Source organism: Orcinus orca, chromosome 7 (genome assembly GCF_937001465.1).
Source record: "Orcinus orca chromosome 7, mOrcOrc1.1, whole genome shotgun sequence".
NCBI classification, from domain to species: Eukaryota; Metazoa; Chordata; class Mammalia; order Artiodactyla; family Delphinidae; genus Orcinus; species Orcinus orca.
This window is the reverse complement of record NC_064565.1, coordinates 105,514,127-105,802,484: the sequence shown is the minus strand read 5'-3', so window position 1 is coordinate 105,802,484 and position 288,358 is coordinate 105,514,127. Positions and strand designations below refer to the sequence as shown.

At 40.3% G+C, this 288,358-nt stretch overlaps 2 protein-coding genes, 1 long non-coding RNA gene and 1 pseudogene across 7 annotated transcripts; 1 reads left to right on the top strand and 3 right to left on the bottom strand.

The window, feature by feature from the left end:
* Nucleotides 1-100,712: 100,712 nt before the first annotated feature.
* KCNE4 (potassium voltage-gated channel subfamily E regulatory subunit 4) lies at nucleotides 100,713-107,544 on the bottom strand. Its single transcript, XM_049711921.1, has 2 exons — nucleotides 103,763-107,544; nucleotides 100,713-103,263 (listed from the first exon to the last, which is right to left on the bottom strand). The coding sequence occupies exon 2, from the start codon at nucleotides 103,235-103,237 to the stop codon at nucleotides 102,725-102,727; it is 513 nt and encodes a 170-aa protein (XP_049567878.1). The 5' UTR covers nucleotides 103,238-103,263; nucleotides 103,763-107,544; the 3' UTR covers nucleotides 100,713-102,724.
* Nucleotides 107,545-127,360: 19,816 nt separating this feature from the next.
* LOC125964933 (uncharacterized) lies at nucleotides 127,361-131,073 on the bottom strand. Its single transcript, XR_007478249.1, has 2 exons — nucleotides 130,879-131,073; nucleotides 127,361-130,209 (listed from the first exon to the last, which is right to left on the bottom strand). It is a non-coding gene; the product is annotated as an uncharacterized LOC125964933 (long non-coding RNA).
* Nucleotides 131,074-132,421: 1,348 nt separating this feature from the next.
* Nucleotides 132,422-272,284, bottom strand: ACSL3 (acyl-CoA synthetase long chain family member 3). 5 transcript variants are annotated; one of them, XR_007478243.1, is made up of 17 exons: nucleotides 272,034-272,284; nucleotides 217,055-217,471; nucleotides 207,748-207,925; nucleotides 206,387-206,496; nucleotides 205,384-205,522; nucleotides 203,270-203,420; nucleotides 201,666-201,789; nucleotides 201,354-201,425; nucleotides 199,924-200,063; nucleotides 198,155-198,327; nucleotides 196,171-196,245; nucleotides 194,899-195,090; nucleotides 193,281-193,395; nucleotides 191,732-191,889; nucleotides 182,579-182,662; nucleotides 162,289-162,427; nucleotides 132,422-136,677 (listed from the first exon to the last, which is right to left on the bottom strand). XR_007478243.1 is itself a non-coding variant. In XM_012532085.3 (16 exons), exons 3-16 carry the CDS (start codon nucleotides 217,430-217,432, stop codon nucleotides 187,177-187,179), a joined length of 2,163 nt encoding a protein of 720 aa, XP_012387539.1. In that variant the 5' UTR covers nucleotides 217,433-217,471; nucleotides 245,954-246,010; nucleotides 272,034-272,270; the 3' UTR covers nucleotides 185,406-187,176. The 5 variants fall into 5 exon arrangements, 3 of the variants coding, with proteins under 3 accessions (XP_033282608.1, XP_012387539.1, XP_004262699.1); XR_007478244.1 differs by lacking the exon at nucleotides 162,289-162,427; XM_012532085.3 differs by lacking the exons at nucleotides 132,422-136,677; nucleotides 162,289-162,427; nucleotides 182,579-182,662 and adding exons at nucleotides 185,406-187,334; nucleotides 245,954-246,010 and having other exon boundaries at nucleotides 272,034-272,270.
* Nucleotides 272,285-285,866: 13,582 nt separating this feature from the next.
* LOC101279345 (dihydrolipoyl dehydrogenase, mitochondrial-like) lies at nucleotides 285,867-287,566 on the top strand (annotated as a pseudogene).
* Nucleotides 287,567-288,358: the final 792 nt, after the last annotated feature.

The following is a 288,358-nucleotide window of genomic DNA, read 5'->3' as shown; positions in this document are numbered from 1 at the left end:
GAATGTGGATTAGTAAAATGTAGTATAGTCATACAATGGGAACTATGAAAATGAATAAATGAGTTCCATGAATTAACCTCACAAACAATTTTGAGCAAAAAAAAAGCAAGTTATGTGGCAATTCTTACAGTATGATGCCATTTATATAAAACAGTTAAGAATATAAAACAATATGTAAGGGAAAATTGTAGTAAAACCATAAAAATCTACATAGCGGTGATAAACACCAATACAGATACCTCTGGAAAGGAAAAGGAGGCACTGTAATTGGGAAATTATTCACAAGGGGCTACGACTCTATTTGTAGTGATTTTTTAAAATCAGGTAGCATGTCGTATTCGTTATGTTTTTCTCTATACCTCTTTGTGTGTCAGATTTTTTTAAAATAAACAATTACAAAATAAAAAATCCAGAAATTTAAAAAATGTAGTAGACAACATTTTAAATTAAATAGAAGGATTGGAATATAAGGTAAATATAATCTTTCATAAAGAAAAATAAGGATAATGAAAATTTTAAAGTGTAAAACATTAAAATTACAGGCAAACCCAGCATCTAACTAATAGGAATTTGAGACAGGAAGCAGAGAGAAATTAAGAGGAAGAAATTATCAAATAGATAATACAAAAAAAAAGAAACTTCTAGAACAGAAGGACATGGATTTTCAAAGTAATCATGTTCAGAAAAAAAAGAATGAAAAAATCCACGCTAAACACTGTGAAATTCAAGTACTCTAAAAATAAAAATACTAAAATGTCCAGAAAGGAAAGATAGGTAACACAGAGCAAAATTCAAAATAGAGTTGAAATTCTCAACAGCAAAACTGCTTGCTGAAAAATAATTGAACTAGTCCTTCAAATGATTTTCAATTAAAATTCTATATTTCAACTATTGATCAAATGTCAGAGTGGAAGTGCAGGAACTCAAAAAGTTAAGTTAGGTGAGAAAAAAAATCTTAGTGAAGCAGATGAGTTTACTAGCATTATTTCATTATTTAACTATGTACAGATACCACCTATATACAAATTAAGTAAACTAAAATTAATTAAAACAAAAATGCATATCAAGAAAGCTCTGCATATAATTTTAAGGGTTTTACAAAGAACCTAAAACACATTCATAGACCACATGGAGCACCAGGGGCTCTAGGTCAAGGAAAAAGTAAAAAGAGGTGTCAAAGGAGATGAAGGAGAGGGCATAGGCAGAAGGTTTGCTTTTGACAAAAAAAAAAAAAAATGAGCACAACTTTAATGGTCACGAATGAAAATGGTCACGAATGAAAATGGATGCTGCTTAGATGGCAGAAGTCGAAGGAATCCCCATGTGAATATGATGATGGGGATGAAAGTGAAGAAAGAGGGAACGGAGGTCTTGAGCAGCGCATAAAAGGAAACCTTACAATTAGAATTCTCCTCTCTTCTGAAACTGGTTTTGTTTCGACTGACCCTTGTGCAATGTTATAACGAGGGTTACATCACAGAGTAGGCTGGTGGGGACTGAGGCTTAAGCCCCTTCACCACAGTCTCTCTCCAAGTCATCCTAGATAAACATCCGAATAACCATCTGCAAACAAACCTTAAAATCTATGCCGTCTATACCTTCAAGAGAAGTCCTCTACTCCTTTCTTTCAAAAACTTTGCCCCTAAGCCTATCCTATTCAGAGATTTTGAGAATTTCATTAATTGGTATAACCAGAAATCAAATATTTGTGATCAGGAAACAGATCTGATTTTTTGAGCACTGGGAATAAAAGTCCTGGCTCACGCACAGAGGCCACTCTCTCCCAGATTCTCCAGTACAATCAGTCCACATCCTTCTGCCAACAAAACAAAAATTTCAACTGGGAGAAGGGTGCTAGCTAGAACTTTGTTACTTGGCCAATCTAGACAGCAGGAAATGTCCCAAAGCATGCCCTTCCATGTACTGACAAAGCCCCTCTTTGCAGAAGAAGGACAGGTTACCATCAGTCAAGGGGCCCCTGAGTAGATCAACCCATCTGAGGGAGCTGTCCAGAGACACTGTGTCCCCATGGGAAAAACCCCTGACCCCTCCTTTAATTTGAAAACTCTTCACCATCTCGAAGGACAGGAAGTTGAGTTCAGTCTGTTACAAATCTTCATGATGTTAATTGAATTAGATAGGAAAACAGCTTTGTAATTGACCTTTGTCACGATTCTCTGTTAAAATTTTAGATGAATATAAATTCAACTGGCTAGATTAGAAAATAAATATAAAAATGAGGGTCTCCCCATTCCAGGTCATGCCACACTGAGGATAGAAATCACCCCCTTTTTTAATCTTTGTATGCCTCTGGGCCTTGCATAGTGCCATTAATGTTAACCACTAGGGTAGGCAACTGTCCTTCCCAGCTGGCTGAAATGCCAGAAAACTCTGCAAGTTGGATTTGCTGACGAACTGGCTGGTGAAAAGTGCTGGAGGAGGTATACTTTTTGAAAGTCACTGCCACGCTGATGGAAATGCTTAAACATAATAAAAACAGCTCCTAAAAAGTTTGAACATTAGGAAGCCAAAACAATCTGTCTACTACAGTTTCCAGAGGCAGCCATCCAATTACAGTTTTTGTACTCATTTCACAACTCTGCATCTTTCTGTTCTTGTTGTTGGGACTTTCTAAAGAAATGAATTTTAATCAGCAAAATAAAAGATGAATGATTTCAATTTGAGGTCTTACAAAATCATTTGGAACATAAAAGTGCTAAGTGGAATTTCAAAGGCAGCAAGAGAAAGACTTTAACAGGTGAATACAAATTTTTTTCCAACACATTCAATCTGTAAATATTTATTAAGCTTCTACCAAGATCCAGTCACTGTATTAGGCACCAGGCATTGTGTTAGTTTCTGGGCAATGTGATAAACACTGAATCTACACCAGAAAACAGGCCAAAAGACCCATAATGAAGAGATTTAACAAACATTTACATTCTGCTATGTCTTTCTTTGCAGTAGTTGTATAAACTCTAGCCATACAAAGTAACCAGCTTGGTGATGTCAAAGTAGGAAAAACAAGGCTCTTAGACACTAATGAGCTCTTCCAGCTCTTGAAGTTCTTTTGATCTTAATCTCAGTTTCTCCTGTAGTAAATTCCAAATTGTGACATTTAACTCTTTGTCAAACTGACTTTAGACATGTTCTGCATGTAGCTCCCACAGATACTCTGCTTTCTAATTAGTATCCACTGTGCCCATGTTTAAGCACTCTCCTTTGGTTATGAGACTGAGCCCAGAAAAGAGGTGCAGGAAATGAAAGCCGACCTGGGGACTCCGGGTGGTATTTGAGCCTCATTGTTGATTTCCTCCCCTCCACACCTCAGTCAACTGATGAAATCCCACCCTCTCACAGCTTCCCCTCTTTCCTAGAGATTTGCCCCCTTAATAAGGAGGGTCCAAGAGCAGGTCTGACAGCAGTCACTGGAGTCTGGTCCTCGCGGGGCTTCCGGGGCACACAGGTACAGGAAAAAGAACTAAGGTTTGGAGTGACCCAGCTTGTCTTGAGTTCTAGTTCTTATTTATTGGTGGCTGTATAATTCTGGATGAGCCAAACTGACTTCTCTGAGACTCGTCCTCATTTGTAAACTATGGATAAAAATGCCCATCTCATAAGATGCTAAGGTGACCCCGTGAGTTAATACACTTGAAGCAGTTATCACAGTGCTGAGCTTATAGTAGGTTCTTGGACAGTTTTCTTCCCTTTTATTCCCCACTTCTTTCTACTGATACCAGTAGCTTCTTCGGGCATCAGGAGCCCTCTTCACTATGAGTTAGGTTCACCCAGTAGCCTGTATTTTTCTATGTCCTCCTTTTAGATCTTCTCCTTTTCTTCTTGGAGCCTAGGTCAGTCCCTTCCATATTCTAATCTTTTTTAAAATATATGTAACAACTTTATTGAGATACATACCATACAATTCAACCATTTAACACGTACCGTTCAATGTTTTCTAGCATATTCAAAGACATGTGCAACCATCACAGTAGTCAATTTTTGAATATTTGTATCGCTTCAAAAAGAAACCTTTATCAGTCGTTCCTCATTTCTTCCCCAGTCTCCTTTTCCTAGACAACCATTAATCTACTTTCCGTCTCTATAGATTTACCTATTATGAACATTCCTATATGGAATCATACAATATGTGGTCTTTTCTAACTAGTTTCTTTCATTTACCATAATGTTTCAAGGTTCATCCAAGTGGAAGCATGTATCAGTACTTCATTACTTTTTATTACCCAATAATATTCGATTGTATGGATATACCACATTTTGTTTATCCATTCATGAGTTGATGCACATTGAGTTGTTTCAACATTTTGGCTATTATGAACAATGCTACTCTGAACATTCATGTACAAGATTTTGTATGAACATATTTTTCATTTCTCTTGGGTATATACTTAAGAGTGGAATAGCTAGGACATATAACTCTTATTTTAACTTTTTTAGGAACAGCCACTATTTTTAAAAACAGCTGTACTATTTTACATTCCTATCAAAAGAGTACAAGTGTTCAAATTTTTCTACATTCTTTTCAACACAACATTTACTATCTGTCTTTTTATTATAACCATTGTAGTGAGTGAAAAGTTGTATTTCATGTGGGTTTGATTGCACTTTTCTAACAAGTAATGATGTTGGGCATTTTTTCATGGATTTATTAGTCATTTATATACCTTCTTTGGGTAAATGTCTATTTAGATCCTTTACCCATTTTTAAATTTAGTTTCTCATCTTTTTATTTTTGAATTGTAAGAGCTCTTTATATATTCTATATACAGCTCTCATATATCAGATATATGATTTTCAATTATTTTCTCCTATTCTGTGGGTTTTCTTTTCACTTTCTTCATGGTATATTTTGAAGCACCAAAGTTTTTAATTTTGATGAAATCCAATTTATCTTCTTTTTCTTTTGCTGTGTGTACTGTTGGCGTCATATTTAAGAAGGCTTTGCCTAAACCAAGACCATGAAGATTTACTCCTATACTCTCTTTTAAAGTATTTTACAGTTTAGCCTTTACATTTAGTCTGAGATTCATCTTGAGTTAATTTTTGTGCATTGTATAAGGAAGAGATCTGCCTTTGTTCTTTTGCAAGTATATATCCAGTTATTCCAGCATTTGAAAGATTATTTTCCTCCATTGAATTTTCTTGACATCCCTGTCAAAATCAATTGACCATAAATCTAAGAATTTTGGAACTCCTAATGTTCCATTGATCCACATGTCTATCTTTTTTCCAGTACCATATTGTCTTGATTACTGTAGCTTTGTAATAAGTTTTGAAGTCAGAAAGCGTGAGTCCTCCAAATTTGTTTTTCTGGTTTTGAGATTGTTTCTATCCTGGGTTCTCTGTATTTCCACAGGAATTTTATAATCATCTTGTCAATTTCTGTAACAAAAAAAATCTCAGCTGGTATTTTGAAAAGGATTGTGTTGACTCTTTAGATCAAATTGTATTTGAAAGTACTGTCATCTTAACAATATTTAACCTATCCATCTATGAGCATAGGATATCTATTTCCATTTATTTCTTTATTTCAAAAATGTTTTGTAGTTTTTAGAGTATGAGTTTTGCATTTTTGTTAAATTTAGTCCTAAGTACCGTTTTCCCTCCAATGCCATTAAAAATGAATTTGTTTTCTTAATTTCATTTTTCACTGCTAGTCTATGGAAATGCAATTGATTTATATATATATTTTATACCTTGTGTAACTCATTTACTAGTTTTAGTTAATTTTTACTGGTTTTCTTATACTTTTTATGTATTAGATAATGTCGCCTACAAATAGAAATCATTTTATTTCTTCCTTTCCAATCTGGATGCCTTTTATAGCTTTTTATTGTCAATTGTTCTGGCTAGAATCTCCAGTACAATATTGAATAGAAGTAGCAATAGTGAATACTTGTATTATTCCTTATCCTAGGGAGAAAGCATTCAGTCTCTCACCATTAAGTATGATGCTAGTTGTGGGTTTTTCATAGATGTTCCTTATTAAGTTGAGGAAGCTCCCTTCCATTTCTAGTGTGTTCAGTGTTTTTATCATGAAAAGGTGTTGGACTTTTTCAAATGCTCCTCTGTGTCTATTGAGATTATAGTGTGGTTTTTGCCCTTTATTCTATCAATATGGTTCAATGCATTCATTGATCATCAAATGTTAAACTAACCTTGCACTTCTGGGACAAAGCTCACTTGATCATGGTGTATAATTCTTTTTAGTTGAAGAATTCAGTTTTCTAGTATTTTACTGAGGATTTTTTATCTATGATCATAAAAGATACTCGTCTGTAAATTTATTGTGATGTTTTGACTGGCCTCGTAGAATAAGACATGAAGAATTCTCTCCTCTTCTATTTTTTAGAGAAGTTTTGGAAGGATTGGTTTTAATTATTCTTTAAACATTTGGTAGAATACACCAGTGAAGCCATGTGGGCCTGGGCTTTTCTTTGTGGGAAGTTTTTTGATTATTGACTCAATCTCTTTATTTATTACATTAGTTCCTAGAGCTACTATAACAAAGTATCACAAATTGGGTAGCTTAAAACACCAGTCATATTGGAGTAAAGCTCACCCTATTTCAGTATGACCTTATCTTAATTTAATTAATTACATCTATAATGACCCCATTTCCAAATAAGGTCACATTCTGAGTTACTAGGAGTTAGGACATCAACATTTCTTTCAGGGGATTCATTCAAACACTTGTTTTGGATCTATACAGATTTTCTATTTCTTCTTCAGTTAGTTTCAGTAGTTTGTATCTTTTAGGAAATTTCTTCTTTTCATCTAAATTATTTAATTGTTAATATGCAGATGTTCATAGTTTTCCACTATAATTCTTTTTCATTATTGTGAGGTTGGCAGTAATGCTCCCATTTCTTTCCTGATGTAAGTAATTTAAGTCTTCTTTTTTTTTTTTTTTTCTCTTGGTCATTCTGGCTAAAGATTTTGTTGATCTTTTCAAAAAACTAACTTTTGGTTTTGTTGATTCTATTTTATTAAATTTATTCCATTCCATTCTCCACTTTATTCATTTTCACTCTAATATTTACTATTTTCTTTGTCTGCTTACTTTAGATTTTGTTTTCCTTTCTTTCTCCAGTGTTTTAAAGTGGAAGTTTAGGTTATTGATTTGAGATATTTACAGCAATAAATTTCCCTCTAAACACTGCTTTAGCTGCATCTCATAAGTTTTGTTATGTTGTGTTTTTATTTTCATTCATCTCAGAGTATTTTTTAATTTTCTTTGTGGTTTCTTCTTTCACCCATTGGTTATTTAGGTATATTTTGTTTAATTTCAACTTTTTGTAAATATATCAAATTTTTTCTGTTATTAATTTCTAATTTCATTTTGTGGTTGGAAAACATATTTCGTATGGTTTTGATCCTTTTACATTTATCTATGATTGTTTTATAATACAGCATATGGTCTATCCTGGAGAATGTTTAGTATGCACTTGAGAAGAATATGTATTCAAGCATTGTTGGGTTTGTGTTCCATAGATGTCTGTTATGTCTACTTGGTTTATAGTGTTGTTCAATCTTCTATTTACTTATTGGTCTTCTGTCTCATTGCTCTATCTATTATTTAAAGTGAGGTACTGAAATCTCCAACTATTATTGTTGAATTGCCTATTTCTCCCTTTAATTCTGTCAGTTGTTTTGTGTATTTTCAGACTCTGTTGTTAAGAGCATATATGGTTATGACTGTTACATCTTCTTGATGGATTAACTTTTTGATCATTATAAAATGTCCTTAGACTCTACTATTAACCAATTTCGTCCCTTAGTTCAAAGTTTTCCATTTGCACATTATATTTTACCACATATTTTATAATATTATGATTGATATTTTTTCACAGCAACCCTTTTTATGAAATCCTAAAATATGTCAGTGTATCTCTGTTATGAGCTGGATTGTGTCCCTCCAAAATTAATATGCTGAAGTTCTAACCCCCAGTAACTCAGAATGTAACTGTATTTGGCAATAAGGCTTTAAAGAGGTAATTAAGTGAAAATGAAGTCATTAGAGTGGACCCTAATCCAACACGACTGGTGTCCTTATACGAAGAGATCAGGAGCCTAGACCAGTCTCATGGGATCATCCAATGTCCTATATTCAAAAACTCCCCTTGAAGCTGCAGTGAGAAGCCCTAGGATTTCCTGGACTCCTGTCTCCCACCTGGTCCTAAGGCTCAGTACTGCCTACAGAGGCAGAGGGAGCCCTCAGATTCCAAAGTCAGAAATCTTCAGTATCAAATGATGATTCTGCATTTTACTATGTGGCCCTGAGCAAGCTAAATGACTTTTATAGTTTTCATAGTCTGTAATGACAAGGTTAACAATTTTACCTACCTTGTTTTGCTCAACTATTGAAAGAATACAATAAACAGTTTAAGGCATGTAAAGCTTTATTCTCAGTAGAAGATGGATATTATAATAATTACTATTATTGCTTCTACTTAATCCATGTTCTCCTTCTACTCATAACCCAGGCATCCTGACCTACAAAATATGTTGCCTATGTTTCCCTGCCACAATAACTTAAAAATAAAAGGACTGCCTATTCCCTCTCAACTATATCACAGAATCCCCAGGGGATTCTCATGAATAAGTATTTTCAGTTGTAATACAACATCTGCTGTTTTTCTTCTCCCGTTCAGACTCTTTTGACGTATCTGTTCTTCTGTTCTCCAGGCTTGTCATCAAGGGTGTCCATGCTAACAGAGCTATCTTCCTTTGTCCCCAAAGCTGTCAGACCCATAATCCATGCTCACACTGCTGACCATCAGGTGCACTAGGTGCCGCTGTCAGAAACATGAGCATGGTTGGTTCACTTAAACACTTACAATGTTGATAATACTCCATGCCTTATCAGCCTTCCCTGCTGATTTCCTAGGACTACTCCAAACACTGAATCACTGGCATTAATTGCCTCAGGGTGAGAGCAAGTATGTACATCCTGCAACCAAGGGGGCAATTTTCAAAGAGATCAGTGACAAAGTTTCAAAGAGATCTATTAGCAAGCAATATTCCAGAAATGCAGGTTTTCTAAATTCCCTTTTCATACCATGAGCAGAACTATAAACCTGATCATAGATTTTAATAAAGGCTATCTTGTGTGTATGAATGAAAAAAATGACATAACAGTTGAAGTCCTTTGTTTATTCAGATGCTGTGCTATAAAGTATCTTAAACTGTTATATAAGTGAAGCTGAATTCATGACCTAGTGACTTAAACAAACAACTTCATGGTTAGCTAACCAACTAAGGCCTAGTTCCCAAGTAGTATTTAATCTGATTATAGCCTGGTGTTTATAACACAGGATAGATTCCTGTTGAGTTTTCCTGCCTCTCTTCCTTAATATCACAGTTCCTCCTTCATTGCCATTTAACATAAGGAGATAAAAATTATTTTGTTATCAAAATAGTAATAATACAATTATTTTGTTATCAAAATGCTTGTTGAGCATATATGAAGCATATTTGATTTTGAAGCATATTTGAATAATTGTGAGAAGTCATAAAATATATGATAATTCATAAACGATACATATTGGTAATCACTTCAGATATAACTGAAGGCAAAAACATGATTTTTTTCTCTTTTCCCATCTTAGGTTGAATTTTTTGTTTATAACCCACTATAAAAATTCAGTACAACTTCTAATATTTTAAAATATTGGTTGATAATTTCCTGCATCCTTGCCACAATTGTTTACAACCAGGTCGAATTAAATAAAAGTGCCTCTGACAATTCTAAACCTAAAATCAGAACTCAGAGACTTTTTCTTCTATATGGACCTTTTAAAGTTTGGAAGATAATTGACCTAAACATTTGAGTCAAGAAACTAGAAAAAGACAGCAAAGTAATTCAAAATAAAGTAGAAGAGAAGAGATAAACACAGTAGCATAAATAAAATAGAAACATTTTTTGTTAAAAAATAGTATTTATTTTTTAAACCAAGTGGTTGTTTTGAAAGATATAACATAGAAAATCCTGTGGTAAAAGTGCACAAGAAGAAAGAGACACAAATAACAATATTGGAATGAAAATATGTCAAAACTCAGACACAGTAGACACCTTTAAAATAAAGATATTACTGTGAAAGACTATATAGTTCAGTGATTTACAAATCTTAAATGAAATAAAAATAATTTAAAAATATAAACTAACAAAGTTGACTTAAGAAGAATTAGAGAACCCAAAGGAACCAGAAATAAATAAATTGGATTGGTAGTCAGAAACCACCTCCCAAGAGGCTCTAAGTCTAAAGGCTTGAGAGAAGATTTTCCACAAGGAAGAGAAATTTTCAACCTTATACAAACCATACCAACAAAGAGAAAAAGAGGGTGATATACAAAACACACTTCATGCAGCTAGTATATTCCTCAATATAGAGAGGAGAAAGAGAAAGAGAGGAAAAAGAGAGAGGGGAGGAGTAGGAGGAGGGAATATCAAATGCAGGGTCTGATCTGTTAGTGGGACCCTGTGGGGAGGGGACACAGTTCACCAGTTGACTGCCAATGGTTGTGAGACAACAGAGAAGGTAGGAAAAGGGAATTTTTTCCTCTTAGTTACAGTCTGGATTCCCTTTAATGTTTTTCTGAGAGCGTCAAGTAAAATATTCAATTCCTTCTTATTAACTCTGGGCTACTGAAATTTGTTTTTTAAAAAATGACTGTAAATACTAAGTGAAACAAGTCAGACTGAGAAAACCAAATACCGTATGATATCACTTACATGTAGAATCTAAAAAAGCCCAACTCAGAAAAACAGGGAGCAGAAGTAATTGTTAGGGGCATAGGAGGTGGTAAGGGAAATGGGGGGCTATTGGTCAAAGAGTACAAACTTCCATTTATAAGATTAACAAGTTCTAGAGATCTAATGTACAGTATTGTGATTATAGCTAATAATATTGTATCATATACTTGAATGTTCTCACTACAAAAAAGAAATGGTAATTATGTGACATGATGGAGATGTTAGCTAATGCTATTGTGGTAATCATTTTGCAATATACAAATGTATCAAATTGACACTTTGTACATCTAAAACTCATATAATTTTATGTCAATTGTATCTCAATAAATCTGGGGGGAAAAGTGACTATATAAAGAAACTGACTGGTTGGAGGGCCAGGAAGATTTATTCAGGTTATAAAATGTAATGTACTGATTAGAAATGGTAAGACTCCCTCTCCCCTTTTTGAATTATTCTTTACATTGCTAAAGTAGAGTTGTCAAGGTCCAATGAACTTACAGGAAAAATAATCTATTATTTTAAATTATAAAATACTTAATGCATATGAAATAATATGTATATATGTATATTCATATGTGTGTATATAATATAAACATAAGGTGTACATACTATTAACTTTTAAGAAAAAAATGCCAATATCTTATAAGGGACCTGTGTTTCTTATACTTCTCTACTTCCCCATCTATCTGAATTTTCTGCTTATCATATCATGCTTTTTACTATAGTTTACCATTCTCCCAAAACACTATGTTGATAACGTTTTCACATCTTTCAACTTCATATAAATTGAATCTCCATCTTGCTTTTTCAAGCATTATGTTTTTGAATATAACTATATTGGTAGTTATGTTTCATCCATTTTCATTGCTGTAGAATATTCCACTGTCTAAATATTCTACAAGTTATTTATACATTTTAATTTTGAGGAATATTTGGCATGTTTCCAGTTTTTAGGGTGTTTGGAACAACCGGCTATGAAAAATTATTTTATATCATCCAGAAGTGCATATGTGCAAGTTTATCATAGGCATAGACCTGAAAGATGAAGTTCTGTGTCAAAAATCATGTAAATTTCAGTTTTTACAAAACAATACTAAATTGTTTCACCAATTTATGTTCTAACCAGCATTTCGTGAGTTCCTGCTCTTTAACATTAGATGTTTTAATTTTTGTGACCCTGATGTTCACTAAAACAAAATTGTGATGTTATTGGCTTTTCCCTGATAACTAACAAGGTTGGCACATTCTTCATATGTTTTCTTGTCATTAATAGATGCCAAAACATAGTTTAGAAGAATTTCTCTAGAAAGAAATCTTCCATAGTAATGAGCAACCACTCCTCAGTGTCCTGCCAAGCTAGGGCACATTCAACCCACACTTTAGCAAAAGTCTCTGGCCTCCAGCAAAGATTCAGGGAGCTCCTCCAAGACAAGGCTTCTCCAGAAACCCTACTTCCCCCTCCTACAGAACCTTCTCAAAATATAGGCCCCAAGTGCCAACCCCAAGAGCTAGTGCAGAAACCAACCAGCCGAGGGAAGTCTTTCTGAGGATACTTCCTGACTCTGAACAACAAACAAAACAATCAAGCAGGCCTTGGTGCCATCAGTGTCTGAAAAACAAAATGCACTTTCTGCCATGGTCTTACAAGAAGATTGTGTGGAGAAGCTTGAGGTCAGGTTTAACAGATGAAACTTGAGCTTGTGTCTATACATCATGGGAAGTAGTTTAACATGAAGACATCTATTTCCCAATGTAAAACCCTGTCATATTTATGAAAAAATTATACTTTACAGCATTAACATTATCTATACAAGGAAAGCTTACATTTTCTACCAGTTCAAATTCTATTTAGTAGCATTTTATTCTCAAAAACATTTACATTTCTCTACTTCTATTTTTTTGTATTTATGTATTTATTTATGTATATGTGAATTTATTTATTATCAACATTCTGGATTGTACAGTGGAAAAACAAAATGGTTGATTCTGAAATGACCCTGTCTTCCATGTGTTTAACAAGATCTTCATTGCATGTTAATTGCTTCAACTCCTTACCTATGTTTTATTTTATTTATTTAACTTTTGTTAAAGATGATTTTTTTAATTTAACTTTTTTAAATATTTTAATTTGATGGGAGTAGAGTTGATTTACAACATTGTATTAGTTTCAGGTGTACAGAAAAGTGATTTAGCTATACATACACACATATCCATTCTTTTTCAGATTCTTTTCTCATATAGGTTATCACAGAATATTGAGTAGAGTTCCCTGTGCTATACAGTAGGTCCTTGCTGATTATCTGTTTTGTATATAGTAGTGTATATATGTTAATCCCAAACTCCTAATTTATCCCCCTCCCCACATTTCCCTTTGGTAACCATAATTTTACTTTTGAAGTCTGTGAGTTTGTTTCTGTTTTATAAATGAGTTCATTTGTATCATTTTTTTAGCTTCCATATGTAAGTTATATGGTATTTGTCATTGACTCCACTTAGTATGATAATCTCTAGGTCCATCCATGTTGTTGCAAATGGCATTATTTTATTCTTTTTTATGGCTGAGTAGTATTCCATTGTGTATATGTACCACATCTTCTTTATCCATACCTCTGTCAATTGTCATTTAGATTGCTTCCGTATCTAGCCTGAGAAAGAAAAATGGAGCTAGAGGAATCAGGCTCCCTGACTTCAGACTATATTATAAAGCTACAGTAATCAAAACACTATGGTACCAGAACAAAAACAGAAATATAGATCAGTGGAATGGGATAGAAAGCTCAGAAATAAACCCATACACCTATCGTTAATTAATCTATGACAAAGGAGGCCAGAATATACAATGGAGAAAAGACAGACTCTTCAATATGTGGTGCTGGGGAAACTGGACAGCTACATGTAAAAGAATGAAATTAGGACATTCTCTAACACCATATACAAAAACAAACTCAAAATAGATCAAAGACTTAAATGTAAGACTGGATACTATAAAACTCTTAGAAGCAAACATAGGCAGAACACTGTTTGACATACATCGCAGCAATATCTTTTTGGATCCACTTCCTAGAGTAATGAAAATAGAAACAAAAATAAACAAATGGGACCTAATGAAACTTAGAAGTTTTTGCACAGCAAAGGAAATCTACTTCTATTTTTTAAAAGATAATTTTTACTAAAGTTGAAAATATTGACATTAGAGAAAGCAAGACCTCAAAAGAAAAAAGAAAACAAAAGATTGTTCTGAGATACTTCCAAAATTATTGTATCAGTTTCACTCCCATCATCAGTGAAGAAGTTCCTGTTTTTCTACATTCTCTTGGGTGATCTGGGCAAATCACTTAACCACACTTGGCAGGTGAGGAATAGTTCATTGTGGTTCTAATCTTGCCTTATTCATTAACAGAAATAATGTTGTGCGATTTAAATTCTGTGGACTGCAGATTACTACATGCATTTTCTGGTAACTTCTCAGATACAGCAGCAACAGTTTAAATAAGAACAAAAGAGATGAGATGCTTAAAAAAGAAAAAGATGGAAACTAAAGTTTAGTAAGCACCAACTATGTTTCATGAGCCAATGGTTTACTTGCATTATTGAAGGCAACCCTCATACATCCTTGTGAGATGTAGAAACCCCCATTTTAACAGGAAAGGAAACGATACTCAAAGAGATTAAGAACCTCTCAAGGTCAGTGGTAGTCAGTGATTTCTTGTCACTATCACACTGGCTCTAACACTAAAGATCATCCTTTTACCATGTTTCCTTCTACAGAAAATCCTTAATACATTACAGATGATGTTTGTAAAATGAATTGATGTTGTTATGGTAAAGATGCTAACATCCAAATTTTTCTTTTTATCTTAGAACTTAAGTTATAAGAAATGAGAAATTCTTTATGAGAAGAAAACTAGAATTCAATTTTTTCTGGTTAATATCACTGCAGACAGCAAACACAGAAAAATAAATTAGGATGTGAAGACATCTTTGATCAGATATTTTGCATGGGTTTGTGTGTGTGTGTGTGTATTTCTAAGTTTTGATCAAGTCTCAGATGCTCAATTTTAGAGTAATGACCTCAGGCAACTCATTTAATCAATTATAAATGTTAGAATTACATATTTTATAATAAACGTATTCTAAAGTACACCAAAATCAGATAAATGAGATAATAGAGCAATAAGTAGATTAAGGCTATATCTAACATGCTACACGGTTCTAGCCTTGTATAAGAATGCACAGGGTTTTAATCATACTTTGTAATTCTTATTTTATTTTTACTCCAAAAGAGACCAAAAAATGGAAAAATATATTTATCAATGCAAAAGAATGCAGAAACCGTCTTTTAAGAAGCTGAGGAAAAACTTGGGAAAATTATGTAGTTTTTATAACAATTGATTTTCATATTTTGTTTTGTAGCCCTTTTTTCTCAGAAATAATTTCTGCTATAAATGTAAGTGATACGAGTGTTCCAGTTAAGACATTGGAATCCATTTTCTCAGAAATTGCAGTTGTAACTCCAATTGCATGAAGATCATTCTCATATATTTCACTGTTTTAATATTTGGGCCTATGTTTTAATGCTTTTGTTCTTTATGTAAGATTTTCATTTATTGGTTTCTGGAAATAAGAATCTAGAGAATTTCCTGCCAGAACTTCTGACAGCTGGATGGTTCCTTTGCTCAAATTTGATACAAGGTTGATGAGACCATTGGAATCTTATTTTTTAAATAAAAAAACTCTAAACTTTGATATTTCAAACACTAGTCTAAAACCCTCCATGTGAGTAGTTAGGTATCTAAATATAGACTCTGTACCAGAAAATATCAGACACCAGAGGTTAATTTTAAATCTTAAATAATTGAAGATTTATGGCTTGTTGATAAGTATTTATCTTAATTAATCCACAATTAGGAATGAAATTAAAATTCTGCGCAGATCCATCAAAAGGATTATCAAGAAAACTGATTGGCTAGTCCCACATTCTGCCATAGCGCAGCCTAAACAAAGATTTATATGCACATGGGCCTGCCTCAGGGCCCTAAAATAGAAAGGGCAGGCTGAAATGCAGAGGTAATGAAGGTAATAAAAATAATCAAGTGAACAACCTAATCAACTCATAATTGCAGTACTTTTCTTACATACAAAATATGACCTTATAATGATAAAATGGACTTTTTAGCTGTAAGAACTTTTTTTTAACATCTTTATTGGAGTATAATTGCTTTACAATGGTGTGTTAGTTTCTGCTTTATAACAAAGTGAATCAGTTATATGTATACATATGTCCCCATACCTCCTCCCTCTTGTGTTTCCCTCCCATCTTCCCCATCCCACCCCTCCCAGTGGTTACAAAGCGCCGAGCTGACCTCCCTGTGCTATGAGACTTCTTTCCACTAGATATCTATTTTACATTTGATACTGTATATATGTCCAGGCCACTCTCTCTCTTCGTCCCAGCTTACCCTTCCCCGACCCCGTGTCCTCAAGTCCATTCTCTACATGTGTATCTTTATTCCTCTCTTGCCCCTAGGTTCCTCAGAACCATATTTTTTGTTTTGGATTCCATATATATGTGTCAGCATACAGTATTTGTTTTTCTCTTTCTGACTTCCTTCACTCTGTATGACAGACTCTAGGTCCACCCAACTCACTACAAATAACTCAATATCGTTTCTTTTTATGGCTGAGTAATATTCCATTGTATATATGTGCCACATCTTCTTTATCCAATCATCTGTTGATGGACACTTAGGTTGTTTCTATGTCCTGGCTATTGTCAATAGAGCTGCAATGAACATTGTGGTATGTGACTCTTTTTGAATTATGGTTTTTTCAGGGTATATGCCCAGTAGTGGGATTGCTGGGTCATATGGTAGTTCTATTTTTAGTTTTTTAAGGAACCTCCATACTGTGCTAAATAGTGGCTGTTATCAATTTACATTCCCACCAACAGTGCAAGAGGGTCCCCTTTTCTCCACACCCTCTCCAGCATTTATTCTTTGTAGAGTTTTTGATGATGGCCATTCTGACTGGTGTGAGGTGACACCTCATTGTAGTTTTGATTTGCATTTCTCTAATGATTAGTGAGGTTGAGCATCCTTTCATGTGTTTGTTGTCAATCTGTATATCTTCTTTGGAGAAATGTCTATTTAGGTCTTCTGCCCATTTTTGGATTGGGTTGTTTGTTTTTTTAATATTGAGCTGCTTGTAGATTTTGGAGATTAATCCTTTGAAGGTTGCTTCATTTGCAAATATTTTCTCTCATTCTGGGGGTTGTCTTTTCGTCTTGTTTATGGTTTCCTTTGCTGTAGAAAGGCTTCTAAGTTTCATTAGATCCCATTTGTTTATTTTTGTCTTTATTTCCATTTCTCTAGGAGGGGGGTCAAAAAGGATGTTGCTGTGATTTATGTCATAGAGTGTCTATGGTTTCCTCTAAGAGTTTTATAGTGTCTAGCCTCACATTTAGGTCTTTAATCCATTTTGAGTTTATTTTTCTGTATGGTGTTAAGGAGTGTTCTAATTTCATTCTTTTACATGTAGTGGTCCAGTTTTCCCAGCACCACTTATTGAAGAGGCTGTCTTTCTCAATTGTATGTTCTTGTCTCCTTTATCAAAAATAAGGTGACCATATGTGCGTGGGTTTATCTCTGGGCTTTCTATCCTGTTCCATTGATCTATATATCTGTTTTTGTGCCAGTACCATACTGTCTTGATTACTGTAGCTTTGTAGTATAGTCTGAAGTCAGGGAGCCTGATTCCTCCAGCTCCTTTTTTCTTTCTCAAGATTGCTTTGGCTATTCGGGGTCTTTTGTGTTTCCATACAAATTGTGCAATTCTTTGTTCTAGTTCTGTGGAAAATGCCATTTGTAGTTTGATAGGGTTTGCATTGATACTGTAGATTGCTTTGGGTAGTATAATCATTTTCACAAAGTTGATTCTTCCAATCGAAGAACATGGTACATCTCTCCATCTGTTTGTATCATCCTTAATTTCTTTCATCAGTGTCTTATAATTTTCTGCATACAGGTCTTTTGTCTCCTTAGGGAGGTTTATTCCTAGGTATTTCACTCTTTCTGTTCCTTAATTTCTCTTTCAGATTTTTCATCATTAGTGTATATGATTGCAACAGATTTCTGTGCATTAATTTTGTATCCTGCTACTTTACCAAATTCATCGATTATATCTAGTATTTTTCTGGTAGCATCTTAGGATTCTCTATGTATAGTATCATGTCAACTGCAAACAGTGACAGCTTTACTTCTTTTCTGATTTGGATTCCTTTTATTTTTCTTCTCTGATTGCTGTGGCTAGAACTTCCAAAGCTATGTTGAATAACAGTGGTGGGAGTGGACAACCTTGTCTTATTCCTGATCTTAGAGGAAATGGTTTCACTTTTTCACCATTGAGAATGATGTTGGCTGTGGGTTTGTCATATATGTTCTTTATTATATTGAGGTAAGTTTCCTCTCTGCCTACTTTCTGGAGGGTTTTTGTCATGAATGGGTGTTGAATTTTTTTGAAAGATTTTTCTGCATCTATTGATAGTTTTTCTCCTTCAATTTGTTAATATGGTTTATCACACTGATTGATTTGCGTATATTGAAGGATCCTTGCATTCCTGGGATAAACTCCACTTGATCATGGTGTATGATCCTTTGAATGTGTTTTTGGATTCTGTTTGCTAGTATCTTGTTGAGGATTTTTGCATCTATGTTCATCAGTAATATTGGCCTGTAGTCTTCTTTGTGACATCTCTGTATGCTTTTGGTATCAGGGTGATGGTGGCCTCGCAAAATGAGTTTGGTAGTGTTCCTCCCTCTGCTATATTTTGGAAGAGTTTGAGAAGGATATGTATTACCTCTTCTCTGAATGTTTGATAGAATTCACCTGTAAAGCCATCTGGTCGTCAGCTTTTGTTTGTTGGAAGATTTTTAAGCACAGCCTCAATTTCAGTGTTGGTAATTGGTCTGTTTATATTTTCTATTTCTTCCTGGTTCAGTCTCGGAAGGTTGTGCTTTTCTAAGAATTTGTCCATTTCTTCCAGGTTGTCCATTTTACTGGCATAGAGTTGCTTGTAGTAATTTCTCATGATCCTTTGTATTTCTGCAGTGCCAGTTGTTACTTCTCCTTTTTCATTTCTAATTCTATTGATTTGAGTTCTCCCTTATTTTCTTGATGAGTCTGGCTAATGGTTTATCAATTTTGTTTATCTCCTCAAAGAACCAGCTTTTAGTTTAATCATCTTTGCTACTGTTTCCTTCATTTCTTTTTCGTTTATTTCTGATCTGATTTTTATGACTCCTTTCCTTCTGCTAACTTTTGGGGTTTTTTGTCCTTCTTTCTTTAATTGCTTTAGGTGTAAGGTTAGGTTGTTTATTTGAGATATTTCTTATTTCTTTAGGTAGGATTGTATTGCTATAAGCTTCCCTCTTTGAACTGCTTTTGTCGCATTCCATAGGTTTTGGGTCATCGTGTTTTCATTGTCATTTGTTTCTAGGTATTATTTGATTTCCACTTTGAATTCTTCACTGATCTCTTGATTATTTAGTAGTATATTGTTTAGCCTCCATGAATTTGTGTTTTTTACAGGTTTTTTCCTGTAATTGATATCTAGTCTCATAGTGATGTGGTTGGAAAAGATACTTGATATGATTTCTATTTTCTGAAATTTACCAAGGCTTGATTTGTGACCCAAGATATGATCTATCCGGGAGAATGTTCCATGAGCCCTTGAGAAGGAAGTGTATTCTGTTGTTTTTGGATGGAATGTCCTATAAATATCAATTAAGTCCATTGTGTTTAATGTATCATTTAAAGCTTGTGTTTCCTTATTTATTTTCATTTTGGTTGATCTGTCCATTGGTGAAAGTGGGGTGTTAAAGTCCCCTACTATGATTGTGTTACTCTCTATTTCCCATTTTATGGCTGTTAGCATTTGCCTATGTATTGAGGTGCTCTAAGTTGGGTGCATAAATATTTACAATTGTTATATCTTTTTCTTGGATTTATCCTTTGACCATTATGTAGTGTCCTTCTTTGTCTCTTGTAATAGTCTTTATTTTAGTCTATTTTGTCTGATATGAGAATTGCTACTCCAGCTTTCTTTTCATCTCCATTTGCATGGAATATTTTTTCCATCCCCTCACTTTCAGTCTGTATGTGTCCCTAGGTCTGAAGTGTGTCCCTGTAGACAGCATATATATAGGTCTTGTTTTTGTATCCATTCAGCCAGTCTATGTCTTTTAGTTGGAGCATTTAATCCATTTACATTTAAGCTAGTTATCGATATGTATGTTCCTATTACCATTTTCTTAATTCTTTTGGTTTTGTTATTGTAGGTCTTTTCCTTCTCTTGTGTTTCCTGCCTAGAGAAGTTCCTTTAGCCTTTGTTGTAAAGCTGTTTTGGTGGTGCTGAATTCTCTTAGCTTTTGCTTGCCTGTAAAGGTCTTAATATCTCCATCATATCTGAATGAGATCCTTGCTGTGTAATCTTGGTTGCAGGTTTTTCCCTTTCATCACTTTCAATATGTCCTGCCACTCCCTTCTGGCTTGCAGAGTTTTGGCTAAAAGATGAGCTGTTAACCTTATGGGAATTCCCTTTTATATTATTTGTTGATTTTCCCTTGCTGCTTTTAATACTTTTTCTTTGTATTTAATTTTTGATAGTTTGATTTCTATGTGTTTTTGCATGTTTTTCCTTGGATATATTCTGTATGGGACTCTCTGTGCTTCCTGGACCTGATGATTTCCTTTCCATATTAAGGAAGTTTTCAACTATAATCTCTTCTAAATATTTTCTCACTCCCTTTCTTTTTCTCTTCTTCTTCTGGGACCCCTATAATTAGAATATTGGTGAGTTAATGTTGGCCCAGAGGTCTCTGAGACTCTCCTCAACTTTTTGTTCTTTTTTCTTTATTCTGCTCTGCCATAGTTATTTCCACTATTTTATCTTCCTTGTCACTTATCCATTCTTCTTCCTCAGTGATTCTGCTATTGATTCCTTCTAGAAAATTTTTAATTTCATTTATTGGGTTTTTCATCATTGTTTATTTGCTGTTTAGTTCTTCTAGGTCCCTGTTAAACATTTCTTGTATTTTCTCCATTCTATTTCCAAGATTTGGGATCATCTTTACTATGATTACTCTGAATTCTTTTTCTGGTAGACTGTCTATTTCCTCTTCATTTGTTTGGTCTGGTGGGGATTTACCTTGCTCCTTCATCTGCTGTGTGTTTTTGTGTCTTTTCATTTTACTTCACTTACTGTGTTTGGGTCTCTTTTTCGCAGGCTGCATGCTCGTGGTTCTCATTGTTTTTGGTGCCTGCCCCCAACTGGTAAATTTGTTTCTATGGGTTATGTAGGCTTCCTGGTGGAGGGATCTGGTGCCTGTGTTCTGGTGGATGAGGCTGGATCTTGCCTTTCTGGTGGGCAGGACCATGTCTGGTGGTGTGTTTTGGGGTGTCTGTGACCTTCTTATGATTTTAGGCAGCTTCTCTGCTAATGGGCGGGGTTGTTTCCTGTCTGGCTTTTTATTTGGCATAGGGTGTCCAGCACTGTAGATTGCTGGTCATTGAATGGAACTGGGTCTTAGTCTTGAGATGGCAATCTCTGGGAGAGCTTTCACTGTTTGATATTACATGGAGCTTGGAGATCTCTGGTGGACCAATGTCCTGAACTTGGTTCTCCCACCTCAGAGGCACAGGCCTGACACCCAGCCGGTGCACCAAGAACCTTTCAGCCACATGGCTGCTGGGTGACTATGGATTCCACAAAAAGCACTGAATGAAAAGTTGAAAAGCTGAGCACAATTTTCATTACTCTGTGGATCTTCTTCCTTAGAGTGGGACCTGGAAGCTTTCTGAACCCCGTCCTTTTGGGTTTTTAGGGAGGCTTCATTTCCACCTCCACTTTCCTCCTTAGAGGTCAGGAGGATGGACAGGCATAAGAAATTTAATACGTAAAAATGACTGTTGTCCTCTTCGAACTTGGGAATATATATACTTATTCCAGCGATACTGCTATAGCTCAAAGCACTCTGCTTTTCAAACTGCTTTCAGGCATCGTTGTGTGGTTGTGCACAGACTCACATACACACACATACATCTAACCCATTTCTTATAGTGCTATCTCCCTTTTGTCCAAAAGATTATTAGCCAGCTTGATTATCCAGGTTAGAACCAAGAATCAAATCCAGGGCTTCCCTGGTGGCGCAGTGGTTGAGAGTCCGCCTGCCGATGCAGGGGACATGGGTTCGTGTCCCGGTCCAGGAGGGTCCCATGTGCCGCGGAGCGGCTAGGCCTGTGAGCCGTGGCTGCTGAGCCTGCACGTCCAGAGCCTGTGCTCCGCAACGGGAGAGGCCACAACAGTGAGAGGCCCACGTACCGCAAAAAAAAAGAATCAAATCCAGCATAAATTCTAAAAGTCTAATCCATCCTCAAAAAATAAAGATCTACCACTATTTCGAGTGTTTTAGGATGACGATTCCAAAGAAAAACTCAAAAGTGTTTTCCAGTTTGAAAACTGATTTTGGATCATAGGTATAAGCCTCCTACCTTAAAGGAATGCTTATTTATATTCAGAGGTTCAGGCAAGTTTGTGAATTTTTTTTTAATCAGTTACAAGGCCTACATGGTAAGAGTTGATATAGTCTATCATATCTTCATGAAAGAAAGGGATTGGGAATAACTCTAAGAATCTTTTTTATGATGGTTTAGGACCACTGCCAGTGGGTAAAATGAGATCTACTAAGATTTTTAAACACAAGCATTTGTAAGCATAGTCAATTAGCATATATGCTAGGTAGGCAATAAAAGGGAGTGGGGAATTTCAGTGATCAGAGGAGATTTGTACGCATAGCTATTGTGTCACTCAGCTGAAGGGTGTATGCAATGAACTCTGCAAATCTGGTTCATTGCATTGTGTGTAAGGAAGAAACCAAGATAGTGAGATTTCTTCATGGTCATATCCTTAGTCACTATTGCCAACGTATAGAACATTTTTGATGAAGTTGGAGCACAAAATTTTAGCCTGTGTTAATTCAATCAGATGGCTCATTCTCAAATTTCAAAGAGATTCATTGCACCACATACTTCCTTAGATCAAGAGCCCTTTGGCCTCAAAGACTTTGGAAATAAATACCTCTGGAGACCCACCATGTCAGCCCCTCCAGTAGCTCATTCCGTTGGCCTCTAAGCATCCATACAACATATCATACATTTACTATGCTAAACTACCCTAAGCTAAATGGAGAATCCTGGATTTGAAGCATTGCAGGTCTATCTCACAATTTTAGAAGAGGTTGCACTAAAAAAATACTTGTTGAACATGTCACTGTGAATCAGGCTTTAATTTTCTATGGGAAAATTCCATGAGCATATCTCAGGATGTGTCCAAATTTTCAAGTGTCTGTCCTATCATTATTGCTCAGTTTCAAGAAAAATTCATTTTACTGGGAAAAACACTTCTGCTCATGTGTCAGTCAGGACTCATTATTTTGCAAGTGAAAGAGGATGAGGGCAAAGCCTGGGAGAAAAGGATTCATTCTCCTTCAACCACCAGGAGCTTAACTGCCTCTGGACTGTTGCAAACCCACCCCATGCCAGTCACTGTGGCAAGGGAAGTGCCCTGTGCTTTACCCATTCAGAGTCCACCCCTGAACCTAAGCTATGGGTGGTAACAATCCCTTGATGTGGATGAAAAAGAGATCAAGATGTAAATGAGAAGGCAACAACGAAGTGTTTCACTGATCAAGAAAATGCTTATCTCTTGTAATTTCTTCTTCCACATGGCTATCTTCTAAACAATGCTTAGGATACCTGGGTTTCTTGAAAGTACCTTTGCTTTCATGAAACTGCTGAGTTAAAAACTAAAGAGTCATCATCTGAGATTTAAGCTTGGAATTAGGATGGAGATGCATGTTACATGAATACATAGTCCACCTCTCAAGAACTATTTAATATCAGCAGTCTCAGTTCACTAGGCAATAATCACCAGACCAACAAAAATGAACATTTTGACAAATAAAGTTGATAAGCTTTTCTAGGCCTATTACTAAAATCTCACCTTGTTTTAGTTAACAGACTATATTTCACTAGTGTTTTCAATACATACCTCTAGGACTAGGACACACATTCATCACATGGCTCACAATGAGAGCACTCCTCGATTTTAGGACATTCTCAGAATCTCTGACTACTCAGGGAGCTTCATGGAAGGTACATATTTTCTATAGGAAAGAGTCAGACTCAGTCTTAGAAAGACATGCCTGTGGTTAATGGTTCTATGATCTGCTTCATCTGGAAAAATTTGCTGAGGATATCTGTAGATTCTTCTTCCCCAAGATCCTGAGATCTAGCTGGGGTGGTGGGAAGATTTGACCATTCTGAGCCCAAATAAGAGTGGGAGAGAAAGGATCTGAAGAGTGGGGTCTCTTACTATTATTATTTTGATGGGAAGAATGAGTCTAGGCATCCCACCATTCAAAAGAGCCCATCCATATTCTTAGGTTAAGATAAGAAAAAACTGTGACTCTAAGGAATAAAGAGGTAGTGATGTCATAGCTCTCATTCAGTCAAACCATCTCTCTCTGTAGTCCCATTTACAAAATAAATTTGAAGGCACCGAGATTACTTTCTATGTGTCAGAACACATGTTTCTTTCCAATAAGTTCTTCAAAAACTATCTTACTTTACTCCTGCAGTCAGTAAGCTCATATTATAGACTCTCGGAAGATTAGAGGAATGAGACATCGCAATACTATCATCAATTTCAAGCTAGCTGTTCTACTAAATAAACACATTCTAATAGGAAGAACTCACCTAATTCTGGTTGAATTGTGGGCCAAAATCCCGTTTACACGGTCAGGATGTTTGTCTAGGTCAGTATCTAAATCCTCAAGAATAAGATTTAAGCATATTTGGTTAAGTTTGAATATCAAAGGATCCAAATACCATTATGCAGCAATATAAATATGCAGTGACATCTTAAAACATCAAAGCCAAGCATTTGGAGATGATGTAAAAGAAGAATAAAAAAGGATTTTCAGGGCTTGATAATCTGCCGATTTTCTGTGCGTAGCATTCTCTATAATTTGAATTTTCAAGGTTTCCTCATCAAGCAAATAATTTTATAATATATCAGAAAGTCATATATATATATATGTGTGTGTTTATATACATACATATACATATATACACACAAACATATGTATGTAGGTATAAATAAATCACTTTTCTAATAGTTACATAGAGAAGGAATTCCTTGATCAGTTTTCTTTAGGCTAAATTAAGGCTCCATTTCCCTACTAGTTTTTAAAGACCAGCATGTGCACTGTGGATATTAGGAAGAACACTGGCATAGCAGTCAGGATTTCAGGATTCTGAGCTCTGTTCTAGCTCTGCACTGTTCAGTCAGTAGTGGGACAGCCCCAAATTGGAATAACAAAGAGCCATCTCAGCCCCTTGGCTCCAGTGGGCTTGGCTCAGCCTCTGTTTATGCTGCATCTAAGCCCAGCTTCTCCCTCTGCCCAAACCTGCTTCCCTCACACTCTCACAGGTGTTGCTTCAGAACACACTCTCCAATAAATTTTGTGTCTGCAAAATTCAATCTCAGAGAAAAACAAATATCGTATGCTAATGCACATATATGGAACCTAAAAAAACAGTAGATGAACCTAGTGGCAGGGCAGGAATAAAGACGCAGGTGTAGAGAACGGACATGAGGACACAAGAGGGGAAGGGGAAGCTGGGACGAAGTGAGAGGGTAGCATTGGTGTATATACACTACCAAATGTAAAATGGATGGTTAGTGGGAAGCTGCTGCATAGCACAGGGAGATCAGGTCGATGCTTTGTGACGACCTAGAGGGGGTAGGATAGGGAGGGGATGTGGGGATATATGTATACATATAGCTGATTTATTTTGTTGTACAGCAAAAACTAACAGAATATTGTAAAGCAATTATACTCCAATAAAGATTTTTTTTTTAAAGTGGTAAAAAAAAAGAATCAGTTTCCTTGAAAACTCAACTAGAACACCGTCCAAAGCAGGTTGGCGGTCATCTAAAGAAGAACTGGATTCACAAGGATCCTCAATATAATTTCACTGACAGCATTATTTAAAAAAATACTGGCAGTGTGCTTTATATATAAGTTCATTTAAAAGCCAAAGAGGAATCAGAAAATGTATTATATCCAGGATCTAGAAAGACCTCGGCACATAGTAAGTGCTCAGTAAATAACTGTAGAATAATTGAATCAATACTGCTTTCACCAAATCAGTGGCTAAAGGATAAGCTGAGGTTAAAACCAGAGGGCCTTGGCCAAAAGATTTTAACTTCCCTCCAAGGGCTCCTCAATCCCTCCCTCCCTCAGGGGACTAGGTCAAATCATAGTTTAATCCTGAGGCCAACACTGCTGATAGAACAATTGCACCACCAACTTGGGAGTCACTTCTAACTCCAGAAGGAGCTCTTTTTCATTAAATGAAATAATCTAAAGAAAGCATTTTGCTTTCCCAAATCAAAATACTAGATCTTTCTAAATGTATTTGTTTAAATTTGGAAATATACATCTAGAGATTTGGAGGGGAGGAGGACAAAGGGGAGGAGGAAGGGAGAGGAGGGTTCTGGTGGTGTGTGTCTCTTCTTTTTTATTATTTGGTTTGGACAGGAAATGCGTGCCTCTAATGATTGGAAGCAGCTGTGGGCTGTGACATCTGGGGTAAGAATAAAACAGAAGTTCCTGAAGATGCAGCCCTTGAAGCAAATCCCTTAGTTCTTTGCTGTTCCATCCTAAACCTCCCCAGCACACGCTGCATCCCCTTTCCCTCCCATATGTAAGTGATGTAATTGCGCAGGAGACAAATTTCACTTGGGAAAGTTTCAGGAAGGAAAGAACCTGGCTGAAGGGATGATGCAGGCTCAGATGGGTCCTGAACAGGGTGGGAGTTGACCAGGAAGTGACCTTTCAGACTCCTGTCATCATAGAGTGGTAATCCTATAGCTACAGTGCACACCTGCAGGATTACCACATTGCATCAATCAGGAACAAGCTAGATTATGCTGCGGTAACAAATGAACCCAAAATCTCAAGAATATTTTCTTCTCATATGATCCCTGGGCATCAGGTGTCAGTTCCCATCTGCTCTACTCTGCCTTTACTCCTGGATATAAAGAGAAGGAGCAGCCCGTACTGAGGACGTTGTTAGGCTCACAAAAGAGGGAAGACAGAGAGAGATGGCTAACCGAGAGCTGTCTCTTAGAGTTTTCACATGAAAGTGATGCGTGTCACTTTTGTCCACTTCATTGGTCAAAGTAAATCACATGGTGACATCTGAGCTCAGCAGGATGGGGACATATAACCCTCCCATCCCGTAGGCAGGGGCACCAAAAGTCACGTGGTCAGACCACCCAAATAATAAGTGGCAGAGTGGGGATTCTACCAAAATCTTTATCAGACCTCTTGCTACTGCACTGTATTCTCCCCTGCTCAGCACAGTGCCTGGCACCAAGCAGCCACATCCAATAAATACCTGTCCGAATGAATTAAGTGAACAAAAAAGTGAATGAGTTACTAGATGACTGTGGAGACTCAATTCTGCCCAGGTTTTACCTTAGCAATGCTAATTTACGGAAAAGACCTATTGGCTTTCATTGAGAAAGGTCTTTTACAAAGTAACCCTCTATGTCACCTTCCGCAGTTCTCATGAGGACAAGTCATCGCTGGCAAAACTGTCAATACAAATAAGCCAAAGAAACGGTGTCAACATTCAGAGGCTCCATTTTTATAGTTAAAAAGAGGCACCAGGGAGGCTGGCCAGCTTACATTCTGAACTGGAGCCAAAAAGCTATTGCAGTAGCATGCATGAAGACTTTGTGTACTTTTCCATTGTGAGAGATTGAGCTACTGGGTAATATTTCCAGCCTGGCCTTTCTGTGACAGCTCAAACGAGAGTTTAACAATTTGTAAGAAAAATCTTAAGTGACATGTCCAATGTACACTATACTCCCCAGTTGACTGAGGACAACCCTATCATCTTGCTACAGTACCAAGTAAAATGAAAACAAGATTCTACGAAGCTCATTTGTCCAGATACTTTTTCGGTGAAGATACGTAAAATACAAAAGGGGCTGAGAGTTATTTTTCAGTTCATTCTGAAGTGTCTTCTTTATTTGGGCAATTTCAACTCATGAAGACAGATTTAAAGCTTTAAAATAGTAAAAAATTGGGTGGGAAAAGATATTCTTTGATTTCCATGTGAATGTCTCTCCATGTTCTGAAGGAGGACGAGAAACCCACTGAAGTATTTTGTATCCTGTTACAGTTGGTGCAGTGATACATGAGCAATATGTAACAAAGTGGGCAGAAATTTGTTACAGCAAGGGAATCAACTTTCTACAATTCTAAAAATGAGTAGCCCAGTGAGTTTTATTTAAGCATATGAAATGAACTTTACTCTCATTAAACTTTTATGTATGTTATGGCTAAACATTAGAAGCTTCTAAATTGAGAAGTTTAGGTCTTGTGTTTTGTATATTATACATTGGGTCTCCAATGCAGCCCTAAGATAACAGATGATCAGTGCAAATTCATCAGCAGAAATGTCCCCACAAGGGATGGAAAGTTGGCAAATGTGCTTCCATTTAGTCTGTTCTTAAGGCTCATTATTTATTCATCTCACGTCTTCTTCCAAAATTTGAAGGTGTTAACAAAGAAATGTTTCAGTTTCATGAACTTGCCTTTCTCATTAGGGGCCAGGGTCACTAAACCTCCTTTTAAGAGGCAGACATCAAAGGTCCACCTTCCCTGTGATACTTCTCTATGGAGAAAGAGAAATTCATGAGTGGATAACTGCCCCCCAATAGTTAGAGACCTAACCTAAGTCTTTGGTCAGGCTATGGTTAGTGTGTAAGTATTGAGATACTCTGTTTATTTATGTATTCAATGTTTGGTTTGGTTTTTAGCTCTATGCCAATAATAACAACAAAAACAATAACACTTGCTGTGTCTCTTCTATGTGCCAGGTAAACTTTCCAGCACTTTACATGTACTTAAACATTTGATTCAACCTCTGTGCCGTGACCCATGGTTTTGAACCTTGGGAGAATATGAGAATCACCTAGTGAGGGTTTTTTTAAACACCAAATGCCCAGGACAACTAAATAGACTCTCTGGGCACCGGATCCAGCCATCAGCACTTCGTAAAGCACCCCAGATGATTCCAAGGTGCAGCCAATGTAGTGAGAGTAAATAGTCTGACCTATTCCAAAAACAGGGCACAAATACAGTCATGCAGCTTTGGTCCATCACTTAAGACCTGGTCTATTAGCAGGAAATTTAATAGTTTCTTCTTGAGACATGTGCCCCACAAATTATGAAAGTAATTGGGAACACATTTGGTCCCGCTTTGGGAGTAGTTGAGAGTCAGTATTACTTTCAAATGTCAGAGAGAGTGAGAAAGACCCATAACAGTCCACTGCTGCCATCATGTCTCATTGCCATAGGGTGTCACTGCAATGCTCTATGGGTGCAGCTTGTCTGTTCCTGGGGTAACCTTGCCAGCCCAAACTTGCCCAGAGACCACCCCTCAAAGTCAGCTTCTTTCAGAGGTATCATTGCCCTGCCCTGCCACGGAATTTTGGTTAGGACCACATAGTGCTTCCTGGAATTGTCTCAAACTCCAAATTTAGGGAGAAGGGAGAATATGGATATGGGGGTGAGGGGTGCAGTGAAATTAGACTCTTTTTTGATGTGTCAATATTTATTGATATCATTATCATTTCAGTCCACAGGGATGGACTTTTTTGCTACCTAACCAAACATAACTTGGAATCACTTCTTCATTGTCTCTAATGTAAGAGCTTTTAATCTCACTGGGTGTTATGAACGGAATGTTTGGGTCTCCCCAGAATTAATATGTTGAAGCCCTCATACACTTGTTCTGATGCTTCACTATTTATTGACATGCAAATATTTGCATGGTATTTTTTTGTCCCTTTTTTTTTTGTCTTTTTTATTGTGATAAAATACACATAACATAAAACGTTTACCATCTTAACCATTCTTACGTGTGCAGTTTGGTGGTATTATATACATTCACATTGTTATGCAATCATCACCATCCTCCAGAGCCATAACTATTTTTACCTTGTAATACTGAGACTCTATATCCATTGAATAGTAATTCCCTATTCTTCAGTCCCCCCAGCCCCTGTCAACCACCATTCCACTTTCTATCTCTAACCTTGTACACTTCTTTTTTTTTGCGGTACGTGGGCCTCTCCCCGCTGTGGCCTCTCCCGTTGCGGAGCGCAGGCTCCGGACGCGCAGGCTCAGCGGCCATGGCTCATGGGCCCAGAAGCTCCACGGCACGTGGGATCTTCCCGGACCGGGGCACGAACCCGTGTTCCCTGCATCGGCAGGCGGACTCTCAACCACTGTGCCACCAGGGAAGCCCTAACCTTGTACACTTTTAAGTCACGCGTAGCTCAGTAGTTATTTATGCTCCAGATGGTAACCCAAATCTTTTCCCATTAATGCTTCTCGCATGTGCTGTCTCCCCACACAACACATAGAGAAAGGAATGGCACCCAGGCACCAGTGTTGAGTGTCATTTCCCCTTCCCACCTTGGGGAGCAGAGACACTGTCCATCCGTAGCCCCATCAAGTTGCTTGGCAAAAAGGAGATCTCAGCACTCAGTTCAATAGAACTTTCCCCGATGATGGAAATGTTCCATATCCACATTGTCCAATTTGGTAGCCACTCGCTACAAGTGGCTATCAAGCGCTTGAAATGAAGCCATGAAAAGACTGAAGTTACTATTTAAGTTGAAATTGAAATTGAATTTTATATGTGACCAGTGGCTATCATATCAGAAAATGCCACTCTGGATAAGTTCGTGCTCTGGCCTCAGCCCTGGATTTTGTGATCAATCTGCTCTTTCCGAGGTTTTGAATCCTGAAGCAGGAATGTTACATAACCTCTCCGAGCCTCAGTTTATACACTTATCTGCTATACAGTTAAAGTTATTTCTATCCTGTAGGTTTTGGTGAGGCATACATGTAATAATAATGGCAGCCTGTTTTACTTTGCTCAGGCTGTTATAACAAAATACCATAGACTGGATGGCCTGAACAACCGAAACTTATTTTCTCATAGTTCTGGAGGCTGGAAGTCCAAGATCAAGGTGCTGATAAATTCAAGTCTTGATGAAGCCCTCTTCCTGGTTTACGGCTTACAGATGGCCACTTTCTTACTGTATCTTCACATCGGAGGGAGGGAGGGGGGAAGATAGAGAGGGTGGGGGCGGGGGAGGGAGATCTCAGGTCTCTTAATTCTTCTTATAAGGACAATGATCTCATCATGGGAGCCCTACCCTCATGACTTCATCTTAATCTCATTACATCCCAAAGGTCTCACCCCCAAATACTATCACTTTAGGGGCTAGGGGTTCCATATATTAATTTGGTGGGTACACAAACATTCTGTTCATAACACCCAGTGAGAAGAAAAGCTAATTACTTTTCACGTAGACACAATGAAGAAGTGATTCTAAGTTACGTTTGGGTAGTCAGCACTGTGGACTGAAATGGCATTGATGTTGACCTCGAATTCTACCAGCTCATGGCTTTAGGATCTAAAAGATGTGGATGGGATTTACCCTCAGCATGTCCAAACCATACCTACAAACTGGATAGGAAAAGAGAGCTGATTTCCACAGACCCTGAAGAGTTGAGAGAGAACAGCAGGATTATGAATTGGACTCATTTGTCTGAACTTCAGCTCTGTGCCAACTCTCTCAGAATGAATAAAATTGAGAAAAGGAACCTGAAAACATAGCCATGACAGGTTAATAGGATTTAGACAACTCTATCTCCTTAACGTTGCAAGGGAAGCCTGGCAATACATGGAATTCAAGCATCATGCCAGGTTGACTAAAACAGTTGTGTGTTATTTAAGTCACCGCACCTGAACTTCAAAGACATAAGTCACAGCTGCTTCCCCCATATGTCCTAAAATTTCTAAAGAGTTGGCTGGCACACAGACGGGGGGCAATCTGGTAGCAAGAGGTTCTCCTTTTGAATTTGCCTGTGCATGGTAAGTGCCCAGTTTTTATTTAGATTGTATTTTCTTTGCAGTGGGGCTGATGGAAATTCAAATGGGGCTGAAGCCTTTTCAAGCCATACCTTTGCTACAACACTTGTGTATCTGAAATGAACAAGAACTTGAATGGCTAGGTGATAGGCAGTCCAACATACTCTATATGCTCTATGACATTGTGGGATGTTTCTTTTTCTGTTATTTTCCTTTTCCTTTCTTTTTTTTTTTTTCTTTTTTGGCAGAAGTAAAAGATAAACAGGAGAATCAGGAATAATCTCCTATTATAAGAACATTATGGGGGGGGTCCTTCAAGATGGTGGAGGAGTAAGATGTGGAGATCACCTTCCTCCCCACAAATACATCAAAAATACATCTACACGTGGAACAACTCCTACAGAACACCTACTGAACGCTGGCAGAAGACCTCAGACCTCCCAAAAGGCAAGAAACTCTCCACGTACCTGGGTAGGGCAAAAGAAAAAAGAAAAAACAGACAAAAGAATAGGGATGGGGCCTGCACCTCTGGGAGGGAGCTGTGAATGAGGAAAGGTTTCCACACACTAGGAAGCCCCTTCGTGGGCAGAGACTGCGGGTGGCAGGGGGGTAAGCTTCGGAGCCGTGGAGGAGAGCACAGCAACAGGGGTGCGGAGGGCAAAGCGGGGAGATTCCCGCACAGAGAATCAGGGCCGACAGGCACTCACCAGCCCGAGAGGCTTGTCTGCTCACACGCCGGGGCGGGCGAGGCTGGGAGCTGAGGCTCGGGCTTCGGTCGGAGCGCAGGGAGAGGACTGGGGTTGGCGGCGTGCACATAGCCTGCAGGGGGTTAGTGCACCATGGCTAGCCGGGAGGGAGTCCGGGAAAAGGTCTGGAGCTGCCGAAGAGGCAAGAGACTTTTTCTTCCCTCTTTTGTTTCCTGGTGCGCGAGGAGAGGCAATTAACAGCGCTGCTTAAAGGAGCTTCAGAGACGGGTGTGAGCCGCAGCTAAAAGCACGGACCCCAGAGACGGGCATGAGACGCTAAGGCTGCTGCTGCCGCCACCAAGAAGCCTGTGTGCGAGCACAGGTCACTCTCCACACCTCCCTTCCGGGGAGCCTGTGCAGCTCACCACTGCCAGGGTCCTGGGATCCAGGGACAACTTCCCCGGGAGAACACACGGCGCGCCTCAGGCTGGTGAAACGTCACGCCCGCCTCTGCCGCCGCAGGCCCGCCACTCCGTGCCCCTCCCTCCCCCCCCCCCCCAGAGAGTCAGAGCCCTGGAATCAGCTGCTACTTTAACCCCACTCTGTCTGAGCTGGAACAGATGCCCTCAGGCGACCTACATGCAGAGGTGGGGCCAAATCCAAAGCTGAGCCCCGGGAGCTGTGTGAACGAAGAAGAGAAGGGGAAATCTCTCCCAGCAGCCTCAGGAGCAGCGGATTAAATCTCCACAGTCAACTTAATGCACCCTGAATATCTGGAACACCTGAATACACCTGAATACATCCCAAACACCTGAATACATCCCAAAATTCAGGCATTAGACTTTAGGAGCAACTGTAGACTTGGGGTTTCCTTTCTGCATCTAATTGGTTTCTGGTTTTGTGTTTATCTTAGTTTAGTATTGAGAGCTTATTATCATTGGTAGATTTGTTTATTGCTCTCTTCCTTTATATATATATATTTTTTTTCCTTTTCTCTTTTTGTGAGTGTATATGTGTATGCTTCTTTGTGTGATTTTTGTCTGTATAGGTTTGCTTTTACTATTTGCCTGAGGTTTCTGTCTGTCGATTTTTTTTTTGTATAGTTTTTAGTGCTTGTTATCATTGGTGCATTTCTTTATTGGTTTGGTTGCTCTCTTCTTTTTTTTAATTACGTTTTTATATTTATAATTTTAATATTTTTTTATTTTAATAACTTTATTTTATTTGTTTGTTTTCTCCCCCTTTTCTTCTGAACTGTGTGGCTGACAGGGTCTTGGTGCTCTGGCCAGGTGTCAAGCCTGAGCCTCTGAGGTGGGAGAGCCAAGTTCAGGACATTTGCCCACCAGAGACCTCCTGGCCCCACGTAATATCAGTCGGCGAGAGCTCTACAAGAGATCTCCGTCTCAACGCTAAGACCCAGCTCCACTCAATGACCAGCAAGCTACAGTGCTGGACACCCTATGCCAAACAAAACGCCAGACAGGAACACAACCCCACCCATTAGCAGAGAGGCTGCCTAAAATCACAATAAGGCCACAGACACCCCAAAACACACCACCAGACACAGTCCTGCCCACCAGAAAGACAAGATCCAGCCTCATCCACCAGAACACACGCACCAGACCCCTCCACCAGGAAGCCTACACAACCCGTAGAACCAAATTTACCCACTAGGGGCAGACACCAAGAACAACGAGAAGCACAAATCTGCAGCCTGTGAAAAAGAGACCCCAAACACAGTGAGAGAAGCAAAATGTAAAGACATAAAAACACACAGCAGATGAAGGAGCAAGGTAAAAACCCACCAGACCAAACAAATGAAGAGGAAATACGCAGTCTACCTGAAAAAGAAGTAAGAGTAATGATAGTAAAGATGATCCCAAATCTTGGAAATAGAATGGAGAAAATACAAGAAATGTTTAACAGGGACCCAGAAGAACTAAACAGCAAACAAACAATGATGGACAACACAATAAATGAAACTGAAAATTCTCTAGAAGTGATCAATAGCAGAATCACTGAGGAAGAAGAACTGATAAGTGACCAGGAAGATAAAATAGCGGAAATAACTATGGCAGAGCAGAATAAAGAAAAAAGAACAAAAAGAGTTGAGGAGAGTCTCAGAGACCTCTGGGACAACACTAAACACACCAACATTTGAATTATAGGGGTCCCAGAAGAAGAAGAGAAAAAGAAACAGTCTGAGAAAATATCTGAAGAGATTATAGTTGAAAACTTCCCTAATATGGGAAAGGAAATAGTCAAGCCCAGGAAGCACTGAGAGTCCCATACAGAATAAACCCAAGGAGAAACACGCCAAAACAAATATTAATCAGGCTAACAAAAATTAATTACAAAGAAAAAATATTAAAAGCAGCAAGGGAAAAGCAACAAATAACATAAAAGGGAATCCCAATAAGGTTAACAGCTGATCTTTCAGCAGAAAATCTGCAGGCCAGAAAGGAGTGGCAGGACGTATTTAAAGTGATGAAAGGGAAGAAACTTCAACCAAGATTACTCTACACAGCAAGGATCTCACTCAGATTCGAGAAATTAAAATATTTACAGACAAGCAAAAGCTATGAGAATTCAGCACCACCAAACCAGCTTTACAACAAATGCTAAAGAACTTCTCTAGGCAGGAAACACAAGAGAAGGAAAAGACCTACAATAAGAAAACCAAAAGAATTAAGAAAACTGTAATAGGAACAAACATATTGATAATTACCTTAAATATAAATGGAATAAACGCTCCAACCAAAAGACATAGAATGGCGGAATGGATACAAAAACAAGACCCATATATATGCTGTCTACAAGAGACCCCCTTCAGACTAAGGGACACATACACTGAAAGTGAGGGGATGGAAAAAGATATTCCATGCAAATGGACATCAAAAGAAAGCTGGAGTAGCATTTGTCTTATCAGACAAAATAGACTTTAAAATAAATACTATTATAAGAGACAAAGAAGATCACTACATAATGATCAAGGGATCAATCCAAAAAGAAGATACAACAGTTGTAAATATTTATGCACCCAATATAGGAGCACCTCAATACATAAGGCAAATGCTAACAGCCATAAAAGGGGAAATCGACAGTAACCCAATCATATCAGGGGACTTTAACACCCCACTATCACCAATGGAAAGATAATCCAAAATAAAAATAAATAAGGAAACACAAGCTTTAAATGACACATTAAACAAGATGGACTTAAGTGATATTTATAGGGCATTCCATCCAAAAACAACAGAATGCACTTTCTTCTCAAGTGCTCATGGAACATTCTCCAGGATAACTCATATCTTGGGTCACAAACCAAGCTTTCCTAAATTTAAGAAAATTGAAATCATATCAAGTATCTCCTCTGACCACAACATTATGAGACGAGATATCAATTACAGGAAAAATTCTGTAAAAAATACAAACACATGGAGCCTAGACAATACACTACTAAATAACCAAGAGATCACTGAAGATATCAAAGTGGAAATCAAAAAATACCTAGAAACAAATGACAATGAAAACACGATGACCCAAAACCTATGGGACGCAGCAAAAGCAGTTCTAAGAGGGAAGTTTATAGCAATACAATCCTACCTCAAGACACAAGAAACATCTCAAATAAACAACCTAACCTTACACCTAAAGCAATTAGAGAAAGAAGAACAAGAAAACCTCAAAGTTAGCAGAAGGAAAGAAATCATAAAGATCAGATCAGAAATAAATGAAAAAGAAATGAAGGAAATGATAGCAAAGATCAAAAGAACTAAAAGCTGGCACTTTGAGAAGATAAACAAAATTGATAAGACATTAGCCAGACTCATCAAGAAAAAAAGGAGAGAAGACTCAAATCAACAGAATTAGAAATGAAAAAGGAGAAATAACAACTGACACTGCAGAGATACAAAGGATCATGAGAGATTACTACAAGCAACTCTATGCCAATAAAAAGGACAACCTAGAAGAAATGGAAAATTTCTCAGAAAAGCACAACCTTCCGAGACTGAACCAGGAAGAAATAGAAAATATGAACAGACCAATCACAAGCACTAAAGTTGAAACTGTGATTAAAAATCTTCCAACAAACAAAAGCCAAGGACCAGATGGTTTCACAGGTGAATTCTATCAAACATTTAGAGAAGAGCTAACACCTATCCTTCTCAAACTCTTCCAAAATCGAGCAGAGGGAGGAACACTCCCAAACTCATTCTATGAGGCCACCATCACCCTGATACCAAAACCAGAAAAAGATGTCACAAAAAAAGAAAACTACAGAACAATATCACTGATGAACATAGGTGCAAATATCCTCAACAAAATGCTAGCAAACAGAATCCAACAGCACATTCAAAGGATATACACTATGATCAAGTGGGGTTCATCCAAGATATGCAAGGATTCTTCAATATACAGAAATCAATCAATGTGATACACCATATTAACAAACTGAAGGAGAAAAACTATACAATCATCTCAATAAATGCAGAAAAATCTTGCAACAAAATTCAACACCCATTTATGATAAAAACTCTCCAGAAAGTAGGCATAGAGGGAACTTACCTCAATATAAGAAAAGCCATATATGACAAACCCACAGCCAACATCATTCTCAATGGTGAAAAACTGAAACCATTTCCACTAAGATCAGGAAGAAGACAAGGTTGCCCACTCTCACCACTATTATTCAACATAGTTTTGGAAGTTTTAGCCAAAGCAATTAGGGAAGAAAAAGAAACAAAAGGAATCCAAACTGGAAAAGAAGAAGTAAAGCTGTCACTGTTTGCAGATGACATGATACTATACATAAAGAATCCTAAAGATGCTACCAGAAAACTGCTAGGACTAATCAATGAATTTGGTAAAATAGAAGGATACGAAATTAACGCACAGAAATCTCTGGCATTCCTATACACTAATGATGAAAAATCTGAAAGATTAAGGAAACACTCCCATTTACCATTGCAACAAAAAGAATAAAATATCTAGGAATAAACCTCCCTAAGGAGACAAAAGACCTGTATGCAGAAAACTATAAGACACTGTTGAAAGAAAGTAAAGATGATACAAACAGTTGGAGAGATATACCATGTTACTGGATTGGAAGAATTAACATTGTGAAAATGACTATCTACCCAAAGTAATCTACAGATTCAATGCAACCCCTATCAAACCACCAATGTCATTTTTCACAGACCTAGAACAAAAAATTTCACCATTTGTATGGAAACACAAAAGACCCTAAATTGCCAAAGCAATCTTGAGAAAGAAAAACGGAGCTGGAGGAATCAGGCTCCCTGGCTTCAGACTATACTACAAAGTTACAGTAATCGAGACAGTATGGTACTGGCACAAAAACAGAAATATAGATCAAGGGAACAGTATAGAAAGCACAGGGATAAACCCAAGTATATATGGTCACCTTGTCTTTGATAAAGGAGGCAAGAATATACAATGAAGAAGACAGCCTCTTCAATAAGTGGTGCTGGGAAAACTGGACAGCTATGTATAAAAGAATGAAATTAGAACACTCCTTAACACCATACACAAAAATAAACTCAAAGTGGATTAAAGATCTAAATGTAAGGCTAGATACTATAAATCTCTTAGAGGAAAACATAGGCAGAACACTCTATGACATAAATCACAGCAAGATCCTTTTTGACCTACCTCCTAGAGAAATGGAAATAAAAACAAAAATAAACAAATGGGACCTAATGAAACTTAAAAGCTTTTGCACAGCAAAGGAATCCGTAAACAAGATGAAAAGACAACCCTCAGAATGGGAGAAAATATTTGCAAACCAAGCAACTGACAAAGGATTAATCTCCAAAATCTACAAGCAGTTCATGCAGCTCAATATCAGAAAATCAAAAAACCCAATCCAAAAATGGGCAGAAGACCTAAATAGACATTTCTCCAAAAAAGATATACAGATTGCCAACATACACATATAAGGATGCTCAACATCACTAATCATTAGAGAAATGCAAATCAAAACTACAATAAGGTTTCACCTCACAACGGTCAGAATGGCCATCATCAAGAAATCTACAAACAATAAATGCTGGAGAGGGTGTGGAAAAAAGGGAACCCTCTTGCACTGTTGGTGGAAATGTAAATTGATACAGCCACTATGGAGAATGGTATGGAGGTTCCTTAAAAAACTAAAAATAGAACTACCATATTACCCAGCAATCATTACTGGGCATATACCCTGAGAAAACCATAATTCGAAAAGAGTCATGTACCACAATGTTCACTGCAGCTCTATTTACAATAGCCAGGACATGGAAACAACCTAAGTGTCCATCATCGGATGAATGGATAAAGAAGCTGTGGCACATATATACAATGGAATATTACTCAGCAATAAAAAGAAATTAAATTGAGTTATTTGTAGTGAGGTGAATGGACCTAGAGTCTCTCATACAGAGTGAAGTAAGTCAGAGAAAAACAAATACCATATGCTAACACATATACATGGAATCTAAAAAGAAAACAAACTGGTTCTGAAGAACCTAGGGGCAGGAAAGGAACAAAGACACAGACGTAGATAATGGACTTGCAGACACAGGGAGGGGGAAGGGTAAGCTGGGATGAAGTGAGAGAGTGGCATGGACATATACACACTACCAAATGTAAAATAGATAGCTAGTGGGAAGCAGCCGCATAGCACAGGGAGATCAGCTCAGTGATGTGTGACCACCTAGAGGGGTGGGATAGGGAGAGTGGGAGGGAGACGCAAGAGGGAGAAGATATGGGGATATATGTATATGTATAGCTGATTCACTTTGTTATACAGCAGAAACTAACCCACCATTGTAAAGCAATTATACTCCAGTAAAGATGTTAAAAAAAAGAATATTATGAAGAAAATCCCCAAATTCTTCTGTTGTTTAAATGTTGTGAAACAGACTTATTTAGAAATCGAATCATTTTTGAGCATTTCTCAGAACAAATACACTTTCAGAGAATCAAGAGATCATTACTTCCCATCTTCAAAACTGCTGTGTGCCACTAATGTATTTTCCTGTGGGGGAAATTATCCCAAGGAGGAAAGAGGTCCTAAGTTTATACCATGGTTGACTTAGACATGCCTGAATTGATTTCCTGGGAATGAAAAGCAATTAATCCATCTTATCAGCAACAGAGTTTGTGAATGAATCAAGCATGTGCCTCTTTTTTTTTTTAACATCTTTATTGGAATATAATTGCTTTACAATGGTGTGTCAGTTTCTGTTGTATAACGAAGTGAGTCGGCTATACGTATACATATATCCCCATATCCTCTCCCTCTTGCGTCTCCCTCCCACCCTCCCTATCCCACACCTCTGGGTGGTCACAAAGCACAGAGATGATCTCCCTGTGCTAAAGCATGTGCCTCTTGATGAGACTTGAGTGATTAATACCATCGGAGAAAGGATTAATGCAAACATCATCTATTTTTATAGCTATCCTGAAATAACCCTGTGGGAATGTTGTGAACCTGGTACAGGTCACCAAGTGAAGAAAGTCAAAGCCCAGTTCCCCTTGCAAGAATGATCTTGGCTACTTGTCAACAAGAAAGAGCTCTCGCGACAAGACTCTTTAGTGAGGAAACTGCCTGAGTTTGCCAATTACCAGAATGTCATCTGGGGAGAGCGTGCTATTCAGGGAATCCAGTGGGCAGAGTCTATATGAACATATTTGCAGGTGATTTACTATATGCATTGTTCAATGGTTTTGCCTCTGCTCTTTGACATGGGAGGAATCAGCAGAACTGGAATGTGGCTACTGCCTTTTATATTCAACTTTGAAAGTTTCAACACTGTGTGTATCATCTCATGGAAGCCCTCATTTATTTTTTTAGAAAGTGTTTCGAAATGATCATACTACATCACTGATATAACACCATTCCTTACCTAGGCCTTGGAGACTCAGCTCAGGCATCACCTGCTCCAAAAATTCTTCTGATAACCCCTCATTGCTCCCCCCTCCCAAATTTCCATGCTTACACTCCCAGCAGTCCATGGTAACCTGGGTTTTCCTGCGTCACAGACCTCACCACAGTGTAGAGAAATTTCCTGCTTAGATATCCTTTTCCACAATGGACTGGAAGCCTCTCCAGGCTGGGGTCTGTGTCTCCTTCTTCCTGTGTCTCCGTGCAGAGCTCTGTGCCTGGCACAAAGCAGGTTCTCTGCAGCTGTTAGTTGAGCTCAAATGAATTGAGACCCTTGAGGATGGGATTTCCCAGTGCTGCAAATGGGCTATTTTAAGTCCCCTTCCTATGTGAAATAAAAGGAGGCTTTCACAGCCATTAAATCTCCTATGAGCCATTTCTCAAAACTAAAATATTTTTATATGTATTTTCGGCTAACCCCTGGTGCTTTCCGGTCTTCAGCCAAAGCTGTTCTGCATGCTGTGACCCATTCCTTCTTTTCAAGTATCTCGATACTTGTTTTTTTTTGAATCTCCATGGTGTTTTTCCTTCTACAAATTATGTTTCCCTTTGGACTTCTTTCCTCTGGCCCATGAAAGTAAAGTTTGCCTAGCATTCCTGATTTTTACAGGAAGCCCTAAGAAAAAAATAGAGAGCTATGCTCCATGTTTTAAATAACGTTCATTTGTCTGATGATTATCTAGCATTGCAGTATCGTACTAAAATTCAATGAAAATATTTTGACAGAATACCTTGCCTATTTATGAAAATGCACAATTTTATTTAAATGTCGACAATGTGTAAAAGAAAATTCAGGTTGAGTATCTTGGGGAAGTAATTTGCCGTCCCAAAGATGAGCAAGGTACAAAGCGGAAAGTATATAATCAACTCAAAATATAATCAAAATTAGAGAGTGCCTTACAACTGTAGATCTAAAAGGTGCTTCTTAATATGTGAACCTTTCTGTCCCTGTGATATTAGACTGGGATTTAAGTCCTGTGAAGGCAGGGACCGCGTCTGTTTTGCTTACTCCTCTTTCTAGCTTTCAGCATAGCACCTGGCTTATAGGGGGTCTCAGTATTTGTTAAGCAAATTAATGTCTTTCTGAATTAGTAAGTGGGTAGATCTATAGAAGAGGGTCCAAGTACATGAAAATACTACCTACTTCCTTCATATACTTCAGTATAGCACTGGAAACAGAAATATTCTCAATCCAAATGAATCAAACCTTCCAACAATCCAGCTACCAGACACTGAGATCATGTGAAAATTATGCATAAAATAAAGTCAAAAGATTGGTCCTTGTCCTCAAGGCAATACTCTCTAGCTATGGACCCCATACACCTATGAAATACAATAAGAAAGACAGTAAACTCTTCTGTCCTTCCATTTTAAACACTTAACCAGGGAAAACTATACATGACAAAGTACCTACATTCCATGGTTTTATTTTTAACAGAATACTTATGAGGAAAAATAAATATTTCTCCAACTTCCAGTTTAAAACTGAGAAGCTGGCTGTGCCTAGGACACTAGAGACGAGAAAAGTGCAGAAATGGGAACTTCTAATCGGAGGAATAATCTTTAGCTGTATAATCTGAAATACTACCAGTAATGGTAGGAGTTAACACTTACTGGGCTTATTTGCAGCCACATGGATGCAGCTTATTTCATTTATACTAAATGAAATAAGACAGAAAGAGAAAGACAGATACCATATGATATCACTTATATGTGGAATCTAAAATATAACACAAATGAACAGAAACAGAATCAGGGACATAGAGAATAGACTGGTGGTTGTCAAGGGGAAGGAGGAGGTTGGATTGGGAGGTTGGGATTAGCAGATGCAAACTGGTATATACAGAATGGATAAACAACTAGGTCCTACTGTATAGCACAGGGAATTATATTCAATATCCCGGGATAAACCATAATGGAAAAGAATATGAAAAAGGATGTATATATATGTATAACTGAATCACTTTGCTATACAGCAGTAATTAATATAACATTGTAATTCAACTATACTTCAATAAAAAATAAATTTTAAAAATAAAAAATACATACTGGGCTTAACAAGAACCAAACCAAGAACTTTTCCCTATTCATTTACTGCTCCCAACCACCCCATGAAACAGCTGTTATTAATTTATTATCAGAATTTTAGATTTTTTTTTTTAAATGGAGGATCAGAATGGATAACTGTTAAATGTTATGGAAGCTAATTTGTCAAGTTTAACTTATTCAGGGTGCTGTGGTCACTGAGTGGGCTGGGCCCGGATCTGAACACAGGTGGTCAGACATCAGGGCTCACCTTCGACCGCTGCAGGTAGTGATAACCAAGGCTTGCACTGGGCTCTACAGCTGGTCGGTGCTGTCACTTCCAGAGCTCCACTGAGCCTCCTAACAACTTGGGAGGTATCATTTATGTCATCAGCTTATAGATGAGAAAATGAACGCACAGAGAGGTCAAGGAACTTCTCAAAACTACAGAATATGTACCTGGAGACACCAAATCCTGACATCTTTTTACTACAGCACAGTGCCTCTCAAATGACAAGTATGTGTCATCTTTCTGTCACAAGATTTCGGGAAGGCCTAAGCTTCCAGAAAATGTTGGCCTTCAAGATGATCCCATGAACCAAAGCAAAGAGAACCACAGTTGCAGCTTGATGATATTTTTTCTTAATTAATGGGCATTCATTTCCTCCATCTACCTCTCTTGCAATGACTGCTACTCTTTGGCATCTGAGCTGCCCAAATCTCCCCTGTAGGTTTTCATGCACTGGAAATAAGTGTAGAGAACCAAGCAGTGTCTTAGGAGCCCAGCAGGCATCGGAAGCCATGTCTTGCATTCCAGCAGCTGTCTCAAGTGGGAAGAATTTTTGGTAATCTCTCCTCAGAGGTTTTAAGTCTTTGATTAAGTAAATTCTTCAAGACAGCACAAGATCCATGTGGTTTATGTTTTACATAAATCATATAATGGGGACCTGATAACATTCCAGTTACTCTTTGCAGTTGCTCAGAGAAATGACGTCCCTTCTGAAATGCACTAGCCAGGAAAGAATGCCGTGTTCTGGTGAGGCGGGCTGAAGGCTGCCATGCGATTTAGATAAAAGATTTCCAATGAGCATCTGAGTCACAAATCATTTATTTAATGATTTAAAATTATCAGGAAGCATCCGCCCCCCCCCAACCCAAAATGTGAAACACTGATAAGGTCTAAAAAAAAAAACCAAGTTTAACACAATTTATTAGCTTATCAATCTCCTATTAATTTTGCAGTTGTCATCATCAACAGAATCAAATCACAGCTTCCCACAGTGCTGGGAAAAGTGGGAAAATGAAGATAAAGTACCTGACCTCAGAGAACTCAGACTACAGCAGACACTATTCCTTCTACCTCATTTTCCCTACCTGAGAGGTTTTCCCCAAATCAGAAGTTTGGATTGGAGATTGTTCTCAGAGTTGACAACCCTGCTGTCAGGGGTCTCCAGAGAAACAGAACCAACTGGATACATATAGATATATATAAGAGGAGTTTTATTATAGGAATTAGCTTATGCTCTTATGGAGGCTAAGAAGTCCCTCGAACTACCATCTGCACTCATAGAACCAGGAAAGCCTGGGGTGTAGTTCAGCCCGAGGGCAAAGGCTTGAGAACCAAGGGTCTGCTGGCGTCAGTCCTAGAGTCTGAAGGCCTGAGAACCAGGAGCTCTGATGTCCAAGGGAAGGAGAGATGGACATCCCAGCTTAAAAAGTGGGTTTGCCCTTCCTCCACCTTTTTTGTTCCATTGGAGTCCTCAATAGATTGGATGATGCCCACCCACATTGGTGACGGTGATCTTTTTTCAGTCTACAGATTCAAATGCTAATCTCTTCCAGAAACATCCTCATAGACACACTCAGAAATTATGTTTTATCAGCTACCTGGGCATCCCTTAGCCCAGTCTAGTTGACACATAAAATTAACCATCATAGAGACCATATTTAAGAGATCCTATTCAGTTCAAATTAAGTCCCCAGAGAGCCTCTTCTGGTTGACCCATCTATTCTCTGCTCTCTAAATGTTGGAATTCTACAGTCTTTTATTTTTAGAAATATGTAACGGGAAAGGCCCTCAAGAGATCTTCAGCTCTGGTATCCTGCTTCACAAAGGTTTGTAACTTAGTTTTGGGAGACCTCAAGAACTTAATCCATAATTTTCTCTTGCGGATTAGGCTTTTTATGGGCTCCAATGGTCTAAGAAAACACTCTTTCCAGAAAATTAAAGCCATGTTCTGTTGGATTCTATACAGTTTGGGAATAGTGTTAACTTTTTATATCTGAAAAAACAATCATGAAGTCTTCACTGCCTTTTCTTTCATAAGACAACTGTCTTAGTTAAATTTCTTCTGTAGGCAAGTAACAGAAACCAACTTCAGCCACCTTCACAAAGAATTTGTTCCAAGGATGTGGGGATATTACATACTCTGTAAGGGTACTGATCCTAAACATCAGGAAAGGACTAGAACTACAAAATGGAAAGACTCTATAACCAAGGTGACCCCCCTATCAGTAGCAAGTAGATAGAATACAGACAGAAGCCAGACTCCCCAGGTTCAAGTCCCTATGTTACCACAGGCAGCTGCTTTCAGAGAAGAAGGTCCTTTGTCACAAACCCCACCCCTCGCTCATGGCCAAATCATATACTCCTTTCTGAACTCCCTGCAGGTCCATTACACCTCCCTAAATGTTGTCACTGAAGTATAGAACAAACTTCAGGGGCAGAATTAGAGAAATGCACTATTCTTCACCTATAAATCTTGATACTGTACATCAATGAGAAGCACTCATGGAGTTTATATATATACCTAACGTCACTACACGGGAAGAGAGGGAGCTGATATTTACTGAGCACGTGGTATGCCAGACACTATACAAAATGTTATCTCGTTTAATCTTGTGAGGTAGGTGTGGCTAACTTTTCTAATATTTTATTTTCTTATCTGAAAATTGAGGGTAAAATGTTTGGCCATGGTCACCCATTTCTACGGACTGAGTGTTGTGTCCCCCCAAGAATTCCTGTGTTGAAGCCCTCATCCCCAATGTAATGGTATTTGGAGGTGGGCCTTAGATGAGGTCATGAGTGTGAAGCCCCCATAACAGGATTGGTGCCCTTCATAAGATGCAGAGACCAGAGCTTTTTCTCTCTCTACCATGTGAGGATACAGCAAAGAAAGTGGCATCTATAAACCAGGATAAGGGCCCTTACCAAGAACTCAACCAAGCTGGTACCCTGATCTCAGGCTCCAGACTCAAAACTGTGAGAAATAAATGTTTGTCGTTTAAGCCACCAATCTATGGTAAGTCATTATAGCAGCCCAAACTGACTAAAGACACCCATTAAGACAGGCATGTCTACAAACCACGTCACCATTTCTTGTTAGTTCCTGATTTTCAGTCTTTGGGTTGATAGATAGTAAATATGCGAATGCAGAGCACTGACTCTTGTTACTCAACAATAAATTGTCCTCCTCCACATGGGCAAAAAACTTTAATTATCAAACTTTTTGGTGGTGCTTAAGGTAAGGAGAGGGAAGAATATTCCAGTTTAACTCCAGGTAGCTCCACAGCTGCACTCTGATCCTGACAAGCTGGCCAAGCAATGCTCTGGACAGGAAGCACCTTCCCTGAAGTTCTTCAAGCAGACCCTTAATCTCTCCTACAATTAATCTTTTATAATCATAATCGTGCTCTGTGCCTCATTTTCCTTCTCCATATGGTGAGGAAAATTATGAGTCCTGCCTCATGGGATAGTGAAGTTACATAAGATCATCTAAGCAAAGATTTGGAACCAGAATTGATACATGGTATATACCTAAAATGTTAGCTGCTCTTCTTGGTGTTAATGAAAAAGAACACTTTATTTCTAAGTAGCTTGGTGTAACACATCATCGCCCTGAAGGGAGAGGTACAGCAATTTCCCTTCTTATTCTACAATAATCTGAAACTGTCTGTGAGGCTCACATCATCTGGTCACAGAGCCATCCTCCTAATCGCTACTCTGCGCCCATATAGGTAGACCAGTAGGTCTCAACCTTATCATCCTGGAAGCCCCCTGAGGTCCACCATGATTCCCTAAATCCATCCCCAGGCCCCTTCAGGGAAACAGACTCTTGCATTTCTGAATATCTTGGAGTGTGGCACTAACAGCTCTTTTGTTCTGGACTATCTTTTCAAGTATGTTTGTATAGTAAATAGCTTTGGAACAGAGAGAGAGCGACGCCCTCCAGAGCAAAGGGCAGATTTGCCAACTTTCCAGTTAATAAAGATAATATCTCCCTCTAGAGCAAAGAACAAGTTACTTGCAGCTCATTTTAAAAGATTCAGGTTCCAAACTTAGGGTTCCTCAGGTATGATGCAAGCCCACTACATGCTCAGTACCGACTTGGGTCCTTCCCTATTTAATCCCCGTGGGACTTGGGGGACAGGTGACCAAAGTAAACATGACACTCATGATGCTTGCTGTGCTGTGAGTGAATAATAAAGTGCTCTGTCTCTGACCTAGAAGTTTCATGTCTTCTGCCATCATCCATGACGCTGTGGCAGACAAGCTTGTTAATTTACAAGTGGGGTTAAAACCTCAGACCCTACATAGTCCTGACAGCCCCTAAAGAACAAAGTAACAAGACAGACACGAACATAAGCTTTCCATCTTTACCCTAGCTTCCTATACCTCCTGAAGGCTCTTAGGAGGGGTATCTGGGTACAGTGGCCCAGTAGGTATAAGAAGATAATTCATTCAAGAAAAATAAAGAGCTGTTGAGAATTGCAGTTTGCTATCTGCAGAACCCTTGAAAATAACCTCCACTGGTTTTAGAGTGAAAAACACTAGCTTGCATTTTCTTAGAACTTGTTCCACTCTTGACACACGGGCACTTTTATGTTCTTTCAGATTCTTCAAGAGCTTTTCCATGACTTTTAAAAACCCTCACAATTAAAGAATAACTAAATGAATGTATACCAAAAACTAAAGTATCCTAGTAAGCAGTTTCTCTTTGGTGATATGAAACAGAGTTTTTTTTTTCTTAATTACTAGCCACTACTGGCCATTCTAGCATAGTTTTGAATTCATTTAATGAATCAAGATGCTTTTAGCTCAGGTAACAAAATACCATGATTCAAACTGTCTTAAGGAATAGGAAATCTTCTTATCTCACACACACACACACAAAGTCCAGAGTTAAGGTGAGCTCCAGATGTGCTACATCAGGACTCTAACTCTGTTTCTCTGTAATTCCCTTGGCTCAGCCCTTCTCCAACTGGTAAAGATGGCTGTAGGAACTTAAAGCATCTTATACAATTAATTTTGTAACCAGAGAAGGGATTTTTGTTTCACAAGAAGAAAACCTTTCCCAGTGGCACCTAACAGACTTCTTCTTAACATCTCACAGTCCAGAATAGAGGCACCCATTCTTAAACTAACCACTGGCAAGTGGAATGGGCTGCCTTTGGTTCAGACTCAGCATCATGTTACACTTGTTAAATTCTAGGTTTAGAAGGGAACAAATGAGAATAAAAATTGACATTAAAGCTTGATTTTAAGAATTCTGTGATTTTTCCTCTAGAATTATAGCATTCTGTACTATTCTTATTGTCCTTACCACATTTTTTTCAGCCAGCCAGCCATTCAAGAAGTGTTTATTGAGTGCCAAGCATGTGCCAGGCATTGCCCTAATTGCTGAGATATAGAAGTGAACAAGACAGAGTCCCTGCTCTCATGGAGCACACATTCTTCTGACTTGTATTAGAGTTGTTATGATACTGTATCAGTCACAGTTCTCCAGAGAAACAGGACCAACAGGAGACAGATAGATAGATGATAGATAGTTGATAGATAGATAGATACATAGATAGATACATAGATGATAGATAGATAGGTTTTAAGAAACTGGCTCACTCAATTGTGGGGACTAGCAAATCTGAAATCTGTAGAGCAGACCAGCAGGCTGGAAACTCAGGTAAGAGTTGGTGCAGTTTTTAGGCAGAATTTTTTCTTATTTGGGAAACCTCAGGTTTTGCTCTTAGGGCTTTCAACCAATTGGATGAGACCCACCCACATTATCAAGGTTGATCTCCTTAAAATCAACTTATTGTACATGTTAACTACATTTAAAAATACCTTTACAGCAACATCTGGATTAATGTTTGTTTAAATAACTGGGTACTATATTCTAGCGAAGTTTATACATCGAACCAATCATCACAGATGCCTTGTTTATCTCAAGGCCAGCTTCTTGAACAAAAGGTTACGTCATATACCTCTCAGTCTGTAACCCCCACAGAACTTCACACAGTGCTTTGCAGCTAGTAGATGTTCAAGAAACATGTGCCATTGAGTTCCTTAAGCTCAATTTTATGCCACATGCTCTGTCTGCATGTCTATGAATGAGAAAGGCGTTCACATCAAAGAGGACCACCCAGAATTGAAGCAAGTTCATGAACCAGAAAGCAAAGGCAACCACCCCCAACCCCATCCACTCAGTCTGACCTAAAGACTCTCTTTGGAGCCACACACCCCATCTTGACTCAGGAGCACATGCCAGACCATCACCAATGTCAAGGAATTAGATCCCGCTAAAAAATGCTACTAAGGACACCACAGGCCTTTTTTGGGAAATGAATTTAAGTCTAGGGCTTAAGAGGCTTCATTTTTTTCCCATCTGACCCTGATCTGTTCTTGAGCCATTTGATCTGCTTCTTTTCATAAATCAGATGTTCCTGGAGAGATAGCACAGGGAGCCAGGCACCGGAGCCAGCCCTCTGATCTGCATGTGTCTCCACTGGCCACCCATGGGTCACCAGGCAAACTGTGGCCTCTGTGAGTCAGAATCTGGCATTTCCAAGCATTCCATACACCTGATATCTTACTGTATCTCCCCCCCCCCCAATCCTTAAGGAGAAATACACTTGCAATGTGTTCTCTTGGTATGTATGCAGTAGACTGATCCACAAGGCATTTTGTATAAATGGTTTTCTCCATGAAGTTAATCTAGACAGACTCTCAAGTCTTGACCCTCTGTACTCCAAATTAAGAAAAATAAAAGCTAATCAGTCTTAACTGAGCACCTACCCTAAGCCAGGCACTGAACAAGGCACATATACATATTTAATCTCCCTTAAAACTTTATGAAGTATTGTTATATCCATGATATAAATGAGGACATTGAAACCAGGTGTAATTCAGGGAACAGATTTCAAGTCAAAGAAAAGGCAAAGTTATTTAAGTGTGGTCACAACACCTTGGTTTTCTCACTGATTGAACAAACTAATCATAAGATAACTATTTGTACTTACTAGCTGAACAGACTATAATGCAGTTTAACTCAGAGTATTCTGAAGTATCCAGACTTTTCCAAAGCAAATGGGGCAAGTTAGTTTTGAGGGTTTTTTGTTGTTGTTGTTGTAGTTTTTAACATGTAAGGAGTGATGTGTGTGTGGAGTGGAAAGTGAATATAAACATTTTAAATAAAATTCTTTTCTGAAAGTATATAAATCTGCCATTGAATAGAAGCGATACTGAAGTCTCTATTTAAAAGGATATTGATTTCTTGACCTGTTTTCCAAAGCCACATTCTCTTTCAAGGAGAATCGTCAGGCAAGGCCCCATGCCTCAAAACATAAGGCCCTATTAAATAAGAATTAAATTAATTAGCCAATGAAAAAAGCATATTCCCTAGTAGGTCTCCAGTCAAGTTGGTTCACACCACAGAAAATTCCTCTGCTCACAAGCTGAGAAAGTAAATCAATCAAGACTTGGCTCTTACCTCAGTGAGCTGCTGAACGAAATGGATGGATGAATGAAATTCTCAAGTCGTGGAGGCTACTTCATGGAATGCTGCCAAAAAAATAGCACCAGGAAAGCAAAAAGACAGTCCTCAGAATGAGAGAAAATATTTGCAAATTATAAACCTGATAAGGGACTTGTATCTAGAATATATAAAGAACTCTTGAAACTCAACAACAAAAAGATAAATAACCCAATTAAAAATGAATGAGTTTCAGTAAAATAGATAGCTAGGGGGAAGCAGCCACATAGCACAGGGAGATCAGCTGGGTGCTTTATGGCCACCTAGAGGGGTGGGATAGGGAGGGTGGGAGGGAGATACAAGGGGGAGGAGATATGGGGATATATGTATAGCTGATTCACTTTGTTATACAGCAGAAACTAACACACCATTGTAAAGCAATTATACTCCAATAAAAATGTTTAAAAAAAAAAAGAATGAGCAAATGATCTGACCAGGGATTTCTCTAGAGAAGAAATCTGAATGTCCAGTAAGCACATTAAAACATGTTCAACGTGACTGGCCAGTAAGGAAGTGAAAATCAAAACTGCCATGAGATATCACTTCACATCCAGCTAGGATGGCCATGATCAAAGGGACAATAACAAGTGTCAGTGAATATGCAGAGAAACTGGAACTCTCAGACACTGTTGGTAAGAATGTAAAATAGGGTAGCCATTTTGGAAAACATTTTGTCAGTTTCCCAAAATATTAAACACAGAATTATCAGCAATTTCACTCCTAAATACTTACCAAGAGGAATGAATACACATGCCTGCACCAAAATACACAAATGTTCAGAGCAGCATTATTCATAATAGCTAAAAAGGGGAAACAGCCCAAATGTCCACCAAATGATGAATGGATAAATAACATGTGATATATCTATATAATTGAATATTATTTGTCAATCAAAGGGATAAAGCACTAATACTTGCTACAAGGATGAACCTTGAAAACATTATGCTAAGCGAAAGAAGCCAGTCACGAAAGACTACACAATGGATGACTCCATATACACAAAATGCCCAGAATAGGTTAATCTATTAACGGAATAAATTAGTGGTTGCCTAGGGCTTGAGACCAGAGGTTTGGGGAGAAATGGGGAGCGACTAGTAATCGATATAGGGGGTTTTTGTGCAGGGGAGTAATGAAACTGTTGTTAGATTGATTATGATAATTGGTTGTACAGCTCTGTGAATATACTAAAAAGCATTTAAATAAATAAATTTTATGGTATATGAATTAGGTCTCGATGAAGTTGTTTTATTTAAAAAGTCATTTAAAAAATTGAGGATAGAGCTGCCAGGCTGCTGGGCCGCTGCTGCTTCGGGGCACCCAGGCTCGGGTAAGGCAGCCTCCCACCAGCTCGGCTCGGGTTCGTCTGTCCCAGGCGGTGGGTCTCTGAAGGCCTTAGGCTCATGCAGCCCTCGGCTTCCCGCCTTCAGGCCGAGGGTTTGGATACTGAGGGGTGGGAAGGAAGCTTCCTTAAGGAATAGTTTATATACAATAAGCTACACTCATTTCAAGGGTACAATTTGGGAGCCTTCCGGGAAGATGGCGGAAGAGTAAGGCGCGGAGATCACCTTCCTCCCCACAGATACACCAGAAATACATCTACACGTGGAACAACTCCTACTGAACGCTGGCAGAAGACCTCAGACCTCCCAAAAGACAAGAAAATCCCCACGTACCTGGGTAGGGCAAAAGAAAAAACAAGAGACAAAAGGATAGGGACGGGACCTGCACCAGTGGGAGGGAGTCGTGAAGGAGAAAAGGTTTACACACATTAGCAGCCCCTTCGCGGGCGGAGACTGGGGTGGCGGAGGGGGAAAGCTTCGGAGCCGCGGAGGAGAGCACAGCAACAGGGGTGTGGAGGGTAAAGCGGCGAGATTCCCGCACAGAGGATCAGGGCCGACCAGCACTCACTAGCCCGAGAGGCTTGTCTGCTCACCTGCGGAGGCGGGCGGGGCTGGGAGCTGAGGCTCGGGCTTCGGTCGGAGCGCAGGGAGAGGACTGGGGTTGGCGGCGTGAAGACAGCCTGAAGGGGTTAGTGCGCCACGGCTAGCTGGGAGGGAGTCCGGGAAAAGTCTGGAGGTGCCGAAGAGGCAAGAGACTCTTTCTTCCCTCTTTGTTTCCTGGTGCGCGAGGAGAGGGGATTAAGAGCGCTGCTTAAAGGAGCTCCAGAGACAGGCGCAGGCGCGGCTAAAAGCGCGGACCCCAGAGACGGGCATGAGACGCTAAGGCTGCTGCTGCTGCCGCCACCAAGAAGCCTGTATGCGAGCACAGGTCAGTACCCACACCCCACTTCTCGGGAGCCTGTGCAGCCAGCTGCTGCCAGGGTCCCGGGATCCAGGAACAACTCCCCCGGGAGAACGCACGGCGCGCCTCAGGCTGGTGCAACGTCACGCCGGCCTGTGCCGCCGCAGACACGCCCCGCACTCCGTGCCCCTCCCTCCCCGCCGGCCTGAGTGCGCCAGATCCCCCAATCAGCGGCTCCTTTAACCCCGTCCTGTCTGAGCGAAGAACAGACGCCCTCCGGTGACCTACACGCAGAGGCGGGGCCAAATCCAAAGCTGAGCCCCCGGGAGCTGTGCGAACAAAGAAGAGAAAGGGAAATCTCTCCCAGCAGCCTCAGAAGCAGCGGATTAAAGCTCCACAATCAACTTGATGTACCTGCATCTGTGGAATACATGAATAGACTACGAATCATCCCAAATTAGGGAGGTGGGCTTTAAGGGGAAGATTTATGATTTTTCCCCTCTTCCTCTTTTTGTGAGTGTGTATGTGTATGCTTCTGTGTGAGATTTTGTCTGTATAGCTTTGCTTCCACCATTTGTCCTAGGGTTCTATCCGTCCGTTTTTTTGTACTGTTCTGTTTTTGTTTTTTTAATTTTTTTCTTAATAATTATTTTTTTATTTTAATAACTTTATTATATTTTCTCTTACTTTATTTTATTTTACTTTATCTTCTTTCTTTTTTTCCTTCTTTCCCTCCTTCCTCCCTCCCTCCCTCCCTCCTTTCTTTCTACTTCTACTAATTCTTTCATTCTACTTTTTCACCCTTTTATTCTGAGCCGTGTGGATGAAAGGCTCTTGGTGCTGCAGCCAGGAGTCACTGCTCTGCCTCTGAGGTGGGAGAGCCAACATCAGGGCACTGGTCCACAAGAGACATCCCAGCTCCACATAATATCAAATGGTGAAAATCTCCCAGAGATCTCCATCTCAACACCAGCACCCACCTTCACTCAACGACCAGCAAGCTACAGTGCTGGACATCCTATGCCAAACAACTAGCAAGACAGGAACACAACCCCACCCATTAGCAGAGAGGCTGCCTAAAGTCATAATAAGTCCACAGACACCCCAAAACACACCACCAAACGTGGACCTGCCCACCAAAAAGAAAAGATCCAGCCTCATCCACCAGAGCACAGGCACTAGTCCCCTCCACCAGGAAGCCTACACAAACCACTGAACCAACCTTAGCCACTGGGAACAGACACCAAAAACAACGGGAACTACGAACCTGCAGCCTGCAAAAAGGACACTCCAAACACAGTAAGATAAGCAAAATGAGAAGACAGAAAAACACACAGCAGATGAAGGAGCAAAATAAAAACCCACCAGACCTAACAAGTGAAGAGGAAATAGGCAGTCTAACTGAAAAAGAATTCAGAATAATGATAGTAAAGGTGATCCAAAATCTTGGAAATAGAATGGACAAAATGCAAGAAACATTTAACAAGGACCTAGAAGAACTAAAGATGAAAAAAACAGCAATGAACAACACAATAAATGAAATTAAAAATACTCTAGATGGGATCAATAGCAGAATAACTGAGGTAGAAGAATGGATAAGTGACCTGGAAGATAAACTAGTGGAAATAACTACTGCAGAGCAGAATAAAGAAAAAAGAATGAAAAGAAGTGAGGACAGTCTCAGAGACCTCTGGGACAACATTAAACGCACCAACATCTGAATTATAGGGGTTCCAGAAGAAGAAGAGAAAAAAAAAAGGGACTGAGAAAATATTTGAAGAGATTATAGTTGAAAACTTCCCTAATATGGGAAAGGAAATAGTTAATCAAGTCCAGGAAGCACAGAGACTCCCATACAGGATAAATCCAAGGAGAAATATGCCAAGACACATATTAATCAAACTGTCAAAAATTAAATACAAAGAAAACATATTAAAAGCAGCAAGGGATAAACAACAAATAACACACGAGGGAATCCCCATAAGGTTAACAGCTGATCTTTCAGCAGAAACTCTGCAAGCCAGAAGGGACTGGCAGGACATATTTAAAGTGATGAAGGAGAAAAACCTGCAACCAAGATTACTCTACCCAGCAAGGATCTCATTCAGATTTGATGGAGAATTTAAAACATTTACAGACAAGCAAAAGCTGAGAGAGTTCAGCACCACCAAACCAGCTTTACAACAACTGCTAAAGGAACTTCTCTAGGCAAGAAACACAAGAGAAGGAAAAGACCTACAATAACGAACCCAAAAGAATTAAGAAAATGGGAATAGGAACATACATATCGATAATTACCTTAAATGTAAATGGACTAAATGCTCCCACCAAAAGACACAGATTAGCTGAATGAATACAAAAACAAGACCCTTATATTTGTTGTCTACAAGAGAACCACATCAGACCTAGAGACACGTACAGACTGAAAGTAAGGGGATGGAAAAAGATATTTCATGCAAATCAAAACCCAAAGAAAGCTGGAGCATCAATTCTCATATCAGACAAAATAGATTTTAAAATAAAGAATATTACAAGAGACAAAGAAGGACACTATATATTGATCAAGGGATCGATCCAAGAAGAAGATATAACAATTGTAAATATTTATGCACCCAACATAGGAGCACCTCAATACATAAGGCAAATACTAACAGCCATAAAAGGGGAAATCGACAGTAACACATTCATAGTAGGGGACTTTAACACCCCACTTTCACTTATGAACAGATCATCCAAAATGAAAATAAATAAGGAAACACAAACTTTAATTGATACATTAAACAGGATGGACTTAATTGATATTAATAGGACATTCCATCCAAAAACAACATAATACACATTTTTCTCAAGTGCTCATGGAACATTCTCCAGGATAGATCATATCTTGGGTCACAAATCGAGCCTTGGTAAATTTAAGAACATTTAAATTGTATCAAGTATCTTTTCCGACCACAATAGTATGAGACTAGATATCAATTACAGGAAAAGATCTGTAAAAAATACAAACACATGGAGGCTAAACAATACACTACTTAATAACGAAGTGATCACTGAAGAAATCAAAGAGGAAATTAAAGAATACCTAGAAACAAATGATAATGGAGACACGACGGCCCACAACCTATGGGATGCAGCAAAAGCAGTTCTAGGAGGGAAGTTAACAGCAATACAATCCTACCTTAAGAAACAGGAAACATCTCGAATAAACAACCTAACCTTGCACCTAAAGCAATTAGAGAAAAAAGAACAAAAAAAACCCAAAGTTATCAGAAGGAAAGAAATCATAAAAATCAGATCAGAAATAAATGAAAAAGAAATGAAACGATAGCAAAGACCAATAAAACTAAAAGCTGGTTCTTTGAGAAGATAAACAAAATTGGTAAACCATTAGCCAGACTCACCAAGAAAAAAAGGGAGAAGACTCAAATCAATACAATTACAAATGAAAAAGGAGAAGTAACAACTGACACTGAAGAAATACAAAAGATCATGAGAGATTACTACAAGCAACTTTATTTCAATAAAATGGACAACCTGGAAGAAATGGACAAATTCTTAGAAATGTACAAGCTGCCAAGACTGAATCAGGAAGAAATAGAAAATATGAACAGACCAATCACAAGCACTGAAGTTGAAACTGTGATTCAAAATCTTCCAACAAACAAAAACCCAGGACCAGATGGCTTCACAGGAGAATTCTATCAAACATTTAGAGAAGAGCTAACATCTATCCTTCTCAAACTCTTCCAAAATATAGCAGAGGGAGGAACACTCCCAAACTCATTCTATGAGGCCACCATCACCTTGATACCAAAACCAGACAAGGATGTCACAAAGAAAACTACAGGCCAATATCACTGATGAACATAGATGCAAAAATCCTCAACAAAATACGAGCAAACAGAATCCAACAGCACATTCAAAGGATCATACACCATGATCAAGTGGGGTTTATTCCAGGAATGCAAGGATTCTTTAATATACGCAAATCAATCAATGTGATAAACCATATTAACAAATTGAAGGATAAAAACCATATGATCATCTCAATAGATGCAGAGAAAGCTTTTGACAAAATGCAACACCCATTTATGATAAAAACCCTGCAGAAAGTAGGCATAGAGGGAACTTTCCTCAATATAAGAAAGGCCATATATGACAAACCCACAGCCAACATCATCCTCAATGTTGAAAAACTGAAAGCATTTCCACTAAGATCAGGAACAAGACAACGTTGTCCACTCTCACCACTCTTATTCAACATAGTTTTGGAAGTTTTAGCCACAGCAATCAGAGAAGAAAAGGAAATAAAAGGAATCTAAATCAGAAAAGAAGAAGTAAAGCTGTCACTGTTTGCAGATGACATGACACTATACATAAAGAATCCTAAGATGCTACCAGAAAACTACTAGAGCTAATCAATGAATTTGGTAAAGTAGCAGGATACAAAATTAATGCACAGAAATCTCTGGCATTCCTGTACACTAATGATGAAAAATCTGAAAGTGAAATCAAGAAAACACTCCCATTTACCATTGCAACAAAAAGAATAAAATATCTAGGAATAAACCTACCTAAGGAGACAAAAGACCTGTATGCAGAAAATTATAAGACACTGATGAAAGAAATTAAAGATGACACAAATAGATGGAGAGACATACCATGTTCTTGGATTGGAAGAATCAACATTGTGGAAATGACTCTACTACCCAAAGCAATCTACAGATTCAATGCAATCCCTATCAAACTACCTCTGGTATTTTTCACAGAACTAGAACAAAAAATTTCACAATTTGTATGGAAACACAAAAGACCCCGAATAGCCAAAGCAGTCTTGAGAACGAAAAATGGAGCTGGAGGAATCAGGCTCCCTGACTTCAGACTATACTACAAAGCTACAGTAATCAAGACAGTATGGTACTGGCACAAAAACAGAAAGATAGATCAATGGAACAGGATAGAAAGCCCAGAGATAAACCCACGCACATATGGTCACCTTATCTTTGATAAAGGAGGCAGGAATGTACAGTGCAGAAAGGACAGCCTCTTCAATAAGTGGTGCTGGGAAAACTGGACAGGTACATGTAAAAGTATGAGATTAGATCACTCCCTAACACCATACACCAAAATAAGTTCAAAATGGATTAAAGAAATCCATTTTCTTTAGGCCAGAAACTATCAAACTCTTAGAGGAAAACATAGACAGGACACTCTATGACATAAATCACAACAAGATCCTTTTTGACCCACCTCCTAGAGAAATGGAAATAAAAACAAAAATAAACAAGTGGGACCTAATGAAACTTCAAAGCTTTTGCACAGCAAAGGAAACCATAAACAAGACCAAAAGACAACCCTCAGAATGGGAGAAAATATTTGCAAATGAAACAACTGACAAAGGATTAATCTCCAAAATTTATAAGCAGCTCATGCAGCTCAATAACGAAAAAACAAACAACCCAATCCAAAAATGGACAGAAGACCTAAATAGACATTTCTCCAAAGAAGATATACAGACTGCCAACAAACACATGAAAGGATGCTCAACATCATTAATCATTAGAGAAATGCAAATCAAAACTACAATGAGATATCATCTCACACCAGTCAGAATGGCCATCATCAAAAAATCTAGAAATAATAAATGCTGGAGAGGGTGAGGAGAAAAGGGAACCTTCTTGCACTGTTGGTGGGAATGTAAATTGATACAGCCACTGTGGAGAACAGTATGGAGGTTCCTTAAAAAACTACAAATAGAACTACCATATGACCCAGCAATCCCACTACTGGGCATATACCCTGAGAAAACCATAATTCAAAAAGAATCATGTACCAAAATGTTCATTGCACCTCTATTTACAATAGCCCGGAAATGGAAACAACCTAAGTGTCCATCATCAGATGAATGGATAAAGAAGATGTGGCACATATATACAATGGAATATTACTCAGCCATAAAAAGAAACGAAATTGAGCTATTTGTGGGTGGGTAGACCTAGAGTCTCTCATACAGAGTGAATTAAGTCAGAAAGAGAAAGACAAATACTGTATGCTAACACATATATATGGAATTTAAGGGGAAAAAATGTCATGAAGAACCTAGGGTAGGATGGGGATAGACACCGACCTACTAGAGAATGGACTTGAGGATATGGGGAGGGGGAAGTGTAAGCTGTGACAAAGTGAGAGAGAGGCATGGGCATATATACACTACCAAACGTAAGGTAGATAGCCAGTGGGAAGCAGCCACATAGCACAGGGAAATCAGCTCGGTGCTTTGTGACTGCCTGGAGGTGTGGGATAGGGAGGGTAGGAGGGAGGGAGACGCAAGAGGGAAGAGATATGGGAACATATGTATATGTATAACTGATTCACTTTGTTATAAAGCATAAACTAGCACACCATTGTAAAGCAATTATACTCCAATAAAGATGTAAAAATATAATTAAAAATTTTAAAAATTAAAAATTGAAGATAGCCTGAAAAAAAAAAATGAGATTTTTATCCCGAGAATCTAAATAGAATTTTTCAGAGTAGAATACATCATCTTTATGCAATTTGGCTTTATTGAAGTGGTTATACTGTTAATAGTTTTTGGATGATAAGTTAGATCATTCTTGTTCTCAACACCATAATCTGTAGAAAGAAAAATATGGTAGTATTCTACAGTAATGATTTCTCAGTGAATTTCTATAGCAATATATCCATCTAAACTACCAATTTTACTATTACTTACTTAATATACCTTTAAATCAAGTAAATTTCCTGTTAAAAATACATATATTTAAAAGAAAAATTATTTTCTTATTATAATTAGAAAACTAGTTTCACTTGCCATAAATAAAAGATGACTGTTAAGCACAATAAAAATAAATCAATATTTTTAAATTTTAGGGAGCCAAATGTTGCTATCAGAAGACTCTAAGCCCATGACCTGTTATCTTTTTTGTTAAAATGAGAGATTAATACAGAGGAGTATTAAAATCTAGTGTAATAGAATGACACTATCAAAAAATAAAAAAGAACTTAAAAGGAAATCATGTATGCAAGCCAGTGTTATTTAAGCCTATATCCATGAACCACCTGAAGCTATCTCTTAACCGTCTGCCTGAAATTTTGATGAAGGTGTAACTGGTTAGTGGGTGTCTTGTCTCTAAATTGCAACTCCAGATCCAGGTGCCTTCCATCTTTTGGCTCCACTAGAGTCCTCTGTACCCACCTGAAAGAGCAATCATGGGAAAGGCACACCCACTTTCTAAAACTCCTGGCTCAGGATCAATAAACATCACTTCTGTTCACAGTCCCTTGATGAGAATTAATCATATGGTCACTCCTAGATGCAAGAGAGGCTGTGAAATATGGTCCCTACCTGGACCATTATTTCCCAGGACAGAAACTCCACACCACAGAAGGGGAGCAGACATTGGGGTGGACAGCTCTCTGGGCCACAACCCAAGATAACTCTAGGATTCTTGTAAAGATAAGCCATTATCTAAGGCTGAAATGACTTTTGAAAGGATGCCAGGAGTGTCATATGCCTTGTAAGATACTGAACCTGAGGAAATAGATTTATTCAATGGGACACTACTTAAAAATAAATAGCCACTAAAAAGAAAAAGCATCTAAACCAAGCAGGCAATTTTATATTCTTTAAGTTAAAGGGACTCCAGAGAGCATCTCCTTATCACACAAAACATTTCACCCAGAACAAATGCTTGAAGAGCAGGCACATACGTTGCCTCCCCTTTGAGACTGACCTCCTCAGCCTTCATTATCAGGTTGGTTATGTCCCTCTCTCCCTTACCATCAGCAGGAAAATCTTCTTGTGGATAAACTAAAGCAGAGAAAAATTAAGAAACACAGGCTGCCTGCCTCACTTAGTGGTAAACTGTAAAAGGTCTCAGACACCATTACTTCTAAATCAATATAAAAGCATTTCTAGGCTATCCATTACTCTCAGGAAATCGGTCCTGATGGAGAGCTCTTCCAGTTAGAGAATTGTATCCTTTTTACATCAAAAACTTGTTTTCAAAAATTAAAACACTAAATTTGTTATATACTTCATACCTGTTAAAGAAGAAAACCAATATTTTTTAAACGTGTCATGTAATATCGTATGTTGTGTACTTCATACCTTTTAAACCAGAAAGCCTTGGAACAGCATGCACTCTTCCTGATGACTCAGGGATTACCAAGAACATTCATGTGATTCAGGACCTTCTTCACCTCACATTAATGACCAAGACTGGGGTAGCTTGGGAATCCTTATGGCTTCTCTGGTTCTTCCCACATAAGGCTGCCCCAGTCTCTCCTCACTTCTCTGCTCCTGCCAGGAATGGCTCCTTTCTTGCCTAGAGATTTGCTCATTATCTGCTGTTGGTTTGAAACAAAATATCAAAACTGCTAGGAGCATTTTGACTTTAACCTTACACAGAAATCCTAAATAAAAGACTTGCGCTTGAGTCCATCTCAGAATCTTCAGCATATATTACATGACACTGCTTTTAGCTCTTCAGAGTTCTCGCAAGCTCAGTTTAGTTTTCTTTGTTCCATATAGCCAAGTGATTAGACAGCTGAGTTCCAAGTAAATGGTCTGGTTGACTATGTTCTCGTTGTCTGTTAGTTAGGACTCTTTCATTTGCAAGGCCAAATCAAATTGGCTTAAGCAAAATAGGGAATGTATTGACTCATACAGCTGAAAAGTCCATCTACTTCAGGCATGGCCAGATCCAGGTGCTTAAATAATACTGTCAAAGCTCCATGTCTCAACATCTTTGGCTCTCCTTTCTGCCATGTTGCCTTTGATCTCAGACAAAGTCGGCTACCAGCATCTATGGCTTTACATACTACCAGTTTACCAAGCCCAACAGAAACTACATAGCATACCTTCTTTTTGGTAGTTGAACAAAAGTCTTAATGCTTTTCATTGGCCAGATTGTGTCACATGACCATGCTTGAACCACTCACAGTGATTGATTGGCCAGGCTTTGATCAGGTACCCAACCCTGGAATTCAATCCATCCAAAACTACTTGGACTGAGAATAGGGAAAATTAAGGTTAATTCCATAAGATGAAATCAAATTGCTATTAGTAGAAGAGAGGACAGATGCTGGGCAGGCAAAAAAAAATAAAAAAACACTGGTGGCGCAGTGGTTGAGAGCCCGCCTGCCGATGCAGGGGACATGGGTTCGTGCCCCGGTCCGGGAGAGGCCCGCGTACCACAAAAAAAAAAAAGAAAGAGATGTCCACTGAAGTTTATTACAGTACATTTAATCTAGGTTTCTAGAGGTTCGAAAACAAGGATATTTTTGAATAATCATTTTGCTGTAGAGTCTTTCCTGTTAGTAACACTCCTAACAATTTTCTGTATGCAGGAAGATAAACTTGGCCCTAAAATATACAAAATACCTCTGATATTGGGCCTTTTTAAATAGAACATATTTCTATTTCCTGATTACAGCATGTTTCCATCATCACCCTTATAATAATTTTCACACTTTTTCTCTCACTTGAAGTAAAAATTTCGGTGTGAAATTTCTCTCCTGTCTTCAATGTCATTATGTTAGCAGTTTTTCAGCTTTTATAAGTCTTTCTGGAATACCATTTTCTCCTAAAACAGGAAGTATGAGAGCCAAAAATAATCTTTCCTTTCAGCCTAGTAGCTCTCCAGTGAGTCTTTCTGAAAGCTTTAATAAAAGGCACGATTAGCAGCCAGGGCACTCCAAGTTGGTACTGCACAGAAGTATCTGTTAAATTCCTTTGGGTATCCCTCTCCCAGTCAGATGTCCCCTCCCTTTGGGGAGACTGTTTCCACAAGGAATGGCTTGGTTATACCCTTGGCATCAACTAGGATCTTCCCAGATGCTGAAGGGATGCACAGAGTCCAGCCCCACTCAGTTCTGTGGCCAACATGCTTACATGGTGAGAATCGGCGAGGCACCCTCCCACACATCCCGCCCACCCACCTCCATAAATCCTACCATGGTGTAGGGGCCAGGAAACAGATCTGTTCTCTATTCAAAGGCCGTGGAGGCAAGAACTCCCAAAGTTATTGCGTCAGATCACCATTCTGTAACTACGTTGTGCGTTCTTCCTTGACTCCACCTGGCAAGGGGTCACAGCATCTCTTGGTGTCATCCACCTCCCTGTGGTTCTGGGGGAAGAACACAGCACTTGCAGTAGGAAGACTGGGGTTTGAAACCTGATCCTGCCACTTAGCAGCAGAAGGATCATGCCTATTCACCTCCGCAGGTCTCTTCTCTCTCTTTTCTGACCACAGTCCCTGTTGTCTTTTAGAGCTCCTCCCTTACCCCACCATTGTGCTTGTGGTCCAGGGCTCTCCCTGAGCCTAAGCCAGTCAACACATCTGCATCCCTCTGGCCACAGCCACTGGTTCAGGGATGGGCCCTGGTCTAAGACAGTTGGGCGTAAGTAAGTCAGAGCAGTTTGCAAGAGCTACTCAAAAAAGCATGCTCTTTCCTGCTGGACTTGAAGCTGACTTGCCAAATTTTCCTGGGATATTCCTTGTTTTAAAATGGAAAAAATATCCAAGGAAGCCCCTTCATCCCAGACAAACCAGAGTGGTTGTTCACCCTAGTTGTGAGCACTGGATATGAGGGCTGGAGCTGTTGCAGCCATTTTGTTACTACATGAAACCTGATAATGAAACCAGCACAAAGAAAAAGGAGCTGACAGACGAAGAGAAGTCAGTTCCTGGTCACATGTTCCAACCTCTGGATCTAGCCATACCTGCAGCAAAAAGCCCTTGGAACCTCTCATTATAAGAGCCAATACATTCTCTTTTTGCATAAGCCAGCTTAACTCGGATTTCCTGACACTTGTAACAGAAAGACTGCTCACTAATATGTCAGTTATATATTACACAGGTTACTTAACTTCTCCAAACATCAGTTAGTTCATCTGTAAAACTAGAATGATATTTCCTGAAGAGTAAAGGAGACAACAGTGTCAAGTGTCTAGTAGCTCTCCAGTGAGTCTTTCTGAAAGCTTTAATAAAAGGCACGGTTAGCAGCCAGGGCACTCCAAGCTGGTACTGCTTGGCATGCAGTTTTGTTTACTTCCCCTTTACAAGCTAGAGCACTCAAACTCTAAAGACTGAAGGCTGGAAAGGAAATAAAGATGCAGTTGTTCCATAGCTCATTATACGAATAGGGAAACTGAGACACAGATGAAAACTAACTTAGGTAAAGCCCTTCAGCTAGTGACAAAGTCAGAAGTAGAGCCAGGCTCCCTGAGTTCTGCCTAGTGCTAGTTCTACCACATCATGAACCTGAAATCTCATTGTCTCTTCTGAGAGGGCCAGTTTGCTGATGCAAAGAGGGGGACAAGTCTTTCACAGTCCAAGGAGACTCCACCCAAACATGATAATTATGGCACACCAGGGGCAGTACCAGGAGCTGACCCAGAACAAGGGCTCTCCCGACCAGTCTTCCTAACTAGACATCAGTTCAGTGTCCTCATAGGTCATTGGCAACATGGCTCTTCTCCCACTCCAGAGCACATGTGCCAACAAGGAGAAGTCATCTTCTGAAGTGAAGGCTTGAATGAAAGGCAGGGGGACCCATTCTTCTGCCAAACACTTAATAATAAAACATATCAACAAGCAACTGGTCATTGCAAGACTCAGAAGCTACCTTTAGACGTCATTTTATTCTTAGGAAAGTAAAATTCATTCTCAATACGGAGCTCCCAGCTGTGTTTGTAAATGCCTTTCCCAAAGCAAATGACGCTGGGAGGGAAAAAAAATGAAGAAGAAAGACTATAACAACAGCTTACCACCTGGATTTGGGATGGGGGTGGGGAGAGGGCAAAGAAGGCTGGCCGCCTTGTTGTCCCCTGAGGGGGCTGTCCAGTGCTCAGCTCGTCTGTTCTCTCCTTCTGCAGTTTGGAGTCATGGCCAGGGACCCACCAGGGTGTCAGGAGGTGAAGCCCGACTGTCTGCTATGCAGGGGATTTATTTACCCTGTCCACAGCCTCCTCTCTTACAGCCTAGCTGGTTTTACTTGAAGCTGACTTGAGATCCTAAAAGGAATATTCTCCTTGACTGCCGCATGTTTGGGAGGGAGACTGGGACAGAGTGGCCAAGTGATTCCCCCAGGATTGCTGGGCTTGAGTCCAGCTGCTTCAAAACAATCTTGGAGGAATGTACAGTACTGAACTAAAGGAATATTCCTCTCCATAGACTAGCAGTATAACCCCTGTGCATTGAAATGTGTCTGCCAGGCTCTTGAGGGCAGGGACCATTACTGGTTCGCTCACCAAGTATCATAAGACTACATGTAAGGCACATAACAAGTTGAGTGAGTGTGAGTTTCGTGTGTGTGGTGTTTACGGGTCCATTTCGTCACATTTCTCAACCCTATACATTCTGGACCCATTGACAAATAGATAAAAGAGTCAGATTGTGATCCAAGCATCAGGAGCTGGCCCAGAACAAGGGCTCACCTGACCAGTCTTCCTAACTAGGCATCAGTTCAGTGTCCTCACAGGTCATTGGCAACATGGCTTTTTATCCCCAGTCAAGCTGGATTAGAGGCCTTGGCTTGAGCCCAGGGCCAAAAGAAACTCCTTCCTCCTTCTTGTTACCCTCCCAGCTGAGCCTGCTGACCCAGGGACAGGCAGGCAGAACAGCTGGACACCTGCCTGCCTCACCCCCAACAGGTTCTGCCATGGTGAGCCTTCCCCAGGGAGAAGAGGAGGCCTCTGAGCACACAGCTCTGAAGCAAAGAGCCATTAAGGACCTGAGTGTGATGTGCTACCTGGTTTCCTTTCCTCACCCAACCGGTTAGATAAATCACACTTTATCCCAGGAGAAGGAGGAAGAAGTTACAGGAGTGCAGAAGGATTTTGCCCACTGCATTGTCAAGGATTTTGACAACACTGCCCTTGGAGTTCAAAAAGCAGACCCACCTTACAGATGAAAGTGGGCCCTCACCAGGACTCTAAGCTCTCCAGTAAATAAGCTCCTTAAAAAGGGCTCTCAGATGAGCCCGCCTTGTCCTCAAGTCCACATGAGAGCAAAAAGCCGCACAGTAAACCTCTCATACCACTTTGTACTCTGCCATGCTTCACCAAATTATTCAATTTTCATGTTTTCAGAATAAAGAAACAAAATTTTTCATTTAAAAAGCGTAAAGATTAGCAGCCCTGTTTCAAAACATCTAATAATCAGCCCAACAAGGCACCAGCAATCTGAGGGGAGGTGGGTGACCACAGTCATGGAGATCCCTCCCTGATGAGCCAGGTTTAGGGTCAGACTTATGGGGAAACTACAGGTGCTTAATTAAGCCTCAGGACGCCTCCCTCACACGGGCCCTGGGGGGAGAGTTGAGACTCTAAGAATGTCACGTGCTGATATGTTTTTGGAAAATTTACAAAGATAAGTTAAATTAACCCCAAGTGGTTAACACCACTGTCTGTTTCCACTCTGATATCTCCCCCATGTTGAGTGGTATTGGAGTTGCCATGGAAATTTGGAGATCTGGCTAGAGAAAAATTGATATAGGAATACTGTACATTGGTTTGGGCTTAGCAGTAATACATGTATGTAGTTTGCAGTCACTTCCATGTATAGTTAAGTTATTGTTAACAGGAGTATTTTAAAATTTATTTTTCATTAACATTTTTATTGGGATAATTGTAGATCCACATGCAGTTGTAAGAAATAATACAAAGATCCCTTGTACACTTTGCCCAGTTTCCCCTAATGATAACATTTTGCAAAACAACGGTCTAACATCACAACCAGATATTCACTTTGATACAATCCACTTATATTCAGATTCCCAGTTTTACTTGTATTCATTCTTATGTGTGTATGTGTGTATTAAGTTCCAACAATCTACCACCTGCGTAGGTTCATGAATCTATTACCATAGCTAAGGTACTTAACAGTTCCAAAGCCACAAAAGTCCCCATGTCATCCCTTTATAACCACACCCAGCTCTCCTTCTCCCCCTTTCTTTCTCCCTAACCCCAAGCAACTACTCATCAGTCTTCCGTCTCGAAAATTTTGTCATTTCAAATGTTATATAAATTGAATCATATAGTATGTAACCCTTTGGAGTTAGCTTTTTACACTCAGCATTATTCCCTTGGATCCATGCATGTCACTGCATATATCAATCATTCATTCCTTTTTACTTCTGTGTAATGTTCCATGGATTGGCTGTACATAGTTGTCTGCCTGCAACTGACTGTTGAAGGACGTCTGCTGCACTGATTCCAGCTGCTGTGAACATTTATGTACAAATTTTTGGGTGAACGTAAGCTTTTATTTCTCTGGGATAAATTTCCAGACATGCAATTGCTGTGTCATATGATAGTTGTATGTTCATTTAAGAGAAAAACTGACAAACTGGTTCCAGAGTTGCTGTACTATTTAACATTCCCATCAGCAAGGTATGAGCGGTCCAGTTTCTCTGCATCCTCGGCAGCATTTGGTATTATCATTTTTTTTTTAATTTTAACTCTTCTGATGTGCAGCAGTATCTCATTTTGATCTTAATTTGTGTTTGATCTTAATTTGTGTTGTGTTTCTAATGTCTAATGATGTCAAACACATTTTCATGTGCTTATTTGCCATTTGTATATCTTCTTCAGTGAAATGTCTGTGTCAGTCTTCTGTTCATTTTATAAGAAGATTGTTTTTTCTACTGTTGCATTTTGAGAGTTCTGTACATATTCTTGATAATAATCCTTTGTCAGATAATGTAGTTTGTGAATATATTCTCTCCATCTGTAATTTGTCTTTTCATCCTCTTCACTTGAACTTTTATAGAGAAAAAGTTTTTAATTTTGATCTTTTCAATTTATCGATTTTTTCTTTTATGGATTGTCTCAGTCCATTCAGGCTGCTATAACACAATACCACAGACTAGGTATTTCTATAAACAACAGAAATTTATTTCTCACACTTCTGGAGGCTGGTAAGTCCAAGGTCAAGGTGCCAGTATGGTGCGACTCTGGTGACGGCCCACTTCCTGGTTCATAGCTGGTGCCGTCACCCTGTATCCTCACATAGTGAAAGGAACTAGGGATCTCTGTGGGGCCTCTTTTATTAGGCACCAATCCCATTCATGACCACCCTCATGACCTAAACACCTCCCAAAGCTCCCACCTATTAATCCATCACCTTTGAGTGCTAGGATTTCAACATATGAATTTGGGGTTGACACAAACATTGAGACCATAGTATGGGTCATCCTTTCTGTGTCAAGACCATGAATATTTTTAATGTCTACACTGCCAGTTAATTCATCAAGAAGCATGATATGATTGTGCAAAGCAAAGGTTATGGGGCAACATAAATGTGTCCCAAGCCACCAACATGAGGAAATAAGTGGGTATGAAGGAAAGCAAGATTTGAAATGTATAGTGTGAGAAGCAAATCTTTAGAAAATTTTTACCATCATCAGCTGTGCAAAACTGTAAACAGAAGATTTCTGTTTTCATTAATACCTAGTAAAATTAGTAAAAAACCATTAAAACTAAAAATAGAATCTGGTTAATCATGTGAGAAGACTGGATTACCTTTCTATTATTTCTACAGATTGTATTATAAAACTGTTGCCATATAAAGAGGTCAAAGAGAATGCAGCCCAGAAACACACATAAGAAGAAAAGTTTCATGGCAGTATGAAGGGTAACTAATTAATAAAAGGTATTGTTATGTTTCTGAATTTTTGTGATGTTTCTGCTTCCAGGTGTTCAAAATTTATAATTTGCTGTGATTTCTTATTCTATATATCTATTTGTGTTTGTAACTATTATTGTGGTCTTCTTATTAAAGTAGGGCCCCCAGATTAAATAAGCCTCAGGTCCCACAAAACCTAAATCAGCCCCTGACCATGTGTTAATTGTTTAGTTGCCAGATCATGAGATGCTCTGAGGTGTCCCAAGGGAGGTGGCCATGGACGAGGGAGAGAGATGGTCCAAGAGTACCCACTAGGCTCAGAAGAGTAGTTACTTACCAACTAGTAGACAAATATTTCAATGTTTTAACTGGTATGCTCCTACTGACGAAGCCCAGCTAAATATAAGCCCTGGCCCTTGCTCTTATGTAAGTGCTTTATTGGGGTAGTAGAAACTGGGCAAGGAACCAGCGGCCTTCAACCTCAGGCAATTCTTGCAAAAAATAATAAATTTGCCCCTTGAAGTGTTCAACAGAAATTTTAGAAGAAAAGCACTGAATTTTAAGGTCAGTGGCCCAGAATAAGTAATAATAAGACCATTATAAATCACTAACAGTTATTAAACCAGATGGTTTCAGCTACTTTTTTCCCCCCAAGACTCCTGTGTCAGTCATGCAACAAACTAGAAATGAACTCCTGCTTTTATGGAATCTTTCTAGCCACTGTCCCTGCCCCCACTACCCCAAGTCATTGGATAGGCTGCCAACGGTGATGAACAACTTCATTCAACCATGGTGAGATATACTGTGCCCAGGTACTGGGGTGGGGGATTTTTCTATTTAACCTCATTTAAGCCGCTGTGTATGCAAAGCCCCTCAGGTCAGCCATGGCTCTCACTTCTTTCCAGGATCCCCTAGAGATGACCCACAGAGTCCAAGACTTGTATGGAGCAGTTTGACAACAAGCAACCTAAAGGAAACAGCACTTGGCTAAAAGGCAAACATCACCAAGTAATCACACTGAGCAGACTGAGTGACATCATTTAACTTCCAGCCTCAGCTTTCCTATAACCTAACCTAATGATGCCTCTTTGAAGTACTCTGGGGCTAGCCTCTCCACCTTCTTTGAGGCTCTTCAGATGCAAAGTCAAAGTGGAATCCCAGTTCTGCCACGCACCTATCACGTGACCTTGGGCAAGCCACTCTCTCCATCTGTGGCTTGGTGGTTAGTGATGCCTCGCCTGCAGTGTGGTTCCTTGGCTTAAGGAAGAACATGTGAATGAAACATAAGCAGAGACCTTAGAGCTTAGCAAATTCTCAATAAAAAGTAACTACTGCCAAATCTTGTACATTTTTAAACCATCAACTAACAGGAAATGATATTCAACATTGAGACTGACGTTTATTGTCTGTAGAGTAGCAGTGCGTTCCATTCCTATCGGTTGTTTACTATCATGGGACAAGACTATTATTGGAACTAGTATAAATGCTCAAATTTTCATTTCCAGTTTGCTATTTATCTTCAAAGTTATCTATGCGCTAGAGAAAAGAAAGTCTTTCACTTCGTTGCATCCATGTCTGAACAATTTGGGGGAGGGATTACTTAAAGAGTTCTTAAAATGACAAAGATATATTCACAAGTATGTAAATGCTTTGTTAAACCCTGAGTTAAGATGTGAAATCAGCAAGGTACCGTTTCCAGGATTTATGAAAAAAAGATGTAGTAAGCAAATTAGCAATATAGACAAGAGTTCAAGGATAAAGTTTTCACTTCAAAAGATTCCTGAATTTTTTAAAACGATAGCATAATCTAAGTGCTAACCTTACTTTTTTATTAATTTTTTCCATGAGAACAGGCCCAGAAAATGTTACTTTTGGTACTTTTAGCACTTCTAGTATGAGAACTTGAGAGTAACAGAGCTGTGCTGGGAAGTGGCTGTGGAGCAGGGGAACACATATGATGAGCTTTATCATCTAAGACACAGATTCAAATCCGGGTTAAAGGACCTATTCGCTTTAAGTTCTCTCACCCTGTTTTCTCATCTGTAAAATCAAAATAGTGCTTCATGTCAGAATTATAAGAAATTAAGGTATGTCAAGAACCCCAATATTTTCTTATTCAAATAATAATTGTTTTAAAATATTTCTAATTCAATCGGCTTTTTTCACACCAATTATGTTAACGATAAAGTTTTCATTTATGTCGTTAGCAGATGACACATCATGATGATCTGGGTAACTTCTTATATTAAAACCTTGGGAAAGTATAAATCTATTTGAAAAGAGATATTCTATTGAGATATTTTGGGCCACAGTTAGTTACTTTAACTTCTCTCTTGAAAAAACTGTTCCAAATTTGATCTAAAAAATAGTTCCCCTGATAACTATAAATATCGGAGCCCAACCTATGTTCCTTGTGGAGGCAAAATTCCTGCCAATCTCTCTGACACTCTTGCTGACAGAAAGTCTGAAAACTTCAGGCCAATAATGCTTCACAGTATTTCTTTTTTCCATTCCCTTACACAAATCCAGTAGGGTCTCAGGGAAGGTAATCAAATATAAAAAAGCTATCATCATAAAGATTTACATTTTGTAAAATCTTGCTAGTCCATTTCAGGAACTTGGCTTATCTTGAACCCTTTGAGCATGTTTCAAAGACATAGCAAAAATATCTAAGTCATCCATGTAGCTGGCAGTTTCAAATCCTCACACAATGATAAGATAATGGAACTTTTAAATAAACCAAATGGTTTTCTTGGCCAAACCTTTTTTCTGAATCATGTGACAATGTGTTTAATGCAACTGACCAAGGTGGTTTTGGTTTTATCTTCATGTTCTCAAAGGACTTAATGGGAACTGGGTATTGACAATTTGCCCGGCAGGATTTTTATAGTGTGGTGTCACGGGCAGGCAAACTGGCACTCAGCAGCCTAGTTAGCATAATTCTGATCTGCACGTCCCATGAGGCAGTCCTTCCAGTCAAGGGTGGAGTCAAAGAAGTCAGCAGACCAAAGTCAAAGCCAGATGGAAAATCACAGACTCGACAACACAAATGTCCATTTTCCCAAGAATAAAAACATTCTCAGGCACACATAAGCTACCTTTCTTACTTCTCCTGAGATGTGCAGCAAGTGTTACTTGAGGAGGTGGGAACGGGAAGTCACCTTGGATCAGACTATCTTTGCTTAAGGAAGTTCACCAGAAATGGCCCTTTATAAACAATTTTAAAAGCAAGTGTCTTTCAGCTGTTCTGGGGTAGGGGGGGAAGTTCAGGAGTGTTGTTGGGCTTTGCAGTAGCCTTGGGCTCAAATCCTATTGGCAATCAAAAGGGCTGTGTCCCTTCTAATTAACCAGTTTGAAACTATGAGTTTATTCAGGGTCTAAGGGTCCTTCTATGAGATAAGAAAGTGGTTCCAGACACCTCCCTTTTAGGTTCAAAATTTTAGGCTCAGCCTGTTTAGATTGAGGCCAATCATAAGAAAATAAAACAACCAAATAGAAAACTTCCCAGAAGTAGGAACTTGGATTCTAGTTGGGTGGCCTCAGTACTAAGAACCTTTGATGGCTGATGATGTCATGGGACCCTTCCTAACTAGTCACCATGGAAGCCTGAGAGTGTCCTCAAGGCAGAGTCAGCTTAAAACCTTCAGAGCCCTTAAATACTGAGAAGAGTTATGTTTCCCAACCAATCACCATTCCTGCCCTAAATGTCATTCAAAGTAATCATTATACTAAACCGTAAAATAAGGGTAAGAAGATCCGAGAGTTAAAGGCTGGCCAGTAATGCTTATTTGATGCTTCTATTGCGCTATTCAATTTTTCAAAAGAACCTTTTACCTCAATTTTTGTGCACCCCAACTGTAGTCTGGATTTTCGGTTACCCAGCCTTGCCTTGAGGGGAATGGGCAACTGTTTGGGAACTCAAAGACTTACAGCCTTGGAGTCCTGGACCTACGTTTGTCTAAAGAGTCCAGCGCTAAATGGACACTCAGGGAGTAGGAGTCCTCTCACGTACGGTGTGTTTTGTAACCAAAGTACTTCCTGGGTCCCTCAGGCTTGCACTGGGTCATCACATATCCTGTTTCCAGCAACGCCTTGGAGACAGAGAGGCCAAGGTTGTGGCAATATTCCAAGCAAGAGAAAATGTAGGCTGAAACTAGGGCAGAGGAATGAAAAGAAAGCATTGGACAGAGAAATATTGTGAATAGAAAATCAAGAGACTTTTTGGTGGATTGGGGTAGTGAATAAGGGGGACAGTAAGAATAAGCAAGTGTTTTTCATTTGGGTTACAGGGATGATGGTAACGCTACCAATCAAGATAGAAATTATAAGAGGAGGTGGAGGAGATAGGTAAGAGGATGAAGAGAGATGTGGTGATTTGGGTTTATGGCATGTTGACCTTGTTGACTCTCTCTCTCCAGGTAGATCTGGATGTCCCTGGGGGCAGGGACACGGATGTGGATCTATAGCTTATGAGAAGGAAGACTGAGAGTCACACAGATGGTTGAAGATAAGGAGCCTCTAGGTAAAATGTATCTTTTTTAATATAATATATACAAACCACATTTTTAATATCTCTAAAGAGTAATTTGGTCATCATAATGTGATGTTGTCTTTAAGTTTACTGCATATTTTTCTTTCCAAAAAAGTCGATCTTAAAAAAGGGGGTTGAAAAAAATTAACCATGAACCTGGTTCATGTTTCTCCAAAGTCTGCTTTCAGCTCTGGCTGTGCATACAGATCCCTGATCAGCCCTAACAACAAGAATAAGTGGGTGCAGCTCTTATCAGCTTTCTCACCTATAATGAGATGCTGAGTCCCAAGAAAATACAACTCAGCAAAAGAAATTGGATCTGCCAGAGGATGTGTGAAGACAGGAAGTAAGTTTCATCGTGCCCACTTAACAGGACAAATCATTCTGTAGATAAATGATGTCTATCTTCTCTAAGCCAGACACATTTTAAGATACCGGCAGTTTTCCTCTCAAGCCAATATTTTTCAATTTTCATAACACAAAATTTGTTTTAAGCACACTTCTTTCTTGTTTCTAACTTAGGGTACCTGGCGAAGGAATTCATCTTTCTGGGCCTTACCCCTTCAGCAAAAGATGAAGGTACTAGGGAAAGTGATCTGGGCAGTCTCTTCTCATCCTAATGTCCTAGTATTAAAAGTTAATGTCAAAAGGGTATCTCTTTAATAAATGGATCACTGCAGTTTTGTTATCCATTCAGAGCCTGCTTTCCTTTTACTATGTAACTGAGATGTCAGATGATACCTCTATGTGTCTTGATATCTATATAAGATTGCAACAAAATCTCAATTCCAAACCCTGTGAACATCCTAACCCATCTTCCATAATTTCTGCAAACTCCTGGGAGAGCTTTGGTCTCATGAGAACTTCTGGCATTAACCTTGACTTTCTCAGTTGATGAATCAACTTGCCATTTTATATCTGCCCCCTACCCATTGATCAAGATGTGAAACTCAACCTTTTCCTCCATTTCCTCAATTCCTAAAGGGAAATGGGGAGGTGACTTTACTACAGATTTGAAAGGAATACAAGGAGTGTAAACAGAAAACTAAACAGTCCATGTGAAAATTAGGCATCTCCACTCTCCACTTGAGAAGTCACCTGCCTACTGGGCATTTCCACTGGCCAGTTCACCTCTGTGGTACCCAGTCTCACTCTGAGAGTCTCACTCTGTTCCTCTGAGAGCAGAACAATTTTTAATTTTCTTTTTCTGAGCACTTTTAACTGTCTCTTTTATCACTTTCGCTCCATTTTATTTACCTCAGGCTCTTTCTCACCTGCTATCCCAAATGTCTTAGTAGACAGAAAACAAAGACAGTTTTCTCCCTAAGAAGAAGTCAACTGCCAACTGCTAAAAGAATATATTTTTCACACAAACTCTCCCAACACACACAATGGTAATGGCAACCCTGCTGCTATATTAAGAGCTGTCATATTTCCGTAGCCCCCACACTCATTCCAAGAAGCTCTCATTGTCTGGTTCACAAAATGTCCCTGGCCAGATGTTCAGCATCAAACATAAGAACCTTGCAAGTTCTAACAAGCCAGAAAAGGGCTGACGTTTCCCTCCATGGAAAATAGCACTGGCCTTCAACAGGACAGACATTCCCGATTGGTAAGCTACAGCTTACTCTTGGGCTGGGAGTCTTTGTGGGGGGAAGTTGTAGGATGTTTACAAATTAAAGCCCATGTCTAAAACCGTTCAAATACTTCCAAAAATTAAAGTTATATCTGAAAACCATGAGTATGGTTCTTTCCATAAATTTCTAACATCAGTAACTATGATTTTGGTGCATACAGGAGGCTGTACCAAATAATATCTCCCCTTGACCAACCTGGCAAATCATCCCAGTTAAACTGGTTATTACTTTAATCACTTATTTATCACCAGGGGTGAGTCTTATTTTGGGGGTGTATGTAATTTTATAAAATTTACCTTGTTTTCCACAAATTTTTTCGACAAGGAGCCGTATATGATTTTTGTCCTTGTTATTGTTACCTAGTATTGCATGTTCCCATATGAAGTATCATTGATTTTATTTTCTTAATTGTTTTTTCTCGACTTTTTAATCAATAATCTAAATTGGTTTTTGATGTCAACAAATTAGCTCAATTCTGATTCTTGATAGAACTTCAAAAGCATTTTCTAGACACACAAATAACCCCTACACCTTAAAACAAATAATATTTAAACATAATTTCAATAAATAGATTTTAAAGTGTATTATAGACTTCTACAACTTCAGAATATCAATTTTCAAAATATATTTGAACATACATGAATGTATGCAAAAGTGAAATTTCAGAATGTTGATTACAGAATTAAGTGAAAATTTATGTCTCAATACTTGCTATTTTGCTTACATAGACTTTGTTTTCGAATTTTTTGATTCAATTTAGTTTTTAATGTTCTTAAAAATGCAGTCAACCTAAGAACTTTTTTGAAAAGCCAATTTTTCTGCAACCAAAGAAGGGCTATAATCCTCTTAAGTATCTTGCATTTAAGTAGATTTAGATTTTTATGACATTTATTTTCTCATCATAATGGACAGGACTTTGATTAAAGCCAGAAGGCCATCAGACTCAAAAAACAAACATAGAAGTCCAAGAAATGTGTGAGGCCCTATTTAAGCAATCTACTGAGGATTATCTTAAACTTGAATTTGTGAGACCTGATCTTTCTCCTCCTCTTCTCAGATGACTTGTTTTCATGCTCAAGTTAGCAAGAGAAGCAATGGTGCCAAGTAAACTGAGCCCGGCACCTTGCAAAAACATCCATCTCACAGAGAAAAGGATTTGAACATTTCTAAGCAATTCCAAGTGCAAAGAAAAGAGCAGAGTCCTTTTATGAAATCGATCTCAGCAGTACAGATAAAATTCAAGAAGCTACTAGTTACAACATCTCACAGTGAACGGCTAATGCCAAAACCCCACATGGTACTACTCATCCCTTATTTAACCAGCCAGTCTGAAAACTCTCTGCGTGTTTGGAAAATAATTCTAAGAGTAAGCTCCCTGACATAATGGCATATGGCATAGAGATAACTATAATTTAAAATAGGATTAAATGCAAAGAATTTCATTACCAGATGATGGATTTATAGGTGTTAGTGGGTTGGAGCACAAGACAGACAACAGTTTGAGTTGGACTGAGGTTTTAAAGAATTGAAGGTGAGTTGGAAGCTACAAAACTGCCCACGAGGTCATTTAGAAGCCTTCCACCCAGCAGAGAAGGTGCATTCAACATAACACAGGCACTGACTGAAGAAAAAAAGAACAATGCCATCCTTATGCCCCACCATTGGAGACTGTGCAGTAGGTTGAATCTAATGTATCAAATGGTGGCGATAGTAATATGGACCCTGTATGAATCCTATGAGGACTGACTGAGACCATGTCTAACAAGCACCTGCCATACAGTAACTATAAAGAAAAGGAGGTGGTGGGAGGAAGAGCAGGGGAAATGGGAGTGGAAGAAGGAGAAGAAGCTTGATATTGTGAAAATGATTATCCGGGTTTCTATTCCATCAGTGGTACTCTGGGAATACGCATTGCTCTGTAGTATGGTTACTGATTTAGAGGTTGAGCTTGTCTGCTAAAGTGGATAGGAATCACTGCCTCCTAGAAGGATGCCTAGTGCATAGTAGCTGTTCAGAGGATATTACTGAACAGGTGGCAAATGACAGCCCAGACATGCTCAGTGATGCCTGGCAGCACATGGCCATCCAACCAGCGTTGCTGGAAGATCTCGATTCCTGGGTCCTGGCTGCCGCACACACTCCTTCTGTCAACCAAGGAGATGGGCTCCGATGAGACACTCTTGCAAATATCAGCCCTGCCTCTTTAAATTTTCCTGGCCTTTTTAAGTCTCTGGAGAGCTGCCACTTTATGCAAGAGAGAACTGAAGTGAAATGTATCCTCCAGTAACTTTAGAAGAGGTTGTGAGAGGTTTCTGGCTAATTGTAGTGCTCAGTAACTTCTGTTAATGGTGCCTTTCCCATCAGACGTGCTGTGAGTAATGGGATATGGCAGCCTTCGTTTCATTACCCAGTCTGAGGACGCCCAAGAGTAGTGCCAAGAGTCGCTCAGTCTCCAGCCAGCTGCCCTTCCCTCCCCAGTATCCACTTTGCAGACATGGAGGAAAGGCTTCCAGCTCTTCTAAGTTTGATCTCTCTTGGATGGCAGTTGGGAGGAAATCATGGCAGTACAGAGTAGTGGTTAGGGGCATGGGTATGGAGCTGAGATTCAAATAATGTCTCCACTGCATATGAGCTGAGCGGCTTTGGGCAGTATTACTGACTGAATTGTGTCCCCTCAAAAATTCTCATGTTGAAGCCCTAGCCTTCCAATATGACTGTATTTGCAAATAGGGCCTTTAAAGTGGTAATTAAGGTTAAATAAGGTCGTAAGAATGGAGCCCTAATCCAACGTGACTGATGGCCTTACAAGAAGAGGAAAAGACATCAGAGCTGGGAGCGCACAGAGAAAAGGCCGTGTGAGGACACAGAAGGTGGCCATCTGCAAGCCAAAGAGAGAGGCCTCAGGAGAAGCAAAACCTGCAACACTTTGACTTTCAGCCTCCAGAACTGTAAGAAAATTAATTTCTGTTGTTGAAACGCCCCAGTCTGGTTTGTTTTGTTTTGTTTTGTTCTTTTGTCATGGCAGCCTGAGCAGACCAAGACAGGTAGATTTTCAATCTCAGTCTCAGGTGTCCTCTACAAATGAAGATAATCATAGACTTTACCTCAGTGGGCTAGTGTGAGGATCGCAGGAGATGAGGTCTGTAAAATGCTGGGCCAGTACCTGACACAGAGAAAGGGCTCCACACTCGTGAGGCATTGATTTTACTAATACAACTCATCCATTTTTAAAATGCATCATATGAGGTCCAGAGAAGTTAAGTCACAACTCAAAGCCGTTAGCTATTTGACAAGCCCGGCTTGGAAGCCAGGACCCTCAGGGTCAGGACTTAAGGGAATGGGACTGATGGCTATGTCATCAGTATCTAATGTTATCTAGTTTATCCCCCGTACAACAGCTCCCTACATTTCTCATTCCTAACAGCAGTGTAGGGTAGTGGTTAGGGACACAGGATGAGGGGTCAGGACTTAAGGGAATGGGACTGATGGCTATGTCATCAGTATCTAATGTTATCTAGTTTATCCCCCGTACAACAGCTCCCTACATTTCTCATTCCTAACAGCAGTGTAGGGTAGTGGTTAGGGACACAGGATGAGGGTTCTGACCAAGGGCAAGGCGCTGTTCCAGGGGCTGGGAATTAGGAGGTGAATGAGACAGACAAGTTCCCTGCTGTCACAGGGTGACATTCTGCCAGCAGGGGGCAGATGTTGACTAGCATCACAGAAGCATGGTCATTTCAGAGAAGGACAACTAAGGTACCCTGCTGGAGAGTGACTGCCGAGAGGGTGACAGCGAAGGCCTCTCCGAGGAGAAGTCTCTCCAGCTGAGACCTAAAAAATGAGAAAGAACCAGGCCAGACAAGAGCTAGGGGAAGGGAGTTTAGGCTCCAGGAACAGGACGTACAGAGTCTCTGAAGCAGAAACAAGCTGAGACACTTCAGAAATAGTAAGAAGGAATTGTGATCGTTAGCTTGTCTTTAACATAGCTTATTGACCTTCTTCTTCTACCTAGAAACCTGGTTTACTCACAGATTAATGTCCAAGAGGTGTTCATTATCATGAGAGAAAAGAAGAATCCATGCATCCTTTTCCAATGTAACTGAAACCCAAAGTGAGGGCTGATTTCAAAGGGGAAAATCAAAAGAAAGGGAAGGTGGTGACAGGAATTGGCCAGTGTGAGCAGAGACGGAAACCGTGCAAATACACATAGTGCCTCGGAGCTGGGGAGGGTCTTGGAGACTACCTGCCTCATTTTGAAGATGAGGAGACAGGCCATGAGTGTTCAAGGACCTGATTAAAAGCACACGTAAGACAGTAGCAGAACCAGAACTGGAACGCAGGCCTCCCAACTCTTCAGGCAAACAAGAGGCTCATTTCCCCCTTCCGGTCAGTATTTCCCTAAGGGTCTGTGTGGTGCAAAGCTGGGGTAGAGTGACTCAAGCCAGAGACTGATGCCTACACTTCAGGGGCTTATGACAAGAGCAAGGTTTAGAGGAACCAAGTAAGTTTCCTAAGGTTGCACAAGTATAAAGTAGTAGGACGTGCTTAAAACTATAGTCTGTCTGCTTTCAAGACCTGAACTCTTAATTATGTGTTCAGCAAGGTGGTTTTTTGGTACCTGTCAATCATACACACAGGCTTGTTCCTGATGCTTAGAGGAAGTCACAGCTGTGACTTAAGGATGAAAATCAACAAAGGCAAACTCTCCTGAAATTATAGGCTCTTGGTAAACTAAGCCAAAATCCAAAACACCTTAGGAAGTTACCAAGACTGAAGGACTCTCACTCAGCCTTTCCGATTCAGCTCCCCAGGAAGAAGCCTCTTTTGATCTTTTCCTTTGCATCTTCCATTTTCCCCCAGCCATGATGATTACCTGTCCCTCGTGCTGCTCCAGCCCCTTGCACCTGCCTTCATTCTATATGTATTAGAAATTCTTATTCTAACATATTAGACATTAGAAAGTTATTCTGAGTTAGAAATAAAATAAAACATCTCTTGGGAAATCCAAGAAAATCAAAACTTCTGACATGAAGCAAAAGCCATTGGAACCCAACATTCTGACAGCTCTCCACCACAGGCCGAGGCTGTGACTATGCCTTCTCATTGTGTCTCTTCACTTTTTTTTTTTTTTTTTTTTGTCTCTTCACTTTTTAACATTCACAACCCTGTGAATGTTAAAACAACATTCTGATGGGCACAATGTTGTTCCCATCAGAAACAAGGTAAAGGGCGGCTTAGGAAAAAGTATGACTAAAGGGCATTGGTAACCCTGAGACCAAAAACTCTCTGCAGACTCTGATCCAAAAGTCAGACCATTTTTGTTCCTACTAAGAAATAAAGATCCAGATGTAAGCACCTTTAGATTCATACTTTAAAATCCTCAAGAACCATGCTCTGTTTCCACAGCTCTATTTTACATGCTTGTTTTATGAGCCTCTTGATGCAAATCTAAACCTTGAACGTTCTTCCACAAACCATTAATATTTGAAATATAATTCAAGGAACAGGCTGTGTGGCAATCAAGTGCTAGCATCCAGAACTGATGAAAACCAAAGGAGGGCTTGAGTGTTTAGAAGAAGTGCCTGCAGGCTGGGGCTGTAGGAGCAAACTCCTCCCGTCACCATGGTAACGCACACAGAGGTAGCACAGCCCCAAGATCGCATTCCCTCCGTTCTCCTCTAAAACTGAAGATCATTGAAGGTTACCTAGAAAGGAATAAAAACGAAAAAATAAAGGAGAGAAGCCAGGAAGGAAAATTTTAAGGTGTGTATGATTCCCTAGACATTGACACCCATCGTAGAAACTCATAGCTCCCTAAGAAAATTTCCATCTATTTTTCCTCATTTGTGGATTCTCTCTCAGGTGAAAAGGTCAACTACTCTTTCCATGCTTGCTCAACCTTGGATTTGTGTGCTAATATCAACTAACCAATATCTATTTTGTTGAGTACATTGTGTTTACAGAGCACTATGTGGAATTGTAAAAGATGGAGAAAATACATTGTCACAGCATCAGGGTGAGAAATTTTGATTTATTAAGTTTAATTTTTTTAATTGAGAAATAAAATAAACACTCTTGAAATCATTTAAGGATGTTCCTGTTGTAGATAACCTCCAAAGAGGGTTTCATCATTTCCTTCCCTTTCTACATGCATGTTGCTCCACTCTTCAAGAGGGGGAGACTATTTCCCCTACCCTTCTAACTGGGCTAGCTTTGTGACTTGCTTTTGATCAATATAGCAGAAGTGATATTCTGGGGCTTCTGAGTCCAGGCTTTAAGAGGAAACATAGCTTCTGCTCACTCTCTATGAGGAGCCAGACATCATGTATCAAATAAGTCCAATTACTCTCAAACCACCATGCTGTGGGGAAGCCCAGGCTAGCCAGAGAGAGAGAGACCCTACTAGCTCCCAGCTATTCCAGCCATCTCAAGCAATGCACCAGATTTAGGAATAAAGAAGCCACCCTGGATGTTCTGGCCCTAGTAGACCCACAAGAAGAACCACACAGCAGAGCCCAGCCCGAATTGCAGAAACTTGAGAATTAAAGAATTGTTGTCGTTTTAAGCTACAAAGTTTTGGGATTCACATGGGGTGATTTGGAAAACAGCAAGAGATAACTGAACCAACTCCAAAGCAACATAGAAACCTGATATCTGGTAATGCATTTAAATGTTATAAAAGGGGTTTATTTGGAGACTGGGGGCTTAAATGTCATTCACTCTTCTAAAAATTTGCATGTGTTAATTCATTTAAACTTCACAATGACCTATATGAAGAACATACCGTTATTATTCCCATTTTACAGGCACAGGCAGGTCGCCTGTCCAAGCAGTTTGTGATAAATTTAAGATTCAAAAGCAAAGAGTTGCAGGCTCCAGATCCATGGACATAACCACTGCACTCTGTAGTCGCTCACAGTAGAGGAGACTTTGGGGTTGAATTGGCAGGTAACGCAGTACAAAAATTGCCAAAATGAGAGGACTGCTCCTGGCAAGAGGAATAGCATAAGTCTTGGGTCAGACATAGGAATGTATAAGACATATAGACAGAATGAGAGGGCTGGTTTAGGAAGAACAGAGAAATCTACATAAAGAGGCATTGATAAGAGTCTCAACCAACCGGTAACAGTCTGAAAGTCAAGCTAAGGATATCTAGCTAAGACTTTGCCCTGTTGTGATTGGCCATCTGTCTGGAGGCATGACACTGGTGTTCTGCCTTTTACTTGTTTGGTGTTTTAGAGCAGGGTTTCTCAAACTTTGCTGCACATTAGCAGAACCTGGGAAAATTTTAAAGCTCTCAATGTCCAGGCTTCACTCCAGACCACCTACGCCAAAATCCTTGGGAGTAGACCCAGATATCAATAGTTTTTTTAACCTCCCCAGATGATCCCAGTAACGTAGACTAGTTTGAGAACTAGTCTTAGGTATCTACACTTTTCCACTCTAGGAGTAAATGACTCAAATGGCAATGATGCTTTGAACTTCTCAGCAGTCTAAGAACACCCTCTCTAATATATGCCATCTCAGAATGCCCATTGTGGGGACTTTACGTGTGACAGTGGACCTGAACCTTGAGGAATTTTCAGCTCACCTAAAAGCTTCCATCTGTTACTGGCACGGTGGATGACTGATTATCCATTTTGATTATGCCTTATTACAGTAGTAACATAATTAATGAAAATCACCACATTTTATTTTTTTTAAAGAACGGTGATAAAAATTAATCATGCTACAGCAGGTCCCCAACACCTACCTCCTGAACAGACTGAACAATAGAGCACAATATTCACTGTAATCTCTTCTTGACTGATTTGACTTGACTTTCAAATAGAACCCAGTGGAGGTAAGAAGAAAAGAGGAAAAACCATTCATCTCCTCCAGAACAAAGAAGAGAAAGGATAAGTAGAACCCAGGATATTTGCAACAGAGGAAGCATTAGACACCCACACACTCAAAACCTGACCCCACCATTCCCCTCTCAGAACCGAACGTGTTTAGAAATAATATATTGGGGAACTGGATTGCTGACATGGCCAGTCGAGTAGATGTACCTTCCTTTCCTCTTGCTCAGTTCCCATAAAATGCAGAAAAGATTATTTTAATAAAAAGAAAATCATAATAGCAGTAGAAAACAATAAAGAATATCATTAGTAGATCAAAAATTTCTAGGAATGTATTAAAGAAGGAAGACTGGTGATATTAGACTGAGGATAAAAAAAGACTAGAGAAAATCAAAGCACGGTGTAAGAGAACACTGTTCTGGACTGGTTCTAAGAGTGCTCTAACTTCGATCAATAGCTGTAAAGAGTAAGAGGAAGCCCAGACATCAATGGGGTAATTAATTGAATAATTGCATCTAAAAGTTAGGCATTATTATCCTTCATCCCATTTCCATGCACATGTAATGAAACGTGTATGCAGATAATAAAAATTTATAGGACAGTGAATATTTGTCAGGAATCACAATAGAGTGAACAGGTAAAATTTCCCTACTAAAAGACAAAAAGCCCCATATTGAGTTAAAAATATCCATTTTCCATTTACAAAAAACACACCCTGAGAAAAATGAAACAACAAGACGTGGGATAGGGAAGGTGGGAGGGAGACGCAAGAGGGAGGAGATATGGGGATATATGTATATGTATAGCTGATTCACTTTGTTATAAAGCAGAAACTAACACACCATTGTAAAGCAATTATATTCCAATAAAGATGTTAAAAAATTAATAATAAAAAAAGATACTATTTTTTTCTCTAGAACTACCATATCTATTAAGTACGTATGGAGTTGCAGTCCACAGATGGAGGCTTGTTTTGGTGTGATCAGACCTAGTGATGTAACTCTGGCTATGTCGTTAAAATAACACAATTTAACCTCTCTGAGTTTTGCCTCTTTAAAATAATGGAATTGGTTGACCACTGGTTCTCAAAGTCTGGTCTCCCAACTCAGCAGTATCAGCATTACCTTGGGACTGGTTAGAAGTGCAAGTTCTTAGACCCCATGCCAAAACTACTGAATCATAGATTCTGGGAGTGGGACCCAGAGATGTGAGTTTTAACAGGCCCTTCAGGCTTTTTCTCTTTTGAAAAAAATTAACGTCAATGCACATCCCAAAAGAAAATCTTTTTTCATTTCAGCCAGGTTTCCTTTTGAACTTTCATAAGCCATACCCAGTATTCAATACTCACTTTATAACCCCCCAAAATTTTTCTTGCAATTTGAAGTGTTTCCAAGTTTGGAGATTTAAAAACTATTTTGCACTTTTCTCTCCTGCTGCTCTCTTGGTGCTAAATGATAAGCATGCTTGATCACACTTTATAAGCTAATTCGTGATGGTAATTTCCAGCCTCTTTCCTGTAAATTTCCTCATATCCTGAGTACCCATTTTTCGTGGTTGGCTCCATATTAACAGTGCCTGCCTTCAGAGACCCTCTCTCCCCCAGGGTTCTCTAGCGTTTCACACAATATTAAACAAAGAATGCAAATCCCCACTGCCATAGGGAAACGCAGCTGCCTCAACGACAAGACACGTGCATGACTCAACAAGACAATACAAGCACCACCACGTGAGACCAAGGAGGAACCACATGAGGGACATGAGGGACTCCTGGAGGATACCATTAGCCAGAAGGCCGAGGGGAATCCAAATAGGACATATGTGCACAATTGCAAATCTTCTCTTGCTGTTCCCGAGTATTAAAAACTGAATTTCAAATTTTCAACTAAAAATTCTATTCTCTTTCCACAGTCCCAGCACTTGGATGTTGCCTCTTCCTCTTTCCCAACACTGCTCCCACTATCTACTTCCAAGTCACCATAACCTCATGACTGGACATTGCTGTGCCCTTCTGAGTTGCCTTCTGTTTTCCCAGTGAAGACTTGATATTGACCAGGTTTTTTCAATGGGTGGAAGTGTACACTGTTTTCGAAAGGACATTTTAAAGTTCTTTAGGGTGGTCCATGAGGAGTTGCCTAATGTGACAGATGAGAGTGGTTAGTGCCAAACTCTCTGTGCACTTTCTCTTATAACTTTTCATTCTCAGAATAGAACTGAGTTTTCCAGGAATATTCAATTGGGATAACTTAGATGTATGTCGGTCCAGCTACCCTATTTGGAGGCAATCTTTTCCGTCATCTGGGAAATATTTTTTTTAAGTGGATAAAGTTTCAATGTAAGAATCCATTTGTGACAGCTATCTCATGGAAGCTATAAACTTTTTTTAGGTCTTTGTTTACTTGTCCTTAAAAATAATTTGGCAAGAAAGAAGCTAGCTCACTTTAGGACCTGAGGGCTATTGTGGGTAGCATGGTTTTATTTGAATAATGTTAATATTCTGCAGAACTCTCTGGCTCCCAAAGCAATAAAAAAATAAGATGTGTTAACAAAACTAACGGACTGGCAGTAACCAGAATCAGAGGTTGTGAATTTAATTACAAAAAGTGACATCCAAGAAGTTAATGAATCAGTGTCTCAGAATATGGTCAGCAGTGGTGATATCCAGGTCGACATCATGACCAATGAAACAGATCAACATTCATCAAGAAATTACTTTGTAATCACAATAATATATGTCCTCATCTAAAAACTGGACATGGGGTTAGGCTAACTGTTTCCTAAGGCCCTTCCAGCCGTAATCTTCTATTATTCTGTGATTTCACAACATCCTTGAGGTAGAGCTGATTATCATCCAAACCACTTGCAGATTTTTTGACCTAGATGCTAGATGAGTTTCCAAAGTACAACCCAGAAGACCGGCGTTAGGTCTGCCTACTCAGTCAGGATTTTGCTGCAGCTACAGATATTGCAGTTTTATCAGAAGTCTTAAAATCTTTACAAAAGATTTAGATGCCACCAAACCACAAGCAATCAACAAGCAATGGAACATGGTAAAGCTATAAATTTGGAGAAAAACAGGACCTTTGTTAGAGTACCGTTACTTGGCTTGTAAAGTCATTCATATGGCTCTTGCTAGAAGATGGTGTTCCCACCGTCTCATATAAATGGTGAGGAAAAACTTGAAAAGAGCCAACTAATTGAAAATGTCCAAGTTTAAGTAAACTCCTTGGAGAAAACCACTTACGTAATGTGATTTATGGGGTTCTGGGGAAGGTCAACCATACCAAAAACACTACCTACCCTAATCAGCCTTCCACAGGCCTCACGCTCTCCTGTGAGCCATTCTTCTTTGATCTTAATCCTTTGATTAGACACTTATTAAAACTTTGAGATGTTATCAACCATTACCACCTTAAGATAAATTATGTTTTATCAGATTAACTACTCACACATTCATCAGGAGAGGAGAATACAAACAGGTAAATGTTGGAATGGAGGAAGAATTAATCCATCTCTAGAGCCTGCAAAGGGCACCAGGGGAAAGATGGAGTGCCATAGTAAGGAATCCTGAGATCCTAAAGTAAAGGGAGAGAAATAAAGCGAGTGTAGAAGTAGGGAGAAAGAGAAGGAAACCAGCATTTGATGCAGAGCTACTGTGTGCTGGCCATGCTTCTAGAAACTTTACATTTATTCTTTCATTTTATCCTCAGAATAACCTACTACTTAGATATTATTAATAATAAATGTATACGTTTATAGAGCTAACAAATGGTAGAATCTGGATATAAACTAACTCCAGAGTCTGGGCATGTTTCCCTCCATACAAGGCTTCCTCCATACAATTCAGAAACCTTATCTCTAGGTCTTGTGCTCTCCGCAGTGCCCAGCACAGCGCTTTGCTACTTATTAAGTGCAGGCCCTTGAGGAAAAAAGGAATGGAAACACCAAAAGCCAAATTTACCTCCTCCCCAATTGTGCTTTAAACCAATGGTTTTCAAATTTTGCTTTTAACCGTGAAAACGTGTTTTCAAAATAACCTTAAGCAAAACCTACTCCACGCACCATGGTAGCCCAAAGCCAATTCACCAAACCACATGGTTGCCATGTAAAAGCTTCAAAACCACTGCAGAAAAGATGTGAACAAAAACTCCACAAGTAAGAATATATGAATGACCACTAAACACATGAAAAGTTGCTCAAAATCATTCGTCACCAGAGAAATACGTATTAAAGCAACAGTGTAAAACCACTACACACCTACTTGAAAAGCTAAAATTTAAAAGACTATGTTCCCAAGAAACCTAAAAAAGACTTGTATTGTACGTGAATGTGCGTTACAGCTCTATTCAAATTACCAAACACTGGAAACATCCCAAATCCATCCACAGGGGAATGAATTAAACAATTTTGTTACACAATTTTGGAATACTACTTACCAATAAAATGAACTACTGATACACACAGCTATGGCGTTGAATCTCAAAAATATTATGCTGTGTGAAAAAAACCAGAGACAACAAAGTTCAGATGGTATGTTTCATTTATATGAATTTCTAGAACAAGCAAAACTGACCTCAGTGATAGACATCAGAATGGTGATTTATTCTGAAAGTGTGTGTGGGATATTGGCAGAAAAGAGCATGAGGAAACTTTCTGGGGTGATGGAAATATTCTGGATCTTCATTTGGTTGTTTGCAACTGTCAAAATTCTTGAAGTGAAAGGTGAAGATCTGTGCATTTTGTGGTATGTAAAAGATACATCAATTAAAAAGAACAGTACGGTGGAGAGAAAAATAAACAAATAAAAGACTAGGTTAACAAGGAAGTGGAACAACTAGAACTCTTAAAACATTGCTGGTGGAAATGCAAAATGGTACGGCCGTTTTAGAAAACAGTTTGGTGGTTTTTTTATAGTTAGATCATTATCACATATGAGCCAGCAATTTCACTCCTAAGTATTTACCAAAGAGAAATGAAAATACATGTCTACACCAAGACTTGTAAATGAATGTTCATGGCAGCTTTAGCAATAAGCACCCCAAATTAGAAACAGCCCAAATGTCCACAAACAGGTGAATGGGTAAACAAAAGTGGTGTACCATACCATGAAATACTAATCAGCAATTAAAAGGAAAAAACTATGGATACACACAACAATATGGATGAATTTCAACATTCTGATTGACAGAAGGTGGACACAAAAGCGTATACTGTGTGATTCCCCTTATATGAAATTCTAGAAAAGGGAAATCTAATTTGCAGTGATTGAAAGCAGATTAGTCGTTGTCTAAGGTTGGAGTGTGGGATGAGGAAGGACTGTGAAGGGGTACAGTGTTTGGGGCTGATGATGGTATTCTATATCTTAATTATGGGATGGTTTCTTGGATTCATAAATTGGTCAAAACGCAAAGAACTTACAAAATGTACACATTTTACTTCAATAAGGTTAGATATTTTTTAAATGCCACCATAATTACCAAGGAATTGTTGAGGCAGAACTGGACCCAATTATATAATCACTCAAGTGACATTTTGGTTGTTTCCCTTCGTTGAAGTTTTTATATCTTCCAGTCTCCAGCTCAGCTCCGCTCTCCTCTACAGCCCCATGAAGGATGGTAACTCCATCTGTCATACAAACTTTCAGCCGACTTCGTTACAAAAATACCCCAGGACCAAAGCCAGAGCTAATGAACATCTTAGACCACTTGGAAGAAGAAAGGCTATTTTTTGGCTTAGGATAATTGAGCTTCACTTCAAATCAGAGTCTAAGCTATTTTCTCTGTACTGAATCCAAATCACTCAAATTCCTGAAATCCGTCCATGGTTGTTGTCTACCTGTTGCCAAAATATACTGATGAAAAGTGAAACATTCAGCCAGTTGTGTGAATTCTTTGTCCTGAAATCTCAAAGCTCAGCTATTTGGCAGGATAGCAGAACAGCTGGGCAGTCAACTGATGTTTCTGCTGTGGATTGAGAAGCCGTAGAATTATGCAGATAAGGTCTTTGGCAAAAATCATAACGCAAAGGCCCAATGCCAATGTCCCTCACGGTTGACCACGTGGGATCCATAGCGTTTGAATCATGGAAGTTTGGATCATAAATGAATCCTGTCCAACTGCCTCTGTTTACAGATAAAGAAATTGAGGCAACTCCTATTCCTCCTTTAAAACCTTGATCAAATGCCATCTCCTCTAGAGAGTCTTTCTCCACCCCTGCAGGCTGCTCTCTACTCTGGCTCCCACAGCAGACTAATACTGTTTTCTCGTACTTGCCCCATCACATTCAATTTGCTTGTACATCTGTCTCCTCCACTTATATTGTAAAGTACCTCAGTATAGGACTATGAGGTTTTACACCCAAATCCTAGCACATAGAGGGTGCTCAAAGAGTGATTATTGGGTGAACTTGGGTTGAGAATCTGAACAAACTTGTACTCCAAATACATTCTTTCTCCATACCCGTATGGTAATGAAATGGTGGCAGTGGAATTCAGATATTCCAGTCCTAGGCACTAAAAATTGAGCATCTTAAGGTTTCATGTTCTTTAGACAAAGAGAACACTAATAAAGTGAGTTGTAATAAGCCAGCATTGTTCCTGCTATATTATAGGAATATTGTAATTTAGGGAAATTAAAATACATTAGTAAGTATTTATTATATTAATATCAATTTAAATGTAATAGTAATAGTAACAAACATTTGAATGTTTACCTTATTTGAGGCACTATTCTGAGAACTATATGTGTATGTATTAATTCATTTAACATAATTAGAAAGCATATGTTTTTAGATTCTTTTTTTATTTTTTATACAATTTTTAAAGGTTACGTTCCATTTACAGTTATTACAAAAATATTGGCTATATTCCCCATATTGTACAATACATCCTTGAGCCTATCTTACACCCAATAATCTGTACCTCCCACTTCCCCACCCCTATGTTGTCCCTCCCTCCCACCCACTGGTAACTACTGTATCTGGAGTCTGCCTCTTTTTGTTATATTTGCTAGATTGTTGTTTATTTCAGATCCCACATATAGGTGCTTTCACACAGTGTTTGTCTTTCTCTGTCTGACTTATTTCACTTAGCATAATGCCCTCCCAGTCCATCCATGTTGCTCTGTTCTTTTTTACGGCTGAGTAGTATTCCATTGTAAATATATATACACTACATCCTCTTTATCCATTCATCTGTTAATGGACACTTAGTTTGCTTCCATATCTTGGCAACTGTAAATAATGCTGCTATGAACTTTGGGGAGAGAGTATGTATTTTATGCTTATCACTAAAACTATAGGGAACTTGATTTTACATTTTGAGACTGATCCTTATGTCTCCTCCAACTGTGACTAAATGAAAAAGAAAGGTGATGAATTTTAACTAAACTTAATTGTGGTATTCATATATCAGGGGTCCTCAACCCCCGGGCCATGGGCCCTTACTGGTCCACAGCCTGTTAGGAACCAGGCCACACAGCAGGAGGTGAGCAGTGGGCAAGAGAGCAAAGCTTCACCTGCCGCTCCCCATTGCTCCCCATCGCTCCCCATTGCTCCCCATTGCTCGCATTACTGCCTGAACCATCACCCCCATTGCTCACATTACCTCTTGAACCATCGCCCCCCCTCCTCCCCACCCTGCCCATGGAAAAATTGTCTCCCACAAAACAAGTCCCTGGAGCCAAAAAGTTTGGGGACTGCTGATATATATATATATATATATATATACATATATATATACATATATATATACATATATATACACACACACACACACACAATAATTATATATGTATATATACACATATGTCTGCTTGATTTGATATATATATCAAATCATTAGGTTGTACATCTTAAACTTATACCGTGTTATATGTCAATTATATTTCAATAAAACTGGGAAAATAAATGGACTAGCAAGAAAAATTTTTAACTAAAAATAAAGAAAAGGGCTTCCCTGGTGGCGCAGTGGTTGACAGTCCACCTGCCGATGCAGGGGACACGGGTTCGTGCCCCTGTCCGGGAAGATCCCACATGCCGCGGAGCGGCTGGGCCCGTGAGCCATGGCCACTGAGCCTGCGCGTCCGGAGCCTGTGCTCCGCAACGGGAGAGGCCACAACAGTGAGAGGCCCGTGTACCGCAAAAAAAAAAAAAAGAAAGAAAGAAAGAAAAAAGAAAAAGAAATAAATATTTTAAATGACAGTAGTTGATATTTCCCTAACAATCTTTGTTTTCAGATTTCATGCCCACAGCCTATCATAACTTTCCATTTTTAAAAATCAGACTTACTTAAAAAACTGAAAGTATTCTTTAGAAGCCAAATTGTTCTTCTCAAATGACATTTTAATTAACAGTGTAAGGGGCTAAAAGCATGAGGGTTACATTTCTTTCAATGAAAACATGCACTTTAAAATCTAGAAAAACTGTGCTTAGAGTGAATTTATATGAGGCAAGTGTTCCCAAACTTTGGCCCAAAATATTTCCTTGTCTGTGTTGTCTGTCACCATGGAGCTGGGGAAGATTCAGTAAATAAGACAGAGTATGAACCTGACAAAATGAAATCTAACCAGGAGGACTGGGCTGGAAGTTTCCATAAAAATGAAAATAAAAAGCAAAGGAATTGGTTTCTTTCCATGAAAGACTTAAATTCTATTGAACTGGTCCAATAATAAGCCCCTTGGCATAACAAAATTTTTAAAATTTCTTTTTTAATTCAAAAAAAGATGTTTCCAAGCACTTTGAAGGTACTATCTAGTCATCATTGTTAGATACTTAATATTTCCAACCCTAAAAATGTGTCTTGTTTTTCTCTGAATCATTCAGAGCACTAGAACAAAATGATCTTGTACACAAGACTCAAAAGCGAATGTTTATTGAATTAATGAATACATTAATCCAAATGACTGTTCCCTTTTCCAGTCACTTTTCTGCATCTACAATAAGCCCTGCAGTGACTATTCTATACAGATAGACAGCTGCTAAATTTCCTACCCAAAGAGCGTCTCATTCTCTCTTCAAGCCGCTTCTGGTCTCGGGCAAGCATCTCAGAGTCTCCCTCTTTCCTCTTTGACCTACCTGGTCCTTGACCACCACAGGTCTCCAGTTGTTCCTCTGGACCACAGTCTTTATGCCCACCACAGGAAGACCATCTGGGGAATGGCAATCTCAGTCCATGGCCTCATTTCATTTCTAACCTGTATTATAATAGTACTGCTCTGTCTCTGTTGAATGATCCTTAGAGGACATTAGAGATAATTTGGGTGGTAGTTCAGAATTTCAAAAAGTTTTACAGCTTTCCCGACCGGTTATAAGTTGTCAAACTCATGAAAAATGTGAGCTGCAGATAAAACCCCATATGAATGCTATTAAAACAGAAAAAAAATAATTACATAATATTACATTTTGTGGAAAGTGAGAGAAGACTCTATAATGGAGAAAAGAAGCCTCTATAATGGAAAACAATACCTGCATTTGCATCCAGTGGATATGAGTTCAAATCCTAACTATGCTCCTTATTAGTAATTTGACTTTGGACACTTTTTGGAGACTCAATCTCTCACGTGTACAATGAATGTCATAGTGCCATTGTAAGGACTAAATGAGATTACATGTTGAAAGGGATTAAAGACATAGAATGGGCATTCAATAAATATTAATTGACCTACAACACATACAATTTAAGATGCAAAGGAAGTGACCATTGAAACTACAAACCCTAAACTCTTATGATATCTCTGGTTGAATTTGAGGGGTATAACACAAAAAGCAATTTTATTTTTCACCTCAGTAATATATTCTCATGGCAAATTTAGTCAAGAGTAGAGTTGACTAAATACAGTGCCTCCTACTTGGGGAACATAGAAGGATAGCATAGAAGTACAATTGCTTTTTGAACAGAAACAACCACAACACAGAGAAAGCACTCATCTATTTTATAGCCAAGTTCAGAAGAGGCACATTATGTTTATGGGAATTCAACTGTGTGTGTGTGCGTGTGCGTGTGCGTGTGTGTGTGTGCGTATGTGTGTGTGAGAGAGAGAGGGTCCCCCTATGCCCTTCCACTATTTAAAGTCACCCTTAAACTGTGTTACCCAGAGATTGGGAGACCATGACCAAAGCACTCTGAGAAACCACAGAAGTTTACATTTTAAGAGCAGTTAAGGGGCTTCCAAGGATAAATTTGTCTTATTATCTGATTTTAGAACCTAATCCCTGAGGTAAAATCAGACCCACTTCCTATTAAAAATATTGGTTTCAGTAATAAATTACAAACATTTGCTATTCACATGCCAGTTCTAGATTTTTTCCTTATTTTGTCTTCGTTTTAATAGTATCATTTGATTTATCTGAAGAGCAAAATTATATTTTACCTTTTTAACTGAAATATAGTAATATCTCTTCAGATGATTTTTCAGCTGTCAAAGTCCAAATACTTAACCATTATCACCACAAGATAAGGCCATTCATTAAATTACAAGGAAAGGGTCAAAATAACTTGACTTCATCTGTGGCTCTTGGTGGAGCAATGTTCCTCTTGTCTATAACATCTGTCCCTGGGCAACCTAAAGCCATTTCCCATGTTGAAGATTGCCACCTTCTTTGTGTGTGATTTTGCAGGATGATGTACTCCTCTTCATGGACCAAGAAACACAAAGAAGATTTTAATGTTATTTGTAATGTTGCTTTTTATTGTGGTGGAAGCCCATGATGTGACCATGAAGTTTGTAGCACTATGTAATCTCCACTAGAACAATTTTTTTTACATTATTCACTCACTTATTTAAAGGTAGTTTGAATCACAACTAATATAGGTAAAATACTCGATAGCCATTTTCTCAACAACCAGAAATTAAATACAATGACATATAAAAACATCTTGACTTCATTATGACATTTCTATATAAAAAAGCACAATTACATAAAATCATACACCCAATCAATTTTCAAGCACCTAGAAAAATTGAGTTCCTGAGCAAAAATCACTTTGGGGAAATACAAAATTCAGGGCAATTCTAGATAAAAGGTCACCCTATTATCTTTGGTGCTTCTTTATGTAATCTGCAGAGAAAACCATGGCAAGGCAGAGATTTGGCAGCAAAATATTTGTGTTCTGCTATCTGCAGTGGGAAAGAGAAAGTTGTGTTCATTTTACTCTCCTGAATCAGCCCTATAACACATTCTCCAGGCAACTTCTCCAGGCTGGCGTAATACCTACCCTGGGTGTCTTTGATGGAGATCCATTATAAACTTGGGAAAACATCAGCCCCTACAGAAACACACCTAGGAAGGAACTCCATCAGCCCATACTGCCAAAGGGAGTAAAAGTAGATTTGCAACCTAAACTAAGTAGCAATTAATGGCAAGTAAAAAAGAATGTGAGCTCTGAATAGCTCCAAATCCATGCATGGTCCACACTATACTTTGCTTTTCACAGCCAATCTTCTCAAAGGGTTAGTTTATAATGAGTGACCTATTCCTCAATAGTCTTTTATACCTGTCATATCTCCACCCCACGACTCTACAGATTCTGCATTTTATAGATTCTAACCACCTGCAAGTCATCAAAAGAAGCTTCTTTCCCTCCATCTCTCCATGGTGGACCTTCTCTTCTCTCTAGAAAAATCTATGCTTACTCAGCTCCTGGGCATTCTGCCATTCTGATTTCACTTCTTGGACCGCTCCTGCTTTTTCTGCCCCTCTTCCTCCAACCCCAAAGAAGTAGCTGGTTCCCGAATGACTGCCCTTTGCCCTCTTCTCCATCCCCACTGATCCTTGGCTATTTCAGCCATGTTCAGGGTTTCGAGTCCATGTATTCATGTGCATGGCTCCCAACGCTGTCTCGAGGTCCAACATCTCTCAAAAGTTCTCATACTTATTTTCCAAATACTTTCTGGATATCATGTCAACGCCAACTCAAAACGTACAACATGATAGAGCCTTTCCAGGATTTACTGCCCATTTTTATTGTTTGCGCCTCCACTGTCTCAATTACGCAGACTCAAAACATTAGAGTCATCTTTCATTCCCACCCTCTTCTTCATCTCTAACATTGAAGGAGCTGTGAAATCTCATCAATTTCAACTCCTCCTTATTTCTAGCTTCTGTGTCTCCATTTCACCTGCCATTGCCCCAGTCCAGGCTCCTCTCACCTGTCGCCAGGAATCCTGTTTTCTTTACCCCCCTCCTCTGTCTTCTTTGATTTATCTTACAGAATGGGGAAGATTCTAAATACCAGGATGACAGAGATTGGATTTTTTTTACACAGCCAGTGCCTAGCACATGCAATCCTAAATATTAAACTACTTTTTATGTAAGCACAGCTCTGTTCATGTTATCTTTTCCTCTTTTAACATTTCTCTGGTCCTCAGTATTTTCCTGATTAAAGAAATACTTTGGGGGTAAATAATGACCATATTGATGGAAAGAGGTTACAGAGAGGGCCTGGAATATAAGGTAAAGGATAGACACATCGGTAGAAATGTAAGTTGGGGGACAGGTTTACGAGGAAAGGTAGTGAGTTTGAGTTTCGACGACAGGAATTTGAAGTGCTCATGGGACATCAGGTGAATAGAGCCACAGGCATTGGTGCCCATGAGAGACGTCTAGGCTAGAACTGAATGATTGAGACTTGGAGAGAGAGAGAGACAGTAGAGCAGGTTGTCCGTGGCATCAACTCTGTAACCAGATTGCTGGGCTCAAATCCCAGTTCTACTGCTCACTCTGTGAACCTTCTCAATGTTCTCAATCTCTCTATGCCTCACTTTTCTCATTTTTAGAATGGGCTTAAAAATCCCTATATCTTAAATTTTCATGAGAATTAAATAGCATGAGAACAATGACCGGCACTTGGTAAGCACTAGACAGGTGGTTGTTCTAATGATTTACATATTAGTTGAAGATTTGAGAGTGAATGAGATCCCCCAAGGAGAAAACATGATACAAAGAAAAGAACATGATAAGAGAGACTCCTGAGGAATTCCAGCGCAAACTAGGTACTAACTACAAAATAATAACATATGATTCTGGCTCTCACAAGGTGTATAATCCTGTGGGAAAGAGTATAAATTCTGCTGTAACTGAGGCATGAGGATAGTGTGATGGGAATATAAAAAGAAGAAAATTTTGAAAAAGAAACAGAATCTCTCTATCCAAGCACCATGTCCCGTTCTTTGAGAGAAGTTCTAAGTGAAAAAGGAAGATCGAGATGAGCGAGAAATCATTCCTTCCGTATCAGGGCTAAGAATATAAAAATCGTCATCAGTGAGGTGTCTATTGGTTTCTGCATCATGTGCAGCCCCAATCTGGAGCTGAACTTTCAGGGTTTACCTGCAAGGATCATTGCCAGGAACCTAGGCGCGTCAGTCCTGGGAGCACTATGCACTGGGGGCCTGCCAGTGACCCGCTCTGGCGCTGGAGCTAAGCCAAAACATGCAAAAATTGAAACCGAAAGCCGAACTCCAGTAAGACAATTACATTCAACCCCGTTTGACTATTTCCCTCCTCCTATTTACAGCTTCTTCCCTTTTATGAAAGTTTCCATTAATGTCACATTGCACTGCTTTGGGGGAATGTGTTTACTTCTGCCTGCTCAGATCCATCTTTCCACAAAGGGCAGTAAGTGCCAGGAAGAAAGAAGCTACTTCTCGGCAGGGGGTTGTGGGACCAGTAAATAGAGGCAGTACCCGTGACTCAGTGCTGCTCAGAGAAGAGCAAGTTGAGGAGCTCAAGGGAGAAGACCCTCTAGGTATTTTGTTTTCACTAAGCCATGGCAAAGGCCTCCATGGCCATCCCCACCATGGGGATTAGAACCAACCATTAGGAGACCTGGGTGGTAACCCCACTTCTGCTCCTGTCTCCCCCTGTGACTTTGAACATGTCACTTAACTACTATGAGTCTTAATTTCCCCATCATTAAACATAGGGGATGGGTTAGATAATCTAGAAGTCACCTTCCAACATTCTGTCTCTTTAATATGATCATACTCTGTATTAATCTGATGGGTAAGGTTATGCTGAAACTGCAAGGAACCCCAAAGTCTCAGTATTTACCAAAACTTAGGTTATTGCTGCTTCTTGTAAAGCCAGCTGTAAGTTTGGGCAACTCCCCAGAGAAATTGACTTCTATGCAGTAACTCGCTCTTCCAGGCTGGCACAGGCTTTACCTATTATTCGTACCATCTGGAACATATGGTCTCATTGATAACATGCAGGTAAAGAGGGCATCTAAAGAATCATATATGGGCTTTTCCCTGACTCAACTCACACGTGACGTACATCACTTCCACTCAGTTTACGTCAAGCGGAATGAGTTACATCCCTGCTCGACCCCTGGTGGTAGGGGAAGAGCGGCAAGAGAAGGGGTTGAGAAGTGGAAATTTCTGCGTTCTCAGAAGGGGAGAAGAACTGGATATTGATGAATGCTAGTGATGTCTACACACAGCCTCCTATCCAAGACAAAGAGATTAGTGTCCCTATAAGAAGATTTTGTATTTTTCCAGCTGCTTCCTAAGCAGTTCTGACAATGTTTTTTTGTTTGTTTGTTTTTTGTTTTTTGCGGTACGCGGGGCTCCGGACGCGCAGGCCCAGCGGCCATGGCTAACGGGCCCAGCCGCTCAGCGGCATGTGGGATTCTCCCGGATCGGGGCACGAACTCGCGTCCCCCGCATCGGCAGGCAGATTCCCAACCACTGCACCACCAGGGAAGCCCCCTGATAATGTTTTGAAGTCAGGAGGGAAGATATTACTATCTCCATTTTACTAGTCAGGAAACATGAAATGTGCCCAGAAGGTTGAGCAACATATGTAATGTCACAGAGTCACCTAATGCCTGGGACGGGACTAGATTCTGAGTCTCTCTGCTTCCTAGTGATTTAAAGAACACCAGATTGTATATCAAAAGACCTTCATTGGAACCCTGATCATTCATTACATTGACCTACAACTTCCTTGAGCCTAAAATTTCATATGTACATTAAGAGTATTAGAGACCTAGCTCAGAGTTTCCTTGGGACGATTAAATAAGATCATCAAGGGGAAAGCACCCATCACAGAGCAAAGCAAATATTAGGTAAACAGTATATTTTGTCCATTTAATAACACCACTGTGCCCTCAAACTGTTCAAAGATACAAGCTGTGTATTCTGACATGCAGAAGACCCTGCACACAGAAATTCTCAACTAATGTTATAAATTAACCAGAATCAGAGGTATTTTTATTGGAACTTGTCTACATGGAAACTATGATCTCTTGGGGGACTGGGCAGGTGTTACATTTTCCCCAGCATCTAGTGAAGTACCTGGAAGAAAGTAGAAGCTTAAAGCACAGGATTGTAACAACCGGGTGAAGTATATGCTTGGCACGTAGTAAGAGCTTATCCTGCATTGTGGTTACTCGGTTTTTCCTTCCTTTTGTGTAATGGAAGGAAGTGAGAGGGGATAACAGGGAGGGAGGTTGGGAAAAGAGATGTTATGGACTGAATATTTGCGTCCCCCCAACATTCGTATGTTGAATCTAATCCCCAGTGTGATGGAATTTGGAGATAGGGCCTTTGAAGGTCAATAGGTCATGAAGGTGGAGCCCTCATGAATGAGATTAGTGCCCTTACAAGAAGAGGCCAGAGAGCTAGCTTGCTGTCCTTCGGCCACATGAGGACACAATAAGAAGTCAGCCACCTGCAGACCAGAAGAGGGTCCTCACCAGAGCACATCCATGCTAGCACTTCCAGAACTGTGAGAAATAAATTTCTGCTGTCTCTCCACCAACCAGAATATGGTACTTTGTTACAGCAGCCAGAATTGACTAAGATGAGAGAGAACTTGTCATTCACCATCTCGGAACAGGGGGTGAAAAATCATTAAGGACAGAAAAATGTATAGCTACTTATGTGAAGGATTCTTGGATCATGTTTCTTAGCAAAAAAAAAAAAAAAAAAAAAATTCAACGTAAGAAAATAAATTCCTAGAGTTGGGAGAACAAAAATCTTGCCCCATATTGAATGGAGCACGGGAAGTGCAAGGAGAATGATGGGTGATGGGGCTGTGCAGGGTGGTGTGTGCGTGTGTGTGTGTGTGTGTGTGTGTGTGTGTGTCTGTTCTCCCTGCGTCCCCTCCTCCGTGCCATGAATGGAGGCTGCTGCGGGCTCAAAGATTGCTGTCTGAGTCAAGGATCAAATCCCAACTTCATAAAGTCGCCGTAATGATTCAGTGCCATGTGGCCTTCACGTGGGCTCCTTCAAACAAGTGGCCTTGGCTGGCTATCTCCATGGTAACAGCTCACATCCCAAACTGTTCCTTCCTATGTGGGAGGAAACATTTCAGAAATGGGGAAAGGCAGAACTGAACAGTGTTTTTTCTCTCTTATGACCCTTCTCCTCTGGCAAATTGTGTCATTTCCCTGAACATCACTGTCTCCTGAGGAAACCGTGCACGGAAGAGGAGGTTTCAGCGACTTTATTTGCAGATGTACGCCCGGGATACATTTTTAAAAGGAGAAGCCTGGAGCTGCTTTTCCGTTAGTTCCTTTTAAGTTTCATGCTGTGTTCAGTATTGCTCAGGATGCTTCACCATGCTTTTCATTAGCAGCTCCCCGAAGAGGAAGGCCTGCATGTCCTCATGTTGAAAGACAGAGCCTGCATGTCAGAGAGGATGGGTACCTTCCCCAGAGCTACAGAGCAACATGGCAGCCTCTACTGAAGCTCCACTTCCGCCCTGCCTTCCTGTGGTCCAGCCCCTGCCTGAGCCACCATCCTGGTTAGTCAGCTGACATGGGTCCCTCCAGCCCTAGACTCCACCTCCTGTCCCATGACCCATGATACTCTCTGTGATTCCCTCCAACAGGGTGCCTGGATTCTGGGTGAAATGATTAAGCAAATGTATGCTCTCAAACTAGAGAATTCATTGCATTGTAAGCTCAATGTTCTGTCTGTTCCACTATGTCTAGGATCAGAGCAGCGTTTTATAGGATGATAAATGACCCTTCTTCAGCTGAGCCTTGAAAGTGCGTGCCTGACCACAAAACCCTCCAGTTGCAGCTCTCAAATGTACCATGGGGTCTACTTTCCAACCAGAATCACAGGCCAAGAGCACTCACTCCTTGGCCCAGCTTCAGCCTTTCCTGGTAGTTTTGATCCCATGATTCTGCCCATGAAAGAAATCTTTTTCTCTGCAGCATCCCTGCCTGACTTTGACGTACAAAGGTGTAATTAGAACAGCATGGAGCAAGCAGGACGATCCATCTACCTCATCCCTAACATTTAAGTGCTTTAAAATATGGTTCTAATATCCTAGGTGCATGGGGCCAAATTCCCTTCTCAGTTTCTCACATGCATGAGTAAATCCACACAGACTAAACCCCTTGGGCCTTAGGTTCTGCTTAGAAGTTTTTTTGTTTTTTTTTTTTTGTTTGTTTTTTGTTTTTTTTAAGGAAACAAATATTCCGTTAAAACGACATAGTGTACTCTGCATATTTTTAGGACAATTAGAGTTTAGAATTCCCTCTTCCTCCGCCCATGGTAAAAAGTTTCTTCCTTAACTATTTCCTCCCCAAGAATGACATTAAGCTGGGATAAATTGAAGAGCTTCCTTGTCTTTTAAAATAATCTTCTCATCTTACACTGTCAAAGTACCAACTGGTGGATTGAGATGCTCGATATGGGAAGCATCCAGGCTCCCCTGTACCTTTGCCAGATAAGTCCTTTAGGGAGACAGTTATTTGTGAACCTAAGGGAAACATTTACTTCAGACAGGAAAACCAAACACACAGGAAGTGGAGAAACATAAACGTCAGGCCACTGTCTACCATCTGCTTAATTCAAAGTGGGTCACCGGTTTGGGTAATTTTTCTTTAGCGTTTCCAACTGTGCAAATAAAATCTTAAAGGAGACAGGCTGGCTGTGCTCAGAGCTATAGCAAGACCAGGGGGAGGAACCTAGACAGTCAGTCTTCATGTGGAGGTGACGGTGAGAGGAGAGAGGGCCAGCCCTAACTCATGGCCTGTGTGCGTAGGTACGTTCGTAAGCTTGTGTGTACACAAAAATCTCCCTCCCCATTATGTATATGTGTATACGAATGAATATACAACATCTACATACAGCAGTTCCCTGCCCATTCGTCTGTGCCGCTGTGGCCACGTGTGGATAATATTTGTCCAGGCAACATGTAAATCAAAGGTTTTCTTGCACCCAAATTTGGAAGAACATCTTCACAACAGTTGTCATGTCACTGCATGTTCACCCCATGGCCACCAAATTTAAAAACAGAAGTGGACGTAAGACCTATGTACAGCTTATTTTTTATTCATTGCAAAGCATATCAAAGGAAGGAAGAACCTCGCCCTGCTCACTTTATGATTTAGGCAGAAATAAGATACGCCTTCATGGGAGTCTGACTTGGAAGATGATCCAGATTCAGAGACGGCTTGGAGAAATGCATCTGGGATGTCTTCGAAATTAGGAGTTATATTGACGGATCAAAGAAAACTCATAACTTCCTAGGGAAAATGTGTTTATTTAAATTAAAAAATACTGTGAAAATTACAAACTGTTAAATACAGAAGACAATTTTGTACAACTTAATAGAATAAGAAGGAAGTATATACATCACTTTTTAATAGGCGCAGATAGACTTGCACCAAACTTCAGGATTAAGCAATGGAAAATGTGACAACGCACATGTCCATCGCAGTAAAGTTTCAGAATTCAAGTGATTCCAGGCAAGGGGCCAAACTTAACTTGGCTTCTTTCACCTTAAACAGCCCCCTTTGGAGTAAATCCACACTCTGAATTTTAAAGTGAGCGGAGGACCTTTTTTCCCCCAAACATAAATTTCCTCTAGCACTGTGTTAAGGCGAACTGATAAACCAGCTCCTACACTGTTAACCCTTCCATGGGAACAGTAGTTATTGCTGTCTCCAATCCAGGGAGAGCGTATTAAAAAAAAAAAAAAAGTTTTTGTTTTTACTAGAATTAAATTTGACCTTTTGGTGTGTTTCTCTTCTGCCTTGTCTTCAAGGGCCTAAAGAGTCTGCTGCAAAGCGACTGACCACAGGAATACAGGGAAACATTACCAAGCATTCCTGAGCATTTTCTCTTAGATGTCTCATTCCCTTAACTGGAGCGTTAATAGTCCACTCCCCAGACAGCCTGCAGAGTAAAATGTGGTATCTGCCTCTTTGATTCACTGCTGGGAAAGTGACAGCAGGGATTGGTTAGTGATTCACCCTGGATTTCCCAGCTACATGTGTTCTCCGTCTCCAACTGCCCCTTTAAGCAGATCCTTTTTCAGACTAACTGGCCAAGGGGGAAATATTTTGTCCAAACTTCCTCACACCAGGCCATGTAGGATTTATCGCAGAGTCTTAAAACCTAAAGACATCCTCCCAGCCCTCTGGGGATCTAGATCATCAGGAATCTCAGGAAGGCAGTAAGCCTCTGGATGACATGCCCAGGACCACACAGCAAATCAGATTCGGGGCTTGGTATTAAGAAACAGAGAACTTGGACCCCAGCTCTGCACAGTCTCACCGGAGTATGCCCTTCTAAGTCTCAGCTACGTGAAGAAATGCCATGCTGTGGAGGCCCACATTATATCCTCTCCCAGCTCAGAAAACTGGGCTGGGAAAAAAAAAAAAGCAGCAGCGGAGCTAACGGTTTGGGTTTGTTCAACCTCACCATCACCCCTTCTGGAAAGATTGGGAAGCTTCCCTGCATGGCCGTTCGGAGTGCAGGTTAGATTCTGGGGAAGCCCTTCCAAGCAAAAAAGATGTCATGTCAGCATGTGATGCCGGATGGTCCCAGATCAGAGTTCAAAGCCACAGGTTAGACAAAGGGTCAAAATAGCAGATTCGTTTTATAAACCCAGCCAACGTTAACAGGTTTAAAAATTGCCTATTTTTTCCTTACAGAATGCAAATGGACCAGATTCAGATCTCCAGCTCCCTCCCAACAAAAGTCCTCTGTCAAATATCCCCCCTCTAACCCAAAAGACCTCTAAAAGAAGCTCTGTAACCCCAGGGGGAACTTAAGCCACAGGTTCGCATTAGAGGTACTTACAGCCAATCAGATGTAGAAGAACAAAGCTCTAGGCAAATTGTCAAATGGAAACTAGTCCCTCAGGATGCCCTAGGCATTTGGCAGCCCTGGGAGTGGGCAGATGTTGCAGGTGTTACCCAGGGCATCCCGTGAGGAGACAACCGCAAGCACATCGACCTGCCGAATTCTGCACAGGAACCCCGACCCCCAGATCCCAAGGAAAGGTACACACTGCACATCTTCAGGGCTGTTTCAGCGGCACGTCCACACCACAGGCGCGTCGTGGACTGCGGGCTGCTGCTGGTTCCGCCTGAGACTTGTCCCCCACCCCCCACCCCCATTCAGGGGCTTGCCGAGGGTCTCCTGAAAGCGGCAGTTGCCCTGCAAAGGTGAAACCAGACGCAAAAAGTGCCCTTCCTCGCTCTAAGGGTGCTGGCTGATGGGGCCTCCTCCAGAGGTCCTGGGGGTGCTAGGAGTTCTGGTGGATGTTCTCCGAGGAGCCTTCGCTGCTTTCGTTGAGGGGCGTCTCCGAAGTCTCCTCCAGCTCGTCGTCCGCCGCCTCCTCCTGGATGGTGAGGTGCACGTCGGGCGAGGAGGACTCGGAACTCACGCTGTCTCCTTCCACGGAGCAGAGGGTGCAGGACAGGGCGGGCGCCACGCTCTCCTGCAGCACGTTCAGCACCATGGGCACCTGCACCGACCTCAGGCCGGACGTGGTGGGCAGCGGCTTCATGGCCTCCCCCCAGAGCCTCTCTTCGTCTTTGTACAGCAGCAGGAGGCTGGATTTCTTCTCCCGCCTCTTGGATTTCACGTAGCCCAGCATGATTCCAATCAAGAAAATGCCGTAGAAGGACATGACCACCAGAACGTAGAAGTATTCGTTGCCGTTGCCGCTGCCGCTGCCCGGCACATGGGACTCGAGGGGGCCGCTGGGGGCTGCGGTGCTAGCATGCGTGCTGTTCAGAGGCTCCATCTTCAGCATTGAAGCTCTGCTCACACAGCCAGGGTCTGGGGAGAAACGTGCAGGTTAGAACTCTCCCACGGGGCGGCCACAGTACAGGGAGGAAGGAGGGCGAGCACGAGATTTGTGGAACTGCAATATCAAAAAAGCGTAAAGCTGAGTGGAGAAATAGCTGCAAGAGGTCCCACCAAACAGTTAACAGGGAATGAGAGGAAGACTTTTATTTTTCGTGTATACATGTCCATCATATTTTTATTTCATAAAGGGAGCATGTACAAAGCTTCGCTTTTATCATTTTAAAAGAAAAACAATCAGTGTAAGACAAGGGTGCATAGAGAAAAGAAATAACATCTTAATCACGGGGAAACTTTTTGAACTGATTGAGCAGAAAAAAAAGTTTGCATTTTGCTTTCAAACGTAAAACTATTTTTAATTCAGGACAAAATTTCCTTAGGAAAAAAAGAAAGGAAAAGAAAACTGCATCTACAAATTGCTAGAAATATCCTTTCGTTATGTTTCCGAAGCAAAGCAGCGTTGCTAACTTACCAAGGGCTGGCAAATTTGTCCCAAGTCCTGAATTCCTAGATTGTCAAGTCCAAGAGACTTCTTGCTCCGTGTGCGGCTCGGCGCTCTGACAGTTCCGCTGCCGCCCTTGGGATATACAGTCAAGAAATACATCGTCACGTGTTCAGGGAGGAAAATTTACAACAGAGGTTGGTCGTGGCAGAGTGAACAGTGAACTCACAGCACGGCAGTTCAACTCACTGAACTTTGCAGCTGTGAACAGAAAAAGACTGGGAAGCAGAAACAGCTTCCCACCCTGCCAGCACCCAGCCAAAGTTTTCAGGTGGCCATGAAAAAGGAGAAAACAATGTGCCCAGCTGGAACTGTTCCCCCAAAGTCCACTCTCATTGAAAATTAGATCACGCTTCATCTCCCTCTTGGGGAATAACCATGATGTCTCTCAAGGTTTTCAGAGACAGACAAATACCATAATCTAGATAAAAGATAGTCGCAAGCAAGCGCAGGATTTACTGTCAGGGAACCAGGGCTTAAGTTTCAGCTCTTCCGCTGACTATGCAAATGTAATAAGTCCTCACTGAACCTTTCCTTACCTCAGGTTCCTGATCTGTGCAACTGGTGGACGTAGGGGGCTTCAAAATGTAGAATTATATGAACTGTGCGAGCTTTTGAGTCCCTGTCAGCTTAATCATTCTAAGATTTAAGGCTGGTGAGTGTGGGTTAGCCCTTTAAAAACACAGAGAGATTCTACCTGTCTTCTGCATCATAATCTCCTAACGCTCATAAATCTATTTTGTTAACAATAATAGATATATATCTTCCAGATGCTTTCCAATAGTCTGTGTGAAGTGGAAACAGGTTACAGCGCAAGATACTGTAGGCAAATTTTTCTCCAGTTCTACGACGCATAACTGCTCCTCCGGGGCATCACACAGAGACATTCACACATCTCTTTGCTGTCAGGGGAGGAGCAGGGATTCTTCTGGTGAAGCAACTGAGCACAGTTCAAGCTTTTAAAACCCAGCAGACCCTGTGTTAAAATGGTCACAGAGATCAAAATTGGTGAAGGGAGGGCTCCACTGGTGGGGCAGTGGTTGAGAGTGCGCCTGCCGATGCAGGGGACACGGGTTCGTGTCCTGGTCCGGGAAGATCCCACGTGCCGCGGAGCGGCTGGGCCCGTGAACCATGGCCGCTGAGCCTGCGCATCCGGAGCCTGTGCTCCGCAATGGGAGAGGCCACAGCAATGAGGGGCCCGCGTACCGCAAAAAAAAAAAAAAAAAAAAAATGGCGAAGGGATTGAAGACTTTGGTGTCAGTCCATCTGCTGCCCGGGATGCTTATTCTGAGAAGCTTTCATCCTAAATTGAAGTAAAGCAGGAAGAATGCTCTGCCCCCAGTTGCCTGTGGCCTGTGAATTGCAGCCAGACTCTCTTGGGGAATCTACTCTAGGGAAGACATCTCTTGTGGTCCTGCTGTTGTTAAATTGAAGCTGAAGGGAAACATGGTACCATCCCTCTGCTCCATCAGGCACATATACAGCCCAAGCATGGGGACTTCCACTGCTGCTACATGAACCCACTGGGGTAGCGCCTGGCTCTAATTCTATTTGGACACCTGTGGAAAAAGCAGTATGAGGAGTGCACGTTGCTGTTTTCCCCACTGGTCTACTCACCTTGTGGTTTGGGCGGTGCTGGCCCATAAGTCCCCAGCTGGCTATCAGGTATCGACAGCTGACCATTCCAACTCCAAGATCATCCATACACTGGAACTTTGCTCACACCAGTAAAGACATCCCCAGAGTTACATCTACTTAAAAAGCTCCACAGCTACCTTGGTCAAGGTAGACATGGCCTTTTCAACCTGTACGTATTGTAAGTACCTGAAGGCTTTCTTCTTCAGCTATGCCTACCGTGGTTTGCCAGGGACACCAGAACAAGAGAGACCCATGAGAGTAATGTCTGTTGATCGTGTAGTGTTGATTATGTACCCTGGGATGTATGAGATTAAAAATCACCCAGGGATGGTCAAACATTGCAATTTGGAAGCTCTGAAGAGGCAGAGAGGAGGTGGGAAAGGGGTTACCAGACTTAAGGAACAAGGAAGTACAAAGCCTGGTGCCAAGGAGCCAAACAGAGGCTGAAGTTTCAAACAAGATAAATCTTCAAAACCAAGCCAACAGTCCCAAGACGGTAAAACCGAGAAAAGACATGGATGAATCTAGAATGGCATCCAAAGGATGAAGCAATACAGGGACATAGGAAGAACACAATCCATGGCAGGTGTCACGGAGGGAACAACCCAAGTGAAACTCTGCTGGAGGCCTGCTTGGTGTCCCTGCTGCCTCTGGGACCTCGTGCTGACTCCTACATATGTTTCTCTTACAGTTAAGTGAAATGATGCAAGTTAAGCACTTAGCACCGTATCTGGAAGAATGTGTATGCTCCGTCTATGCTATTTGTTGTCATTGTTGACAGTGTCCTGTTGTTACCAAGGGCTTCAGTTTGCTTCCTGATTGGACATGTGCCTGTCTTCATATTTTTCATTGTTGCTCTTTTCTCTCCCACCAAGGATGGAATTTAAGATGTAAGGCTTGCAGCCTCACAACACGAAGCTCAGTCTTCTCTCCAGCCCTCGCTCATAAAAATATTATGAGAATTATGGCAGTGAATAATGACATAAATAGTCAGGGAGGAAAGAAAAGCATCTAGAAAGTGCACTCTATCAGGGCAAGGATGGGGACACACAAGAATTATTGATTACATCTACTTTATACCATAGTATCAAGAGACAGCAATGTTAAAGAAATAAATCCTTTCTACAAATATTTTCTCCTAGTCTGTGGCTTCCCATTTTCTTAGCAGTGTCTTTTTGAAGAGCAAACATTTCTTGATACTGATAAGTCCAACTTATCAAAATTTTTCTGATTTGTGTTTTTTGTATCCTAAAAAAATATTGTATAAACCAAGGTCACAAAGATTTTCTCCAATTTTTCTCCTTGAAGTTTTATAGCTTTAGCTCTTACATTTAGGTTCACGATCGATTTCAAGTTAATTTTTGTATATAATGCAAGGTATGCGTCAAGGTTTATTTTCTTTTTTTATATGGGTGTCCAATTGCTCCAGCACCATTGGTTGAAAAGACTACCCTTTTTCCCATTGAATTATCTTGGGACCTTGTCAAAAATCAGTTAACCATTTAATTGGTCCATTTCTGAACTCTTTAATCTGTTCTGTGGATCTATCTATCTATCCTTGCATCAGTGTCATGCTCCTTTGATAAATCCATTTTGAACTGGGGTTTTTCATGAGTCTAAAATATGCTGCGGTCCATCCCCAGCTAAGTGTCTATTGTGAACCAGGCGTTGGGAGAGGCTTTGCTTACTTCAACCCTGTGTGGTAAGTATCACCATAACTATTCCATAAATAAGGAAACTGAAGGTTAGAGAGACTAAGTAAATTGCTCAAGACCACCTCATTAGTAATAGAGTTAGGATTTGACCACAGGTCTGTATAATTCCAGAACCCATTCTCTTTCCACTACCCTTTGCCTCACTCAATGGGAACCAGGAAAGGAACTGAGAAAGAGTAGAAGATAAAAGATGATGGGGCTTCCCTGGTGGCGCAGTGGTTGGGAGTCCACCTGCCGATGCAGGGGACATGGGTTTGTGCCCCGGTCCGGGAAGATCCCACATGCCGTGGAGCGGCTGGGCCCGTGAGCCATGGCCGCTGAGCCTGCGCGTCCGGAGCCTGTGCTCCGCAACGGGAGAGGCCACAACAGTGAAAGGCCTGCGTACCGTAAAAAAAAAAAAATAGCATGGATTTGGAAGAAACACTTTATCACTGCATGTTTGCATTTATGTTTGAGTATCTGACCATCTAGGGATTCACTTTTTTAAAAGTTTTATGAAGACTCAAAAGAAGTTTAAAAAATACTCATCTTTTTTGTTTTTAATTTTAATTTTTTTTTTTTTTTGCCGCTCCACGGCATGTGAAATCTTCCCGGACGGGGGCATGAACCCGTGTCCTCTGCAACGGCAGGCGGACTCTCAACCACTGCACCACCAGGGAAGCCCCATGCTATCTTAATTGTTGGAGGCTACACCAACCTTAATATATTCTGGAAGTTATCAGTGAGCTAGTAATAACTTTATCCTATATCCATATTTTCTATAATGAAACAATTTCCCTTTTGCTTATATATACAAATGATTTCTAGTCTTGTTTTGGTTTTTTTCCCCAACTTTATCGTGACACACAACTTTCTCCAGAGCTTTAAGTTTTTAAATTTCCTGGTAACGTCATTTTCACCCGACGACCCAAGGGTCCCTGACCACACATCTCTGAAATTATGTTAGCAGCTTCTGTGACTAAACAAACTCCGTGCTGGGATAATAGTGCGGTGGTGAATCTCATCAGATTAAACGTAAATCTGGAGTCCAGAGATCTGACCCAGCTCAGCCCCACCCATGCTACGTGACTGGCTCAGTTGCATAATTTCTCTGTGTTTCAGTTTTAGCCCCCTCAGGCATGTCAAGAGTAGGAAAATTAATTGTCTCAAGATACTCAAAAATGTCCCATAATCCATGAGGCCATCCCTGTCCTGAGGAGACAGTAAGGAACAGAACAGAATAAGATGTGGGATAACCAGGCTGCAGAGCTGGTAGAGTGTTAAAAAATGAAACCCTCAATGCCCACCCTAATTTTGTTTTTCCCAGAAACCCTTTCTGAAAAACTGTGTCTGGGAACTCTTGCAGTGGTCATTCCTCCTAATGCCCTGAGTCACCCTCCCTAGACACATACATTTTAGCATTTCTATCACTTGGAGTAAAACAGGACTGGGTATCTTATAGTGTTTAAGAAGACCTCCAGTCCCTCCTATAATACCAGCTATGTCTCAGGGGGACGTGGCTGCAGGCAGATCCTACTTGGACATCACCCAAAAGAGATTAGGATGAAAGAACGCAGAATGCCTGAAATTAAAGAGATCCCTTCCTGGTAAGTTTGCCATTAACTTGCCTTTGCTATTTATTATTCAGACTATTTTTCACCTGGTATTTATTGTCTCGGAAACTGCTCTAAGCACTTTACAAATTTTATCTTATTTAATCGTCCTAAACTTTCTAGGAGACAGGCTTTATTATCGTCCATTTTATACAGATCAGGAAACTGAGGCACAGAGTGGATAGGGTAGGCTGCCCAACATCGCACAGCTAGTACATGTCAGAGCTGGCATCGGAAGCCAGGGCTGAGACTTTGAACCCAGAGTCTTTGGTTCTAACACCTATACCATGCGGTCTCTTCTAGTTATTGAGTTTTTGCACTATGCAACGGAACTGTAGTAGGTGAGAGAAAAGAGAGAGACAGACAGAGAGTCTAAGTGTCCCCTACAGCCTACAACCTGCTGGACACAGAGGACTGGGCTCATTTCCACACCTGGGAAAACCAGAAGGGGACTATGGGCCCAGCTCTGGAGAGAGGTTCCTGAGTTAGGGAAGCCCATGCTTCCAGAGTTTGTCAGGAAAAAGATATGGGGGTGTTTCGGATAGGCCAGATGTGTGCCACACAGAAGGGAGCACACAGACCTGGGATACGGCTAGCTCTTGTCCAAGATGAGAGCCCAGAGGCTAAGAAAGGAGATGCATTCCCCACAACCAAAGGAAGTGCCTGGAATGGGGTCAGAGGTCATAGCCCTGTCCACCAATGGCACCCAGTCTACCCAAGGCCCAAGGGGTAAGGGGGAACATAGAATAGGGAGAGGATGTAGCAAAAGAAGCTTTAACTTTAAATGAACTTGAGGATTTTTGACCATGATGTGGGAATGAACATTTTAATTACTGAACTGAGGCTGTTTGGGGAAACTAGGGGCAGCCAGGGGATTTTTATTACCTAAGAGAGACCAGAAAAGTTGTGGGATCTGCACCCAGATTTCCATCACAGGGCAGGGGAGGAGCTGGCCCTAGAGAAGGAGTCTGAAGAAGCTGTGGGACTCAACATAAAGGCTTCCTTTACGATGACACCCCGCAAGTCCTGCTTGTTTATCACAAGAATATGTGTGCAAAATGCTTGGATCTGTGCCTAGAACTAGCAAGAGTTCATTTATCATAAATATTAAAGAACATTAGAAAAATGCAGAAAGACAATATTTGGGGCACTCCATGGCATTATCCATCTTAAATTTAAGTTGAAGAACCATAAGTGGTTGTTCACTATTTTATTCCCGGCACCTAGAAGGGTACTTGGCCCACAGTAGACCTTCTAGAAATATTTGTTGAATGAATAACAGAAAGAAGGTGCTAAGTACTCTTCACAGACTTTCCTATTTAATTTTCACAAGAACCCACCCAATAGGGCTACCATGAGCAGAATTTTATAAATGTGGAGACCTACTGAAATCTCGCCAGACACGTACTCCATTTCTGGGACACACACTTCTCAGTGGCTGTGGGCCACTTCCTCTGACCACAGCTAATAAAGAGGTCAGGACCAGCTTCAGAGCATGATGGAAAAAGTGTGCTAATAAAGGGCTTCAGGGATTTCAGCTGAGGAGGGCAAAGCTGACTCTCTTTAAAAGAAAGGTTTTGAAGCCCTTAAAAGATTTTCTTACACCTTCCAAGTACCAGATTATCAGATGATACCACAGAATCCAATAAAAACTGAGAGATGGACTCTAGTTAATAATACAGTACTGTATACTTAAAAGTGGTTGAGAGTAGATCTTAAGCATTTTCACCACACACGCACAAAGTTAACTATGTTACCTATGCGAGGTGATAGATGTGTTAATTACCTTGCTCTTGGAAATCATTCAAATTATATGTGTATCAAAGTATCACCTTGTACACCTTAAATGTATACAATTATATTTGTCAATTATTCCTCAGTAAAGTTTAAAAAATAAAATTAAGAGATGAAGCTGGAGTCCAAAGCACCGGGCAGCCCAAGGCCAACAGGCCATGAAGAGCTACAGCCATGGCTGTACAAGCAGTCAGGGTCCACCCTGCTCATGAAGGAAAAGCTCACCCAGCAATGTCAGGCAGGCAGGCTTTGCCCATCTGGTCACAGCTGGAACCCAAAGATACCAAAGCCAGCTCTTCACACACGGTAGCAATTGGGAAGAGTGGCACATGGCTTCCCACAAGCGACCAAGGAGAAAGAAGACCTGGACACTGGATGGCTGAGAGAGAAGCATTCCTTCTTAGCTCAATAAAGACTTCACTCCTGCCCATAAGCAGGAAGCAGTGTCCGAAAAGATTATCCCTGCTGAATAGTGAGCATAAGGATAGGAGAATGTAGCCCCAGCCTGCCAGGGGAGTCCTGGGGAGTGAGGAAGTCACATGATAAATTGGGGAGACTCAGAGCTAGATGTCTCAGATTAATATTCCCAGAAATTGCAGCCAAACCCATGTCATGGTCCTGGCCCCATGCTCCGCTATGCATAACCTCGATTCATGATATATTCACTTGGCCTATAACTGTTCATTTATTCATTCGCTGATTCGTTTAGTCAAATAAATACATATGGCCTGCAACCTTAACTAATACATAGTTCATAAAATTAAAGGATCAAAACAACAAAAAAAAGTGATTGATTGCAAAGAAATAAGTCAAAATAAAAATTAGTGATGCACAACAGCGGCTGACGTTGGGGCTTTGTCAGGTCCTAAGTTTCTTGGCTGAATGATGCTGGCTTCCTCTTTGAACAAGACCGAACATTTGTCTACAATGAATCACACTCCAGCTCCCAGCAGTGCAGACGCAGGGCTGGGATCTCAGAGTGCTGGATCACCATGGCGCTCCTTAGACTCCAGCGATTGCCTAGCGTGAGAGCAGTAGGGCTCATTAGCCCTGCTATGACAGTATGACTAGCAACACAAGCCCAACCTCCAGAAGGCCAGGCCCTTGAGGCAAGTCTCCTGGGAAAGGAACTCTTCTTTTTTTTTCTTTTTTTTCTATAAGAAAAAAATATCTGAGGATCATTTGAAACTGTACTCTATGCCTTCACTTTTATTTCTGGTGTAAAGAGTCAAGTTTTTCCTCTGGAGTAGGAGGGCAAATTTTAGCTCTTTCATCAGTCTAAGAAAAGGTTGGTTAGATTATCCAAGCCACCTAGGCATACAAAGAAAAATAATAATCACCGTAGCAGCAAAGAATGGGTAGAAGAGCAACAAAGTGTTTAGAAACACAGATTCCAGAATCAGATGCCTGCCCTTGAGTCCCACTTTCTGCTACTCACCAGCTGTGCGCCCCTGGGCAATTTATTTAACCCATCTGTGCCTTGATTAAGGTTGTAAGGACTAAATTAGATCATGTATAAGCACTCTGCACATTGTCTGGCACCTACTAAGCACTCCATAACTTAGCTGTTACTATTAGTCCTGACCAGGGCAGGGCAATGTGCCTAACATTTTTAATTGAGATATCATTTGCACACCATAACATTCACCATTTTAAAGTGTACAATTCAGTGGTTTTTAACTTATTCATAATGTTCTGCAACCATCACCACTATCTAATTCCAGAACATTTTCATCCTTCCAAAAACAAACCCTACACCCAATACCAGTCACCTCATTCCCACTCCCCACAACCACCAGTCATCTTTCTGTCTCTATGAATTTGCCTATTCTGAACATTTCCTAGAAATAGAATCACACAATATGTGGTTCTTTGTGACTTTCACTTAGCACAATGTCTTCAAGGTTCATCCATGTCATAACATGTATCAGTACTTCCTTCTTTTTACGGCTGAATAATATTCCATTGTATGGATATACCACATTTTGTTTATGCGTTCATGGATATTTGGGTTGTTTCCACTTTATGTCTATTGTGAATAATGTTGCTCTAAATATTTATGTATAGGTTTTTGTTTGAACATATGTTTTCAGTTCTTTGGGGTATATACCTAGGAGTGGAATTGCTGGATCATATAGGAATTCTAAGTTCAATTTTTCAAAGTACCGCCAAACTGTTCTCCACAGAGGCTACACAACTTTACATTCCTAACAACAATTTTTGAGGGTTCCGGTTGATTTACATCCTCATCAACACTTGTTATTTTTCTGTATTGGATTATAACTATCCTAGTGGTTATGAAGTAGTTTCTCATTGTGGTTTTGATATGCATTTTCCTAATGACTAGAGATATTTAGCATCTTTTTATATGCTTATTGGCCATTTATGTATCTTCTTTGAGAAATGTCCATTCAAGTCTTTTGCCCATTTTTTTTTAATTGGGTTCTTTGTCTTTTTATTGCTGTGTTGTAAGAATGCTTTATACATTCTGGATAATGAAACCTTATCAGATATATGGTTTGCAAACATTTTCTCCCATTCTGTGAGTTGCCTTTTCATATTCTTGTTAGTGCCTTTCATGCACAAAAGTTTTTAATTTTGATGAAGTCCAGTTAATCTCTTTTTCCTTTTGTTGCCTGTGTTTTTGGTATCTTATCTAAGAAATTGCTGTCCTGTCCAAGGTCAAAAAGATTTACACCTGTATTTCCTTCCAAAATTTTATAGTTTTAGCTCTTACATTTAGTTCCTTGATTCATTTTTTATTTAATTTTTGTATATGGTGTATATGGTGTATATGGTGTAATTTTTGTATACCTTCAAACATGAATTTGAAGGTAGAGGTTCAAATTCATGTTTTTGCATTTAAATATCCAGTTGTCCAAACACCATTTGTTGAAAAGACTATTCCTTCCCCCAATGAATGGGCTTGGTACCCTTGTGGAAAATCAATTGACCATAAGTGTATGAGTTTAATTTGGGGCTCTCAATTCCATTCCATTCCACTGATCTTATATATCTAGCCTAATGCCAGTACCATATTGTTTTGAATTCTGTACCTTTTGTAGTAAGATTTGAAATCAGGAAGTGTAAGTCTTCCAATTTTGTTACTCTTTCTTACAATTGTTTTGGCTATTCTGGGTGCCTTGTAGTTTCATATGAATTTTAGAGGATCAGCTTGTCTATGTCTGAAAAAAAAGACAGTTGGAATTGTGATAGTGATTTTATTGAACCCATAGGTCAATTTGGGGAGTATTGCCATCTTAACAATATCAAGTCTTCCAATCTATGAACAGAGGATGACTTTCCATTTATTTAGCTCTTCTTTGATTTCTTACAACAAGCTTCACAGTTTTCAGTGAAGAAGCTTTGCACTTCATTTGGTAAATTTATTTCTAAATATTTTATTCTTTTTGCTGCTATGGTAAATGCAATTGATTTTTTCATTTTATTTTCAGATTGTTCGTTGCTAGAGTATAGAAATACAATCAATTTTACATATAGTTTTTATATCCTGCACCCATGTTGAATTTGTTTATTAGTTCTAACAAGTTTTTTAGTGAATTTCTTAAATATCTCTCTATATACAATGATGTCATCTGCAGATAGAGATCTCTTTACTTCCTCCTTTTCAATCTGGATGATCTTTATTTCCTTCCCTTGTCTACATGTTTGGGACTTTTTGTTTGTTTACTGAACTCTCTGGATTAACTCTGTACCATCTGTATCCTTTGTCATGTGTGGCCACTGAAGTCTCTACTCAGTTGGTTTAGTGGTTAGCTAGTGACTGGACAGAGATTTATCTTACTTAAACTCCTAGAACCAATAAATTTCCTATTCTTTACCATAGGGTTCTGTGTGCATGTTGGGGCACACATTCAACACTTAGCAGGCAATTTACAACTCTGCCTTGGCCTTCACTTCCCACTTGCACAGAGCCTCGCAGTCAGCCAGAGGTGAGAGTTTAGGGCCTATTTAAGAGTTTTCTGAGCATGCCCCTCCCCCTATGCGTGTGATTTTCTAGATTCCCAGGAAGAGGTCAGAGCTTTTCAAAGCCCCTGTGAATAGCTCATTCCTCAGTTTTTTTTTTTTAAGTTTTTATTTCTGTTTTTTGGAGAGGGGTTTGTAAGTTTATTATTTGCCCCAAACATTATTCACTGCCTGAGGCAGTCACAAAGTTAATCAATTGTCTCTAATGGTTTCAACAAGTTCTTCTGGATAAAAAGCTTTCCTCACTGGATAACTTCTAAGTTAAGAAACTAAAGACAGCCTTGCAAATAGTGTCTCCCATGAAACAAACAGAAAGGTAAAATAATGACAATTCTCTAGAAATGAGGCTTTGAAGGAGCTCCCATCCCTCTCCGCTCCCTCTGGTGGCTGCCAGACTACTAGATTTCAGTGCGATTTCATTTTCAGGCTGTTAATTTTTTTTAATAGATTTATTTTTTTGGATATAGACCATTTTTAAAGTCTTAATTGAATTTGTTACAACATTGTTTCTGTTTTATGTTTTGGTTTTTTGGCCCCGAGGCATGTGGGATCCTAGCTCCCCAACCAGGGATCGAACCCACACTCCCTTTATTGGAAGTCTTAACCACGGGACCACCAGGGAAGTCCCTAGGCTGCTAATTTTTAAGGCTACTGTACAACTGAAGAAGAAGATGGGAATAAGGCAACTTAAAACACCATAAAGCTTGCTGTTCGTACTGAGATTCAGCCATCTTTCTTGACCATACACTTCCCAGATTGCTGCAAGACTTTGGCTAGTTTCCAGAGTTCTGAAAAAGTCAATTCTGACCACAGTGCCAGATTTCTTGTGGCTTTTGTGGAGAAGAGAATTTTCAGAGGCCCTTACTCTGCAATTTTCAATGACATCTCTTCTGCCTAGCATTATGTATGCAGTATAGCATTGTGGTCAGAGCTTGGGATCTGCCAGCCAGATTGCCTGGGTTCAAATCTCATCTCTACCTGTTGCTAGCTGTGTCACCTTGCTAGGTCAAGTTCCTCAAATTCTCTGTTGAGAACTACCTCAATTTCCTTCTCCAGGAAGTAGAGATATAAGAATAGTATCTACTGCATAGGATTGTCATAAGGGATTAAGAGTTAACACGCGAAGAAAATCTAGTACAGTGCCTGGCATGTAGTAACTACTTAATAAATATCAGTATTATTGACAGTGCTGTTATTATTATCTCATTCCTCAACGCACTGCTAGGGGAAGTGCTATCACTCTATCCTTTGACAAATGAAGAAAGGGGAGCAGAAAGAGGTTAAGGAGCTTGCCAGGGGTCATGTAGCTAGTAGTCCCCACTGTGCTGCTACAAACCAAGGTGCACGGTGATCCCCAAGTTTATGTCTTCATATGCCACTGACCAGCCATAAAAGGAGTCAGGGTCTGGTGGCAAATATAATGAAGACTGAGCTCCACAGCTGTGAACATTATGATGCCCCAAGGCTGGAGGCTCCCATTGCACTTTTCTTTTCTCAGTACAGAGGGTCCCCAAGCCGTAAAAGTTCAACTATAATTTTTCAGCTTTACAATGGTGTGAAAGTAATATACATCCAGTAGGAACCAGACTTTAAATTCTGAATTTTGATCTGTTTCCCGGGGCTAGCAAATATATGGTAAGATACTCTCTCCTGAGGCTGGGCAGTAGCAGCTAGCCACAGTTCCCAGTCAGCCAAGTAAGCATGAGAGGTAAAAAGGAATACCTCCTTAGCTCCCAACCCATCAGGGACCCAAATGCCCTTAGAGCATGGGCAGCTAGAAAACCTAGTGGGAATGGTCCAGGGGTCCTGCTGGGGCTGGCAAGGGCTGGGATGCTTCTGATATTCAGTCACCCGCAAGGAGTGTGGCCCAGTCCAGCAAGAAATGAAAAAGAAAAAACAGTTGGGAGGATATTGCTCTACTCCTGGGAAGGGGACTTCAGCGGCATCAGTGAGAAGACAAAGGAGGAGTTGGACGTGAATGATTTGATGGGGTCGTGCCCCAGACAGATCAAACTGTGCTTTGCTTTTTTTTCTTCTTCTGAAATCATCTTCAGGGCACCGATGCTCACTTCCTTCCCACCACTTGTTCCGTTCAATCCCCTCAAGTGGGCAAGTGTAGCTATGAGAGCATCACCTTCAGAGCATGGAAGGTAAGCACCCTGAAAGATGAGAGAGGACTAATGCATCCTAAACCTCTAAGTGTTTAGGCTTAGAGAAGATGGGCAGACCTTGGGAAACTGAGACCTCGGGAAACTAAGGGACCAGCGTCTGGATACCTGGGCTCCAGGTCACCCTCTCCCGCACTGGAGCCACGGGCAACATCTTAGGAGGACCAAGCCCCTGTGAAGAGCAGCGAAGAACATCCTGCCACGTTAGGGCTAACTTGAGGAACTTGAGGGGCACTGAGGGTGACCCCGCACCATAACAGCTCAGACACAGGCTGCCCTTTGCTTGAGGTGGAACACCGCTCTGCCATGCTTCCAGACCTCACTGGTACCTTGCAGGCCATCTAATGAGAGGGGTAATTGCCACCTGCACCTCAAAACTTTTTTCCAAATCACTCAGAGAGGCTTCGACAAACTACCCCCCAACCACCACTGTATACATGGAGCTGGGTGGTGTGTAGGTGTAGGAGGAATCACCCATCAGCCTACCTCGAAGCTGGGCTGGGGCACCTAGAGCACAGCAACAGGTGTGGAAAGACGGGAAGGAGGTAAAAGGAAACATGAAAGTTTGCTAAGCTGGGCAAAGACAGAAGTTGGAAGGAGAAGCTCATTTGGAAGAGAAAGGGTGTGTTCCCTGTGGGCGCAAGTGCAGGCTGTCTCGTGTTGTGCAGGAAGCTCTCAAATAGCAACATGCCTCTGAGCAACCATTTCCCAGCTCCCCGTACTGTTCACTCTGGACCACGGTCTCCATTCCCACATCATCACCTGCTCTATACCTTCAAAGCCTAATTCAAGTGCCAGGACCTTGTACCACCCGCATAACCACACCGCCTCTTCCTTTAGCCTGAGACAGCTCCCCTCTCCGCTCTGCAAAGTGCTTTGCTTACGGCTGACTTATGGCTCTGCAGAGGGGCCTCTAACTATTTTGTGAAGCAAAATGTGTCTACCAGGCTACAAACGCCTGACTGTAGGGGTGACATCTTATTCATGCTTGTTTCCCCCGTAGAACCCAGCCCAGGGCCCAATTATACTTACATCATATATTTATTGACCTAATCAATTACTCAGTATTTGACACCTTTCTGGACAAAGAGCTTCCTCACAACATGGCTGGTTGTCAAAACGTTCTTATACCAGCCCCAGACTCCAACTCTGTAGCCTCTGACCATTGCTTTTCCCCCTTGTGACTATCTTAGAATGCTTTCCTTCATCTTCAACATGATAGCCAACAAATATTTAAGTCAACATTCATCCCTTGCCCACCCCCACCAAAGCTCTCTTCCTCTTCTAAACTTACTCATAGTCTGAAAGGGGTCATAAGCTTGACTCAGTAACTAGATACTAGGAAGAAGAAAAAAAAAAAGCAAAAACTGAGTTCAAAGACAGTGAATAACTTGGACTGGTTTGAGGTTTGGATGAGATCCAGCTCCCTGATTCCACGATTCATTCTCAGGGAAGAAAGACACAAGTCCTTGGAATGCTCAGAGGAAACAGTGGATTTCTGTCACCCCCTAAAAGAGCACCCAAGGAAGAACAGTTCTGTAACTGGACACAGCAGTCTGGTGATGCTTTCAGCTCCCCAGCGGTTGAGTGGAGTTTTTCTGTAGACCAATACTACCTTAGTGGAGCCACGGAGACCTAATGGAAGCACATGTTTTACTAGACAGATGGAAGGGACCTTAGAGCTCATCTAATCCAGCCCTTCCCATTTGCAGGCAAGAAGACTGAGGCCCCCAAAAAAGAAATGAATTAAACAGTTCCAGATGTATCTTCAGAAATCTAAATCTCCAACATACTAACTGGGCTCATGTCCAGCCCCCTGCAATTATAATTTCAGGCAAAAACAGAATGTCTCCTCCTTCACCTGCTCAGTGATACTTCACATCCTCGCCAAAGTACAGAAACTCAAGACTAGCATTAAAAAATGCTTTAGGGCTTCCCTGGTGGCGCAGTGGTTGAGAGTCTGCCTGCCGATGCAGGGGACGCGGGTTCGTGCCCCGGTCCGGGAAGATCCCACGTGCCGCGGAGCGGCTGGGCCTGTGAGCCATGGCCATTGAGCCTGCGCATCCGGAGCCTGTGCTCCGCAACGCGAGAGGCCACAGCAGTGAGAGGCCCGCGTACCGCAAAAAAAAAAAAAAAAAAAAATGCTTTAAATGATGTCTTCAGCTCCATTGAAGCCTACAGATAATACAAGTTGTTGTGATGTTCAAGTTCTTAGGTTGACATATAGCTTCATGAATGTTAATTATGTTCTTTTAATTTACAACATATCCATACATTATATATTTTAATAAGTATAAAATGTAATATGTTTAAAAGATCATAAAGGAAACACTGTGTGAGTGACTTCTATCAACATTCTTTCCTCCAAGAAAAGGGGAGAGAGGGAGACAGGAGAACATTTACAAGGGTTTTCCCAGAAAAGAAGGGCATTTTGAGAAGGCTGTTCAAACATTGTTTTTTTATGACCATACAATGTGCAAAATAGACATTACAGACCCCACTCCAGGGGTGAGTATATCTTTCGCAAATATGATTTAGTAGAATGTTTTTATACCTGACAGGTTAATGATGTGTTTTTAAGCCACATCAAAATATTGTGTATCCGTCATGGAGACCAGAACAAAAGGTGTTCTCATAGGTCAGCAATAAGCCAAAGGGCTTTTCCTGCTCTCTTTTGCCAATACAGCATCTCACTGGGGGGACATGAGGGGAGAAATTTAAGAGAAGGACAGATGGAATAAAGTATGGCAGGAAGAAGCTGGAGAAAGAAAGTCTACCAGAAGAAACAAAAGAAAACACATGGGATACTTCACAGCAGTTAAAACGAATACACTAGTGACACACACATCAACACGTAAATCTCAAAAATATAACACTAGACGTTGAAAGCAAATTGCAGAACGATACATACAATGTATCATCTATCTAAACTTTAAAAGCTTGTAAAACAATACTGTAAGTTGTTGGTGGATAAGAACGTGACAGTAAAGTATAAAAACTTGCACAGGAGTGGTGATCACCCAATCAGGCTGGTGGTTACTTCTGGGGAGGAGAAAGGAGAGAGGAAAGAAAGGAACATAGATTATAAAAGAGTATGAAGGTGACTTCAGTTGACCTTGTATGGTTCTGCTTCTTAAGCTGGATGGTAAATACATATGTATCTGCTAAATTAGTATGTCTTTTTGTATGACTGAAATATTCCATAACAAAGAAAACTAAGTCAAAGTATCCCAAAAGAACTGGAACACCTCTCCCACCTTCCTCTCTTTCTCACTACCTATTGATCTATACATGGTACATATTTTACATAATATAACATATATATGTATACTAAGAGTGAGAGAAGAGCACAAATAGGTAAATAAGATGATAGAGGATAATTTGGTAGGTAAGACTGATAGATAAACAGATGATAGATAATAGATGCTGATGACAGATAAATAACAGAGATTGATGATGATAAAATAGAGCAATAGATGATTAAAAATTGAGCACTAGAGAGATGGAAGATAGACAAGGTTGGATAGGATTATTTTTATGTGCCAAGTGCTTTTCATGACTATTTTATTTAATACTAACAATGACCCATCTTACAGATGAGAAAACTGAGGCACAGAGAACCTATGCTCACAAAGCTATGGGGTAGCAGATGCCCAAATCCAGCCCAGGTGAACCTGCCGCCAGCACTATGCTGATTTCCTGCTCCATGATGCCACCTGGAATAAAGGGGCCAAGGAGCATTCAAAGGTTCTGGTCCTTCCTTTAGAAATCCAGAGAGAGGGGAGCTTGAGAAATTTTTTGTAAGTAAATAAAAATAAATAATATAAATAAAACAAGCTGCTCTTCAGGCAGACAGGAAAACCATCCCCCAGGACCTACCTACCCACTGTTATCTGATTTCTGCCCACAGCAGAGTGAGGTCTGGCCCTCTTCCTCACTGTCCCATGGAAGACACCCTGTCTCTTCACACACACAGATAACTGCAGAGAGCATCTTAGTTGTCAACAGTTATGCATCACAAATCTTCTCTCCTGTTTTAACTTACATCAGTTGACACTTCTGCACCAAAATATAGATGCTTTTCTGCATTTACAAAACCGAAAGTCCTGTGAACAGGGATGAAGCGAGCTGGGGAGGCCTTTTTGGAGGAAAATCTACTTTCCTGGACCAAAACAAATGATTAGCTGCATTGCCCCAAAGGCTCAGGATCAAATCCCATATGGGCAGTGATTCAGTAGGAAACCTCACCATCCTGGTACCTTCAAAACTATTTGTCTTTTTAAAAACCAACAGTGACACAAAATAGCTGGAGAAAAAATACATTCTTAGAAAAATTTGATCTGAGACTGAAGTTCAAAACATAATTCTCAAAATTCATATCTGTAGTGGCTTAACAGGCTTATTCTTATTTGAAAATTGTCTGTGTAGGTTGTTTGGGATTAAAACCTTAAAACACATGCCATTTAACCATCTGCTTTGTGTTTTCTCTTAGTATTAAAGTTGTGGTTAAATGATCCACATTTTACATATAAATATTTGGAAACACGGCCAAGAGTCATTAAGAAAACCATACATTTAGCTCCCCATTTCCTCTAATTTTTAGAACACTTTTGTCTACATCTTTCCTGAAGAACAATCCTTAATCACACCAAAGACAGATATGTTCATTTCAATGATTTCAATAACAGAAGAAATGAAACTCATATTGCCAGACTACAGGTATTAGAGATAATCTAATCGAACAATTTCATTCTGCAGAAAATCTCTGAGGCACAGATAGAGAGTCATTTTGCAGACCTACATGGAAGGAGCTGACTTTGCTCGTACGCATCCTCCTGCAGGGCTCACCAACGTAAGTATTTGCCCTCAGTAATACTAGGTTAGATAGATGGGACATTTCTACAAGGCTTAAACTGTGTCATTTCCTTAGGCATTTTCCCCTCTTGCTTTGCCTAAGGTCGATAATGCCATCAACTTGAGTGTTTATGACGTAAGGAGCCAAAATTGCACACTTAGTTTGATGATTATGCAACACCCTTTGTTGTTGTTGATTGTGGCAAAGATAACTTGTGCTTTCCCTCCACTGTACAGAGCTTTTCTTGGGAAATGACTGCCAACTCAGGATGATATCTCCGGCACTTCTACACCTGGTAGGGTCAGTTCTCAGCAATGGAGCATGAACGAAAGTGATGAATAGCACATCTCAGCTACTATGGGTAAGAGTCCAGTGTGCCTTACCCCTGAATTACTCCACGGAAAGCAGGATGCCTAAACCCACTGTGGACTCTATGAGTGAGCAATAACTTCTACTGTGGGAAGCCACTGAAAGTTTAGCTTTACAGCAACTTGCCTTATTATTAACACATGGATCAAATGAGAAACATCTCAGAAACGTAAGAATATTGATATATCCCAAGCCAGTAAATTACATGGGGGCCCTGTCTACATGTTCTGCTTCTTGATTAAATGATGAGATTGCAGTTCCCAAGGCTGTACCATCAGAGCCCTCACCTAAGAAACAGCAAAAGATCCAACTCAGATCAGCCCCAGGAAACACCCTCGAGAACCACTTTGGATGATTCTGCTTAGTCGTTCAAGATACAGCACCCAGAGTGTGTCAGTACAATAGCCCCAGAATGAGTTTTACCTTTCCTTAAGAGGAGGAAAGAATGCAGAGGAGATTAAGATACACAAATCATTCTGCTCTTCAATGTCTAGAAGTCCCTTAAGCCCTCTGTTTTACCCCAGGAAATAATGAAAGGCTTAGCTAAAAATGCTCTTTCTTAAAAGGTTCCAAGTTTTCTGTGTCTGGACTTTTCAGTTGGTTCCTTCAACTTCATCAGACAGATCACTATTAAGATCAGAAGGAAAACAAGTCAAAAAGCCATTGAATTCATTTGGAACATAACCCGCTGAGGAAATGGCTACGTAAATACAGCCCTAGCTTAAAGCCCTCTGTTTGCTCAGCTGTGTTTATTTACATTAAATATTGGCCCTAACTAGCTCCAGTATTTACTGCTCACCTGAACTTGGGGTTCTTCGTTGAAGAGAAATCAGATGAATGACTTAAATGCTTATGATGGGCTTATTGGCATCTGAATTCCCTTGAACCCCCCAAAGTTTGTTCCAGGGGTTCCCCAAAAGTTTGGCCTCAGAGACTTGAAGCTTCAGCCAGTCTTGAAGCAAAGATCAGTACTTTTCGAATGTTTTTTTTAGCACTGGAGCCCATATTTCTAGGGAGAGTTTACACAGAACCCAAATAAATGAAATAGGCAAATTGAAGCAGGGTTGGGGGTCCCAGAGATCCCCCACCTTTGGGTTGCAAAGGTACATCTGATTCAATCCCTTTCTGTTACCAAGAAAGAAACTGAGGCCCAATGACATGCCTATATCCACTCAGCAAGTGAGTGGCTGGGCCAGGACTGTACAGCATCCCCAGACTCCCAGCCCAATGCTCTTTCCAGACAATGGGCTGCTTCTCACACTGCTTCTTCTCCAGGTGTGTTCACGCACTCTCTGTCTATGAATTTTCTTCCTAAGTAGGGAGATTTCTACAGATGCTTGTCTTCTGGTTCTGAGGTCAATTCATGCAGCCATCTCTGCTGAAAACACCCAGGGTCCTGGTGTACAGAAGTCTCACACAAAGGTGGTCAGCGTGTCCTCGGCATGGGAGCTCTCCCCGTGAGGTGACAGGCAGCGGTGTCTGCACACTCAGCTACCCAGCCCCTCCCTTTCCTTCTTCTGGTAACTGTGGTTCATACAAGCCCTCGAGAGCTTGCATACTGGTTCTGCAAGCAAAGAAACACCACTTCTTGGAGATAGAAGGGCTCCTGGAGATCATCTAGATTCTGCACCAACGGCCTCATTTTACAAATGGAAAAAATTTATGTCCTGGCATTTTATAAACTGAAGAATACTTCAGAGATGTAAATAGCCGTGTCCTCCAGGCCACTTGGAGTAGAAAGGGGCTTCTCAAGGCGAGTGTGGTGCATGAACCACCTACTGGAATGACTAGCGTTGCTTAGTAAAATCGTATGTTCATGGATGGAGTATGAATCTGCATTTTTACCAACCATTTCAGATGAATCTTCTGCAAATGTCACTGGAATAGTGGAAAAAGCATAATCATTCGTGGGAAGTAGACTTGTGTTCAACCCAGCTCTTCAATCATCTAAGTAGTATGTTGGACCAAACCACTTAAGCTTCCATGTGTCCCATGACAGGGCTGTGATGTTCTGGGGGGTAGTGGTGGGCAAAATCCTAATAAAACACTAACCTAGAAGAAGGAGCTTCCATGCCTTCTGGGAAGGTTCTCTGGCCCCTGTTCAAATACCCTGAGTCAGTTAGTTCAGGCCTCTGGACCAACTCCCTACTGGAGCGGAGTGGAGCCCTTCAGGGCAGCTGACCTGTCTCCATCAGTCACACATCACCTTCCTCCCCGCAGGCACAGTCCTGAGGTTCTGATGCCTGGACTCAGCTTTATCAACCTGAGGCTGTCCAAATGGATCTCTTCTCTCCCGTCCATTTTACTCTCCCCTTTCTTCTCACGCCTAACTTTTTTTTTTTTAACAACAAGGCACGCTCGTAAACAGTAAGCTGCCAGACAAATGTAAACCACCGTTATTATCACTATAAGCCCTGAAGGAGTTGTAAGAGGCAGCTTACAACTCAGCTAGAGAGAAAGGCTCCACACTTGAGCCACAATTTAAGATGGAAGCTGGTATAAGACCATGTTGAAAGTGGTGAGACAGAGAATCACCCGAAGATACTGTGGGTTCAAATGTAAGACCTGAAACCGTCAAACTCATGGAAACAAACATCGGCAGAACACTCTTTGGCAGGAGTCATAGCATTCGTGGGATCCTGGTTTTCATTTATTTGCAGGACCACAGTTGCAGGAAGCTGAGAGGTCACCTGAGCCCAGTGCCTCTTTTAACAGATGAGGGAAACAGAAATCCAGAAGGTGACTTGCCCAAGGTCACCACCTCCTGGGCTTCACCACCACTTCACCCCACCCCACATGGTTCTCCTCCAATGGTTGAGATCATCCTGGTCAAAAACAAGTTTATCTCTACTAAGATGCAACTGAGGTAACTTGACCATACACCCCAGTTGTGTGGGATGATTCCAGTTTACATATATTGATAATTATTAACAGTATTCCCTTTCATTACCAAAAGGGTCCCAGCTTGAACACCACATTACATGGTCACCCAAAGCTTAGGGATCTGATTACAATTCTCCCCATTCTCCCTCAGTGGTAAAAATTAATTTGTTTCTGAATTCTAGCCTTCACAAAATTATATAATCCTACTGCACAAAAGCCTGCAAACTGGCCATCCACAGGCCAGGCGCTGCTCAGAAGTGTATTTGGGGACTGTTTTAAAATTCTCTTAAATGGTTGAGTTAACATTTTAAATTTGAGAAATCACTTAAAACCTGGATTGGGCAACTTCTTTTGGAAACTTAGGTCTGCTTCACGGAGGCCATATTTCCTCCTGACAGCAACTGCCTGTCCCAGACGCTCTTTCAACACAGCCCTCACACCCACCACACTGTGTGTTGCTTACACCTTCACTTCCTGCTGTGCGGGCTTCCAAGTCTGTGGTCCCTATATTTATACAGACTTATACATGCTATGGGTTGAACTGTGTCCCCCCCAAAAATTCATATGTTGAAGTCTTGACCCCAGTATCTCAGAATGTAACCTTACCTGGAAATACGTTTGTTGCAAATATAACTAGTTAAGATGAGGTTTTTAGGTTGGGCCTCTAATCCAGCATGACTAGTGTCCTTTGAAAAAGGGGGATTTTGGACACACACATATACGTAAAAGAATACCATGTGAATACGAAAGCAGAGATCAAGGTGATGTGTCACAGACCAAGGAACACCAAGGATGGCCAACCAGCAAACCACCAGAAGCTAGGGGAGAGGCCTGGGACACATTCTCCCTCAGCCTCCAGAAGGAACCAGCCCTGCCCAGACCTGGATCTCACACTTCTGGCCTCCAGAGCTGTGAGACGATAAACACCTCTTATGTCACCCAGCTTGTGGTATTTTGTTTGGCAGCCCTAGTAAACTAATACATTTATATAAACTTACATAAACCTGTGATTCTCAGTCAGGGGCGATTTTGTACCCAGAGAATTTGGCAACATCAGGAGACATTTTTGGACCTCACAACCTGGGGGTAGTTGTCCCACGCTCATCTAGTGGATAGAGTCCGGGGACCCTGCTACTAAACATCCTACAAGGCACAGGAGAGACCCCAGCAACAGAGAACTAGTCAGGCCCAAACGTCAACAGTGCCAAGATTGAGAAACCCCGAATTAGTGGACCTTGATCCCCTCCTTTGTTTCCTGCACGGGCAGGGTCGGATTTATGCCCAGCTCACAGGTTGAAAAGCCAGAAGCAGGCAAGAGAGGCACGCTCTGCTTTAAAGCCACAGCAGAGCAATCGGAGGTTTGCAAAGTGCCTTCCTAACTGTGCCCATTTCTCACTACCGCTTGCTCCACAGTTTTTCATTAGGCAGCTAATTGCCAAGCCCTGACTGTGTGCTGGGTGTGGTGCTAGGGAATGCAGCAGAACACCAGACAGGAACAACCCTGGGCCCCTGGGGCAGGAATTTTTTTAAAAAAATTTTTTTGCATGCATGCATTCATTTAATCCTCCCCAAGTCCTATAGGATATGATACCATTATCCCCATTTTGCAGATTTATGAAATGGGGTTAATTAACGTGCCAGCATTTCAACCCTGGCGTTTTCAGAGCCTTTATTTTACCCTTACACCACACGGACATCCCAGCAGGTCAGTCAGCTGAACCCCAGAACTAATGTCCCCTCTTTCCATCCTGTCATTTTATCCCAGGGCACGCCTCCTAAAGCTCTCACTCTTCGGTCTAGAAACTCTGAAAATGCCCATTATCACCTCTTTTGTCATGCTGATCCCAGCGTGTTCTGTCTGGCAAAAGGGATTGAGACTAAATGTAATCAAGATCCTCTCGTTCTGTGAAATTACCAGGCTATTCACGTCCCACATCGTGAAACTGGAAACAGGAGAAATTATTCCCAGGCTTTCAGCCTGATGCATTCCTTCCTTATTCAAATTCTTGTTATAAATATTTGAGAAATGGGCGCAGTCAGCTGTAAATGGACACTGACTTCATCTCACCTCAGTTTTCCCTCAATAGACTAGGGCACCACGACCCGGACATCACACAGGGGTTACATTCATATGTAAATAACAAATGCTGATGCAGGATTCTACAGGGCAGTCAGCAGGGACCACCTCTCATTTAAGGGGTGGAACTTCTTGTTCCACTGCCAGGGCCTCAAATAGGGGTTCTCCTGTGTGACACTTACCTCTCAGTGTTTTCATTTCCCCTCCTGTAAAACAGGGGAAATAATAACCCCAATACAAGTAAAACGCTTGCAGCCGCGCCTGGCACATAGTAAGTGCTCAGTAAGTGTCAGCCATTAATAGTAGACAACTGCTTCCGTCCTGGGTGATTTTGATCAGCTTTCTGATCTGTAAAATGGGAACAATACATGATACCCTCTCCACAGCATCAATAAAACTTTGTGAGACTTAAGTGGAAACGCTGATTCAAAATCAATTTGTAAATTGCAAGTACTATACGAACTGTTGACTTAAAAAAATATGCACAACGTGAGAGTTGCGAGTTAAGTTTTATTTGGGGCAAAAGGAGGACTGCAGCCCCGGGGGAGACAGCATTTCAGGTAGCTCTGAGAAACTGCTCCAAGGAGGCAAGGGGAGGAGCCAGGGTACATAGGAGTTTTGCAACAAAAGGGCAGGTAGTCAGGATGTCAAAAGATTATTGTTGATTAAAGAAAACCAGATATCTCAAGTTAAGGAATCTAGCGCTTTTCTGTGTATGGGAAGATGCAAGACTCTGGGCTCACTGAAATCACTCCTTTGATAGGCACCTCAGCTCTCTGGAGCCAGTATCCTGTATTTTCACATCCTGAGTTCCCTCAGGGCTCACCGCAGGGAGTGGCTGCAGTCTGAAGGCTGGCTGCTAGATGGCAGGTATTCTTTCCTTAAGGTTCACCGGCCCACGTTGAGGGGTGCAATCGCTGACGACTGTAACATCCTTTGTTTATTGATATGGCAGGAAATATTACATTTATAAATATTCCATTGATCAAAATGGAAAGGTATTGGCGTCCTGGTTCTCTGTGAGGGATGAGAATAAGGTCCTAGCTCCCACGTACAGGCATTAGCAGGAAATTCAATACAGAACTCTACCCCTTAACTCCCAGACTAAGTCCTGAAATTCACCAGATGCGTTCCAGAGCTTGCTTGCTCTCGCACACCGACCCCTCTACCGCCTGACTTGGCCATGTCTCTTTCTACCTCCAAGATGATTTTGTCTCGGCGCCCTTCCCTGTCACTGGGCATTGGTTGGAGCCCTACCTGGATACTCTGAGAAATTTCAGTGCCTGTATATCTCAGGCAAATATTCTTGAGGCCCTATTCCTTTCCTCTCCAAAAGCCCCATACAAATATTCTTACCCTCCGCTGAAGCTTCCATCCTCCACAAATCATTAGTTTCCTGCATATAAATAAAGTTTTGATTCTCCAGATAACCTGCTTCACACTCAATCCAGAGAAAACCATTTCAGTCCCTTGCAAAGATAGTCCTCCCCCTCCACTACCCTCTAAAAATGCCTGCTCAGAAGATGGACAACCAGGGGCTTCCCTGGTGGCACAGTGGTTGGGAGTCTGCCCGCCGATACAGGGGACGCAGGTTCGTGCCCCGGTCCGGGAAGATCCCACGTGCCACGGAGCGGCTGGGCCCGTGAGCCATGGCCGCTGAGCCTGCGCGTCCGGAGCCTGTGCTCCACAATGGGAGAGGCCACAGCAGTGAGAGGCCCGCGTACGGCAAAAAAAAAAAAAAAAAAAAAAAAGAAGATGGACAACCTCATAGCCAGCCAGTCTCTTAGTCTGGGTAACCCAAGTTCTTCTCTAACCTGGGTTCTCCAGAAGACATGCTTCTGTGAGAAAACACTATTTGGGGAGGGCTCATGGGAGGCCCCAAACACCCTGGAAATGATGTAAGTGAACCTAAATCCTAGACGTCCAAGGATTCAATCCGAAGGACTCAACATTGTCTAGGAAACCACAACCCCCAAACTCCCACGACCACCCAACCTCCTAGGCACTCTTGATGAGAAACAGACCATTGCAGAGGGCTACCATTTGGAAAGGAAACAATGGAAGTTGGCACAGCAAAGTGCTTTCAAAGAAGACAAAGTGCACCCACTATGATATTATTTGTTCATTCCGTCTTCTAGGTTGGCTCTTCGAGAAAAGGGCACATAAAGCACTTAAGACATTTGGTGCATTGTCCGGTTTCTTCTGCCAGGATTCATCCGGGCCTCCTGTGAACTAGGTCTGTACTTCTCTGTCACTCCGGCTCTACTGGAGACAATGATGGCTTGTCTGCTGTCCTTTGCTTGTGTCAGAGCTGGGCAGCTTGCAACAAGATCACCTGAAGACATGGATTCTATCTGCCTAGACTTGGACTAGCTGGCATCCAACCAAATGTGCCAGAAATTTGTGGAAGAAACAAATTTATTTAAGAAATGCAGAGTGTAAGATACAGACTAATCAGGTAGCAAAGCAAATACAGGCTTCTCTCCTCCTGTTTAACAAATGCAATCCTACAGTGCTGTCCTTTACACTAGGATTGGTCAGAACTTGTCTGCATTGGACTGACAATTGCCTCTCCTCCCATTAACAAGTTAAAAGCCCTGATAAACAGAACCCCAAGGCGAGCCAGGAGTCCAGCAAACTCATGTGGTCCTCACCAGAGTGAAGAGAGGATGCGTGCCATCCTAACGTGATCTGGAGAAAAGTGAGAGCACAAAAAACTCTTGAATTAAATTAATTCCATCAAAGGAAGGGCTTTGCAAATACCAACAAGGCATGTTCCAGTTTTCTGTTGCTGCATGACAAACCACCCGAAACAGTAGTTTAGTACAATAACCATCTCATATTATTTATTACGTGATGCTTGCAGGGTTGACCGGGCTCCACTAGGTGGTCCTGCTGCACTTGAGGTCCCTCCAAGGATGCCGTCAGAGACCATCTTGAAGCCTCATCCACTCACACAACGGGTGCCTTGGCTGGGAAGGACCAAACAGTTGGGGGTGAATAGCTGGTAATCCTCGGACATCTCTCTCTACCTCTAGGTGGTCTCTCCGCATGATCCCTCCCTGTGCGGTGGCTTCAGCGCAGGATGTTCTTCTTGGGTGGCTGCTCAGGGCTGTGAAGGCCTGGGGAAAGGGAGCAAGAAAGAGACCCAGAGAGAGACAGAGAGCGAGGTGGATGCTGTATTGCCTTTTATGATGTAGCCTTGAAAGTTGTGCAGGGGGGCCTCCACTGCATTCTACTGGTTAGAAATCAGCCACTAGGGACTTCCCTGGTGGTCCAGTGGTTAGGACTCCTTGTTTCCACTGCCGGGGGGCGCAGGTTCCATCCCTGGTCGGGGAACTAAGATCCCGCATGCAGCGCAGCACATCCAAAGAAAAAAAAGATATCGGTCACTAAAATGGCCCATAGTCAAGGGGAATCAGACCCACTTGTTGATGGAAGGCATGTCAAAGAATTTGCAGACATGATTTAAACCCACCACAGTGATTTCCAACCCTTATGCTATGGAATCACCTGGGGAGCTTTTGCAACTCCAGCTGCCCAGGCCACATTCCAACCAAAGTAGAATCTCTCAGAGTGGAACCCAGGTAAGGATTTCTTACCATAAACCCAAGTTTAAGAACCACTGCTTTAGACAATAGCGGTATTCTTGTTCAGCGTGCAAAATAAAAAACCTACCTAAAACTTACCTCTAGGGACGCTCGGCAAACCTTTAGCAAACCTCAAATCACCCTAATGATTCTCCACCTCAGCAAACCCAATGCCGGCCTTTCGTGATAAATATTTTTAAATGTCTTCATTATGTTCTGAATTAAAATTCATAGGTAATACAACTTGCCTATACACATAATGTCCAAAAATATTACTATACTAACCTAGCTATCATTAAAAGTAAAATAGAGAAAGGCGATTCGTAACATAATTATAGGAATGTCATTAAGTGAATATTAAGACCTGATGGTATCAGGCATAAGGCGATCAGAATGCTTGCACTATATGCAGACTCACCATGAATGTGACAGCTACAAATGCACACTGACACGAATACATTGTGCTGGGGACTCAAGTGCGAAAAGCGGCGTTAACATCATTAGTGTGATTTTCTAAAAATAATAAAGCAACTGGGTTAGTCTGCTAGGACTACTATAATAAAAGACCATAATCCAGATGGCTTAAACAAGAAAAATGTATTTATTTTTTTTAATTTTTGCGGTACACGGGCCTCTCACTGTTGTGGCCTCTCCCGCTGCGGAGCACAGGCTCCGGACGCGCAGGCTCAGCGGCCATGGCTCACGGGCCCAGCCGCTCCGCGGCACGTGGGATCTTCCCAGACCAGGGCACGAACCTGTGTCCCCTGCATCGGCAGGCAGACCCTCAACCACTGCGCCACCAGGGAAGCCCGAGAAATGTATTTTCTAATAGCTCTGGAGGCTGGAAGTCCAAGATCAAGGTGTCGGCGGGTTTGGCTCCTTCTGAGGCTTCTCGTCTTGGCTTACAGATGGCCATCTTTCCTGTGTCATCCTTCTGTGTATCTGTGTCCTAATTTCTTCTTATAAGGACATCAGTCACACTGGACTAGGGCCCACCCAACGACCCCATTTTAACTTAATTATCTCTTTACAGGCCCTGTCTCTAAATACAGTCACATTCTGAGGTACTGAGGGTTAGGGCTTCAACATATGAATTTGAGGGGAACACAATCAGTCCATAAGAGAAACTAACTCTTCATAAAGTTCTAAACAGAACAAAGTAGTATAATCTCCCCTCAGTTTTCAAAGTAATTGCATTCCCATGAAATTTACTGTATATTATTAAAACTATGCCTTCCCAACAAATCCACATTATGTTTATATGTAAAATAGGGTTGGATTCTAGGCTCAGCTCAATAAAAACAGGTTTTCCACCTGTGTGAATGTCCCTTTGGGCATTTGACAATTGTAAAGGCCAAGAGACAATTCATTTGTGCAGGACTGTGACACAGTCAGGCACCACCAGCTTCTTCCTACTAAATGCTAGTAACACTACCTCAATCACTGTGACACGAAAAATGCCCCCTATAGGGCAAAACTGGTTCCATCGAGGATGTTTGATTTAAAGGAACCCAAGGATGAATCGTAATCAGAATATTTCTCTTGTCAGAGAAGCATCACCATCCCCTACTTTATTTGCTTCGTAAGATTTGATTTGGTAATTAGCTCTTCTAAAATTGGGGGCAAACTGTTACTGAGTTCAATACTTGAACTTAACTGCAGGGCTGTCTGACATATTGGAAATCACCCAAGTCAAAGAGCATCCCAAACAAAAAATTGTTTTAGTTTTATGCTGTTCCAAATTAGCCACACTGATGAAAATCTGTCAGTTGGTCTAACAAATAGTCTAAAGTTGATGGCATGCAATAAGGGAGTAGAATTTCTTCCCTTATTACACTCTTGGGAAAAAAAATAAACTAAATTTGCCATTGATCTAATCTCCTAAAAATGTTTCAAAGCTTGAATGGTAATTTGAATTTTTGGTATGTATATACATAATTGAAAAAAGATCAAGAACAATATAAAGAAAAGGCTTCATTGTTTAATGAGTAATATCGTGCCCAAAATCCCAGAGTGAATCCAGCCCAGATTTGTCTGACTCCAGAGCCGTTCTCCACCTCCACTCAACACCAGATGGATGGGATGTCTGGGAAAAGGATGAAAACAAGGCAGGCACACAATGGATCATGTAGTATTTCTCCAACAAACCTCGAGAGGGTTCTCATAGCAGATGGAGCATGAAGGATGGTCCCCCCAAAGCACCTCATCTTCCATCACCTTTAGATTTCAGTTTATATTTGGATAAGACTCAAATTTCACTCATATTTTCAGTGTCTAGGTCGAGGGGAAAAAGACATACTAAAACATATGTGCTTCAAACAATTGGGCTGAACAGAAACTTTAAAATTTTTAAATGTTGAATACATTATTGCTTTAATGATTAGATTTGATTGATAAATGGCCTGAATATCGACATTACTATTCCATGTTTGGCTCTTCCCTTCTCCAGAACACAAAAGAGTTGGGTCTTCTGAGACATGCCGAAGTAATTACATTTTTGCACAGCTGGAGACGAGACTATTCCACTTGACAAGGTATTGTCCACCAAGACCCCGTCTGTTCCTTCTCCCAGCATTCAGGAATTTCTTCCACAGAGAGAAGTGAGTAGGGCACAAAGTCTTAATATTGTTACCTCCTTTTAACTGATTTTCCTTTAATTACAGCTATTGATTTATTTACAGCATGAGAGAAATTATATATGGTTGCGTCTATATGTTGAAAGATAACAGACACCTTATATTATATTAGCTCAGATAGTTTTTATAGTTTCCATGGCCAATGTGAATCATAGTGCAAGAGATGACAATAAGAGTTTGACCCACTTTTTGAATAAATGAATGGCTATGACAGATTAAAGCACGTAAAAACACTGGAAAAGTCAAAATGATCTGTGATGGTGAATATGGTGACAGACATGACAAGTGTCTCATCTGAATATTATCATCTAGGGAACAGAAATGGGGGTTTTCTTTTAGCAAAGGAATTCAAAACCGTGTGTTTTGGATAATCTTTTTAGTCACAATTATTTGTATTTTGAGTCACTGAATGATTCTCAAGGACTTTAGTCTGGCCACAAGAGATATTGATTATAAACCATTAAATGTATGTTACAGTACTTTGTATTCTGCCATCTCATCCTGAAACCCCAAGAGTCCCCACCACAGATCTGTCCCTGTGGTACTGAGAAGGTCATTAACAGTGTAGGATTAAAGAACAGGATCTTTGCCAATGGTGCATAACCATTGCTCTCAGAGGTCCCACAGGTTTTCCTTGTGACCCTGAACCCATAGGATCATTGTGTACACGTTACCCAGCAGGGGTTATAAATGCTACAGGAGTTCAGAGACGACAGTAATCAAATAACATGCGATTTAACTAATCCCTTTTTTCCCTCCACTTCCATCTTCTCTGAAAACATTCAGGGATGCTGTCCATGATTGATTAGATCATGTGTGCATGGCTGATTCATCTAGGTCAATGTCATGAGAAAAGTACCTGAAAAGTGTTCAATTACAGTGCAATCATTATAGTCATAATGTATTCAAAGTATTATGATAATTTTACAACAGCCAAATGGAATTTGAACAGTGTAACTCATCTTCCATCCAGGTCATTTTTATTATGCACGCCGCATTGACCATTTGGCAATGGATTTACGGGAACTGTTGAACATTATGTGATAGCTTGCACTGAGGCTACCAAGGGAATTTGACATAAAAGGAAATATAATGGTTCATTTGTGGGCCCAACATTCATAGATTCCCAAGACTTAAAAATTATTCTTCCATTCAGCACACATTCACTCAGCTCTATGTTCCCCACATAGGACTATATAGCAGACATCAAAAGGTGAATAAGGCTTAGCTCTTGAGAAACACATCACTGAACCAGAAGAAAGACAAGAAAACAATGACCTATAAAATAATGTGACTGTCCCACATGGTAGTCCTAGCCAAATGTCGCTATTGAGCACTTGTAATGTATTTAGGCTAAACTGAGGTATGCTGTAAGTATATAACATACACCAGATTTCAAAGAATTTATTATATCTTATTGGTAATTTTTACGTTGATTACATATTGAAATGATATTTTTAGATATATTGAGTTAAATAAAACATATTATTAAAATTAACTTTGCATGGTTTTTTTTTTACTGTTTTAATGTGGCTACTGGAAATTTTTAATTAAGTATCTGGTTCATGTTATATTTCTATTGGGCTGCACTGATATAATGTATGTGCTATATGTGTGGTATGTATAGAAAGAAAATTGTGCACAGAGGAAAAGGCAACAGATTCTGCTGGGCAGAGATTTTGACCTTTAATATTGGTCTTTAAGAGATTTCTCTGGAGGAGGCAAACCTTGAGGAGAAAACCAAAATGGAAGAAGCATGAGCAAAGTCACGGAGGCCTTAAAGAGCTTGATGTGTTTGTGGAATGGCAAGCAGGTTAGTATGTGTGTGGGGTGACGGGTGGAAGCAGGTAGCAGGAGACAGGCTGGGAAGGCATGTGGAGGTCCACACGGGTAGGGTCTTATTGCCATGGTAAAGAGTCCAACTCCATCTGTGGACAAAGGAGCATCCTCAAAAGTTTAAGCAGGTGGTTGACACGGCCAGGTCTTGTTTATTCTGGGAGCAGAAAGAAGAGCTTGAAGAGGGAAGAAACCAGAGAAGAAAGACCATTCGAAAATTACACCAGCTTGGCTAAGATCCATGATGGGAAGAGCAGAGAGGAGTGAGACTTGATAGGTAATTTTCAAAGCAGCCAAGGATATGGTGCTTGCCTTGAAATCAGAAGGGCAGATTTTTTTCCCCAAGCCAATGCTTATTTTCTATCTGCTAAATGCACTTATTATCAACCCATGACAAAGAATAAAACTGCTGACAATCAGATTCATTCTTGGATTCTTTTGATTTTGTACCATATTTAGATTCTTTAGGGCCTTCTTTTCCCCATTCATCCTGAGTCCACTGAGGATTGTAAGAGCAACTACTCGCTCAGCCATCCCACATGGAGCACTTCCTCTTGAGTCAGGCCCTCCTTTTTTCTCATGCTGTGCTATCGTATCATTGAAAAAGGCTAATCCACGTGGCCGGGCCTGGACTTGAATTGCTCTTCACTTCCGCTTTCCCTTTGCACAAAGGCCACTGAAATCTGTTCTGTGATTCCTCTCTTGTTTACATAATAGCTACCTCTGTCTTCTGTCATGTTTTCATTTTCCCTCGGGGAGAAAATGCTACTCTCCCCAGGATTCATGAGAAAAAATGAGGAGTATAGTTCAATTAGCAGTAGTCAGAAGCAAATCTTGGAGTGTTCCAAGTAAGTAGCAAGTGATGAAGCTAATGAAAATGTTAGTGGAGGCTAAGAAAGAAAGACGGAAGGCACCACCACCACAACAGTTTATCCCAATAAAAGGAGGTGGGAAGGGAAAGAGAAAAATTTACTTTTATTGCAAGAAAAATAGCAGATGAAGTAAGTGGGGGGAAAAACCCACAAGACAGCCACTGGCTACAGCTATAAAATTAAGAATCTTCATTTTTTTAAAATCAGACCATATCTTTGTTCTTAAGAGTCTACAATATGGTTGGTATTATCTTCAAATCTTCACAACACCCTCTGAGTGGAACCTCTTAGGGGGTCATGCATAGCAAAACGTGATACTGAGTTATAAAGAGGAACATTCCATTTCTAGGCATCTCAGTTTATGACTCAAGTAGTGAAACCGCATGGTCTGCTCATAAGGAAAGTGTAGGGGATTCCATTCTCTAAAGTAAACATGCAAAAGAATTCTGACATCAGCTACTGACCAGCCAGGACATCTTAAAAAAAACTGCTAGGGGCTGGGAAGCTGGAAAATGCCTAAATCCATCAAGGTTTGTTGGTTACAAGGAACAGAAATTGACTCCTGCTACATTAAGTAAAAAGAAAAAAAAAAAAATACTGAAAGGCTACAGAATAATTCACAGAAATGCAGGAATAGCAGAGTGGCCAAAATTTCAGAAAATCCAGGAATCAGGAAAGCTCTGGAGAGCCAGGTAGCAGCAACCAGGGAACACTCCATTCAGGGCACTGCCATCAGGATACATGAGTTTAACCGAATTCTCTGGAATTCTTATCCACATGCTAAGAAGAGAACATCTTACCAGTGTAGCTTGGATCGCCCATCCACTTCTGTCCAGGGAAGAGAGAAGTCCTTGACTGGCCATCCCTCCAAGCCTGAAAGCAACAGAGAAAATGTGGGTGAGTCCCCCAAAGGAAGAAGAAGGGGTGCTGTGAAGGCAAAAACAGGTGTCCTCTACAGGACCCGTGCCATTTCTTTATTCGTGCTCTTCACTATTCTAACTCTCTCATCTAAAACCTCCCACCCTCATGGTCTACCTTCAACCCACCTTCTTTAAGAAGCCTCCTCTGGATCCTCCAACCCTTATTGACCTCTTCCTCTTCTTAACACATACAAGTAGTCATTCACATAATCATTCACTTGACAAATATCTCTGGGCCTTCACTATGTGCCCGGTACTCTATTGGGTACCCGTTCTGCAACTGACAGTCTTGCTTCTCCTCCCCGTGATATTCCAGGCATAACTGTTCGTATCTGAAAACTCGATTTAAGACTTAACAGCATGTATTGGTTGCTCATCAGTCTTTGATACCATGATAGGGATCAAGTTTGGGCCAAATGCTACAACCTAGATACAGGCTCTGAATTTTTTTTCATAACTATATGATACAACTAATAAAACCAAAGTAATTAGAGATATTTTCAAGACAGATCAATTCTAAGTGATAAAAGCAGAGATCCTCGGTTTACATTTAATTTGTAGTTATTAATCCGTTCAATAAACTAATATTATCGAATGTCTTTACTGTATAGGACACTCTACTAGGCAGAGCTGATATGCAGCAGCATACACTGGTACACTTGGATCAGTTGCCGAAATAGTGGAAACTCCCATGCCGGCTGGTGAATAGCCACTGTCCCAGGCCTTCAAGTGCCCCATCACCACCCCAGCCAACCCCATTCCTAAGGCACCTCTCCAGGACCCCTACATTCCCACAGTCCAGTGACTAGGAGTTAATCTCTGGCACATGACTCTGCTCCAGCCCTTAGGCCAGTGTCTGTTCTGATAAGTACCCTGTCATCCCTGTTGATAAATATTTTTAATATCACTTTGGTTCTAAGTACAGGAGTGGATACAAAAATGGGCAGGTCCTAAGGAGCTTATGTGTGGAGTACTACCAACCATAAGAAAGAACAAAGTGGATGAATCTCAAAAACATTGTGCTAAGTGAAAGAATTCAGACAAAAAAGAGTAAATACTGTACGATTCCATTTATATGAAGTTCTACATCAGAGAAAAACAAACTGTGATAATATAAATCATCCCTGGGGTGAAATGGAGAAGAGGGTTATTGACTGGAAAGGGATCCAAAGAAACGTTCAGCAGTGATGGAAATGTTTTATAGAGGACGGGTGTTTAAATTGCATGTAAATTATCTATTAAAAAAAGTGCTTACTGTCCAATAAGGAAGATAATACCTCCAAAAATTAGTTTAACACTGGTCGGAAAGCCTAAGTCCCACAAGAGAGGCATAGCTAGAGCCTGCATAGCCAAGTGTTATAACCACCCTCTCTTGGGTTGTACAGCACTGTCTGGATTGAGATCTTTGTTCTTGTGACAGGAAGAGTTATTTTAGCTCCCTCAGTTTTCTCATCTGCAAAATGGTGACAATAATAGTAGATACCTAAGGGGTTGTTGTGAGGGTCAAATGAGTTATCCGTCGAAAACATGTAGAACATTTGGCACATAGTAGGTACATAATTAATGTTCACTATTAATAAAACAATTATTGGACTCCAGAGAAAGAGGGCCATGTTCAGCTGGGAGAGCACTGAGGAAGCAGTGTTTGAGCTGAGTTTTGAAGAAGTGTTTATACAATGTGGGCATGGGAAGATGGGAGGAAATTACATACATGTCGCTCACCTGGGTACTCCGTCCAAGAATTCTCTTCAGTGTCACTTCCTCATTATCCCTTTGGCTACGTTACCACTCTCTCTACATGCTCTCAGAGCTCCCAATACTCTCTTGTACAGCACTTGTTATATTTGCATTTAATCAATAAATTAATTGATTAATATTTAAGTATTTATTCCATATGTATCACACTTCTCCAGCAGACCAGAAGCTGCAGGTGGTCAAGAGGCTTACTTTTATAGAACCCAGGTCCTAGCACAGAAACTTGCAGAAATTATTATTCAATAAATTAATAAATACATTATTTATCTTATATAAATCAAGTTATCATTTTACTCCATTCACCTCAATTCGGAGTATGTTTAGTTAACTGGTGGGCTGGGGTCCCTCCATGAGCTTAAGGGCTAGCTCTGCCACTTTCTCCAGGTGAACGCGGGGCAAGCTAGTTCTTTATATTCTAATCTCCTGATATGCAGACTAGGGTATAGTAAGAGTTCATCTGCATAAATTGCTCGTTACATATAAAGGAATGTTTGTAAAGCATTTTGCACATTTTGTGATGTGCCTGTCACATAGTAGGTGCTTAAAAAATGGTAGCATCAAGATCGTTCCCTTCACCCAACCTAAGAGAGTGGCATCACTCCACCCGTGATGCTGTTATGCATCAGAATGTACCAAAGCACTCCTGACTATATGACTCCTCCTTCTCAAACTCCTCCCCCCAACTCCCAACTGACAGACTGTGGGATAAGGCTCAGTATGCTTTGTCTCCCTTGTACGTATCTTGCCCAAGAACACATTGCAAAAAAATCTACTCCAATACCAACCATTTGGCTTCCCTTTCCTTTTCCAACCCCAAGATTGTATTTCCCAATTTTTCCAATAGTGAGTTAATAAGTTTTGCAGAAGCGTTTTAGAATTTACAGAAATCTCACACCTACTCTATCTCATTTTACATTTAAATCAACCTCATCATAACATTTTTCAATATGAGATAAGAAAATTAGAAAGAGGTAATATAATCCATCCCAGGACACAAAGAGAGCAAGGAGTAGGGCCAGGGTTTCAAATCCAAGTCTTCCAGCTCTGAACCTTACATTCTTTGGCTTCTGGCCTAGAAGTAACTTTCTGGAAATTTCTACTGTAGGAGAAGAATGATATTTCTGAGTGTATTTCAGTCTGGGTATGATGAGGCCCAATACCTGATTCCTTCCGACCCCAGGTCTAAACTCCAGGGAAATCAGATGGTACTTGATAAGCACAGCCTGAGGCTTCAAGACTTTAATCAGTCACTGTCCTCGTATGAATTTTCTGGAGCAAGAACTCAGCTGAGTCAAGTCCAAGCTCCAGCAAGTAAACATCATTGGAAAAACTCCCACCTTGAAGAGGTGGTGAAACAGACTGCCACATTAGTAGAGAAAAATAAAGCACTAGGTGTAACGGCCTCCAGAGTTGACCAGATAGGATCATCCAAACATTGCTGGACTCTGCTTCTATTTTTTTCTTCTGCATCAAATATTATTCAGATCCAATGAGGTGGAGTTATTTCCTTTTTTTACCCTTGTTAATTATCTCCTTGGGTGTGTATATATATATATATATATATATATATATATATACACACACACACACACACACACACACACACACACACAAATATATATATATATTCAAGGCTAATTGTAAGAGTTCTTTTTACCTTAATAAGGATACTAAGTGAGGAGATAAATGTGAAAGTACCTAGGATTTTCAAGGCACATACGGGTATTTAATAAATGCTTATTAACCTGGAATCTGCTGAAGTTTCTTTCTGGGGCCTTTCAACTTTTCACAGCAAACACCAAGGTCTGCTTTTGTCCTAACCCTACCATGGAGAGTTCTTTTGAAGCCTTAGTCCCTTGCCTAAGGATTTCTGACACATTAAAATATTATTAAGTAAAGTTTCGAAGTCAAAATAATCAGACTGCTTTTCACCACAAACCCTGGAGAAATAAAACTGCAAACAACTCATTAGAAAGGCTGAGAAGGATTCGATCCCTCCGGAGAAGTGTTGAAGTTCCTGGGAGAGGGCAACTTTAATTTATAAAGAGTTGTTAACATTCACTTCCTCTAACAAAAGCCTTTAAAGCTAGTAAGGCACAGATACAGTATTTAAAATCAAGTCTGGAAAGTCTCCCAGCCAGCTTCCGGGAAGATGGCGGAAGAGTAAGACGAGGAGATCACCTTCCTCCCCACAGATACACCAGAAATACATCTACACATGGAACAACTCCTACAGAACACCTACTGAACACTGGCAGAAGACCTCAGACCTCCTAAAAGGCAAGAAACCCCCCACTTACCTGGGTAGGGCAAAAGAAAAAAGAATAAACAGAGACAAAAGGATAGGGACGGGACCTGCACCAGTGGGAGGGAGCCGTGAAGGAGGAAAGGATTTCACACACTAGGAGCCCCTTCGCAGGCGGAGGCTGCGGGTGGCACAGGGGCAAAGCTTCGGCGCCGCGGAGGAGAGCACAGCAACAGGGGTGCGGAGGGCAAAGCGGAGAGATTCCCGCACAGAGGATCAGGGCTGACCGGCACTCACCAGCCCGAGAGGCTTGTCTGCTCACCCGCCAGGGCGGGCGGGGCTGGGAGTTGAGGCTCCGGCTTCAGCCGGAGCGCCAGGAGAGGACTGGGGTTGGCGGCGTGAACACAGCCTGCAGGGGGTTAGTGCGCCACGGCTAGCTGGGAGGGAGTCTGGGGAAAAGTCTGGACCTGTTGAAGAGGCAAGAGACTTTTTCTAACCTCTTTGTTTCCTGGTCCGCGAGGAGAGGGGATTAAGAGCGCTGCTTAAAGGAGCTCCAGAGACGGGCGCGAGCTGCGGCTAAAAGCGCGGACCCCAGAGACGGGCATGAGAGGCTAAGGCTGCTGCTGCTGCCACCAAGAAGCCTGTGTGCGAGCACAGGTCACTCTCCACACCCCCCTTCCGGGGAGCCTGTCCAGCTCACCACTGCCAGGGTCCCGAGATCCAGGGACAACTTCCCCGGGAGAACACACGGTGCGCCTCAGGCTGGTGCAGCGTCACGCCGGCCTCTGCCACTGCAGGCCCACCCCACACTCCGTGCCCCTCCCTCGCCCCCCCCCCCAGCCTGAGTGAGCCAGAGCCACCAAATCAGTGGCTCCTTTAACCCCGTCCTGTCTGAGCGAAGAACAGACGCCCTCAGGCGACCTACACGCAGAGGCGGGGCCAAATCCAAAGCTGAGGCCCTGGGAGCTGTGAGAACAAAGAAGAGAAAGGGAGATCTCTCCCAGCAGCCTCAGAAGCAGCGGATTAAAGATCCACAATCAACTTGATGTCTGTGGAATACATGAATAGACAACAAATCATCCCAAATTGAGGAGGTGGACTTTGAGAGCAAGATTTATGCTGTATAGCTTTGCTTCCACCATTTGTCCTAGGGTTCTATCTGTCTGTTTTTTTTTGGTTTGTTTTTTTGTTTTATTTTTTTTTCTTAATAATTACTTTTTTATTTTTATAACTTTACTATATTTTATCTTATTTTATTTTACTTTATCTTCTTCCTTTCTTTCATTTTTTCCTTCCTTCCCTCCTTCCTTCCCTACTTCCTCCCTCCCTCCCTCCTTTCTTTCTTTCTTTCTTTCTTTCCTTCTTTCTTTCTTTCTTTCTTTCTACTTCTACTAATTCTTTCTTTCTACTTTTTCTCCCTTTTATTCTGAGCCGTGTGGATGAAAGGCTCTTGGTGCTGCAGCCAGGAGTTAGTGCTGTGCCTCTGAGGTGGGAGAGCCAACTTCAGGACACTGGTCCACAAAAGACCACCCAGCTCCACATAATATCAAGTGGCAAAAATCTCCCAGAGATCTCCATGTCAACACCAGTACCCAGCTTCACTCAACGACCAGCAAGCTACAGTGCTGGACATCCTATGCCAAACAACTAGCAAGACAGGAACACAGCCCCACCCATTAGCAGAGAGGCTGCCTAGAATCATAATAAGTCCACAGACACCCCAAAACACACCACCAGACGTGGACCTGCCCACCAAAAAGACAAGATCCAGCCTCATCCACCAGAACACAGGCACTAGTCCCCTCCACAAGAAAGCCTACACAACTCACTGAACCAACCTTAGCCACTGGGGACAGGCACCAAAAACAACGGGAACTATGAGCCTGCAGCCTGTGAAAAGGAGACCCCAAACACAGTAAGATAAGCAAAATGAGAAGACAGAAAAACACACAGCAGATGAAGGAGCAAGATAAAAACCCACCAGACCTAACAAATGAAGAGGAAATAGGCAGTCTACCTGAAAAAGAATTCAGAATAATGACAGCAAAGATGATCCAAAATCTTGGAAATAGAATGGACAAAATGCAAGAAACATTTAACAAGGACCTAGAAGAACTGAAGATGAAACAAACAACGATGAACAACACAATAAATGAAATTAAAAATACTGTAGATGGGATCAATAACAGAATAACTGAGGCAGAAGAACGTATAAGTGACCTGGAAGATAAAATACTGGAAATAACTACTGCAGAGCAGAATAAAGAAAAAAGAATGAAAAGAAGTGAGGACAGTCTCAGAGACCTCTGGGACAACATTAAATGCACCAACATTCGAATTATAGAGGTTCCAGAAGAAGAAGAGAAAATGAAAGGGACTGAGAAGGTATTTGAAGAGATTATAGTTGAAAACTTCCCTAATATGGGAAAGGAAATAGTTAATCAAGTCCAGGAAGCACAGAGAGTCCCATACAGGAAAACTCCAAGGAGAAATACGCCAAGACACATGTTAATCAAACTGTCAAAAATTAAATACAAAGAAAACATATTAAAAGCAGCAAGGGAAAAACAACAAATAACACACAAGGGAATCCCCATAAGGTTAACAGCTGATCTTTCAGCAGAAACTCTGCAAGCCAGAAGGGACTGGCAGGACATATTTAAAGTGATGAAGGAGAAAAACCTGCAAGCAAGATTACTCTACCCAGCAAGGATCTCATTCAGATTTGATGGAGAATTTAAAACATTTACAGACAAGCAAAAGCTGAGAGAGTTCAGCACCACCAAACCAGCTTTACAACAACTGCTAAGGAACTTCTGTAGGCAAGAAACACAAGAGAAGGAAAAGACCTACAATAATGAACCCAAAACAATTAAGAAAATGGGAATAGGAACATACATATCGATAATTACCTTAAATGTAAATGGACTAAATGCTCCCACCAAAAGACACAGATTGGCTGAATGGATACAAAAACAAGACCCATATATTTGCTGTCTACAAGAGACCCACTTCAGACCTAGAGACACATACAGACTGAAAGTGAGGGGATGGAAAAAGATATTTCATGCAAATGGAAACCAAAAGAAAGCTGGAATAGCAATTCTCATATCAGACAAAATAGACTTTAAAATAAAGACTACTAGAAGAGACAAAGAAGGACACTACATAATGATCAAGGGCTCGATCCAAGAAGAAGATATAACAATTGTAAATACTTATGCACCCAACATAGGAGCACCTCAATATATAAGGCAAATACTAACAGCCATAAAAGGGGAAATCGACAGTAACACATTCATAGCAGGGGACATTAACACCCCACTTTCACCAATGGACAGATCATCCAAAATGAAAATAAATAAGGAAACACAAGCTTTAAATGATACATTAAACAAGATGGACTTAATTGATATTTATAGGACATTCCTTCCAAAAACAACAGAATACACATTTTTCTCAAGTGCTCATGGAACATTCTCCAGGATAGATCATATCTTGGGTCACAAGTCAAGCCTTGGTAAATTTAAGAAAACTGAAATTGTTCCAAGTATCTTTTCTGACCACAACGCTATGAAATTAGGTATCAATTACAGGAAAAGATCTGTAAAAAATACGAACACATGGAGGTTAAACAATACACTACTTAATAACGAAGTGATCACTGAAGAAATCAATTAGGAAATTAAAAAACACCTAGAAACAAATGACAATGGAGACACGATGACCCAAAATCTATCGGATGCAGCAAAAGGAGTTCTAAGAGGGAAGTTTATAGCAATACAATCCTACCTTAAGAAACAGGAAACATCTCGAATAAACAACCTAACCTTGCACTTAAAGCAATTAGAGAAAGAAGAACAAAAAACCCCCAAAGATAGCAGAAGGAAAGAAATCATAAAAATCAGATCAGAAATAAATGAAAAAGAAATGAAGGAAACGATAGCAAAGATCAATAAAACTAAAAGCTGGTTGTTTGAGAAGATAAACAAAATTGATAAACCATTAGCCAGACTCATCAAGAAAAAAAGGGAGACGACTCAAATCAATAGAATTAGAAATGAAAAAAGAGAAGTAACAACTGACACTGCAGAAATACAAAAGATCATGAGAGATTACTACAAGCAACTCTATGCCAATAAAATGGACAACCTGGAAGAAATGGACAAATTCTTAGAAATGCACAACCTGCCAAGACTGAATTAGGAAGAAATAGAAAATATGAACAGACCAATCACAAGCACTGAAATTGAAACTGTGATTAAAAATCTTCCAACAAACAAAAGCCAAGGACCAGATGGCTTCACAGACGAATTCTATAAAACATTTACATAAGAGCTAACACCTATCCTTCTCAAACTCTTCCAAAATATAGCAGAGGGAGGAACACTCCCAAACTCATTCTACGAGGCCACCATCACCTTGACACCAAAACCAGACAAGGATGTCACAAAGAAAGAAAACTACAGGCCAATATCACTGATGAACATAAATGCAAAAATCCTCAACAAAATACTAGCAAACAGAATCCAATAGCACATTAAAAGAATCATGCACCATCATCAAGTGGGGTTTATTCCAGGAATGCAAGGATTCTTCAATATATGCAAAACAATCAGTGTGATAAACCATATGATCATCTCAATAGATGCAGAGAAAGCTTTCGACAAAATTCAACACCCATTTATGATAAAAAAAAAACCTGCAGAAAGTAGGCATAGAGAGAACTTTCCTCAACATAATAAAGGCCATATATGACAAACTCACAGCCAACATCGTCCTCAATGCTGAAAAACTGAAAGCAATTCCACTACGATTAGGAACAAGACAAGGTTGCCCACTCTCACCACTCTTATTCAACATAGTTTTGGAATTTTTAGCCACAGCAATTAGAGAAGAAAAGGAATCCAAATCGGAAAACAAGAAGTAAAGCTGTCACTGTTTGCAGATGACATGATACTATACATAGAGAATCCTAAAGATGCTACCAGAAAACTACTAGAGGTAATCAATGAATTTGGTAAAGTAGCAGGATACAAAATTAATGCACAGAAATCTCTGGCATTCCTATACACTAAGGATGAAAAGTCTGAAAGTGAAATCAAGAAAACACTCCCATTTACCATTGCAACAAAAAGAATAAAATATCTAGGAATAAACCTACCTAAGGAGACAAAAGACCTGTATGCAGAAAATTATAAGACACTGATGAAAGAAATTAAAGATGATACAAATAGATGGAGAGATATACCATGTTCTTGGATTGGAAGAATCAACATTGTGAAAATGACTCTACTACCCAAAGCAATCTACAGATTCAATGCAATCCCTATCAAACTACCACTGGTATTTTTCACAGAACTAGAACAAAAAATTTCACAATTTGTATGGAAACACAAAAGACCCCGAATAGCCAAAGCAATCTTGAGAACGAAAAACGGAGCTGGAGGAATCAGGTTCCCTGACTTCAGACTATACTACAAAGCTACAGTAATCAAGACAGTATGGTACTGGCACAAAAGCAGAAAGATAGATCAATGGAACAGGATAGAAAGCCCAGAGATAAACCCACGCACATATGGTCACCTTATCTTTGATAAAGGAGGCAGCAATGTACAGTGCAGAAAGGACAGCCTCTTCAATAAGTGGTGCTGGGAAATCTGGACAGGTCCATATAAAAGTATGAGATTAGATCACTCTCCCTAACACCATACACAATAATAAGCTCAAAATGGATTAAAGACCTAAATGTAAGGCCAGAAACTATCAAACTCTTAGAGGAAAACATAGGCAGAACACTCTATGACATAAATCACAGCAAGATCCTTTTTGACCCACTTCCTAGAGAAATGGAAATAAAAACAAAAATAAACAAATGGGACCTAATGAAACTTCAAAGCTTTTGCACAGCAAAGGAAACCATAAACAAGACCAAAAGACAACCCTCAGAATGGGAGAAAATATTTGCAAATGAAACAACTGACAAAGGATTAATCTCCAAAGTTTATGAGGAGCTCATGCAGCTCAATAACAAAAAACAAACAACCCAATCCAAAGATGGGCAGAAGACCTAAATAGACATTTCTCCAAAGAAGATATACAGACTGCCAACAAACACATGAAAGAATACTCAACTTCATTAATCATTAGAGAAATGTAAATCAAAACTACAATGAGATATCATCTCACACCAGTCAGAATGGCCATCATCAAAAAATTTAGAAACAATAAATGCTGGAGAGGGTGTGGAGAAAAGGGAACACTCTTGCACTGTTGGTGGGAATGTAAATTGATACAGTCACTGTGGAGAACAGTATGGAGGTTCCTTAAAAAACTACAAATACAACTACCATATGACCCAGCAATCCCACTACTGGGCATATACCCTGAGAAAACCATAATTCAAAAAGAGTCATGTACCAAAATGTTCATTACAGCTCTATTTACAATAGCCCAGAGATGGAAACAACCTAAGTTTCCATTATCAGATGAATGGATAAAGAAGATGTGGCACATATATACAATGGAATATTACCCAGCCATAAAAAGAAACGAAATTGAGCTATTTGTAATGAGGTGGATAGACCTAGAGTCTGTCATACAGAGTGAATTAAGTCAGAAAGAGAAAGACAAATACCGTATGCTAACACCTATATATGGAATTTAAGAAAAAAAATGTCATGAAGAACCTAGGGGTAAGACAGGAATAAAGACACAGACCTACTAGAGAATGGACTTGAGGATATGGGGAGGGGGAAGGGTAAGCTGTGACAAAGCGAGAGGGAGGCATGGACATATATACACTACCAAACGTAAGGTAGATAGCTAGTGGGAAGCAGCCGCATAGCACAGGGAGATCAGCTCGGTGCTTTGTGACCGCCTGGAGGGATGGGATAGGGAGCGTGGGAGGGAGGGAGACGCAAGAGGGAAGAGATATGGGAACATATGTATATGTATAACTGATTCACTTTGTTATAAAGCAGGAAAAAAAAAAAAAAGAAAAAAAGGAAAGGCTGAGAAAAAGCTATCTTTTGGGCTGGCCAAAATAGTGTATTGCTATTTAGAATTTTCTCTGTGATGCTTTGTCTCTAAATATTGCAAGAAAAAACTTAGCTGTTTAACACATGGAGATGTCTAAAACCATTGGCTCAAATTTCACACACAGAAACATTGACAAGCTCCTTCTCTCTGAAAAGAGAAAGGCAGACCGGACTGATGCTTCCCCATTTGCATTTCCCTCTCTGAGCTGCCTTTCTGAGTAAATGCCATGATTTTAAAATGAAGTCTGTTTTTTTTCCGCATCCGAAATATCTTTATTTGCACTCTGGAAATGCTGACGTCAATTGCCTTACAAATCCAGGGGGGAAAAAATACCAGTTAATTGTAGTTGAGAAGACTGTCGAATCTCTAATAATGGTAGGCACAGAGCTTGTCAGCAGAGCATCCGTTGCCATAGTTACCTGTGAGGGATGACAACATCTGCATATCACTTAGCTAAATGATCCCACATGGCACCTTAGTGATTATTAGAGAGGGATCCGATATTCCTCCGGTGAATATGTGAATCAAGTGAAATGACCCCTGTGAGCAGGGTTTTCTCAGGGGGGTTTTCCCTTCCAGATACCAACAGAATGATCGCTTGATAACTCTTAAAAACAACGTTCAACCTTTGCTTTTGGAACAGTTTAGAAATGCAGTGTCACAATAATTGACCCGTTGAATCAGTTTGGACTATATAATACCAGCTGTGCCCACGGCCAAAGAGGGAAAAGCATGTTAACGTGCGTTGTTCTATCTTACACGATAGCAGCAACCAACCAAATTGATCTTTTCCCTTAAATGGCTGGTTTCATTCCAAAACAGTTGTGGAGAGAATGAATCCAAGTGTGTAATTTAATAAGTGTATATTTTACTAACTTAAACGAATGAAACACACTGATGCATTTATTTAAACTGTTTATACATGTAGATGTGCCCACAACTTAAAGATCCTTGGCAGCATTTACTGAGCCCCATGCCCCTTCCATCGAAGGAGAGAGCTGAGAATCAGAAATAATCTGCTCAAGGTTGACCCCGCTTGTTCCAGAAGTTTCATGCAGAGCCATTCTCAGCTCCTTAGAGGCTCTTATAAGGGAAATAGGCACGAGAGTCCAATCTCTTTAAATAATGTTAAATTTATTATTTAGCAAGGAGAGAAGGATTTAAAGTTTTGATAAGAAAAATAATGCTTCCGGCATATAAGACTAGATTGCGTTGTTAAATACACCCATACATGCACACACTTTCTGTGGTGAAACATACTAGAAGGCAACAAAATACACTAGGAGCTTGAGGTATAGTGCCTCAACTAAAATGTTCAGCGCTAGACTCTACATTTTCCAAGAGGAAGGGTCCCCACAAGTAGCTAGAATATAGGAATAATTTTTTAAAAAGATGGAAAACCTAGATTCCCACAAAACCCTGCTCCAAAAATGTACAGAAGAGAAACTCTTTTTGGCCAAGGGCTGCATGGTGTTTTTGCTTTTCAACCTAAAAAACAAAGATAGTGCAAAGGGGGTATTATTCTTTCTCATTTGTTACAAATTTGGGGGGGAGAAAAATGTGCATACACAACATATCTGCAAATCTACAAAGGCATAATGTATTCATAAGCGTTAGTATACTACTGTGATTTGAGTCCTAGGGTTTAGTGAGTCTAATATTTTTGTTCCTGTGAATATTTCTCAGCTGCCTGGGATAACCTGAAAGTTACTAGCCTCCTTTTCTTAGTGGCTCCGTGTCAGAGAAAATAATGGAAAATGAAATCAAAAGCCCTTATTTCATCAGCTGACACAGGCAGGACAGCGGAGGGATCACAGGCTAAGGCTGGCAACCAGCCCTTTTTCTCTCAGAGGAAAATTACCAGAACTCTTTGCAGAGCGGACACAGAGCAGCCAGCAGTGCTGCCTGGTGTTCTCCTCTCAGAGCTCTGAGACTGAGCAGACGGAGATTTATAAACAAGACGGCAGAGAGAAGCCAGGATTCCACCCCAAAGCAGAGCAGGCCACCTCTGACCAGGTGGTCCTCGCACCACGTATGTGGACATTGAACAGACAGCATGAAACACTAATGGCAAAAGCACCGCCTAGAACAGCCAGCTGTTCCTAGCATAGCTGTGACACTGGAAGCCAGCAGAATGGCCCTTGTGGCAAGGGTGGGTACTGGATTTTTCATAATACGGTTGTAGAAATGGAAGCCCCCAAGAAACCCTCTGGCTTATCCAGTCACCCGGTGGACATGAGTCAGTGTCACGGTGCACTCCCCTGACTCTGCCCTCCGTGCATCTGCTCTGGGATTGCAGAGGTGCTGGGGCCCACGGGACTCCCAGGACAGAGAACAGAGAGGAAGAAAGTCAACTGAATATTATATTGTATTGTAGAGATAATAGAGACGTCAATCTATTGCCTGAGGTCATATTAGTTATGAGCCTTATAAGGGTAAAGACCTCTGACTATACCCTGCTATACTCCAGCTCCTAGTAGGAGAACTAGCTCAAAAAGGTGCTCAGAGTATATGACATGAATGAATGAATGAATGAGCGAATGAAACATTACCTACTTTTCCTCCATAACCAACCCTAATCATAGAAAAAGCTACATGCATGTGGGGGGTGTGTGTGTGTGTGTGTGTGTGTGTGTGTGTGTATTTCCATTGATTTCCAGCTTCTGAAGTACAGTTGGCCTTCTGTATCCACAGTTCTGTATTTGCAGATTCAACCAACTGGAGATCAAAAATATTCAGGAAAAAATCTCCAGAAAGTTCCAAAAATCAAAACTTGAATTTGCTGCATGGCTGGCAACTATTTACATAGCATAGCATTGTATCAAGTATTATAAATAACCTAGAGATTATTTAAAGTATACAGGAAGATGGGCATAAGTTATATGCAAATACTATGCCATTTTATACAAACGACTTGAGCATCCTCGGACCTCAGTGCTCACAGGAATCCTGCAATCAATCCCCTATGGATACTGAAGCAACTGTACTAAAGCCCAGAGGAAAGATATTTTACTAAAGGAAGATACTATACTAAAGCCCAGAGGAAAATATGATCTTTGTCTTTGCATATAGTTAGACCATGAAAGTAAAATATGGTTTGGTGAAAATGTCCTACTAGTTGGAGATTTTGAGTCTAGCAACCCCATGGATAAACCATATATATGAATATTTCAGTATTCAATTCTTATCTTCCCTTTGTGTGTAGGAACCTGAGCCATCACTAGGAAAGGGCATATGGGGAAAACTGTACCAAGATCAACACTCTGGGGAAAGGACTCTTAAGGCACCACTGGAAGAAGAAAAGCAGGCAGCTAGCTATCAGCTGGCAGCTGCAATAGAACTGCTATCTGTTGGTCCCTGAAATGCAACCACAGGTATCCTACCACCATCATCATCCACTGTCTCCTGGTAAACCCCTCAAGTTACTTGTTATCCCTCTCTGGTACCTCCTCTCAGAAACACTTCTTCCCACCAGCTACACTTCCTCATATGAATGCTCTCATTCCACGGATCACATCTACTCTGGACATTCTCTTTAACTAGATTTTGCCCATATTTCAATTTCAGGTGAGGGGTGCACCCCTTCCCTCACCTCTGGCACTTTGGAGCTACTACCCCAAAAGGAGGGCAATTGGTCTGGAAGAGGAACCACTGTAAGCCATTAGCCCATTTCCAAGCAGACTACTGAGTGAGGGAGTTTCCACTTTCAGAGCTACCATAGCAGGACAATCTCCTGGGACGATCATTGTCAATGACACTGGCAGCCAGGTTCCATGTGCTCTTGCCTCCACCATGATCTTCTCTTCTTTAGGCTAGAGCATATTTCAAGAGTACCTTTTCCAGGCTGTATTCACATAAAGGGTAAAAAGACACAGCACTAAAGACTCTTCATCTATACTTGCTTTCCCAGTTTAGGTAGGTCAACAGTGCTACTGCCCACTCACCCACATGGAAAAGCCAACATATTTCCATACATCTACCAAGCACAGCCAAGTACTGTGCTTAGTTCTCAGGAAAAATCTAGCTTTTGGATTTTAATAATGGATGTCTGAATGGGTTCCAAAGGCCCTTTGGGGTTGCCAAGGTTATGTTTTCTTGCAATCTTCAGCTGAACAGGCTGAAAGGGAAGGTTCCTAAGAGCTGGGAGAGAGTATGAAAAGGAAAATAAACAGAATGGAGAGACAGCTGGAGTGTGGATGCCCGAGTTCCTTCTGAACTTTGTACAGGGAGACCTCACATGTTCTCTTCTCTTCCTTCAGAAGCAGGGGCAGATGGGCATGGCCCTACCTCATGGCCAGACGGGAACCCCAGCTTGCTTTTTGGAAATCCATGGGCATTTTTCTCTCTGGTCCTGAAACTGATACACTAATATCAAGAAGGATAGCCTTCTTTTCACTTCCTTTCTGTCTTGATTATCACTCTCTATGCTTTAATCTCTTCTAATTTGCTTCTTCTCTCTGTTTTTCATAGCTCTGTTCTTAGCCCTCCATCCCATTCTCACCAAAGTAAATGGGAAAAGAATTCGCAAGAGGGGAAAGAAAGTATAACTTTCTCATCACAAAAATAAACTTTGGGTGTTTATCCTTAGAGATTATCTTAAATAACATATGTGCTTTCACTCATTCAATAACAGTCAAACTCAGAGCAACAGTCAGCTCTACCGACCACCAGTCCCTCCCATCAGGAAATTTACACAGGCCTCTTAGATAACCTCATCCACCAGAGGGCAGACAGCAGAAGCAATAAGAACTACAGTCCTGCAGCCTGTGGAACAAAAACCACATTCACAGAAAGATAGACAAGATGAAAAGGCAGAGTGCTATGTACCAGATGAAGGAACAATATAAAACCCCAGAAAAACAACTAAATGAAGTGGAGATAGGCAATCTTCCAGAAAAAGAATTCAGAATAATGATAGTGAAGATGATCCAGGACCTCAGAAAAAGAATGGAGGCAAAGATCAACGAGATGCAAGAAATGTTTAACAAAGACCTAGAAGAATTAAAGAACAAACAAACAAACAAATTAAAGAACAAACAAAGACCTAGAAGAATTAAAGACCTAGAGATGAACAATGCAATAACTGAAATGAAAACTACACTAGAAGGAATCAATAGCAGAATGACTAAGGCAGAAGAACAGATAAATGACCTGGAAGACAGAATGGTGGAATTCACTGCTGCGGAACAGAATAAAGAAAAAAGAATGAAAAGAAATGAAGACAGCCTAAGGGACCTCTGGGACAACATTAAATGCAACAACTTTCACATTATGGGGTCCCAGAAGGAGATGAGAGAGAGAAAGAACCAGAGGAAATATTTGAAGAGATTATAGTCAAAAACTTCCCTAACATGGGAAAGAAAATAGCCACCCAAGTCCAGGAAGTGCAGCGAGTCTCATACAGGATAAACCCAAGGAGAAACACGCCGAGACACATAGTAATCAAATTGGCAAAAATTAAAGACAAAGAAAAATTATTGAAAGCAGCAAGGAAAAAATGACAAATAACATACAAGGGAACTCCCATAAGGTTAACAGCTGATTTCTCAGCAGAAACTCTACAAACCAGAGGGAGTGGCATGATATACTTAAAGTGATGAAAGGGAAGAACCTACAACCAAGATTACTCTACCTGGCAAGGATCTCATTCAGATTCGATGGAGAAATCAAAAGCTTTACAGACAAGCAAAAGCTAAGAGAATTCAGCACCACCAACCCAGCTCTACAACAAATGCTAAAGGAACTTCTCTAAGTGGGAAGCACAAGACAAGAAAAGGACCTACAAAAACAAACCAAAACAATTCAGAAAATAGTCATACGAACATACCTATCGATAATTACCTTAAATGTGAATGGATTAAATGCTCCACCCAAAAGACACAGGCTTGCTGAATGGATACAAAAACAAGACCCATATATATGCTGTCTACAAGAGACCCACTTCAGACCTCGGGACACAAACAGACTGAAAGTGAGGGGATGGAAAAAGATATTCCATGCAAATGGAAATCAAAAAAAAAGCTGGAGTAGCAATACTCATATCAGATAAAATAGACTTTAAAATAAAGAATGTTACATGAGAAAAGGAAGGACACTACATAATGATCAAGGGATCAATCCAAGAAGAAGATATAACAATTTTAAATAAATATGCACCCAACATAGGAGCACCTCAATACATAAGGCAAATGCTAACATATATAAAAGAGGAAATCGACAGGAACACAATAATAGTGGGGGACTTTAACAACTCACTTACACCAATGGACAGATCATCCAAAATGAAAATAAGTAAGGAAAGAGAATCTTTAAATGACACAATAGACCAAATAGATTTAATTGATATTTATAGGACATTCCATCCAAAAACAGCAGATTACACTTTCTCCCCAAGTGCACACGGAACATTCTCCAGGATAGATCACTTCTTGGGTCACAAATCAAGCCTCAGTAAATTTAAGAAAACTGAAATCATAACAAGCATCTTTTCTGACCACAATGCTGTGAGATTAGAAATGAATTACAGGGAAAAAAACCATAAAAAACACAAACACATGGAGGCTAAACAATACATTACCAAATAACCAAGAGTTCACTGAAGAAATCAAAGAGGAAATCAAAAAATACCTAGAGACAAATGACAATGAAAACACGACGATCCAAAACCTATGGGATGCAGCAAAAGCAGTTCTAAGAGGGAAGTGTATAGCTATACAAGCCTACCTCAAAAAACAAGAAAAATCTCAAATAAACAATCTAACCTTACACCTAAAAGAACTAGAGAAAGAAGAACAAACAAAACCCAAAGTTAGCAGAAGGAAAGAAATCGTAAAGATCAGAGCAGAAATAAATGAAATAGAAACAAAGAGAACAATAGCAAAGATCAATAAAACTAAAAGCTGGTTCTTTGAGAAGATAAACAATATTGATAAACCATTAGCCAGACTCATCAAGAAAAAGAGGGAGAGGACTCAAATCAATAAAATTAGAAATGAAAAAGGAGAAGTTACAACAGACACTGCAGAAATACAAAGCATCCTAAGAGACTACCACAGGCAACTCTATGCCAATAAAATGGACAACCTGGAAGAAATGGACAAATTCTTAGAAAGGTACAACCTTCCAAGACTGAACCAGGAAGAACTAGAAAATATGAACAGACCAGTCACAAGTAATGAAATTGAGAGTGTTATTAAAAATCTTCCAACAGGGCCTTCCCTGGTGGTGCAGTGGTTGAGAGTCCGCCTGCCGATGCAGGGGACACGGGTTCATGCCCCGGTCTGGGAGGATCCCACATGCTGCGGAGTGGCTGGGCCTGTGAGCCATGGCCACTGAGCCTGTGTGTCCGGAGCCTGTGTTCTGCAATGGGAGAGGCCACAACACTGAGAGGCCCACGTACGGAAAAAAAAAAAAAAAATCTTCCAATAAACAAAAGTCTGGGATCAGATGGCTTCACAGGTGAATTCTATCAAACATTTAGAGAAGAGCTAACAGCCATCCTTCTCAAACTCTTCCAAAAATTTGCAGAGGAAGGAACACTCCCAAACTCATTCTATGAGGCCACCATCACCCTGATACCAAAACCAGATAAAGATACTACAAAAAAAGAAAATTACAGACCAATATCACTGATGAATATAGATGCAAAAATCCTCAACAAAATACTAGCAAACAGAATCCAACAACACATTAAAAGGATCATACACCATGATCAAGTGGGATTTATCCCAGGGATGCAAGCATTCTCCAATATATGCAAATCAATCAATGTGGTACACCATATTAACAAACTGAAGAAGAAAAACCATATGATTATCTCAATAGATGCAGAAAAAGCTTTCGAGAAAATTCAACACCCATTTATGATAAAAACTCTCCAGAAAATGGGCAGAGAGGGAACCTACCTCAACATAATAAAGGCTATATACAACAAACCCACAGCAAACATCATTATCAATGGTGAAAAACTGAAAGCATTTCCTCTAAGATCAGGAACAAGACGAGGTTGTCCACTCTCACCACTATTATTCAAGATAGTTTTGGAAGTCCTAGCCATGGCAATCAGAAAAGAAAGAGAAATAAAAGGAATACAAATTGAAAATGAACAAGTAAAACTATCACTGTTTGCAGATGACATGCTACTATACATAGAGAATCCTAAAGATGCCACCAGAAAACTACTAGAGGTAATCAATGAATTTGGTAAAGTTGCAGGATACAAAATTAATGCACAGAAATCTCTTACATTCCTATACGCTAATGATGAAATATCTGAAAGAGAAATTGAGGAAACACTCCCATTTACCGTTGCAACAAAAAGAATAAAATACCTAGGAATAAACCTACCTAGGGAGACAAAAGACCTGTATGCAGAAAACTATAAGACACTGATGAAAGAAATTAAAGATGATACCAACAGATGGAGAGATATACCATGTTCTTGGATTGGAAGAATCAATATTGTGATTGATTCAATGCAATGCAATGATTCAGATTCAATGCAATCCCTATCAAATTACCAATGGCATTTTTTACGGAACTAGAACAAAAAATCTTAAAATTTGTATGGAGACACAAAAGACCCCGAATAGCCAGAGCAGTCTTGAGTGAAAAAAATGAAGCTGGAGGAATCAGACTCCCTGACTTCAGACTATACTACAAAGCTACAGTCATCAATACCATATGGTACTGGCACAAAAACAGACACATAGATCAATGTACAAGATAGAAAGCCCAGAGATAAACCCACACACCTATGGTCAACTAATCTACAACAAAGGAGGCAAGGATATACAATGGAGAAAAGACAGTCTCTTCAATAAGTGATGCTGGGAAAACTGGACAGCTACATGTAAAAGAATGAACTTAGAACACTCCCTAACACCATACACAAAAATAAACTCAAAATGGATTAAATGTAAGACCAGACACTATAAAACTCTTAGAGGAAAACATAGGAGGAACACTCTTTGACATAAATCACAGCAAGATCTTTTTTGATCCACCTCCTAGAGTAATGGAAATAAAAACAAAAATAAACAAATGGGACCTAATGAAACTTAAAAGCTTTTGCACAGCAAAGGAAACCATAAACAAGAGGAAAAGACAACCCTCAGAATGGGAGAAAATATTTGCAAACGAAACAACAGACAAAGGATTAATCTCCAAAATATATAAACAGCTCATGCAGCTCAATATTAAAGAAACAAACAACCCAATCCAAAAATGGGCATAAGACCTAAATAGACATTTCTCCAAAGAAGACATACAGATGGCTAAGAAGCACATGAAAAGCTGCTCAAAATCACTAATTATTAGAGAAATGCAAATCAAAACTACAGTGAGGTATCACCTCGCACCAGTTAGAATGGGCACCATCAGAAAATCTACAAACAACAAATGCTGGAGAGGGTGTGGAGAAAAGGGAACCCTCTTGCACTGTTGGTGGGAATGTAAATTGATACAGCCACTATGGAGAACAGTATGGAGGTTCCTTAAAAACTAAAAATAGAATTACCATATGATCCAACAATCCCACTACTGGGCATATACCCAGAGAAAACCATAATTCAAAAAGACACATGCACCCCAATGTTCATTGCAGCACTATTTACAATAGCCATGTCATGGAAGCAACATAAATGCCCATCAACAGATGAATGGATAAAGAAAATGTGGTACATATATACAATGGAATATTACTCAGCCATTAAAAGGAACTAAATTGAGTCATTTGTTGAGACGTGGATGGATCTAGAGACTGTCATACAGAGTGAAGTAAGTCAGAAAGAGAAAAACAAATATCGTATATTAACGCATGTATGTGGAACCTAGAAAAATGGTATAGATGAAGCGGTTTTCAGGGCAGAAGTTGAGACACAGATGTAGAGAACAAACGTATGGACACCAAGCGGGGAAAGCTGCGGGGGGGTGGGGATGGTGGTGGGATGAATTGGGCAATTGGGATTGACATGTATACACTGATGTGTATAAAATTGATGACTAATAAGAACCTGCTGTATAAAAATAAAATAAAATAAAATAACGGTCAAACTCTCTACCGAGCCCTGTGCAGAGGACATCAAGGGTAACAGAATAAAAATCCTGCTATCCTAGGAATCCCAGTGTTAGAATAATTTTTTTGTGTGCCTTAAGGTTTTCATACCGATAGAAGCAAGGCATTGTTGGAATACAGTGCAGTAAAGTCTTAATTGTCTCCAGCAATATAAAGGAAGCTTCTTAGAAGGTGTGACATTTGAGTTTAAAGGATGAATAGTAATTGTCTATGCAGTCAGAAAAAGGAAAGAGCTTATGAGACTAAAGGAAAATCATCTTAAAATATTAGAAGATGAAAAACAACTTGTGTATTCAGGAGACTGCATTCAACAGCAGTATTTAGAGATGAGACTATACAAGTAGGTAGTGGCCAGGGCAAGAGGGTCTTACGCTCTGCATTTAAAGGTTTAGAGGTTGTCTCATGCAAGTAGGGAAAACTGAAGTGTTTAAGTCACAAAGCATCATGATCAAGTTTGCATATTAAAAAAATCCCTCTGCTATGGTGCTGGAGATAATGCAGCCAGGACAAGATCGAAGGCAAGGGAAACTAGTGAAGAGGTACTGAGAAGTCCAAGCCAGAGATGGTGAGGATATGAAGTAAAGCAGTGGCATGGATTTTCCCATTTTTTGTCATTCAGTTACCAAGGTAACAGTTTTTTCCTGCCTCATATTGTGATGTGGAATCAGACAGGACAATATCTGCATTCTAAGGCAAGATCGTGTGTTTTTCTTTGCTTATATTTACTAAAAATTATCTTGGCCTAAGTTCTCCCAACATAAGTGAGTGACAGTGGCAGTGGGTTGTCATTGTTGGTGATGAAGATGTTGATAATGATGATGACATAGATCCACATAGAATGTGAGATCAAGCTTCAAACTCCCCTGAATTAAAATTGAATACCAATTATTCCTTCAAAAGGTTTGAGGTTGTTTCTTCAGAGACAAGAATACCATTATTGAAAGCCATTCTCGCCTTCAACTAGGTCTCCCCCAGACACTGCTAAACATCCAAACCAAAGAACAGAAAGATCTGCTGATTTTATGATGCTGGAACTTAAATATAGAGCTAGAGGCTTCCTTATGTGCATTCTGGTTGATGTCTTCTCTTTACTGCTCCAACAACACCTCCAGGCTCATCTACCACCCTGCTCCTTCTTCTCGAACTTTCACCCAAATTTTCCACACCTCCTGCCCTTGTACATGCTGTTCCATCTGACTAGGAGTCTTTCCCCCAATCCATTCTGCCTGAGACACTTCAGCTCATCTCTCAGTCTTTAGTTCCAAGGACATCACTACCTCTTCGCAACCTTCTCTGATCCCAGAATGGAGTTGGATGATCAATACTTAATGTGCCCATATCACCGTACTCAAAACTGTGTTATAGTACTTAGATATTGCACTGAAAGAAAGAAAACCTGTTTGAATGAACAAATTAATGAGGAAATATAATCATAGGAAGACAGCAATATAACAGTGAAGTACAGATTAGAAAGTTAATATAATCCAGTAATGACCAGTGATTACGAACCAGGACAAAATGGCACGTGTACGTGTATTTTTCTGGAGAGTCAATAGTTTATCAGATTCTCAAGGGGGTCTACAAAACAAAGTAGAAAAATATTTTTTCTTAAAAAGTGAGAAAAAGTTAACATAAAACATTCTAAAAGAAAATGAAATATTCTAATGTATTTCTGTTGAGTCTTATTATCCAATCACTTTTATGGAATTGATTCATTAAATGTATCAACCAGGAACAGAAATAGCAAATGTAAACACATCAATTAAAAACCAGATTTTAACTCAAGCAGGAATAATAATAGAATGATCCAATGAGTTCTGCTCTCAAGTCAGAGAAAGCCACATAAACTATCCAAAATCCAATAGAATATAACTTTAGATATCTTTAGGTGTTGTATGGGCCTAAGAATATAAGAGGTTAAAAAGATTCTAAAGTATATAAACTTCCATTTCTTAAAACCCCATCAAATTCAAAGATTTAGACAAAGAAGGGGAAAGATACGTACACATCGTAAGAGCTTATCGGCTTAGTGGGAGCCGTGAGCTTCTCCCAGTACACAGAAAAATTAAAGTAAAATTACCTTAAAGTAAAATTAAATTAAAGTGCATAACTCGCATTCTGGAACGTGGACTAAGTGATCATTCCCCTCATAAAGTCAAGGAATCTTTGACATTATAACATAAATAAACTTAGCACATACCCTTAAGATTACAAACAAGAATCCAGATATATTCCTGGCCTAAATCTCTGCTGGTAATAATATAAATTGCAACAAAAGGAGCTTCCAGGGCCCAAGGTCCTTCCATTTGTCCTGACGTGGTCTGCAGGATCAAGGACTGTGGGGGCCATCTAAAGGAGGAGTCGATTCTTTTTTTTATTATTATTATTTATTTATTTATTTATTTTGGCTGTGTTGGGTCTTTGTTTCTATGAGCGTGCTTTTCTCTAGTTGCGGCGAGCAGGGGCTACTCTTTGTTGCGGTGCACGGGCTTCTCATTGAGGTGGCTTCTCTTGGTTGCGGAGCATGGGCTCTAGGTATGCGGGCTTCAGTAGTTGCGGCACGTGGGCTCAGTAGTTGTGGCTCGCGGGCTCTAGAGCGCAGTCTCGGTAGTTGTGGCACACGGGCTTTGTTGCTCCACGGCATGTGGGATCTTCCCAGACCAGGGCTCGAACCTGTGTCCCCTGCATTGGCAGGCGGATTCTTAACCACTGCGCCACCAGGGAAGCCCAGGAGTCGATTCTTTTCCAGCTGCTTCCTCCAACACAATGTATCAGAAGACACATTGCTGCCGTTGTCCTTTTACAGCATGAGTGCTGGCTGCCAAGCCAACAGCAAACTTCACATCAGTACATCCAGTCCATCAGGAGAATGTGTCCACCGAGGGAAAATGTGAAGGAAGAGCTGTCTGGTACTCAGACAGACTGGGCCGTGTGAAATTCCCCTGGCCACCCTCACGGGCAGAGTCTCCCTTTTACGTCAATCGTGCACTATGATCAGAGACCCAGGGACCATAAAATCTACCCACGTGAAAAATGCCATCAAAGAATGATGAGCTTGACTCTTCTGCAAATCACAGATACCACAAAGATCTAGAAGGGAATGCCTAGGTGTCTTCTCCCTGTAGCAGCTTTAACCTAGAATACAAAGGTGGTGCTCTGAGGCATCCTGATTGATCAAAATTAAACCTCAAAGAGCTGTGAGGAGACACAGAACAAGAAACATCAGATCTGCTAGTATGTTCTGGAAAACCCCTAGGCTAATGATACTCACTATGAAATAAGAAAGTCTTGACCCTTTCTCCAGTTGTGGTTTGCTTCTGCCCACCAGGAAGGGCCTCCTTCCCATCCTCACCTTGTCCACCTCCCTCAAATCTCTCTTACAGTAACAGTGAAGAATTATAATCCTAGAAAGTTATAATATCAGCTAAATTAGAATATCGGTATGAATGTGATTCATATATACACCGAATGGGGAATAATGAAGAAAGTTAGCCCCCAGAGTCAAAAGAACTTTGTATCATTTTTCCTAAAACTTAGAAATGCTGAAAAAATCTGTGACTTTGGAAGTGTATATCTGAATCATTTTTCGGAAATATATTTTACCTGTATTTAATGTGCCTTTGCTTTCAAAAATGCATATTTGTGTCCCGTTTTAAATGTTTACTATGACTCCCTTGTTATTTATTTATTTTTTAAAGAGAGAGAAAGAGACACTGAGATGAAAACAAGATGACCTTGGCCACAGGAATGACTTAATGGCCATTCCAGGACCTTTTTGGCGATAGTCCATCTCTCCATTTCTAGAGTGTGAAAATGCAGGAGCCTGAAACACTGTGCCAAGCCAGAGCAGCTGATCTCCTGGCATCCTTTTTCCAACCAATATTCATCCAGAATAAGCTCCCTCCTGCCGATTGGATTATCGTGTAGATACTCGCTACTCAAAATGTGGTCCCCAGACCAGAAGAAGCAATATCACTTGGAAACTTATGAATAAGAGAAATTCAGAATCTCAGGTCCTCGCCCCAGAGCTACCTGACCATAATCTGTATTTTTCTAAGATTCCCAGGCGATTAATATACACATTAACATTTGAGACGTCCTGGTGTACAATATACTATCTATCCTGCCATTGGCACCTGGAGGACAAGAAAGGGAGGAAGGCATTCACATGTCCACTTCAACTGATGGAGGAAGGAAGGACTGAGCTATGGGCCCTGACGTGTTCTTACTTGGTACAGGAAGAAGGATATTGGATCATGATGATGGACTGGCAGCTTGCAGACTCGAATGATTTTTATAAATGTAATTCAATCTCACTCGACTTCTATTCTGACTACTAGCTAATATTTTTTGACCATTTACTGTATGCCACAAACTATGTTAAGGTCTTAATATGTACGATCTCACATAATCCTTTTAATAATATATCAGTAGGTTCTGTTACCTACCTCCATTTGCAGAGATAGAGGCCGGCACAGAGTTATCCATTAACTTGCTCAAGGTCACACAGCTAGTTCTCTGTGATTCCCTCCAGGCATGTCGAACCCAAAGCTCACACTCTTATCCTTAGTGCCAACATCACTGCTCCTGTGTGGGACAAATGTATATGGCATGGTAACGAGCAGAACCTTTATGCACATCCACATTCAGATGACTGAGCTGCAGATGGTCAGCCAAAGAAGATAACGATGAAAGTTCAAGGTTGCAGAGAGTCAGAGGCCCAGATTAGCTTCAGCTTCAAAGAGAAAGTAAGAGCTGTGTGGGGAGGGACCTTGTTCTGGCCACAGGGAAGTGGTCCTCAGGCTGTGATGTATGGTGGCCAGGGCTCTGTGAAAAGGCAGCTTTTTGAAGCATTTTGCTGAGCGAGGGGCAATCAAAGCTGATGTCCCCCTTGAATGAAGCATTCAGAGCTACTAAGAGTCCCATAAAAGCATGACTGAGATGAGTATTTCTCCACCTCTGCTCTTCCCCTTTAAGAGGACAGTGGGCAAGGTCAAGTTATGAAGGGAGCAGGTAGAGGGAGGGGTGATCGGTGGGGACAATGAATAATGGTGGGAGTATTGTAAGAGGGCAGCTGGGAAGCCTGTAACAAGCAGGGGACAGGGGGCAGACATCCAGAGGAAGTGGTTTTCCTGAAGGCTTGCTAAGAGCAACAAAGGTTCTGGGAAAACTGAGGACGCCGTGGGAAGGTGAGTGACCCACAACTTACAATATGTCCTTCTTGGGATCAGAAGATGTCTACTGACTGTCCCATTTTTTAAATTGGAGCCCCAGTGGATAAACAAGGTTTCCAAATCTGAAAAATCTTCATTTTAGTCGAACTACAGCCTGATTTCCCTTGAAGGTCATCCCGTCATGTCTTCAGGACGCCTAGGCGCTCCTGAACTTCGGAGCACAGATGTTAGGTTTCCAAACAGGTGAGTCTACCTTTGAGGATTAGGGGAAAAAAGCAAGAGCAGGAGCAGTTGGTCTGTCGCTAAGGGAAGTTGTTTGTGTGAGACACGGGCTGGCCTCAGTTCTGCCAATCAGATGTGAAAATCAAAGTGATTATACCCAGTGCAAGAGTTCGAAGTGGCTCCCACTGGCCAAACAGGTGGCCTCTGGATTCCCCACAGCCTTTAGCCTCCCTGAAGAAACAGGACTTGAAAAGATGAGAGTTTTCAGAAGTTGTTCCATCTGAGATCCTGGGGTTCAAAGGTGTCGATGGTGTAGCCAATGAGAGAAAGCTGGCTAGCAATGTTGCTTTCTTTAATCTGAGTTTTAAATTTTATTTTATATGGGAAATTCTCTTTAATCTTACAACAAAGAGATTTATTTTAAGTCTTTAAAAATAATCCCTTAAATTAATGTGTGATCCACAGGACCAGAAATAGAAACATGCTACGTCAAGAAATGATCGTAGATTAGTCTCGTATTGTCTTGTTTTCTTTCGTTTGTTTTGTTTTCTCATCCCCCCTTTATGAATCTCTTTTCTTTTATTTGTAGTCTACTTAATAGAAGAAGAAAGCAGACTGAAATGCACCTTCTTGAGCCTGGGCATTGCTGCTTCTCTGAGAGAAGTGAAAATAAATTGTTTAAATTCAAGGAAGATATTTTAGTGAAACAGAGACCAGGTGAAGACAGCCCTTGCGGCAATATAAATAACAGACAACGAAGGATGGAGATGGCGTTTTGAAGGAGAAAGACAAGTTCACTGTGCCCTCAGGGCTCATTAGTGGAAATAACACTTCCAGGAAAATAACATCCTTTAAAGATGTTCAGAAGTTTCCTAGGTGATCATGAAATTTCTGGTAGCAGTATGAAGTTTCCAGAATACACAGAGCATGCCATCTGAGAGCAACTTGATTGGCAATTAGGACAACACAGAATCTTGGGGCTGGTCTCCCCTTCTTCAGCCGATAGTTAAAAAAATCAGTGACATGGCAGGGGCTTGATGTTACCTAATGGGCTAAAGCCCTTGATGGCGATAACTAATAATATTGGTGTATGCAGGATTTAATCTTTAACTTGATTTCCTGTGGTGACTAGATGATAAGCAGGGAGACTGGGCATTTATTCTTTGACAGATCCTTTCTGCAGGTATATGAACAATGCAGTAAAGCAGGAGGAATCACGGATTCTACCCTCTTGTGTTCTCCCTCCACCACCACCCCAACAGCTGCCGTGGTGAGGCCAGCAGCCTTCACGTACAGGTGGTGCTCTCGGTAAGACATGCAGGGAACTGTGTTGGCCAACTGCCTCTGCACCTTTACTGTGCAGATATTATGTCCAAAGCCCACAAAGCATGGCAAAGACATTCAAAAAACATGAAGAGTCAAGCAGACCTGGTTTGATGCCTAGCTCTTCCCCTTACCAGCCTCGTGCAAGTTTCTTAACCTTTCTTAGCCTCAGTCTTATTTATCTGTAAAATGGCAATAATGCTAATAACTCCCTCATGATTGTTGTAAAAATTAAATGAGATTAGGCTTGGTGGAGTGTCTAGTTGCTGACGAGTACTGACAGAAACGATATTAACATTATGTTTATTAATCTCTGAAAAGGTCTTGTAAGTGAACCATCTTTCTTCACAGAGAATGAGCCATTTTGCAGTCATCACTCCAGCCAGGGAAACAAGAAGGGGCCCTTACTGATGGTGGAAAACCACAGATCAGCTGGGCACATGTACAGATTTCTACCTTCAAGCTTAGAAGACAACTCTTTGATCAAGGCTAGCTAGCACTTTGCAGGGAGCCTTTAAGATCCTACAGAGGAGACACTCCTTAAACATTTCACGTCATTGTATGTTTATGGTTCCAGAGTAACCAAGATCTTTGAAGACTGGTCTTCCATCAGTCATGTTCTTTCCACTGCTCGTGGAGAAAGATCTCTTGGTTTGGTTCTGGGATGCGACCATAAAAATAGGGATGGCAGACACAAAGCAGTGAAGTAACACCCTGCAAGCTGAGTGGGAATTACAAACTTTGCATCATTATTAATGAAAAAGGGGTGGAGTGACAGTGGCCATCATTAAGAAACTCTTGGCTTTTCCCATCCCTGATGAATGTAGTTATACAGCCAAGATTGCCAAAGATGCTCTGAAGAGGACAACATGAGGGATGGGCATTTTTTGAGGTCTATCAGCCTCAAAAGAGGGAAGGCATGAAGTTAGTCACTTCAGGTGATTGACAGATGCACATCAGCATGTATAAACTAGCTTGGCCAGCAGAGTCTCAGTGCCTGGGCCTGACCTAGGCACCAGCCTCATTTGACAGGGCATCATGGACCAAAGTACAATAGTGCTAGATGATAGGGGTCATGACCAAGAGGAAGTGGAAGAATTTTTTTTAAAAAAGAGGAGTGAGGGCTTCCCTGGTGGCGCAGTGGTTGAGAGTCCGCCTGCCGATGCAGGGGACACGGATTTGTGCCCCGGTCCAGGAAGATCCCACATGCCGCAGAGCGGCTGGGCCCGTGAGCCATGGCCACTGAGCCTGCGCGTCCGGAGCCTGTGCTCCGCAACGGGAGAGGCCACAGCAGTGAGAGGCCCGCGTACCGCAAAAAAAAAAAAAAAATAGGAATGAAAAAGTTTGCCAGATGGTCAACAGGAATCTCCCTAAAACAAAAAGTCAAAAAATCATTTTTCTCAGCTATATATCTGCTATGATCTTACCATCTTCATTTAGATGCCGATTGGTTGACTTTTTTAAAAATGGAGAAATCAGAGTCACAAAGTTATAGAACCCCTTCCTGTGTACGACCTGCCTTCATTTCTCTTAAAATTGGGCAAATAATTGCCAAATGTCAATGTGGAGTCCAGGGCTGGTCAGAACCACCTGGAGAACATTTATAAATTACAGGTGCTGTGAGCTTACCCCACATAGACCGACCTAGGACTCCAGGGGTGGGCCCCCATTGCTTTAAGCATTCCTGATGATTGTGATGGGTAACCAACTTTGGGAACTGCTGGAATAGGCCATTTCCTGGCCCAGCTTTACAGAGCCTGCACCAGAACGTCATCTCCTCATTATTGGTTGTCCTTGGAACTCGCCATCAGGAAGTTGTCCAGCAAGTTCCAAGAAGATAAAGTGATGCCAGTAGCCCATTCCTTCTACTTATCCAGGGGTTTTCCTGCTCCTCTGCTGCAAAAAGTCCCTCCCGCCAAAGCGCTAACGCTTTCCGCTTAAATTGGTCTTTACCTTGAGCTGTATCTGAACCTCCCTGCTCTCAAAGTGGAATCCAGCTTACCCCTTCTCACGCTGAAGACTTTACCTGTTGAGAGTCTTGTAAATGCGACACGAGTTTGTCCTTGAAACACAGTGGCTAAAATATGACAGTCCAGCAAAAACATCATGGAAAAATAATCACTCTGACAGGTGCCCAGTAAAAGTCCTAATGTACCCACGGATTTTTTGCTTAAAAAAATAAAAAAAGATTGTTTTATTTCAGTTCAGTGTGTGTGCGTGTGTGTGTGTGTGTGTGTGTGTGTGTGTCTATGTGTGTGTGTGTTGTAGGGGCGGAGAGATTTTGAGTCAGATTTAAGCAAAGCAATAAATTAGTCATGTATTCCAAAGGGGAAAAACAATCTGACCCGGTACTTGGAAACTGGGGGAAAGACAAGTTTCTCTTTTATCACTTAGGAAAGATGCCAGGGGTGGGGAGGCAGCAGAGGTGAGGAGGGTGGGAGAGTAGTTTTTCTTTTTTAATCACGGTTTGTAAATGGTATAACATGTATTGCCGTGACTAAATCTCCCTAAGTCATATTTTAGAGAAAAAAAATCCTTTAACCTCCAGTATTCCTTTGTGAGGAAGAAAGATGTCATGGAAACCACGCTTGTGCCGAAAGCAAGAGATGGTGAAAATGATAGGACTGTTTCCATGACTCCAAAAGGAGATGTTGATCTCCATACAGAGACGGTTATCAAGCCTCAGGAACGGTCCCTTGGCTGAGGTGCCCTCGACCACTCTGTCCCAGTTACTCTCTGTCAATATTCTACCCACCCTTTAAAGTCAAATTCAAATTTGCCAGCTTTGGGACTTCCCTGGTGGCGCAGTGGATAAGACTCCATGCTCTCAAGGCAGGGGGCCCGGCTTCAATCCCTGGTCAGGGAACTAGATCCTACATGCATACCACAACGAAGAGTTTGCATGCCACAACTAAGGAGCCCAGGAGCCACAACTAAGGAGCCCATATGCTACAACTAAGGAGCCCGCCTGCCGCAACTAAGACCCAGCACAACCAAATAAATAAAAATAAATATTTTTTAAAAATTAAAAAAAAATTACCAGCTTCCCCAGAAGCATCCTCCCCCTTCAGTTAGAGGAGGTCTTCCTTCCCCTGAATGTTAGTTTTTCAGACCTTCAGTTGGAGCAATGGTTCTCAATGGGGGGGGGGGGGGTGTGACTTTGTGTCTCAGGGGACTTGTGACAATGTCTGTATTCATTTTTTTAATTCAAGTATAGTTAATTTACAATGTTGTGTTAGTTTCTAGTGTACAGCAAAGTGATTCAGTTATACATATATGGAGTCTTTTTCATATTCTCTTCCATTATAGGTTATTACAAGATGGTGATAATAGTTCCCTGTGCTCTACAGTAGGTCCTTGTTGGTTATCTAGTTTATATATAGTAGTGTGTATCTGTTAATCCCAAACTCCTAATTTATCCTTCCCCCCACCTTTCCCCTTTGGTAACCATAAGTTTGTTTTCTATGTCTGTGAGTCTGTTTCTGTTTTGCAAATAAGATCATTTGTATCATATTTTAGTTTCCTCATATAAGTGATATCATATGATATTTGTCTTTCTTTGTCTGACTTACTTCATTTATTCTGAAAATGTCTAGATCCATCCATGTTGCTACAAATGGCATTATTTCATTCTTCTTATGGCTGAGTAGTATTCCACTATATATATGTACCACATCTTCTTTATCCATTCATCTGTCGACGGACATTTAGGTTGCTTTCATGTCATGGCTATTGTAAACAGTGCTTCTATGAGAAAACCCTAATTCAAAAAGACACATGCACCCCAACGGACATATTTTTGATGGTCACGGCCAGGAGGGAGGTGCTACTGGCAACTAGTGGGGGAGAGGCCGGGGGCTGTGAAACATCCTACAATGCACAGGACAGCCCCACAGCAAATGACTTTCAGCCCCTCATCAGTAGCGCTGAGGCCGAGAAAGCCTCCCTGCTTGAGGGTGACGTGTGCTGGCCCAGCAGCGGCATCTGACACAGCTGAGCTCTCCTTCCTCTTGCCCTTTCTCCTACTTGGCTTCGAGGACATCACACTTTTTGGGTTTCCTCCAACCTCGCTGGTCCCTCCTTAACTCCCCAACTTCTAAACATTGGTGCCAGGCTCGGTTCTTGGACTTCATCCCTCCACCATTCTCACTTCAGTCTATGCCTTTAAATATCTTAAGACCTACCGAGACCTGACTTTGACTCTCAGTCCAGACTCCCCTCTGAATTCCAGGTTCATGGATGTTAAACATCTCCATGTGGACGTCTCCGGGATATCTCAAACTCAGCACATCCAAAAGTGAGCTCCTGATCTTTCCCCCCAAAAACCTGCTCCTCTGGGCTTCCCTGGTGGCGCAGTGGTTGAGAGTCCGCCTGCCAATGCAGGGGACATGGGTTCGTGCCCCGGTCCGGGAAGATCCCACATGCCGCGGAGCGGCTGGGCCTGGGAGTCATGGCCACTGAGCCTGTGCGTCCGGAGCCTGTGCTCCGCAACGGGAGAGGCCACAACAGTGAGAGGCCCGCATACTCCCCGCCCACCCCCCACCCCCCCAAAAAAAGAAAACCTGCTCCTCCAACTAACCTCAGTTCATGGAAATTTCATCTGCTCAGTTGCTCAGGAAAATGACCTCACAGTCATCTCTGAGTCCTCTCTTTCTCTCAAACACTCCTTCAATCTACCATCAAATCCTACTGACTCAAAATATATCCTAAATCAATTATCACCCTGGCCCAAGCCATCATCATGTCTCGACCTAGAGCATCACCCTCGTCTCCTAACTGGTCTCCCTGCTCCTACCTCTGTCCCCTTCTCAATTCGGGAGCCAGGGTGAGCCTTTTAAAATATGAATCGGATCATGTCACTTCTATATTCAGAATCTTCAGTGGCTCCTGTCCATGCCAAGATAAAAGCCAAAGTTCGTATAATTCTTACACATTTTCACATGATCCATCTGCTACAAAATCCCCTATCTGCCCCCAGCAGTATCTCTCTGACTCGTATCCTACTGCTTTTCCTCCTTCCCTCTGCAACCACACTGGCCAGCCTAACACATTCCCACTTCAGGACCTTTGCCTTTGCTGTGCCCTCTGCCTAGAATGCTCTTCCCCTAAAAACCCCACGGCTTGCCCCATCAATCTTGTAGGTCTTATCGAAATGTCACCATCTCAGAGAGGTCACATGATTTAAAATTGTAGCCCTCCACCTCCCCTCGTCAGTTTTAATACTTTTCCCATAGTGCATATCATCATATTCTTCTTATCTAACTTGTCTAATCCTCCCAATAGGATGCAAGCTCTCTACAGGCTGGGGATAGTTTTCACTGCTGTCTGCACAGCACCCAGAGTAGTGCTGTCTGCAGTAAATGCCCAGTGTGACAAAGGAACGAATCCCCAGTTAGACTTCAAGATTCTCTGGGAACGTGAGATGCTTTGCATCACCCCACCCAGCATCTTGCCCATGTCTCCTTTTGCTTCTCCCTGACATTGATCCCTCGTATAGGCAGGCACTGTACAAGGAGCTCTTGTACACATTCGTAATTTCATTTACTTTATTAGGAACTCGATCCATTTCTAATTGAATATTCAATCTGAATGCTTAAAACGTCAAAATGTATCTTCGCCACAGGGAAGGCTTCATCGTGCCTTCTAACCATTTTATCAATCTACCAGGAGTCTGGCTGAGACTACGGATCCTGCCTCAGAGGAGAGGCTGAGAGCGGAGTTCCTGCACCATCTTGTTGACAGACTCGGAACTACACCTCCTGAACCGGTCTTCCTGTGTCCCAGCGTGGGTGAAATGCTGCTTCTGTTTACTGCTCTCCTCTCCACCCCCAAGGCAGTAAAACGCCTCCTCTCCTCACCTTCCTGAAGTCCCAAACTCCTCCATGACTGGGAGTGTTTTAGATTGGTGATCTCACTCTTTCAGGAAAAAATCAATTTCCTCCTGGCCCAAAAAGGAGAGAACTGAGGGTGCTTGAGGTTTTGACTTCTCCCAAACTGTTCTCTACTTAGCATCTTCACCCAACTCTAGTCCTTAAGTCAGGAAATACTGCAGGTAATGTCAGTGTTTCATATCCAAAGCTGCTCTCCTACGAGGCACGCTTTCCTTGTCATCGTGGAAGACCATCTCAGCCCCAGTTTCCAAAATTCAGCACCCACCAGCCTGTTGGGAGTTCTATAATACGCTTTTATTTCTCTATCAGAACTCAGGCTTTAGATGTAAATCATCCTGGGAGAAGTGCAGCTTGATTTCGAATCACACCAACTTAAATGTCCGATAGACAACCTACAGGCAGGTATTAAAGAGTGAGGACAGAGAAGGAAGGTCACTTGTCACCCAGAAGACAAAGTCTAAAGGTAGACACCAAGAGGCAGAGCCTGTGACAAAGAAAGGTCAACAGGGCCCCCAAATTCAACTTCACACGCCCTACTCTTTCCTTCATGTTCAGCCCACCTACACACAGAGTGAGCTCACTACTTCCAACCTTTGTGTTTGTGACTAGATAGGGGAAAGGGGCAGATCAATCTGCATTTCTGAAAATTCGACATTGAAATAATTTATAAAGCAATTCTATTACTCTCAAGAACCACAAACTACAAATTAACTACAGTCACCACAGTCTGAGAAAAGGCTAGAGACACAGGTGGGTGGTTTGTAATTAGCACATGAGTTGCTTGAAAGGAGCTGGCACTTCTGAAACATGAGAAGCTTCTCGAATCACTTTAGCCAAGATGCAGGGGTTTGTTTGTTTCTGTGAGATCTGTAAAGAACACGAAAGACTGTGGAGTCTTAAGTAAATGTAAACTCTAAGGAGAAGGCAAGAGAATATACATTTATGGACAGCCTATTTATGGCAAGCTCTATACATATTACACACTTATTTATCTAAATTAGTAACTCTCCTTAGAGGCCAGCTATGTGACCTTGGGCTAGTAAGGCAACCTCTCCAAGCCTCATCTTCCTCATCTGTAAAATGATGCTGATGCTGTGGAAAACTGTGATGGTTCCTTAAAGCCTTAAGCATAGAATTACCCTATGGTCCCACAATGCTACTTCTGGGGGTACACCCCAAAGAAATGAAAGCAGGAACTCAGATATTTCTACACCAATATTCAAAGCAGCATTAGCCACCATAAACAAAAGGTGGGAACAACCCAAATACCCATAAACAGATGAATGAATAAACAAAATGTGGTCTATACGTACAGCGGATCCAGCTTTTTAAAGGAATGAAATTCTGACACATGTTACATACAACATGGATGAACCTTGAAATCACTACACTGAGCGAAAAGAGACAAACACAAAAGGACAAATATTGTACTGTCACAATATTTGTAATTTACTAATTTGTAAATTAGTCTATTTAAATGAGGTACCTAGCATAGGCAAATTCAATTCATAGAGACAAAAACTTGAACAGTGTTTACTAGGAGGGGAGGAGGGAGAAATGGGGAATTAGTATTAATGGGCACAGTTTCAGTTTGGGATAATGAAAAACTTCTGTAAATGGAAGGTGGTAATAGTTGCACAACACTGTGAATGTGTGAACTGCACACTTAAAAATGGTCACAATGGTAAATTTAATGTATATTTTACCACAATAGTAAATAAATAGATAGAAAGCAAGAAGATGGTGCTGAGTTACTATTCAAAGTCATGTCTTTCTTAGTCCCCAAAAATCAATGTTCTTTCTTATATTGTCTATTTCCAAATGGGTTGGATTATGGATTTGTTAAATTTTATTCTGTGCAAATAAAATTTTATTCTGTGTTGAAAACATGTTGTGAATAAATTGGGGTGGTTTTATTAATTACTGAAGCACAAAAAGAAAAAACATCCCAATGAATTTTTCCAAGTACACAATACATGAATCTTCCAGCTTTCCTCCTGAGCTGGACCAGTCATCTCCCCTGGGAGACCCCAGCAGGGCACCAATTTCTCTTCTATAGTTTGATGAGAAAAGGCTCCATGATGTATATATATATATATTTTTTTTAATTTGGCTGTGTTGGGTCTTCGTTGTAGTGCGCGGGCTCCTCATTGCGGTGGCTTCTCTTTCTGCAGAGCAGGGGCTCTAGGTGCACGGGCTTCAGTAGTTGCAGCACACAGGCTCAGTAGTTGCGGTGAGTAGCTCAGTAATTGTGGCTTGTGGGCTTAGTTGCTCCGCGGCATGTGGGATCTTCCTGGACCAGGGCTCGAACCCGTGTCCCCTGCATTAGCAGGCAGATTCTTCTTATCCACTGCGCCACCAGGGAAACCCCCATGATGTACTTTTTTTCCATGTACAATGTAGAAGAATGACTTTTTTTCCTCCAATATTAATTGAGATGGAACATTCCAAGATCAAGAAAATGTCATGCATTCGATGATGAGTAAGCTGGACATTATGGGAATGACAGTTACAGTACACAGCTATTTGCCGAAAATATGACCTATGGGATTTAAGGACCATGTCATGCTGCTCCGTTTGATGATTTTTACTTGGATGAGAGTACCAATTTGGTTTTCTTTTGAGGGGAAAAATGTCCAGCGTATACTAGGGTATGTGGGGTGGGGGCATGGAAGTGTGCACGCCCACGTGTTCAGAGCCGTGCGGAAGGAGGGAAAGGCGCCCCCCAACTCAGAGAACTCTGGCACTTACAAGAGGAAATAACCTACTCTTCCTAGTGAGCCAAAACAAGCAAGGGATAAGGGATAAAATGCCCAGGTTATGCTTTTCCCTTTAAGGAAAGTAAGCCAAGAGGACTATCACTTTGAAGACGAGTTATAGAATATGAATCTCTCCACCGAGGGTACTCACCATATTTTCTCATCTCTTTCAAATCCTGCAGAAGTGCACAGTCAAGACAGAAAATAGAAAAGGCCATAAGATGGAGATGCAAATGGCTCTCCAGATGTGAGTCCATCTTAGGAGAAATTGCACTTGTGAGGACAGATAAAAACGTGAAACAGGAAGTAAAGTGGCGGACCTTACATATTAAAGCTCAATTGAGAAACATCAGTTGAGCACCCACATAGAAGAAATTGAGCTAGACTGCATGAAGTAAAGAATAAACATGATCCCTAACAATCCAGTCTCATAAGCAGACAATTATCTTGATTTGAATAATTAAATAAGTAGTATAGAAAGTTCTAGATGGAAAGTTGAATATGTTTAACTCCTTCCCACTCCTGAGTTCATATTAAAATGGTAGCCAGGGGCTTCCCTGGTGGCGCAGTGGTTGAGAGTCCGCCTGCCGATGCAGGGGACGGGTTCGTGCCCCGGTCCGGGAGGATCCCACGTGCCGCAGAGCGGCTGGGCCCGTAAGACATGGCTGCTGGGCCTGCGCGTCCGGAGCCTGTGCTCCGCAACGGGAGAGGCCACAACAGTGAGAGGCCCGCGTACCGCAAAAAAAAAATCAAAAAATGGTAGACAGAAAATTTAAGTGGACATAAACCCAACAACAGTAAAGAAAATTAAAGAGAGGAGGCGGTTAATGAAAATTCAACACATGTCTGGAAGATAGAGGATGGCTGAAGGCAGGTTAAAATGAAAATAACAGGAAATCACAGCCTGGAGTCTGTGTGGAAGGGAATACATTCCAGAAAAAAAGCTTGTCTATTCTGCCAAACCCTGGTGAGTTTCAGAACTCAGAAACAACAGGAATGATGAATACAGTGAAATGAAGTTGTGAACAAGAAGCAGCTGCATTGCCCCACTGCACTCACTTTAAACACCTGGTATCCAGACAGCATCCACACCCACCCAGTTCTCCAGTCTAATCATCAGAGAGTTCTCCTCAGAACAAATCAAACGGCCCCACTGGAAACATCTCTGCATTCTGGCATTCAGGATGCTCTCAAACTCCAAAGCCCTCCAGTTAACAGGTCCTGCCCACATACAGGACATTTTTATTGCCTCACACTTTAATTTGAATGAACGCAAGTATGACCAGCCATTCAGCATAGAGACCTTTATTTTTTTAATGACTCCAACAAATTTAAAGAAAAATGAGTTATAGATGAGAACTCAAAAAAAGAAAACTCTAATCAGTAATTGCACCATAAAATAAAAATAGGATGCTAAAGAAAGGAAAATTGTGACAAAAATAAGAACTATTGGAAAATTTTAAATGACTACAAACAGAAAAATTCATCACAAGAATTGGAAAGTAAAACTAAGATGACGTCCCAAAAATAAGGTCCAAAACACGAGATTAAAAAAAAGAAGATAGAAAAGATAACAAAAGACCAATCCACGGATCCAATATCAGACTAACAAGACTTCTAGAAAAAGAGAGACAGAGAACACAGGAGAAGAAGAAATTATCAAAGAAGTGATACAAGACAGTGAGAAGTCAGAGGTGGGACTGATCACTGCGGGTTCAGCTAGTAAGGAAAGAGGTCACAAAGGAGGGGAGTTTTCAGGTCAACCTGGAAGGATGTGAAGGATTCTGACTAATGGAGAAGTAGAGATTGCCAGTTACAAAGCCCTGTGAGTAAGAGTTTAGACCAGGAAAGAGGATGGTTTGTGCCCATGGAAACTGCACAGATTCAGATTCAACAACCATTTCTCTAGCATCAGCATCTCCAGGTACTAGTCTAAGCCCATTATACTGTAGCCAGTGGAATCATCACAACCAGTTCACAGCTTTCATTTATGGATCAGAACACTTAGCCTGGGAGAGAGAAGTGATGTACAGTCAGCCCTTTGTATCCATGGGTCCCATATCCACAGATTCAACCAACTACTAATGGAAAATATTCGAAAAAAATTCCAGAAAGCTCCAAAGGTGAAAACTTGAATCTGCTATGTGCCAGCAACTGTATTAGGTATTATAATTAATCGAGAAATGACGAAGTATACAGGAGGATGTGCATAGGTTATATGAAAATTCCACGCCATTTTATACAAGGGACTTGAACATCCGCGGATTTTGGTATCTGAGGGGCTCTTGGAACCAATCCCCAAAGATACTGAGGGACAACTGTATCACACACCTGGTTGGTGTTAAGAGTAGAATTCACCCACGATATCCTCAGGCCCCAAGTCCATCATTCCTTCTTTCAACTGGGGCTGACACATGCTACAACATGGATGAACCTTGAAAACATTACGCTAAGTAAAAGAAGCCAGTCCCAGAACACCACATACTGTATGATTGTATTTATAGAAAATGTCCAGAATAGGGAAATCCAGAGAGACAGAAAGTACAGTACTAGTGTTTGCCTAGGCCTGGGAATATACGGTAATGGAAGGTCCCTGCTAATGGATATGCAGTTTCTTTTTGGGGTGATGGAAATATTCTTAAAACTAGATTGTGGCAATGTTTGCACTACTCTGTGAACATATTAAAAAGCATGAATTTTATACTTGAGATGGGCAAATTGTATGGTATGTGAATTATATCTCAATAAGACTTTCTTTTTAAGGCATGATTAGAATCATGTTTTGGAAAGATCAACGTGGTAGCAGCATGGGAAAAATCAGGAATATAGACAATGAACACAGAAAGACCAGTGAGTAGGCTATTTTCACAATCGAGGTGGGTGTTGATGACAGACTGCACTACAGTGGTGGTGGCAGAGGTGGAGACACGGACCATTCAAGAGAGATTTAGAAGGCATGATACACAGGCGTCGGTGCCCGGTTGGCTACTGGAAATAAGTGCAAGGGAGGAGTCCAAGATGGTACCCAGGCCGTAGCTAGATGGACAAATGATTGCATTCACTAAGACAGAGCATGCTGAAAGGACCAAGCTTGCTTTTACGGACAGGATTATTACGCATTTAACTTAGAGGTGCTTTGGGACATCTAAGTAGAGATGTTCGGCAAACAGAGACACTGGACTGGCACTCAGAGAAGACAGAGCTGGAGACAGCAGTGTGTGGGTTACCAGCGTGTTTTGGCTATGAAGCTTTGGGCTTGGACGAGATCACCTGGGGAGAGAAGAGGGCTTGGGACTGAGCCTGATGAACCCTTTCTGTTTAAAGGGCTGGCTAGAGAAGGATACAGCCACACAGGAGAAGCCAAAGAAAGATCTAGAAATGTAAGGGGAATGGTGCCAGAGGGGTGTTGTGCTTCACGGAGTCCATATTATATTTGTCAACAGTACCTTTTTTATTCATTCGCTTTATCCCCATTCTCCTTTTTCTTTGCTTGTGCTCTTATAATGTGCATCGCTTCGTGGAGTGAGCATGTTACACATCTCACGCTGGGCTTTTCACTCTGCATATTCACAAGCTCCATTTTGTCCATAGCTTCTAACAGCTTCCATTGCTCAATTAAATATTTTTAAATAGAGGAATTTAAATAACTGCATAATAGTCCATCATAGGACTGTTCCTTCATTTTAATCTATGTCCCTGGTGTTGGGTACAAGATTTCTTCCTTGCACCTTGTTACTCCTCAGTCTGCAGACAGACCTAGTTTGTGTGTATCTCTGCTGTGTGACCATGTCCAGTTTACTTAATGTCTCTGAGCCTCAATTTTTCTCAACCTAAGGAGTGTATATTACATGGAACACTGGTGTGTGAAATACCCAAACAAAAGGTGAAGGGATTGCCGTGGACAAAGCTCCCAGTGACAGCAAAGATTCTATATTCTACGTAGCTCTGCACTTCCTGGTGTGAGGATCTCAGTCCACAGTTCATAAGAGGCACATCTCCTTGGCAACTTTTGCGAACAAACAAATACATAAAGTGGGACAGAGAGGAGAGGTCTAGGGTTGCATAGGAGCACAGCACACTGTCACATGGTGAGGTGTGAGATGCAATTACATCTCACCAGCACTCTGCTCAACAGCAGGACTGGCAAACCACTCCAGCGTTGCCGAAACCTGAAGAAGAGCCATGGGAAGATGACGTTGCAACCACGTGAGTCAGGAGAAGCGACAGGAACAAACTCACCCACCGCCACCCCACCATTTCCCCAAGCAGAGGTGGGTATAGTGGGGAGGTCTGTGCTGACCTTGCACCCAGAGAAGGCTGCCCTTAGTACCCAAGGACATGCCAGCTCCCTTTCGTCCCACAGAATCTCATCAAGGTGAAAGAGCCCCATGGAAAGTCTGGGTGGAGGTGGGAGGGATCCTGCTGGGGCTACAGCAGGTGTCTGTGTCCCCATATCGAAGAGCTCTGGGTGAAGTCGCCAGGGGAGAGGCTGCAGATATCTGAGGTCCCCCTGAGGGAGCCAGCATCTGAAGCCACCAGGATTTAGAGAACCAACTAGACTTTTAGCACTGATGCCAGACACCACAGCTCGTGCTAACAGAGAAGGAAATCCCAGAAGGTCCACAGTGCAAGTTCTGACCCCCCTCCTTGAGAAAGTATTTTAAAGTCCAGGGTGGGGGCAGGAGGGAGCAAAAGAAGCCCCCAGAGTGGCTGTAAACAGGCGAGGCATCTTTATGAGGTTAGAGAAATGCTCTATAACTGGATTGTGGTGATGGTTGCCCAACTCTATAAATTGACTAAATATCACTGAATTACACACTTCAAGTGGGTAAATTTTATGGTATATAAAGTATACCTCAATAAAGTTTAAAAAAAAAAAGAAAAAGGAAACCAATGGATGGAAAATTTAAATGGAAAATGTGGGTGCAATTATCAAATTCAAACCAAAATAGAAATTCAAACATGCGTGTCAGGAACAGGGTAACTAGGATGTCCACTCTAAACTGAAGTTAACAAAACTCCATTCTAAGGATATAGCAGTCTTCCTGTTTTCATATAGTCAATGTGTTCATTTACACCTCGTCTACATAAAGCGTCTGGCGCCGTGTGGGGCACACAGTAAGCCATCAGCTGAGTGGTTGTCATTTCACTGACTTCTCAGGAAAGATGTCAGTGCCACTCCTGGACACTGGGGCAGGCCTGGAGAAGCAAGGGTGGGAGACTACGCGGGCAGAATATGGTTAGCATCCTGGGTCAACAAGGCAGGGATGAGAGGTTTGGAGCTATTACAGCCAGTCAACAGGTCAGGACCAGCAGGACAGCTCGGAAAGGCCTGGCAGCATTAACCAAGAGAGTCTGGAGTCTAGGAGACTGGGGTCCACCAAACTAGTTTGCAATGTGTGTCAGACGGACTCAGTGCCTACCCGGCTCTGTCACTTACTCATTTAACTGCTGTAAGTCTCAGCTTCCTCATGTAAAGCAAGATAATAAGGACACCCATTTTTGTGGCTCTGTCATGGGGGTTAACACACATCAAATACTTGGCTAATTCTCAGTGTTAACTATAATAATAATAATTATCATTACATTATTATTATTATTCCAGAACCCACAAGCATGAGAATCGTTAGCATCTCACGGAGCATGGCTGTTCAAGAGGTTTTTCCAATAAAACTGAAATTATTTTTTCCATATCTTTAAAGCAAAAAAAAAAAAAAGACAGGACTTGGGGGGTAAATAGAGAGACCGATCATAAAATTCAAAAGGTAATTCTTGTTACCAACACTGCAATCCCAGAACCATCCTTTTCTCCACGTATCCATCAGTTTCAACATCAAGGGCATGGAGATGACTAGTGGCTGTGGGTGTCTTGCTATGGTGAGTCTGCATCCATCATCCTCTCTACCTCTGGAAATAGCCTTTCCTGCTGCCCAGAGTGCCCTGAGTCTGAGAGAGAGAGGCTCTGTGACTACGCCACTTTGGGAAGACGGGAAGTGGCAGCTGGCAAACATTCAGCATGTGTGTTGGACAGTGTCACGGGGCTGCTGATTCACGGTACAACAGGTGGTAGTCGGTGGCAGACAGCAACATCAGTTACCCCCACACAGCCCCTGCTGCTTCCTGGAAATGCCGCGGAGGAGGCAAGGCAAGACACACGACAGCAAGGCTGCCTAAGTTCTACAGAAAATACCTGCATGAGCTCTGCTTGATTAATGGAACTGGATTCGGTTTTATGTTACTCATTACTAGTGTGTTCCTGGGAAACAGCAGAACAAAACAATTCCACAAAGGACTCAAAAGGCATATGAAATTATGCTTTGTAATCAGGGAAAAAAGAAGGGAGAGGGAGAGGGAGGGAGGGAGGAAATATATGACCAAAAAAACCTAACCTGACACGGTGTCCATGGCGGCTCACAGGGACGGGCCTGCCAGGGTCACGTTGCTCACCATCTTTCCCCTTGTTCCCTGCATTTTAGACTGAATTAAAGGCTAACTGATGAAAGCAAAACAGTAGCACTTATTCAGAATCTTTTAGGAGAAAGTCATATTACACTAGACTAGGAGGATACAAAGAATCACTAAAGGACTCACATCCTCTGGAATTGAAATTTACCAGAGGAGTTAGGATATATACATTCAAAACAAAATACCAATTGGATAGCTTGCAAAAGGTTTGATCTAGCCAGTCCGCTATCAGGGAGCTATCCTATAGATGAGTTTCCACTTAGGCACAAAAATCTTAGTAAGGGCTGTCTGTTGTCACACTGATCCTAGTAGTGAAATTTTCAACAACCTACATGCCCAGCAATAAAATGATTAAACACACTATACAATACATCCATGCTATGGAATACTATGAAGCCATTAAAAAGATCACATTATTAATTAATTAGGTAAACCTATGCATACTGACCTGGGAAGATGCCCAGTGTACCCTCCATGAAAAAAAGGCAAGTTCCAGAATATACACCATGGTCCACTTATGTTCTGTACTAGTTTGCTAGGGCTGCTAAGACAAACACCACAGACTGGGGGGCTTAAACAACTAAAATCTTTCTCGCAATTCCAGAGGCTGGACATCTGAGGTCAAGGTGTTGGCAGGGTTGTTTCTTCTGAAGCCGCTCTCCTTGGCTTGTCTCAAGTTCTTCCCTCTGTGTGTGTCTGTGTCCTAACCTCTCCATATAAGGACACCAACCATATTGGATTAAGGCCCACTCTAAAGGCCTCACTTTAATTTAATTACCTCATTAAAGGCCCAGTCTCCAGTCGCATTCTGAGGTACTGGGCGTTAGGGCTTCAACAGATGAACTGAGGGGAGGGATATAATTCAGCCTTTAATAAGCTGTTTAAAAACTCTGTGTGTAGATGGAGAATTTTTATTTTCAGTTTATATTTCTGAATTGCTAGAAATTTTATAATGGGCATACATTCATCTATTATGTTAAATCAGCAATTCTTTAAAAACTATTATATTTTTGCAATGTTTTATGTCTGGAATTACTTTCAAATGAAACTTTTTAAAAGTTTCACAGTAGGGATGGAGCCACAGGCCTGGTCTTTAAAGGACTCGCAATAACCATCCCACAGGGGTGGCCACTGGACTGGGGGCAGAGAGGAAACAAGCCAAGAATACACCAGTGCCATAACACAGAATCAGCGTATCAGCCAAAGACAAAACCAAAGAGCAGAGGAGAACTTTTGCCTTTCAGGGAAAACATAGGAGGAAAGCACCACCTCTCTGATCTTCCATTTCTTGTGGGAGCTGCTTTTAAAGATGAGCAGATTACCTACACTTATTTAAATGGATGATCTGAAAAACAATATACCACCTGAGCTGATACTGATAAAGTTCCACATTAGAGGGGAAGGAGAAGAATGTAACAAATCTATTGGATATACATGAAGGGTTTCGAAAAGATCTGCTTGGAGGACAAAAGTTCCACAGTATTTGGTTATGGCAAAATTCAAATAAAGCAATGAAACAGTAAATAAGAGGAAAAAAATCAAACTAAGTATATGAAAATAAAGATATTCAGAACAGGGAAGGAATTACCAAGGGAAAACATGTTTAATGTAAGAGTAGAAGACTGGAGCAGGTACTCACGTATCACATTATAAAGACAGAACAAACAGAATAAAACTGATAAGCAAGAGTAAAATTGAAGGGCTTCCCTGGTGGCACAGTGGTTGAGAGTCCGCCTGCCGATGCAGGGGACACGGGTTCGTGCCTCGGTCCGGGAAGATCCCACATGCAGTGGAGCGGCTGGGCCCGTGAGCCATGGCCCCTGAGCCTGCGCGTCCGGAGCCTGTGCTCCGCAGCGGGAGAGGCCACAACGGTGAGAGGCCCGTGTACCACAAAAAAAAAAAAAAAAAAAAAGTAAAATTGAAGGAAGTTTTCAAAGAATATACAAATTCAGCTATGGGCTGAATTGTGTCTCCCTCTGCTCCAAAAAAAAAGAGGTCTGTTGTAGTCCTAGCTCCTAAATCTCAGAATGGGACCTTATTTGGAGATACTCATTGCAGATGGTCCGGTTAAAATGAGGTCATTAGGGTAGGCCTTAACCCAATCATGACCAAGTCCTTATAAAAAGGGGAAATTTAGATACAGGGATATTTGCAAAGGGAAGATGAAGACATGGAGAGAATGCCATGTGAAGACAGAGAACTGGAGACATGCATCTACCCACCAAGGAATACCAAAGATCACGCAAACCTCCAAAAGCAACGAAGAAGGAAGGATTCTCCTAGAGGTCTCAGAGGGAGCCCGGCCCAGCCGATACCTCGATTTCGGGCTTCTAGCCCCCAGAAACGTGAGAGAATAGATTCCTCTTGTTCAAATCACCCAATCTGTGGTACTAGTTTATGACAGCCCTAGGAAACTAATATAAATAAGAGATTAGAAAATATAAGGGTTTCTGGTTATTTCTTTACCAAAACATGAGACAATTTCAAGACTTTTTTTTCTCTTAAAAATTATTAATTTTGCCAGAATAAGAAAAATAAAAAAGCTTTAAACTAGTTGTTCTTATAAGCTTGGATTTTTATGACAGCAGTAAGGAATGCCATTGTAAAAAGCTTTTAATAAAGTATGAAGAGAAAAATAAGTCAGCCACATTTCCTAAACCACCATGTTAGCACATTTTCTTCCAGGCTCTTCTCTATGCAATACACACACACACATTTATACATGCATACAAACACACACACAGATTTATGACTGGAAGAGCCTGCTGAATTTTTATTCCCACTTTCTTCCCCCCAAAATGATGCATAATATGAAATAATGTTCATAATAAAAGAAGTTGCAGTGACACTTTTCTTGCCTACATAACCCATCAAATGAATCAAATGAATGTTATATAATATCACCTGTTTGGGTATTACTGTAAACAACGTCACAATGAAGGTCGTGCAGGAACTCTCAATCCACATCTCGGGTATTTTCTTAGACTCCTAGAAGTGGAATTAATGGGCAAAAAACATAAGAACATTTTCAGCCTCTGCTACATCTTGCTTTCCAAAGATGAGCTACTGATCAAGTGAACAGATTTAAATCAGATTCCGGTGGCTACTTGTGACGGTGGCTGTAGAACAGCTGTCTTTCCTCCATTTGTGGGCACTTTTTTCTTTTTACTCCCTGAGGTTTTGCCACACTCCTCTTGAGGCAGAAATCATTGGAACCCAGACAGGTAGGTAAGCGATACTGTTGTCAGCACTGCAGCTGAGCAGAGGGCTATTTTGCAGGGCAGGCCAAGCACGTAGCAGAGGAGGGGAACGTGCCCCGGGCTCGCCTGGGGGGGGGGGGAGGGGGCGAGGTCCGAGTGGGGGCTGGGCAGCTCAGGACCAAGAGGCCCAGCTCTCAGCACCCACACAGCGGGCTTCCAGGGCACACACTGCTGGGCTGTTAGGGCTGGTATTTTATACATCAGCACCTTCTTGCCCTTCTTCCTTTCCAGCCCAGCCTGAACCACCACCAAATGGGAGAAGTTGCCCCTGAATGAATCCCACCAAAGTGAACAGTATTCAAAGGCATCAGTAAAGAAAGGCACTGATGCAGAAGGGTTTGCTGAAGAGTGTTTTGAGAAGTCTGAACTGACTAGAAAAATGCACGTAACATTAAATGCGGACACACATATCCCTCATTATAATTTTAACACTTTAATCCGCTCAGAAAAGTTAAGCAACAGCTACTCAGTCCCATGTCAAGGCCCTGGGGTGAAAGGTGGTTTCTAAACAGACGTGCCCTTGTAGCCTGCGTGCCTGCACGTCGGCCAATGAGAAGGGAATCTGAGACAGGAGTGCTGGAGGGGAATCAGATTGAAGGTTAACGTATTTTCATTACTTAAAATCAGGCAACACAGGTACATAGCCTGCTGTTTTTACACGGATATGTCCGAAGAATCTTTCCATGACAACAGAGACTTACTTACCTCATCCTAAAATTACAGGTGTATTTGATATGGCAGAAATACTAAGCTACCTATGTTTAATAATCTGAGCAACGTTAATGACAGAAATGAGGCACAATAATCTTTTTAAACTGATTCAAACCAAACACTGAAGCTGCCATATGTTTTGTTACAGTTACAAGACTACACACAAAGACCTACGTTTATAGAAGTTCACGTTAGTATAAAGGTACATACACCCGGTCTTGTCAGAAACCAACATGAACAGCAGCTGAAGGCAGGGAGGGGTCGGTTTCAGAGACAGGAAGCTTCCTCCCGTGACGCCAGGACTCCGTGCAGGCACGAAATTTGGATGTTTCATTGCTGCCACCTTGCCTTTGCCCCACAAATTTTAATGCCAAATTCTGATGTATCATCTCTATGCAAGCCTTCAAGCTATGTGAATGTTCTACGCGCAGAAAACCTCGTATCACCACTGACTTGGCGGACAGTGTGGCTCCTGTGCCCTCAAAGCCCAAGGGAGGGAGGGACTCAGGGGGCTCAGGGCAAGTGAGGACAGAATGCTAGCAAAGCAGGCACATCAAGAACAGAGCTTCTTGGGCTTCCCTGGTGGCGCAGTGGTTGAGAGTCCACCTGCCGATGCGGGGGACACGGGTTCGTGCCCCGGTCCGGGAAGATCCCACATGCCGCGGAGCGGCTGGGCCCGTGAGCCATGGCTGCTGAGCCATGGCCGCTGAGCCTGCGCGTTCAAACAGAGCTCCAGTAAAGTCTCCCTTCAAGTGGATTGCTAGGCCGAGAAAGACAATTCTCCTAACTCCTTTTCAATGAGTATTTCAGGAATGTCAAATCAAGTTTGACTTTTATGGAGAGAGCTTTTCTTTCTTTGGAAAAACAAAATACTGAGTTTTAATATCAGAAACTTTAGAGATCATAGATATCAAATCCATTACTTAAAAACAAAGTAGCATTAAAAAGTAGCTAACGCTTACAGTTTTGTTCTGTTGTCAGTAAGAACTTTCTAATGAAGTTTAAGCTAAGAAATACCAGCAGGGGGAGTGGGGATGTGGGGCGGGGCGGGGTCGGGGGGGAACGACGGGACAGAGGTGGCCACCAATCTACCTGATGTAAACTGCTAGACTTACAGGAGAGATTCAAGAACTCTTCATGTAGCTTACTTCTGGGAAACAACAGTTCTCAGAAGACATCCTTTTAGAATCTATAGTCTCTTTTCAGACGTGTATATTAATTAGACTTAGCCATTTACTGTGAAATTCCTGAAAGTTTCCCTCCAAGTATCTTCTGGTTAAACCAGTATTTTTCTTATAATCAAATTACAGTTGTTGGGTGGTTTTTCCCCCCCCAAAATCAACCAACTTTTTCTTTTTTGAAAGGATAACATTAAAACGTACTATTTTCCAAGTCACTAAACATGGTTTGGATTAGAAAGTAATTGGAAAGGGGATTCTACTTATTTAATTTCATATTCTGCTGTGGCATGTGACACCTGGCATCTGGTATTTTAGGAATTAAAGGAATTATTAAAAAAAAAAGAGAGACAGAGAGAAAAATGGGACTATGTACAGATTAAGCCAGTCTTATTAGATGTTTCTGAAAAGAAACAACTTTTATTCTGAATCAGTGATAAGCTACATATTCATATGCCACTATTTCAAGTCACAGTTATACTGATATCTCTCCTTTGAAGCGCTGAATAGTTTTTTCTAAATACTTTCCAAAAGTCATTTGAAAGCAAGTAATAATTCTAAAGATAAAGCATCAGAAACAAATTCTGTCCACCCAAGCTAACTTTAATGTTTAGATCACAACATTTTAGAGAGGCTCCATTTAATTTTTCCCTATTTTTACTTCTTCTTGGCAGTTTTTCAAAACTCTGTGAAAACTTAAACTATGACAAGAAAAGCATTCAAAACATAATACAAATATATACATGAATACATGAAAAGTTTAAAACAAAAAACACCATATTACAATATCTCCAAATACGATGTGTTCATGATATGGCCAAAAACTACAGGGTTACATGTCCTCAACACTCCCACTATCCTACGCAGATCTACATTCATACCTTTTCACATATGTGTATTTTTGTTTTGTTTTGCCTTCTTGGTGCCCAAAGTGACTGAGAATCAAGAAAATAACTAATATGACATGAAAAACATGGTACCTATGATTTTTTTACATCCTAGTCTAAACACATCTTAATTGGTGCAACATCACTCTTAATAATAGCCAAACAACGGACAAGCAATACATATGAAAAGACGTACTATATATAATACAGTATTTTTAGAATCACAAATAATTTCCACACTGACATTAAAAACCTGCAAATTAAATCTTAACTCACCTCATTATAAAGTTAAATGCTCATGTATCATAGTAAGAATGCTATTATTAGAAGCATTCTCAATTATTTCATTTTCTAGTGTAGAAAGGTTATGGTAGAAAAGATAAGGTGCTTTTTCAATAAGGTGCCAACAGACACTGACAGTGGCTGACACACACACCCAGTGCAAACTATCCAAGAAAATAATCCTAATTTGGAAATGAGATATATCACTAAACAGCTAGACTAAAAGTAGAGTGGGACAGAATAATTATCCGTGACTAATATGTCATAAACACAGACAACTCAATGTACATGTAGTCAATGAAATAAAGAATAACGTTCCATCCCTTTTCTTTTTAATTCTACCTTAACTTTTCAAATTGTGCCCAATTCTAAAACTTTAGTTTCCTAGTTTCCACAGCTGACTAGAAGACTCTGATATTCTGATGGTAAACTACCAGAGATGAATGATCCACTGGTGCTACCCTTGCTGTGTTTTCTTCTTTACTATGAAACCATAACCCTCTATTGCTATTTTGTTTCATGCAGGACCAACCAAACTTAATTTTTTTTCTAAGAAAAAATAAATATATAAAGAAGACACTGTCAGGCATATATTCACAAGGTCTCAATTTCTTAAAACATAAGTATGGGTATATTTATTTCTCTCAAATGCATACAAGACAATAATTACACAGCAACAAATCTTTTGTTCAACAATGATTTGATTCATAAGCATTTGAATTAAATTTACATAATTTCACATCCATACCCTTGCATGTTTAAATACTGTAAGTAAAAAAGCCCCCCAAATAACCAATTCTTGTATTTCCTATTTATCCCTCTATACATCCAAACTTTAAAAAGTTACAAACTGAACACTATACAGAACATACAAATCATGTTTAAAAACTTGAGGTTTTAAAATCACTGTTCCCCCAAGATGATTCAAAAAAGTCCTCATGCTGACAAGTGCAGTCCTAGGTGGTAAAGTAACTTGGAGGAGGGGAAGAAAGAAGAGACAGACACAAGTTTGCTGTCTTAATATTTTACTAATCCTGTTAGTTAAAAATGGTGATGTCATGAGAAATAACAGTTTAGGTTTAATATGAGGAATGGAGTCTGCCTCACAGTTTGAGACATGCATTTCAAGTATTTTCCTATTTGATCTGAGCTCCCTGCAGCAAACTGATGCTGAAAGAGAATAATTATTTTCTTCCATACATTCGCTCAATGTCCGCCTGGTAATGTGTTTTAAGCTCTTTGCGTTTCAGCTTGAAGGCATCTGTCACCAGACCAGTTTCAGGGGTCCACGGTTCAGGGCTCAAACGAATTTTTACTGGAATTTCAAACTTTTCCAGACTTGCTGAGACGGTGAAAAGAAATGTAAATGCAAGGTCATGAAAAATATACAATTAAAATTCTTGGCAAATAATTTAACTTCCTCAGTCTTTGAGCACTCATCAAAATGCAAAGCCAACAGCTCATAAATCTCACTTCTAAACAATCTATCCCTCAGAAATACAAGAAGAAACAGATTATGTATGAGAATTACAATAGCAAAATACTGCTGAGAAAATCTACATGTCCATCAATAGAAGGAGTTGGATAAATTATGATACAGGCATAAAACGTACAACATTCAGTCACTAAAATTGAGTTAGATCTATCTGGTATGGGTATATAAAGATACCTGCAATATATTGTTAGGTTTAAAAGAAGTTTTGTTTTGTTTTTTAACACTAGATAAACTTATATGCAACTAGATGTGTACGACAAGGGTACACACCAAAATAAACCGCATACTTCTAGGGGGCTAGGATCCAGGATTAAGGAAAAGGAAATGTCACTTTTTACCTTACACCTATTTGTTTTCTTTGAATTTATTTTTAAAAATCACTTTAGAAACTAAGAAATAATAAAGTTTAAACAGAATCTTGTCACTGAGCCACGATATTCGCCATGAGCTCTGAGGAAGAATGTCTCCTCACTACTGTGCTTCTCCCACACTGCTTGATACCAGGTAGGTCCTCAACAGTGGAAAACTGAAAGGGGGCGGTGGGGACGGGGGCGGGGGAAGACAGGGAAAAGAGATGTAGTTTTGAAGAAACACCTTTCCTTAAAAAGACTGATTTACTTCTCCAGCATTCATTTAACAAATATTTACCAGGGAAAAAATACTGTATAAAGTGCTTTACTAAACATTCTTTTAAAATACAAAAATGAATAGTTTCTGCTCTCAACTGGTATACTACCGGGAAACAGGTAAACACCTAGCCATAATAATGTATATACCTTAAAAGAACTGAATTAAAAGGTATAAGTGCCTTGGGGACAAAAATGATATATTAACTCTAACCTGTAAAAAGAAACAGAAATAACAAAGTTTTATTCTTCAAAGATGAAAAATATATCAGGAGTGGTTTCTAAGAGGAAAAACCACTATGAGAAAAAGCAGTAAGGCAGGGACACAGTTCTTAAGGGACAGGAGTCTGACACTACGGAGATGTGGGGAGACTCACAGGCAAGCACTGGAAGCCCACGTTCAGCTGTTAAGCGCTCAGTCGGCACCGCACTCTACGACCTGACTCAACATGACGTTAGTTAAGTACAGTGATATCATCTAGACCAGGTTTTAGAAAAATGAACAGAGCTACAACCAAATGACCAGGTGAAGAAATGGGGACTCTAAGTATAATTATGAGTATTTCTTCCCTATTTTGTTGTGAATATGCTTGTATATATGTTAAGCAAGTATTTTTGTTTTCTTCCCTCCTATTCTCTTATCACAATATATTAATAAGTTCACTTTATATCACAGTATTTAAGTTACAGGATATCAAAGGAGAAGAGTAAGAAAAAAATCAGTCAAGGGGTCTTCATCCACTTCTGGGGAAAAGGTTAATGTATCTTCAGTTGCACGCAGAACAGGTGTATAATGTTAGGTGTTACTGTCTTTACTTGGAAATTAACTATGGTGTAAGGAAATGTATCTGGGTGCCAAGCTGACAAAGGGTGGGCTGTGACAGTTTTATGCATCATCTGGGCTAGGCTAGAGTTCCCAGTTATTCAGTTAAACACTAATCTAGGTGTTGCTTTGAAAGTGGTTTTGTAGATATGACTAAGTCAGTTGAAAGGCCTTGAGAGCAGAGCTGAGGCACCCCCAAACAAGAAGCAATTCTGCCTGTGGACAGGGGCTTTGGCTTGTGCCTAGGAGTTCCAATCCACCTTTTTTTTTTTTTTTTTAACAGTCTGCCCTACAGATTTCCAGGTTTGTCTAGCCAGCCCCCAATAATCATGTAAACCAATTCCCTACAATAAGTTTCTTAATATATTTAACTTACTGATTCTGTTTCTCTGGTGTAAACCTAATACAGATTTTGCTTAAAAATGAAGTTGGATCCCTTCTTTACATCATATATAAAAATTAACCCAAAATGGATTAAGGACCCAAATATAAGGGCTAAAACTATAAAACTCTTAGAGGAAAACAAGCGCTATTTCTTTGTAACTTGGATTAGGCAACGGTTTCTCAGATGTGATACCAAAAGCACAAGCAACAAAAGAAACAAACTGTATCTTATAAAAATTAAAACTGGGCTTCCCTGGTGGTGCAGTGGTTGAGAGTCTGCCTGCCAATGCAGGGGACACGGGTTCGAGCCCTGGTCTGGCAGGATTCCACATGCCGCGGAGCGACTAGGCCCGTGAGCCACAACTACTGAGCCTGCGCGTCTGAAACCTGTGCTCCGCAAGAAGAGGCCACGACAGTGAGAGGCCCGCGCACTGCGATGAAGAGTGGCCCCCGCTTGCCACAACTAGAGAAAGCCCTCGCACAGAAACGAAGACCCAACACAGCCAAAAATAAAAATAAATTAAAAGAAGGCTCAACATTAAAAAAAGAAAAAAAAAATTAAAACTGTTGTGTTTCAAAGGCTACCATCAAGAAAAGTAAAAACACAACCCACAGGATGGGAGAAAATATATCTGATAATGGATTTGCATCTAGAATATATAAAGACTCATACAACTCAATAATAAAAAGGCAACCTCACTTAAAAAATGGGCAAAGAATCTGAACAGCCATTTCTCCAGAGAAGACATACAATGGCCATTAAGTACATGAAAATATGCTCAACATCATAAACCACCATCTGAAATACAAATCAGAGCCGCAATGAGAGGCCACTTCACACGAACCAGGATGACTAAAATTGAAAGGATGAACAATAACGAGCGCTGGGAAGGATGTGGGGAAACTGGAGCCTCATACAACGTTCGTGGGAATGTAAAATGGTGCCACCATTTTTAAAAACTGTCTGGAAAATATTTAGGAAAATATGTTCTGGAAAATAGCTTGGCAGCTCCTCAAAAGGTTCAACATAAAGTTAGCGGAGGCCCAGCAATTCTCCTCCTAGTTATCTACACAACAGAAATAAATAAGTATATCCACGCAAAAGCTTGCGTACAAATGTTCACAGCAACATTATTCATTAACAGCCCAAACTGGAAACCACCCAGGTGTCAACTGATGAATGGATAACCAAATATTACTTGGCAGTAAAAGGGAATGAAGTGTTGATACATGCTACGACAAGAAAACATGGATGCACACTACATGCTAAGTCAAAGAAACCAGTCACAAAACCCTATATATTATACGGTTCTACTTATACAAAATCTTCAGAACAGGCAAATCTATAGAAACAGAAAGATGAGTGGTCCCCAAGGACTAGGAGGTTCGAGGTATGGTGGGGAGTGGCTGCTAACAGACACGCTATTTCTTTCTGAGGTGATGACAGTGTTCTGAAACTGATTATGGTAATTGTACAGCTCTGTGGATATACTAAAAAACTATGTAATTGTATATACTAAATGGGCAAGTTGTTTGGTATGTGAATTATAATATATCTCAGAGCTGTTAACATATACATAAAATTTAAAAATAAAGCAAGAAGGCATATACATTTTAAATTATGCTTAATTATTGTTTCAGTATTCTACCTTACTTAGAAATTATGTAACTTTCTAATTTCATATCCATTAATTAACTCAATTTAGCATCAGACCAAGGATTTCAAGTTACCTAGAAAAAGTTGGAAACTATTTTCAAGCTGACATACTACAAAACACAATTACTGTTGAAATAAAGGGTCAAAATGATTTCGTCTGATTAACTATAAATGCAATTTACATTTTTCATAATCTTGAATAACATATCTAAGGAGAATAAAAATGCATACTTGTATTACCCATGACTCAGAAGGTACAGCTGTTTTTATGAAACCAACAACATTAAACAAAGTCTCTCTGCACTCACCCCTCAACACACACACACACACAGGCACACACGCACGCACGCACAAGGGGTGGAGGACACATGAGTTCAACCAACTACCAGCACACTAACAGTGTAGCAAAGAGTCCTGGACGGTTCACTGCGGGCTGGGGTGTCCAGGAAGCTAAGCAGGGCCTTGGAAACAGCTGAGAAGAGTGGAGAAAGGGCCAACCCAGAAAACAGAAGCTGCTGAGAAGAGGACATTCTGAGACATGTCCATCAGTGGTGGGCGTGGATGATTTCTGTGTCCCTAAAGGGGCTATAGTGGGGGACTGATAAGTACGTTCTTCTCCCTACTAATGGTGGGAAAATATGATTGGTTTCTAAGCAGGAAATGTAACCTAAGCCCTTGTAGCAAAAACAGGATAAGCAAGCTTAAGTAGCCTCTTCCCATCTCAGTTCTCAGAATCAGCTGAACACTCTCTCACCTGAAACAGCAGCTTCAGAGAGCACTTTGAGCACCTCATTCTCCATTTCGCAGCTGTTACACAGCTCCTCCCAAGTCCCTCGAAGTCCCCTCTTTCGTGCTAGTTCCGTTAGCTCCTTTTGATTCGGCACAACAAATCCAATGACGTAAGAATGATAACTGAAATAAAGGGCAACTTGGTTAAGGCACCACACGGCGTACACCGCGTTACCTGCGGTTAACTGGCTACGCTGACATTTAGCGATCAGCTCCTCACCATCCCAAGCAACACGCGTGAGGGCGTACCTGGTACCGCCACGCTTGCTGTCTGATTCATAACGCGCGGCGGTGCTCTGGCAGAATTCACTGCTAAAGAAACCTGAACCTGACATGTCATGATAAATTTCAACTATGTATATAACTGCTATGAATTATGCTTTTTTAAAAGAAAATTACAAAATCAGAAAATTCACCCTTAAAAAATCAGTAATTCACATCAACAGATTAAACAAAACTGAAAGCTAATGTAGATATGAGACTGTTTCTAAAAAAATTTGGCAACAAATCAAAGTACTGTGATTATACATATTTCTTCCTTTGTTATCGTGGGAATATGTGTTCTAGAGGAACTCCTGAGTATGCCCGCTGAAGGCAGCGACCTGAAGAAATGGCAGCGGCATCAGGAGAAGGTCAGTTCTGGTTAATATCACACATGAAAATCCAGAACTGTAGCATCACTAAAGAAAACACTTCATGACTAACAAAGGGCAGAATCATTTATAAACCAATGTAGTAAATCTTTAAAGTGGGCTGTACCTCAAAGCCTATTTCTAAATTGGTTCTCCTAACACCAGATTTTATCTTTTCATAATAAGCATTATGTCAACTGCTGCAGTAAGGGTCCCAGGCTGGCCAGAAAATATCCAATCATTAACCCTGGAGAATGATTGCCACATGCAATACTGTTATGAAAAAATGTAATCAGAGTGCCAATCTGAAATTCCAACACATTTCCCAAGAGTGCATTTCTGGGATTTTAACTTTAAACTCTCCTTCCCAGCTGCCTCTATATCATCGTGGGCTCGAGATGCTATGTATGAAGCCACAGCTTAACATGGCTTAAGGGGGAACGGAAGCCCACACCTGGCTAGGGTCCCAAGCAGGCTCAAACTGACAGGGGGTGGTAAGAACGGAGCAGAGCACTGCTCTCTGACCCCACCCCCAACTTCCTTCTTTACTCGCCTCTCCTCTGGACTGGCTGTGGGAAGCTTCCCTGTGCAGGGCGACAGGTAGCAAGGCAGCAGGGAGGAGGATTTTATTTCCTTCCCCTTCCTGTCACACAGAACACCGCACTGAGATGTAAAACAGAAAACAGGGACAGAAGATAAGGAGAGGAGCATCACAAGGGAAGAATCGCTAACGGCCGTAATGAGAACAGGCCGTTCCCAGAGACAATGGATAAGAAGGAAGAGTTCTTGGTATCACTTTACAAAGAAGGCCGGCATAGAAAGGAAATGCCAACAGCACACCAAATGTTTTAAGTAAAAGTAGCATAAATTCTACTTTCTTACCTGTTTGCATATGCACAAATGTTATCTATTAGTGAGAGATTCTTCAAAGCTGCCTCCACTTTCCCAAGAGAAACATATTCTCCTGCCTGCAGTTTTACAAGGTCCTTTTTACGATCTGCACAAAAACAAGGCCGGGAGGGGGGCACATTGGAGGACAATATTATTATACCTTTAATGCATAGAAGTATTGGCCATTCCCTAAGTAATTTGCTATCAATTAAGTTCACTATAGTAGTTATGTAAAATTAAAAACACATAAAATTAGGCCCTTATTTTTGTACAACTAAATATATTCTTTTAAAGAACTAGATTCTGATTAAGGGACCCCATCATCAGGGCTTCAGGCATGTTCTGCTGAACAGGTTCTGTTCCTGGTATACATTAATACCAGAAAGGTCAAGAATATACTCAATGCCATCTGAAAGCTCACATCCTACCTGAAGAGAAGCAGGACGAAAAAACGTATCACTTTAATACGATACAGTAGTACTAGGTGTTAGGACTCTCCAACCTGCTGATTTTCAAAGAATTCCCGCAAGTGAGGCCTGAGCTGAGTCTTGAGGGAAGACTGAGCAGTGGCCAAGTGGAAGAACACTGGCAAAGAAGAGAGCTGTGCCAGCTTGAATTACTGCAGCTACAGGAGGAGGAAAGGTTTTCAGCGGGAAAGCAGCCAGTGAGATGGGGGTTTAGTAATCACGTGGCGGCAGCAAGAGGGTGCATTCAGCAGGGGTAAGCCTAGCAACAGAAAGGAGTTTCTTGCAATAGGGTGACAGAAGGTGCAGGCCTGACCTACGATCACAGAAAGAGGGACAGACAGGAAAGAATGATCTTGAGGCATATGTCATGAGGTAAAGCAGTGGGATGTGGATTAGATATGGGGAGCTGACTGAAGAGGTTCTCATCTCCTGCCAGTGTCTAGATGGCACGACTGGGATAGAAGTGCCATTAACTGAGAGAAAGAACCTAAGAGGAGAAGCAGGGAAGGTATTTCTCACCCACAGGTCCTAGTACTGAGCTGCCAGGCCTTCCTTAGCTCTCACAGGCAAGGGAAGGACATGGTTCTGACAGGAAAAGAGCTCTAATAACCTCTAGATAGCAAAGAATTCACAAAAATGAATATTCCCTATTAAGAACTGGACTCTTTAAGGATTATCTAGTAGTAATTAAAAATACCACTGCTGGGCTTCCCTGGTGGCGCAGTGGTTGAGAGTCCGCCTGCCGATGCAGGGGACGCGGGTTCGTTCCCTGGTCCGGGAAGATCCCACATGCCGCGGAGCGGCTGGGCCCGTGAGCCATGGCCGCTGAGCCTGCGTGTCCGGAGCCTGTGCTCCGCAACGGGAGAGGCCACAGCAGTGAGACGCCCGCGTACCGCAGGAAAAAAAAAAAAATACCATTGCTGTTGAACAGACCTTGAGACCTCATAAAAGGTCAAGCCTTATAAATTCCACACAGTCCCTATTGTACATTTTTATATTCCAGGGATAATGCAGAGACCATACCAACACTACATAAAGATGAATTCTTACACTATTAAACAGCTTCTCTAAATATATAGTCTCTCTTTTGAAAAGCTATTTTGGAAACATCCACTTAAAGAAAAAAGTATTACTTCGCTTACCAATAATCTTCAAACAACCATCAGGGTCAAACTCTCCAATATCTCCAGTACAGAGCCACCTCTGTCCATTTTCATCTTCAAAAAAATCAGCTTTTGTTTTTGCTTCATTTTTGTAGTATCCCATTGTCACATTTTGGCCACCAATAATAATTTCACCCCTAGGATGTGGTTTGTCAGTATTAAAGTATCCACCTAACAAACACAGAATAATTTAGAGTTAATTCAACATTTTTATCCCTGCGTGCATCGTGTGAATATTTGAAACTATTAGTTTCTAAATAGGGACATCTGATTTTGATCCAATCAGCGTTTCCCAAAGGAAATAAGGCAGGCACTATGAACAAAATTCATCAACATAAAACTAGTTGCAAATTTTCAGCTGCTTAACCCTAAGCACTTCTGCTTTCAAACTACTATTCCAAGAAAAAAATTAAACTCAAAAATCCAACATCTGCTGTATAAAATAATTACATATGGACGACACTGGTCAATTCCTTTAAGGATTCTGTAGAGATTCTTAAATATCATACTAGTAACTGATAAAAGTGTTAAATTGTGCATTTTGAGAATAAATCTCCGTATAAAATCAAATTACTATATATTTAGAAGATTTATTCCTTACAGATAATTTCAGAATGGTTCCATGTTTAAGCTGATTAAACATTTTCACTAGTTCTGCTAAAAGAGAGCTGAAAAATGACACCCAAGCCTTAGACTCTCTTTGCATAAAAGAAAAGTGCACCCAGACAAATCAGAGATAACATGTACATGCTAATAGGGTCATATAAAATTTTTAAGAAGTGACTAGTATTTAAATGGCATGAGCAATACATTTTTATGTAATTATAGTAAAAATTTCCTTCTGATAATTTTGGGTTGAAGCCCTCGGAGAAGGGAAAGAAAAAAGAAAAAACAGGTAAAAATCTTCAGTTTCACAGAATGAATTATATGATTTTGTTTCTACAAAATATGTTCATTTGTAACTTATGGGCATTATTTATTTAGCACATTTCTCAAGTTTTTCCCATAATTCTTATTTGCATTTATGTAATAAAGTAAGCAAATAAAAACAATTATAATTCTTTGAAGTCATCTTTGAAACAAGCAAAATAAATGCATTCATATAGCTCTAGATAAAATATTTCTATTATAAAGGACAAACGTGAGCACTTGTGGGTGATTTTACACTCTAAAGTAAGGAAGGAAATGAAGCACAATTCTAAAGTTTAATATTATACAAATTAATGCTCTGTGCTTAAAAGAGGTTATTACCTTCCTCCCAGTTCTTTAATTTGATTTCACAGCAAACTAATGGCGCTCCCACTCTGCCAGTATTGTAGTCCCACACTAAAATGCAAATGAAAAAAAGTATTTGATTATAGTAGTTAATAAATCGCTTCATTTTTTTAAACTACAAAAAACCAGTGATTTATCCCAAACCTTAGATATCCCCAGAGAACCCTTAAATGCAGAAGTAGCACATTGGTGAAGCAAGCTGTGTAGCCCACACTGAAATGTTTTGGTTTTTTTTTTTAATCTGAATTGGTTATAGACATTTAAAAATCAAGACATTTTACAAAAGAGTATGGAATCTCCGAGAACAATGGGCCCACATTTCCAGCACAGCAACAACTGTAGCCCCTATCAGACGGTGCAGGCCTGCTCCAGTTTCCCCAGATCCCTTACCATCACATTTTCTTACACCAGGGCCCACTTCACTCATTTAAGTAGCTGCCTGGTTCATGAGTTTGTCTTCTCTATCTTAAAGGATAAAGGAACACAATGGTTTACACCTATTCTACTTTCTTACTAGACTTAACAGATCTGCAGTACAAATAACCTCTCCAATCTTCTCCCATGTACCACTATTTCAAACTGAGATCTCTGAAGCTTCCCTCACATCAGCTTATACTATCACACCCTATTTTTTCATAAATTCATATAGTAAGAGTTCAGAGATCACACTGGAGATTAAGATTGTTAACTTTCAAGGATCTGGAAAAGAACCCACCACTATTATGAACTACTACTGCATTATGTTTCCTCTTCAAAGAGCATTCAAATATCAGAAATGAAAGGCTGATATTTAATACTTTACAGACTTATTTACACCATAAACTGTAACTGATTAATCACACATCCAATGGAAACCTTAAAAATGGAAGCAATTAAGGCTCTTCAGGGACCGTATATGCATGTTTTTAAGATTGCTTGTCTATTTTGTGCAAAACAAGACTTAGAAGCAGATTCCCAAAATATATAAAATATAGAGAACGTAACTGAAAACTGGAAAATACAGAAGTAATGCAGGATAAACCTGACATAAGAATGGTGCACAAAAGCGCTCAAGGTAAATAGGGGAAAATGAAAAGTTAAGAGGTTTAGTGTCTGTCAGTATCTAGAAAATACAAAGGAGGAGCATAGTTTTATCTAGGACTGGAGACAAAGTACCTTTCTTCCATAAAAGGGCATATAAGGCACTAGGGGAGTCATCTGGGAACCACTCAGGTAATGGACTGCCCCCTCAACCCCGTCACCATGATAAACTCTGGAAATTAGATTCTCTAGACCGGAATCTAGTTTCTCGTTGCACTTAACACAGACCACCCACCCCAATAAACATTTCTGAATTTGAGCCTTAATAAACATACCTAAACAACTAGAAAATACACATTAATTTTTCTACATAAAAAGAAATTTAAAAACTGATATAAGATGATAAATGTACACAATACAGCCAATGCTTGTGACAAAAACTTCTTTTCTAGAAAGCTAAGTAGTTTGTTTTTTGTTTGTTTGGTTGGTTGGTTTTTTTGCAGTACGCGGACCTCTCACCGTTGTGGCCTCTGCCGTTGCAGAGCACAGGCTCCGGACGCACAGGCTCAGCGGCCAGTGCTCACGGGCCTAACCGCTCCGCAGTATGTGGGATCTTCCCGGACCGGGGCACGAACCCGTGTCCCCTGCATCGGCAGGCGGACTCTCAACCACTGCGCCAGCAGGGAAGCCCAGCTAAGTAGTTTTTAATACTATCATAGTCTTTACCATAGTCTTAATTCGAAAACTCCTCTAGATGAATTATTGACAATGAGATACACCTAATACATTCTAAAAACATATCAATAATCACACTACTTGGGATTTACACAAATATTTTAACTGCTCTTCTATATATCTGCAAAAAACAACCCATACTAAAAAGTGCCTGGAGTTGCACCCCAGCCTCTGTTGGACACACCACTTTGTAGATAACACTAACCTTCTGTAATTGTTCCAGCCCCACAAGATTCAGTGAGTCCATATCCCTGACCGACAGGACAACAAAAACAGATGTTCATGAATCTCTGTGTGGTTGCAGAAAGTGGAGCACCCCCACACAAGAGAAGCCGAATATTTCCACCTAGCAAGCTTCGAACTTTCCGGAAAATAAAGCTTAAAAAAAAAAAGAAAAATCAATCAGATAATCACAGAATTTTAAAGCTGAATGGAATTTTCCAAATCATTTAGCCTAATCTTCCAATTCTGATACACAGGCACACCATGAAGATATTTAGAGTGCAGTTCCAGAGCACCGCAATAGAGTGAATATTGCAATAAAGCAAGTCACATGAATTTTTTGGTCTCCTGTTGCATACAAAAATTATGTTTATACTATACTATAGTCTATTAAGTGTACAACAGCATTACGTCTAAAAAGCAATGTACGTACCTTAATTAAAAAACACTTTATGTTAACAAATGCTAACCATCTGACAATACAGGGTTGCCACAAACCTTCCACTTGTAAAAACACAGTATCTGTGAAACGCAATAAAGCAAAGTGCAATAAAACGAGGTACACCTATATGAGATGTTGAGATTAAGTATCTTATCCAAGGCCACAAAGCCAATTTAAGAGACTCTCTTGACCCACTACTTAAATCTAAATGTTTATTCAACCAAGTTTATTCAACCAAGAACATGTGATTTTTCTCTAGTAATAGTTGAATTCAAAATTGTCAGGTTTAATTTTATATAGTAATGGAAAACCCTTGCTTATGCCCAGAGCAACTAGTTTTATATCATTATATAATACATATTATATTAATACTGAATAATCCTATTGTATCTTCATAAAATTTAGTATGAAAAGTAAATTATTTTTTTGCTTTCGCTTACTTCATTAAAGATGTATATGTATTTGTATACAGCAATTTAACTCTTTAAAATTTCACTAATTCAAGTTGAAGTATCTGGTAAATTAAAAAAGAAAACAATTCAAACATCTAATTGATGTGTTTCTGAAAACACACTAATTAAAAAGATTGCTTACCACCTAGATGAAAAAGGGGGAAGGGTTTTGTTTTGTATTTTAATAACTTTGAAAAAAGACCAAGAGGCAATCATTTATTTATATATATATATATATATATATATATACACACACATATATATATATATGTAAATAGGCTTTACAAAGCAATTCTGTATCTCACTGGAGATATGAGTAAAAGGCAGGAAAAAAAATTATAAAGTTTTAAATAATGTGAAACACATATGAAAACTACATTAACGTTCCCATAAAAAATAATTTGAATGTCATACTTTAATTTTCTAATTTCTAAACTATTTTATAGTTAAATCTACTTATTCTATTAGTGCCATGGCGGGGGGGTGGGGATGACAGGTGTGTGGTAAAACTCATTTAACACTTTAAACACAAAACATTTAATCATATTTGGTTGCCATTTTATATTCATATTGAAATAAATATAAAAGCAAAGAGAAACTTCTCAAAATAATTAAAATCATATTAAGTGTCCACAGAAGACATAAGCACACATTTAACACAGTAAAATTTTTAGTGAAAATTTTTTTCAAATAACCTTGCAATCTTTTTTAATTGTTCATATTCTTATGCAAGATGGATTTTTTTAGAGTCCCTTTGACTTTTTAAGATAATTTTTTCTTATAACTATCTCAATTAATTGGGCTATTAATGTGAATAAAATGATCAAGTTATCAAGGAGAGGGAGAGCCTTTACTTACCTATCACACAGCGGAGTACCATGCCCTTTTGAAATCTGTTCCATTTTGTAATTATAGGCGAGAATAAACAGTGTGCGTTGAAAATTACTCATTCCATTCACTTTATTCATGACATTTTTGTAGATCCGATCCATGATTTCCTAGATGTATAAAAATGAGTTAATACAGTCAATAATGCTATCAGCTACCTTATTTAAAATCTTAACATCAGATTACTATTTCCATCAATAGAGGCATTTTAAAAGATACATTCTGTCAAGAATAAACTTTTAAAATACAGCCACAATTTGTTTAAAAATGAGATTTCTGTAATTTTTAATAGATGCTCATGAGTAGTAAAAAAAAAAAAGGGGGGGGGGCAGGGAGATATTAAAAACCTTAGGGCAGTAATATGCCATTATTGATTCTTTATACTGCTTTGCTCTTATTTATTCTGAACTAAAAACTAAACTCACTAAATAAATGAACTATATAAAATTAAAAGAGAATTTTAAAAACCATTCTATCTTATAAAGATATAAAGTACTACATTCTTTGCTCACAACAAGACCATGGGGTTATTTTGGTTGGTTGTTTGACTTTTAATGCTGCATCCATGAAAAATTTCCTTGTCTGCACTGTGTTTTGCTTACTATGCCTATTCCTATGACATATACTTTAATGACTTGAAAGAGTTTCTCTCTATAATTTTAAATTATATTTAATATTTATGTGAACCAAAATTTTAAAGAAAGATAGTACTAAGGAAACTATATACCTAATGAAACTCCAAAATTACTGGTCATTTATATTTGACTTTGGAATAACTAAGCAATTATGCTTGAATGTGAACACTCAGTATCCAATTATAATTCCCAACACTTTCAAACAAAATCAGAGAGCCTCGTAAAATTTACATTAAGGGAGCAGAAAATCATTGCTATCCCATTTCTACTGATCTTATTCCCAGGCCCCTCCCTATGCCTGGTATTAAATTAAGATGCACAGTGCTGCTAGGGTAATTCAAAGTTGCACCAACTTCTCTGTCCCTTTTTTTTTTTTTGGTGTCTAGGCCAGACTTTCCCCAAGGACTCGGGAGATATGATTTGCTTAGAAGGAGGTGATCTCAAACCTTTTCTCCTATCTCCTGCTGGGCTTCAGGTTTCTACCAATAGCAAACAGATATCACAAAAATGATTTGAGCAAGAAGCTATTTAGGGAAAGGCACTGACAATATCATATCAAAGCTGAAACTAAGTTGATTGTTTAATAAGCAAGAAAAAAAAGATAAAACAAGATCAAATAAATACTGTAGAGCTCAAGGTAACATAGATAATGAATAAGGAATAAATCCTACATAAACTACCATGTCAACAGCACCTTTTCCACTAGCATTTACTTTCTGTAGATGCTTTTTTAGCAGGCAATATTGATTAATGGTCAATTCTTACCGGGACAGCTGCCATCAGTGTTGGTTTCAATATGGATGTATCCCCTTTACTTCCTTTTTTTATTTTTGAAGACTACAGAGAGAAAAAGTTATCTATATAAAGTGATCTTTATTTTAAAAATTCAATAAAACTCTTAAAAAACACATTACAAATTAATCATTTTAATTCACTCATATTCTAAGTAGCACTTAAAAGGCAAGTTCCTTTAGAATGATTAACTGTCAGCCTTACAATATACTGTCATACTGAATGAAAATTGTGTTAAAGATAATTATGATTTTTTAGTATCTCAAATCACAGAATTTAATTTACCTGATCTGCTAAAGTCTGTGGTGAAGAGTAGCCAATGCAGCATCCATGAGAAAGACAAACAAGCTCAGCACTTAATTCTAAAACATGGGCCAGAGGCAGATACCCGATGTAAACATCCTTCTCCCTAAAAGAAAAGGGAGATACAGGAAGCGACAGTCAGGTGCTGTTTCTGTGAAAACGGGAGCGAGCTTTACCCTCAGGGCTCACTCTGGGCTCTTTGTGTGTGCATGCGCGTGCATGCGCGTGTGTGTGTGTGTGTGTGTGTGTGTGTGTGTGAGAGAGAGAGAGAGAGAGAGAGAGAGAGAGAAGAGACAGACAGACAGACAGAGACAGACACTGAGGGTGTCAGGGAAAAGAACTGTAGTACAGCTCAACCTAAAGCTGAGGCGGCAGACACTCTGAGGAAGTGGCTCCTGTTTCCAGGTCCTCCTGGAAGGCACTCACTAACTGTGCGTGCTGCAGAAGCAAGGCACCAGGACAGAAGAAATATGGGCTTGGAGGGGGGAAAAAGAAAATGAGGGTTCTTGGAAGGACAGAAGAAATTCCCCCAAGGAGGAAATGGTCTTTAAAGCTAATGGGCTATCAAACAGGAGAGTTCAAATAGGATCCACAACCTTCTGCCAGGAATCTCAGGATGAGATTCATGTTCTGAGAGTTAAATTATACCTTACGTAATAAAATGTATATGTATACATATCCATATATTTCAAGAACTGCTCCCATTCCCAGAAGGAATTAGTTGCTCTTACTTTTTTTTTCTAAAAGTTATGCACACACAAGAAAAATTTCTCTCTCCATCCCCAAATTCAATTCCACAGTAACATGTGTGTGTATAATTTCTGTGCACCCAACCACTGCACTAGATCAGTCATCACAATATTGATTCCATCTCTGGGAATGCTAGCTTTACCACCCCTAAAATTCGCTCCCGTCTGGTTTCCTCCATTGGTCTCTTTCCCATCCCAGTATACCCACTCTCCCCCAGTACTACCGGAATGTGTCTTAAAAAGAAAAATCAGAGGCTGAATAGAGAAGCTCAATAAGCATTTATTGGATATATTATTTGTTCACTTGAAGTATAATATTTAGGTATAAAAATGACTATGAAGGTAACAACACCAACTGATTAAAATAATTTAAGTCAGTTAAAGTTTGCACTTTTAAAGTAACAAGTAAATATTAACAATGATGTCTATCAACTATACTTTAAAACCCGCAACTAGGGCTTCCCTGGTGGCGCAGTGGTTGAGAGTCCGCCTGCCGGTGCAGGGGACACAGGTTCGTGCCCCGGTCCGGGAAGATCCCACATGCCGCGGGGCGGCTGGGCCCGTGAGCCATGGCCGCTGAGCCTGCGCGTCCGGAGCCTGTGCTCCGCAACGGGAGAGGCCACAACAGTGAGAGGCCCGCGTACCGCCAAAAATAAATAAATAAATAAAACCCAACTATAAATATTTTGTAATTTTAGTGTCCTTTTCTTGAAGAAATACCTACTGTAAACAGCCTCTGAAGGACTAATTTAACCGCGTAGTAATAAATGACACAAACGTTAATGTAACAACAGACATAAATACTGGACTACCCCAAATTTATTTACTATGACATACCCCAGGTCTGGAATCCTTTCCGCCATCCCAGTTATACCAGCAATAAGGTTACTATGGGAGATCATGACCCCCTTTGGAAGTCCTGTGGATCCACTTGTGTACATGATTACTGCAATATCTGAGGGCGCTGGTTTGCTATGAGGTTTGTTTTCTGTATTGGAGAAGAAAAGACACACATACTTCTGAGAAATTTAGCTGTATCACCAACTTTTTCATAATCATCTGTTTGTCTAACTGAGCTAACAACTATTAATTGGGTTCATACAAGCTCAACAAAACAGATCAAGTCCCTGCACGTAAGAGATATATGCTATTGGGACAGACATAAACAAATCTATAATGTTATAAGAGCTATAAGAGAAAAATAAAGCAGGGCAAGGTGAGAAGATGTTAGGAAAAGTGGCAGGAAATGAAGGTGAAGTAGCCGCCAGCACCATATCATGCCATCTCAGAGGCCACGCGAAGGACTCTGGATTTCACTCTGGGTGGAAAGCAATGTTACTTTCAACAGAGGCTTGTCATCACCTGTGACAAGGATCACTTTAGCTACTGTGTGGTTACCTAACTTAAAAAGGAAAGAAAGGAGGTACAGGGAGAGAAAAAGCCATTCCAGCAACTCAACTAAGAAATAAGGGTGGTCAGACGAGGGTACCTAGACATTTGCTACAAAACGTTCTCTGCTTCAGAGCGGTGAAGTTAACATGGCTATACTTGGAATCCTGGATTAAAAGACACTGTCCCTCATTTGCACAAGCCTAAGAACAGCAGCCAACATCCTACAGAGGTGACACAGTAAGAAAGACTAAGAGAAGTAGGTCATGGATAGCACTGGTGATCTGCCTGAATTAATCTTGGAACTACCCTAAATGCGGTCTTCTTAAATAAATGAGGAAAACATTTTAAACACGTTCCCAAGTGAACTCTTTCTCTCCTACCTGTCAAGATATATTTCTTGACAATTGTTATCATTCAAGTTCTTGCTTCCTAATCCGCCATTCACTCCTTCATCCCATGGCACCATTCTCCTCTGCCACCAGCACTTAGAAGCTGCTCTCTCTGACGTGACACTGGCTAAGAAGTCCAACGGTGCTTTTGCAATCCCCGCATCACCGGACTCCTCCAGTGCACCTGGTCCTGCTGAAGACTCCTGCCTCACTGAGGGGGCTCCTTTCACTCGGCTCCCACGAACCACACGCTGCGTGTCTTCTTCCTTCTTCTCTGACCAATTCTTGGTGGCCTTTGGAGGTACCATTCTCTGTGGGTGACCTCACCTACTCCCACAGCTTTAATTAAAATTTGTTTCTAGCTTCTAAATCTTTTAACTCCAAATTAAACTCCAGCGTACTAGACTTGTATAGGCCACTCCCCACTACAAAGCTACATTTGCATGTCCCACCAGCAGGTAAATTCAACATGTCCAAAATTAACCTCAGCATAACCCCATTCCCAAGCTGAGTGAATGTTTACATCTAATTCATCACTATGTTTCCAACTATAAAGGAAGTACAGTCCCACCATCCTAACAGCTTTTGTGATATCCTTAAACATCAATATATTCTCTAACATCTTCTGACACTTATTTGAGAGTGGGAATTTCCGGTTACCATGCCTGGGTGTGCTAGCTGGAGGACAGAAAGATGTCCCCTCTGGAAACAACACAGTTAGAGCAGAAAGTAAAAGGAGGAATGCAGGTTTAGACACTTTACATATCTGTTAATACTTACAGATAATTCACATAGGGCAAGTTTAATGGCATTATTTGTTTAAATTTGTTTAAACAAATAATGGCATTATTTGTTATCTGGTTTAAACACTAACATTTAAACCAAAGAGAAAAAGGGAAACGGGAAAACTGTATAATGTAAAAGGTACTTTAAATTAACTTCAAATAAATACTACTTTTAGAACATTTTAATAAATTAACGTTGTTTTTCCTTAAGCTTTTTTTTTAAAGGGTAGATGACAGTATACCTAGAGTGACCTTTCTTCCCAAAGTGATGGCCTAGGAAACTAGTCTGTCACTTGATCTAACTTTAGAATCAAATATCTGGAGCACTTCTGGAGAACACGGTCACTGTAGAACATGCATGAGGAACTGGGAAACCGCCACATACCCACGCTGGCCTTGGCTCCCAGAGCCTGCACTGCTGCCATGGTGTGCACGATGACGCCCTTGGGGAACTCAGACCAGGTCGGTGGTTTACCGTCCACAGTGATGATGTGCCGCAGGCATGGGACTAGAGAAACTATATCCTGGAAAAACACAAGCATTCGTTGTATTCTTCATTACTCTTCATTAAATAGCTTGACAAATAGCCCAGGACACAAGAAAAGCAGTTTACCATATTCAGCAAATTGTTAATTTCTTGCCTCAAAAAAGCAAGAGTAGGGTGTAGTGGTACGAATACGCCTTTTTTCAGATGGAGAACTACTGGTCTGAAATATAAGTTACTGTTTTATGACATTAGATTTACTGTGTGTACCCTTGTTCTTTGGTAAAATCTTAATCAATAAAGTCAGTTCCTTACAAAAACGGGCATGTAAACACACACTGCCTGAACTACAGGGTAGCCAAACACTCCTCATGCTTTTAAGAGGCAAATAAAGATACAGGGGGAGAGGAAGGGAATCCTCTTATAAACTTGTGTTTAAAAAAAATCAGATATTATTGTTTTCACAGAGTTGTCTGCAGACGAAAGAAACCCCTTCTCCTGTAGTTTTGTAAAGTCTTTTTCTTCCCTTTAAAAAATTCTGAAACTTGTAATGACTCAAATGCTTCAGAACCAAGTGAATTACTAGTTTAAAAATAATCCTTAAAAATTACAAATTTATTGAAAATAGACTAGAAAACAGATGAGCACAATAAAGTTGTGATCCCTTCACCTTTGACATGGACACATTGACAATTAATTTGTAGCTCTCTGCGCTGCTTATACACAAATATATATGAAATCCACTTTTTCTTTTCTAAAGGAGAAGAATAAAGTATGAGAGTCCCACAAAGTTTACAGAAATATTAAGGATTTTAAAGATCATAAAAGAACTAAGTATCAATAATGAGCTCATGGCACTGAAAATTCTAAAGTACAGGACAGTTATTAGAAAACTAGTTCTCACCTTCAATTTTGTTTGTAAGAGTTCTTTACTAGTAATGATGTTGGTCACCTCTGTTTCATTTAATCCATGAACAATTGCTGGACCCCCTAGAGTAGCATACAACGTAACAACTACAGGGAAAAAGAAGGGCAAGTCAGACATTTGGACATTTCATGGAAATACTAAAAGGAATTAAATAAAGCCTCTGACCGTGGATGGAACATACTAAACCCTAAACTGTTAGATCCACAGTTTGTGATCTATTCATGCTGTCTTTCTAAATTATTTTAATATATTAACTAACATTATGCCTACTCACCCTTCTATAACTTCCCCCCAAAATTGCAATATTTTAAAATTCAAAATTTTTTTATTTTATTTTGTTTTGCCTATAGATGCTATTCTGAGACTGTCATGTTGAAAGGAATTACATTTGACTTCTAAAATGTCACAGTCTTAGTTGTTAACTACTTGATACTAAAATATGAAAAATATACCAATAAGAGAACACACTGAATGTCATATTTAAGATATTACTTGTTAAGAACATAGCATGAACAAGTGGTAATACTGCTTATGCTAAAGTAGAAAAATCTAAAGAAAGACATTCTTAGAAATGTCAAAATTAAATAATGATGATGAGGATGAAGAGAATTTTTATTTGCTTTCTCCCTAACTCAAAAAAGGTAGACTTAAAGTCACTGTAAGAGATAATTAAATCTTCTTAGAAGAAACATACTGTAAACCCAAACCTGTGACAACAAAAAGGTATGCCAGTTTAAAAAAAAAAAACAGCAGAGGCATTTACAGCAAGAAATCTGATAAAAGTAGCTTTTCTGTTTCATCTGAAGGATAAGCAATGTCCATATTTTGCATCATATTTGGCACCAAGACCTCTGAACTAAGCCTCCAGGACTACCTCACAGACTGAAGCACCACAACTTCCACAGGTTGTGTTATAGTTACAACATAAAAATTATCATTTAACGGAGCAGCTAGGTTTGAGTATTGGAAGTGTTTTAGAGGCCAGCTGTTACTGACAGAAGTGGCATAACAAGATGACACTAACTTCAAAAGAAAATTCTGAGAGGGGTAGCAGAGCAGTGACCCACAGGTACAGATCTAGCTCCCCAGACCCAGAAAGTCTGAACAGGTTCAAGTTCCCTTACTATACATGGTATAATTTGTTCCACGACTGGTTCCTTTTCCAAAATAGATCAACAATTCTAAGTGGTAACAAAGAGTTATCCACTGATTGGATACAAGGTAAAAATTAACATCAGAATCTTAAATCTCTTGGGAGTAAATATTTATAATAAAAAGTGAGTATCATCTCTCCCACATTAGGTCCACGCTTTGAGAAGATAAGAAAGTCCACGTACGCTGAAAATTATACATGAAGCAGGCCTGTGCAGCGATCATCCACTCAGCCCTGGTTTCACAGAAGATGGCAATGTTGGTCTTTGGTTTCTGACCCAATATCTGTAAGCCATTTCCAAAATTAAAAGCGCTAACGAAGACATCTTCAAAGGACAGCCAATTATAGTTCCCAAGAATAACCTGATAAAACAGAAAGCATACGAATGGTTTTCAAATTAACCAAGATATTAACTTCTAGAAAGAAGCCAGGATGTGTTCCACATTTTGACAGACCAGAAAGCTGTGTTTGTATATAAGCTATTTTGTTCTAACGAAAAGCTGGAAAGTGAGTTTCAAGTGAAAAGTCTATTTTTAAAATTAGCTCTTTTGTGATATCTTCTATGACAACTCAAATCTTTTGCCAAATCTTTAACTGTAATTTGGGGGTAGGGGGTTGTTTTCCTTTAAAAAAAATTATTCAAGGTTTGACAGGATCTTAAACGTCAACTTTCTGGCCAAAGGCACATATATTAAGAATTCATTTATAGACTTCATTTACTTAAACAATGTAGATGCTAGTTTATAATTTAACCTAGTGTCAAGTACTACTGATACCAACATTTTACTTTCCCTCTGCTTATGAATTCCTGGATTTCAGTATCAGACAGTATAACATGATTCACAAACAGAAACTGGCAGACCCCAGCTAACAGAAATGCTTATGGCCATTCAGTTGGAACTGCTGTAACTAACTCTGGATAAGCAAAGTAAACAAGTCCCTATTTATACGACCGGGTGGGGAATTGTCATACTATTTTCCAGAGTCCCTCTGTTGAATGCCCGCGGGCGTGCCAGGGCTTTTGACTTTTATTTGTGCAGGTGACATCAAGGCTCACATTAGTAACAACCCCCTCTTAACTACCTTTAAGAATTTTCTCCAACTTAGATCAGGCCGTAAATCCCCAATTATATACAGATTAGACAGAAAGCTGTTCTTGCTGCAAAAATATATAGACAGTTCCCAAACATGGCTGCGTCACTAACATACGTCTCTCATGCCTTAAAACCATCTAACCATATTCATTTTCAAAAATGCTTATAATATTTAAGAGATTTCTAGAAAACAGAGGTTGGATGAAGATACAAATGGAAAAAGTTAAATACTGCCCTCTAGTGCCCTATTCCAAACTGGACTTGAGAAGTAAATTCTCATTTTGTTGGATAAAGCAGCTGAAATTAAAATGCTCACTTAACTTCAGTGGGTCCCAAACCCTCACCCTGCTCTGCACCCCCATGAGATGCTCAGCACGCAGAGCTCCAATGGCTTCAAAAGGAGCTCTCTGGCGGTGAGAAGGCAGATGAGAATTGGGCCGAAACGTGTAGGAACTGGATTCACCATTATTAAGAATTTCACACTCCAAAGATAGGCATGAGCTACCTCCTAGATTCTAGAATCTAAATGAGTTTTGTAAATTTCAGAGACTATATGTGTTCTGAAAAAGCATTAGCTATATAACCCAAATATGTAAACCCAAATAAATGATGGTGCAAAGAAATCAAGTCATGAGTTTAATTCAAGTGTAACCAAAATCTGAATTTAATTCTTTAAACCACTGAATTTTCTAGGAGTGATCTTTCCCATAAAGATTACATTTAAGGGACCCTATCTACCCCATAATTTTATCTGACTTGTGCTAGAAAAGGTCTCAAATCCTAACTTTGACCCTATGGTTAGCCCACCCTGAGATTAAACTCATGTATCTATTCCCTGCCTATACTGTGGAACACTGCTGAAGAACACCAACCAGGTGTTTTAAATCCAGGATCACAGATCTCACCACCCAGCAATCCTATTATGCTTCCCTGGTACATTCATTTTCTCACCCTCTGAAATGGCTATCTGAAACCTTCTCCCTACTCAAATATCCTCTACCCTTTCTCTCCCTTCTCCACTTCCATGTGACGATACTATCTCACACTCCACTGAGAAATCAGAAATTAAACAGAAACTCCCTTACCTTCCTACCACCAAGTTTAATAACCTACATACACGTACCTGTACCCATACCCTTTGCAGTCCCTCACGGTATCACAGTGGCTGAAGTGTCCCTGACAAAAGCTCGACTCACTGGGACTTTAATTTGAAGAGCTTCCCAAGTTTCCATCTCTAGTCCTGACCACCCATACTTGGATCTCCAACCTGCTTTTTCACTTGATTATGCAACTAAGCTGTCTAACAGGTATTCCCCCAATGCAACCACTGCCCTCCACCTGCACCCTGTCACCCTAGTCCGTCTCTCCCCTGAACTAAGGAATGCTGACTGGCCAACTTCCATTCTTATTCCCCTTTACCCCCTTCTCCCTACAGTAGTGAGCTTTTGAAAAACATAAGTCAGCTTACTCCTCTGCAAGTGTTTTCCCTTTCCAGTAGGAATGGAGTTGGAAAACCTTACCCTGGCCTACAAAGCCTTAAGACTTTGCCAGTGTCTCTGTGCCCATCTCAAAACCTCTGTCCTGACTCACTTCCTATAAATACAACTTTGTCTTTTCTGTCCTTCAACCAGGCAGCGCAGGACCCAAGATGAGGCAAAACAGGTGCTCAGGGCACGAAATTTAAGGAGGCACTCGGTCTCAGGGTCTGAATGCCGTCATGAACTTTGCTCCCTAAGTGCCTCTCCCAGCTGGGCTCATTCCTGTTTTAGAGCCACTGCACAATCCTGTCCCACTGCAAAGAGGGCTCGTTACCGGCCTTCAGGCCTCCACTTAGCCGTCACTTACTCAGAGACGCTATCACTGATCTCCAATCAGCTTTCTTTCTTCACGACAGTTATTAAATCTGTTACCTTATTATTTATTGTCTCTCTTCCTCCCATACAAATACAAGATCCAGAAAAAAGTAATCTGTGTGTCTTGTTCATTATTGTCTCCTAGTGCCTAGGACGGTACTAGCATGCAGCAGGCACTCAGCGATTATTCGCTAAATGTGTGGAACGGACCGGTGTAACGAAACAACTTCAATTCACTCTGGGCCTCGGGGTCTTCAACCTCTCCTCCAGCAGCCTCATTTGTTTAAAAGATGGCTTTTTTTTTTTAATTTATTTTATTTATTTATTTATTTATTTATTTGGCTGTGTTGGGTCTTCGTTTCTGTGCGAGGGCTTTCTCTAGTTGTGGCGAGCGGGGTCCACTCTTCATCACGGTGCGCAGGCCTCTCACTGTCGCGGCCTCTCTTGTTGCGGGGCACAGGCTCCAGATGCGCAGGCTCAGTAGTTGTGGCTCATGGGCTCAGCCGTTCCGCGGCATGTGGGATCTTCCCAGACTGGGGCACGAACCCATGTCCCCTGCATTGGCAGGCGGACTCTCAACCACTGCGCCACCAGGGAAGCCGATGGCTTTTTTTTAAAGGTCCATATCCACCTGATCATTTAACTCCCTTGGCTTCTTTTGTTCTCATCACCATTCAATCGCATACATCCTTGGCCAGCACCTCTTAAATATTCTTACCTGTGACCCATGAGACATAAATGTTTGACTGTCCTAAGAGTTAGGAAGACACACGCCTAGTGTGGCTACGTGAACAGCCACCGTGGAGGCTAAATGATCCCTACAGTCGCTTTCCTCTCTCACATTTAATTGCCTGTATTTTCATTCTATGACAGGTGTGACATACACATATGTAAGTATCAATGTTGTCGCTCAGACTATCACTGCCTGGGACATAGGAACTTAATAATTTACCTTTGTTCAGGAACCTATGAAATTAGATACCTTGATTATGCTGATGAGGAAGGCCTCTTATCTCAAAAGAAAACTATAAAAATAAAATGGAGATAAGATACAGAACATTCCATAAAACAAAGTCACACAATACTTAACCAGTCAGGGCCCTGAAGAATGAGATATTCTATAAAGGTTTTCAGGTAGCTGAGTTTAACCTCTATCAGCACTAAAACTTTTACTTTAACCATTCAGAACAGAGATATCTCAAAAATATATACTTTCCTACCGTTGACAAAGTACATCTGGCTTCATTTAACCTTTCCCTCTGCAAACGAAGATCTTTACAAACAAATTATTGTGAGGGAGCCAGAGAGTGAAAATATTCAAGAGATCTGGACAGTGGGTAATAACCATGGCGACGATGAGGGCAGCTAACCTTTACTAGTGTTTACTACGTGCTAGGTATGCTGTAAGTAACTCTCACAATAACTAAGATAATTACTATTATTCTCTCTATTTTACAGACGAGAATACTGAGGCATAGACAGAATAAACATAACTTGCTCAAATCCCACAGCTATTAAGTGACGGACTAGGATATGAACCCAGGCAGATTCATTCCAGAATCTAAGTACTAAATCTCAATGCTCCAACTGCACTATAGAAAGGAGCTGAGATGCTGCTGGGCAAGTGAGTAAGGTGGCCTGATTAACAGCTGTAAAATATCATTTCAACTGCTGTGTTTGAGTGGATTATAGTAGAGGCAAGAGTGGAAGCAGAAGACCTGATTTTTTTTTTTTTTTAAAGGGAGCTGGGGTGGAGGGAGCTGTAAGGAGAAAATAAAAAAAAAAATCAGACTCCTGGTTTTTGACTTGAGCCATCTGGTACACAGCGGTGCCTTTAACAAACAGGGGGATGACAGGGAGAAGAGCAAGTATGGAAAAGAAAACCAAGCATTCTGGCTGGGGAGAGTATTAACGTAATAACCAACCACAAATTCTGGCCAAGAGATGGGCCATTACTTTTTATATAAATTATGTAAATATCCAAATAAGTCAAAAAATAAATATCATACACATATGCAAATAGGATAAAAACATGACTCAAGAAAGAAATAACACAAAAGTAGGCAATGAGGAAGAGGAAAAGAAAGCTAAGTCAACTCCTAAGAACAGAAAGGAGTATTTCTAGTATCTTTTTGCATCAATTTAGAAGGAACGTCAGTCATAGTGAAACTTCTCTTTCTAAGCACTATGACTGCATAATTCCTTCTAGATTCTTCTCTCTAAGGTGTGTAAAATATATAAGAAAAAGATGTAAAGTATCTCCGGAAGTTAGATCACTAAATGTTTGAGCTGGTCTTGTGTCTTCTGTTTCACTGCAAAGTTATTTTTATTCTTTGCAACTCTGTTCTATTTCAGGTACATGTATTTTTAAAACGTTCTGGAAACTGATCATTTCATTGTTAATTCATTTCAAAAGACATCAGTACAAGCACTTGCTGCTGGGAAGGCTGGAATCAGGAGCTACTGACACATTCCACACGCTTCAGTCTGCCACAGTTTTATAAAACCATATGAGACTTAAAATGACAGCATGATATAGTCCTGGAGAAGCTGGCCAAGCCTCAGGAACACAGCCGCCTCTGTCTCTTCGCTGTTTGTTCTTCGGTTTGTGCCCCTCGGGAAACTTGTCTTGGTGAAGCTGATGGCCGCAGTATCCTGGGCATAATTACAGCAGAACCATCGCATCTTCACTTACCTTCCCTTGGAAGCTCAAAAGAGACTTTTAGGATAAGACAGAAACAAAGCTTCAGAGTTCATTCATTTGAAATAAAGCTTTGAGCATCTTTGTTTCAACCATGCCAGATACACTCTAGGGTTAATCCCCAAAGCTCAGTCCCCCAAAACAGGGAGAAAACTTTTAGATGTTGCTAATCACTAGCTTTATTTTCCAATATAAGATTATCTACAAATATGGAAACTAAAAAATGAAGATACACTCCATCAAGATTACGTATGTGTTCCACTCTTAGTAAGCACTCTGAGCAGAGGCCACACTGCCTAAACAACTCTATTTTTACATCTAAGGGCAGGTTGTGAAAGGTCCCCTTTTCACTATCCTTCCATAGCAGCAGCTGCTGCTGCAATACAATGGGTGTTAAATAAGAAACCAAGGGCAGGGCAGCCTAGTTTAATACACAGTGGAGATACCCCCTTATCCATCTACAGACCACTGCTACAGTTGCAATGCAGACCAACAGAAACTGAAGTCTTGGCTAACCAGTGGTATAGCACACCTTCTCAAGTAAGGCTAACAAAAAATATTTGCTTTGTTTATGATACACAAAACCTACTTTCCCAATGAGTCTAATTTCAAACAAGAAAAAATATGTGTTTTCTACACCAGAGTTTATATTAAAGACTTCTGAAAAAAGTTTGATGAATCACAAATGCGAAGTTAATGGCAAATGTCAATCAATGGTAGGCACACCCTCGGACAGTGATATAGTATAGACAGAAAAGGGTGCGAACTGAAAATGTTTTCTCTCACCTTCTAACTTTTCTACTAGAGTTCAAATATTTCTTTGTTGAATAAACAATGAATACAAAGGCACCACGGTCAAGACAGGGAGGAAAGAGCCACATACTTAACTTTGCTTGTGTCGGGACTTCCCTGGTCCTGCCGCGGTTAAGACTCTGTGCTCCCAATGCAGGGGGCCCAGGTTTGATCCCTGGTCAGGGAACTAGATCCCACAGGCATGGTGCAACTAAGAGTTCACGTGCCACAACTAGGGAGCCAGTGAGCCAGAGCTACGGAGCCCATGTGCTGCAACTAAGACCCAGCACAACCTAATTAATTTTTTTAAAAAAAGAAGAAGAAGAAGAACTTTGCTTGTGTCCATTGCATTACCTGGCCACACTTTTTGTGTGTGTGTGTGCAGGCCTCTCACCGTCGCGGCCTCCCCCGCTGTGGAGCACAGGCTCCAGACGCGCAGGCTTAACAGCCGTGGCCCACAGGCCCAGCCGCTCCGCGGCATGTGGGATCTTCCCGGACCGGGGCACAAACCCACGTCCCCTGCATTGGCAGGCGGATTCCCAACCACTGCGCCACCAGGGAAGCCCTATCTGGCCACATTTAAGGAACAACTATGACAGCTCTAGGATTTTATTTTGTCCTAATTATACTGACACCTGAATTAAGAAAGAATTTCATGTTCACCATATTTTTCTCCTTTTTATATACTTGGGAACCAGTCTGCTGCTATGAGTACTGGATGACTGAAAGTGCTAGCTCCATAAAATGCATGTAGTGTGTGTATCCTGCACACACTATCCTGTAGTGTGTGCAGGATACTAGAGAAAAAATAAGCTTCCTGCTAAAACAGGATTTCTGTTATATATGCTTTCGTTAAAAGTAAGAGAACCCAATCTTTGAATTCAAATAGCAGTAGGAATTGTCAAAGGACAAAAATGAGTGTTTATTTTAGATACAAAAAGCACAGAAAAGAAGGCAGAGGAGTGGAAAACTTTAGCACTTAAAAAATGTAGTGTTTTCAGTACCTTTTATAACTACCAGATCTCGCAAAGACAGAATCAAGGAAGGTACACCATAAAAAGTAGCAACTAAATATGACAAAAATCAGACATCATTATGATAAAGTGTTTTGCAAAGTATAATCTATAGGCTAGAGAAGAGTAATCAAACATGCTTAACTACATGACTTCAATTTCTCGAAATGTGCTATTAACTAACCCCAGCTAGATCTTAATTTAGCAAAAAAAGGGAAAAAAAATTATTTAAGTGAGGCAAAACTAAGTCACCAAAAGAAACAGGGAAAATGCCTTAAAAGTAGAGTGACCACAGGATTTATCCAAATCACCCTGGCGACTGTAGGGGGCACTATTAACGCCAGAACAACAAGTGTAAGTCAGGAGGGGTCCAGGCACAACAGGATAAAACATCACTCCATTTGAAGGTTAGGAACACATACAGATTCTGTTGTCTAGAGTTAAAATAGTGTTTCTGAATTTCTAGGCGTCACTGATTATTAACTTGCGTGCCATCTCCTTTACGTTTAGAAGATGATGACTGGAATTTGTGTGGTAAGTGGCAACATTAATGGACCATTAAGTCAAACAACATCCTTCTCACTCCCCTCCCCACATTCTGCAGTAACAGGAGTAAATCTGAGCGTTTCATTCCATAGCTGTGCTTATTTGGACTCTCCTCCAAGATCTGAGAGTTCCTTCATGATTAACAGAAAAAAGACAGCTGGAGTCAGGATGTAGTTGGAAAAAGAGGGTAAGGGAAAAACAACTGTGCCTACACAGGTATTAAACCTATAACCTAACCAAATTATCAACTAACTACAGATCATCTCACTGCCTCTAAAAAAACTTGATCTTCAATTCTCACCTACCAGAACTTCAAGAACCGTTTATAAGAAACTCACATACCCAAGTTCATAAACAGCATTTTCATGACATTTCTATACTTATTACCCCTCACAGGGCTGCACTACTCCATGATATAAGTCTTTAGATTCATTCATACAATTTTGCCCAGTGAATTCCCAAGATGATAATAAAAGCTAGAGCATTTACACTAGATACCACAAACTGTTCCACACACATACCTGTAGAATGTACACACACAAACACACACACTCTCACTCCCTTTCTCTATCTACTAATCCTCTCAACAACTCTGAGCTGGGATTATTTAAGGAGATTGGAGCTAGACACCCTGGGTTCTGGTCCCAGCTTCACCACCTGCTAGCTATAATGCCCTTGGGTAAGTTACCCAACCTATCTGTGCCTCAGTGCCATCATCTGTAAAGGAGGGATATCCCGATCACACTAACCCGTAGGGCTATTGTAAGTCTTAAATAAGTTGATGTGTGTGAAGCTCTTAAAACAGCCTGGCTCATAAGAAATGCTAATAAATGTCAGCAATGATCATTACCTCCATGTTAAAGAAACTGAGGCAAATGTGTTATGTAGCTTTTCGGAAGTCACACACAGCTAGTAAGTGGCAAAGCCGAGATTCGAACCCACAGTCTGTATCTGGAGTCCAGGCTCTCAAGCACTGTTACACTGCCTCTAAGGAGGTCTTACCCTCTGTTTCAAATCAATAATGGCAAGTTCTATATCTGTGAAAAGAAATTCTTAGAAAACCAAAGCACTTGCCACAAACCCAAGTACCAAAGTACTTTGTATCCAATGGAACCTACATTATAATCAGAAAAAGCAGGTCACACCCCAAAACCCAGAGCAATCTCGAGCTCACAGGTGCTTCTGGAACTACCAGGGAATATAGTTGCAAACCCCAAACTGCCCTAGACATTCTATTCCAAGTCCTGGTAGCCATTCAGGCTCAGAAGTGCCCCACACCAGTGAGTGATCTCAAGGTCTTCGTGAAAATTCGGAACAAATCCATGCCGGGGGTACAGAAGGAGAAAAAAGCACAGTCTAGTCCCCTTCTACCCCGTTTCTCCTGCCACATGAGCAAATTCCAACAGAAGCAGGCCGTGCTTGTCCCCTGCCACCATTTCTAAGCGTACATTCTATTCAGAGCGAATTCAAAGGCAATAAAAGGCCACATTACCTTTTTAAAAATTTTTCCGTTTGGCTGCACTTCATCTTCCTCATTTAAAATTTCACGTGTTCCCAGGAGTCTCTTGTCCTTGAATTTGTTTTTCGCGTGCATAAAAACTTTATCTAGTGTATCACATCCAGGGTATAATACTGAGGCCAAGCCATCCAGGCTGTTAACAGACCTGTACGCAGACTCAGGTTTTGAATTTACAGGCTTCGCTTTAATTTGGTTTGATTTTTCTTGTCTTGACTCAGACAAAAAATAATATGGAATATATGTTAAAATAGTATAAAGTGATATTATAAAATGTATGAAATATAAAAGAATGGGGTTGACGGTATGTTTTAGCTTCATGGTCGATGGCTTTGAAGATATGTGGTTATTCATAGTGCTCAAAAAGTAGAATTAACAGATTTCTGTAAGAATCTAGAAGGAAAAGAAAGAAAGTTATTAGTCAAAAAATCATTCTTAAGTAACTTTAAAGAAAAAGTCTTCATATCAGATAGGCACACGATTTTTTTTCCCAATAAGCAGCAGCTAGTATACTGGCCTCCAGCAATGTCCTGTCCACTCTTGATATTTATAGGATACACATTTATGCCATATCTATTAACAATGGGAGTTCTACAGAAAAGCTTCCACATCATTCTGTAAACAGGTGGCTTTTCCAACCTAACCCCAAGTAACCACAAATACTTCCCAGTGGTGAAGAGGAAGCAAGCCAGAAGACCTACAAGAGAATGGACACCAACAATGCACCCATTTCCTGTTCTTCAGTGTCTCATTACATTAGAGATGGCAGACACTTAGCACATATGCCACACTCTCCTCTCTCCCGACCCCTGCAGCCACTGCTGAATCATCACTGCTTTCTTTCCCAGGGAGCCCCCTTCTCCCACTCTAGGCAGCAACAAGCAATTGGAGTTAGCAAACAATATGAAATTCACTTCCCACAGTGATTCTAGATATTTTTCAATTTAGGCAGGTTAAACTGTGAAGCAAGAAGACAACAGACTTTGGACATTTTACATGTTGCATTTATCAGATTTATTGAGAATCTACTATGTGTCAGACACTGTTCTAAGTACAGGGACTATAACAGTGAAAGAAACAATCTCTCTTCCCATGGAACCTATACATCCCTTGGGAGAGGTAGACAAATATCACCAGATGGTGAGAAACCCTAAGAGGGAAAAATGAACCCAGTAAGGGAAATACTAGGTGACCAGGCAAGGCTAAAGAGGTGCTCTAGTATGTGGGTGGTCCACGAGAGCCTCCCTGGCCGGTGATACTTGAGCTGACACTTAAAGGAAGAGGGAGGGTGGGGAAGAAGAACACAAGGCAGAGGACACAGCCCTTGCTTGGTAGGTAGGTGATAGTATCATTTTTGAAGAAACAAAACTGAAGCTAACTACTAACTGATTACTCCACCCAGCTCTAAATCCAGGATTATGATTTCTAGCATTCTTCATCTCCATGTCATAGAAATTCTATTCTAGGAAAGTGTGGCCGAGAGATCTGAGGAATCCCTTCTTTCACCCAGTCTCCACTCAGGGCAGAAGCTCTACTGCAGATGCAGCAGACCAAGACTGCTGGGCACCGTGATTCGTAAGGTGGATGCAGGGAGAGAAGCTCCAGAGACCAGTGGCTACAGCCAAGCCCAGGACCCCACTCACAGAGCAGAGGACAAGCTGCTGCCCCTGCCCCTGCCCCTGCCCCTGGCTCTGGAGCAATGGCACAGAGGTTCTCCCCAGGCCAGAGAAGCAGGCTGTAAGAACACAGATAGAACCACTCAGCAATCCCTAAGAGGACTGACCTTAGTTGCAACAGAGAACAGAGAAGTTCAAGCCTAATGGCACTATGGAAAACAATGGAGACTTTAGTGGTGAGCAACTAAGATGAGGCTGGTAGTTCCACAACAGGAACAAGCAAAAGAACAGATCCAGAGAAGTTCAATGGAATCATGGAAAGAGACAGCTAAGAAGAGCCCTAGAGTCAGCGCAGCTCAAAGACTGGCCTCAAACACAAGCCCTACAAAGACAATCTAATTTAACTGGATCACCCTGTGGGGCAACTTATAGCCCAGGGCACTGTGCAAAACAATAAAGCAATCGACTAGCTATCAGTGGAGAATATTTGCTGGGTGTGGTGCCAAGAGGCACACCAGGGAGGCAGACCGTTAAAGGGAGCCCTACAAGAACCACCGTGCTGTCACCCCCTGAAAGAAGGTACTTCAAAGTAACTGTGCGTGTTCCCAAGGCTGTGCCCTTGAAGGAGCCCCATCAGAGGATGCACACTGCAGAAAAAGTAAACTTCACCAAAACCGGTCAGCCAAGTCAGCAAACAAACAAGCAAACAAGAAAGTGCAGAAAAGGGGAAGGCGGAATCAGTATTCAGAACTGCTACAAAAATATCTAAAATGTCCAGTCTACAACAAAAAATTATGAGGCATGCAAACAAACAGGAAAGTATGACCCACACACAGGGAGAAAAGCAAGCAACAGAAGTCCTCCTTGAGAGGATCCAAATGTCAGACTTAGCAGACAGCGCATCAAAGCAGCTATTATAAATGTGTTCAGAGAACTAAAGGAAACCATTCTTAAAAAATTAAAAGTCAAACTCTGCAACTTTACAAGAAAAGGGACACCTCCGAATTTGCTCATGCACAGCTGGTGAGAAGCCAGGACTCCCAACTGACCTCTGGGCTCTGTTCACCATTCCAAGCTCTTTTCTTCAACAATGTATTGTGTAGTACCCTGAAGAATTGAGTCCAAAGAATCTAGATTTCTGCCAGAAAGGGCATGGGGAGCCACTGAAGGTTTCTGTACAGAAAAGTGGCACAACGAAAACAACGGCCCTAATACTTTCAGGACATCAGAATTGCAAAGAATAGATGCACCTTAATAACCCAGGAGAATGATGTTATCTCACTAAGTACTCTGAAATTTAATTCTGCATGTTTGCATTTTGAATTTAAAAATAACTGTGATTTAAAAAACTATATCCACAGATGATATGACTGTAATATAGAAAATCCAAAGGAACCCACTGAAAAACTAATGGAACAAACAAAGAATTCAGCAAAGGTTGCAGGATATAAGATGAATATACAAAAATAAACTGTATTTCTACACACTAGCAATGAATAATGGGAAAATGAAGAAAACAATTATATTTACAACACTTTCAAAAATACTTAGGATTAGATATAACAAGAAGTGCAAACTTTGTACTATGAAAACCACAAAACATTGTTTAAAGATATTAAAGACCTAAATAGAAAACATCCTGTTTATGGATTTTAAAACCTAATATTGTTAAAATAGCAACATTCCCCAAACTGATGTACAGATTCAACACGATGCTTATCAAAATCTCTGCTGACTTCTAGAGAATTTTGTAAGCTGATCCTAAAATTCACATGGAAATTCAAAGTAGCCAGAACAGCCAAAACTTTTGAAAAAGAACAAAGTTGAAGTGCTCACACATCTCAGTTTCAAAGCTTGATACAAAGCAATATTAATCAAGACAGTGTGGTACTAGAAAAAGTACATATATATAGATTAACAGAATAAAATTGAGAGTCCAGAAATAAACTTTTCTATTATGGACAACTGATTTTCAACAAGATGGCAAAAAAAAACTCAATAGGGAAAGAAGAGTCTTTCCAACAAGATGGCAGAAAAACTCAATAGGGGAATAACAGTCTTTTCAACAAATGGTGCTGGAACATCTGGACATCTACACCTAAAACAACGAAGACGAACCCCTTTCTTACACCATACAAAAAATTAACTTAAAATGGATCACAGGCCTAAATATAAGAACTAAAACTATGAAACTTTAATAAGTACTAATCATTGAGTATAAAGTGTTTCAAGAAGAGTACAGTAAAAGGTAAGAGGCTAGTTCTGGCTTTTTCTGAGACATCCTCTTGAAGCAAACAGCAATTTATTATGATCTTAAAAGTCCGGGGACAGGAAGGGCAGAGGAATGGAGATTTTGAATAGATGATACCACACAGCTTGAACAAGCCCCCAAATCAGCAGGTGTTCAGGAAATAATCAGCCACTCAGTAGAGCAGGGTAGGGATGAGGAGATGAGAGATGAGGGCAGGGTATTAAAGGCCCCAAATTTTAAAGGTCAAATTGTTGTGGCCTTTGATGCTGAGGAAGAAACTTAGTTTGCATTCAAATGTACATAAACACACAGTATTAGAAAATAACTTTATGCAGAGGATAACCTGAAGGCAGCAGAAACTGGAGCGAAGGAAATTACATAAGAGACAACAAGTAATCATTTACTCCTCGGTCACAAGGCTATGGTGGGTGTGACAAGGAGCAGCAACTAGGATTCCTGGCTCCTAACTGCCCAGAGGGTGGCAAGGGTAGCAGCTGTTCCTCCAGCCTTTCCAACAACTGAAATCTTTCTGCTTAACATAGTGAGGATGGTACTGTATCTGAATCGTCAACAGAATAAAGCTGCAAATTAGAGCAGAGGCAGTGAAAGGAGGGAAAACAGCTAGGGTGCCTTCAACTGAGACAGAAATACAAACAGTGAAGAGGTTGGCCAGTGGCTGGATGATTGGTGGAAAGGAAATGAATACAAGTCTTGAAAATAATGGGTTTAAGATGTGTGTGAGTCATCCAAATACACAAACTGTGAAAGTTAAGAGGGGTCAGAGCTGCCCAAAAAGAACACACAGGAAACCTCCAAGGTAAGTTCAAGGACAGAAAACTTTGGAGGGAAACTAATGCCAAGACTGAGAGGAGGAAAATCCCATGGAAAAGGCCAATAAAGTAGGAGAACTTGGAAAGGGCAGTGTCATGAAAGTCAAGGGAGGGGAGAGTTAATGGTGTCAGGCATAGCCTAGATGTACCAGTCACATGCAATTAAGACATTTAACTTCTCTAAAATGTTTTAGATAAACTAGGTAAAGTAACAAAACTTTGGTCAATTGCATCTTATTTGCTCAATGGCTACAGAAAATGTAGACTAGTATCAACTGAAAAAAACGCACATCCAGAAAGTCGAGTGTTTATGTTTTATTCCACAGACATACTGAGGACTTTAAGCCCAGGAGACAGGCTCTCAGATAGCTCTGAAAGACTGTTTCAAAGAGGTAAGGAAGGAGCCAGGGTATATAGGAGTTGTTCAAAAACAAATCACGTAGTTGAATATCAAAAGATTTCTGCTAATTAAAGAAAAAAAACAAACGTCAAGTTAATGAACTTAGTGCTTTTCTATATATAGGAAGATGCAAGAGTCTGGGCTCACTGAAATCATTCCTTTGATATGCACCTTAACTGTGTAGGGCCACTATTCTGTTTTTCTCTATCCTGAATGGGCTCATGGCTTGACGGCCACAACATCCTTTGTTTACTGATGTGGCAGGCAACATTCTTCATGCACACTAGGAAACCAGTCACGGCTACTTTATTATGTTGCCACATCTTAGAATATGAGTATTGGGCTTCCCTGGTGGCGCAGTGGTTGAGAGTCCGCCTGCCGATGCAGGGGACACGGGTTCGTGCCCCGGTCCGGGAGGATCCCACATGCCGCGGAGTGGCTGGGCCTGTGAGCCATGGCCGCTGAGCCTGCGCGTCCGGAGCCTGTGCTCCACAACGGGAAAGGCCACAACAGTGAGAGGCCCGCGTACCGCAAAAAAAAAAAAAAAAAAAAAAGAATATGAGCATCACCTTTCAGAAAGTAAACTTGAACTATTAAATCTATTAATCTTTTCCTTCACAGCTTCTAGGTTTCCAATTTAGTTTAAGAAGGCCTCATCCAACTCCATGGTTAAACTAATGGTATCCTATATTTTTTTCTAGTATTTGCAAAATCTTTGTATTTTGATCTTTAATCAACATGGAATTTATTTTTCTCTATTGTTTAAGGGAAAAAGCTAACTTTTCCTTTCAGGTGAACTGTCTGAACCATTTATGAAATAAACCATCCTTTTCTCAATTAACCAGAATGTCATCTTCCATAATAAGTTATCATTCACACTTGGATTCGTTTCTGGACGCTGTTCTGTTTCTTGGATCCACCTGTCTACTGCTTTGCTAATACCACACTACACCAAAGACAGATCTACAACAATGCTTCTTCAACTGTGATCCATGGACCAATCAGATCAGAATTACCTTAGAGTATATTTTAAATAAAGATTCCTCAGACATACCTTTCCCTTCCTTTCTTTCCCAATACCTATAAGCTGAAAACTACTGACAGACTCAGTTTTAAACAGCAACCATGTGATTTTAATGTGCACTTATGTTTGAGAACTACTGCTTTAAATAGCTGGTAAGACCCTCACCAGCCATATTTTTCAAAATTTTCTCATCAATTCTTACAGATTAATTCCACATAAATTTTAAAGATTTAACATTTCTTCACGGTGAAACACAATTTAAAAAATCAGAGACTTCCCTGGTGGCGCAGTGGTTAAGAATCCTTCTGCCAATGCAGGGGACATGGGTTCGATCCCTAGTCTGGGAAGGTCCCACATGCCGAGGAGCAACTAAGCTCGTGAGCCACAACTACTGAGCCCACGTGCTGCAACTACTGAAGCCCGCGTGCCTAGAGCCCGTATACTGCAACAAGAGAGGCCACCACAATGAGAAGCCCACGCACAACAACAAAGAGCAGCCCCTGCTGGCTGCAGCTACAGAAAGCTCGCGTGCAGCAATGAGGACGCAACACAGCCAAAAATAATAAAAAGTAAATTAAATTAAAAAATAAAAAAGGAACAAATATCATATATATCACTTATATGTGGAATCTAAAAAAATGATACAAATGAACTTATTTACTAAACAAAGTAGACTCACAGACAGAAAACAAACTATGGTTACCAAAGGGGAAAGGGCGGGAGAGGATAAATTAGGAATTTGGGATTAACAGATACATACTACTATTGATACGTATGAAATAGATAAACAACAAGGACCTACTGTATTGCACAAGGAACTATATTCAATATCTTCTAATAACCTATAATGGAAAAGAATCTGAAAAAGAATATATATTAATGAATCATTATGCTCTTCACCTGAAACATTGTAAATCAACTATACTTCAATTAAAAAAAGGAAAACAAGATTTAGGAAAAAATGCCATGACAGAATATAGAAAGAACTCCTATAAATTAAAAAAAAAAAAAAATTCAAGCAACAAAAAGGAAAACTGGGCAAAGAATATGTACAGAGAAGCCAAAAAAGAGGAAATGCAGATGGCTAATACATACAGACAATATTCTCCTGAACTTGTAATCAAGATTGAAATGAAACCATACTAATTTGCATCCAACAGTTTCACAAATATGTAAAAGACTACCATATATCCAGAATGCACTGAAGTATTCCAGCAGTACAGTATTAATATTTAAAACACACAAAACACACCCTTTGCAATCCCACATTCAAACTCTAGTCTACAGAAAAGCAAATGCTTATTAAACATATAAACAAAGATTCAATCATTCATTTGCCAAATAAATATTGAACACAGAATCCATACCCAGACCTCTTCCAGAGGATGAAGCCACAGTCATGAACAAAACATGGGAAGCAAGCAGACCACGCACAAGTAACTAAATACCGAGAGGTAACAGGAGCTACCGAGACAAATAAAGCAGGTTAAAGGGAATGAATTTGAGGGAGGAGAGGACTGTTGCATCAGAAAGCAGTTAAGAAAAGGCATCTCAGGGGCTTCCCTGGTGGCGCAGTGGTTGAGAGTCCGCCTGCCGATGCAGGGGACACGGGTTCGTGCCCCGGTCCGGGAGGATCCCACATGCCGCGGAGCGGCTGGGCCCATGAGCCATGGCCGCTGAGCCTGCGCGTCCGGAGACTGTGCTCCGCAAAGGGAGAGGCCACAACAGTGAGAGGCCCACGTACCGCAAAAAAAAAAAAAAAAAAAAAAAAAAAGGAAAGAAAAGGCATCTCAGATGTTACGAGCGGATATCTGGGAGAAGAGCACTCTAGCTGAACCCAGGGAGAGAGGGGGACAGTGAAAGGAGACAAGGTCGGAGAGGATACTGTAAGAAAGGGGCCGGATCCTGAAGGGCCTGTCACTGTGAGAACAGTACTGATGTGGGAGACCACAGCTGCTGCAGGAGCTCTGACAGGGATCACGTGGCGAGATGACACTGGCTTGGACCAGGAGGAGGACGGAGGCGGCAGTGAGAAATGACCTGACTCTATTTTGAAGGTACAGCCCTGTATACAGCGAGAGAGAAAGAGGAGTCAAAAGTGACTCTCAGGGTTTTGGCTTGAGACGTTGAAAACTACTGAGCTGCCATTTACTGAGATGGGGAAGGCTGCAGGAGGAGATTTTGAAGAAGAGCAGTTCCGTTTTGTGAAAGGTTAACTTTGGGAATTCTCAGCCTATTTGTGGTATTTCAGGCATGAGACTGGCTGAGATGGCCTAGGGAGTGAGAAGAGGTACAAACAGCAGATCCTGGGGCATGTCAATGTTTAGAGGACTCGGGGACGAGAGGGGCCAGCAAACAGAGCATGAGAGGAGGGGTCGGTGTTGACAGAGGAGAAGCAGGAGGGTGGAGTCAAGGAGGACTGATCCGCTTTTCACGTGTTGTCAACAAAGAGAAATGGAAGCCAGGCCTCCAATGAGATGAGACTTCACGCCCATTAGGATGGCCATTACCAAAAAAACAAAACAGAAAATAAAAAGCATTGGCTGGGAGATGGAGGTGGAGAAACTGCGACCCTTATTCACTGCTGGTGGGAATGTAAAATGGCACAGCTGCTACTGAAAACAGATTGGCAGTCCCTTAAAAAAAATTAAACACAGAATCACCATATGATCCAGCAATTCCACTTTTGGGTATATTTCCCAAAGAACTGAAAGCACGGACTCAAACAGATATCTGCACACCAAAGTTCATAGCAGCGTTATTCATAACAGCCGAAAGACAGAAACAACCCAAATATCCATGACGCATACATGTATAAACAAAATGTGGCAGCCACACAATGGAGTATTATTCAACCTTAAAGAACGAATGAAGTTCTGAGACATGCTACATGTATGAACCCTGAAAACATTACACTAAGTGAAATAAGGCAGACACAAAAAGACAAATATTTGATTCCACTTACATGACATACCTAAAATAGGCAAATTCATAAGAGACAAAGTAGAATGGTGGTTGCCAGGGGCTGAGGGGGCAGGGGAATGGAAAATTATGTTTTATGGGTACAGAGTTTGGAACGATGGGAAAGTTCTGGGGAACGGCTGATGGTGATGGGGGCAGAACAATGTGAATATACTTAATGCCTACTATACACTCAAAGATGATTACAGTGGTACATTTTGTTATGTATATTTTACTACAATTTTTTAAAAATAAAAAAAAATGAGGACTGGGAATCAGACACTGGATTTAACAACATGAAGGTCACTACTGACCTTGAAAAGAACTGTGGTTAAAGATCAAAGCCCAACTGGAGAGAGTTCGAGAAAGAACAGGAAGAGAGCTCTAGGAAGAGGAGTAGAGAAATAAGTAATAGGACAGGACAAAGCGGTTCCTTTTGTTTCAAAAATAAGAGATAACAGGAATTCCCTGGCAGTCCAGTGGTTAGGACTTGGAGCTTTCACTGCAGGGCCCGGGCTCGATCTCTGGTCAGGGAACTAAGATCCCACAAGCCACACGTGGCGGTCAAAAAAATAAAAATAGGAGATAGTATAGCTTGTCTGCATAGTGATAGCTATGACCCAAAAGAGGAAAGGACTACACTCATTCCTCAGAAACCTCAGAGGACCGTTTCCATGACCCCGTGGGATGCTCCAGTCCTCTACATAAAACGGCACAGTACAGTCAGCTCTCTGTACCCATGGATACAGAACCCACCGATACCAAGAGTCAACTGTGTGCAGAAGAGAGTCACAGCCTTGGGTAGGAGAGGGTGAGCATGGTACCCAAGTGGAAGAGGTTGGCCTTAGATAGGAACAGGGAGGCAGATGCATGTGAGTGGGTAGAAATGCTAACAGGAGCTGGTGGAAGATCCTCTTCTGGGTGCTTCTATGTTATCAGAGTAACAGGAAGAAAAAAATCACTGGCTGAGAGGGAGGAAAAAAGGAAAGTATTAAAAAATTAAGGAGAAAGATTTGGGGGAGAATGGATACATGTATATGTATGGCTGAGTTGCTTTGCTGTGCACCTGAAACTATCACAACACTGTTAATCAGCTATACTCCGATATAAAATAAAAAGTTTAAAAAAATTAAGTATAAAGTAGTCATCTAGGAAAGCAGGAGGGTGCATGGAGCAGGGGACAGAGCAGGATCGCCTGGCAGCTCGAAAGGCCCACCTGAGGTCAGCCGCCATGGATGTGAAAGGAGACCAATCAAGCTGGCTGTGTGCTTCCCAGCCAAGGTCAGTGGACAGAGCATAAATATGGATCAGGGAGAGCTAGATTAACCAAGGATGGGATTTCATCAGGCAAGTTCCAGAACAAAACAGGGGTAAAGAAAGGGAAGATAAGTAAACTAAGTCTGTTTCCAAGGCAGTCAGTATAATGACTGATAAGGCAATTTTAACTTGAGAAAGGAAGGCCACGAGGAGGGAAAGCATTTATGAGGAAACAGATCAGTGGAATTAGTCACAGAACTCTTGGAGGTGAGGCGCTAAAAGGGTGTGAGTTGGAACCACAGGAGGTAATGGTCTGTGCAGAATGTCTGAAGTTGAGACTGCTGAGGCCGTACGGTTATCCATCACGGGGAGGTCTAGATTATAGTAATGGAGAAAGGGAAAGCAGAGGCAGACTGGAATATGAGATCATTTAAGGACAGGAGGTTAAGGAAATGAAAGGCTGTGGTATTGGAAGGATTGAAAACGCTAAGAATCATGATAGGATAGCAGTAGAGTCATAGGAAGCCTGAGGTTCTAATATTTAAGGAATAAGGGGATAGATGACTGTAACAAAAAGGAATTACGTATGGTAAGTAGTACAGTCTGAAGGCACAGCTTGGAGGATGTGGTAGTACTGTTTCAAAGGCAAAAAAACTGTTAATCAGATTAGGCCCAAGATGGAGTCGCTCATGCTAAGCCCCACGTCAGCAAAGCAAAACTTAGCTAAGTTTCTATGCTCAGCTCTCCCAGAAAAGGCAGGCATAGGTCAACCAATCAGTCTGGCCTGCTCAGCACAAGTTACCTGACCCAGTTCCAATACCACCCTTTGCACCATGTAAAGGAAAATAAGCCTGCTTTAACCAATCAGCAAATGCCCAGTATAACTTCCTTTTTCCTGCTCATTGTGATCTACAAAAACCTCTTGCTTTATACAGCTCTTTGGAGCTCCTTTCTGTCTGCTAGATTGGATGCTGCCTAATTCTTGAATTGCTGAATAAATCCTACTAGATCAGAAAATTGTGGAAAATTTTAACAATTAAAATCAGAAAATCTAAAATCAAAGAATGGCTAAAGAACTTATACAGCCATTACAAACAATTATGGACGATTATTTGTGGACAATTATGCAGCCATCACAAACAAGTTATATGTACCTGCAATTAACCTGGAGGGACTTCCACATATCTTGTTAATTCTAAAAAAATTTAAAGGCAGCTATAATTGGTCAAAGTACATTAATCTTTGAAGACCATGATTACTTCCACCTTTCCAATGCTCTCAGAACTGCTAATTAAAATAACAAAATGAGTCAAGTTTAACACTAAAAGAAAATGACCCATCATTATTTACACAATGCTAGATTAGCCAACACTAAATCTTTAAATGTGAAACTGTGTGATTACAACTAGCTAGGTTCAAACACCTGAAATATGTTTTTAAAACGTTTTATGTAAATGGTCAATTGTATTACATCAAAATAAGTTTTTCAGATCTCATATAATTTTATTTAGCTTTTGTTTAAAATCGTAATGATGAAGTTTAAGAAAAATCTCTCCAAGTGTAGCCTCTATTATTTGAGAAGAAGAACACGGGAGACTTGGAGAGAGTGGAGGACGAGGAAGGAGGGCAGACAGGATTGTGGGTAACTGTCAGAACACTGAAGACAGAAGTTGGGGTTATGAAAATGACTGTGCATAAAGTAATGGAGATTAATAACCACCTTCAAATAATATGCTTCAGGAGTATATGAAATTCTGATGTTAAGATAAAATTTTATGTTTTAAATTGCTACCAAGGGGTATCAGTAATATCATAGTCATACAACCTATATTAAGTCCCCACTTTTCTTTAAATGCTGCCCCCCCCCCAAAAAAAGCTACAAATTCTCATATGAACAGCTTCCAGAGACAACATGTTTTAGTAACAGGGAAAAAAATATAAATGCCTGAATTTATGGGGGGGGGGGGGTCGGGGTATAGGCTGCCAAAGGGATCAAGTTCATACTATCATATTCCATGGTTCTACCTGCTTAGATCTGGTTCATCTGCAAGAAGGTCATAGGCTCAGGAGAGATGCAACACAGCAGTATCTCAATCCATCAAGCTCCACAAGTTGGAAGACTGAACAATGGCAATGGGAGTCACTCTGAATCTAAGACATCTGCAATACCTACAGGAGGGAAGAGGTCAATTAACACAATTATATTCCCTCTGCCAACAGAGTCTTTTACGCTTCCACACTCACCCCCACCAAGAAAAGCCACCTGAAAGTTCAACTTCCAGAGCAGGGGAAGAACCCCTAACTTGGAAATTCTCCTACAAATTCACTGAGGGCAGAGGGAGTGACCCAAAAAAAGAGAGGAGGTGACAAAACAATGCTCCAGAGGAGGCATCCTGATGCCCACAGACAATTTATTTCTTGCTTAACCTTACCCACCACGCAGTCCTATTTCCTCCTCTATATTTTCCTTGTAGCCTACACACCCAAACATGCATCAATACTATATAACTACTCACATCTGGAAAAAAATACAGCTTAGCATTTTCTAATGAGGTATAAGTGGATTGCACAGCGATGAATACCAAGAAATCTGCATTTGCTGGCGTAAAGCATAACTAGAATTTTTCACCAGGCTTGTAATAAATGGGAAGCAATTCTGAGAACCAAGCAATCAAGTACTATGTAGGGAGCTTCATATCATCTCATTTAATTGTCACAAAAACCCACTTTCAAACAGATCGTGCCCAAAGACACATCTAACAGATGAGGTGAAATTTTAACCAACATGTTTGACTCCAAAGCCAACCCAAACTTTTTAATTTCCCACACACCCTAAACTCTTTTAAAAAAGGGGGTGGAAAAAAAGATAAAAAGCCCTTCACTACTTATAGATTCTCCCTTCCACAATAGTCACAGTCACATACATTCTACAGAAACCAAGAGTCCTGATAAATTATCCAAATTACTTATTTTGAAATAAGAAACTGGGGTCAAGAAGGGCAGAAAGAAAGACTTCCTTCCCAAAACTAGACTTTACTGAATCGTCATAGAAAATGCAGCCAGCAATTATGATTTGCTATCAGAAAAGAATTTTAGAGGCGGGACCCTGGCTCTGATGAACATGTTTGCTTCTCTGCCTCCCAATGCTAAGATCCTAATATGAAAAATACACATCTGCTTCAGGAGAATGGTTTTAAAACATTCATTGACTGTGTGCACTGCTGCAAAAAAACAAACAAAAAACACCCAGACCCTAACTGTAGGAAAGTTTTTTTAAATTCTTACAAATATCAACATATAAGCTAATTTACTATGTTGACTCAGTACTGCATTGGTTCTCACTCTTCCTTTACTGAAAAAGATTTTTCCTTTTTAAAACTTCAAATATTAATACAATCTTTCACAAATTTAAAAATTTGAACTCTGACCTCACAGCTATTACTATTCTATGAATGAAATTAGACTGTACAGCTGAAAATTGAGCCCACTGATCCATGTTAACTACTTCCTTAATACAACAAATTAAAAAGCTCAAGAAATTCTGGGCCAGAAAGTCTATTAAAGACATTTTTAGAGGGATGAGTCATATTACCATCTGGATTAAATGAACTTTCAATTCGCAACTAGGAAATGTGATGAGGAAATAATAGTTTGGTCTCTTCAAGAAAACTATGAGGCTTATATTTATTCTAACCTCAGAAAATAAGATTTTGACCCTAAAGACATATATTGGAAGGGAGGGAGGAAGAAAGGGAAGGAAAGAAAGAGAAAAGGGGAGAAAGGGAGGAAGAAAGGAGGGAGGAAAATTCAAGTCTTTGCCATAAATATAAATTAAAAACTGAAAAGCAGTTAAAAAAAATTTCTTATTTAAAATTGTGTCAAAAAAAAAAAACCTAGGAATAAATTAACCAGTCTCCCAAGGCAAATGAAATAAAAGCAAAAATAAACAAATGGAATCTAGTTAAATACTTTCACACAGCAAAGGAAACCATAAATAAAAAGATAACCTACAGAATGGGAGAAGATATTTGCAACGATGAGACTGACAAGGTGTTAATATCCAAAATATACAAACAGCTATACAAACAGCTCATAAAGCGCAATACCAAAAAAACCCCAAACAACCCAATCAAAAAATGGGCAGAAGACATTTCTCCAAAGAAGACATACAGCTGGCCAACAGGCACATGAAAAGATGCTCAACACCACCAATTAGTAGAGAAATGCAAATCAAAACTACAATGAGGTATCACCTCACACCTGTCAGAATGGCTACCATCAAAGAGTCCACAAATAACAAATGCTGGAGAGGGTGTGAAATATTCCTACACTGTCAGTGCGAATATATCAATAATTTGTTGCAGCCATTATGGAAAACAGTATGGAGGTTCCTTAAAAAACTAAAAATAGAGCTGCAATATGATCCAGCAATTCCACTCCTGGGCATATATCCGGAAAAGATGAAAACTCTAATTCAAAAAGATACATGCACCCCAATGTTCACAGCAGCACCATTTACAATAGCCAAAACACAGAAGCAACCTAAATGTCCACTGACAGAAGAATGTCATATATATATATGTCATATATATATATATATATATATACACACACACACACAATAGAATACTACTCAGCCATAAAAAAGAATGAAATATTTCCATTTGAAGATACATGGATGGATCTAGAGAATATCTTAGTGGAGTAAGTCAAACAGAGAAAGACAAATATCATAGGTATCACTTATATGTGGAATCTTAAAAAAAAAACACACAAATGAGCTTATTTACGAAACAGAAATAGACCTGCAGACACAGAAAACAAATTTATGGTTACCAAAGGGGAAAGGGGAGAAAGGATAAATTAGGCATTTGGGATTAACATACACACATTACCATATATAAAATAGATAACAAGGACCTACTGTATAGTACAGGAAACTATACTCAATATTTTGTAATAACCTACAAAGGAAAAGAATCTGGAAAAGTATATATATATTCTTTACATGTATAACTGAGTATATATATTCTTTATACATACATAAATGAATTCTTATATATATATTCTTTATATATATAAAAACTGAATCACTGTGCTGTACACCTGAAACTAACACAACATTGAAAACCAACTATACTTCAAAAAAAAAATGTTCAGCCTTCTCAAAGGGTAAAAATAATAATAATAATAATACAAATGGATCTATACAAAACAGAAACAGATTCACAGGTGTAGAAAACAAACTTATGGTTACCAAAGGGGAAGTGGGGGGAGAAAAAATTAGGAGTATGGGATTAAAAGCTACAAAGTACTATATATAAAATAGATAACCAACAAGGATTTACTGTATAGCACAAAGAACTACATTCAATATCTTATAATAACCTATAACAGAAAGCAATCTGAAAATACAGATATATGTCTGAAAACTTTTATTCCATTTTCCTTTCCTAAATAAAGTCCAAGCCAGACGTTCTTTCAAACAATAAAAAATGCTGGGTCCCGGCATAAAATTAAACAAGAAACAAAGAAATTAGGCAAGGAAATTTATACCTTTTTCTGCTTGTTATAGAGCAAGGATTTTAAACAAATTCATGCACAAGAATACACAAATACACACCTACACCAGTCTCAGCTCTGCAACCAATTACTATGAGTCCTTGTCCAAGTCACTAAATCCTAATTTGCTTACCATTAATGTTGACGGAATTCAACTAGATCTATTTCAAGCCTATATTCTATTGATGTAAAGGACTCCCAGACTGATTTAGAAGTACTGACAACCATCAAACACTGGAGATTTAAATGCCCTGAGGAACCCATTTCTGTCTTCTTTATAAGGTACATCCCTCTCCTTTTCGGGGTGAAGGGAAAAGGGGTAGGCAAAGAGTTCCCTGCTTAAAAACACACACACACAAACGCACATACACATACAAAGAAAAAACACTCAACGAGAAGACTTCTAAAACTCCATTTCAAAAATTCTAACATTTTCGGGACTTTCCTGGTGGTCCAGTGGTTGAGACTTTGCCTTCCAATGCAAGGGGTGCAGGTTCAATCCCTGGTCGGGGAGCTAGGATCGCACATGCCTCCCAGCCATAAAAACAGAAGCAATATTATAACAAATTCAATAAAGACTTTAAAAATGGTCCACTTCAAAAAAAAAAATTCTAACATTTTCTAATCAGATTGCCTCCATGGTGAGAAAAAGAAGAGTTGCAAGAAAGGGGTAGGGAAAGCCTTTACTTCCTTTTCATTTTGAATCACGTGAACGTACTATCTTAACAACAACAAAAGTACTTTTTAACATATATATAGTCTAAAGATGATATGGGTGATCTGTGAGATTGTGCTGGTGTTGGACAGACTGATCCAACAAAGAGGAGAGGGGTTCAGACCTGGGTTAAGTTTCCCACCATGTAAAGGAGAACTAACTGCTCAAACCAAGACACACACACACACACACACACACACACACGCACCAGTTTTAATGCATTGGCAAAATGTGGTTTCATACATTCATCCTGACCTCTCACATCTATGTCTACTTGGCTAAAAGAACGAGTCAAGTACCCCAGAAAAGGAAACTGCCGGATGATGCTCCCTTACATAGGTAAATGTATAAACCTGAGGTCCACACAAAAGAAGCAGTAAAGTGGTCTTTTTACCCATTAGAATGTCCTTTCACTCTTCCTTAGGGTTGCCAGATTTAACAAATAAGAATACAAGATGCCCAGTTAAAGCTGAATTTCAGTTAAACAACAAATTTCAGTGTACATATGTCCGTGCAATATCTGGGACATACAGTAAACCATTATTCAACATTTATCTGAAATTCAGCTTTAACTAAGTGCCTGGTATTTTATATGGCAACCCTACTCCCATCCCCAATCCACCACAAAGTGGGAAAATTGGGATGACCAACCACTCTAGTTTGCCGGGGACTTCAGGGTTTCCTGGTACACAGGACTTTTCAGTACTAAAACCAGGGAAGTTCCAGGCAAACCAGAATGAGCTAGTCACCCTAAAATTAATTTCACCAAGTAAGCAAACCAATTATAGCCTGGGCTCCACCACTAGTTAAGTCTGATCTTTTATTAATGAAATAACTTTTCTGTACCTTATTTCCCCATATGTACAAAATGTAAAGTGCGGTAGATAAAAGGGACTCTGGAAAAATGCAAAGGCATGTAAATGCTAATTATCAGCATAGCTGGTTTGGGTACAAAGTTCTTTTTCATGTGGAGCTTCAAAGCAGACAGGTACTTGTTTCACTTATATACTTTTTACATGACCTACTGAAGGTTCTATTCCTTGCAACACTGGTTTGATTGCACACAGAAACTGTTCCAACAGACCTGCTCCTTTCAGAACTAAGGCTACGCTGTGGGTTTGATGCTGGCCCCCCACGTTTTCGCTGTATAACATGGGACAAGTCAATTTACACCCCCAAGCTTCAGGTTCACTGTACAACTGGGGTGATAACAAATACCTCACAAAACTCCTTTGGGGAAAAAACAAGAGAAGTGAAAGCATTCTTCATAAATTACAAAATACAATGTATGTTTTAGTAGCACTTTCAATTTGTTTATACAAAACTATGGATACCAATATCAATATTTTTATCTTGATAATTTCTTATACCCCCCTGATTCTGAAGGTACTGAAGTCAATTCAGCTGTACTCTGGCTCCACAGCCTAAGCTCTCAGTAAAAGACTGGGTTTTTGTTTTTTTTTTTTTTTGGCTGCGTTCTTCGTTGCTGCACGTGGGCTTCCTCTAGCTGTGGCGAGCAGGGGCTACTCTTTGTCGCGGTGCGCGGGCTTCTCATTGCGGTGGCTTCTCTTTGTTGCGGAGCACGGGCTCTAGGCACACAAGCTTCAGTAGTCGTGGCACACGGGCTCAGTAGTTGTGGCTCGTGGGCTCTAGAGTTCAGGCTCAGTAGTTGTGGTGCACGGGCTTAGCTGCTTCGCGGCGTGTGGGATCTTCCCGGACCAGGGCTCGAACCCGCGTCCCCTGCATTGGCAGGCGGATTCTTAACCACGGAGCCACCAGGAAAGTCCCAACACACTGGGTTTGACACTTTGCTCTACTACTTACGAAATGTCACCTTAGGTAAATTACCTTTCTAAGCTTTAGTTCCCTCATCTGTAAAATGTGGAGAATAATATCTGTATCACATAAACAGTTAATACGTGTAAAGAATATAACAACTGTCTCATAATAAGCACTCAAGTCTCAGCTGCTATTATTATTGATTAAATAAAGATTCAAAGGTAAGAAGAAGCTGAAACCATATATACATCCATGAAGTCCCTTATAAAATAGTAAGCAAAAATAATGACGCTTAACACATCTTGTATTTGGAATTGGTACTAGTCCATTGGGCCTCCTTAGCTAGCCAGTCAGTTTTGGGAATTTCTCTCCATGAGCTTTAGTTAGATGATTACAAATTTATGTTTAAGAAAATACATATACTAATATTTTTTCCTCGTGTCTAGTACTCCATGCAAAAATTTTAAGACCTTGGATTTTACAACACAGAACTATTGAATCCCACTCCCTGGATCCCACTCCAGTCCCAAAGGTAGAGAATACATGTGGAACACAACTCAGGACCAACTCTGTTTAACCAATTCAACTTACACAGCCCCCATACACCTAAAGAATATGATCCTCAACAAGTTTCCCTAACTCTCAGGGGTTTAGGTCCACCCTTAACCACCTCATACCTGGACCCAGCAACACAAAGGGAAGTACTAAGAGGTGGCTCTAGAGTCCATTCATCTATCTCATTATCGTGTGGTTGTTCACCAAACAGTTCCCGCCCAGACAAACACACGTACACAAGCCCCAGGTTCAGGGTTCTGAATCATTTTGCCTCAACCTCCTCGTCTATGGGAAAGCCTACCCCTACTCTGCTTTCTACTTACCTTCCCGAGACATATACCCTCCTCTTATTATATCCAAAAGAAGTGATAATGAAATTCTCTATACAAAAGTACAGCTTTTTACATTAGAATTTTGTTCAAGGTTGATTCATTGAGAATTTTGTTCAAGGTTGATTCATTGAAGGGGAATGGGGAGAATGGCATGTTAGTCACTATTACATTACCCAAATGGTAGGGCAGAGAAACCAAACTTAGGACACCTACTTACTAGCACTGTTTTGACATTATTAACAATACTTACCAGTAAGTACTAACCGGCCAAGACCTGAATTCCTTGACTATATTAAAACATATATTAAATAGGACTATTTCCCCTTTAGGACTATTCCTTATTTATTCCAGTGATCTCACACAAAATGGCTAATGAGGGCCAATTATATAAACATTTCAGGAGAACATGAACTATTAAATTATATAATGACATCAGCTTGGCTGGTTGGTACTTGAGGGTCTTTATAATTCCAACTCAATCCAGCTAAGTGCTATATATAGTATTACATGAACCCATACCTAGGATAGTAAACAGATGGCCTAATGTTTTTTTTGCGGGGGCCCCACAACGTGCGGCTTGTGGGATCTTAGTTCCCCGACCAGGGATCGACCCTGGGCCCTCCGCAGTGAAAGCACAGAGTCCTAACCACTGGACCACCAAGGAATTCCCCAGATGGCCTAATTTTTAAGTGAAGGTTGATTTAGCTGTATTAACAATTTCCCTTTTGAACTTACCTATTTTCTTCCCTAGAGTAAAATTTAAAAGAAAATTAAAGAAAATTCAAAGGCTTAATAGTTCCAAACATATGAAATATGTCAGCAAACTAAATGTGCTTATAATGAGCAAAGTATGCACGTCTGAGAAAAGAAAGCGCTTCAGGTAAGTTTAGCCTTTAGGAATATGAAGAGATTCAAGTGTCTAAATTAAGATTTTCAGGATAATTTAATCTAAGATAATTTTAAAATGCTTCTAGTAAAAAAGAAAAAAATAATAAAATGCTAGAATAATTTTGCAATCTAAATTCTACTGAAAACTATCCAGTCTGACTCTATACCTGTTCTTTCAATTCCAAGGATTTATAAATTGTTCAGTAAGATTCTTTAGATATTTCCTTTTTCACCTCCTTACCCCAAAAGCCCTTCTTATCTAAATTTTGGCATATCAGTTAAAATCAAACTTAAGAAAAAGCAAATAACATATATAATTAGACATTATAAGTACACTGTGGAAATACACAGAACTGGATGAATGACCTGTATCACAACATTACATCAACTTCATTATTTATACTATCTGAATGATAGCTAAGAATAAGGTTTAAACATTCAACTACTTCCTTTAGTCAATAGTCTTTTACTTGTATTTTATTCATGATTTTTTCCTTGTTTAATTTACATAAAATATTTTCTTCTTTCCATAAATCTTCAATTATTTTACCATTAATAAAGCTTTATCTAAACAGGTTTCAAAATCAAAGCTACTAAGATAAAGCGTTGTCTTCCCACTCCTCTCCACCACTCTCCGATGTGCTCAGTTTTCTGGCCTCTGCAGTTTTTCCATCAATGTTCAAAAACTAGATTGTGTTTTAAAAACAGAAGGTGTTAAAAAAAAGGAATCCACCTTCAATACCTATGAGCAGTATTTGGCCTGACTCTAAGAAACATTTTCGTGTTACACCAAGGGAGTGGCAAAACCGCTGCTGTCCCCATCTCCTCGCAAACTTATAATATGCATCATTTTCACTGAAATACAAATGAAAATACTCTGAATAATTTCTCTCTACTGCACGACTAAACGCACAAGGTAACACTTTCTGCTACCAGCTGAATATGGACTACTGGACCAAGTAAGTGATGAAATCCTGAAGGCCGTCAAAACTTGTCTACTCTATAAAATATTTAAGTATGAATCACTAGAATCATGGATAGAATTTCCCTTTTTTTAATCAGTATAACTGAACATCAAGAAAAAGAGTAATCAACTTGCTGTGATCTGTAACATAGATTTAAAACACTACTGAATAGCAATGATAATGAATCTAAATTTATTCACATACAATTCTACTTGTTAATATTCTCTTTTAAATTCTACATGTCATTTTGGGGGGGGACTACTAATAAGTAGCATTAAAATAAAACCCAAATCAAAATCTGCGTCTCCAAATTTCTTGAGGAGTTTTAAATGCTTCAATCTAACAACTACACAAAGGATATGCACACAATCAGTGAATCAGGTCACAATCAGTGAATCAGGTCAATTTTTACATCATATCTTAAGTCACAAAACTTTTGAATATGAGTAGTTCCCAAATGTGAAGAGGTGGAGTTCTAAGTTTTATAATTCAAGACACTGGATTTCTCAAATAGTCCATGAAATTCTATTTACTTCATAATACAGTTAGCCTACATAAAATGATGAATTTCTTTTCCTCTTTTTGGATACCTGATCAAGTCTAGGCAAAATTATGAGAGACAAAGTTACCTTTGTCACTCTGCCACAGCACTTTTTTCTCCACGCACTGTTTCCCTCCCCCACCCTAAACAGATGGACTAAACTTCCAAAACCACTTCTTTCTCTACCCCAATCTAGCTGACCCTCAATAAAGGCAACACTAATTGCAGTCATTTATATAAATGCTTTACTCTTTAATACCTGTTGTTCAGTACACAGTAAATTAACTTTGCGATTTTAATTTCAATGTAAATCTAAACTATGTTGATCTGTTCTTAGCTAGAAATTTGAAGTTTGGGGTTTCCAAAGAATTTCCCTTTTATGTTCGCTAAAAGAAATTTGTAGAGAAAATAACAGTGCTCCAATATATTTAGTCACTTCAAAGCATTCTTCATTTAGCCAAGTATATCGCTCAAGAAGATGTAGGCAAAGAAATGTCTAAAGTAAAACAAAGGCACACCAATGGGCAAGGTATTTGCCTTTCTCCATCATACCTGCTTCATTAAAAGATGGTAACCTTGGATATGCACATAAAAAGTCTAGAAGGACACATTCCAAATTGGTAATAGGTAACCTCTAGCAAAAGAAACAGGGGACAGGGAAGATTCCTTTTACTTACACACTCTTATACTGTTTACAGTTTTTAGTAATAAACATTCTTCATGTAATTTCTTAAAATCAGTAGAAAATGTAAAATCAGTAAACTCAACAGTTGTGGGCAAAGATTCTGAAATGATCTTCTGAAATAGAAGATAAATGTCAACAATCATGATTCTAAGAGAGAAAACGCTTATTGCTCTTATATTTGCAAAGCACTTAAACATAGACTCTTCCTTATAACGGTTCTAACCAACTTTACCCTCACTTCTCAGAATGCTAAAAACTTCCTGGACACATGATCCTTAAATTCTTGCCCCAAAATTTCACAAACTCTAATTCACTTCACAAGTCACAGTAAGTAAAGAATAAAACTATGCTATATTTTACCCCATGACAACTAATTAACAGGAAGATCTTGCTACAGGTTAACAAAAACTCCACTGCTGGACACATGCGGATGCAGTGGGCGCAGGCGCGGGCATACGACGTCCACAGTCCCTGTGAAGCCAGGTCTTCCGGCACTTGAGGATCCACGGAAAGCGAGTTTTTGAACGCCTACAATGCAATGGCATTCATTTCACTTTCTAAACCTGATAACCAGGTGGTAGAAAATATGCTTGCTCTTTAGGGCACAGTTCATCCGGGTGGCTGACAGAGTCTTGGTGCCCCAGCTGGGTGCCAAGCCTGAGCCTCTGAGGTGGGAGAGCCGAGTTCAGGACACTGGTCCACCAGAGACCTCCAAGCTCCACGTAACATCAAATAGCGAAAGCTCTGCCAGAGATCTCCATCTCAATGCTAAGACCCAGCTCCGCTCAATGACCAGCAAGCTACACTGCTGGACACTCCATGCCAAACAACTAGCAAGACAGGAACACAGCCCCATCCATTAGCACAGAGGCTACCTAAGATCACAGTAAGTTCACAGACACCGCAAAACACACCACCAGACATGGTCCTGCCTACCAGAAAGACAAGATCCAGCCTCATCCACCAGAACAAAGGCACCAGTCTCCTCCACCAGGAAGCCTACACAACCCACTGAACCAACCTTACGCATTGGGGACAGACACCAAAAACAACGGGAACTACCAACTTGCAGCCTGCAAAAAGGAAACCCCAAGCGAGGAAAGTTAAGCAAAATGAGAAACAGAGAAATACAAAGCAGATGAAGAGCAAGGTAAAAACCCACCAGACCAAACAAATGAAGAGAAAATAGGCAGTCTACCTGAAAAAGAATTCAGAGTAATGAGAGTAACGATGATCCAAAATCTTGGAAACACAATGGACAAAATATAAGAAACATTTAACAAGGACCTAGAAGAACTAAAGAGCAAACAAACAATGATGAACAACACAATAAATGAAATTAAAATTTCTCTAGAAGGAATCAATAGCAGAATAACTAAGGCAGAAGAATGGGTAAGTGACCTGGAAGATAAAATACTGGAAATAACTACTGCAGAGCGTAATAAAGAAAACAGAATGAAAAGAATTGAGGACAGTCTCAGAGACCTCTGGGACAACATTAAACGCACCAACATTCGAATTACAAGAGTCCCAGAAAAAGAAGAGATAAAAAAAGAGACTGAGAAAATATATGAAGAGATTACAGTTGAAATCTTCCCTAATATGGGAAAGGAAATAATCAAGTCCAAGAAGCACAGAGAGTCCCATATAGGATAAATCCAAGGAGAAACATGCCAAGACCATATTAATCAAACTATGAAAAATTAAATAGCAAGAAAAAATATTAAAAGCAGCAAGAGAAAAGCAACAAATAACATACAAGGGAATCCCCATAAGGTTAACAGCTGATCTTTCAGCAGAAAATCTGTAAGCCAGAAGGGAATGGCAGGACATATGTAAACTGATGAAAGAGAAAAACCTACAACCAAGATCACTCTACCACGCAAGAATCTCATTCAGATTCGACAGAGAAATTAAAACCTTTACAGACAAGCAAAAGCTAAGAGAATTCAGCACCACCAAACCAGCTTTACAACAAATGCTAAAGGAACTTCTCTAGGCAGGAAACACAAGAGAAGGAAAAGACCTACAATAACCAACCCAAACAATTAAGAAAATGGTAAGAGGAACATACATATCAATAATTACCTTAAATGTAAATGGATTAAATGCTCCAACCAAAAGACATAGACTGACTAAATGGATACAAAAACAAGACCATGTATATGCTGTCTACAAGAGACCCATAGCAGACCTAGGGACACGTACAGACTGAAAGTGAGGGGATGGAAAAAGATACTCCATGCAAATGGAAATCAAAAGAAAGCTGGAGTAGCAATTCTCATATCAGACAAAATAGACTTTAAAATAAAGACTACTAGAAGAGACAAAGAAGGACACTACATAATGATCAAGGGATCAATCCAAGAAGAAGATATAACAATTGTAAATATTTATGCACCCAAACAGGAGGACCTCAATACTTAAGGCAAATGCTAACAGCCATAAAAGGGGAAATCGACAGTAATACAATCACAGTAGGGGACTTTAACACCCCACTTTCACCCATGGACAGATCATCCAAAATGAAAATAAATAAGGAAACACAAGCCTTAAATGATACATTAAACACGATGGACTTAATTGATATTTATAAGACATTCCATCTAAAAACAACAGAATACAATTTCTTCTCAAGTGCTCATGGAACATTCTCCAGGACAGATCATATCTTGGGTCACAAATCAAGCACTGGTAAATTTAAGAAAACTGAAATCTTATCAAGTATCTTTTCCAACCACAACGCTATGAGACTAGACATCAATTACAGGAAAAAAATCTGTAAAAAAAAAAAAAAAAAAAAAACCACACACATGAAGGCTAAACAATACACTAAATAACCAAGAGATCACTGAAGAAATCAAAGAGAAAATCAAAAAATACCTATAAACAAATGACAATGAAAACACGACGAACCAAAACCTATGGGACACAGCAAAAGCAGTTCTAAGAAGGAAATTTACAGCAATACAATCCTATCTCAAGAAACAAGAAACATCTCAAATAAACAACCTAACCTTACAGCTAAAGCAATTAGAGAAAGAACCAAAAAACCCCAAAGTTAGCAGAAGGAAAGAAATCATAAAGATCAGATCAGAAATAAATGAAAAAGAAATGAAGATAACGATAGCAAAGATCAATAAAACTAAAAGCTGGTTCTTTTGAGAAGATGAACAAAATTGATAAACCGTTAGCCAGACTCATCAAGAAAAAAAGGGAGAAGACTCAAATCAAAAGAATTAGAAATGAAAAAGGAGAAGTAACAACTGACACTGCAGAAATACAAAGGATCATGAGAGATTACTACAAGCAACTACATGCCAATACAATGGACAACCTGGCAGAAATGGACAAATTCTTAGAAAAGCACAACCTTCCCAGACTGAACCAGGAAGAAATAGAAAATATGAAAAGACCAATCACAAACACTGAAACTGAGACTGTGATTAAAAATCTTCCAACAAACAAAAGCCCAGGACCAGATGACTTCATAGGCAAATTCAATCAAACATTTAGAGAAGAGCTAACATCTATCCTTCTCAAACTCTTCCAAAATATAGCAGAGGGAGGAACACTCCCAAACTCATTCTACGAGGCCACCATCACCCTGATACCAAAACCAGACAAATGTCACAAAAAAAGAAAACTACAGACCAATATCACTGATGAACATAGACGCAAAAATCCTCAACAAAATACTAGCACACAGAATCCAACAGCACATTAAGAGGATCGTACACCGTGATCAAGAGGGATTTATCCCAGGAATGCAAGGATTCTTCAATATACGCAAATCAATCAGTGTGATAAACCATATTAACAAATTGAAGGAGAAAAACCATATGATCATCTCAATAGATGCAGAGAAAGCTTTTAACAAAATTCAACACCCATTTATGATAAAAACTCCCCAGGAAGGAGGCAAAGAGGGAACTTTCCTCAACATAATAAAGGCCATATATGACAAACCCACAGCCAACATTGTTCTCAATGGTGAAAAACTGACACCATTTCCACTAAGACCAGGAACAGGACAAGGTTACCCACTCTCACCACTCCTATCCAAGATAGTTTTGCAAGTTTTAGCCACAGCAATCAGAGAAGAAAAAGAAATAAGAGGAATCCAAATCGGAAAAGAAGAAGTAAAGCTGTCACTGTTTGCAGATGACATGATACTACACATAGAGAATCCCAAAGATGCTACCATAAAACTACTAGAGCTAATCAATGAATTTGGTAAAATAGCAGTATAAAAAATTAATGCACAGAAATCTCTTGCATTCCTATGCACTAGTAATGAAAAATCTGAAACAGAAATTAAGGAAACACTCCCATTTACCACTGCAACAAAAAGAATAAAATACCTAAGAATAAGCCTACCTAAGGAGACAAAAGACCTGTATGCAGAACACTATAAGACACGGATAAAAGAAATTAAAGATGATACAAACAGGTGGAGAGATATACCACGTTCTTGGATTGGAAGAATCAACATTGTGAAAATGACTCTACTACCCAAAGCAATCTACAGATTCAATGCAATCCCTATCAAACTACCACTGGCATTTTTCACAGAACTAGAACAAAAAATTTCACAATCTGTATGGAAACACAAAAGACCCGGAATAGCCAAAGCAATCTTGAGAAAGAAAAACGGAGCTGGAAGAATCAGGCTCCCTGACTTCAGACTATACTACAAAGCTACAGTAATCAAGACAGTATGGTACTGGCACAAAAACAGAAATACTGATCAATGGACCAGGACAGAAAGTCCAGAGATAAACCCACGCACATATGGTTACCTTATCTTTGATAAAGGAGGCAAGAATATACAGTGGAGAAAAAAACAGCCTCTTCAATAAGTAGTGCTTGGAAAACTGGACAGCTACATGTAAAAGAATAAAATTAGAACACTCCCTAACTCCATACACAAAAATAAACTCAAAATGATTAAAGACCTATATGTAAGGCCAGACACTATAAAAGTCTTAGCAGAAAACATAGGCAGAACATTCTATGACATAAATCAGAGCAAGATCCTTTTTGACCTACCTCCTAGAGAAATGGAAAGAAAAACAAAAATAAACAAATGGGACCTAATGAAACTTAAAAGCTTTTGCACAGCAAAGGAAACCATAAACAAGACCAAAAGACAGCCCTCAGAATGGGAGAAAATATTTTCAAATGAAGCAGCTGACAAAGGATTAATCTCCAAAATTTACAAGCAGCTCATGCAGCTCAGTATCAAAACAGCAAACAACCCAATCCAAAAATGGGCAGAAGACCTAAATAGACATTTCTCCAAAGAAGATATACAGACTGCCAACAAACACATGAAAGAGTGCTCAACTTCATTAATCATTAGAGAAATGCAAATCAAAACTACAATAAGATATCTCACACCAGTCAGAATGGCCATCATCAAAAAATCTAGAAACAATAAATGCTGGAGAGGGTGTGGAGAAAAGGGAACCCTCTTGCACTGCTGCTGGGAATGTAAACTGATACAGCCACTATGGAGAACAGTATGGAAGTTCCTTAAAAAACTAAAAATAGAGCTACCATGTGACCCAGCAATCCCACTACTGGGCATATACCCTGAGAAAACCATAATTCAAAAAGAGTCATGCACCACAATGTTCACTGCAGCTCTATTTACAATAGCCAGGACATGGAAGCAACCTAAGTGTCCATCGACAGATGAATGGATAAAGAAGATGCAGCACATATATACAACGGAATATTACTCAGCCATGAACAGAAACGAAATTGAGTTACCTGTAGTGAGGTGGATGGACCTAGAGACTAGAGTGGCATGGACATATATACACTACCAAACGTAAAACAGATAGCTAGTGCGAAGCAGCCACATAGCACAAGGAGATCAGCTTGATGCTTTGTGTCCACCTAGAGGGGTAGGATAGGGAGGGTGGGAGGGAGATGCAAGAGGGAGAAGATATAGGGATATTGTTTATGTACAGCTGATTCACTTTGTTCTACAGCAGAAACTAACACACCATTGTAAAGCAGTTATACTCCAGTAAAGATGTTAAAAAACAAACAAAAAAAAACAACAAAAAATCCACTGTTTTACTGGCCTTCAACCTACAATTTCTGTTAAAATGTCCAGTTTGAAATTTTAAATAAAACACAAATTTCAAAGGACCATCACGTGTTGACATGGTGCTACCAGTCTAATTAGGGTTAAACTTTGCCAAATAAAGAGGATACTGAGGTCAAACTTTTGCAGAGATGCTTAGTGATATTCAAATTGAGGAAAGGAAGGTTAAATATCAATAATATTGCTGAATAACATGGTTCAATGTTCCAATGGGCTTACATGGAATTAAAATTAGTATAAAAGCTACTTTCTCATAACTTTCATAATTCTACAATCACAAAATGGAGAGAAAATAATTTTTTCTTTGACAGTTTACCCACACTTGGTTTTAACTTAATACATTTTACATCTAATAATAGAAACTTTGTAGTTAAATAAAATTAAACATTTTACCGGTTGACAATGGTAGGAGGTACTAGTGCCTTCAAATACGTGCCTTTGTTTCAATACCTGTCAAAACAAACACATGAAGGCAAGCATTACTACTCCTCATCTGGTTAATCATAGAGCCAAATATCAACCTTTTCCTGGAGATATCTCTATCTCCAAACCTCACGGGAAAATTTCTGTTGAGTTTTTCTGGAAACATCATCTATTATACTAGCAAATGACATTTTATCATGTAAACTTTTACCAAAAAAGCATGTTGTATATACCACTACACACCTATTAGTATAACCAAAATCCAAAATACTAACATCACTAAATGCTACAAGAATGCAGAGCAACAGGAACTCTCCTTCACTGCTGGTGGGAATGCAGAATGGTGCAGCCACTTTGGATGACAGTTGGGCAGTTTCTTACAAAACTAAACAGACTCTTACCATATGATCCGGCAACTGATCTCCTTGGTATTTACTCAAATGAGTTGAAAATGTATGTCTAGACAACAAAGCTGCACACAACTGTTTATAGCAGCTTTATTTGTAAATGCCAAAATTTGGAAGTAACCAAGATGTCCTTCAGCAAGTGAATGTGTAACTGCTACATCCAGGCAATGGAATGTTATTCAGCACTAAAAAGAAATGAGCCATTAAGCCATGAAACGATAGAGGAAACTCAAATGCAGATTACTAAGTGAAAGAACTCAATCTGAAAGGTTACATACTATATGATTCCAACTATATGACATTCTGGATAAGGCAAAGCTACGGAGACAGGATTGGGACTACTGAGACAGCAAAACGTTGCCTAGGGTTAGGAGAAAGAAGGGATGAACAGGCAGAGCAGAGAGGATTTTCAGAGCAGTGGAACTACTCTGTACGATACTATAATGGTAGATACACGACATTACATATTCGCCAAAATCCATGGAATGTACACCACCAAGAGTGACCTCTAATGTAAACTGAGGACTGTGCGTGATAACAATGCATCAGTGTAGGTTCATCGATTGTAATAAATGTACCACTCTGGTGCAGGACGCTGAAACCGGGGGAGGCTGTGCATATGGGAGGACAGGGGATACATGGGAAATCTCACTACCTTCTGTTCAATTTTGTTGTGAACTTGAAACTACTCTTAAAAAATAAAGTCTACCTTTTTAAAAAAGGTATATCCAAAACTTTTATAAAGTATGTTGAGTTTTGTCACTCACTGTTATGATGGTCAAGGAGAATTAGTAAGTTTTATAATAGTATTTCATTGTATATACCATACTTTTGTATATCATCTCAATGATTTTCTCAATCACTTTCAAAGCAGATAGGTTAGGAATCATTACAGTTACTTAAAAAAATATATTAACATCAGCCCAAACTCACAGAGCTAGTAAGTAATGGTTAAGTATTTTGAGTCAAAATTCAGCACACCACTGCCTCACTATTAATTTCCTCATTCGCTACAAGGCAGCCAGATGTACTTTAAAAGGGACAGGCCTTACAACCAGATATATGTGGGTCCAAAATCCCAGCTCTGTTTTTTAATAGCTATGATTCTAGACGCATTCATTCATTTCTTCATTCATCTATCCATCTGTCCATGGGGAGTGAGGGGGGCACCTTATCAATTTACTTATTTCTTGTGCCAGTTTACTCATTATGTAAATGAGGACAGCAACATATATGAACAATACATATCCATATTTGTCGAATTTCTATAAATAGAAGGCAACGCAATAGAAAAAATGCACTATGTACATTCAGAGAAAAAATCCAAACGCCTATTAACTTTGAAAAAAAAGGTCAACATCACTAGTTATCCAGGAAATGCAAGTTAAAACAATGTAATTTTCCCCTATCAGATTTCTTTTACTGAAAAAAAAATCACAAGTATTGGCAAGGATATAGGAAACAAGATCGCTCTTGGCATTATTAGGGGAAGTGCAGCCACTTTGGAGAGCAATTTGGCAGCAAAAGCTAAAAATGTAAATTCCTATGACTTAGTGAATCCCTTCTGAGTAATTTGCCCCGGAGAAGGTTTGACACAGGTGCATGTTTACTTTACCTTGTTTTGTTTTCTAATATGACAAGTCCTAGTATTCAACTGACCCTCAATAACTGTTGAATCTCCTCAACAAAGATTTAATGATCCATTCATTTTTGGCCAAGGAGGCAAGAAGAGAAGAAACTGCAGGCAGTAATAGTATTTGGAAAAGCAGAGGTATTCAAGAAAAGGGCAATTTAAGAAAACTCTAAGTATTTGTTGTAGGCTGATTAACGACCTCAAAGGTATCAGGTCCTAATCCCTGGAACCTGTAAATGTTACCTTATTTGGAAAATGGGTCTTTGCAGGTGTTATTAAATTAAGGCTTTTGAGATGGGGAGACAATCGTCGATTACCCAGTGGGCCCTAAATGCCATCACAAGTGTCCCTGTAAGACAGAAGCACTAGATTTGACATACACAGTGAAGATGAAGCAAAGAGATTTGAAGACGCTGGCCTAGAAGCCTCGAGTGGAGCAACGGACTGCAGCAGTCCCAGAGGCTGAAGAGGCTAGAAGAGGCGGGAACAGCTTCTTCTCTAGAAGGAGGGAGCTCAGCCCTGGCAACACCTTGATTTCAGCCCAGTAATGCTGATTCAAACTTTTAGCTTCTATTAACTATGAGAATAAATTCCTGTTGTTTTAAGCCACCAAATTTGTGGCATGACAGCAGCTCTAGAAAACACTGTACCTCACTGCCACTGCCCTGTGTGCAACGCTAAGTGGTTTAGACATTATCCAGATCTCTGAAGACCCATTCAGATTTTTATGCAAGTGAATGGGATAATCAGATCTGTTTCATAATGTTAAATCTAGTGCCAATGTTTAGAATGTATTGATGGAAAAAAACTAGAAACAGGAAGATGTATCAGAACCAAAAATCCAGACAGAAAATAAAGCTCTAGATCACCAGATATTTGAGGGAAAAAAATCACAGTGAGAGATGAAAACAGGAAGTGTGTGTGAGGGGGGTATGAAATGGAGATAGACAATGTAGGAAACACTTTAAATATGCATATGTAATTAATATTCTCAAAGGGATAAAAGAGACCATCTTGTTGATGAAACAAGAATAGTATGGTATACAGAAGGACTGAAAATAAGAAAAAGCTCTTGGAAGTTAGTAACACCTCAAAATAAAAGTCAATAGATGTATTAGAAAATGAGGTTGGGAATACTTTCCCAGGAAGGAAAGCACAAGCAATGAAGTAGAGAACAGGAGGTTAAAAAGTTTTTGTTTTTCTAATTGGGTGTCAAATTAATCCCAAAGACCAAGTTCCACTAAAAGGAGTTTTAGAAAGAAAGAACAAAGAGAATGAAGAGGTAAAAATTACTGAAGTATTCTGCAATAAGATATCCCAGAGCTGATGAACACTAGTCTTCAAATTGAAAGGGCCTGCTGAGTACTGAGCGGATGAATGGGGGGAAAAAAATTAACTGAACTCTCAACACAGCCTTGTGAATTCTCAGAGCACCAGGTGTAAGAATACCCTAAAAGCTTCCAAAAAACAAAAACCAGGTCACTTACAAATAAGGTGATTCTATAATTAATCAACAAAGAAGGATATTTTTGGGAATAAAAGCATGTACTATTATAAGATAAATTTGAAGGTATTCCAGACAAACCAGGATGTATAGTCACCCTTCCTATAAAGGAATAAGAATCATACTGGCAGCAGATGTCTCCACAGTACTGGACGCTAGAAGGCTATGAACAATGCCTTCAGACTTTTTTTTTTTTTTTTGCGGTACGTGGGCCTCTCACTGTTGTGGCCTCTCCCGTTGCGGAGCACAGGCTCCGGACGCGCAGGCTCAGCGGCCATGGCTCACAGGCCCAGCCGCTCCGCGGCATGTGGGATCCTCCCGGACCACGGCACGAACCCGTGTCCCCTGCATGGGCAGGTGGACTCTCAACCACTGCGCCACCAGAGAAGCCCTGCCTTACAGACTTTTGAGGGAAATTTTAATCCAGAACTCTACTCCCATCTACATTCCTGTTCAACTGCAGGTAGAATAAAGACGTTTTCAGACACGCACGGACTCAGAAAATTTAATTCCACAAACACACTCTGCCAAGAAATTACTTTAAGAAGTCTTCCACCGTGTGCGTACACTCTTTTGATAAAAGTTAGAGATAATTTTTAAGCCAGAATTGGTGTAAGTTTTGTAATCTATTTCATAAGAGCTATATCCCACAGCTTAAGTAAGGGGTTAGTCCCACAACACTGTTCCCCACTTGGTAGTTTCAAGTCTCCGGCCGGCTATAAATAGGGATTCCCACAAACCCCTCCTCAGGTTCAATAACTTACTAGGATGGCTCAAAGAACTCAGGAACACTCTTTACTTACGTTTTCCAGTTCATTATAAAGCATACAACTCAGAAACAGACAAACGGAAGAGACGCACAAGGCAAGGGATGGGGAGGAAGGTATGCAGCAGAGCTTCCAAACCCTCTCCAGGTGTGCCGCCTCCCCAGCACCTGGACAGAAATGCTCACCGTCCCGGAAGCTTACTGAATATCCCCTTGTTCAAGAGTTTTTATAAAGCTCAGTCTCCAGCCCCCTCACTCCTTGCAGGAGGTCGGTGAGTAGGGCTGAAAGTTCAAACCTCTAATCACTTGGTCTTTCTGGTGACCAGCTCCATTCTGAGATGCTCTAGGGACTCCATCCTAAGTCACTTCATTAGCGTAAACTAGGGTGTGATCCAAAGGAGCTTTTATGAATAAAAGGTACTCCTAACAATCAGGAAATTCCAAGGGTCTCAGGAGCTCTGTGCCAAGAGTGGGGACAAAAACCTTATATATCTCTTGTATTATACTACAGAACTCTATTATTATCATTATTTATATTAACAGTTTAAGTGGGACAGAAAGGTGTAATCATGTCAGTATATGTTTTTTTTAAGTATTTAAGAAAAATAAATATTATTAACTTTTGCCAAAACAGCTAATTTCTCCCTCCCCCAACCCCTACCTCTGGCCAGCTACCAATCTGTTCTCTGTATCTATGACCTTAGCTTTTGTTTGTTTGTTTGAAGATTCCACATAAAAGAGAGATCACATGGTGTCTATCTTTCTCTGAGTTATTTCACTTGGTATAATGCCCTCGAGGTCCATCCATTTTGTCAAAAATGGCAGGATTTCATTCTTTTTAATGCCTAATATTCCACTGTGTATATATACGTCTTCTTTATCCATTCCTCCACTGATGGACACCTTAAGTTGTTTCCATTTCCATATGGAAATAGTGCTGCAGTGAACATGGGGATGCACATATCTTTTTGAATTAGTGTTTTCATTTTCTTCAGATAAATATCCAGGAGTGGAACTGCTGAATTATATGTTAGTTCTATTCTCAATGTTTTGAGGAACTTCCATACTGTTTTCCATACTGGATGCACTGATTTACATCCCCATCAATAGTGCACAAGGGTTCCCTTTTCTCCACATCCTTGTCAACACTGTTATTTCTTGTCTATTTGGTAACTGTCATTCTAGCAGGTATGAGGAGATCTCTCATTGTGGTTTTGATTTGCAATTCCCTGATGAATGATGATGTAGAGCATTTTTTCACTCATCTGTTGGCCATCTGTATGTCTTTGGAAAAATATCTACTTGGATCTTCTGTCCATTTTTCAATCGGTTTTTGTGGCTGTGTTGTTTTTTGCTTTGTTTTGTTTCTGCTGTTCAGTTGTATCAGTTTATATATTCTGGATATTAGCCCCTTATCTGATAGATGATTTGCAAATATTTTCTCCCATTAAATAGGCTGCCTTTTTTGTTGATGTTTCCCTTGCTGTGCAGAAGTTTTTTAGTTTAATGTAATCCCACCTGTTTATTTTTGCTTTTGTTGCTTTTGCTTTTGGTGGCAGATTCAAAAAATTATCACCAAGACCTGTCAAGGAGTTTACCACCTATGTTTTCTTCTAGGAGCTTTATGGCTTCAGGTCTTACACTCAAGTCTTTAATCCATTTTGAGTTAATTTTTGTTTACGGTATAAGATAGTGGGTCCAGTTTTATTCTTTTGCATGTGGCTGCCCAATTTCCCCATCACCGTCAATTATTAAAAGGAACTTCTTACTCAGAAACAAAAGAAAACTTCAACTTAATAAAAGCATATCAGAAACCAATAGCAAACATCAGACTCAAATTTCCATTAAAGTCAGGAATTAAGACAAGGAGGCCAGTTGTGACTATAATTATTTAACACTGTTAAAAAGGCTCTAGCCCTGTAGTCATCAGCCACATGGAGCCACTTAACACTTGAAGTGTGGCTTGTCCAAATTGAGATGTGCTCTAAATGTAAAATACGCATGGACTTGCAAAGACTTAGTATGAAGAAAATGTAAAACATCTCGTTAATCATTTTTATATTGATTATATGTTGAATATACTTGATTAAATAAAATGTATTAAAGTTACCTGTTTCTTCTTAAGATACCTACTAGAAATTTAAACTACTACAGATATGGTTCACATTTGTGGCTCTAATTGCATTTCTTATGGACAGCACTACAGTCTAGACAATGCAATGATGAAAAAAAGAAATGAGGAATAGGAATACTGGAAAAGGAGACACACAATAATAACTGTTTGCAGATAATTAATGTCTGACAAGAAAATCCAAAAGAATCATCTGAAAATTATCCAACCAGAGAGAAAGTTCATTAAGATATCTGGATACTAGGTAGACAACAAAAACCAATCATTTTCCTATACAGTAGTAATAACCAGTTAGAAAATAAAAAGGAAAAAGATTTTATATATGTGTGTGTGTGTGTATATATAGATATAGATATATATAATACTACTGATAGACACTAAAAGACTTGCATACATGGAAAGACAGACTAGGTCTCAGGTAGAAAGGATAACTATAACTCCACCAAAATTAACCTATAAACCAAATACAATCCCAATCAAAATCCTACTAGGACTTTGTCAATTCTGTATGGCTAGTTGATATACTAGTTCCAAGGTTTATCTAGAAGAAACATTTTAAGATTAACTAAGAAAATTTGAAAACAAGAATACTTAGCCCATACCAGCCTATTAGATGCCAAAACTAACACTAACTGTTCTGGTACAGAATTGTAAAAACTAGAAATAGTCATGGGACATTTACACTTAATGATGGTGGCGTTTCAGATCAATGAGTGAAGGATAGATTATTCAATAAATTAAACAGCATCAAAGTAAAACCAGAATTGAGCCAATGGCTGAATGTGAGTCCTAGAAAGATGAGGAACACACCCCTGAAACAAACAATCAGCCTAGCAATACCTCTTCCACAGCTCCCATGTCCCAAAAAGGATTTGTTCCCAAGTCTTTTTTCTCATTATAAAACCATCTCCAGTGCTATCACGGTAGCCTACACAGCCCACACTGCCTGGCCTACAGCTCTGTTGGGAAGAGAAGCACTGGTTTCGTTTGAACTACGCCACTTCACGCCCATCTCTACCCCAGCTGACTATGGCAAACACAGGCATCCACAGGGATCCAGGAGCCTATGACCAGTGAGGCCTGTAACGAAAGCACTGATGTGTTGGTTCACTAATATTCTCTCTAGAACCCGGAACTGGGATTGAATTAAAAGAATTTGATAGAATTAAAAGAAACTAAAAGGCCTGCCAAAGTAAACTCATTCTTTAAGATTCAGCTGAAGCCTCCATGTGAAGGCCTCCCTGGTCCCACAGACAAGCACTAACTCAATCCCTCTGTGCCCCATTTCCACCCTCCACTCCTGCCTGACACACAGAGGCATGAAGGGGCAGAGAATAAGGAATCACAAGTAGCTTGAGATAGTTGGAACCCAGGAAATTGAGGGAAGGTAGAAATGAAAATGGAATAGAGGAATATGTTGCAGAGACACGTTTTAATAAGCAAGGCACTTGACCCAATTTGTTTTTTCAGAATGACTACTTGGGTCAACAAACAGAACAAACCACAAAAGATTCCCGGTATGTAGTTATTACAATAGCCCAAGCAAAGGATGATGAGGTCCAGGGTTTAGGGCAGTAGATACGGAAGTACGAGGACCAACTGGAGAGACTTTTCTGAGGTAATAGGATGTGGTGAGATGTGAAGATTAATCTTTGAAGATTAAAGTCAACACTTCTAGAATATCGGATGACTTGCAATAGATATGAGGAATACAGGAAGAAGAACAGATACATATGAGTACCTGAGTATAGGGTAGGATATTAAGTCTGGGGAAATGGCCAGAAAAGATAGTCACAATATTGTCAGAAATACAAGACTGGGGCTCCAGACAGAACTGAAGATGTAGATTTTAGAATCAACACTGACTCTAACCATGTTAGAGTTGAAACCATGGAATCCCTCAAAAATAGTATACTCGGTTATAAGATAAAAGGATTAAAGACAGTTATTATAAAAGCCAGCTAGAAGGGTAAAGAAACCAAGAGCGTGTCCTAGAAGCCAAAGGCAGACGTAAGGGTCAATGAGGGCACGGTCAAGAGTGTCAAAGGCTACAAGTGGTTATGATATTAAAGTACAACAAGCAGCTGGCCTGGCCCGAGACAATCCATCACACTTTCTTGCTTTCTTTATCACATAATTTTTAAATTATAACTATACCTATTACTCAACCAGTGAGCTACTCAAATGCATATCAAAAGCAAGTCTACTCTTTCAGAATTCCTGAGCTCCCACTAATAAGCGTACACTGGTCATTTTGATGTCAGGTTTTTGGCCTTCCAAAATTTTTCTGGTATTATGCTCAAATCTCTCAATTCAATTTAATAAACATTTACTGAGTATCTCATGTTCACTGTTGTGCTAGGTGACAGGGATGCAGAGATGGATTCTAACAACAAATATGAGTATCTTCTACGTGCTGGGCACTGGACGTGCATCAGTAACTAACAAGTATCCCCGTCCTCAGAGATGCTTACTTTCTACGTTAAACAGCTACTCTCCCTTAAAGGAGCCCAAAACAAACACATTATGTTTTAGACTTATCTAAAAAGAGAGCAAATACATTTATTTCATAAAGCAATTTGAAATTGAGAGCATGAAACACAAAACTGTAATTAATCACCTATAGTTAACAAGCCTGTCCTCTGGCATCATACAATATAAACAAACATTAAGTTAGCCAGCTCTCAGTTATCTGTGGGTAAACTACCCATGCATATCAAGAGCAATTCCCTAACACTGACTCACTTTTCTGGGTTATGTCCCACCCAAATTTCTACCATGTAATCTTCTAACACTGAGATAATGTAAGAATATACAGTTTAAAACTTTCACAAAGTAACTCAAATCATTACCCATGCCAGATTTACTATGTCTACCATTTTTCAAATGAACTTGCAGAGACGTGCTCCCTAAATCTGATACCCTTCATTTCCCAGAGCCAAGTAACCCAAGTTCTTCAACCCCATCCCCAATTCATCTATATATAATGCTGCCCCCAGACTAATAAGCCTCCGAGCATGGGCCTAGCTTTTATCTACTAGCTCATGGTCTCTAAACTTTAAGGATCACAAGCCCCTTTTGGTAAAACTGCTGGCATTCCAAACATGTGCACCTTTAACACTGTACATACGTGTTACTGTTCTAGCATGCTATAAACACCACAAATCATGCATAACATATGGACATTTTTTTTTTAATTCTAACGTTTTCTTCCAGCACTGCAGAGATGACTTGCATGCACACCCCGGAGCACACGTACGCTGCAAGACAGAGACCATCCTTATCTTAAAGAAATTGACACTTGGAGGTAATCTGCTGTGGTTGCAAAACTAAAATGAGGTGGAGTCAGATTTGGGAATTCAAGTGCCAATGTGGTCGTAAAGCTCAAGGCCTGCATCTCTCCCCTCTATCACGCCAATCTCACTCCTTATACTTGGGGTCCCATGAGCTCCCCTCTCTGACCTCACACCTCACTCCCAACCAGCTACTACCTCTCACAACCCTCCCACCTCAAGATGTTGGAGAAAACAGGTATTCTTTTTATGCCTCAGAAAGTGATTTACAAATAAACATTTTGAATTTCTAAGGAGAATACTATGCAGGAGAGTCTAAACAGGCATCAGGTTAGAAGTCAGGCCTAGTTTCAGAGTCAATGATGAATACAAATTCCTAGACTCTAACACACTAGCAATGTGGAAAGTTTCAGTACAAAAGGAAAATGACTTACGGAAGTATTGTGAATATGTAACAAATAATAATTCCGTGTATTATGGTCCATGTGGTATAATTGCAATTAATGTCAAGTACAGTTCTAAGATTAATTCATTCTGGTTCATTCTGGTTTTCCATGGAACTAAAATAAACTCCTTACTTCATTTTAGAAAGAACTCGACTACCCCAAGCTTCCCCCAAACAGGAGGTAATAAGTTCAGAGATCAAGTCAGTTTCCAAAGAGAAGAGAAAGATTTCTGATTGTTTTAATGTTACAGTAAAAAAAAAAAGCCAAAGTCAGGGTCCAGAATGAGGATCACTTCAATCCTGATGAAAGTAAAATAAGTAAAAATAAGAAACTTCTCTGGTTGAAGTAGGAATTTTTCATAATTCTGGCCAAAGTGATAACTGAGTATTTTATAACCTAGAAACAGCAATGCAGAAAAATGAACTGTTTTATGCCTACAATACCAATTTAGAAGATAATATTCTAAAGGTTACACCTATGCAGCAGCCAGTGTAGTTAGTATCTAATAAAATCCATACAAATACCCCAGTGAATTACAAGTAGTAAACACATAAACAAACACAGAGGGGGAAACACACAAAGCTAACTGATAAAGTTTCAAAGAAGCCTAAGAAAGAAACGTGGCAGAAATAGAAAAAGTCCTAAACCAAGAAAAAGGAAGAGGTGGAAAGGGAGGTAAAAGAAAAAGAGCACTGATGGAGAAGCAGCTCACAACAGCGTTGAGCAAGGTTTACAGACAAGGAAACTGAGCTCCACAAAGGCTAAACGGCAATGGGCAGTGCCACACTGACAGTCAAGCAGCAGGGTTAGAAACAACTCGGGCCAGACCCTGAATGCTCCTCCTGTAACAACTCAGAGCCCACATGGTTCTCTTCACTTGCTGGCTGCCCAGTGTCCCTTCCTATTCCTACTACCTTCCATTCATTCAACAATTACAGCTGACCCTTGAACACGGGGTTTAGGGGCGCCAACCTTCCATACAGTCAAAAATCCGGATATAATTTTATAGTCAGTCCTCTATACCCACAGTTCCACATCCAGAGATTCAACCAACTTTGGACTGTGTAGTGCTGTAGTACACATTTAGTGGGGGGGGGGGGGGGGAATCCACAAGTAAGTGGACCCACACAGTTCAAACCCATGTTGTTCAGGGGTCAACTGTACTTCCTGAGTTGAAGGAATCAATACATAAATGAGTCTTAGGCAAGGTCTTTAATTGTCTCTGTCCTCCAAATCTCTGGTGTTCTTGCTTCTCCGCAGGGATGTGACTTATCCTCACAGCTTCTCTAGTCCCCCGGAACAAGTGATTTCTCAATTTTATTTGTCAACCTTGCTCTTCCCCAACTGCCCTGGACATCCCCATTTGAGTTCCTCTACCTCAAACTCAACTATTTTTTCAAATCCAATCTTGCTCAGCTGACTCTTGGCTACCCTGGCCAACATGACCTCTCTGACCTCTGTACTGCTCACTCAACATTAACCACATCCTTTATGTATCTTGAACACTCTCATCCTTAAGGAATTAGTATTCCTTAGTCCCCTTTAAGTGATGTATGCTTTTTACTTATATGATGGGTTTGGTCACATGCTGGACTCAGAATACCTTGTTATTTCTTACCAAAAAACTGCTTCTGAAGGACAGAAAAAATCAAAATACAACAAAAACAAGAAACAAAGAGGCACAAGGAAACTTTTGGAGGTGATCAATATGCCTATTACCTTGATTGTGGAGATGGCTGCACAGGTGTATGCATGTCCAAACTCAAATTGTATACATTAAATATGTGCAGATTTTTATATATCAGTGAAAGGACAGAGAAAGGAGGAAAGAGAAAAAAAGAATAGAGAAGAAAGAAAAGAGGAAAAAAGAGAAGACAGAGGGAGGCAGAGAAATAACTAACAACTAACATATGGGTCAACCGTGTACCCTAAACTACTGTCATCTCCCTCAATCCTTGTGATAGCCCTGCAAAGTAAGAACATCTTTATGTTACAGAAATTGAAATGGAAGGCTGAGAAAGGTTAAGGAATCAGATCAAATTTACACAGCAAGTTTTACCCACATATATGGCAATGATTCCTTCACCACTCAACACAAAGTTGATGACCTAAAACAGTATATTTAGAAATGCTACTTGAACCATTATCGAGGTCATATTCAAAAGATGTTTAAAACTAATACGGAGATTCTTAAGTTACCCGACTGAGAAGTACACCATGTCAACCTACTTTCAAGGTGCTTTATAGACACTTCAGAAAACTAAAGCACAAGGTAAATCCTAAATTATTGACGTTAAAATATAACAAAATCTACTTAATGTCCCTCAGTTTACAGTTTACTATTTACAATATCTCTTCCCAATCTCCATTAACCAGAGGTTACAATACATTAGACATTTCCTTGAAGTGTATTTGTCTATGTAAGGATAACGCTGCTTCAAAAGGTAAGGCAATAACAAAAAGTGAGTGGATGAACTTAGAAAATACTGTATATTCTAAAAATAAATAAATTTAAAATAGTTAATATTTACTGAGTGCTATGTGCCAGGAACTTATCTCATATAAATCCTGACAACAATATATAGCAGATTTTCTTATTATCCGTTTTTTACAGAAGAAATTGAGGCACAGAGAGGTTAAATAAGCTGCTCAAGATCACATAACTAATAAGCCAGAATTCAATTCCAAGAAAACTTAACTCCAAGTCCATGTCCCTACCCACCAAAATTACAATGGAAAAAGGCACATTCTAGAGGAAAATTCTTAAACAAGCACTCAAATACAGAATTGGCTAAATCAAAAGTAGATTTATAGGGAGACTTCCGGGAAGATGGCGGAAGAGTAAGACGCGGAGATCACCTTCCTCCCCACAGATACACCAGAAATACATCTACGCGTGGAACAACTCCTACGGAGCACCTACTGAACGCTGGCAGAAGACCTCAGACCTCCCAAAAGGCAAGGAACCCCCCACGTACCTGGTTAGGGCAAAAGAAAAAACTAAACAGAGACAAAAGGATAGGGACGGGTCCTGCACCAGCGGGAGAGAGCTGTGAAGGAGGAAAAGTGTCCACACACTAGGAAGCCCCTTCGCGGGTGGAGACTTCGGGAGGCGGAGTGGGGGAGCTTGGGAGCCGCGGAGGAGAGCACAGCAACAGGGGTGCGGAGGGCAAAGCGGACAGATTCCAGCGCAGAGGATCGGGCCGACCGGAACTCACCAGCCGAGAGGCTTGTCTGCTCGCCCGCCGGGGCGGGCGGGACTGGGAGCTGAGGCTCCGGCTTTTGTCGGAGCGCCGGGAGAGGACTGAGGTTGGCGGCGTGAACACAGCCTGCAGGGCGTTAGTGCACCGCGGCTAGCCGGGAGAGAGTCCGGGGAAAAGTCTGGACCTGCCGAAGAGGCAAGAGACTTTTACGTCCCTCTTTGTTTCCTGGTGCACGAGGAGAGGGGATTAAGAACGCTGCTTGAGAGAGCTCCAGGGACGGGCGCGAGCCGCGGCTAAAAGTGCGGAGCCCAGAGACAGACATGAGACGCTAAGGCCGCTGCTGCCGCCACCAGGAGGCCTGTGTGCGAACACAGGTCACTAGCCACACGCCCTTCCGGGGAGCCTGTGCAGCCCGCCACTGCCAGGGTCCCGGGATCCAGGGACAACTCGCCCGGGAGATCGCACGGCGCGCCTCAGGCTGCAACGTCACGCCGGCCTCTGCCGCTGCAGGCCCGCCCCACACTCCGTGACCCTCCCTACCCCCCGGCCTGGGTGAGCCAGAGCCTCCGAATCAGCGGCTCCTTTAACCCCGTCCTGTCTGAGCAAAGAACAGACGCCCTCCGGCGACCTACACGCACAGGCGGGGCCAAATCCAAAGCTGAGCCCCTGGGAGCTGTGAGAACAAAGAAGAGAAAGGGAAATCTCTCCCAGCAGCCTCAGAAGCAGCAGATTAAAGCTCCACAATCAACTTGATATACCCTGCATCTGTGGAATACCTGAATAGTCAACGAATCATCCCAAATTAAGGAGCCCTGTGGATGAAAGGCTCTTGGTGCTGCAGCCAGGAGTCAGTGCTGTGCCTCTGAGGTGGGAGAGCCAACTTCAGGACACTGGTCCACAAGAGGCCTCCCAGCTGCACATAATATCAAACAGCAAAAATCTCCGAGAGATCTCCATCTCAACGCCAGCACCCAGCTTCACTCAACGACCAGCAAGCTACAGTGCTGGACATCCTATGCCAAACAACTAGCAAGACAGGAACACAACCCCACCCATTAGCAGAGAGGCTGCCCAAAATCATAATAAGTCTACAGACACCCCAAAACACACCACCAGACGTGGACCTGCCCACCAGAAAGACAAGATCCAGCCTCATCCACCAGAACACAGGCACTAGTACCCTCCACCAGGAAGCCGACACAACCCACTGAACCAACCTTAGCCACTGGGGACAGACACAAAAAACAACAGGAACTACGAACCTTCAGCCTGCAAAAAAGGAGACCACAAACACAGTAAGATAAGCAAAATGAAAAGACAGAAAAACACACAGCAGATGAAGGAGCAAGATAAAAACCCACCAGACCTAACAAATGAAGAGGAAATAGGCAGTCTACCGGAAAAAGAATTCAGAATAATGATAGTAAGGTTGATCCGAAATCTTGGAGATAGAATGGACAATAGAATGGACAAAATGCAAGAATCAGTTAACAAGGACCTAGAAGAACTAAAGATGAAACAAGCAACGATGAACAACACAATAAATGAAATTAAAAGTACTCTAGATGGGATCAATAGCAGAATAACCGAGGCAGAAGAACGGATAAGTGACCTGGAAGATAAAATAGTGGAAATAACTACTGCAGAGCAGAATAAAGAAAAAAGAATGAAAAGAACTGAGGACAGTCTCAGAGACCTCTGGGACAACATTAAACGCACCAACATTCGAATTATAGGGGTTCCAGAAGAAGAAGAGAAAAAGAAAGGGACTGAGAAAATATTTGAAGAGATTATAGTTGAAAACTTCCCTAATATGGGAAAGGAAATAGTTAATCAAGTCCAGGAAGCACAGAGAGTCCCATACAGGATAAATCCAAGGAGAAATACACCAAGACACATATTAATCAAACTGTCAAAAATTAAATACAAAGAAAACATATTAAAAGCAGCAAGGGAAAAACAACAAATAACACATAAGGGAATCCCCATAAGGTTAACAGCTGATCTTTCAGCAGAAACTCTGCAAGCCAGAAGGGAGTGGCAGGACATATTGAAAGTGTTGAAGGAGAAAAACCTGCAACCAAGATTACTCTACCCAGCAAGGATCTCATTCAGATTTGATGGAGAAATTAAAACCTTTACAGACAAGCAAAAGCTGAGAGAGTTCAGCACCACCAAACCAGCTCTACAACAACTGCTAAAGGAACTTCTCTAGGCAAGAAACACAAAAGAAGGAAAAGACCTACAATAACAAACCCCAAACAATTAAGAAAATGGGAATGGGAACACACATATCGATAATTACCTTAAATGTAAATGGACTAAATGCTCCCACCAAAAGACACAGATTGGCTGAATGGATACAAAAACAAGACCCATATATTTGCTGTCTACAAGAGACCCACTTCAGACCTAGAGACACATACAGACTGAAAGTAAGGGGATGGAAAAAGGTATTTCATGCAAATGGAAACCAAAAGAAAGCTGGAGTAGCAATTCTCATATAAGTTTTATATATATATATATATATATATGTAGTTTGCTTGAGTGCAGTGTTTTTTGTTTTCTGTACTGAATTCATTAGCATGGGTCGGTATAAAATTTAGCATAGGTCAATATGTAATTTGTAAACTAATAATGTCTTAAAAGTGAGGAATTAAGTCTTTTAAATTTAATTATTTATTGTAAAGAGCAGAATAGCATACATAAACAGGTGCCTAAGGAAAACTTGTATTCTAATATGGAACTCTCATGAACACCTTTTTTTTTTTTTTTTCTCTAACGGTATGATAGTAGGCCATTTGATTATTTTTATGGCTTTAACTTTACAACAATGAAATATTCATAAATTTTAAAAAGTATTTTTCTTTATTTGATGCGGGTGGGATACTGGAGAAATGAAAGGTCAAACATCTATTGAGGAATCCATACTTGTCTATATATTGTGTACTTTTATTTCAAGAACTGATTTAAAATTCCTAAAAGGATGCTATAATAAGTTATTATGCCATTTTACAGACTGAATTAAGTGAATTTCAGGGAGGTATGAAACTTGCCTAAGGCTATCCAGCTACCAAGCGGTAGAAGTGAGAATTAAATCCAGGTATACCTATAAAAAAAAAAAAAAAAAAAAAAAAAAAAAAAGAAGGCGAGGGCAGCACCAGGGTATGGGGTTGTTAGTTTTATAGGGGTGAGTAATTTCATACGCTGATGAGTGGGAGGAGTATTCCAGCTATTTTGGGGAAGGGGTGGGGATTTCTAGGAATTGAGCCACCGCCCACTTTTTGACCTTTATGGTCATCCTTGGAACTGTCGTGGCACCTGTGGGTGTGTCGCTTAGCTTGCTGATGTGTTACAATGAGTGTATACTGAGGCTCAAGGTCTAGTGGAAGTAGACTCGTCCGCCATCTTGGACCTATTTTGTTCTAATCAGTTTATGTTGTGTCCTCGGGCTATGTAATTCTTTTAAAGGTTGTGCCCTGCCCCCTTTCCTCCTGTTTCATATTGAATATATAATATTTACCAGAGTATGTTTTAATAATTAATACATGATATATTGTATAATTAATTTATATATCATATATATAATGATATCTATAGGTATTTGTTCTAATAAGTCATTAAAAATAAATGAATATTCTTTTTCTTTCATAAAAAAATATATATAAACATTTTTCTATGTCAATAAATATCCCCCTCCATATAAAAAAATAAATAAATAAATAAAATTATGATTTTAAATAGAAGTGCCTAGCAGGGAGGATTATGGGAGAAGTCTGTGCTATGAGAGAGTGCGGATGCTTGCTACTTACAGGACGTAGACAAATAGCTTCTCTTTTCTTAGACTAAATTCTTTATCAGAAGTATAAACTTAATTTGTAGGAACTCAGATTTTTATAAGGATTGGTAGAAACCATTAAAAGAAAGTTCATAGCAGACTGACAACTATAAAGCTATTAATTTGTTTGCTCTTGTAATTGTAATTATTACTATTACTCTCATAGTTAGCATTGCTGCAGCATTATCAAATCTGATTAACTATTTCTGTTGAGCTCTTTTATTGAGCGGTAAAATGAGTACATACTCTCTTGGAACAGTGTCTCTCATTAGAATTACCTGGGGATTCTTGTTAGGAATTTAGTTTCTTGTGAATCTCATTAGGATATTTGGAAATGAGGACCAGGAATGCACATTTTAAAAAGAAACCGAGGGCTTCCCTGGTGGCGCAGTGGTTGAGAGCCCGCCTGACAATGCAGGGGACACAGGTTCGTGTCCCAGTCCAGGAAGATCCAACATGCCGTGGAGCGGCTGGGCCCGTGAGCCATGGCCGCCGAGCCTGCGCGTCCAGAGCCTGTGCTCCGCAACGGGAGAGGCCACAACAGTGAGAGGCCCGTGTACCGCAAAAAAAGAACAAACACAAAAAAAGAAACTGAAGTGATTTTCCACCCACACTCAAGTTATGATTTGTAAAATTCACTGTATTACCTTTGGAATTAAAGTTACATTCTCTGTGGGATTTCTAAAAAAAAAAAAAAAAAAAAAAAAAGTAGATTTATAAAAATTTCCCAAAAGGAAGGACACATGTGAATTATCCCTACAGTCATTTATGTAATTTAAAATGAAACAATATTAGATATATATCTGCAAAATTATCTACTAAGAACAAAAAGGGAAATAAAAATGAAAGTAAAACAATTTTAAAGTAAATTAGCTAAACTGAGATGTACCCACAGTCATGAAACTCAACTGATGGAACCACATAGATTAAGTGATATTGATTGAAAAAAAAGGATGCTGCATAAGAATACATACAATGCCATCTATATCAAGTTTAAAAATACATAAAACAATACTGTACACTGTTTAGGGATACATCCATATGTAGTAAAATTGCAGAGCAATGGATATGAATAACGAACACCAAATTCAGATTAGTGGTTAAGTGGAGGATTTGGGGGAAGGAAGTGGGTTTCTTTAACTGGATTAAATAGTACGAAATATTTCTCAGACATACAGAAAGCAGGTCTCCTTTCTTTTTTTTCTTAAGAAAGAAAAGGAAAAAAATGGAATTAGCAGATTACAGAACCCAAAATTGCTTTATATTCCTGATCCAAAAAATGCTAAAAGGGCAATGTTAATGATTCCTATGTAAGAGTGTTAAAGGAGAATGTATCCTGATGTATTTACGTTCAAGTTCAAGAAGAAAATTTTAGTTAAATTCTCTCAATTTAGTTTGTTACTCCTCACATTCTCCTCTCTAAAAACAGGGCTTTTATGGGGGGGGGAGGTAAGTTATGTGTCATAAAAATAGATAAACTGTCATCACAGCTCCTTCCAAGTATAGTCATGCCTTCAGAGGTATATATGAACTTCAAACCAAGCTGTCACCCCAGAGAGGAGGTGCAGCGCCTGGGCCTTGGACTCTGGAACCTAACTACCTGGGATGAGGTACAGCACACACTTGGGCAAATCACTTAAGCTCCCTGTGCCTCAATTTCCTCATGTGTGAAATAAGAATGATAAAAAAAAAAAAACTATCTCATAAAATTGAGAAGAAAATCAGAACAGCACCTGGCCAGAGGAAATACTGTAAAGGTATTGGCTATCATCTTTATTCCAAAGACCATTAGTATAGAAAAAGAAAAACCAGGCTTTGTATCAGAAAAATATTATCTAAGTGTGATTACTTTCCAAATTAAATAAAGGATAGAAAAGCTGACCATGACATGACAAATGGGAAGCTTTTTATAGCAAGATAAGGTTTTTATTTTTCTAACAACATTCCTTAGTATTGTTATACCACCTCCAATGTGTACATATCTGTGTACACACACACCTGGTACAGATTCAAGGTGAAACATTCTATTCCATCTCCCTTGTTCACTTAGCAAAAAGTCCAGTTTGTTGTAGAAAACTGGGCTACCACCTCCACCGTAAAGTCTCCCCTTTTTCCTGCCTTGTTCTGTCTGAGCTATACCAGACAGGAGCTATGGTATACTTCCTGCCCTGAGCTATACCATACAGTAATGCATCTATTCTTATACCTTCTTCCCTTACACCATATAATGTCACTTTCCTTTCATGAATTCTGAGTTCTTCGAGAGCAGGGACGATCTCTTTTTTTTTCTTTTTCTAAATTATTTATTTATAAGTGAATTTTTTAATTTATTCTTCATTGCTGCGTGGGCTTTCTCTAGTTGCAGCGAGCGGGGGCTACTCTTCGTTGCGGTGAGCGAACTTCTCATTGTGGTGGCTCTCTTTGTTGTGGAGCACGGGTTCTAGGTGCACGGGCTCAGTTGTTGTGGCTCGTGGGCTCTACAGCACAGGCTCAGCAGTTGTGGCGCACGGGCTTAGTTGTTCCACGGCATGTGGGATCTTCCCAGACCAGGGCTCGAACCCACGTCCCCTGCACTGGCAGGCGGATTCTTAACCACTGTGCCGCCAGAGAAGCCCAGGGACGATCTCTTAATCATTTTCAAATTCCCAGTGTCTTGCAAGATACATACTAAAGAAATACATGAGCAAATAAATCATTGCCCCTATATATCCTCGTAATACCTTCACAAACAAATAGGGAACTATAGTTGGAGGCAATTTACCCAAAACATTGGTTACTTAGGTATCTTCAGTTCAAAATAAAAATTAGCAGATCCATTAAGCCCACTGAATCATCCAATAATTCTTTACTCCTCCAAATGGGAAACATGAGAAGTAAACATATTTCAGTAAAAACAGCAGTTAAGATTTTAAATAAAAAGAATTTAGGCATTTAAAATGTCAGGAAGACAGAAGCAGTGCGAAAACTATTATGAAACTAAAAATAGCACGTAAGGAAGAAATCACAAGATTTAATGTTTATATTGTCCCCTTCTTCAGAAAAGAAATAAACTATAATCAGAAGTCAGATGAAAGTATATACCATATTAAGGTGGATAAAAATCGAGATTAAGTCACATGTTAAATCAATTTCACACAATGCTTTGTAGTGAGGTTTTCTAAAAAGACTATGTCATGAGTCAGCAAAAATTGGGCTGATTTTTAGGAATTCAACAGTTCTTGGCAATTTTCTGGAAATTGCTCAGGGCTCCATAATATGGTACTGACTCCTGTCAGGTGGTTACAGGCCCATCTTCTCTTACTATAGAAGAGGTGTCCCTCCTCCCAGCTAAGGCACAGGGCTCACGTGCTTTGGATCCCATGCCCTCCCATCTTCTCACGAACTTTGCACAAACAAGTAACACTTTTCTCATCTATATTCGACCTCCCCCTCTCAACAGACACCCTCCCTTCAGCATTTAAATATGCTAAAAATCAGAACTCGTGGAAGCAGTTTCCGATTCTTGCTGTCTCCATTTTCCCCATCTTCTACTTACTTCTGCTCCCCATCCTACCCCTACCACCACATCAGTATCTCCTGCCAAGGTCACCCATGACCTCCCAGTTGCTAAATACAACAGATGGTACTCAATTTTCCTCACAGAGGCGTTCCACAGTATTGACAGCTTCCCCCTTGGCAGCAGGGACACCTGCTTCTGGCGGTCCTCTCACCTCCCTGGCCACTACTCCTGTTTCCTTTGCAAGCTCAGCCTCCTATACCCAGCTCCATCCCTGGCCTCTTCCTGTTCTCTTTCTAGTCTCTCCACTGGCAATCTCTACACTGATAGCGTCAAAATGGTAAATGAGTAATCACTCAACATCTCCTTCTCCCAACCCATATACTACTATTAATCACCAGGTCTGGCAATTTTGCCTCTAAATCTCCATTTTCTCAATATTTCTGCTAATGATATAAGGCTCTTAAGAGGATCAAATAAGCTAAAATGATAGTACTTTAAAAAGGAAAAAAAACTTTAATCTGAGTATTAGTATTCACTAAATTGAAATCTCCTCGAAAGCAACGACTTTACAAGTTCATCTTTTTATTTATTCCACATTGTACACCTAGCACGGTACTTTGCATGCAGACGGCATTCAGTAAATGTACTGCAATGAACTATTTGTATTGGCTTAATACATGTTCAACTGAAATAGTCACACATTTAATGGCTTATATTTCCCAAATCATGTCATCATTTGTCTCCTAAGAGGTGAGAATTTTAAGTTAAATCACTCTATAAAGTGTAAACTACACCGGATACTTCCGATAATTATAATACTACTTATCTAAAGTTAGAAAAAACTGCCTAGCTTTCCTGAAAACATCCAAATCCCATCCTCAGGTCCAAATCTCACATAAGTTTCTTGCTTCCCAACTGTTCATCTGAAAGGGGAAAGTTTAAGTATTACAGGAATATTTAAGCTTTAAGTACCCTAAAGGCAGGGAGAATGACTTCCTGAAAAAATTCCCTCTCACTTTCATATCTTGCAATGTGAGCTGGAGTGACATTCTGAGTAGAAACAGACATTGAAATTAAAAGAATATTGTTGCTTAAAAGTTCTCTAACTCTTGCTTTATGTACATTTAATTACAGCCTCAGAATGCAAGACGGTCATCTAGTAATATCTCACCATATCAATTCAAAAATCTCCCCAGAAGAAAATACAGTCTCTTCAAAAAGTGGTGTTGGGAAAGCTAGACAGCTACATGTAAAACAACCAAATCTGAACATTCCCTCAAACCATATACAAAAACAAACTCCAAATGGTTTAAAGATCTGAATATAAAACACGACACCATAAAACTCCTAGAAGAGAACATAGGCAAAACATTCTTTGACGTAAATCGTAGCAATATTTTCTTAAATCAGTCTCCCAAGGGAAATGAAATAAAAGCAAAAATAAACAAATGAGACCTAATCAAACTTAAAAGTTTTGCACAGCAAAAGAAACCATAAACAAAATGAAAAGACGACCTACGAGAGAAATATCTGCAAATGATGTGATTGACAAAGAGTTAATATTCCAACTATACAAACAGCTCATACAACTCAATATCAAAAAAAACTCAAACCACCCAATCAGAAAATGGGCAGAAGTCCTAAACAGACATTTCTCCAAAGAAGACATACAGATGGCTAACAGGCACATGAAAAGATCCTCAACATCACTAATTATTAAAGAATATACAAATCCAAACAAACCACAATGAGGTATCACCTCACACCTGTCAGAATGGCTACTATCAAAAGTCTACATATAATAAATGCTGAACGAGAAAAGGGAACCCTCCTACACTGTTGGTGGGAATGTAATTTGGTGTAGCCACTATGGGAAACAGTATTCAGGTACTTTAAAAGACTAAAAATAGAATCACCATATGATCCAGTAATTCCACTCCAGAAAGGATGAAAAGTCTAATTCAAAATGAACATTTGGGTACATGTATATTAGCAGCACTATTTACAATGGCCAAGACATGGAAGCAACACAAGTGCCCATCAACAGACAATTGACTTAAGAAGATGTGATGTGTATATGCGTGTGTGTGTGTGTGTGTGTGTGTGTTTATAATATTACTCAGCCATAAAAAAGAATGAAATATTGCCATTTGCAGCAACATGGATGGACCTAGAGAATATTAAGCTTAGTGAAAAAAGTCAGACAGAAAAAGACAAACACTATATGATATCACTTGTATGTGGAATCTAAAAAATAATACAAATGAATATATATACAAAACAGAAACAGACTCACAGACACAGAAAACAAACATGGTCACCAAAGGGGAGAGGGAGGAGGGGAGGGACAAATTAGTAGTACCGGATTAACAGATACAAACTACTATACGTAAAATAGATAAGCAACAAGGATGTACTGTATAACACAGGGAATTATACCCAATATCTTGTAATAACCTATAATGGAATATAATCTGTCAAAGAAAAAGAAAGAGAAATAAGTAAAATTAAATAAAAGTAATTTGAGAGGTAAAGAGATGCCAGTGAGGGCTTCCCTGGTGCCGCAGTGGTTGAGAGTCTGCCTGCCGATGCAGGGGACACAGGTTCATGCCCCGGTCCGGGAGGATCCCACGTGCCACGGAGCGGCTGGGCCCGTGAGCTATGGCCACTGAGCCTGCGTGTCCGGAGTCTGTGCTCCACAACGGGAGAGGCCACGACAGTGAGAGGCCCGCATACCACCAAAAAAAAAAAAAAAAAAAAAAAAAGGAGATGCCAGTGAAAATGTTCCCTTTCCAGATCCTGAATTTTAAGTCTGATCAATTTTCTTTCTACCGTACTGATACTGGGCAATCTTAATTTAAACAAAACTGGAATCGCTGGAAAATGACATATAGTTTATTTTACATATTCGTATATTTATTTTCTTAGTGTTCCATACCACTCTTACAAATTATTAGAAGTAAACTCATAAAAGGTAAATTTTAAAATTAGTATTTAATATTAGAGAAGACTAAAATAACATGAATGCAAAATGCCAGCTGGTATCATGGACTCAATCCTGGAACAGAAAAAAGGGCATTAGTGGAAAAACTGGTGATATCTGAATAAAGTCTATAGTTAAGAGGATAATATCAATATTAATTTCTTGTTTTGACAAATGAACCAAGGTTATGTGACACGTTAATATAAGAGCAGGGGAGCTGGGTTATGGTATACAGGAATATTCCATATTTGCAACTTTTATGTGAATCTCAAATCATCCCAAAATAAAAAGTTTAAAAAAATATATATAGTACCCAGTCTAGTCAACAAGCACTACTGGTCACCAACCATCTAAGGGGAAAAACAAAAAAGCCTCCCTAGACTAGGTTTCCATCTAAATCACAATCCTCTATATAATATTTGTTCACACACTACTTGTCCTTCATTACACATTACACATATAATTTGTAATTATATATTATTTGTATGAGATTTGCTTCGTTTGTTTCCTCCGTAAAGGCAAAGCTCACATCAGTTCTGTTCACTGCTGCATTCTTAGCACTTTACATGGTGCCTGACATAGAATAGGAATTAAAGGCTCTAAGTGAGCAATTAATTGAAAGAGGAATGGTTAATTTAAGCAGAACCAGACAGCAGAGGAGCACATAAGCAATGAGAAAAATGTTGGGGCTTTAAGATCTGACTTCCCAAACCAGACAGGGATTGCTCCTTCCCATCCCTCCTTCCTTCCTTCTTTCCTTCAAGGACATGACTCAGAATATTTCAGCTTTAAATCAACCAGCGCAAACATCTTACAAACCCAGTAACTGAGACCCAAAGACACTAGGTGACCCATACATCCAGTGGATCTCTGCTCTACACCCAACACTGCCCTCCTACGGAAGCAACTCTTTCTATAGAAAAAGAGAGAAACCAGGAAAAGTCTAAAGGGAAAATGCCAGAGTGACTAAAGAAGCCTTACTCATTCCTAAGGGTGAGAAGTGCATGGGGAGACGCCAGAACACAAAAGAAAAGAATAAAGTCTGTGCAGCACACTCCTGTGTCACACCTCCTCCGCCCTGTAATAACCTACTAATACACTTTCAGGAGCACCTCAGCAGCACCCTTCAACTCTCGGAACTAATCTGGGGAAACAGAAAAGGTTATCATCAAACTACAGCTCTCCTGGCCACTCAAACAAAAATCCACGGTGACAACTATTCAGCCAGCCACCAAGGAGTGGCAGCATACTATAGTGCTTAGATGTGAAAGCTCTGGATTTTCAGACAGGCGGATCTGAATCCCAGCTTCTCCTCTTACTGGCTGTGATCTGGGGGCAAGTTAATATATCCAAACGGCAGTTTCTCCAGCTGTAAAATGGGAATAACCGCCACCCTAGTGGGTTGTTAACAGTTTCAGAGATACTATACAGAAAGCTCTTAGCACAACACCTGCAATAAATGTCAGCTGTTTGTCATCTTATTCGGCTATAATCACTTTCACGAGGCCTATTCTCTCTCTAACGTCCGTATAATTTCAAAGACGTTGTTCTACCCTATTTTTGAAGGGCCATATACACAATAGCTTCGAGCACATTTTCTAAATCCAGCCTGGACAAACCAGTTCTATGTCTCTGGGCCTCAGGTTCCTCATCTGTGAAACGGGCCGGATCATCCCTACCCCACTGGGCTGCTGGTAGTGAGCACTCTCTCAGTGTTACACATTCCACTACTGCTGTATAATTAAAACGCACCTAGGGAAAATAAACCTTCAACTCCCAACCCCAAAACAACAGTATTCATCCCCGCCCCATCACCACCGGTCGTGGCCTGAACAAATACCAAAGTCGACCCATCTCACACCCCCAATTTCTCCTCACACCCCGCAGCAACCCACCCCCCCAGTGTGGGTTTCCGAAACCGCAGGGCTCAGTTTCCTCCCAGCGACGGCGTCAGAGCCGGGCTAGTGAAAGCTGCCAATCCCCCAGGTCACCCCGCCCCCAAAGCGCCGGGAGAGACCCCGCGCAGCCTTCCTCCCCCGAACAGCGCGGCCGCCCGGGCTGCGGTTCCCCCAGCTCACGTGGGCCCTTCGGCCCGGGCGCCACCTCACCCGCTTCCCGGACCCCACGGGCGCGCCTCCCACATACGCCGCGAGCCGGCCCCAGAGCCCGCACCGCCAGCGCGCACACCCTCGGCGCCGGGCTCGGCGGCCACGTCGAGGAGCCGGGGCCTCCAGGCCGGCCGCGTCCCTCCCCCAGTCCCGGGCTGCCCTCGGGCCCAGCCCGGCCGCACGCGGAGGCCCCGCCGCCAACACGGCCCCGCCGCTCCCACCACAGGCGCTGCACTCACCGCGACGCCGGAGCTCCGGTTCCTCCGGCCCATGCAGGCCTGGCTGTGCCCCCAGAGCATTCACGCCCCGGGCCGCCTCCTGGGGACCCTGACGCAGCCTCCGCGAGTCGCACTGCGAGAGGGCGGCGGTCGGCTGCCCGGTCAGCTGCCGCGCCGACTCGTCTCAGCCCCAGCACTCGCAACAAGCGCAGCGTAGCGCCCCAGCGCCTGCAGACCAGCGTCTGTTGAGCCGAACCGCCCAGGACGCGCGCCCCCGGCCGGCGCTCGTTGCATATGCAGAGAGGCAGCAGCCCATTGGCCCGCGGGCGGTGGCGCGTGCGGGGCTGGGCCTATCGAATTCCGGCCGGGAGCGCGGCGCGGGCGGCCGGGGGCGGGGCGGGGTTACTATGGGTCATTCGCCCGAGCCGGGGCGGACGGGGCCCAGCCGCAGCCGGCGCGGGGCGGGGACAGGTCGGCGGGGAGGGACGGGACCACTGCGGCCGGGGGAGGGGAGGGGAGCCAGTCTGTGCGGCCACGACATGGGCGGAGATGGGGCGGGGCCGGCCGGGTCTGCAGGAGGGCAGTTCCTGGGGTAAAAGACCACCGCCTTGTCTCCCGAAAAAAGAACTAGAAAACGCAGATATTGCTGTAATGCATAAATCTTAATATAGGTCAGGGAAAAAAATGCGCGTTATTATTTTCATTCTTAATTGGATTACTTGTTTCGTTCTTGCACAAATGTGTCAGATTTTGTAAAATAAAATGATTTTTGGAAATGTCTGAAGTGAGAGGGTCTCAAAAATTCAAAGCATGTTTCTTTATTGTCTCTTGTTTTGGCCTTACCGAACCCAGCAAATAACCCATCTCCCCTCAGTGCACTCACTACTTATACCAGATTGATATTTGTTTTCAAATGATAAAGTTGACCCCAAATTATTGTCTTTGGACGTTCTTTTTATGAAGCTAAAAGTGTTCCTGTATTTTAAAGTTTGCCATTATATTTCACTTTAGACACTACAAAAAGGAAAAAAACATAGAGTGCAGGTAGACTGCCTTACTGCAAGCAAACGAACCAAAACACAAATGACTAAAACAACAAGTACAATACACTGTAAGAAAGATGGCTTTCACTACCCAAGCAGCAGTGGGATTGAGCTTTTTTTTTTCTTTAATCCAACATATTATTTAGTTGGTCTGTGGACAAAGTTACAACATTAAGTCAGATTTGATACCACAGGAAATAAAACATTTGGAGGGGTTTATTTTGTTTTGAAGTAATGAAGGAGCTAGAAATAGCTACTTGAATAGTAAACCTCGATGCTATGCAAAACTTGGCTTTAAGTAGGTGAAAGGTGACGTTCATGAGCCAGCCTCAGGCTAAAGCAGGGGCTCACTTCCCAAGAGAATCTCAAAATCCGTGAAGCCGCCTGAACTTGAGCTGGGTGGAGTGATGAGGCTGAGAGCAAAGAAATCTCACTCACCTTGGGCCCCAGGCCAGTTTAACTACCTAAAGGAAAGGATACCTGATTCAGGCAACCTGCTCTTCTGCTAGAAAAATAGGTTAATTTGCTCGCTAATCTTTCGAAGTGCTGTCAAAGGTTAACATCCTGAAGATAAATAGAATGCAGAATTTCTTATCTGAAAAGACTGCCACCATTCTGCATGCTGAGGGAAGTATACCTTAAAAGTGGTAGTTCCAGAACCAGGAAAAGCCTCTAGCAAAATAAGTAATTTACAAGGGAGGAATCTTTTTTTTCCATCAATAAGCATAAAGCAGACTAGTAGAATTCCAGCAACATCTTAACATCTTCATTATCTCGTTCTGTACGTGTGTGTGTATGATATATATATTTTAAAGGAAAATACTCCTTGGACTCAAAATTCTAAATTCCCATCTTGTTTGCTTAGGGTAAACAGAAATGTAATGTTTCCAGTCTCTAAGATGTTCTGTTTTTAAAATAAAATAATATATGCACAGTTGCTTTTCTTTTATTCAGGATTTCAGTATATTTTTACTTAGAGCTTTTGAGGGAATTATGGAATTTGGCTGCATTTCCCTTCTTTTTAGAAAAACTCAATTCAGAAACTATAATGGCCAACTGAATGAAAACATCCAACAGTTCCTTTTACAGTTTTGTTATTTCTCCCAATTACAGGGCTATTGAGAGGAGATATGTTTGTAATTTTCATGAATACCTAATGATCTGTCTCATGTGAAGGGTCATAGAAATAGTTTGTGCTTCTATAGCAAACTATATACTACTAGCATTTTCCATAATCATTATAAGGTAAACCCAGGACCAGCTGATGTTTAAAAGTTTAACAGAAACTTCTTGTTCTTTCATTTCTGGTGGATTGGGAAGGGAAGACCGTGACTGAGGTAGCATACTATACTATATTTTTGAGTTAAGATGGCGCTGGCCTCAAGGAGCAGAACATCCAACAAAAACCAACTTAAATTACGTCATTTATTTACCTCACTTAAAGATAACTCAAGAGGCAGGACAAGTGCACGATTGGTCCAGGGACTCTGCTAGGTCACTGAGGACCTCAGCTTTTACATCTTTCACTCTGGCTTTATCCTTAGACCATGACAGTCACAGATGGATGCCACAGTTTCAAGTGTCACATGAAGACACAACAGCATCTGGCCAAAGAATAGGGCCTAAATGCCGCTTCTTATCAAGGAGGAAACCCTTTCTCAGAAAGCTAACAACTGACCACTCCTCAAGTCCTAGTGGCCAGATTGGGTCACGTCATTTCCTAGCTGCAAGAGAAACCAGGAAATGCCAGCATTTTTGGCCTTTCTAGTGGAAGGTGGACACCATCAACACAGAAGCAGCCATGGGAAGGAATAAATGTGGGAAGCCCCATTCAGAAGTGTCCACCGTGGGTATCACTGGAAATTACTCACCTCTGACTAGAAGTGGCTTAAACAATAAAACCATCTGTTATCTCACTTAAAAGGTCCAGAGGAAGGCAATTCTAGGGTTTCTTCAAAGGGCTCACTGGTGTCATCAGAACCCAGCTCCTTCTATCTCTTTACTCTGCCATTCTCAGTCTTCATGTTCTGTCTCTTCCTGGTTACAGAGTGGCTGCAACTGCTCCAAACGTTATCTTTACACAATACTACATCCAAAGCCAGAAGGGGAAATTGGCTTCTCTGACATGTCAGTATGTGTTTATTATGGCACTGCATCTTCCCAAGGTGTACTCAGCCCACTTCCCCTAAACCAATCACTAGAAAATGAAAATACCCTGATAAGCTTAGCTCAATCATAGATCATCCACTAGGGCTGGGAGAGGATGTTCTAGCAACTGGGGACAGAGCATCATTTGACCTTTGGTTCAAAGCCTATGCCATATCTTGAAGCACAGGGCCCCACCCCAAAAGAGCATCATCTACAAGCTGACTCCTTAGCTGGGCCTTTAAGAGACCTTTAAGAGTTCTATCAGGCCGCATGTATATGGTAATATCCATGGATCCTATAGTCACATGCCCATTGCTGCTACTCTGCAGGAAAATGAGTTTCTTGGTTGCAGATCAGTGTTAACGCAAGATTCCATGAAGGCAAAGCCGATACTCTGTGGGGCCTCAGGTTGTAGTGCTAGCAAGACTTAGTAGGCAGGATCGGCAGAACTGTGCCTGGGTTATATATCAGCCCCAATAGGGACAAATTACTGCCTTACACTCTGGTAGGGAGAAAGCCCTGTGATGGAGATTCACAGGCGCCATCAGCAAATCCTGGACGTGTGAGTGCTGAGGGGATATGTTCAGGGCATCAGCAGAATCTGCTACAGGTGGACACTCAACAGTGTCTGCCATTATCATTTTGTTTTAAAAAAAAAAGAAACTGGAATGTATTTTAAGAAATTTTCCGATTACTGAATTTCAAGGAAAGAATCAGGAGAATTCTAAGAGATCTTATATATCCAAACCCTGCAGTCCTTCTAGAAAGTTCTTTGCAACACAGGTATCAACTTTAGGAGGGATGCACATGTTGATCATGGGGTGAGACATCACAGTGGGACACCCTCTCATCCACTAAAGATCTCTAGGGATTGAGACTCTCAAACTCAATGTCTTTCAATGACACTGGATTCCATAAACACTCTAGCAATGTGTTCTTTCTTCAATTTAAGGTAATTTAATTTTGTTCCACTTTAGTGATTAAGAACCGACCCGCCTCCTTTTAGTAACCCTTCATATTAATGAAATACTTTAAACTCCACTTTTACTTTTTCTTTTCCAGGCTAGACTATCTTTTTTATTTTAACTCTTTTCCAAATGACCTATCGTCTATCCCTTTAGTCATTTTTATTATTTTTCTCCTTTCTTCGTCATCTGGAGGACGAAATAGAATACCTAAACTTTAACAAGGGCCTGACAATTGTAAAACATATTGAAAGAATCCATTCCAAGTCCTTACCTGTCAGAATTCCATTAAAATAGCCTAAAATTAATTGGCTTTTTAAAGTAACCACACATACTTTTTCATTCCTGGTTCATTTTGATTAATGATAACTTCCAATTAAGGCAGTGAACATTAATTAGCTATGCATACTTACGTGTCTAAAAGTCTCTTCAAATCCACTGTTGGGCTTGTTTGCTGTTTTATGTATTAGTCTCTGAATACTTAGCTTTTTATATTATTTTTATTAAACCTCTGTAATTTATCAATTCATATAACTCTCCTATCCATTTTATATCTGTAAAAAAACTCTGAATTCAGGCAGTTATATTAAACTCTCCAGAATAGTTGGTTTTCTATTATTTTTCAAAGATGTACTGGCACAGAGACTCAATATATTTGATTAAAAAGAGATAACCTAGAGTATCAGCTAGAATTAATTTTGGCTGCATGTACCTGAGAATGCAAAATAATAGTGGCTAGACCATGCAAAGGTGTATATTCTACATAAAAGGAGTAGGGAACGAGGTAGTCCAAGGCTAGAACAACAATTCCATGAAATCATCAGGGACCCAAGATGCTTCTCTCTTTCTGCTCTGCTATTCTCAGCGTGTGGATTCTTCATATGTGACCATATTCAAGGTCCATATTCGAGGACCATATTCAAGGTCATAAAATAGCTGCTAGAGCTCCAGCCATTACAACCACACGCTGGCATTAAGAAGGAAGAAAGGGGGCTTCCCTGGTGGTGCAGTGGTTAAGAATCCGCCTGCCAATGCAGGGGACATTGGTTCAAGCCATGGTCTGGGAAGATCTCACATGCCACGGAGCAACTAAGCCCATGTGCTACAACTACTGAGCCTGAGCTCTAGAGCCCGCGTGCCACAACTACTGAAGCCCACGCACCTAGAGCCCGTGCTCCGCAACAAGGGAAGCCTCCACAATGAGAAGTCCGCGCACCACAGTGAAGAGTAGCCCCCACTCACCGCAACTAAAGAAAGCCCTCGCACAGCAACAAAGACCCAACACAGCCAAAAATAAATAAATGAAATAAATTTTTTTTAAAAACCCTTAAGAACATCATGAGCTTTAAAAAAGAAAGAAAGAAGGATGTAAAAGGCAATAGAGAGTTTTAGGCAATACAAACTGTTCTATATTTTTCTGATAAAGAGCCTTCCTATAGTTGTGAAATAAGTAGATAACCCCTAAGACTTCTTGGGAACTGTCTTAATTCCCTTTAGCATTCCTTACTGAACTTACTTCTCACTCCCTGCATCCTTTTTGTTCCTTTTCTCTGGACCTGCTATAATTTCTCTCCATCATTATAAAGTATTTGGAAACCAAACCTGGATTCAATGCTCTAATTAACTGAACATTAATTCAACAGATATTTAAGTGCCACCAGAGGACAGGTACTGTGCTAGATGTCACAAATATAGCACTTATCGAGACAGAAATGGTCCTGACCTTCAAGAAGCTTATGCTCTAAATCATTATAATAAATAAATAAAAAGATAGTTCCAGAGTTGGAGGTGCTCTTCGGACATTTAAACAGGATAACTAGGAGAAAAGAGGAACAAAGACAATTTTGGATAGGGAGGTCAGGGGAGACAACTCTGAGAGGTGACATTTAAGCCCTAGTGAGGAACTGGCTGATATTTTTGGCAGGAAAATAATTTTGTGACTCTAGAGAGCCTCTCCCAGAAACTAGAAATATATTCTCGTATCACATGGACTTGACCTGGCATTTTTAGACATCCTGCCCAGTTTGCAGAATCCATAAATATTACAACAAGGAACACAGCCCTATCACCCAAACGTCCATTATATCTTGCTTTGTCATTTAAGGCATTTAACTCAATGTCAAGTGCTCTGGGAAGATCCCAAGCAAAATCACTTGTCCCATTCTCTCTGCGTCGTTCATGCTATTGTTTTATCAGTTAGGTCTCCTTGGGATACAAGCAATAGAAAATGCAAATTAAACTTGCTTAAGCAATTGGAGTTTAATGGCTTACAAATTAAAGGGTGTACATCGGCCTTCAGGGACAGCTTGATACAGAGCTCAAAAGGATCAGAAAGAGTAGTTTTGACTTTCTCCATTCCTCAGATCTACTCCTTGGTGACAGTGTTTGCTTCATCCTGGCTTCCCCACCCCCAGGGCATCAAGACGGCTGGAGGTTATGGAGACTCCTCTCCCACTGGAAATTCCAACTCTCCTCCCAGAAATTTCATTTCCTCTTGAGGCATTATGTCTCTCCTTGCTCAATTTATGTCCACAACAGTATACTCTGTCTGTCCAGACCTGACTCACCGGCTCCAGCCTGGGATCCAAGGATGGAGGTCAGCAATTCACATCTCAGAAGCATGAGGGAAAGTGTTGGGAGGTGGGTGTAGATGTCCCACAGGAAAATCAGAGCGTGTTACTGGTAGAAAGGTGAAAGGAAACAAAAGCACCATATTGCACTACCGTGAGCTTAGTGCTTCTTGTGCTGTATTAGGTCAAATGTGTTGCTCTCTTTCTCAAACCCCATGATGAACTGTTTGAGAAGAAGAACGACATCTTCATCTTTTTATTCCATAAGGTCTACCCAATGTGCTGATAGATATAATACCTGCACCAAGTGAGCTCAACACACATTTGCTGAATTCAACTATTGAGTACGGTACACACATGTGTAAGTGTAGAGGAGTACATATACCAGTTATGGTATTTGCAGTACATTTAAATCTCTCACAAGACATCAAACTATTTTTTAAAAGTTTGACTGAGAAACTGTCCTCACACTACATGTATTTCAGTTCTTGCTTCTGTGATATTTAGTTTATCTTAATAGTCATTCTTTCTGCAGCCAGTTCATTCCTATATATTTTTTCCTCAATCATATATTTCAATCCACATTTAATTTACCATTTTGTAAGTCTTCAAATCTAGTCTACTCAAAGTGTTCTCCATGGAAGGCAGCATCAGTGTCACCTGGTTGCTTGTAAAAAATGCAGAATCTCAGGCCCCACCCCAGACCTACTTGAACCACATCTGCATTTTAACAAGATTTTCCGAGGATTCATAGAAAACCATAAAATTTAAGAATCACGAGTCTCCTGCTCTAGACTGGCACCATCCACTGAGGATGTAATAGGAACCACATATGTAATTTAAAATCTTCTGGTAACCACATTAAAAAGTACAAAGAAAACAAGCCAAATTAATAACTTGTAATCAATATAAAAAATAATTAATCAGATATTCTTTGGGGTTACTCTTTCTAACCTGGTGTTTATTTTGTACTTACGGTACATCTCAGTTTGGACTAACCACCTTTCAAGTGCCTCGATAGCCACCTATGGTTAGCAGCTACTGCAGTTGGTGAAACCACATAACTCAGACTGGAACTTGGTCTTTTAACTGACATCACACACCTGGTCTCAGGACTTAAGGAAGCTCAGGTTCTTAATGTCTCATGGCAGAAAGAATTCAGTGAGAGACAAAGTGATAGGTAAGAAGTAGATTTAGAGAGAAACACATTCCACAGAGTGTAGGCCATCTCAGAGGTGAGAGGCCCCGAAATATGGCATGGTTAGTTTTCATGGGCTGGGTAATTTCATAGCCTAATGAGTGGGAGCGTTACTCCAACTCTTCCAGGGGAAGGGGTGGGGATTTCCAGGACTTGGGCTACCTCCCACTTTTCGTCCTTTTATGGTTAGCCTCAGAACTGTCACTGTGCTGGTGGGTGTGTCATTTAGATGCTAATATGTTACAATGAGCGTATGATGAGGCTCAAGGTCTAGTGGAAGTCGAATCTTCTGCCATCTTGGACCTAGTTGTTTCTAACCAGTTTTTGTCATGTCCTATGCCTACGTCATTCTTTTAAAGGTTGTGCCCTGCCTCCTTCCTTCCTGTTTCATTGGCAGAGCACTGGACCGTAAGATGCATGAAAACAACAGACCATGTCATTTCACTCTCCACTGTAACCCAGTGCCCAGTACAGTGCCTGACGGGTAGCAGACACTCAATAAATGTTTGTTGACTTAATATGTTTGAGTGGAGAGAGATTTAAAATATTTAACCAGCACAGCAAAAGTACTGACCAAAACAAAATCAAGACAGACCCAGGATGTAAACTATCAGTAATGCCACATTAGAAAGAAATAGCATAATAACGGCCTAGAATACAGTCATCCCTCAATATCTGCGGGGATTGGTTCCAGCAGCCCCTGTGGACACCAAAATCCAAGGATACTCAAGTGCCTTATATAAAATGACGTAGTATAATGAATACAGTCAGTCCTCAGTGTCCGAGATTGGTTGAACCCACAGAAGTGAAACCCACAGATACTGAGGGCCAACTGTATGGGAACTGGTCCGATCCCTTCACATCTCAAATGGAACATGGGATACAGACAGGTGGGTGATGTATGCTTAGTCACACTTTTTTTTTATTACATACACTAGGATTAGACGATCAGGTTTTAACTTCCAACCCAGAGAGGCTTCCACTGCATCCATTCATTCATTCAGTGAGCACCTACTGTATGCAAAAGCATCATGCTGGACCCAGTGGGGGAAGAGACATAAAGAAGAATGATATTCATGCACTTCCAAGAAAACCAATTAAGATCATTTTCATTTTCAATGGAACGGAAACCCAACTCAAACTAATTGGCACGAAGAACAGCATTTATTCAGTCATATCACTGAAATTCTACAGGTAGAGTTGGCTTCTGGGGCAGCTTCCTCCAGACTCATGTGTCCTCAGTTCTTCTGCCTCTCCGGAACTGTCTTCCTTCATGGGTTGACTTCATCCTCCACGGCTACCCCAGCCCTAAGCAGCTCTTCCTCAAATCACCAAATCAAGCCCAGAAAGAACGACTATATTTTTCAGAAATCCTGGGAACATCATCTTGCATCGCATTGGCCATGATTGGATTAATTGCCATTGCTACCTCTAAAACAGCCCTTACGTGTTGGGAGATAAAACATTCTGGCTCAAGTTAGTCATGGCCCATCCCCAGAGCTGAGAGTGTGGTCAGCAATGTTAGGCAGCATGTAGGCTTAGAGTGAGGAAGGGCTTGGAGTAAACGTGCTTCAGACGAGGGGAGAGCAAGCTGGTGTGCAAAACACAATAACATCTGACCCAGGACCTGTGTTTTTTCATTTCACTCTCCCACTTTTGAGAAGGTAAAAATTAATCTGGAATACCCTCCTCTCCACTCTCTTCCTTCTCTCCCCTCCAGTTTTCCATCCTTTCTTTTCCTCTTTTCACTCTCTTAAAGGTAGAAGCATCAGGTGGACAGAATTTAGAATTATGGTCAAAGTCAAAACAGAGAAGTCATTTTGGTTTTTCTCTGTTGCTCCTTCAGCTCTTGAAAACCTTTATCATTTGTATTTATCTTGGTAAACACAGTTTTTAGTCTAGAAATTTTTAATGAAGTAAGGCCATGCCATAACAGCCAATTAAAAAAAATACTGGGGAAGATGGTTTACTTGCATCTTGCTAGTTTATTTTTATTTATGCTGAATTTCTAATGATCTTGTAAACACTTCTAGGATTCATACACAAATAAAAAACCTTTTATATGTTTTACATGTTATCTGTTTTATATACTTTCTAGGTAGTTTCTACCTAGAAACTACACCACTCTAGTATCCATCATACGGGCATACCGTGCTTAAGAGCATATTGCTCAAACTAGTATAAATTGTGGAAGTATCAAAGCATTAACTAAAGGTCAAGTGAGTACCTGATTTATCACACCTGGGTACAAACCGCTTTAATTAGAACTGGGGAAAACCAAACTGTGACTTTGGGAAAGGGCCCTTCTCCATTCTGTGTGTTCCTGGCAGAACTACTGGTCACCAAACCTTATCCACTCTGGCCACAGAAGTACAGGACCCAACCTGCCAATCAGAACATCCTATCCCCCCATCCAGTCACTGGGTACTGGGTCAAGGGCAGTCACATGATCCAGGAAGACACAATAGGAGTCTATCCCTGGCATTTTATATCTGTATCCTAAGAAGGAAGCTGAGTTAGGATGATCGAAGCCTAAAGTTTGCTGAGTCCAGATCAACTCTCTCTTAGAAGCCAGCAAGCAGACCAATACAGCTCAGGAAAGAGCCAGTGGGGAGAAACCCCAAATCTAATAGTGCTTGAACCCACCCCCATTCTTTCTAGGAAAATAAGTCAATACGTGTGTGTGTGTGTGTGTGTGTGTGTGTGTGTGTGTGTGTGTGTGTGTGTGTGTGTGTGTTAGCTTAAGCTAGTTTGGGCTTATTCACAACACACACTTCCTGGTATACAAACAGGAAAATGAAAGAAGGATTTCAAAGTGAAATTCACTGAGGCTCAGGAAGGTAGCTTGTTACTATTATGAAATTGTGGTTATGTCTTTAGTAAACAAACAGAATCATTTACCATATATTCTATCATCCCTTGTCTGTGAAGCAGGAATCGTATTTCTAGTGCTTCCTTTTCTCCCTGCACTAGGTCAGGCAAACTCAGGTTTCTGAGAGAATAAAAGAGAAATATAATACAGTGTTTCCTTTTAGACAGACCTTCTGCTTGTATCACTCTCTCCTCCCCTGTCCTGGTAAACTGAATGGATGGTGTGAAATTTCTGTTGGACTATTCTCTAAGTCAAAATGTTAGGGTGGAAAAATAGCACTTGTGTATTGAATCAGTGGTTTGCATATATTATTTTATTTAATAAAGGAACTACCCCAGTGAAGCATTTTCCTGTTTCATGGAAGAAAACACTGAAACTTTGTCAGGTACCTCCTGGAGATCCTGAAACAAATGTGGGCAGCACCTGGACACACACCCAGGCCTGTCTGACTCCCAGCCCATGATTTTCCCCACGGCATTACATTGTTTCCCAGGGAAGAGGGCAGTAGTGTCAGTCATCCTGGGGGTATGTTTATATCACACCAAATGTCTATATGCTAAAATATTTTGGAAGTGTGGTCAGCATTCTCTCAGCCTCAGTGTAAAAATAGTTAGCACGTTAGATAAGACTGAGCCTGGATTGAATGAGAGTCCGAAATGGAAATAAAGAAAATTCATCCCCTACCCCCTAAAAAAAAATACATGTTGAATACTGGAAGAGAAGGAAGACGAATGAAGAAAGAGGAAGGAGAGGATGAGGAAGAGGAAATTTCTACCATTTAAAAAACAAAACTCAAAACAAGAATCATTCGTCAAAGACCATCCATCTCAAGTTAGCCATACTTGAAATTGGTACATAAAAAAGAAAAAAAAAGATAATCAACTTGATTTACCTGAGAAAGGAAAGGATAGATATTATGTTTTATAAAAACTATTGAGCTTTAAGTAGCAATTAAGAATAGAAAAATTGGACTTCCCTGGTGGTGCAGTGGTTAAGAATCTGCCTGCCAATGCAGGGGACACGGGTTCAAGCCCTGGTCTGGGAAGATCCCACATGCCACGGAGCCACTAAGTCCGTGAGCCACAACTACTGAGCCCATGTGCCACAACTAGTGAAGTCCGCACACCTAGAGCCCATGCTCCACAACAAGAAAAGCCACCACAATGAGAAGCCCGCGCACTGCAAGGAACGGTAGCCCCCGCTTGCCACAACTAGAGAAAGCCTGCGTGCAGCAACGAAGACCCAACACAACCAAAAATAAATAAATAAAATAAACAAATTAAAAAAAATAAAGAATAGAAAAAATTAAAGTCCGATTATTGCCAGAAATACAACCAACCTCCCAGACCCAAGATTTGAGAAGCAAGGATGGAAAAATTGGGCAGTCGGTCAGGTTTACTTTTGAAACGGCCTCACTAAGTGCTTCGTCCCATACAAACTCTCAACACCCCAGCAGCCCAACCTCTCTATACAGGCTTATTGTACTAGATTTCCTGCCTCCCCCCCATCAAAGCTTGTCCATCCTGTGTCTCATTAACTAAAGGCATATTCTCTGTTTTTTATAACTTAACCTTTTAATCTTAAAACACTGACACAGAAAGTTTTCTAAAGTACATTGCTGCTCTATGTGTATAAAATGAAAATGCAGAGAAGGACCAGAAAAATACACAATGTAGTGAGGGGGGAGGGGAATGGTGAGGTGAGATCCTGAGATAAGGGCAGATTTTCCCTTTTATTCCACTTTCCATTTATTTTATATTTTTAACCTTTTACATTAAGCATGTGTTTATGTGTAATTTTTACAAAATGAGTGAGAAAAAATGACAAAAAATATAGTTTAACTCATTCTCTTCTTTCCAGAAAAATTTTTAATAGCAGATTAAAAAGAATCTTTTAGAAAAGCTTCTTAAATACATAAAAGGGATTTACAGGAGGGGACAGTTTCAGATATTCCTGGGGTTCGATGACAATTAGAGGGAGGTGTTTTCTGTAGGTGGGATTTTTTAACGCAACTTCACTCTTAGTGCATTTGTGAGCAGAACCTACACAATCACAGCCTCCATCCCCACATAGCCACCGTGCAAAAGAAACTTCTATGTGCTTATGTGTGTCTATACTGAGTTATACGGTTTAAAGGATATAAGCCGAATACAGGGTAGCCTCTGGAGGGGAGCGGTCAAGTAAAAGTCAGAAGACATTCTGCATTTTCTAAAATATTTTAATTTCTATAAGAAAAATGTATTCATGTTTGCTTAGTAATTAAAAATAAATATAAAACAAAATAAATTTTGAAAAACATTTTTTTTTTGACAAGTGCAAATGAAAGGGGGAAAAGATGTATCCCATCTAGTTGGGCCATAGTTTGAGACCCACCACTTCCTCCAGGGTACTCTTTCCTCCGTTACCTGCCTAGAGGGTCACTGGGTAAAATGACTTGGATGAAAGGAAACACATCCTTTTCCCATGACCACAGAGCCAGAGTCCTCTGTATTCACATTTTCTCTCTAGATTTGCTGACTACCCTGATTTCTGTACTAATAAACATTTTTTGGTTGCAAGCGACAGAGACCCAGATTGAATCACCTTACTCAAAAAGGGGAAATGATTTTATCACGTAACCAGAAGAACAAAACGAAACAGGCCTGGCTTAATGCAAAGTTGGATTGGGCACTCAAACAGCAGCAGCAGCAATTTGGTTTTCTGCCTCTCAACTCCTCCTTCATTCTCAAGTCTTTTCCCATGTGGAGCCCAAGCTGGCAACCAGTCACTGCATGCTTATACATCTACCTTATATTTCCACCAAACAACAAAAAAAACCTGTCTCTATTTAGCTCCAGAGAAAGTCCTGTGTTTAGTGTCATTGGTCTGGCGCGGGTCATGCACCTATCTCTGAACCCATTGCTCAGGGAAAGGGAATGGGATGTTCTGACTGGACAGGCCCAAGTCATGTGCCGACCAATGGCGTGGGAGCCTGGGATCAGTCCCACCTATAACACAGGGATTGGGTTGGTGGAATAGGTAGTAATAAGGTACTCTTATTAAAAGAAAGGGAGGAGACCTTGGCGAGGCGGCAGAGACGCTTAGCGGAGTTTGAAAGCTTTGGCGGAAAGGAAAGTCCAGCGGCAAGATGCAGAGCTGGAGTCGTGTGTACTGTTCCTTGGCTAAGAGAGGCCATTTCAATCGAACATCTCATGGTCTGCAAGGAGTTTCTGCAGTGCCACTGAGAACTTATGCAGATCAACCAATTGATGCTGATGTTAACAGTGATAGGTTCTTGTCCTGGAGGATATGTTGCTGCTATCAAAGCTGCCCAGTTAGGCTTCATGGCAGTCTGCGTTGAGAAAAAAAAACACTCGGTGGAACATGCTTGAAAGTTGGTTGTATTCCTTCTAAGGCTTTATTGAATAACTCTCATTATTACCATATGGCCCATGGAAAAGATTTTACATCTAGAAGAATTGAAATGTCTGAAGTTCGCTTGAATTTAGAGAAGATGATGGAGCAGAAGAGTAATGCAGTAAAAGCTTTAACAGGTGGAAGTGCCCACTTGTTCAAACAGAATAAGGTTGCTCATGTAAATGGATATGGAAAGATAACTGGGAAAAATCAGGTCACAGCTACAAAAGCCGATGGCAGCAGTCAAGTTATTGATACAAAGAACATTCTTATAGCCACAGCTCTACCAGAGATCTCCATCTCTCTCTTTAAATTGAATACCAAAGTTACTGGTGCTACTAAGAAGTCAGATGGAAAAATTGATGTTTCTATTGAAGCTGCTTCTGGTGGTAAGGCTGAAGTTATTACTTGTGATGTACTCCTGGTTTGCATTGGCCGACGACGCTTTACTAAGAATTTGGGACTAGAGGAGCTTGGAATTGAGCTGGATCCTAGAGGTAGAATTCCAGTAAATACCAGATTCCAAACTAAAATTCCAAATATCTATGCAATTGGCGATGTGGTTGCTGGTCCAATGCTGGCTCACAAAGCAGTGGATGAAGGCATTATCTGTGTTGAAGGGATGGCTGGTGGCGCTGTGCACATTGACTACAATTCTGTACCATCGGTGATTTACACACACCCTGAAGTTGCTTGGGTTGGCAAATCAGAAGAGCAGTTGAAAGAAGAGGGTTATTGAGTACAAATTTGGGAAATTCCCATTTGCTGCTGAGAGCAGAGCTAAGACAAACGCTGACACAGATGGCATGGTGAAGATACTTGGGCAGAAATCAACAAACAGAGTATTGGGAGCACATATTCTAGGACCAGGTGCTGGTGAAATGATAAATGAAGCTGCTCTTGCACTGGAATATGGAGCATCCTGTGAAGATATAGCTAGAGTCTGTCATGCACATCCGACCTTACCAGAAGCTTTTAGAGAAGCAAACCTGGCTGCATCATTTGGCAAATCGATCAACTTTTTTTTTTCGATCAACTTTTAAATTAGAAGATTATATTTTTCTGAAATTTCCTGGGAGCATTTATAGAGGTAACATTTCTGAACAGGAAATGCTCTCAGCTCCAAGAATTTCTAGGACTGAATTACAAAACTTTTGGAAGGTATTTAATAGGTTTGGACAGAATGGAATAATCTCATACCTATATTTTAAATAAATTTAATATTTTATTTTACTGTGCTAATACTGCAGAAAAAAGCTACTTATAGTAGCATGCTGGAAAATTTTCTTCAACTCATATTTTCATGCTGTTTATGAAAGGCTCAGCTTCACTGAATTTATGCTAAGTAGTTTTATCTCTGATATAGGATTTACTTACATGGGTGGAGCTGGAGTATGGTATGTGAACAGCTGTGTTTGAAACAAGTTGATCAAGTTATTTTAAACTTGGTTTTCATATTGGAAACAGTCATTAGAATAAGTTAAACATGTATAAACTGAACTGATGTAAATAAAAAATGATGGCCTGTCAGTTATTTTAATCCCCATAGTCTTGGTGGTTAGAGGTAGAATTTGTGTTTAGATTTTTAAGGTTCTACTGAGGTCTACAGTCTGAAGTATAGTTATATAGTTGACCAAAGTAAGGCAGTATATATACAAAATTCATATATTAAATGGAGAAGCAATGTATTACAGTGGGAAATGAAGCTATGGAAATAAACCTGTCTTAAATATTCAAAAAAAAATAAAGGAAAAAAAGAAAGGGAAAACATTGCCAGAAGTCGCCAACAAGAGATGTCTACCAGGTTCCCTGACAAGTAGCCACACCGAATAATCCAGTTTCATTATCATTACTGTTCTTTTTATATCTCTAATGTCTGTCTAACAGGCTCTGACTTTCAGGTCTCAAACAACTGGTCTTTTCTCTCCAACCCTGGAGTCTCAGGGAGCCCTCAGAGCATTACTGTCAATGCTGGGAGGAGTTATCTATCAACCTCCTATGACTTGGGCTGAGAAAGAATAATTTTCCAGGCAGGGAGCATTTATTCAACATACCTTTTATCCCTCCTATGTATCACACACGTGCTGGACCCAGATCCTGCCTGCGATAATTAGCCTGGTAAGGGTACCATATGAGAAAATCAATATTGAGACA

What these genes read in the sequence shown, in the direction of transcription:
- KCNE4 (XM_049711921.1), bottom strand. Translation starts at nt 103,237, where the DNA reads ATGCTGAAGATGGAGCCTCTGAACAGCACGCATGCTAGCACCGCAGCC.
- ACSL3 (XM_004262651.4), bottom strand. Translation starts at nt 217,432, where the DNA reads ATGAATAACCACATATCTTCAAAGCCATCGACCATGAAGCTAAAACAT. An exon ending in ACGGAAAAATTTTTAAAAAG is followed by an intron (nt 207,926 to 217,054) that starts GTAATGTGGCCT and finishes CTGTTTTATCAG; the next exon opens with GTTATTCTTGGGAACTATAA. An exon ending in GAAAGGATTCCAGACCTGGG is followed by an intron (nt 201,790 to 203,269) that starts GTATGTCATAGT and finishes CTTTTCTTTTAG; the next exon opens with GGAGAAGGATGTTTACATCG.